Source organism: Leopardus geoffroyi, chromosome A2, assembly GCF_018350155.1.
Source record: "Leopardus geoffroyi isolate Oge1 chromosome A2, O.geoffroyi_Oge1_pat1.0, whole genome shotgun sequence".
Classification (NCBI taxonomy): Eukaryota; Metazoa; Chordata; class Mammalia; order Carnivora; family Felidae; genus Leopardus; species Leopardus geoffroyi.
Genome location: NC_059331.1, coordinates 158,964,862 through 159,253,219, shown reverse-complemented (window position 1 = coordinate 159,253,219; position 288,358 = coordinate 158,964,862).

Here is a 288,358-nt window from a genome sequence, read left to right as displayed (position 1 = left end):
CTTATCTCGAGATGTTCTCCCTTAAAATATCACTTAGTAAAACAACTAACAAGTCTGTGACTCTATTGAGAAAGTTGAACTAGAATTGGCACCTATTCACCATTTCTCATGGGACAGAAGCCCAGGAAGGCAGTGGTGGTGCAAATATTAATCAGGTCACACGTGAGTTTGAGGCACTACTGGAAAGTCTAGAAACAATTAAGGAGGTAAGATCTTCTCTTGTGGAAGAGAGATGATGTTCCTTAGGTTGTAATAAAAAACTGGTCCCTCTTCCTTATGGGAGGGCATGAGGTTTTGGCACAGAAAGATTTAAGAAGGGATTTGTTCGATGCAAAACCCTGTATCTGAAGGCAGGAGAGGCAGGGAAAGACCAGAAGAAACCTCCATGAGTCCCTCCTTTTTGCAAACTTCAAAACATCAGGTGCCTTCCTTGAGCATTTGTAAGAAAAGTCCGAGTTAGTCCAGAGACTTCAAGTTTCCATTAATGCCCCTGTGTTAGTTTCCCACGGCTGCTGTAACAAAGTACTACAGACGGGCTGGCTTAAAACAACAGAAATTTATGGAGCAGTTAAGCATCCAACTCTTGGTTTTGGCTCCAGTTGTGATCCCGTGGTTTGTGAGTTCGAGCCCCACATGAGGCTCTGCGCTGACAGCGCAGAGTCTGCTTGGGATTCTCTCTCTCCCGCTCTCTCTGCCCCTCCCCCACTCACCCTGTACATCTCTCTCAAAACGAAAAAATGAGTTTCAAAAAGTAACAGATTTATGCGCTCACAAAAAGTCTGAAATCAAGGCACCAACAAGAATGGTCTTCCCGGAGGCGCTGAGGGAAAATATGCCTCATGCCTCTTTCTTAGCCTGTGCAACCCTGGGTGTGCCTTGGCTGCAGCTGTATCGTTGCAAACCCTGCTTCCTTGTCCTTCTTCCCTGTGTGTCTGTGTCCAAATTTCTCTCTCCTTGTAAGAGACCAGTCATATTGCATTTAGGTAGGACTCACTCTGATGCAATACGACATCATCTTACCTTCATGACATCTGCTGGGAATTTATTTCCAAAGAACATCACATTCACAGGTTCTGGGTAGTCACGAGTTTTGAGGGAACACTACTCAATCCAGCACAAACCCACAGTAAGAAATCTATTTTACACGTATGGAAAAAACCAAAACAAAATCCTCCAAGAACAAAATGTAGCCTTGCTCTGTACGATGAACTCCAATATTTTCTATTTTCTTATTTCTAATTTTTAAAAAACTGGTCACAATACACAACATTGAGTCCGTGGCTCAAGAACACGCAACCACATCAGCTTGGAAACACTCTGTAGGGCCAGTAATTTCTGTCCCTTTCACATTTCAAGTCACTTGTGACATTACACTAAACCTTCAACAAAAAGGTTGGTGAGGCAAGGGAAGTATGGACAGGATATGTGTTGCACCAAATATCTTATTTTTTGCAGGATTCCAGAAGAGAAGGGCCCTGGGTTCAATGGGTTGCCTAGAACACAGAGTTATTGCCATCCACAGAGTCTCACAATCCTGTAGACAAGTTTCTACATGAACAGACACAATATATGGAAACTAGCTCATAGTCCAACCCCTGGGCTAGCAAAAGAGACACTTTGGAAAAAAAGAGAGAGGGGGGGGGGCGGTTAGAGGGAATAGTATATATATAGGTTTTATTCATTTCTACTAAAATGAAATCTATATGATTTTTCACTTAAGAAGCTATGATCAATAAACCTTAGAGAATACCTAGCTGTTTTCATGCTTTCTTCATCTGCAAAAAAGTTCTAATCAAAACACGTGAAACACCCTTGAAAGGTAACTCAACACTCTTCTTACAATTCCTTTGGCAAATGTGCTATTTGAGAAATCTGCGGGTACCAAATTGAATAAATCTGAGTTAAAGTCCTTGATAGAAAATAAAGAACAGAGGTGTCCTTTCCAAGTCACTTTTATGACTAGCCCCAAACCTTAACTACAAGCTAAGAGATCATACCAATGATTAACCCGGGAACAAAACTCTTCTACAATATTAATTGATCTAATAAAATATTCTTCCTTAGGCTACTTTTCACACGTTCATTTTAGTATCAAGGAGGCAACCAGTCATAGGAGTTATAATTCTTTTTTTTTTTTTTTTGTACCCATATTCTGGGATGAAGTAATGGCTAGTATGATGAGCTAGCCCTTTATAACACCGCTCCAGAGAAACTAGAAAAAATAAAGTTGTAACTTAAATCACAGAAGGTATCAAGGTGAGATTCTAATTCATGGTGTCATGCTCATGAATTTCAGAGGGCTATAGTCTGTCTGTCCATACCTTACCCTCTGAATTTGGTTCCTCATAAACTTTCCTAACCTTAACCATTTCCTTCTTATTTAAGGACATCTTTATAATTTGTTCAAATATAAAACAGTTGTCATTCTGAACCAAAAGCACTGGTCAAATTGAGTCTTAAATGTAACATATGTAAATGGTAATAAATACTTGAATTTTTAAAAATATATTTATGTAATTATGTTCCTTATAATGTCTTAAAGTTAGTCACTTTCCCTGCTAGAAGTCACTTTCATTGCCATATCAGACATCTAAATTCGCATCATATTTAACATAGGCTATGCAAGAAAATCTCTCTAAGGTTTAGACATCTCGATTGCCATCTGGAGAAAATGTAGTGACTTTATATTCTTTTTCATTACATGAAGTCCCTAATATTCTGGGGCAAAGCTCAAAGTTTTTACTCTCCAGTTCTAACACACTGGATTTGTTTTCCACCTTCCACCATCCCCTCCAGTGAATGGAAAGGACTTACAATGAGTTATCTTTTGCCAAGTCCATGGCAGTGTTATTTTTAAGTAACATTTTCTAATAAAGTTCCAGCTACAGAATGGTTTGCTAAGCTACTCTAAGCAAAGACCTGGACAGTGCTCTTAAAATAAAGAGGTATTCCCACCATCTGTCCTAAGTATCTTCATAACTGATCTCTCTATGGTAATGACTCAAGTTCAATTCTTTACTTACTGATTAGTATGGCCCACAAGAACAGTTGAAATAAATAAAAATTTTTAATTAGGGGAGAACTCTCTGAAAACTCAGGTTTGGTCTAACATACGGCATGTATCTGAATGAGGGTGAAAACTACTCAGTCATCTGCTCTGTGATTTTGTAGATCAAGCAAGACCTGTGATTAAGTTCCATCAACCATTTGGATCTTCTTTGTCATAGATCAGCATTGTCTCTTTTTTTCAAGAAGTTTAATTTATTATGACCACAGGAGAAATGGTCAAACTTATTTTGAAGATAATTTTTCAAATGGGAAAGAAAGTAAATTCTCATACATCCAACTACACTTTTTAAGTTCTATTTATGTCTCTGTTAGTTTCTACGTTGGTTCGTGAAATCACTCACAAAATCTCAAAAAGCCTACTCTATCCTCAAAATCACACAACTTTTTTCTTCCTCCACTATCATTATCTATGCATTTTTATTTTCTTTTCATTCCACTTTTAAGATACTCGTTCTGTTCTCTGTTGTCTTACCCAGTCACTGTACAATTTAAGAAAAACCTACCATTCCATCCTGAAACTCAAAACAGCGGAAATTTGAACTGCTGAGCATCCCCTGCTTCACAAAGACCTCATCCATTGTTGTGCCTCTGCTCCTCATTAGCTGTATTAAAAGCACTCAAAAATATGTTTCCAATGCAGACGTCAATTAATTGCCATTTTAGAAAAACACCAGCAGGATAGGAAACTGAGTTTCACCGTTTCAATTTGAACCTGTGGGGCCAGACTGAGTGTCCTCTGAAACTTTCCATTCTATTTTCCAAAAGGAGATACTGCCTGGACGAATCGACAGAACCAACATGTTCCCTGAATGCTGGGAACTGCTACCCAATGAGCTCAACATAGAATGGATTTCTGACTTTCTTGGCCACAAAAGTCTTAGAGAACTTTTCCTTAAGACCTACAGAGAGCATCAAATGTTCGCAATGTTCACCTCTCCAATCCAACTTGCTCTTAACTTATTTGTGTTTCAACTGTGCTTCTTTCCAGTCAATAATGGGGAAGTAGATTCACTGAGCCCACAATACATCCTATTTCTCCTCTAATCACACATATTGCTGCATTTCTGGGGCAAATTCTGCCTGTAGATGCTTTTTGTAGGTACTTGGGGAATAACCGACACTATAAAGCTGCAAGAAGGCTCATTGCAACTGGTCTATAATTTCTAGACCCTTCTAAAAGTTGTTTCTTATCTGCTTCTTTTAGGAAAATGTATGTGATGACTAGAAATCCATATAGGCAGAAAGGTAAGGCGCAAAAGGACAAGATTGTAAACTGTTCTCTTTGACACTTCGTCTATGAGTGACTATTCTCTTGAATCGGAAATGAACAAACTAATTTTGCCAAAGATACGCTACCCAGAATCCAATATTGGCAGTTAGACTGTTGGGACTTTAGTTGTTTTAAAACTTCTTTGAAGGGGACAGCTGGCTTTCAGTGACAGGAAACTAAGGGGTCAGTTGCATTCCTTCACACTCTCTAGAGAAGCCTGTCCCATTCACTCCCTCCCCCCAGTATGCTCATTGTGAAGGAGGCTGTTTCATGACCAGAAAGATGGGTTACTAATGCTGTTATTAACAGACCATCTGTAACTACAATATCATTGTACAAGCTATCTAAACTGCGCACAGACACTCACTACCCCCGTATCAATTATAAATTTTTCAACTTTGGTCACTACTTTCTATAGCCTGAGTGACTCCCAGATGATGACTTCAGAACCTTGGGTCGAGGTCTAACATATTTACTATTATAATAAAAAATAACTGCCATTTATTAAGCACATAAATATTCCAGGCATTGTGTTGGGCATTTTATGTTATCCCATTTAATACTCAAAATAGTTATATGAGAATGAAATGATTATCACCATTTTGCAGCTGAAGAATCTGCGGCATATAGAGGTTAACTCTCTTTCTCAAAGTACTAAAGCAGAGCAGGGATTGGAATGCAAAACTAATCCCAAATCTTATCTTATTAAACTTTATGTTTTAGTCTTTTTTTCTCTGCTATTTGGTTTCATGATGACTGATCCATATTGCCAAAACTTCTAATGCTATGTAAACTACCATAACCTCAACAAGATTTGAGAATAAACAAACACTGAGCTAGTATCTTTGGCCCAAATAAAAATAAACAGAAATGAGGGGCCTGTACCTAAGAAAGTAGAGTGGGGGGGGGGGGGTTGCCTTACAGGAGCAGAATTGGACCTGGCTAAATATAAAAATTTAACTTATAAAAGAAAGACAGTTTTACATTGCAAATTTGTGTATTCTTTCAAATTCCTTTTTATTTAGTAAAATTTCATGTCAAATTTGTAAAGGTAATTAACTTTCAACTCTAGACACAGTTGAAAAATATCTAGCATGAGTGTGGCTTTCCTGAAAAATATTTTTTTTAATTGAAATAAGGAGGTGAGAATTTATTTTCTTGAAACATTCTTCTAAGTTTGATAACATGTGAATTAAATAATTCTATCTTAATGCCACTTAATATTTCACAAACCTTGGAAAATTATTGAGATCAGTTTCACTAATTAGTTGCACTAATTTAATTTCAGAATGTTGACTCTGGTTTGGATCAGATACTGGGAATCCTTCTTTTTCTCATTGTTGAAATTGGTTACAGCTGCTAGGAATATGGTGCCTCAATTGCTCTAATCCAGGAACTAATTTTCAGGGACTAGGACACTACCCTAAGTGAATTAATAGAGCAGATGTCACAGTGTAATTTTTTAATAAATGAAAATTTCTAATATAAAATGAGAGCATGTTTATTGTATTAATATATTAATACAGTATTGATTTATTTAGAATAAGAACGTCCTATCAGTGGTTAGCTAACCCTGATCCCAATCAAGCTTTTAAAATCCCTGTATGTGCCACTGTCTTTCTCCTGATGTTAACTAAAAATAAGGCCATATCTAATCACGTATTACATCAATCTGGTTTTCATTTTTTATCACGGTCCTTGTTAGGTCTTTAGAACGTGATTAATCAATGTTTGTTTAATTAACAGATGCATATTTTGCGTATTCATATGTATAGGTATAAAGATACATGGTCATGAGAGAAATGTCTATATGAATGAGCTACAAATACCTATTTCCATAAGTAAACATATTTCATATCAACAGTATTAGTCATTGTCAAGTGTTGTTTGTAAACAACACCTCCTAGACAGTCACTCTCTCTTGAACCAGTGACCAGGAATATTTGATGGGATCTCTAGTTCAATGGGGAAAAGCAGAACTATTGCAAAATGGAAGATAATCCACCCTGAATGTTATGGTCCCAAGTAAAATCACTCTCATTACCATCTCTTGTAAGGCCTCGCTCCTTAATTACCTATGCATCTCAAAATAATCAAAGTATAGAGATGATATTCAATAAATATCCTTAATTTCCTCTTAAATAAATACATAGGTTTACTGTTGACAGGATCTCATTTGTCCCTCACACGATGTGGGTGGGCCACATGACTCCAGATAAATCCAAACCAAGTAAATGCACATATTCAGCTTTGCCCAGCTTCCAAAATGCTTCCAGATCTCTACTGTCAGAACATCCACGACTTGCTCCCCAGAGAGGATCTCAGACTGAGAGGCAGATAATTGTGCCTCTGAGGAAGCAGGCTTCCTGGCTGAGCGTTAGGAACCGAACACTGACTTCAGAGACAATCTAATAGGCTTGTGGACAGAGGGAAACGCAGCATCTGACTCAGAGAAATCAAAGCCCTCTGATAAAACGGGCCTTTTAGACAGACACACTCCCAGCTGTACCGCTTAAAATTCTAATATGTTTGTAGCATGCTTTAACATCATCCTCTACTCTGAGGACAACTTAACCTTGGCCCTTATGTGTTTGCCACCCCTTGTGCCTCTTCTAACTCTTTGCCTAGCTCTTGAGCCCATTACCCATATTCCTCTACCTTTTCGATCGGCGTAGTGCCTTTTTTCAAGTCAACTCCAGCCTGCTCCGTTCAGTGGATCTCTATCTCACATCAGGTTTTGACCTGCCAGTCATGATGGTCAGCTGCCTCTCCCTCTCCAGCTAAGCCTGCGTTCGGCAAACTAGCGCATTCTCTGCCCCGCTGTGTTGCAGAATTAAACCAAACGAGGTCAGCACGCCTTACCTGCGCTCTGCAATTTCTGGTGTAGTAGATATTTGGCCTATTGGAAAATGCTTTACTCAGGACCTGAGCCACATATGCCTGGCCCCAAACCCCAAGTTCTTTCCACCATGCCACATTATCTCCCGGGACAGGAGACATGCCAGAGATGGACCAAATGTAAACATGAATTAGAGCCCATCTGTAAAGACGTATTTCTAAAACCCATTGTACCTCTATAAATTTCTTAGACTACATTGAAAGTAGGTGATTTTTAAATTTCTATTGAATCATCTTTATTGGTAGTGTCAGTATATCGTGTATTCTGTTATTGGTATCATGCACATATGCATGGCACATCATTATTTTCAAAACACTTTTATAGGATACAAAGAAGGCACAATGCAAACCATAAAAAACACTTGATTGTCCCCATTTAGAAGCTGAGAATTCTGAGTCTTAAAGATGTTACATGAATTTATTAACGATCACAAGCTAAGGAGTGCCAGGACAAGGGACTCATATCAAGTAATTTTAATTCCTGATGCAGAACTCTTTCCTCCGCATATTATGGATTCTCTGGAAGCCCGTTGAGATTGGGTAGCTCATTAGCCCCTACTCAAAATGGCCTCACTAAGCTCTGATTTTGGAGGACTTGCACATTTTCCCATAATATTTCTGTTCCTCCCATGGGGAGGAAGTTGTCACTTACTTTCCTCTTTTTGTCACTGTGGCTTTTTATAGTAGCTCCCCATTATCCCTCCTTTTAAATTCCTGCTACCAACTTGCTTTTGGCTTGAAATCCAATCATTAAATGTTTAAAATAAAAAATCTGCTGGCTGTGAGAGTCCATCTAAAAGTAAATAGTATGAGCTTGCATTTTATAGGAGACTTTTGGTTGGTCTTTATAATTTTTTTTTCTGAGTATAAAATTAACCCATACTCATTATTTAAAAAATAACCCAATGTAGAAAGGTTTCACTACAAAGAATGAATACATCATCTTTAATCTTGGCAGGCAGAAAACAGCTCGATATTTTAGTGCATTTTCTACTGCTCCATGCTTTAATATTATTACTATTAGTGTGACTATCATTAATGATATTATTTTTAGAAAATAGAACAGCTTGTATCCCTGCTTTTTTCACTTAGCACTTAAGTTGGAATATTTTCCTATGTAAATAATTTTCAAACACATGAATCTTGATTTCCATATAAACTTTATGATGTGAATACGCCATAGTTTATTTAGCTCTTTTCCTTCATTCCACATAATGTTGCTATTTTCATCTTTGGCTATAATTCTATGTGAAATTCACTTTTGTCTAACCAAAAACTCAACCTTGGATTTCTAGTTATGAATTCAAGGTCCAATTTTATGGAAAATTTAGGTTACTAGTTCCATAGGGCCGAATGCTTTCTTCAGCAGTTCTACAAGTTCATCCTCCCACCAAAATTAAATGAACTTTAATTATTTTCAATTACTGACTCCAAATCATGCTTTTTCTTGCTCACTCCGGGTTTGTTGGTTAAGTTGCAAACATCTGAGGTCGAAACTAGAAGTCACTAAGAAAGTCAGGTGTTACTATAATCAAGAATGCAAGGTTTGGGGGGGGGGGGCGGCAAGACTGTGGAAAAGCATGGAAGCTTCTTTTGCAGCTCTCGTCCCTGAAATGCAGCCAGATCAACACTGAACTATCTTGCACACCTAGAAAACTGATTTGAGGATTAACATGACAATGCGCACAACCCGAACCACAGAACGCAGCAAGTTACGTGGCGCAGAGAGGTAAACTGAGGGAGAAGGAGAAGCTGCAAAGGGCAGAGAGCTGTTTTTTGTTTGCAGAGAGAGGACACACACCGGGCGGGGTGGGGGGGAGAAGCACCCCCACCAAAAGCAGCTGGAGAGAAAAGGGAACAGTGGAAACAGCCGCAGGGACTGAACAAAAAAGGAAGGAGCAAGGAGAGGGTTTAAACTCCATTAAGACTCTATAAAGAGCTCGAGCGCAGGGTCTAAAAGGCCGCAGCTCCATACCTGGCGGTGCTCTGGTGCGAAGGGCGAATCCCCAGGAGCAGAGTGAAGTCCGGGGGTCCTCGGCCCAACGGGAGAGGCCACTCCCCTGCCGGGAGGACACTTGGTACAGGCAGTGCGACACAGCCTCCCCACAGGCAGAGGTCACAATGAGTCCCGGAATGGCCACATTCACCAGTGTTGGAGCCAGGATGTTGAGGGTGAAGCCCGGTGCCAGATGGGTGTTGTGATTTGCCATAATCTCTGAACGCTGCCGCTACACGAGACAAAGGAGGGGTGGTTGACGAGGCAAAGGAGGGGTGGTTGACTGCAGGTCGGGGAGAGCACAGCATTCTGATACTAGAGACTGGGTCCTGGCTGACTCCATGCGCCCCTCTCCCGCGCATGCACATACACGCCTCTCCGTGCCACAACAATCTGCCCGGGGAAGGCTTGGCAGCGCCATCTACTGGAGCATGAAGCCATTACATCAAGCCCTGGCCAACTGCGCCAACCACGTACTTAAGGAACAACCACAAGTCTCTCCACCTGCTTAGTTTACAGACTATCAAGTTCCTCGGAGTTTGACTTCTAGGGGAAGCCGGAAGGAATTTCAGTCATATTTGATTCTGTTCACTGGCCCATCTATTCAATTTTTTTCTCTTTTCTTTTCTTATTCTTGAACACAGAAAAGAGAAAAAAAACTTTTTATTTTCCATTTTTATTAAAGATATTTCTATAATTTTTTTCTACTATATTTTTTTTACTTTTTTGTAGAATTTTTATATTCTATGTTACTTCCATCATTTCATTTTGTTCTATTTTATTGTATTCATTTTTTCAAATTTTCACATTTTCCTTTCTTTCCCTTTTTTTTTCTTTTCTTATCTTTCCCTTTTTTTCTCTAATCTATCAAATTTCTTTCAACACCCAGACCAAAACACACCTAGGACCTAGCATCTTTTATTTGCTTGTTGGGGGTTGCTTTTAATTTTTAATTTTTTTTTTTTTACTTAACTAATTCTTTTTCTTCTTTCAAAATGATGAAATGAAGGGATTCACCCCAAAAGAAAGAACAGGAAGAAATGACAGCCAGGGACTTAATCAACACAGATACAAGCAAGATGTCAGAACCAGAATTTAGAATCACGATAATAAGAATACCAGCTGGGGTTGAAAATAGATTAGAATCCCTTTCTGCAGAGATAAAAGAAGTAAAAGCTAGTCATGATGAAATCAAAAATGCTATAACTGAGCTGGAATCTGGAATAGGACACAGATGGATGGAGCAGAGAGCAAATCAGTAATAAAGAAGAAAAACTTATGGAGAATAATGAAGAAAAAAAAAAGAGGGAGACTAAGGCAAAATGGCACCATTTAAGAATTAGAGAACTCAGTGACTCGTTAAAAGGAACAAAATCAGAATCATAGGGGTCCCAGAAGATGAAGAGAAAGAAAAAGGGGTGGAAGGTTTATGTGACCAAATAATAGCAGAAAACCTTCCTAACCTGGGGAAAGACACATCAAAATGCAGGAAGCACAGAGGACTCCCATTAGATTTAACAAAACTGACCATTAACAAGGCATCTCATAGCCAAATTCACAAAATACTCAGGCAAGGAAAGAAGCATGAAACCAGCAAGGGAAAAAAAGTCCTTAACCTATAAGGGAAGACACATCAGGTTCACAGCAGACTTGTCCACAGAAACTTTGCAGGCCAGAAAGGAGTGTCAGGATATATTCCATGTGCTGAATCAGAAAAATATGCAGCCAAGAATTCTTTATCCAGCAAGGCTGTCATTCAAAATAGAAGGAAAGATTAAAAGTTTTCCAGGCAAACAAAAATTAAAGGAGTTCATGTCCACTAAACCAGCCCTGCAAAAAAATTTAAGGGGGACTCTCTAAGGGGAGTAAAGACAAAAAAAAAAAAAAGCAAAAACAAAAACAAACAAACAAAAAGCAACAAAGACTAGAAAGGACCAGAGAACACCACCAGAAACTCCAACTCTACAGGCAACATAATGGCAATAAATCCATATCTTTCAATATTCACTCTAACCATCAATAGACTAAATGCTCCAATCAAAAGGCATAGGATAACACAATGGATAAGAAAACAAGATCCATCTATATGCTGTTTACAAGAGACCCGTTTTAGACCTAAAGACACCTTCAGATTGAAAATAAGGGATGGAGAACCATTTATCATGCTAATGGTCAACAAAAGAAAGCCAGAGTAGCCATAGTTAAAACAGAAAACGTAGATTTTAAAATAAAGACCGTAACAAGAGATAAAGAAGGGCATTGTATCATAATTAAGGGGTTTATCCACCAAGAAGATCTAACAATTATAAATGTTTATGCTCCAAACGTGGCAGAACCCAGGTATATAAATCAATTAATCACAAACATAAAGAAACTCATTGATAATAATACCATAATAGTAGGGGACTTCAACACACCATAGAGCAATGGAAAGGTCAATTAAACAGAAAATCAACAAGGAAACAATGGTTTTGAATGACACACTGGACCAGATGGACGTAACAGTTACATATGGAACATTTCATCCTAAAGCAGTGTAATATATATTCTTCTCCAGTGCACATGGAACGTTCTCCAGAATACAGCACATACTAAGACACAAAACATCCCTCAACAAGTACAAAATGATTGAGATCATACCATGCAGATTTTCAGACTATAATGCTATGAAACTTGAAATCAACCACAAGAAAAAAAATTGGAAAGATATCAAACACTTGGACACTAAAGAACATCCTACTAAAGAATGAATGGGCTAACCAAGAAGTTAAAGAGGAAATTAAACAGTACATGGAAGCCAATGAAAAAGTTACTACCATAGCCCAAAACCTCTGAGATGCAGCAGAGGTGATAAGAGGGAAGTATAGCAATCCAGACCACCCTAAAGAAGGAAGAAAGGACTCAAATACACATCCTAACATTACACCTCAAAGAGCTGGAAAAAGAACAGCAAATAAAACCCCAAACCAGCAGAAGACGGGAAATAATAAAGATCAGAACAGAAATCAATGCTATCAAAACCAAAAAAAAAAAAAAAAAAAAAAAAAACCAGTGGAACAGATCGATCAAACCAGAAGCTGGTTTTTTGAAAGAATTAACAATATTAATAAACCCCTACCCAGTTTGATCAAAAAGAAAAAGACCCAAATAAATGAAATAAAGAATGAAAGAGAACAACAAACACAGCAGAAATAAAAACAATAATAAGAGAATATTATGAAATATTATATACCAATAAAATGGGCAATCTGGAAGAAATGGACAACTTCCTAGAAACATATAAACTACCAAAACTGAAACAAGAAGAAATAGAAAATTTGAATGGACCCATAACCAGAAAAGAAATTGAATTAGTAATTAAAAATCTCCCCAAAGCAAGAGTACAGGGCCAGATTGCTTTCCAGGGAAATTCTACCAAACATTTAAAGAAGAGTTAACACCTATTCTTTTGAAGCTGTTCCAAAAAATAGAAATGGAAGGAAAACTTCCAAACTCTTATCTATCAAGCTAGCATTACCTTGATTCCAAAACCAGACAAAGACCCCACTAAAAAGGAGAACTATCAACCAATTTCCCTGATGAACATGGATGCAAAAATCCTCAACAAGATACTAGCCAATGAGATCCAACAATACATTAAAAGAATTATTCACCATGACCAAGTGGAATTTACACCTGGGAAGCAGGGCTAGTTCAATATCCACAAAACAATCCATGTGATATATCACATCAATAAAAGTAAAGACAAGAACCACATGATCCTCTCAGTAGATGCAGAGAAAGCATTTGACAAAATACAGCATCCTTTCTTGATAAAAACCCTCAAGAAAGTAGGGATAGAAGGATCATACCTCGAGATCATAAAAGCCATATATGAAATACCCACTGCTAATATCATCCTCAATCAGGAAAAACTGAGAACTTTCCGCCTAAGGTCAGCAACAAGACAGGATGTCCACTCTCGCCACTGTTATTCGACATAGTATTGGAAGTCTAAGCCTCAGCAGACAACACAAAGGAACAAAAGCCATCCAAATTGGCCAGGAGGAAGTCAAACTTTCACTCTTCCCAGATGACGTGATACTCTATATGGAAAACCCTAAAGATTTCATGAAAAAACTGCTAGAACTGATCCATGAATTCAGCAAAGTCACAGACATAAAATCACAGAAATCGGTTGCATTCCTATACACCAATAATGAGGCAACAGAGAGAAAAATCAAGGAATCGATCACATATACAGTTGGACTTCCCCCCCCCCAAAAAAAAAAAACCTAGGAATAAATCTAACCAAAGAGGCAAAAAAATCTATACACAGAAAACTATAGAAAGCTTATTAAAGAAATCGAAGAAGACACACCAAAAAATGGAAAAATATTCCATGCTCACAGATAGGAAGAACAAATAATGTTAAAATGTCAATACTACCCAAAACAATCTACATGTTCAATGCAATCCCTATCAAAACAACACCAACATTCTTCACAGAGGTAGAACAAACAGTCCTAAAATTTGTTGGAATCAAAAAAGATCCCGAACACCCAAAGCAATCATGAAAAAGAAAACCAAAGCTGGAGGCATCACAATCCCAGACTTCAAGATATATTACAAAGCTGTAATCATCAAGACAATATGGTACTGGCACAAAAGCAGACGCTCAGATCAATGGAATAGAACAGAGAACCCAGAAATGGACCCACAAACATATGGCCAAATAATTTTTGACAAAGCAGGAACAAATATCCAATGGAATAAAGACAGTCTCTTCAGCAAGTGGTGCTAGAAAAACTGGACAGCGACTTGCAGAAAAATGAACCTGGACCACTTTCTTACACCAGACACAAAAATAAATTCAAAATGTGAAAGACCTGAACAAAAGCAGGAAGCCACAAAATCCTAGAGGAGAAGGCAGGCAAAAACCTCTTTGATCTTGCCCGCAGCAACTTCTTACTCAATACATCTCTGCAGGCAAGGGAAACAAAAGCAAAAATGAACTATTAGGACCTCATCAAGATAAAAAGCTTCTGCACACTGAAGGAAACAATCAGCAAAACTAAAAGGCAACCGACAGAATAGGAGAAGATATTTGCAAAAGACCTATCAGTTAATGTGTTAGAATCCGAAATCTATAAAGAACTTATCAAACTCAACACCCAAAAAATAAATAATCCAGTGAAGAAATGGGCAAAAGGCATGAATTTAGACACTTCTCCAAAGAAGACATCTAGATGGACTATCAACACTTTGGAAAAATGCTAAACATCACTCATCATCAGGGAAATGAAATCAAAACCACGATGAGATACCACCTCCCACCGTCAGAATGACTAACATTAACAACTCAGGCAACAACAGATGTTGGTGAGGATGAGGAGAAAGACAATCTCTTTTTCACTGCTGGTGGGAATTCAAACTGGTGCAGCCACTCTGGAAAAGAGTATGGAGGTTTCTTGAAAATTAAAAATAGAACTACCCTACGACCCAGCAGTTGCACTACTAGGTATTTATCCAAGGGATACAGGTATGCTGTTTCGAAGGGACATATGCAGCCCAATGTTTATAACAGCACTATGGACAATAGCCAAAGTATGGAAAGAGTCCAAATGTCCATCAACGGATGAATGAATAAAGAAGTGATATATATATATATATATATATATATATATATATATATATATACACACACAATAGAGTATTTCTTGGCAATCAAAAAGAATGAAATCTTGCCATTTGTAACTACATGGTTGGAACTAGAGGGTATTATGCTAAGTGAAATTATTCAGTCAGAGAAAGACAAATATATGGCTTCACTCATATGAGAAATTTAAGATACAAAATAGATGAACATAAGGAAAGGGAAGCAAAAATAATATAAAAACAGGGAGGGGTACAAAACATAAAAGACTCTTAAATACAGAGAACAAACAGAGAGTTGCTGGAGGGGTTGAGGGAGGAGAGATGGGCTAAATGGGTAAGGGGCATTACGGAATCTACTCATGAAATCATTGTTGCGCAATCTGCTAACTAACTTGGATGTAAATTAAAAAATAAATAAATGTTAAAGAATGCAAGGTTTTCATTCTGCAGTTAGAAGTTTTTATTATCATTAAAATCCAATTTTATTTTTAATAGAGATGATACTAGTGATTCACACAAATACACAAAAGGCCTTGTGCTTTTTGAGCTGCCTTTGTGGCATTTGGGGACTGGCACACGGAGCCATCTGTACTCTGTCTTACTCCTCTCTTCAGATCTGTACATAATTCCAAAACAGCTGTCTGATATTAAATTACAATCTGTAACTGTGCCATAGTGTAAAGTTAATTTGTCCATACTGTTAGTAAATCTGTTGGAGGAAAAAAAGACTATCACAAAGCATAACGATTTTCAGCTATAAAAAGGAAAACTCTTTTAAAAAGTTAAGAAACATGCAAAATATATATTAGGATCTGTGTCAGTCTATGTGGGCTGCTCCAACAAAATGTTCACAGGCTGGGTGGCTTATGAACAGCCAAAATTTATTTTTCACAGTCCCGGAGACTGGGAAGTCCAAGATCAAGGTGCCAGCATGGCCACATTCTCATGTAGGAGAACCTCTCCATTGTTGCAGGTGGGCAACCTCTCGCTGTGTCTTCGTGGGGTGAAAAGAACTAGGGAAGTCTCCCAGGCGTCTTTCACCAGGGTCCTAATCCCATCCACGAGGGTCTTGCCCTCCTGACCTAATCATATCCAAAAGGCCCATATCCTAACAATAGCACATGATAACAACAATAGAGTTAGAAAGACCCCGAGATTCTTATTTGTTAGATAGTATTAGTAAGGTAGGATCCCTTTATAGTTCATGTAGGATCTCCTTATAGTTCAGTTACAAACCTCAAGACCATTCACTTAAAGTAAACGTGTTTCCACAGTGGACATGCAACACTTCACCAGTTTTTATGATTGTTTGCTTTCTATGGACTCACATGACCATCTCTACTGTTTGAGCCTCTGACCCACTTATATCAAATGAACGTAATGAACCCTAAAATTGAGAAGACCGATGTTCTTGGACTATGGCCAATGGTTTGGCTGGATGATCAGGGACTTGGAAGGAATAGGAATGGAAAATATGTGACAAATAAATTTTGGGAAAAGGTATATGGTCAGATCTGCCAGAATGGGCAACACACATGAAGATGGCCTTTGGATACAAGTCAGCCTCTTCTTCGGCCACTCCTGTCACTGCCCAACGAATGAGTCATCCTATCCACTTGGTTATTAAAATCAGCCTCTACTGAAGGATGCTTTCAATGAGTGTTCATATCAGACACAAATATGGAGATTATGCATGGGCTCAGCATAATGGATTTGGACACACCAAGGTTAACCCAACTACAGCTACTGTTGGAGTGCCCTTGAGACCAACCTCCTTGTGGCAGGTTGATTATATTGGATTGTTTCCATCGTGGAAGGAGCAGCATTTTGTCCTTCTTGGAACAGACACGTGGGATACAGACTTGCCTTCCCTGCACACTATTCCTCTGCCAAAACTATCATCCATGAACTTGTAGAATGCCATATCCACCATCATAGTATTCCACACAGCATTGCTCTGAGGAATTCATTTTATAGCAAAAGAAGTGGGACAATAGGCCACGCTCACTGAGCTTAATATGTTCCCCACCATCCTGAAGCTGCCAGTTTGATAGAAAAGCTTCTTGAAGACTCAGTTACAGAGTCAGCTAGGCGTCAATACCTGGCAGGGCTGAGGCAGGGTTCTCCAGAAGGCTATATATGCTCTGAATCAGCATCTGATATATGATGCTATTTCTCAGATAGCCAGGATTCAGGAATCCAGAAATCAAGGGGGTGAAAATGAGAGTGGAACTATTTACTTTTACCCCTAGCACCCACAAGCAAAATTTTTGCTCCCTGTTCTCATAAATTTTATCATCTACTGGCCTAGATATTTTAGTTCCAGAGGGAGGAATGCTTTCACCAAGAAACACAACAATGATTCCATTGAGCTGGAAGTTAAGACTGCCACATGGCCACTTTGGGACTCTTGTGCTTCCGAATCAACAGGAAAAGGAAGGAATTACAGTGTTGGCCAGGGTAATTGATCCTGACTACTAAGGGGAAATTGGACTACTATTCTATAACAGAGGTATAGAAAACCATGTCTGGAATACAGGAGATCCCTTAGGGCATCTCTGAGTATTACCATGTCCTGTGATTGAAGTCAATGGAAAGCTACAACAACTCAATCCAGGTAGGACTCCTAATGGCCCAGAACCTTCAGGAATGAGGGTTTGAGTCACACCATCAATAAAGAGCCAAGATCAACTGAGGTTCTAGCTAAAGACAAAGGGAATACAGAATGGGTACCAGAAGGAGGTAGTTATAAACACCAGCTACGACCATGTAAGCAATTATGGAAATGAAGACTATAATTATCAAGAATGTTTTCCCCTTATTTTGTAATGATTATGTTTGTGTGTACATATACTACAAATGTGTACTATATATGTGTATATATGTATATATATATATACATTTGGTATATACGTATATATAATATATATATATATATATTAAGCAACTATAACATATATTAAACAAGTATTTTGTAATGATTATGTTTATATATATAGTATATTCTATATACTATATATATATATATATATATATATATACACTTAGCAACTATAACATATATTAAACAAATGTTTGTTTTCTTTCCTTTCTTATTCTCTTACCATATAACATAAATATATTGACTTTATAATAGTATTTAAGCATTGTTAATTTTACATCATATTATTTAAGTTGTGGGGTATCAGGAGAGGAATCCACATCCCTGAAGGACTTTATCTCCTCTTCTGAGGAAGAGATTAGTGCATTTGGGGTTGTAAGTGGGATAGTTGTATCATGTTGGGTGGAATTATGACCTTGTTACTGTCTTTATTTGGAGATTAAGTATGTCTTAAGGAGATGGGGGCCAAGGTGACAAGGGGTAGTGTCACCCCTGTGATGATAAATTTTATGCATCAACCTGATTGGGCTAAGGGACAACCAGAAGCCAATAAAACATTATTTCTGGGTGTGCCTAGAAGGGTGTCTCTGGAAGAGATTTCATTTGAACCCATAAACTGAGTAAAGATTGCTCTCACCAATACTGATAGACATCTCCAATCCTTTGGGGGCCTGAATAGAGTAAAAAAGTAGAGGCAGGTTGAATTGACTCTTCCTGCTAGGGCTGATTCATCCAGACTCTCCCACCCTCAGACTTCTGTGTTCCTGGTTCTCAGGCTTTTGGACACAGACTGAGACATACACTATCAGCCCCTGAATTCTCAGGCCTTCAGGCTCAGATTGGATTACATCCCTGCATTTCCTGGTTCTCTAGCTTGCAAACAGCAGAATCATGGGACTTCTCAGCCTCTGCAAGTGTGTAAGCCAGTTTCTCTAATAAATGTCATGTATTAGAGGTTCCTCTAATAAATGTCATGTATATTTCTATCTACCCATATATATCAGTCCTTTTCTTATCAACCCTTTTCTTTAGACCATACCCAATAATCAGATATTGTACTTGTATATATTAAACCCTAGTTTTATATTCAAATTGCTACTACAACAAACGTAAGTAATTAGGGAAAAGAATTGCCACTTCAAACTAGAGATAACTTATTTCTTCCTGGAGGATCCTTTTCCCTAGAATGAGACGGATACAGCTCCACGTGTAACAAGGCCTTTTTCTTGTGGTCTAGACTCATCCTTTCTTCTACCCCAACCACATTGCCAAATGAATCCAGGAAGAAATAATGAGAAAACTATCAAAACAAAACAACTGCTCATTTGTAAGATCCATAAATTATAAGTCATGTTTTCTTAAGCACATTCATATTTTACACTCTCGCATATATACAGTTCTTCCACTGTAAAGTGATTCATTATTTTCCTTTATCTTTCTCTTCCTTCTGATCTTGGATGCATTTTCTTGCCCCTTGTAACATACATATGCAATTCCCTAGCCCAGTAACATCCCTCTGGTTAAAGTGGGGAACCTTGGCATTTCTTACTTGTTTTTGCTGACTCATAAATAAATATAATGTTAGTAAGATATAAGCACATGAGGAAGCAAGGAAGTCCTAAACTTATGTCTTTTTCAAACTTGCCTTGAGTGAGGATAGACTGAGTCATTGGCTCTGTGTGTGTGTGTGTGTGTGTGTGTGTGTGTGTATTGGTCACATGCACTTGCTTTGCTAGAGATCAGAACCTCCACTCTGGAGGTTAACTGGGTCCCCAGTTAAGGCCACTAAGCACCCCACAATAACCAGACTCTAGCGTTCCAAGACAGCTTGCCAGCATGCTTATGACAATGATATAAACAACAAATAATATTATAAATAACATTGTCTCTGAGCAAATGCTACTCTCCTAACTTTTCCTGGCTCACTTGGATGGGTTGACTATTTGGGGAATTTTTGTTTATTTAAGCTAAAAAAAAAAAAAGAAAGAAAGAACAAAAGGCCATGATATTTTGACAGCCTTTGCTATTTTTCCCTTGACAAATGTGTGGCAGCTTTCAATTTGATCCGAGTACTTCTGTTTTTATTTTCAACCCCATCTCTAAAAATGATTACTGTATTTTGCCATTGGTCTTACACCGTCTAATTTCTATACAGCATATTGATTTCTAATTTTGTTGCTGGCAGTTCATCACTCACTTGTAAGACACATCATTCTTTCTGTGAATTGAAGTTTCATATTATCCATCTGGATCCTTTATTCTAAGCACTGTTATCTCCTTTCTCTATGCCTCGGGCCTTTTTCCCTCCCTAAAGATTTATCTTGTTTAAAAATGCATGTTTCCTCATTTTTTTTTCTATTTTTTTTTTTTTTTTTTTTTTTGGTAATGAGGTATTACACTTTATTACAAGGTACACAAGGGGATCGAATTTGAAGCTTAATTTTTGAGGAAGCAGGAACAAGTTACTCACTTAACCTTAATATTACGCTAGTAATATGAGGTGTGGCTTCAAAAGCCCTGAAGCCAGGAGGAAGCCAAAATCAGAGGCCTCGGTTCTTCAGGGCGGTTTCCTTTCCCCAGAACCACATATGGATTTATATCGGCATAGTGACACCTGTTTCTCTGATGAGAAGTGAGGGAAGAAGGGAAATAATATTGAACCTGAACCAGAGGAGCAGGAGTAGAATCACAGATACATCTACAGGACCCACCAGTGTTTGTAATGGTTAAGCATCCTTTGCAGTGCTTTCTGGGTTTATCTTTAGGCTAAAGCAGGATCTGATGGCAAGTTGGCTCTCAGGCCAAAAGAAGGCTTCCCTCAGGGCATGGTGGGGAGGAGGGGAGAGGAGAGAACAGAGAACAGGAAGTATTCCTTCCTTCTTAAGGAATACTTTCAAACTCCCAGTTGAGCAGGCTCAGCAGAATTTGCAGACCTCCTTACCTACACACACTCCCTGCCTTTAGAGCCATTCAGCACATCACTCCCACACTAATCTTCTAAAGTAAAGCTTTTATCATGCCACTCCCCTGCTCCGGGAACCTGTAGTGGATGAGAATAATACTATTAATGCCTCACATTAGCATAGAGTCTCTCCATTTACCAACTGCTCTCACATGTTATTTCATTTCCTCCTCACCGCAATCTCTGAGTACTTATTAGATCAAATCCAGACTCCTCATCCTTAGCACCGTCTTAACACTTGCTTGACTAGTTAGCTGTCTTTCTCCGACGTTTCCCAAAGAAAGCCTTCAGTCTCTCATTCCCTCCCAGACAGCATTGATTTCCACCTTCAGGAGCTGCCTCTGCCGGAAAATGTTCCAACTTCCTTTTGCCTCCTTATACAAGGCAAGAGGAAATGCCAGCTGGTCAGAGAATCACCGTGTCTGAGGACAGTTTGAGGATGATCTCATCTTTTCCAGCCTCACTTTACCCAGTTTGTACATGGACATATCATACAGTTCCTTCCCCCTCCTGGAGGCTTGACCCATTGTTCGTGAACCTACATTTGGCATATCAGCCTCCTGACCCTCATCTACATGCCATGCTATTTTGGGGCTCAGTGTGCTGGCGGATTCAAATTAGACCATGATTGTACCCACCACTTCCCATAGCTCTGAAGAGCTCGTGTCAGAACCCCATCAGTAGAAACTATGGCATATCCACTAACAGAAAATTCGATAGAAGTATTTTCCCACTTTACTTTCTATTAACTGCACTTTCTTTTGGAAAAAGCCTTAATATTATCAACATGATGTCCTCTATCCTCTTAAACCTGAAAGATTAACGGGGGTAAGGAGTAAGTAATGCAGACTTTCTTAACCTCTGTAGCCTTGAACATCCCTATAAAGACTCCTCATTTCTCCGTCTCTCTGACAGCTGAATGGGAGGTCAGGTGCAAGCCAGAGCTGAGACTTTTTTTCTCTATAAAATTTTAGCCACAATGTTAACTTCAGAGACCTTTATGAACTGATCTGTGATGGGACTGTACTTTTCTCTGATTTTTCAGATCAGGTGTTAAAACTTAATGAAATAGATGTCTAAGGGCCCAAAGTTAAAAAATATTCTTCATCTCGGCCTCCCTGTATGGAAAAGACCTCTCCTTTTTTCTATTTTTTTTTTTTTTGTCGTTCTCTTTACCACTCTCAATTTCTCCCTGTTTCTCTCTCCTTTCCTCCTCCCTCTTTCTTCATTTCTTCTTTTTCTCTCTTACTTTTTTAATCTTCACTCCTTCCTTTTCTTTCTTTCTTCCCTCTTCCTTTTCTTCTTTACATTAATTCATTAATTCCAGTAATCATCATTTGTTAGACAATCTGGCCATAATTTAATCAGATTTCAAGTCCGAACAAAAAAGTTCTGGAGAATAAGGTATGACATCTGTTTTTTTTTTTTTCTTTTTCTTTTTCTCTTTCAAGAAATTTATTTGCCTATTTGTTTATTTACTTACTTATCCTACTCTACACCCAAAGTAGAGCTTGAATTCATGACCCCAAGATCAAGAGTCAGATACTCTACTGACTGATCCAGCCAGGTAGCCCTAAGGTCTATTTTTTCACTCAGATTTCCCTGTTTACCAACAAACCCAAGCAGAAAGGCCATTGTTGTCAATGGCCACAATTGGCAACCCCCTACAAGGAGAAAGACTGCTTTCCAATCTATCTATGTCCTCTACCATCGGGGCCCCCTCTCTACTCCCAGCCACCATGCTAATGATGCAATCTCTGCTCATACTGATTTGTCCCCTTCAACTACACTAACAGAACTATTTTGTTGCCTGTTATTCAGTGTAGGATCTGTTCTTTCAACCCCTGCTGTTATCATGTAGAGAAAAAACGATCATCATTACAAAAACAAAAATCTGCCTAGTTTTAAACCATGGAAATTGATAATTCTACTCCTTCGTTCCTTTCTTCATCCTAATTTCTATGGTTCCCTCTATGCCCAAACAATAAGCATATCCACATCTGCTCTAATCCACCTTGTTAGATATAAACCCCTCAATTTCAGCTATGCCTATACTGACCTTGGTGTCTTACCTGGGGGTCTGACCTAGACCAGAACTCTGAGGCTTCCTGAACCCTCTGATCACCAAGCTCTCCCCAAGCTGAGGACATTGACTTACACATTTACGGTCAATATTTAGCTTTAGAAAATGAAGATACATCCAGGGGATTGTTTGGGCACTGATCCCCACTGTATAACTATAGCCCAATCACTTCTTAATAATCAGGGTCAATAACACCTGCCAAGTTGTGACTCCTTCCTTGTCTGATATTTCCTTGGCACTTTGAAGGGCCCAGGTGGCACTTGAAAATGAGTTGCCTCCTCCTTCTGGCTTCACTGGTTTATGACAAAAAATCATCAGCAATTCTAATTATTTTTCCCTTATAGCTAAGGCATCTTGCCTTATAGGTAAGCTCTCTTGCAGCTTTCAACAGTTTGGTCAAATGTCTCTTCATATTTTTGTCCATTTTCCAATTGTATTTTTTTGTTTATTTTACTGTTAATTTTTGAGAGGTCTTTATGTATTCTAGATTTTTTTTCTTTGTTTCTAGTTTTCGGGAGTTTGACTGTGATATGTCTTGGTGTGGATTTCCTTGAGTGTATTCTATCTGGGATTTTCTCAGCTCTTGAATCTTTAAGTGCATTCATGTCTTCTGATAAATTTGAGAGATTTTCAGCCATTATTTTGAACATTTTTCAGCCACATCTTTTTTCAGCCCTTCTTCTAGATGCTGATGAAATAAATGTGAGAAGTTTTTTGTATTCCCACAGATCCCAGAGGATCTCTTCCTTTCTTTTTTAAAGTGTATTTCTCTGCAGTTCAGATTGGGTAGTTTCTCCATACTATGTTTTCCTTCTGTCCCCTCCACTCTGCTTCTGAGCCATCCATTGAGTTTTTTTATGACAGCTATTTTATTTTTCAGTTAAAAAACTTCCATTTTTTTGTTTTTGTAGCTTCTGCTTTTTTTTTTTTTTTACTCTTCTTTATTTTTTGGCAATACTTCGTTGTTGTTGTTATTTTCAATTTGTTTAGAGCATGTTTGCAACTGCTGGCTACAGCATCTTGTGATGATTAAATTCTTTCTCAGTAAGTTTACTATCCTTGCCACCTCAGTGGTGATGTCTCTTAACTTCTTTTTCCAGTCAAGCTGAGATGTTCCTGGTTCTTGATATGCTGAGTGATTTTTAGACTGGCATGTGAACATTTCTGTGTTATGTTATGAGACCCTGGTCCTTCCTTAAACCTGTTTGTATCTGGCTTCTTCTGACACTGCTCCTAAAGAAGGAAGGGGCCACACCATCTTCTTACTGCCATTTGGGAGTAGAAATCCAAGTTTCCTACCTGACCTCCAAGGACATCACAGGGGCATGATGGGGGGTGGGAAGGAGGGCCTTACCATTAGGCTGGGGTAGTAGTGAGAGTCTTGAGTACCCAAGAGGCCTTCTCTGACACTAACCCAGAGGGCAAGAGAGGAGTGTTTCATCCTGTTGGATAAGCGTGGGCAGCCTCGGGAAGATTTCTGACCATGGATGAGGCAATTCCCTGACTCCTATTAGTGGAACACAGATTTCCAAATATTTATAAATTTAATATAGCTCGCTTCTTTCTGAAGATTATTGACTCACACAAATTTATACTCCTTAGCCAATTTTTAAACATTTCCACCTCCTAAGTAAGCTCTGTGATTTCTTCTTTTTTTAAAATGTTTATTTATTTTTGAGAGAGAGAGAGAGAGAGAGAGAGAGTAAGAGCACAATCAGGGGAGGGGCAGAGAGAGAGGGAGACATAGAATCTGAAGCAGGCTCCAGGCTCTGAGCTGTCAGCACAGAGCCCAACGTGGGGATCGAACCCACAAACTGTGAGATCATAAGCTGAAGTCAGACACTTAACTGACTGAGCCACCAAGGCGCCCCTCAATAAATCCATGAAAATAGGTAAAAACAAAGACCAGAAAATTTAAAAAGATGTATGTCATGAGGATAACTCTTCACTGGCATAAATGTCAGTATTTAGAAATAGCCTTAATGAGTCAGCATTTTTTCTCAAGAAAGACAATAATGGAAGCATGAGGGGATACATAACTACGACAATAGTATTTATGCAGTTGCCTAGTAATCATTAGATTATCTACTTTTATTTAAAATTATCGTTGTTTATCATTTGAGATCAAAACAATGCCCCGAATTTAGAGATACAAAAATGTACTTAATCCCATTTGTTAAAATATAATGAGCATGTGTTGCACACAGGACACACTCAAATTGCCACATCAAGTCGTTGAAAAAATAATCTAAGCACTAAAACGTACGCTTCAAAGTGTGAACTTACTAAACGCCAGTTAGAGGATCTGAATTCTAGTCTCCTTCTTCCTCTAAGAAGCTTGAGAACATTGCTTAAACTGTTTCTTGATCTGCAAAGAGAAGAGCTTGAATTAAGGGAGTTAATTCCTGATACAACTCTAACGTTTCATGTCAGAGTGAGGATAAAATAATTACATTTAAATATGTCAATGCAGCCTAGTTGCAACTATGTAACTATGTGGTATACAAAAGTAGATGTTGTTTTCAGAATAACAAAATGTTTTATATTATAGGAGTGAGGACTTATTTGCTTCATTCTCTTGTCAGTTCTGTTAATTAATATTATCAGGGAAAAAACAATAGGTGATAGATAGAGACATAGATAAAATTGGCTCACATAATTGTGGAGACTGGCAAGTCCGAAATCAGTAGGGTAGACAGGTAGCGGGTTGGATAGAAATTCAGCCAGGGTTTCCATGTTACATTCCTGAGGCAGAATTTCTTCCCCAGAAATCTCACTTGCCTCTCTTAAAGCCTTCAACTGATTAGATAAGGCCCACCTACATTATCCAGGGTAACCTCCTTTTTATTTAAAGTCAATTGATTGTAAATGTTAATCACTTCTACCTTCACAGAAATATCTGTACTAGTGTTTGACTAAAGAACTGGGCCCATAGCCTAGGGAAGTTGACACGTCAAATTAAGCATCACAGTGATGATGTGTACTAACTATAGTACCTGTTATCCAGCACCTAAAATGTCTCACAAATTATTCTTGATGCTTTGAATGAGTAGTCACATGTAATTCTTAATGTAATGTCATGAATTACCTTATTTTCATTTGAGACATGAGGAAATGGACTCTCAAAAAAATCTTGTCGAAGGTCATAAAGCCAATAAATGATCCAGGCAGGATGGAAATTTAGGTTTACATGGCTAAAAAAAAAAAAAAAGTGACAAAGTGAACACTGGAAAAAGAAGTCAGAATATTCGGATCTGGATACTTTCTTTCCCACTAGCTCACTTTTGAACTTGAGGCATGTAACTGTTATTTTCTGCATATCTATAATGGAGAACTTGAATTGGGCATTCTCGAAAGATATTCTGTGATTCTATTTCGATACTGCACACATCTTACCTGCTTTTCTTTTCAAATACCTTATTATCTTTTAAAGGATAGACATTCCATTGGAGTTTGGGTTGGGTCGTTCTCTTGAGCCCCATAATGAACATTCTGTGCTGGTTGATTATTCAATTACAACAGAGAAGAGAAACCATTATAAGAAATTATGAATCTACACATTGGAAGGAAATCCTGTGACTTTGTTTTGCCTATCAGCCTTTCCATCTGCACTTGTGTTAAAATGAAACAAAATACAATTTAATGAATAGGGAGCCACATGAACTGAAGGAAACAGTAAGGATGGCTGAGGCCAGATGGTGAATTTTGCAGAGTTTTACTCAACACATTTTTGTTTTTTGTTTTTTCTCCCTAGGTGTCTTGGCCCAGCGTCTACTTACCTCAGTAACACAAAACAAGTTTTTAACACCATTATGTCCTGCTGAGCCAATGCAGTTATGAAAGAGCAGGCTGGATTCTTTTTGTCTCATACATCAACTACAACACTGTCGGCTGAGTTCCATTTGCAGAATCTTTATTACTGCTGATGATGTCAGAGAAAAGGAACATAGCTTGATTAATAGATTGCAGGTGGAATTTACAACACTGGCAGGTGAAAATGATCTTTTGATTTATAAACTGAGAACATTCAATTTAAAAGTCACTGAGAGTGAATAAATATGCTCAAAACCCACCAGATCACTTTAGAAATCGATTCTCTATTTATAATTACAAGTTAAATGCCATTAAAAAGCTCCTTTCTTTGCTGTTTTGCATGTTATTTTTTGCTCCCTTAGAATCATTTGCCTTTCTGGGGGGAATTGTTACAGAGAATCCTTCCACAAAGACCTGCTTTGGCCTTTGTGAGTAACTTGTGTTTTTTTTTTTAATGTTTATTTATCTTTGTGAGAGAGACAGAGTGCAAGAGTGGGAGGGGCAGAGAGAGAGGGGGACATAGAATCTGAAGCAGGCTCCAGGCTCTGAGCTGTCAGCACAGATCCCGATGTGGGGCTCGAATTCACAGACCGCAAGATCAAGACCTGAGCCGAAGTCGGACGCTCAACCGACTGAGCCACCCAGGCGCCCTGTGACTTAGTCCTACTGCAAGACAATATAGTACTTGTGTATATGTATACTATACATCCACAGAGCCATACAGCCCACATGTAGAATGTGAAAATCTGAAAGATTATCAATTATAGTCGAAAATGTGATAAACGACAGAGATGTTTATAGTTATAGTACTCATTACCTCGGAACTTACATTTTTAGAGGTTAAATGAAACAGCTTCTGACTTTTACCATACTCTCTATTGCTTCTTTAATCAGAAAGAGTTGCATATTTTATTGCCTATGTCAATCATTATTCTAGGAGTTCTGAATGAAACTGGACTTTTTTTCCTGTTTACAGTAGGGACAGCTAGGGTTAAGTGGTGCCATGGTAAAAGGCCCACACCTGCTTCGGGTGAAGGTCACTCAACTGTTTGCATCTCTTATTTTCCCACTGCCTTTTAAATATCAGGTGCCGGGGCGCCTGGGTGGCGCAGTCGGTTAAGCGTCCGACTTCAGCCAGGTCACGATCTCGCGGTCCGTGAGTTCGAGCCCCGCGTCAGGCTCTGGGCTGATGGCTCAGAGCCTGGAGCCTGTTTCCGATTCTGTGTCTCCCTCTCTGCCCCTCCCCCGTTCATGCTCTGTCTCTCTCTGTCCCAAAAATAAATAAACGTTGAAAAAAAAAATTTAAAAAAAAAAAAAATAATAAAAATAAAAATAAATAAATAAATATCAGGTGCCACGCAAAGGCACCCGATACACCATGTTTAAACAGGAAACTGCACAGAGACTGAAAGTGTTATTTTTTAAAGACGGATTCCGAAGTATTTCAATATCAACATGTTATTAAAAGTGTAAGAAACACATTGACAGAAAAAGATTACAGAAAAGGTTTGTAGGCAGTCCATTCTCTTCTCACATGACCCTAATTCGATTTTCTTTGTTGACCCTACATAACAACCCTTCCCTTCTTTTGGAATTGGTGATGATTTCCATTCATCCTCATTCATTTGTTCAAAGACATTTTAAAATTAGTAATCAGGTGCTCAACTTTACCCATAATGGAGTGTACTTCTGTTTAGTGTCAAAAATATATAGCATATATTACAGTGGGTCAACTATCAGAAGATATAGAGAAGGCCCAGGACGAATACCAGCTTCTGTACATTAGAGACAACATAACCTCCAGGATTCTCTATATGATTATGTGATGTTACTATATAAATGTCCACATTAATTTTTCTAACGTAGCTGCTTGTGTCCTTAGACTGAACAAGCCTTTAGCGCCGTGAATCTATAGATACAACCCAATCACTGATAACAATGGCGAAAGCTTGAATTATCTTTTCAGTATGATTCTCCATGGTTACTTTATACTTAACATACAGTGCTTTTTAAAAAAGATCTACCCAAAAATAAATATGCAAAATTTATCTAAATTTCTCCAGTCAATTCATAGGTCAAAAGCTGGCTGGCAATATAGCTGCTATGTCTCTTAGTCAACAGACTTAGGTGTGAAGGAAATGGAAACTTATGTTCTATTATCTCAACTTAGTAACTTGATCCCAGTGGGTTGGTGATGACATTAAACTTATCCTCTGGGGCTAAGGTTTAGAGTGGCTTACATACTGTCAAGGAATTAAGGGACAAGAAGCCAGCTTGTCTTCAAGTTATTCACGTGCAAGTCAGAACAAACATAAGCCATTACCTAAGCACATGCTGTGCCTTTGGTGTTGTAGCTAAAAATGCCATCACCACACTCAAGTTTATCTATATTGTTCTCCCATGTTGTCTTCTAGGAATTTTATAGTTTTAGGTTTTATACTTAGGCCCATGATCCATTTTGAGGAGTTCATTGTTGTGAGTTCTGTGACTGGATTGCTTTGTTTGGTTTCCTTTGGTTTTTCTTGTGTAGGTCAGGTTGTTTCAGGACCATTTGTTAAAGAGACTGTCTTTTCTCCATTACATTCCCATGGCCCTTTGTCAAAGATCAGTTGGCTCTACCAAAGATATAATAAAAAGGATTTCTGCATTGACTGCAAGGAAGAAATCTGTGCCTAAAGAAAGAGATTTCTTTCAATGCTAAAACTTGACAATTTAATAGACTACTAAGATTGATATTAGTAAGCATTTCTTTACATTTTTAGTTTGTTTTCAAATGGCTTGTTAACAGGGGCCATCCAAGGAAAGTAAGCTAGTCTCTGCTGTCTCCAGAGAATACTAACCCAAGGAAACTTCAATTGCAAGTTTTCCTATTTCTTGCTCCTATACACCTTCCCAAGGTCTTCTGGTAAAATTCATTTTAGGAGATTAATGGCAATATATTTTCAAGACATCTATAGTGCAGAATTAGCCTCTATAATGGCACTTATGTACCTTGCTCATAAAATTCAACACTCCAAACTCTACTTCAGATCCTTCAGTGGCCTCTGTATTGTCCACTAAAATTATTTCCTAACGGATAAATTCTTTTTTGACACTAAACTTGTCAAAAGGCTTACAAAGCTTCTTCGGAGTAAAGAAAAGCTCCCAGAAAGACATTTCCTTGGTTTTAAATTGTTCTGCATGTTTTACAGTATAAAAGTAAATATATGAATCAGGGATACTGATCAAAAACAGAACAGCCTAAAAACCTAAGAGGATTGATATCTTGAAAGCTCACCTTAACCATGGTCATGTTATACAAAGTAGATCTGGAAACAGAAACACAAAGGAAAAAATACGCATGTGTCTCTTCAGCAGTTTACATGGTTTAAGTAATAAACAGTTGTTCTTATTTGTGTAATACCACTTTTTGTAAGTGGATGCTTTGTCTTTAGATGCATAGAATAATTTTCCAAGTAAAGGAAACAAAAATAAATAGCACATTCTTTGATGTACGGAGTGTACTTTGTCTATTTTTTTCATTCACTCAAAAAGTATCCGTTAAAGGTCCAAGAATGTAACTGAAAGGGTAGGGGCTGGGGTTGTATATAACAGTTGAATAAATTGAATTTGCCTTCTTCAGGCACTTTTTCCAATATTTGCTCAACTTAATACACTATTCCATCTATCACCGCTAGCTTGATCCTGAATGAGCAGCATTTTGGCATTGGCAGCCGTGCTCCGCTCGATTGGTTACATCTGCTCTACGTTCTTCTTCCCCTTCTAAAATTTACCAGCATTTGAATAAAGTTCCCAGCTTCAGTTTAAATTCTTGTTTGTTCACACTGAAATCATTCCTGATTTGTGTGAGTGCCGCTTTCTTTTATGATGGCACCTCCACATTTTTTCCCACGGGAAAAAAGTTATCTTGGACATCTTTCTGGGTGAATTTTCCAAAAAAAACAAACAAACAAAAACGTATTACTAATTTGCATTTGTAATATGACTTTTCAGAAACCCAAACTCTGTCATTGGGTTGATAGGCACTCCCTTCCCACTGGTCAATAAACCCTTTGGCCAGTGAAGCTTCAGTTGGAGGAGTCAGTGATAACCGTTGAAGACTAAACACAACATTAAAGTTGTGTGATCATCAATATTTCAGGACAAGGAAAAGAAAAAGCTGTTGCTGCAGTATTCAGCTCGGCACTCACTCCGCTAGGCCCAAGATAAGACTTAGCACAATGTCATAAGTAAGTAATGGTCAAAGAAAGTCCATACTGCAAGATCCAATTTGATGCATATGAAAGCAAATATGGAATACAATGGAAATGGTCAATCGCAAAGCACCCTCCTGAATGTCCTGAACACCTTCAGCATTGTTGAACAAGTTCTAATATCACAATATACCCAGAGTGACCGCCAATATTCAGAATTTAAATATTTCCCATGTTTTATATATCATTTAGCAGAGCCAGAGAATTGATTAACTGCCTATTCAAGATATAAATTTAAGGAGTTTTTTTTTTTAATTATAAGGAAAACCATCTCACTAGTAATTAAATTTTAAATCTAAACATATGATTCATTTGGGAGTCGCAAGTAATGGCAATTTACTAACAAAAATAAAAAGTATTGATTATTTCATAGATGGCACACACTACTTGAATCTATTTGGTGAGACTTTAAAAAAAGTGGAAATCATCTCTGCTTTCAAAGAATTTATAATCCAGTGCAAGAAAAAAATAAGCAGAGCTTAAAATGTTACTAGAAAACATTTGTAAAGCATTAGGCGATGGCGATTAATATAATTCAGTAATACGAAGCAAAAAGGAGCGAAGAAATGGTCAGAGTGGGTAGTGGAACATATGGTTATGGGTTGCAAAGCATTTTGGGATTAAGGACTGTACAAACTCTTCTCTATTCATGCAGAGCTTGCTGAGTACAAAAATCAAACTCTTTATCACCACGTTATGCCACTTGTGAGTCAGTTTAGTACAAACCACTAAACCTCTTGAACCAAAACTCAAGAGCAAGGTTTGGTAGAGTTCTTGGCCCTGAAGACAACTTTGCTGTCTTTGCAAATAGAAAAGAATGCCATGGGGGGCATTAAACCACAAAACACCCTTTCTCTCACCCGTGACCTTGACCTTTTTGCTGTCCTTTCATGACCTGTCTTGCTACGTCCCCTCTGGATTTTGTTTTACTCTGCCATCCAAATTGACTATCCAGCTTAAAGCAATTTATGTCTTCCTAATTTCTGTTTTACAGCTCCTGCTTCAAGACAATGGACCACTAACAGAAGTCAGAAGTCCTTTAGTGTGGCTTCAGGCCATGGAAACTCTTGGGAGAGTCTTTCTACAACTACAGCACTGTTACAGGGATTGAACTTTAACTTGGCTAAAGTTTCCTAGAGTACTCATGTGGGCTTCAGAAGGACTCAACAAAGAAGTCTCTGTGTGTGTGTGTGTTTTCTGGGCTGTAAGTGGATATAGTGTATATATAAAGTGGCTATAAAGAAGTTTCTGGAAATTATATAAAAAGGCTTACCCTCCATGGAATGATATAAGGAAACTTTGAGCTTCTTAGCTGAAAATTTACAGAAATAATAAATTTAAAACTGTACTGGCGGCACCTGGGTGGCTGAGTCAGCTAAGCATCCAGCTCTTGATTTCCACTTGGGTCATGATCTCATGGTTCGTGAGTTTGAGCCCCACATCAGGGTCTGTGCTGATGGCATGAAGCCTGCTTGGGATTCTCCCTGTCTCCCTCTCTCTATGACCCTGCCCTGCTCACACAGTCTTTCTCTGTCAAAATAAATAAATTTTCAAAAAATGTTCTGTGTTTGCTGGCAAAAAATAAAAATGAAATAAAAAGGTAAATCAATACTGGAACCTGTACTTCCTTATTACATGGTTGTTATTCCTATTATTTTCCTACAATGTAAGTAGTTAATCTATTCTCATCAAGTTGTATTAATATTCTCTCAAGGTTAACAATTAAAATTGCCCCCAAATTTAGGATATGAACAAATTCAACTTCTGACAGATAGCGTTATCCACATTTCCCATATTTTTATATGAAAGCTGTTGACCATATTTGATGATTGTTCCTGTCCCTTGCCTCAAAAAAGCTAAAAATATTTCAATAAAACAATGTTAGAGAAGAAAGTCTGGCCACCTTTGAACAAAAGTTCTCTAGTAATTTTCTCGTTGGGACTTCTTAAAAATCCTTATATTTTGGGTCTTAGTATTACCTTCTTGTAAACTAACAGTCATATCCTTATTTGACATATAGAAATATAAAAGTGGGGGGAAGCGGATGAAAGGACCCATGAGAGATTAAAGGGGATCATCTATTTTACGTATCATACTTTTCAGATGTTTACGTATAACTATTGGGTCAGTGTTTTCATTCTGAACCTTCTTCTTCTAGAACTACTTAGAAGGAGATTAAGGTTTTTCCATTGAAATATTCAGGTTCACCCTTTTTACTTCTTATAATTCTTTAATCAGAACTGTTTTGTCTAAGTTTACCATCTGAAAGATACCATCAGTATATATTCATCGTACAAAGAAAATTGTCTTTATGTTTTAGTGTTGTTGAATCGTGTTTAGTTACTCTGACTCCTTTTTAAAAACTGTAGCTATATTACTTCATTTTTCAAAAATTTTTATGATTATATGCTGTATATCATCTGAGAAAATCAAACAGTGCAAACAATACCATGTTCTTTATTTAAAGTGGAAATGAAATTTTCTCCGTATAAATCTTATGTAAGTGCTCATAGTACATTCTACTTCCTTTCATTTTTGGAGTAAAGATATAAACCATAGTATCTTTATCTGCAAACTACCTCATCTACAAAAACTATATTCCACTTTATAATATTTATATGAGAATTAAGTCATGTATGTCTTGAATAATCTGCAATATATTGAGCAGATTAAGTCTATTCATAGACTTTTAGTAATTTTAAATGAATTAAAGATGCAAATAGATGGTTTTAACATAAAGGACAGAAAACATGGTTGGCAAAAGAACTGCTGTCTATCACACCAGCGTCAATCCCAACTATAGATATATTATATTGTAACAGACATAGCTGAGTATTAAAATATTTAGAAATGTTACTCATTTTTGTCTATAGCAACATAATCTAGAGGGAATAAATCTCACTTAAAAATATTTAACTTTCAACAATACTTGCAGGGATAAAATTCCAAAAGTCTAGCTGCTTCGAAGAAAACATTCAATTAGACAAATCTCATTTAGTATCAAAATGGTGCATCGTATCATTGAGGTTCATTGTCAACATCAGAGTACTTTAACATACAGGATGTTACCTGATCTCAAAAGCTGAGTGATATAAGCAGAGCACAGACTATAATCTTTCTTTATTTCACTGAAGGGGGCTCAGAGTTGGGTGACTGGATTGCTTTCACAGGACTAGTAGAAGGAGAGGTTGGAAAGAGAACAACGCTACCAGTATCCATAGGTTTTCCTTGGAAGCTCCACTCAATGACATTCATTGATCCTCTAAGAAATAACTCTTCATACGAAAGGAAAATAATTATGAACACAGTATTCCCCTCCACATCTACATTATCTATATAATTATAATAAATAAAATACATGTGGTTTAAGGTATGGATCCAGAAGGTCTTCTTTTGTGAATAGGCAGGTTTGCTTATTGTCAGATATACCCAGTCCATAGATTAGTATTCATGTTTTTATTTCTCTTTGCATTAATCTGAATACTCAGCAAGATTTAATAGTTGCTTTCAGCATTCGGCATGCTTTTTTTTCCCCCTCTGTGAGTGCTATATTTCTTAAGATACATAAAGAGATGAAAGGCTTTGAGATAAAACACAAATGGTTGAACCATTTGCTGAAGTTATGCTACGGTTGCATTTTAATTCCTGTCCAAATCAATTACATTATCAGGCCCCTGGTACCTGCTGGTGATTGAAAGGACAGTACACTTACTACATTGATATGTATAAGTTTTCCTTCCTTTCTCTGCAACCCTCATAGCAATCATTAACAATGAAACCTGCAGCACAATGGGCTGTCAATGCTCTCTCCTCTATTAGAAGAAAAATATACCACCCATCTCCATAGAGAATAGGTAATGCAAGCTGAAAAATGTGGCGATGTGAAGAAAGGCATTCCTTCAAGTTACTTCGCCTAATTCCATTTGACACGTGGAAGAAAGTAATATTCATTTTATCTTCCTATTGTAGACACTGGATGAAAGCAATCAAGGCAGTATATTCTGGACTTATCAGGTAATAAGACAAAGCCATAGAAAGTTTTCCTTTGTGGCTGTGATTCAGTGTGACAGGTTTTACTGCTGTTGCTGGTGATCTTGGTGATGTTGGTGTTGATTTGAGAAGAGCCTCCCAAGGTTTGTAGGATTTTGCAGAGTAGAACCCATAATGCAATTGTAGAGGCCTATTCTCAACTCCAGGTGTTTCAACATTTTTAGAGATTAGTGATAATCTCTAAAATAAGAATAAGAGACTAACATTTAAGTCATTGGTACTTTTTTCTGTCTCTATTATCAGGGAAAAAAATTTTTTTAATTTATTTTTCAGATGCCAGTTGGGAGCGGCCATGAACAAATCAGATGAAATATAATGTGGCTGACTGCCATTCCCTGGAAATCACAATATAACTCACATTAGAGACATAACATTAATTCCTTGTGGTTGAAGAAAATGTGCCTTATGGAGAAACAAGCAGCCATATAAGGTAGTGCATTTATTTCCCCGAGGAATATTCAGAGATTAGATGACCACTCACCAAAAATCTCCTAATAAAGAAATGGGAATTTTTTGAGTAAAATAATAGATGAGCCAATTTACCCTAAAGTCTCTCCCTACCTTGTCATTCTACGTTTCTATGAAAAAAAAATAATGTGATGTAAAAGATTAAAACTGGTCAAGATTACCCCAAGGCACGAAGAATTACCGAGAAGCAATGTTTCATATAGAGAAGCAACTCATCTCAAGCACTTGTATATGCCATTTATATATGAATCAAATATCACATGATCTCACTCATACGTGGAATTTGAGAAACTTAACAGGTGTTCAGAGGGGAAGGGAAGAAAAATGGAGAGGGGGGCAAACCACAAGAGACTCTTAAATACAGAGAAAAGATTGGGGGTTGCTCGAGTGGAGGTGAGGGCAGAGTGGGCTAGACAGGTGATGGGCATTGAGGAGGGCATTAAGGGACGAGCACAGGGTGTTATACATAAGTGATGAATCACTAGATTCTACTCCTGGAGCCAAGACAACCCTGTATGTTAACTAACTTGAAAATAAAATAATTTAAGAAAAATTCACATAAACATATGAGTGAAGTATGACCATCCTCTCCCAGTAGTTAACGGAGAAGGCCGTTTGCACAAAGTCACATAGGGATGGGGAGCCAGGACTCCCAAGCCTTTACACCCAGCTGTTCTCCTTTCAGCGTTTAAAATACTCTATGTACCCTGCTGATTATCTCTGAAATATGTGATTCTAACCCCATTAAAGAATATTACCGTTGAATCTCTGGAGACAAATTCATCCAGAATTGTTCTTCTCAGGCGGCCTGCCAAAGACAAAAATGCCAATGCCCAGGTTAAACTTTGGGCTCAGTTTATTTTAATTTTTTTTTTAATGCTTATTTATTTTTCAGAGACAGGGACAGAGCATGAGCGGAAGAGGGGCAGAGAGAGAGGGAGACACAGAATCCGAAGCAGGCTCCAGGCTCTGAACCGTCAGCACAGAGCCCATTGTGAGGCTCGAACCCACGAACTGCGAGATCACGACCCGAGCCAAAGTCAGACGCTCAACCGACTGAGCCACCCAGGCGCCCCTGGCTCAGTTTATTTTAGTGAAGCCTCTTCACAGGGAGTGCTGGATGGTCATGCAAGAAAACACCAGAAGTGGGGCACCTGGGTGTCTCAGTCGGTTAAGCGTCGGGCTCTCGGTTTCAGCTCAAGTGATGATCTCATGATTTCGTGAGTTCGAGCCCTGCCTCAGGCTCTGGGCTGAGGGCAGGCTCTGGAGCCTGCTTGGGATCCTGTTTCTCTCCCTCTCTCTCTGCCCCTCAACCGTTCATGCTCTGTCACTCTCAAAACAAATAAATAAACAAACTTGAAAAAATGTAAAAAAAAGAAAAGAAGAAAACCCTGAGGCGGTGCCAGGAGACTCAAAGGCGGCCTTGGGCAAGCTCACATGACCATTTCTGGACTCTTCCTGGGAAAAGAATTCATGATATCAGAGAAAAAGCCTCTTGACCTCATCTCACAGAAATTATGTATAATTTGCCTGAATCTCCCAAAGAGCTCTACAGGAATCTAGCCGGACTCATACACTAGGCTGGTTTTTACGGAATCCCAGCCTGATGCAACCCTTCTTCCCTAGAGAATTCTCAGAAACTTATTATATTTTTTCCTTGGCCTAAGTATTCTGGCTTCAACCAGATTCATACTATTGTCCCTTTTCTTTCTCATTCTACAATATGTGAATCTATCCAAAACAACATGCTGCTTAGGCAGCGTGTTACCACATACTCACTATTAAGCTCAGGTAAATTCTGTCCATTAAAGTGTTTTCTCAGAAGTCTCCTTAAGTTCTACACCTTCCCAAACATTTTCTGTGCCCCGCAGTCTCACCCACTCGCTCGAAGAACCCCGGTCGCTCCTGTCCGCTGTCTCCTCATCCGCTCATGCTCCAGGCCTCCTCCAACTCTCCACGTCATGGAGATGATGCTTCCACAGGATTCCAGGAGCACCCGGACCACCAGCAACCCCTGCAGGTGCCTCGGCTTCCTCAGCAGCCGCCCACCAGGCCACCTGACAAACCCAAGGAACGCAAAGAAGTGCCTACCTATCGTGCACATTTTAGCCAACATCCGGATCTGGAAAGCGTCTGACATAAATCCCTCTCTCCTCTTTGGAAACTTTGCACGTGACGGAGTGATCAGTCCCGTTTCTTACAAGGCTGTGTGTCTGGGCCACACGCCACACTGTATTTGTGTAGAATTGTCTTTCCTCTCCTCCCTCACCCATAAAGCCCCGGGACGGCGCATCCTACGTATTCGAAAGCTTTGCCCCCATCTCTAATTTCCAAGAGGCCTTGTCCAAGCTGCTTCGTCTCCTTCTTGTTAGTTTGTGACACCGCTTAAAACAAAGAAAGGCAAACAAACAAAACAAGGTTACTCAGGAGAAATGGTTTTCTATTCTATGGCTAAAGCAATTTCCATGCAGGTTTCCAAGTGAAATTTGAGCGATGAACAAACAGATGACCACAGTGTACCATTTTCTTGCTGTCTTGATCAAAATTTAATATAATGGCCTATATTCCATATTTCATTAATCATCCTCAGGGTTTACATCCTGTTCGAGGGAGAAGGTGTAAAATTCTTAAAAGTTCGCCTCCATCTTCTTTCTCTCTATAGGTAGCCATTTCTACTTTAAAACAAAAAATGCTGCTGCCAGAAAATTTACTTTACTGGTGCTTTGAGGTCAACAATTTAATTTTATGGAAGCACTTTCCTTTCCCTTATTTCCATATCTTCATTATAGCTCACTTTCACATAAAGCTAAATGTACTCTTTCATCACCAAGGCAGTAAAAAGGTTAATTTAAAGCAAGAGGAAGGAAGAAAAAAAAAAAAGTCAGCACTTTACCAAGGCCCGATCTCGGATTCTCTGCAACTGCTTTATTCGTTTTGCCATTTTCATTTTGAAATATTCCAAACATCCCAAAATGGACAGATGAATAAAATGAACACTGGAGTACCCATCATTCTGCTCTGCCTAATCCTGACATCTGGCAAAACTGCTCCAGATTTCTTAAATCAGTAAAACATTATTGAGGGCGTTGGACCCTCCTGATATCATTTGTCTCCTCTGCCGTGAGGAATCCCATTTTCTATCTCATACACAGGTTTGTGCTGTTGCTACTGTGCATTTGTATGTAACTTAGAACACAGGAGAGGTCTACAAAATGGCTTTCATATGCAGTGACTCTATTTAATCTTCAGAAAATATTCCGGCATTATAGTTATTATTATTCGTATTTTGCAGATAAGGCCAAACGAAGGCGAACAGAGTTTAAGGAATTCCCGTGAACCCAGAGTGGCAAAAATAGAATCAAACGGATGTCTTTTGCAGATTCCATCACCGTGTCCTACTTATTGCCTGTTTTTATCTAAGTATAAGAAAGCTTCAGGAATATTCAGATGTTCCTGAAAAGTAGAACTCCTTTTAAAATGTAGGTAATATTACAGAACAGTTTAAACTTGTCTCGCAGAATTACTCTGTTTTTACAATCCATTTCTACAGGGTTAAAGTTGAAAATAGGAATACCCAATTGCTTTCCACAAAACCATTCCCTCAATAGGGGATTGAGAGAGAAAGAGAGTGGTGGGGGGGGGGGGAGGGAGAGAGAAAGAGGGAGAGAGATAAGGGAGGGAGGGAGAGAGAGAGAGAGGGAGGGAAGAAGGAAGGGACACAGAACTGTTTGGTTATGAACAGCAGAATGAGAGCATCAGTCAATTTCTCTCAGCATAGAGAGAAATGTATAATAAATTCAAGTGTCCCATATTAGAGATGGGCTATTTTATACTCTACTCATTTTGCCTAAGAGTATGGAGTCTCAGATGCACAACATGAAACAGTCACAGCTGTTATTTTCACTATTTCAGAAACTCCAACCCTAAAATAAATCCCACACTTAATTAGCAATTCAAATACTGCATAAAATATTTCTATGCTCCAATTTTTTCAGCTGATAAAAATTCAGGGTTTTTTTTAATAAAAAGGAAGACAACTAAGATATTATAAGTCCAAGGAGAATGCAGGAATAAAATTGATTTTAATTGTAATTTTTCCCCTAAAGGAAAAACATTTTCTTCCTGTAAAGTATGTTTAGGGATCACTAGAATTTTTGCGATTGCTTCACAACTGCCTGGCACCTTCACAAAAGAAAAAAAGTGGGTTTTTTTTTTGGGGGGGGGGTTGAAGACTGTCAGAAGTGTATGCTATAACCCAAGGGATACAGGAGTACTGATGCATAGGGGCACTTGTACCCCAATGTTTATAGCAGCACTCTCAACAATAGGCAAATTATGGAAAGCGCCTAAATGTCCATCAACTGATGAATGGATAAAGAAAGTGTGGTTTATATACACAATGGAGTACTACGTGGCAATGAGAAAGAATGAAATCTGACCTTTTGTAGCAATGTGGATGGAACTGGAGAGTGTGATGCTAAGTGAAATAAGCCATACAGAGAAAGACAGATACCGTATGTTTTCACTCTTATGTGGATCCTGAGAAACTTAACAGAAGACCATGGGGGAAGGGAAGGGAAAAAAAAAGCGTATGCTATAGACTGGTAACCCATGAAACGGACTGCTGCTTGTAATTGCATACATGACAGAATCCTCTCCAACACAGAGATAAAGCACATATACGTGTATGTGTGTATATATATTTAAGTCTTTCCATTAGCATTGGCTTAGTCATCCAAGGTGTCTCCAAGACATTTGCTTTTCTTCGTTTCTTATTCACATTATGCCCTGAACCCCAAAGAAGATGCAGTGTTATGCAGGTTTTTGGTCAGGAAGTTTTAGAACAATCACTCCTAAGCTTCTGTTAGTTCTCTAATCCTTCCAGCACACGTGTTGGAGGTGGCAAGCATTTGCTGAGTTGTCAGTTAGTGCTTGTAGTAGCCACGGGTCACTCAAGTTTAGCAGCCATTAAACACTAAAATAGGAAGGAGGTAATTTAAGCTCTTGGTTGGCTAAATTATCAGCCCTGGGGCACTCTTTACCCCTTTCATTCTTGTCATCATTCACAGGGAAATTCAGGGGACAGCCCCTGGTGTTGTTGTTGTTGTTGTTGTTGTTAATTTATTTTTTTTAATTCAAGTTAGTTCACATACAGTGTAGGATTGATTTCTGGAGTAGAACCCAGTGATTCAGCACTTACATATAACACCCAGTGCTCATGGCAGCAAGTGCACTCTTTAATGCCTATCACCCATTCGACCCATCTCCCGACCCAACACCCCGCCAGCAACCCTCAGTTTGTTCTCTGTATTTAAGAGTCTCTATGGTTTGCCTTTCTCCCTGTTTTTATCTTACTTTTCCTTCCCTTCCCCTATGTTCATCTGTTGTGTTTCTTAAATTCCACATGAGTGAAAGCATATGATATTTGTCTTTCTCTGCCTGACTTATTTCACTTAGCATAATATATTTTGGTTCCATCGACACTGTTGCAAATGGCAGGATTTCATTCTTTTTGATCACCGAGTAGTATTCAATTTCATATATATATATATATATATATATATATATATATATATATATATATACCACATCTTCTTTACTGGTCATCAGTCGATGACATTTGGATTCTTTCCATAACTTGGCTATTGTTGATAGTGCTGCTATAAACATTGGGGTGCATGTGCCCCTTCGAATCAGCATTTTTGTATCCTTTGGATAGATATCCAGTAGTGAAATTGAATGCAAAATGGTGCAGCCCTTCTGGAAAACCATATGGAGTTTCCTCAAGCCCTGGGGTTTCTTAACCCTCTTCTAATTATACTGCTCAGGTGTTCTGGTAGACTTGGGCTGTGATCCAGTCTTTGTTGAGTGTTACGAACGGTGGGTTTCGAGTGAAAATGGGATGGTTCAGACGGTGTATGTTGAATGAGACTATGTCTTTACTACCTGAGTTTTCCACTTTGTTGTAACTTCATTTATTTTCGAGGTAAAGATGGAACGCCTCAGAAGCAATGGTCCTGTACCCCCTGAGAGAACTGCAGCATTCATAGTAAGTGGCTGCACAAGACTGCCTCCTATTTCTTGAGAATTATGCATGCTGACAATTTGTCACAAAATAATTAAGAACTTCCAGAATCTCTAGAAATCACAACAATTTGGTAGAGTCGTAGAGACAACTATGCGGTCATTTATGTACTAGGCCAGGTGTTTACTCCTTGAGGTTTAACCGTAGTTTTCCTCTGGGACACCCAAAGTTAGTGACCATCTTTTGAAAATAACTTGGCCAGGTTCATGCCATTATGCTTTCTGTCCACTACGGACCCAAGGGACAATGAATATCATGGTGTAAATATGGGCAAAGGGAAAAAAAAACACAATGAAGGGCAGAAAGCAGACCCAAATCAAATATTAAATTAGCGGTAGCTTCCCAATAGGCAATTCTACATTAGTGGAATACACTGGAAACGGGGTGTTAGTGACCTAACACACCTTACACAACAGGAAAAGTGCAACTGACTAACACTCGGAAGAGTCATGAGCTACAGAGCGCACCAGCCAGATGGCTGTTACTTACAGCTGTCATTTGGAAGCAGCTGATATTCTGAGAGAAAAAGCATGGTGTAGTGCAGTTTTACTGGGGACAAGTGGAGTAAATTATATATATGTAATTTAAATGCCTCTCAGGTAATTTTTCAGAAAGTTTAAAGTAAAAATTCTCATATTTGAACAAGCCTAAAACTTTATACAATCATATATAAAATACGCTTATGTTTGTTATAACCACGCAAAGAGTTGTAATTGCTCTTTTCGTAAATGTATTCTGTTGTATTTTGAGGACTTTTATATTGGATATAATTCTAACCACTAACACCGCCTTCTAAAATTCATATTGAAGGGCTGCCTGGGTGGCTCGGTCGGTTTAGCATCTTACTTCAGCTCAGGTCAGGATCCAGGGGTTCAGGAGTTCGAGCCCCGTGTCAGGCTCTGTGCTGACAGCTCAGAGCCCGGAGCCGGCTTCAGTTTCTGTGTCTCCCTCTTTCTCTGCCCCTCCCCGCTCATGCTGTCTCTCTCTCTTTCAAAAATAAATAAATATTAAGCAAAAATAAAAATAAAATTCACATTGAAGACAATGCATTTTTGGCCAGAGATATCTTTCTGGCGATTGTAAAATATAAACCAAATTATGGATAACTATAGCCCGGTGAATGAAAGTACCTTCAATATGCAACTAAAGCCTAAGAAGAAAAACATCTCTGAGGTTTCTATACTATTAACAAAAAACCTGAAATGTTTGAAATCTGCCTCAAATTTAATTTTCTTCCGAGAGGAAGAGTGGGGGAGGGGTAGAGAAGGAGGAAGACAGAGAATGTGTGCTGACAGCCCAGAGCCTTTTGCGGGGCTCAACCCCACCAAACATGAGATCGTGACATGCGCCAAAATAAAGAGCCAGATGCCTAACTTCATCCAGGTCCCCCAATGTTAACAAGTCACCTAACCGTAGAAACCAGGAAATTGGTGCTGGCTCAATACTGTTACAAACACTGCAGATCTTATTCAGATTTCACCAGGTTTTACACGTAATCCTTAGTGTGAATGTGTGTGTACAATCCTACACTATTTTATCACATGTATGTGCTTATGTAACCATCACCGAAGTAAACATGCAGAACTGTGCCATCACACAAAGTAACTCCCCTCCCCTTGTCTTAGTAACCATTAAACTGCCCTTCATCTCTACCCTTTAGTTATTTCAAGGACCTTATATAAATGGATTCGTGCAGCATATAACCTTTTTTCTTTAAGGAAAATTATTGCTTTAATTTTGTTTCACTGATTTTATATTCAAATGTCCTAATGTGGGGGAACGTGGGTGACTGAGTTGGTTGAGCATCCTACTCTTGATTTTAGCTTAGGTCATGATCTCACAGTCATGAGATCAAGCCCTGCACTGGGCTCCACACTGGGCATGGGGCCTGCTTAAGATTCTTTCTCTCTCCCTCTCTCTCTCTCCCGCTCTCTCTCTCTTTCTCCTCTCTCTCTCTCTCTCTCTGAAACACACATACACATATGAAAATGTCCTAATGTACTCTAATTTCAATGGTAAAGATGCTATAGGAAGGAGTAAATTCCTACATATTCCTGCTAATACTCCAACAACCAGATGGGAGGCCAACATACTAGTAATAATTGCATAGGGTTTATATCTTCTGACAAATATATGGGAAGTCAAAAACATGGCACCTCACTCGGTACTAAATTTCCTCAATTTCATATGTAAACTTGAGAATTTGGTCTTGAGTAATTGGCCCATATATAACTTTTGTGATTGGCTATTTTTACTTAGCGTATTGCCCTTGAAATCCTTCCAAGTTGTACTGCGCATCTGAGGTTTGCTTCCTTCTATTCCTGAGTAGCGTTTCATTGGATGGATGTACCACAATATGTCTAACTGTTTACTCTTTGAACAACATTTGAATTGTTTCCAGTTTGAGGCTGTAGGTGCTATGAACATTCACGTGCAGGTTTTGTGTGAGTATATGCTTTCATATCTCTAGGATAAATGCCTAGAAGTGCAATGGTGGAAATAACTGGTAATTGTGGGGGATAAGCCTAAATTAACATTAGCTGTATAAATAGCATTAAGTATAATAATAACAAAAATAAAGAGTTATTAACGAGATTGAACTTAATGCTAGACAAAACCAACATGGAAAAGGATGGGACTTCCGTCTATGAATGAGTGAAGAGTTTGACAAATCTTCTCCCACAAAACAACTATAAAACTACACGAAAACTTCCCCAAACAACCATACCAGGGATCTGGAATCAACTAAAAGCAAACATCAAACTGAAAAGCATTCTTGAATACAGAAATGCTGAACTTCAGGTAAGAGCTGAGAGTGTCTACATTATGTATGCCTGGGGCTTCCACACCTCCTACATCATCTTGAACAGCACCGTTGTTCTACAGAGACATGGCTGGTTACGACCACCAGAGGCAAAGTGGCCAAAGGGGGCTGACTCAGTCTGGATTGGAAGGCGGAGACCCTACAGTCAGATGCACTATCAGTACAAGCAGCAAACCCAGTAGAAAATGAATAGAGACAAACTTCAGCAACCTTAGCCTAAGACTGTAGTCCTAGTTAGGTTACACAGTAGACTAGAGGAAGTGCCAGAAATTTCACAAGGAGACCCTGAAGCTGGTGGACCCACAGAGGCGTCATAATCTCTCCATTCATCTCAGGCACTTATCTTAGGTGTGTGTAGGGAAGATCTGAGAGAATGTAGTAAAACTACAAAACAGAGGCAATTTTTAAAAATTATCTGAACTTTGAGTGCACCTTCAAACCCACACACTAATCTATCCTATCAGCAGATGGAACCTTACCCTTCAAGATGTTTCAGCACAACAGCACAACCTATTATGAATCACTGGCTGGTCACAAAGACATCTAGGAAATCCAACTACATCATCATCATCATCATCTAAGCAGAGACATCAATGATTGTATAACACAGAAGAGAAAGAATCCATTGAAGTCCAGTCAAGTTTCTTTTAATATAAACAACAAAGGAAACACAACAACAACACTCAAGGGGAAAAAAGTCAGAACACAGAGTTACTAAATTATTGAAAATGTCCAGTTTTTGACAAAATAAGATAAGGAATGCAAAGAACCAGTAGGGTGACCCGTTTCCCAGTGAAAAAAGCAATCAGCAGAAGTTGTCACTGAATGGACCAAGATATTTGGTTTTTTAGACAAATATTTCAAAGCAGATCCAACAAAAATATTTATAGAAGTAAAGGTAACCAAGGCTTAAGGAATAAAGAAATATATGATAATAACACAACAAATAAGGCATATAAAAAAAGCAAAAGAAACATTGCAAACAAACAAATGGAAATTCTAGATGTAAAAATTGCAATCATTTTAATGAAAAATTCACCAGATGGACTCAATAACAGACATTAAATGACATGAGAAATAATCAGTGAATTTGAACATAGATGAATAGAAATCATTCAATCTAAGGAACAACAACAAAATTGTAAAAAACTACAGTCTCAGGGACCTGTGGGATAACAGCAAGTGTACAAACATATATGTAATGGGAGTCCCAGAGAAGAGAAGAGAAGAGAAGAGAAGAGAAGAGAAGAGAAGAGAAGAGAAGAGAAGGAAAGAACAACAACAACAAAAAAGTTGAAAATTAATGGTAGAAAACTTCTCAATCTTGATGAATATTTTCAAAATTCCATTCTTCTAATCTCCTATTTTGTTAGGTGTTTCAGTCACTTGGCTTTTAATGCCATTATCTATATGTTTGGATTTAGTTCTATCATTTAATTATTGCCTTCTGGGGCACCTGGGTCATTCAGTCAGTTAAAAGTCTGACTTTGGCTCACGTCATGATCTCGTGATTCGTGTGTTCGAGCCCCATGTCAGGCTTTGCTGATAGCTCAGAGCCTGGAGCCTGCTCAGATTCTTGCATTCTTTCTCTCTCTCTCAAAAATAAATAAACATTAAAACAATTTAAAAAAATAATTGCTTTCTGTTTATTCCATTATGATTATGAAATGCATACTTAATTTTACAGTCTATTTAGAACTGATATCTTACCACTTTAATTGTAATGAGGAAATACTATCACTTTCAAGGTCCCTTTATGCTATAATTGTCATATAAATTACATTTACGTATGCCAGAACCATTAAACTCATATTAAAGAATTTGAGAGAATAACTGTTATACGTACCCAATATTCAGTTTTTCTGTTGAGTAATCCTTCCTTGGTGATGTTCCAAGTTTCCTTCCAGTATTATTTCCTTCTGCCTGAAAAGCTCTCTTCTGTAGTTATTGTAAGTCAGTTTGGCTGGCTACATATTCTCTTAGTTTTCCTTCATCTGAGAATGTTTTATTTTATCTTCATTGCTGAAGGATACTTTCACTGGATCTAGCATTCTGGCTTCATAGTTTTTTTCTGCCCTAAAACTGTGGTGCCACCCTGTTCTGGTGTCCTTGGTTTCCAATGAGAACCACTAGAATGGTTCACTCATTAGAATCTTGGTCCCCTCATAAATAAGGTGACATCTTCCAGGGGTTTGCTTTCAAGGACTTTTTTGTTAGTCTTTAGTTTTCAGTGATTTGATTATTATGAATGAGCACAGATCATTTGGGTTTCCCATTGATGGTTTGCTCAGATTCTTGAATTAGAGTTCTATGCATGTTGCCAAATTTGAAAGATTTTCATTATTTCTTCATTTTGTCAACACTATAGTCCTTTTGAAATTCTAACAACATGAGCGTTAGACATTGTGTTATTATCCCACGGGTCTTTCCAGCTCTGTTCGTTTTTCAGTTTTTCAATTTCTATTAATATTTGATAATTTTTATTCATCTATTTTCAGGTTCACTCACTTTTTTTTTCTCTTTCATCTTTATTCTCCTCTTGAGTCCTCCCAGTGAGTTGCTTTTTTTAAATTTTGGTTATTATAGTCTGCAGTTTCTTTGGTTCTTCATTTGTTCTCATTCTTTGCTGAGCTTACCTATTTTAGCCTATGTTTAAGAAGTGTCATTCAAGCGTTTTTACAGTAGTTGCTTTAATGCCTGTATCAGATCATGTCAACATCTATGTCATCTTGAAAGTAGCATGTGCTAATTGTCTTTTCTTTGTGCATTGAGATTTTCATGGCTTGTTTCCCTATTGTATGCACAGTGTTTTCTTTATTTCATTTTGGGCATTTGCATATTATATCAAGGCTCTGTGTTGTACTGAAATTTTATAGAGAATCGTGGTATTTTTGTTTTGACAAACAACATCTGGTTAAGTTTGGTCCTTAAATTCCAACCTGCCTTCTGTATGCTGTGGTTTCAATATGTGTTCAATTTTCAAAGCCTTTTTAGATGTTTATTACCCAGGTGTTTATTAGCCATTGGTGAATCTGTGCCACAGATTACTACCCCTGTATAATATGTGAAAGCCTACAAATATGTCACATGAAGATATCAGAATCAATAAACCTAGTGTCTGCCCTCAAGAACATCTTAGCCTAATAACAAAGTCAGGCATGCAAACAATTACAACATATGCTTAAAGATACATACAAAGTTAACATGGAAAACAGAGGAACAAAAAGGAGAAATTGAGACCCATAGAGGTCAAGGTCAGTAGAATTGATTTTCTTTAAACATAGTGTAAATCTTTTTATTTTATGCTAAAATACATGTTTCCTTCTATTGCAATGGTTTTCATACTGTTATTAGACATGCACAGAAACAACTTCAAATGAATTGACTTAGATTATCACAGCATAATCACCATTAACCTTGGCTACCAGACATGACAGGGAATAATACAAATGCTATGCACAAGAAATATTACTAATAGCAATTTGATCAGCAGGTGCTCAGTAGTCACTAAAAGAATAAATATTTCCAGGAAAATCCTAAATTGCTTAAACATTTCTGACTGTATTATTTGCCCTACATATCTTGTAAGCTCTACTAATCACCTCATAGATGACCCAGAAAAATGCCACCTAGTATAAGTACATATTATTTGCTGTGTCATTTTGTTTGTTTGTTTGTTTGTTTATTTGCTGGGCTTTTGCTTTGTTTTGATTTTTCTTTTGCTATATGCATAGCATTTTTAAAGTACTCACATAACTAAGACTCAAACTGGGGACAACCTTCTAGAAATATTTCGCCTTACCTCTACATGGTAGAGATATCTAAGTCCCTTTGAGTCTATAATTGTGTTGCATATATATTCATGCTTTACTTAAGTTTGGCTTTCCTTCAGCACTGACCTACATTGTGTTTCTATGAACAAGAACAATTCTATAAATAAATAAATAAATAAATAACCAACCAACCTAGGGGGTGGAAGGGAAAGTAGTTGCCAAACTATAAATTATAGATAGGGTATTAAACGGATACATTTATGTTGGTAAATTTCTGATTCAGAGGAAAATCTAATGAAAATACATCATAGAAAAGAAGAGTACAACCTAGAAATGTACTCATTATTTATAACAGCAAAACACATTTTCAGGTTTGAGGAGGGAATTCGGTTTTCTCTATTTAATGTTATTTGTTCAGTAAGCTTTTAAATAACATGCAGTTTCCTTCACACATAACTCCAGAATCATATAGGGATTTGTTCCCCCACTCAAATGGTACTGCTAAGTTGAACTATTGATCTGTGGTGGATTTTTGTTTGTTTTGTTTTGTTGAAAGTTATATTTTTGTGAGAGAGAGAGAGAGGGAGCGCACATGTGCATATGAGCAGGGGAGGGGCAGAAGAGAAGGAGAGAGAGAATCCCAAGCAGCCTCTGCACTGTCAACACAGAGCTCCATGCAGGGTTCGATCTCATGAACCATGCAATCATGGACCTGAGTAGAGATAAGAGTAGGACGCGTAGCCAACTGAGCCACTCGGGTGCCTCTGTAGTGTTCAAATAACAGTGTCTGAGTTTACCAATAAACTTGCAATACAGCTGTTTAGGTTTAAAGCCTATGATGTGAGGTAAATGTGAGAATAGTACATGAGAGTGAGATAAAATGAGGCGAGATAAAGATAACATTTCTGCATGGTTTCTAAATGCGTAACCAGTTATGTCCCTGACATCTGTTCTCAGGAGTTTAACGTGTATTAGGACAACTTGCCTTTTTATTCCAGCATTTCTTTGAAGTTGCTAATTCTTATTTTATACTACGGGAGCTGAATTTAACGGTTTGGCTAATTTTCATGTGGCATTATTTTGTGATAGTAAGATTCTTTTTTCTCACTCACTGTCATCACACAGTGTGGATCTGTGGCCAGGGTAAATACACTGATTAATCTGATATTAATAGATTTGGTTTCTCTTTATGTAAAATATTTCAGAATTTCGTTGCAAAAGTGCTCTGTCCCCCAAAAGAAAAACTACATTAAAAGCAAAAATTAATGCAAGTGACTGAAAGTCATCAACAAAAAATAAATTACGAAAATCATAGCTCAAAAGTAAATATCTAGCACGGAGCATGCTATCACTTCTGGAGGTAACGCAATATTGTTCCAGCACACAAGGACACATGAAAAAACTCTTAGAAAAGAAGTGTATTGGCTCAAATTTCTACCAACAGATGACAAGAATAAGGTAACAAGATGTAAAAGCATTTCGTTAAAATCACATAATACAAAGTAACAATAAAAATTCTGTGTATATCTACCGAATTTCTCTTCAATCACATTCAATTTTCTTCCATTTTTTCCATCTAATTCATTCTGCCTTGCTTGAAAGTTGAAGCCCAATACCACCACATCTACCTTCAGACCTAGAGGATCTGTACCCCCTGTGATCCGCCATCTTGCCTAGAGAATAGATGAACGACCGTAGGTCTTTCCTTCACTTCCTACCTAATCAACTTTTTCCTTCTTTACGACTATTCTGATTAGCACAGAAATATGCTGTGCTTTTCTCTCATTAAAAAAGGAAAAGTTCCTGGAGCACCTGGGTGGCTCAGTTGGTTAAGCGTATCAAACTCTTGGTCTCAGCTCAGGTCATGATCTCGAGATTTGTGGGATCAAACCCCCCATGGGGCTCTGTGTTGTCAGCAGAGCCTGCTTGGGATTCTCTTGTCTCCCTCTCTCTCTGCCCCTCCCCCACTTGCATGCATGCGCACATGCACACACACACACACACTCTTTCTCTCTCTCAAAATAAATAAATAAACGTTAAAATTAAAAAGAAGGAAAAACTCCCTCTGACCCCACCTCCCCATCAGCTGCAGCTCCCTGTTGTTGCTCCTCAAAGAGCTATCCAAACTCACTTTCTCCTGGTCTTCTCTTTCCAGTGTTCTTTAGACCCACTCCATGTGAGCTATTCATCTCATACCTGCATGAAACTAATTTTGTCAAAGTCACCAATAACCTCCAGTTTCTTAAATCCAGTGGTCAGTTCTTATTCTGCATCTTACTTGACCCACCAGCAATACTTGTGACCCATCACACCCTCCTTGATTCCTTCCTTCTCCTTCTCTTTGGTTTTCAGAACACTACACCCTCTTGATGTTCTCTTATTCTGCTCTTCTCTTCTTCTCAAGTCTCCTTTTCTTATTCTTCCTTTCTACCTGCCCTCTTAAAATTCTACTGTTCTAGGACTCAGTCCTTTACCCTCTACTGCATCTACACTCATTATATTCGTGATTTTATACAGTCTCTTGGTCTTTATGGAATAACTCCTAAATTTATATCACCAGTCCGTACCTCTCTTTTGAACTCCAAACTCCTATTTCAATTCTTGATTCATTTCTACCTAGGGATCTAGTAAATATCTGTATGTGAATATCTAAAAAATTATACTTAAATACTTAATAACCTTTTCCATTTGGATATCTCACAAATATTTCAAATTTAACATAATCCTAACTAAACCTCTGATATCTCCCTAAACTGTTTACACCTGCATTCTTCATCTTAGTTGACAGTTCCATCTTTTTAATTGCTCAAGCCAAAAAAAAATTAGGTTTATTCTTGAGTTCTTTCTCTTACAACTATAGCCAATCCTTCAAAAAATTCTCTTGGCTATATCTTCAAAATACATCAACAATTTGCCCACTACTCACATTTTCTCTTCTAACACCCTAGTGCAAGCCATATTTTTTTGTTTGTTTTTGTTTTGTTTTGTTTTGTTTTGTTTTGTTTTGTTTTGTTTGTGAGGGGGGAAGGGGTGTTTTTTTCCAGTTAGGATCATTGCAGTAGCCTCCTGACTAGGTCCTTGCTTCCTTCCTTGCCCCATACAAGTACTCTCAATAAAGCAGTTAAAATGATTGTTTTAGAATGTGAGCCATATTCTTATGTCAAACCTAGCCGAAAGTCACAAAATTTTTCTTTCTTCCTTTCAGAGGAATATCTGAAATCTTTACAATAACTATGTATCCCTCTAACTGCCTTCTCTCCCAGGCTGCCTTCCCCTCTTCCCTCCTTTTTTCTCACCCTCCTCCTTATTTCCTCTAGCCCAGCTCCACTGCTCCTTTGCTATGTTTCCTAGAACATTCTAAATATTGTCTCACTGTAGGGCCTTTGCCCTAACTATTCTCTGCCCACAATTCTCTTTTCCTAGATACTCACATAGCAATCTCCCTTTTGTTATCTAAGTCTTGGCTCAAATGGTACATTCTTTTTCCATAAATTTATTTAAAATTGAAGCTCTCCTTTCCAGAATCAATATTTCTGACCTCTTTTATTTTGTTCTATCTTTGTAAGTAGTATTTGTTTTCCAACCATTCCATATAATTTACTTATTTTGTTGAGTACAGGGATTTGTATCTGCTTTGTTTATTCATGCATCTCATTCACTAGAACAGTGAACAAATAGTAGGTGTGGACATAAAGTAAGTACTCAATAAATATTTGTTAAACTAATGACATGTGAACAGTTTATTTTATTTTAATCTGTGTGTTCACTAGGATATTTCTCAGATTCTACTGGCTCTCCTGGACACTAGACCAGGGTAGCACTAACCACATGCCTATGATGGTAAGATAAAAATTTAAAGGAGTATCTATTCACCACAGAATCAATAATCCAAATTTGAATTTAAACACTTGGTAGCCTACACTGTAAAATTTCTCTCTAGTTTTTGATCTTATGAATCTCCATTTATTTCTTGTATACTTTCTGTGCATTTTGTAGGGCAGCATTAGAGTCCCTCACCAATATTCTAAACGAATGAGTGTATAATTACATTTGAACTCTATAACCCCAGGATTCAAACTGTCCTATGACAACCATAAAAAGGACCAAAGTTGGCGAACATAACTGCAAGGTTTCGTAGTAAGAAAAAACCATAATAAAATAAGAAGAACAAGTGTAAAGCTTATTTTGCCAGACTGAGAAGATGGTAAGAAGAAGACAAAGGTAGTATAAATAAATCAGACAGCAGGTCCTTGCTTCACCTGCCTTTCAGAGGCAGTAGAAATGTATAAGGAAACTAAAGAATAACCAGACTTGAGGCTTAGATAGTCAGGAGTAGCAGAGAGAGAAAAGCAGTAGGAAGGGCTCCAGAAAGCCCATAGAACATCCAATCCATGGTAGGCACAATTCTTAAATGGCTGCCAAAGTTATCCTGCCCTAATCTTTGAAAACTGTGAATATGAAACAACAACATGCCCTTGAATTTGTTATATGGCAAAAGGCATTTTGCAGATGTAATACAACTGACCTCTAGGAGCAGAGCCCCACCCCTGGCTCACAGCCAGCAAGGAAAGAGGACCTCAGTCCTACAACAATGAAGAACTAAACTGTGCCAACACCCTGAATGCACTTGGAAGAAGTTTCTTCCGGAGTCTCCAGGAAGAAAGGTAGCCTCATCTGCACCTAACTTAGATGATTTAGATGATGAGATTTTAAAATCTTGAACTGATAAGGTATAGATGAGATTCTAGATTTGAAAAAGATGCTGTAATAAAATGAAGCTTTTGGGTACCATGGAATGGGTAAATATATTTTGTTTGGGAAGGGATATGAATTTATGGGCACCAGAAGGCAGTAGTAGACTGTGGTAGGCAGAATTCGTAAGATGGCCCTCCCAAGATTCCACTCCCTCGGCTTTTCAAACACTAATCTAGGCACTGCTTTGAAGGGACTTTGTGGATTAAATTCCCAGGTTAAGTGTTTAAAATATGGAGATAATTCAGGTGAGCCTGAGAAGGCTAAAATCAAGCATTTTCCTTATTTTGGAAGAACAGAAGAAATCATCAGAAAGATTGGAAGTATGGAAAAACTTGGTATTTTGGGTTTGAAGATGGAGGGAGCCACACAATAAGGACCTTGGGCAGCCTCACAGAGCTGAGAGAGATGCCTTGGCCAACAGCCAATGAGGAAGGAGACCTCATCTTCCAGCTGCAAGGAACTCAACTCTATCATCAACCAGAATCCAGAGGACAATTCATCAAACCAAGGCCCCTGTCTATCCATCCAGACATAGATTCACCCATTCACTCAGACATGAAATGAGATATAGCAGAGAAAGGCATGAAAAAGAGAATGATTAATACAAAGGCTATCACATATTGCCAATTCTGGGAATTAAGTAGAAGTTAAAATTTAAGCAGACTAACCACTTAGACTAAAAAAGAAACTCATTAGCCCAGGAAATACAGAAATCTGAGTACGTAAGAGTTTCCTTTTCATACAGTAGAGCTAAGTTGCAATAATTGGAAAAAAGACCTAAACTTTCTTCACATTCGTAGAGTGGATTGAATTTTCTACTTGTTACATGAGCATGGTAAATATCAATTCATGTGTGTAATTTATAGAAATGAAAACAAAATTAAAACGACATGTGAAAATAATTAATTTGTCTAAAATAATTCTTAGACTAAGAGATATATAGACACCAGTAAATAAAAAGGTTTCAAATATTTTTGTGCATATTGGCTATTATGTGACTAGGTGCAAAGCCCAATAAAGCACACTGTAATGAAAAGTTCAAAACCTTGAAAACTGCTCTTGCCTTTATCTCCCCACCTCTAAATTGAGCAAAATATTATGTGCCTATGGAGGTATGTAATGTGATAATGGGATGGGGTTGTGTTTTATGAAGAGATTGTAAAACCCACAAAAAGTTGCCCACAGCCAAAAGGAAATTAGGCCAAGCATAAAAAGCACATAGCTAGTTGAAAATAAGAATTTTAATAAAATTGAAAATACAGCCTATCTCCCTCTTTTATACTTCTTCAGGCTACCAGTGTTCTCACATAGCCATGTTTCATTGTTACAACACTGATAAGTATAAAGAAAGCAGGTAAAAGTTTTTCGAGCTGGCAAAACAGTTTTGGATGTGGAGTCACCTGAAACCAAGTATAGAAGAATTCGTTCACTGATAGCATTAATTTGGCTGTCATATTAATGATATAATGGTATAACTAAAAGTGGGTAATATTTGACAAGAGTTAGAATTAAATAATAATTAGTTTTTAGATAGAGAACATAACTCTGAGAGTCTAACTTCATCTCTCAATTCACAGCCATGCAAACAGAGGAATAAAGAGTCACAGTAATAGTTGCCTTTAAGTCAAACAGAAAAACTGAAATTTGAGTCTATCCCTACGGATCCCATCTTTGTATACTACATACACTCTACCAAATAGAAATGATTTATAACAAAGTTCAAATGTCTAAAAAGGAAAAAAGTATACTAATTGAATAGTGACATTTACGTCCTTCAGTTATTGATATTACCAATATTACCATCAAAATCAGGTAGTAAAAAAATGCCAGTAGATCCAGGAGAGCTTCCTTTGTTCCTATCTTTAATAAAACAAGATGGAAAGGAACATAATTAGTCAAGGGAAATTCCAGCCGTATCTGACTCTATCCCAACTGATGACAAACAGCTTAGCCTTTCTCTAGTCTTGATTCATAATGAAATTCCTTTCTGCAGTGTGTACTTCTCTTTGGTGATTTCATGTTCTTAGAGTAGAACTGACAGCTGAGACCTTTCAAGGTATGCACACGACCGTGGAGAGGTGAGGGAGGTCCTCAAAGCCAATTGTTCTCCTAGAACAAAAGCTCCATTTTCATTACACCTACATACACACTTACATACTCAAATACTGACATACTCCTCATGAGGAAATACGTTTTTTTTTTTTTAACTTAAGTTGAATTTAGCTGGCTTTACAACAAAAAGAGTCCTAATTGGTAGGTTAATTTCTGTGTCTACAACTGCTCACTTCTTCCCAAGAGTTCCCTACGGGATAGAGGAAGAGAATGAATTCAGACACAAACACTACCCCATAAACTGACTTCATGCTACAGCCCCTCGGAATTGTGTTTTACCCACATCGAGGAATGCTGAATCCTAGGATAGGTTGGATGGTGGGAAACACAAATTAAATGCATGACACGGTTTCTTCTTTCATAAACATGGTAATCTGCATGGGCACAAGGGACAGAACTGGTAGAAGGTAGATTTCACCGTGTTTAGCACGAGGTTAAAATTGTAAAGACTGCAAAACAAAAGGAAAAATACACTCTGCTGGCAAAATCACAAAGAGAGGGAGGGCTAGTTCTAAAGCCTTTCATGGGGAATAAGGGGGAAATTAACATACGTTAGTAAAAACCATCCTTTCTCATGAACACTTGTGTCTCGTTTTGTGGGTTAACTAAAGTCAATGATTCACTTAAGACCACGAATCTACTGGAGAGTCCTATGTATTTGTGATGGAGAGATAATACAAAGCATTGGTTCTGAATAGCACAGTAATGTGCCCTCTTTAAATCTCCTCCATTAGAGGAAAGGGTCTAGGGGTCTGTATTTGACACAGCTTTCACCCTGAAGTGAATTTTGAAATAATTAAGGTAAGCTTCCATGGGTGGTGGCATTAATGTATACTTAAAATTTTCACCTGTCAAGAAACAGGATCAAGGACCTAGGATGAAAAGGAAATTTTCTTCAAAGTGGCTGAAGCTTCATAATCTACCTATCTAAAATTCAGACTCGTGCAAATTTAGAGTCTGTGGCTTGGGATTTAAACCCACAAGGATGGCATTGGGTAAGGGAAGATGGGTATAAATATAGGAGAGCAAGGATAACCTGAAATCACAGCATGAGCTAGAATCCTTGAGGATGGATTGAAATATGTGTCTGTTCTTGTTGCCTGTGATTTAGAGGGTAAGAGAGTCCTGTGGGGGAAGCCTGTGCCTTTCCTCATGGAGGTGAACACACCATTAGACCAGAGGTAGAGAAAGCTAAAAGAAGACCCAAAGGAAGAATGAATGCTTGCGGGATGCGGAGCTGTCTCATACCAGTGCCATGAGCTAGCAGGTCAGCTACGATAGGGATGAGTTACAAAGTGGCTGCTGCCTTAATTCTGTCCTCCAAACCGCACTCAAGAATCTCTCTTGTTGCCCATTCTAACCGGAAACATACACTGAATCTTTGAATAATGGTATTTTCGCCCAAACTGCTTTCCAGTGAAAGAATGTAGTCTCTAAGCTCCCAATAGAAAAGCTAGGTGACTCAGTCAGTTAAGTGACCAACTTTTGATCTCGGCTCAGGGCTCAATCTCGTGGTTCGTGAGTTCGAGCCCTGTATGGGGCCAGCCTGGGATATTCTCTCTCTCTCTCTCTCTCTCTCTCTCTCTCTCTCTCGTCCTCTCTCTGTGCCCAGCTTGCACTCTGTCTCCTTCAACATAGATAAATAAATATTTGGAAAAAGAAAAGAAAAGCTACATGATTATTAGAGTGCAATCTTGGTCTCATATGAGAAAGGAAATAGGACACATTTTCAACAACAGAAACAGAATATTTGTCTGTATTCTAATCACGGAGATGGCAAGAATAATTTTTCCTAACCCTATGGAAATATCACTAACATAAAATTAACTGCATATGTACAAAGTGTATTGTTTGGTCAGTCCTGAAATATACACACATGGTGAAACCATCACAAAAATCAAGATAATAAAAATATCTATCATTCCCCAAAATTTACACGTGTACCTTTGTACCCACCCTTCTTGCCTCTTGGGACTCCTGAGTCCCATCTCTAGGCAACCCCAAATCTGCTCTCTGTCTCTATGGATTAACTTGAATTTTCTAGAATTTTATGTAAATGAAGTCATAGAGTATAAAGTTTTTTTTTTTTTGGTCCAGCTTCTTTCCAGAAGAAATATTCTGAGATTCACCCATGTTGTTGGATATCACCAAAGTCCATTCTTTTTTATGACACAGTAGTATACCATGATAAGAATGTATTACAATGTATTTAATTATTCAGTTATCGGTGGACATTTGGGTCATTTTTAGTTTTTAGTACAAGTAAAGTTGTTGAACATTTGTATGCTTATCTTTGTGTGGAAACATGCTTCTATCTCTCTTAGGTAAATACCTAAGAGTGAAATAGCCAAGTCATGCCATAGGTGTTTATATAGATGTTTTCTAAGATGATTGTGCCTTTTTACAATTCCCACTAACGAGATATAAAAGGGGAAGGGGTTCCACATTCTTGCCAAAATTGTTTTGATCAGGCTTCTAATTTTAGCTATTCTATAAGCGTGTAACAACATCTCATTGGTTTTTTTAATTTGCATTTTCTTAATGACTAAGGATATTGAATGTCTTTTAATTTTTGAAGTATGTATCTTTTTTTTTTGGTGAAATTTCTGTTCACCTTTTTTGGTCATGTTCTACTTGTGTTGTTTGCTAACATATTACAGGCAGTATTTCATCTTCACATAATTGATAGAAGTCATCACCTGGGCGTATAATTTTCTTTGCTTAGTAAAATTCAAATTGTTTAATAGAAAAGGCACCATTCAGTTATCTATTTCTTTGTGAAGAAATTTAGGCAGGTTATGTCTTTCAAGGAATTTTTGCACTTCATCTTAGTTGTCATATACTGGCATAAAGTTGTCCTTAATATCCCCTTATCGTTTTAAACTCTGTAACCTCTGTAGTATTGTCTCTTCTCTCATTTCTGATATTGGTAATTTGTTTCATCTCTTCCCTTTGGTAGTCTAGAGATTCACCAATATTATTGATCTTTTCAAAGAATCAGAGGTTAGTCTCTTTAATTTTCTCTTGTTTTTATAATTTCTTATTTCTTCTCTTCCGCTTACTTTTTTTTTTTTAATTTCTTTTTTTCAACATTTATTCATTTTTGGGACAGAGAGAGACAGAGCATGAACGGGGGAGGGGCAGAGAGAGAGGGAGACACAGAATCAGAAACAGGCTCCAGGCTCTGAGCCATCAGCCCAGAGCCTGACGCGGGGCTCGAGCTCACGGACCCTGAGATCATGACCTGGCTGAAGTCGGGCGCTTAACCGACTGCGCCACCCAGGCGCCCCTGATTAACAATGTCTTTAATGAGAGAAGTGTAATATCTGATTATAATTGCGAATGTATCTATTTCTTCTGCTCTTCTATCAGTTTTTGCTTTGTGTGCTTTGAAACTCTGTTATTAAGTCCAATAAGCACTCAAGATGCTCACGTTCTTTTGATCAATTGATTCCTTTATCGCTAGATGGGGACGCTTTACTCCTGATAATTTTCTTTGATTTGAAATCTACTTTGTCTGATACTAATGTAGCCATATTTTGTTCAGTGTTAGTGTGGTATCTTCTCGTCCATCCTTGAATGCTTAACCTATTGGTGTTTTGCTATTTAAATTAGGGGGGTTTTAGGCAGTGTATTCTTGGATCTTGCTTTTTATCCAATCTGTATTGAGTATTACTGATGAGTTTATTTAATGTCAGTTGGTTTATTAGCCAAAATATTGTGTCTTTAGCAGTTGAATTAGCATTTATAGTACACATTTTAGTTTGTCACAGTTATATTGAAGTAATACTACACCACTTAATGCGGAAAAAAACCCTCTACTCTTCCTTTGTGCTATAATGGTTGTACATTTTTATACATGTTATAAATCCAACAATCCATTGTTATTATTTTTGTTTCAAACAGTTAATTATCTTTTAGAGATATTTCAGATTTCAAAAATGGCTTTTTATCTACTTATGTACCATTTCTGGTACTTCTCATTTTTGTATGTAGATCTCTATTGTCATCTAGTATCACCTTCTTTCTGGCTGAAGAATTTCCTTAATATTTCCTTTAGTATAGGTTTTTTAAAATGTTTATTTTTGAGAGACAGAGAGAGAGAGAGAGAGAGAGAGAGAGAGAGAGAGAACAAGCAGGGGAGGAGCAGAGAGAGAGGGAGACACAGAATCCGAAGCAGGCTCCAGGTTCCAAGCTGTCAGCACAGAGCCCGAGGTGGGGCTCGAACTCACGGACCGCGAGATCATGACCCGAACCTAAGTCAGACACTTAACAAACTGAGTCACCCAGGTGACTTCTTTTGTATAGGTTTAATGGTGCTGAATTCTTTCAGCTTTTGTAGGAGTGAAAAAAAAAACCCATGTTCCTATTTAATTTGTGAAAAATGCTTTTACTGGGTAAAGAATTCTAGGTGTAGAGATTTTGGGTTTTCTTTTCAGCAGTTCTACAGACATCACTGCTGCTTGTCATTATCTTTATTCTCCTATACATACTATATTTTTCTGCCTTTTTTTCCTGCTTTTATTTTTTTTTTCTAATGACTAATTTTCACCAGTTGGTTTTGATGTGCCTGAGTGTGGTTTTCTTCATATTTCTTGTGCTTCTGATATGTTGAACTTCTTAGCGAGTTTATAGTGTTGGCTAAATTTGGAAAATTATAACATTTGGTCATTGTATCTTTTCCCTCTCTTTCCTCTCTTACATGGGCTGCAGTCACAGGCACATAAATCTCCCTGAAATGTTCCCACAGTTGTTGCTGGATTTATTTTTTCAGTCTCCTTTCTGTGTTCCAGTTTGGATAGTTGCTAGCCCTGATGTCGATGTCCCCACTCTTTCTGTCTGTGTCTCACCTGCCCTTGTAGCCACTCAGAGTTTTTGTCATCTCTGACATTGTAGCTTTCGTCTCTAATTGTAGCCTAGTCTCACACGCACTGATCAGTACTCAGACAAAGATGAAAGAGAAACTGTAGATGCTCAAATTCTCCCCACCCCCTCCAACACACACACACACACATATTTCTGTGTGTGTGTGTGTGTGTGTTTCTCTCTGCCCCTCTGTGTCTATGTATGTCTGTCTGCCTCTGTCTCTGTATCTTTCTCTGTCTCTCTCTCTTTCTATTTCTCTCTCTCTCCCCATCTCTCTCTGTTTGTGTCTCTTCTGTCTCTGTCCCTGTCTCTCTGTCTCTCTTTGTCATCTAGTACTCTCAGTAAGTTGTAATTACTTTGGTCTTTCCTGTTTTCCTCAACTCAGTGAGTCCACCGGGCTGCAGTAAGCTGTGTCAATCAGAGACTTACCTCATTGTTTCCTCTCTCTGAGGGATCACTGTTCTGCCCTGTCTGATGTCTAATACCTAGAAATCATAGTTTTGTATGTTTTGTGTGCTTTTTTTTATTGTTTCAGATGGAAGATAAGTCTGCTCCCTATTCTTTATCTTCCCAAGAATGTATTAAGACCTTCATTTTCATACAGTCCAAGGAATATCAGATTTAGAATCAGAATGTCTAAATTCAAAATCTAATTGGCTTCTGACCAGCAGTGGCTTACGTTTTTACTAACGGTAGCTACTTTGGCCAGTGATTTAATATACCACTCTAAAACGCCTTTCCTCTTTTATAAAATAAGGATAGTTGCATATGTTTACTTCTTTACGAGGTATTTTGTGAGGGGAAAATGAGCACTAAATTATGTGAAGTTGTTTTTGCAATTTCACAGCTGAATTCTCTCTTCCAAACCTAGTGTTGTTTCTGTAATTGTCCACTCTGTTAAATATACAATTTAGGAATTGATTCTTGTCAATAAAGCATTCGAGAGGTTGGCGTGATTTTCCATATATCTTGTGTTTTTCCCTCTTTATATTTCTTGACTGGATATTAGCAACTCTATATTACTCTTGAAGGATTTATATAACTTTTCATCTAAAAATTGAGACAGTCTCTAGCTGCATTTGAAATCCAGTTATAAATAGAATGAACAACTGTTCATAAGGTTGGGCAGTTATATATTGTTATTACTAACCACATAAGGCGATTCTTAATTCTGCCTTATACAAAGAAGTCCTTGCCACCTCAAAAGCACTATAGGAATTTCCATAAACATTGTAGCTTGTGAGCCAATTTTATTCAATGTGTTGATAAGGAAATTTGGTTTTTTTAAAAAAAAAAAGGCCTGGGTCTTACATTTAGGATTAGAAATGACTTTGCAAAAAATCTGCTGGAAAATACATGCTGATTCCATTTTATTTTCAATACTTTATTTTCAATACGTCTTACCTCTAGTGATTATCTTCCCCAATATGTCTTTCCTGGTATTTTCATATCCTCTCCTGCTCTCCCTGTGAAAATAGCTCTTGGAAAAAGGTTATAAAAAACCCCTACCATGGAAATACCTGCTACACATAAGTATAGCATTTCTCTTTCTGGTTTCCTTTTGTTTGGGGTTAAAAAAAAAGTAACACAGCCTCTTTTTTTAGTTTAGTTCAAAGAAAACATGTTTAGGACAAATGATGTGCAACAGGGCATCTAATCCTGATTCTTCTATAACTCTCCGAATGAAGATTTGATGATAGAAATTCTACAGTTATCAAGGGATTCTGGTATAGAAATGATGAGACAATTCACTCAAATACGATTTTGAGAGGTGTGCAAAACACAGGACCGAGAGGAAACAATTTGGAGACTGATTCGGCTCAGGGTCCCAACGCTGCCCTTTATAGACATGGACACAAATTTCTCAGAAAGCAGTTTTCTCATTTGCAAAAACATAAACAGCTCAAAAGCCAGGGGTTAACTACAGCATTTAGCACAGAGAGTCCACACTGAAGAAGCTCAATCTTTCTTTGTGAATTGAAGTATCTCGTTCAGTATCTTGCAAAACTCTCCACAGCAAGAAGCAACTTTCCTCTTCTTGCAAACTTTCCCTAACTCTCAAACAAGAAAAATCAAGCCCCTTAAATAAAATGGATGTAAAGAGTTTTCATTTGAATCTCTTCAGTTTGAGATCGTGGAAAGACTGACTTGGGGAGACAGCATAACACAGAAAAATAATTTATTAAAGCTGGTTAATTATAGTCTAGATCAAAGTAATGAGTTTGGAAATATTATGTCACGTCTATTTCCACTAAAGTAATGACAAAGGCTTCTAGCTATTAAGACTTCGTGGGAGCTTATAAAATTCTTCCTCCCTACCTGCCCCCCACTGTAAGGAAAAGTTTATAAGTGGATCCATCTTGGGTTAGATCTAGCATGATCTCCTTAACAAATTTTTTAAGTTTCCAAGGAAATTTTTTTGGGAAGTAAATTTTCAAATGAAGTTGATATCTCAGGTTAAAACTACACATATTGGGGTGCCTGGGTGGCTCAGTCAGTTAAGCGTCTGACTTCAGCTCAGGTCATGATCTCACAGTTGGTGGGTTCGAGCCCCGCGTCAGACTCTGTGCTGACAGCTCAGGGCCTTGAGCCTGTTTCAGATTCTGTGTCTCCCTCTCTCTCTGTCCCTCCCCTGTTCACACTCTGTCTCTGTCTCAAGAATAAATAAACATTAAAAAAAAAAAAACTACACATATTATCCTGCCCTTAACTAGGAAACAAACTATAAAGCGATTTCTTTCTGATGACATTATAATTTACTTGTTATTGACGGAGAAAATTTACATGTATTTCTTCAAAAGAAAACATGATAGATTAGAAAACTTTTAAGTATTTTACTATATTTAACTCCTTCCATGCTCACACTTAAATCAATGGTTCTTGATAAACCGTTAATTAGTTGCTAAAGACAGATGTTATAAACTGCAAAGAGGTGCCAACAATATTCTAGAGTTTGGGCATGAGCCTGCCATTTTCACGGGTGTTTTATTTTACTTCTCCCTAAAAAAAAGTGTCTGTAAAACTATCAATCCCACATAAAATTTGAATGTTGGTATGTGTGGAGCTCCCAAGAGACTAAAGGATAATTACTCCAAGTGTTCTACAAACAATGGGAGAGACATTTTATTACTCCTTTATTCCAATTAAATATATTCAAAGCTATGTTGACATTTGTTGACTCTGCTTAGAGTACTTCGCGATTGGGGAAAAGAAACTCCAAAACTTGTTCAAGGAAAATACAGTCTTTGGGATTTACCTCAGCATAGGGACATATTTCTCACCCCAGTCCCTTAGATTGTGGTTATTAATCTTTGATGTGCATGTGAATCACCTTGGCATCTTTGGAAAGATATTTATGGTCCCCACATAGATCTGCCTCTCTTAGGAAGCTACCTGACTCCAGCATCTATACCTACCTATTCATACATAGAAAGTTCCTTCTTGTGTGCTTTATTAGGAAAGGTATTTCTTCCAGCAGGTTCTATCAAAGGACATGGTTCATTAATATCGAAGGTAAGGTAAAAATAATAGTACGCATTCACAAATCAATGACCGTACATGGAAAATGACTGATATTTTTGCCAACTGAAGGTCCAGACAATAGTGTTAGAACATAGTTGTCAACATCAGAGTTTTGTTGGGTAAGCCTTCCCATCTGGCGGTGGCTGTGGGATTTGAGGGCAAAGGGACTTCTCGGAGCCCACCAAGTCAGCTGTCATTAAGTATTTCCGTATTGTGTCATGACCAAAGTATATTCTCATTTAGTAATTCATTGGCTCAAAATATATTTACTATGCATATTATGCGACAGAAACTATTTTGAATACAGAGGAGGTAACACTAATTGGTATTTAATCGACTTCATACACCTGAATACTCAGCCTTACTCTTTTAAACGTGGAAAGCCAACAGTTAAAGGATCATTTTGCATCAATGTATTTTTTAATTCAACTAATTTTCCAGGCTTAATACAAGGCTCTTGGGATAGGGTGATGACTAAGATATTATTCTTTCCCTCAGAACAGTACAGAACTAAATGCAAGTGGAACATAAAGGAGGGAATGATTAATCATGGAGAGGGTCTAAAGGTCTACTGAGTGAGATAACATTTATCAGGGAAAGAGGGAGAAAAAGACACTTCCTAGGAGAATGAGAAAGACGCGGGATGGCCAGCAAATGTTCCAACAATAGGAAAACATTTGATATGGGAAAGGGATGTGGTATCAGTCAGAAAGCTGGTCATTAAAACCAGAAAGGTAAATTAGGAAACTGTTTTGGAAGGTTTAATCCACCCTGCAGAGTTTGGATATTATTTCTTACTGATTTGTAGGCAAAAAAAATTAGGTCTATGAGTGACGTGATCATATCCCATCTTTCAGAAAAATGACAGCTTCAAAAGTGCACTTGAGGAGGAGTGAGAGTATCAGAAAAACTCGGGAAGCAACTACAACAACGGAGCTGAAAAATGTTCAGTGGGAAGGTTAGGACAGTGCCAGCGAGGTGACTTGGGGGGTATATTTTATTTCACATTAAGGGGATTTTATGGGGCACCTAGGTGTCTCAGTCAGTCGAGCATCCGACTTCGGCTCAGGTCATGATCTAGTGCTTTGTGGGTTCGAGCCCCACGTGGAGCTCTGTGCTGACAGCTCAGAGCCTGGAGCCTGCTTCAGATTCTGTGTCTCCCTCTCTCTCTGCCCCTCCCCCACTCACTCACTCACACATACACACACACACACACACACACGCACACACACGCGCGCACACACACACACACACACACTTTCTCTCTCTCTCTCAAAAATAAATAAACATTAATTTTTTTTTTTTTAGAAAGGGGGGTTTTATGACTGGTTGAAGTTCTCAACAGATGGGAAAAGAAAGAAAAAGCCAAGGACTTGGACATTTCAACCTTGAAAAGTAAAATGGTCATATTATTAGTTAACCAGGGACACAGGAACTACTTAACAGGTGAAGAAACTGAATTTAGTTTCAGGCAGATCATGTGTTAGGAGCCCATAGAACTCAGTTGTGAATGTTGGATGAGCTGCTGAACGAATGAATATGGATGAACACAAGGCAGAAGGGAAGATGTAGGTTTGAACCCTGGTATAGGGCATACTTTTTGGAAAAAAAATTTTGTTTCGCGTGGCAAAGTTTTGTAAACTGGCATTGCGATTCTGGTCTACATTTTTTCTTGATCTTAAGAGGTTTTAAAACCCTAACATCTGGAAACTACCGGGAACAGACTTTTATAGACCATTCAGTTTATAAGAGAAATGAGGCCATAGGTCCAGAATGAGGAACTGCATTGCCCAAATTCTCAGATAAATTCTTGGCATCTCCAGAATTACAATCTAGCTCTTTGCTTCTCAGGTAAGAATTCTTTCAACTGTACCCTGCGCTCTAGCCAAGGGCCAAAATCCCTGTTTGACCAGAAAATCATCACATAGGAAAAGCATGGCCCAGGATACACAACATGTAAAAAACAAGAGAAAAAGAAGGAAAATATTAGAAGACTTTGCAGTGGCAAAAGTACATGCATATATGCATCCACATGGTCATAGATAATGCTAGAGATGATTTTCCTTATCATAAAATCTACTTCCTGGAAATATTGTGAATAATAAAAATAATAATAAGGTATCATTCTTTGGATCCAAAATAATAAATAAATGACTGGATAGTAATTTATCTGAGGGCTAAAGGTAAATAGTAATATATACTATTAAATCAAATTAAACTAAATTAAATTAAACTAAACTACATTATATTAAATTAAACTAAATTAAATTAAATTAAACAAAACTAAATTAAAATTACATAAAGCAAAATAAGCCAGGGTCCTTCCATGGACCAATGATATTAATAGACTAATAGTGAAGAGTAAGATGAACTTAATTCTTAAACATCTAAACACAAATACCTAAGTTTCATGTACATTTAAAATGTACTTACTCTTGGGGCGCCTGGGTGGCGCAGTCGGTTAAGCGTCCGACTTCAGCCAGGTCACGATCTCGCGGTCCGTGGGTTCGAGCCCCGCATCGGGCTCTGGGCTGATGGCTCAGAGCCTGGAGCCTGTTTCCGATTCTGTGTCTCCCTCTCTCTCTGCCCCTCCCCCGTTCATGCTCTGTCTCTCTCTGTCCCAAAAATAAATTTAAAAAAACGTTGAGAAAAAAAAAAATAAAAAAAAAAAAATAAAATGTACTTACTCTTGGGGCGCCTGGGTGGCTCAGTCGGTTAAGCATCCGACTTCAGCTCAGGTCACGATCTCACGGTCCGTGAGTTCGAGCCCCGCGTCCGGCTCTGGGCTGATGGCTCGGAGCCTGGAGCCTGCTTCGGATTCTGTGTCTCCCTCTCTCTCTCTGCCCCTCCCCCATTCATGCTCTGTCTCTCTCTGTCTCAAAAATAAATAAAACGTTAAAAAAAATTAAAAAATAAATAAAATGTACTCACTCTCGTTTTTCAGATATATTAAAATAAAAATTGGTGCTGTTTTAAAAGATACTGATTTCGGGGCCCCTGAGTGGCTCAGTCAGTTGAGTGTCCAAATGACTCAAGTCATGATCTCACGGTTCCTGAGTTCGAGCCCCATGTCGGGCTCTGTGCTGAGGGCTCGGAGCCTGGAGCCTGCTTCACATTATGTGTCTCCCTTTCTCTCTTCCCCTCCCCCACTCACCCTCTGTCTCTCTCTCTCTCTCTCTCAAAAATAAAATACAGCATTAAAAAAATTTTTTTAAGATACTGATTTCATTTCAATTGTTTCTTTATATCATACATTCTCCTAAGACTTTACTTATTTTTCGGAAGAAAAAGAAGTCTCTACTATAGAGAGAAAGTTTAAATGATATAATAAAAGATCATTATCATGAAGACAGATTGCATTTGTCTCAAACAGAATCATCTTGGTAAAATACACATGTCTGTACAAATGTGGTTACCTTTGTCTATTGTCTAATCCATTCGTCTTCAGAATAAGTTGTCACAATTCAGGGAGCACACGCGATGATCCTCTGTGATGTGAGAAGAACATAGTAATCTTTGTATTGAAATTTATTTGTATATTTTTATTTCAAAATATAATGCACGTATTAAAAAGTACACAAAACACCAATGATTCAATTACTTAATCACAATTATTACAGAGAAATTATCATCATCCAAATAAAAAAAATAGAACACTGGTCACCACCCTTTTCCCTTTTCACACTTACCAAGTCTTCATAGCCCCCATACAATTATTCACTGTCCTCACTTGGATAGTATTTATTTTCTTAATTTATTTACAATCTATCAGCTAAATGTGCATCCTTAAAAATAGCTTTTTATTTTAATTTTGCCTGATTATTTTGAACTACATATATAAAAGGATTCAAACCTCCTAAACCCTTTTTTCCTGTTTTTCATCACTCAACCTTTTACTTCTGAAATGGAATCATATTCTGGGTAACTATATTGCACTCATTTTAAATGCTCTGTAGAGCTTCAGATGAATGCCACAATTTAATTATCTATTCTGTTGTTACTAGATATTTAGATGGTTTATATTTAAGAGGCATTGCAAATAATGCTGCTGTGAACATTCTTTTCAAAATATTTATGTTAGGTGTAAACCTAGGAGTGAAATGGTGAATTCATTTAATTTCAGAATTACTTCGTATCTTCTACTGGTGTTTTAAAGATTTGGGGTTTTGTTTTTATTATTTTGTTTATTTTGCTTTTGTTCTGTTTAGGTTTTATATGTTTTTTATTAAATACACTCTAAGCAAACATACTACTTTTACTTCTTGTGGTTATTGTAAACAGGGTGATATCTTCTGTTACAGCTCTGACTCTTAATTATGGATTCAAAAGTACTCGGTTTTTGTGTGGTAATTTTATACCTTGCTATTTTACTGAATTTTTTCATTGTACAAGTTCTAATACAAAATCTTCAACTTTATTATTTGTTTCAAAACTGATCTATTCTAGATCCTTTACATTTCTGTATGAATTTTAGATTCAGCTCATCGATTTCTATAAAAGAACATGCTATTTGGGGCGCCTGGGTGGCGCAGTCGGTTAAGCGTCCGACTTCAGCCAGGTCACGATCTCGCGGTCCGAGTTCGAGCCCCGCGTCGGGCTCTGGGCTGATGGCTCAGAGCCTGGAGCCTGTTTCCGATTCTGTGTCTCCCTCTCTCTCTGCCCCTCCCCCGTTCATGCTGTGTCTCTCTCTGTCCCAAAAATAAATAAACGTTGAAAAAAAATTAAAAAAAAAAAAGAACATGCTATGATTTTTATTGTGACTTATTTAAAATTGGAATTATGTTACATCTGTACATCATTTTGGGGGGAAAGCGACATTTAAGCAACATTTAATTACCTACCCTGTGAACATGGGATACCTATGTGTTTAGATATTCTTTAATTTCTCTCATCAGGGTATTGTTTTTCAGTTTACCGATCTTGTGTCTGTTACATCAGATGTATCCTTAATTACTGAAGTTCTGTGAAGTCTTGTGATTTCAAACTATAACATCCACCAACACAAAAGCACTTCCTCATAATTCTATTATGGATTGAATTAGGTCCTTCAAAAGTTTATATGTGGTAAGTACTAACCCCACTGCCTCCGAATGTGACCTGATTTATAGATAAGGTCTTTACAGAGGTACTCGAGTTAAAGTGAAATAATTAGAGAAGGCTCTAATCTATTATGGCTGGCATGATAAAAATAGGATATTTGGAGATAGAGAGGCACTGGAGGAACGCCACATGACCATGAAGGCAAAAGTAGCCACAGAATACCAGCTTGCCAGCAAAAGGGAGAAGCCAGGATGGGGGCGGGGCGGGAGGGGCATGAGATAGTTTTCTTCACATCCCTCAGAAGGAAGGAAGCCTGCTTGACATCTTGATCTCAAACAGCACGGCTCTGAAATTGTGAGACAATGCATTTCTGTTATTTAAGCCACCCAACTCGCAGTACTTTGTTATGGCAGCCTGAGGAAACTGACACAAATGCTCTGCATTAAGATTCAGAATACACTGGCTTTTGTTGAAAGACTGCAAATAATGAATCTCCTTTTTCAGATCACAGATCCACACTATGCCCGTGTCTCATCTATTTGGAAAACAAATGGAAACTCCATTAATTCCCTCCGACTCCCAGATTATCACTCAGTAAAATTAACCTCCATGGGGCAAAGGAGGGAGTATACTAGGAATGAAGCCAGCCCCCAACACTCAGGGCTTAAAAGGAGTTAATTAGCACTGTCCTGTCCTGGATCCTGTCACCTGCCCTTCCTACGTGCAAGCCCCCTGCTCATTGAGGTAACCATGTTTGGAAGTTATGTTAACACATTCAAGGCTCTCATGTATTTTAGAGTAATTCACCAAGACTGGCCCTAAATTATGCTAAATACTACCCTAAAGGCCTGAAGGAGTTAACTAACATAACTCTCAAAGTGCCCTCCTTTAGGTACCCAATCTGCCCCAATCCAGTAACTACAGCCTGCTTAGGCAGCATCTTCTGGGAAAAGTCAGAGAAATGTACTCTCAGGAAAATAAGGGGCATTTTACCATTCTAGGTTCTGACCAACAGAAAAACACCAAAATTGTTTATGGGGCCACCACTGGGGATAATATTAAGCTTAAGTATGCTCTACTTATGTCTTAATTATTATTATTCTTACACAGTAAGAGAAAAGAGGGTTACAAAGACAATAGCCAATGCAAAACCAGCATTAACTTCAGGAAAGCTAAAAACACTGTATGCTGATTTTAACCTTTGTCCTCCTTAAACCCATGCTTCCATCACTAGATGCCTCATGGTCTCATGCTCCTGCTTCCATTTTTTAAACGTCTTCAAGAATTAATCGCTTTTGTGCTAGGGAATACAGAGTCCATAATGACTCCAATTTACTCTCAAAAGACATTTATAAGTGAATGAGAAAAACAGCATAACTGGGGAAGAAGCTAGGAAAAGGATGTGGTTTTAGGAGAAATTAAAAAAAAATTTTTTTAGTGTTTATTTATTCTTGAGAGCAGCGAGGAGGGACAGGGAGAGAGGGAGACACAGAATCGAAAGCAGGTTCCAGGCTCTAAGACGTCAGCACGGAGCCCGACGCGGGGCTCGAAACCCACAAACTGTGAGATTGTGACCCGAGCTGAAGTTGGACGCTTGACCAGCTGAGCCACCCAGGCACCATTGGAGAAATCAAGATCAGTCTGGTCCCACAGAGAGTTCTGGAGCCTGGGCTGCACATTGTTGTACCTCTCCAAGCAGGGAGCGTAAACCGTTACCTCCCCAGGGTGTGAGGCCTTGATCATCAGGCAAGGTCTCTCCCAATGCCCAAGGCCATCTTCCAGAGGGGTGCAGCAGAAAGCCAGCCGTAGCAAACATCTGCAACAGCTGAAGCTGGGTGGTCCACCCACTCCGAGAAACTGGCTGGGTCATCAGACCCCTGTAACACAACCATCCACGTACCTAACAGACTTGTTACAGATGCGTTAAGGTAAGTCGGAGGCCCCTCTCCCGACGCTTAACCTTACTGAGGAGACAGGATATATACATATGTAAAAGCTAAGCAATGAAAATAGGTTTCTATTTTAGCAAAACCTATTATACGGAATCTGACAACCTTTAATAGATGACAGCAAAATCTTTTATCTTGGAGTTTATCTCAAATGGGTTTATACATTATACATAAAGAGATGGAAATTTTTAACACTAGTTTGCTTCACAATAAAATGAAGAGCAATTCATATGGAAGCTACAGGGGAAAAAATAGCTTAAATGAGTTGGATAATTTTTGAAGTTTGGAAAGTATCTCATAAAGTCTTATACGTGAATATTAGATTTAATAAGAATTTTCTTAGTCAAATAAGCCAAAGACCGAATAATGTTGATGATGTTTTACTATTTGCATGGTTTTTCCCAGTGCTTATCTTCCTGACTTTTCTAAAACATCCCAATATCTCAAGCCCTGTTGTTAAATTTTCCTATACAAGAGTAAACATGAAAACAGTCCTTTCTTCCTTAGTGTACATAGAGATATACACCAGACATAGGCAGAAAGTTCTCTTACATGGAGGGATTTTGGGGAGAATAGTTACATATTAAGGTCAATCAAGTATCATTTGTCATCTAAATACATTTGAGTGACTTGGCCTATGTCTTAGAGAACTGCAAAATTCACAATGTTTGAAGAAAAACAAAAAAATATGGTTTTATGGTTAGAAGGATGTGTCTTACTTAATATTTACCATTGTGCTAATATTTGCCAGTAGGGATGATCCTGACGGCCACTCAAATTTGTAGTGTCACAAACAATATTGGTAATAAAGGCCTTCTGCCCTGAGTTCTCCTGTCCAAAAGAATTGCTCGTTATTTTACAGTGGGAGGATCCTGACAGTGAGCCTGCTTGATGAATAGTTGCAAACACCACACATTTCGATATTTAATAGTTAACTGAAGGAAAGAAAACAACAGTGACAAAGATTCTCATCTGTGCAATATGCGGTCAAGGATATTCATTGAAACTTAGTAGTTTCAAAAAGAATATTTTTTCTTCCTTGGGATACCAACATTGATTTCTATACACGCTGACAATTGACCTGCATCTGTATTCCCAACATGCCTCACTTGTGATAAGGAGGTGACTCCACATTAGTGGCTAAGAGGCCGCAGTCAACTCTCCTTGACTTCCAGATGCCGAGTCGGGCATACAGTACAAACTATGGTAACTTGAAAGCAAGTTAAGGATTTTACAGTTTACACTTATTGTCAAATAGGTCATTTTTTCTTGGCACTCATCATTTAAAAAAGGAAGTCTGGAAAACCAGGTTAAAAATTCAAGAATACCGAATTCAGTCATGAAGAGAACAGACAATTACCAGCATTAGGAGCACATGCTTCTGAATTATCCCTCTGTCATTACCAAAACCAATGTCCTTGGAACTGATGTAACCTTTTTTTTTTTAAATGTATTTTTTTTAACATTTATTTATTTTTGAGACAGAGAGAGAGCGTGAACAGGGGAGGGTCAGAGAAAGGGAGACACAGAATCTGAAAAAGGCTCCAGGCTCTGAGCCGTCAGCACAGAGCCTGACGCGGGGCTCGAACCCACAGACCGCGAGATCATGACCTGAGCCGAAGTCGGCCGCTTAACCGACTGAGCCACCCAGGTGCCCCTGAAGTAACCTTTTAAAGAAAAGTTGATATCGCTTCTCGGCCTTTTGGCTAAGATCAAGTGTAAAGAAAAGTTGGTAACCTTACTTAACCAGAATGAATCCAGCTAAGATATGTAACTATAAGGTAACATGGTCAAATTATGTATAAGATTTTACAAACTGTATAATGTTAATTATTTACTCCCTTAAAGTAGCTTCACTGGTAAACTCTGCATCCATTCCAATAACACCCGTAGTTCTTGGAAAAGGGGTGGGACAGTGACCATTTCCTTAGGACCTTCAGTATCTTCTCTTAATGTTGGTAAATTCTGACCTATAAGGGTGGCCTTCATTTTTAGAAACAGCAAAGAAGAGTGAGATAGAAGTTTAGTGAATAACACAAAAAAACAATCAGTAAATGCGCACAGAGGCACTCACTGAAATGAAATAAATACTATTTTTCTGACATATAGAATATATTAAATGTCCATAGGTATTATGATAATTATATGACTTGATACGTTTTTTAAAAAATTTATGTTTTTATTTGATTTTTGAGAGAGAGAGAGAGACAGACAGAGTATGAACTGGGGAGGGGCAGAGAGAGAGGGAAACACAGAAACTGAAGCTGGCCCCAGGTTCCGAGCTGTCGGTGCAGAACCTGGCTCGGGGCTCAAACTCATGGACTGTGAGATCATGACCTGAGGCGAAGTTGGACACTTAACCGACTGAGCCACCCAGGCGCCCCAAGACTTGATATGTTTTAGAGTTTCTTAATTCTGTAAGAATTTTGAAAAATTACTTCTTAGACTTCTTCCTACAGCTTGAGAATCCCTCTGACAATCCCAGATGTATCAGCTGCCATGAAAGGAGGTCAGGAAAATCTTTCCTCCCACAATAACATTATCGTATAAAAATCACTTTGTTGCCTCCAAAAGTGAGCTGTGAACTATGGCCTTGATGGTAGAGTTGCCTCTCCTATTACAGCTGGTCATTGGCCAGCCTCTCTCAATGTTGTCCTTAACAAATATGAATCATGGGTTCAGAGGTTGCATTAACTCTATTCTAAGAAAAACAAGTTAACCTTTGTGGTCAGAGGTAGCCTTGCTCAGTTAGGGGAAGGTATATTTCTAAGTAATGAAGATAAAATGTCAAGATATCAATTGACTTTGTAACTATTATGGATGAGTAACTCTTTTATTACACACGGCTGGAAACGATTTGTCTTCAGTAATATAGAAGGATTATGGTGTACCAGTAACTGATGTTTGGGGGAATTACTTAAGTAGTTATTTCCCTCGGAACTTCAATGCATGATGCTGGATAAAAATACGTCATCTGTGCAAATGGCAACCCTAGTTTAAAAGTAACCCTTGTAGAGCTAGAATGTTCTTAAATTTCATCATTGAGATAAAGCCTTATGTCCCAAGGGTAAATCTGCAAAATTCAAACAGGAGTTTAGGCCTTTGTGTATATGTTAATGACATACAATAGCAGAGCAGTATTTATTTGTGTGTTCCTATGTGTTTACGTGCGCATCTGTGTGTGGGTGTGTCTGTGTGTGAGAATACTCCAATATTTCACTATTATGAGGCCATCAGAAATTAGTGAGGCAAAAACATACATCATTGTAAATAAACTATTTCTTTTTTCTTACTTTATTTCCTTCTATGCATACTCCACTTTACTCAGTGATGGGTACTAACAGGTTGAATCTCAGTAGAAATTTCCTTTGTGGTTTTTTTTTTTTAAATGTTTGTTTTTGAGAGAGAGAGAGAGAGAGAGCAGGGGAGGGGCAGAGAGAGAGGGAGACACAGAATCCAAAGCAGGCTCCAGGCTCTGAGCTGTCAGCACAGAGCCTGACGTGGGGCTCGAACCCACAAACCGTGAGATCATGACCTGAGCCGAAGTCTGGCGCTTAACCGACTGAGCCACCTAGGCGCCCCTGTGGGCTTATTTTTTTAAAGCTAAGGAAACACAAAAGAAATGCTTTGTCACCATGTAATTTACTGGCATACACTAGTTATAAGTGAAAGTTAACTTTTTGACAGTCTGTCAATTATTTGATTTCTTTATGGTTGTCACACAATCTGAGTTTCTAAGAAAATTCATCCATTCTTTCAATCATCCAAATTCAGTTAATCGTAAAGTGCTAAAATATGACTCCTTACATATAAGTATCGTTTACAATAAAATCCCCTACAGTTATCCACCCCAAGAACACGATTTAAACTGGTCAGTGAGCCATAGTTTTAAGTGTCATGGCACGCCTCTTCAAAACAGGTCCATCTTCAAAAGGAAAGTAAGCCCTATTGTGTTATGTTTTCCATTTAGATTATAACCTCAAGAATATGACTTTGTCATTAGATCTATACCTCATTTTGTATGCATATCAATGAGGGTTGCAGAATCTAGGCAGAGAATGCAGATGGAAGGGATGATGTATAAGAAAAGATTGTTTTTCTCCACCTGTGACTCCAAGCTAGGGAAAGAATATGGTGAAAAAGATCAGGATTTGTAGTCACGAGTTTGGATACTAACTCCTTCCAACTTTTAGCAGTGTTGCTTCGGGCAAATTAGATAACCTCCCTGAGTCTGAATTCCCTAACTTTTAAAATAAGGATGATAATATAAACTTAATATTCTAGTAATATATGAAATAATGTAAACAAATTCCAAGATATTACAAATTACTATTGAAAGTATCCTGGGTTATTATACATTGTGCATATTGTCCTAATATCTATGCAAAGCTGCACTTTAAACATAGTAATAAGGACTCTGCTATCAGTTCCAATTCTTAACATTCTTTGTTGTTTATCCAAGGGCTGCCCTTATATTCAGCACTGGGGGTAAAGTATTTCTCTTCATTAACCCTGGGATCCCCACACCCTCGCCTATCTCAAAGAAATAAACTCATACATTCTTGTGAAAAATGGACCAAAAAAGGAAACACCGTGTTAGAAAATAAGGTGAAGAAATATTAACATATAGTCTTAGAGTCATGTGTGAAACAGAAAAAAAAAAGTATTTCCCACAAACAACCCTGGTTTTGAAAAGTAGGTATTTAAATAGGTAATTAATATTAATTGGTCAGGAGGTGCTGGGAAAAAAGAGAAAGATAAAAAGGCTTAACAGTGCACATGTAGCATATCCAAAATTACATTAATTTTGAGCTATTAGCTCCATGGGAAACCATTTAATTGAATTTTGATATTATATTACTTTTATTCTTATGGATATCAAAGTTTTCAGGACTTATGGGCTTTATCTCTTATTCACTATCACATCTGTAGGACAGAAAATAGTGCCTCGTAAAAGCAGAAATTACTAAATATGTGTTGAATGCATGCATAGTTAGATGGTTAGCCACCTAGATGGATACATACTCATCAGGTCATATTTTGGATGTATTTGCGGCCCCAACTTTGCTCTCATGATTTACCTCTGATCTTTGTTATATATGATAAAAAACAGTAAGTATTAGTATTATCATAAATTGATGCCATCATAAATGTAAGTAGGGAGTCTTAGGGTTTCTATGGAAACCTTCATTTTCGTGTTGCCATGGTGACTCTTGGTGGCACCTGTTATATATTGAAACAACTTTGCTTTTCTACCTAGGGCCTGAACTAAGCTTCAGGATGTAAAGATTATCCCAAGTTTCCTCTGATGTAGAGGAAAAAGAGGAAAGGGACATAAGAATATGAATATCTGTATGTTGTGATGAAGAATGACTTTTTTGTTGTGGTTAAATAAACAAGTATACAACATAGATGTTACAGTGTTAAATGTGTATGTAATCAATTCTATACCTCTGTTAAATTTTTATTAAATATAATGGAACATCTATGCACAGATTTCTTCTCTATTTAGAACAAATATTTATTGCTGAAATTGTGATTTCTGAATAAGTAGTCTTCAAATTTTTAATAATCAACTAATCAAATTTGTTTAGATTTATCATGCAGCTTGCAAAAGCAGCAATGAAAATTTTTTATCGTTAATCTGTTTTTCATTAACTATGCACAAAGAATATAAATATTTCATTTCATAGGAAATTAAACAAAATGCAAAATATATTTTGATCCTCAGGGAATTCAGCTCAATGGGTATTCAACTCAAAAGTAGTGAAACTCTTCCTGTGAGTGAGCATGTCACAGATATATTTAACAACTTTTGTATCAACTAGAAAAGAATTTTAAATATTATCTAGTATTTTAGTTCAAACAGATATTTTTGAAGTCCTAATTTGGGGAACTATTCTTGAATCACTGTCTCCACCTCAATCAAAGTAGTTTTACATTTATCTCTTGTGATATTGTGATTTATAAGAAGTATACATTTGGTTTTCATCCACAGTTCCTGGCTCATAGCTTTCAAAATCCTTGAGAAGAGCAATGGGAACTTCTGTTATAATATTTGGTCTCTAAAACCCGGTCCTAAAATCTTTGGGTGTCATGAATGTGAAATAGGTATCTTGTTATTTCTAACAAGCCCCTTTCTTCCACAACTGGGTTTATATCAATCGGGTAGGTGACTTTTGAAAAGCACCTCATGGTGGGGGCTGGTTGTCAGGGAAACCAACCTTTAACAGATGGTTGGTTGGAACTTTCAGTCCTACCTCCTGATTTCTGGGGAGGAGAGAGAGGCTGGAGGTTGAATCCATCACCAACGGCTAATGATTTAATCAACCCTGTCTATGCAATGAAGCCTCCATAAAACTACAAAAAGGACAAGGTTCAGAGAGCTTCCAGGTTAGGGAAGCAGATTTCTTCCATGAACCAAGCCCCAAACTCCAAAAGGACAAAAGCTCCTTTGTTTGGGACCTCACTCTATGCATCTGTTCATCTGGCTATTGATTGGTTTCTTTTAATATCCTTTGTAATAAATCAGTAATCTAGTGAATAAACTATTGTCTTGAGTTCTGTGAGCTGCTCTAGCAAATTAATCATACCCAAGGAAGGTGTTGTGGAAACCTCTGATTTATAGCCGATCAGTCAGAAGCACAGGTAACAGTCTGAACTTGGACTTGTCATTTAAGGTGGAGGGCAATCTTAAGGGACCAAGTCCTAACCTGTGGGATCTGAGGCTCTTTCCAAGTAGACAGCGGCAGAATTTAGTTGAATTGTAGGACACCAGCTTGTGTCGGAGAATTTCATGGAGGTATGGGGTATTCCACATGTATTCCACATGTTGAATTTGGGTGCAAAACCCTTATCTCTATTTTATACTGTGGTTCTGTGTGTTTCATTTAAGTCAAGATCTTTAGGATATTAAAAGTATGAAAACTGGAGTTTTAGGACAATAAGGCAGGAACCATGTATTTTGTGTTTATCCCCAGCACTTGACATGGTGCCTGGCATTGCACAGAAGCTCAGTAAGTATCTTTTGAATTAATGAAGGAATGGGTATCTCCTCTAACGCTTAAATGACCTCTGTAATATTCAGACCATGTAGTGGGCCAGCTTATTTCCATCCATCTCTTGTAACAGAAAACATACAAGATAAATTACTTCTATCTTGGGTTTTGGCTTGAACTTTCTGTCTATTGCACGACCAGCTCTCTTGGGTTTCTGGTTATCCTATCGATCCTGATTCTACTTCCTCATATCATGACTAGTCTAAGCTTTCCCAAATCACAGAATTTTCTCAAAAAGAGTCTTTGAAGGAAGGACTAATGTCCAGATAGTGTTTCTTGCTCTAGATAAGATATGTATTGCTAAATTTAGAATTTCTTCTCTCCATTGAGATCACCTCCCCTAAGTGTATAATGCAGATAGGACAGGATTCTCTCTCCCTCATCTGAGGTCCTATGAACCCATTCCTTTAACGCTTTAGTACTCACATCATTCTCTTGACTTATTTTAGGTTCAATGCTACACAAAATAGCAGTCATTTACAAATACTTTCGTTATGCTCTCCTTTAAAAGATAAAATATGATATATATAAAAGTATATAAAGTTTAAACGTATATGTCAGAGACAACTAAAATGGACACACACGTCAACAACCCAACTTCAGAAATAGAACTTTATCCCTTCCTTTATTTTTTTTTTTTGAGTTTATTTATTAATTTTGAGAGACAGCACACAAACAGGGGAGGGGCAGAGAGAATCCCAAGCAGGCACCTCACTGTCAGCACACAGTCAGACATGGGGTTCGATCCCACAAACCGTGAGATCATGACCTGAGCAGAAATCAAAAGTCAGATGCTTAACCGACTGAGCCACCCACGCACCCCAATATCCCTTCCATTAGCCTCCTGTGACCCCTCCCACACAACCGATTGTTCTTTCCACCCAGGTAACTAGCATAGTGATTTTTGTACAAATTATTCTTTTTTATCTCCACTGTTATTGCATCTATGCCAATGTGTATATACACATACCTATGTCATAGATAGCTAGATACATAAATAGGTGAATAATTTACTTTTTAACTTATATCAAATTTTTTAAAATATTCCCATATTTGATAAAATTTAGATTTTTTCGCATGTAGTAGACATTGTGGTGTGCTACTCAGCTTCCCCTTCAGGATGGAGGTGCCATTCCCACCGCGGCCAGGAATCTTGGCCGCTAGTATCTAGCTTGTCCTCACCAGGAATCGTCCTCAACTGATGGAATCAGTCATACCAAGTTACACCCCTTCCTGGAAGCAACCTGTATTCAATGACTGGCTGATCCATAGGACCAAATGCTTGGCCTTCTTGCCTTGGACAGAACAATTCTGAAGAGACATCTCGGCTACAGCTGTCCCCACAGTACCTGTCGCAATTACATGACAGGTCAACTTTTACCTCTGTCCCCTATGGCTTCGCTCACGCCTGATAGGTATTGATCTCACCGACACTCCCCAATAAGCAGACATGCACACAAGATCTGCTTTCTACGGAACATAATCTAGAACGTTGGTGCCAGTGGTAGACTTAGGAAGCAGACTCAAAGATTCCGGAGTAGGTCACTGTACAACTAGGTGAGAATGAAAACTCCATTCTTTGTCCTAAGTGGAGCACTGGTTGTCACTGATGTGTGATCACAGTGAGTTTGTTAAGCTTTTATCAGCAGTGAACCAGAATGAAATGCTAAAGGAAGGAAATTCACTGGTAGGTGCAATTACTCAGGTGTTCGACGTGTATAGGGAAAACAGAAATTATAAGGAGTAGGGCCTAGGATAGCTGTTGCTGGGGCCCATCAGTGTACTGAAAGAAGATAACATAAGGCTAAAGGTTAAGAATCACCAATCTAAAAAACAGTGTGAAAGCTAGAGGAGGTTCTCCACAGCATATGAAGAGCCTCTGATCTCCCATAGCTTGGGTGGGGGGGGGGCAGGTAGAGAAGCTGAGGATCAAGCAAAAGACTCTATTTGGTAGCAACACCCCATAGAAGGTTGAACTCAACACCAGCAGGATCGCTATATGAACATCAAGTCTCCGATGCGGAAGGGATGGGATACAAAGGCTTTCCAAGGGATATCTGGGTCAATGAAATCCAGTATCTAGAATCTCAGATTCTCCTGAACACTCAGGACCTTGTAAGTAGCTCCCTCCTTCCGGTCAGAAATAAGAATTTGATTCTTGCTTGAAGATATTGTAATCTTCTGCTTTGCAAGACAACATCAGCCCCTCAAGATCCACTTCTCTCTACCTTCTTGGGTACCAAACCAATCATGAGGGTCAAGTCATAACATAATCTGGCCAGGGAATGCCTGGGTCTGTGAAGGAAAAAAAACAGGGATTTATATCCCAAAGTAGTTGTAACACCTACTTCAGACAAACCAGCAGGAGCTGGGAGAGTGTATAGAGACTATTTAAAGGAAATAGTCTCCCATTAAAGGAAATGAGATATGGAGTTCACCTTCATTGAAATGGGTGTTCTCTCCCATGACACATGATTAAACATTCTGGCCAGGATCATGGAATACAGTGTTAATATTCGTCTAGGTTTGCACTGAAAAACTCGCAAAAAAAAAAAAGCTTAACAAACTCACTGTGATCACACATCAGTGACAACCAGTGCTCCACTTAGGACAAATAATGGAGTTTCATTCTCACTAATGATTCCAACTTAGGAAAGTAGAAATCCAGAACTTGCATGAAAAATGGTCGTGGAAGAGATCAAAAGGCCCAGAGAATTGGGAATTTTAAAGTCAGAAAACCCACCAGAGAATCTGGAGGATGTTCCATTCACCACAGTGATAAAAACTGTCCTGGTGATCAGGGTACTAGTATCATTAATTATCTGTTCTCTGTTAAGCCAGGGCTAAAGGTACAATATGCTTTTAAAGATCTTGGTTATATTATTATGGACCTCTTCAGTAATTATTACAAGCAAAGTGGATATAATTATTTACTGGGCGGCAATCTCAGAGTGTCAGCAGGGGTTATCTGAACCCTGACGAGTTATCAGATGGTCCACAGAACGCAGCAAGCCAGATGAGCAGCCAATAAGGACGATGCCCGATCTGCTTGATGTGGGGTACAAAAGTCCAGCCCCTTTGCCTCAGTTGGGACAATGCTGAAGAGCCGTCCCAGTCCAAGTTCCCCCACAGCATTGGCTGAGGCCTCTGTTATACCATCACAGTCCAATTTCTCTCTTTCCAAACCTGTATCTCTCATTGCTCACAGGTGCTGTTCCCACGAACACCTCCAGGCTCGTCTTCCTAAGCACGAATCTGTCACAGTCTGTTTCCTGAGGACTCCGCCCTACATTATTCAACAGTGTATTGTTTTAATTAATCTCTGCTGAAATCCATGCCCGCAGTTTGTTCGTTTTTTTACAGCATCCTTAGTATGGCCAGTTGATTTAACCCCACAGTTTGCGGACACCTAAGCGGGTGACGAGATTTTGCTGTCGTAAGTAGTATTGCTGTGAACGTTCTCATTCCTGGCTCTTGGGTTACCTCTATATGAGAGACGTTCTCTAAGGCAGTATTTCTCAGCCCTCCCTGTACATAGTAATAACACAGAGCCATTTTTAGAAATACTGATGTTTAGGCATCATCCCTGAGATTCTTGAGTCACACGGTCTGTGATGAAGTCGTGGAATTCAATGTATTTTTAAAGCTCTCCAGATGGCTTTCATGTCGTTGTCGAAGAATCATAACTATAGTGTTGTAAATAGTGTCATATGTGTGCACATGTTTCATTTTATACAAGAATCGCAAATTGTGCCCCAAAGTCTCCCGTTTACTTTTGCTGCAATAATATATTGGAGCTGCCATTGATTCCCATCTTTGTCTACACTTAGTGTTTTCACATTTTTAACATTTGGATGCTCTTGCAGAATTCAAATAGTATCTCTTTATAGGTCAACTTATAGTTGGAGGTCACTGCGAAACTCTGCATTTGTTCCCTTTTCATAATTCCAGTTTGCCTCTGCACATTTCTAATCATTTGGCTGGTAAGTTACGGATTTGTACTTCATATGTTTTAGATTCTTTACCTTTTGTTAATTAAATATATTGTTAATATCCTCCATGAGTGTGTGGATTTTATTTCTCTTTTTTTATGATGATTTTGGTTGTAATTAAGACTTTCAATCTGTTCTATTTTAGTTTGCACTGCTTAAGTATTTAAGAAATCTTTACTTAATCACAGGTTATAGCTTTCCATATTGTGTTCCAAAAATTTGATGGCTTTGTTTTCCACATTTAAGTTCTTTATCTATCTTGAATTGAATTCTGTATATGGTTGGACATAGAGAAACTTTTTATTTCCTTCTCTGTGACTCACCAATTATCCTAGCACATTTACTGAAAATGTTATCCTAGTTCTACTGATGTGTCTTATATCAGAATTTCAGGTATGTAGAGATGTGTATCCAGGCTCTGAATTCTGTCCTATAAATGACTTTATCTATCTGTGCACCAAATACCCTATTTAATTACTGTGGCTTTAAGGTATGTCTCGATATGTGATAAAGCAAGTCACTGACTGATTCTTTTATTTATGAATATTTTGGTATTTGCTCTCCCATCTGAAATACTAAGTGCCCTGAGAAGCTGCTAGAGCTTGCTTGAAATTGTGTTAACACTACAGAATAATTGAGATAGTTGGCATGTCTTTCTCTTGATCCAGAAATATAGTATATCATTTCGTTTATTGCCATACTCTTCAATGCTTTCCAATAAAGTTTTTTTTTTTTACCATACAGAGACATTTTACATTTTGTTTTCTATTAGGTTCTCCTTCTTTCTCTCTCTCTCATATAGAATGCCTAGTTATAGATTGAACATGAAATATACAAAACCAATACAGAGAATATTTTAAAACAGTATTGGTGTATATATATATATATATATATACACCTCTCATATATAATGCCTAGTTATAGATTGAACATGAAATATACAAAACCAATACAGAGAATATTTTAAAACAGTATTGGTAGACATAAAGATAGAACAAATGAGAATGCACATTGTATGTACGACTTTTAATTTATAAACACTGCATCATAAAATATACCTACGGCCCCCTCACTTGCATAATTACGCAGGCACACAGAGATGCACACACTAGCTTTATCCTCTTTCTCTGCCTTGTTTTGCTTCATGTACTCACCTTTGAATATACTTCATCATTTGCTTATTATACTTCCTTCATTATATCTCTACTATCATCAAGTATGAGCTCCATAAGCACAGTTGACCTCCATCAATTAGACATGGCTTGGTACATAATAAATACTCAATTAACTAGTATGGATGGACACAAAACAAGGTTGCATAAGTGGGAAAATGTACCAGTTTTTTTATAAGAATTCTCAACATTAGATAGATACATACATACATACATATATCCATACATATTGACCCTCTCTATCCCTATTCATTACTTTAGTTTTTTCTATAGCACTGGAAACTTTTAATACATTATATTATCACCCACTGTTTATCCCCTATCACCAAAATGTAAGTTCCTTCAGGACAGTGAAGTTCTTTTTTTCTTTTTTAACCACTGTGGATCCCCAGCACTGGAACAGCATCTAGTACATATGACACATCAAATAAACATTTGTTATGTATAAATGATTCTATACGTTTAAAATAAATTCAAATAAAAATTAGCTTTCTTTAGACCTATATAAGTGTGTTAAAATTCTCATAAAAATATAAGAATATTCAGTGCATTTTTGTAAACGATTCATGAAGAAGGTCTAAACCTATCAGGAATTTAAAGAGACAGAGTCTCGATATTTGAAGTAATATAGCACCAATTCACAAATAGACTGATCAATGGTATGGGAAAAAAAAGAAAACAAATTAAAATTAGTCTAAAAATATATATACATATGGAAATTTGGCATCTCAAAGTTGTAACAGAATGGTCCATTGTTCAATGGAAGGTTATCTTATCACCAAAACCACATCATAAAACCAGGATAAACCCTAAATATACCAAAATTTTATTTATTTTTAATGTTCATTTATTTTGGGGAGAGAGAGAGAGACAGAGAGGCAGAGCGTAAGCAGGGGAGGGCAGAATGGGAGGGAGACACAGAATCCGAAGCAGGCTCCAGGCTCTGAGCTGTCAGCACAGAGCCTGATGGGGAGCTCAAACTGCCGAAGCTCAAGATCATGACCCGAGCTGAAGTTGGACGCTTAATCGACTGAGCCACCCAGGTGCCCCCAAAATTTATATATATAACTTGAACAAATGAACTACAAGGACACATGTGAGTATTTGTTTATAATCTTGAAGTAGGGAAGGCTTTTCTTCCTTTGAGACAAAATCAGAAGTCATATGATCATGATTGATAAGATCAGTCTCATAAAAATTAAAAACTTCTATAAGAAAAAAAAATAGGCAAGGTGAAAACCTGAATGAATACATAAATACTAAATTTGGAAAAAATATTTGCAATTCATAACCCAAAAGTTGATCTCTTTAATACATTCAAAAGCCTTCAGAAATCAATCACTAAAGGCTGGTAACACAATAGAAATATGAGTAAAACACATGAAGAAACTTTTCTTCAGAAAGGAACTTCAAGTGATTCTCTATCAGATGACAAGTTGCTGAATTTAGCTCATAACATGAGAAATGCTCATTGAAACTACACAGATAAATGGTTTTTTTTCACCTATGAGTTTAGCAGAAATCCAAGAAATTGTTAACATCCTCTGGTGGTAAGGCTATGGAAAAATACATGATCAGTAACATGGCTACCAACCTCTAGGGGGGAGCAATTTCCCAGCATTTATCAAAATTACAAATAAATATACATTTTGACTCAACAACCCCATTTATGAGGGTTTTCCGGCAGTATACTTGCACAAGGACAAAAATATCTTGGGTCAGATGTCATTAATTGTGAGGAAATACCCCCAAAGACTGTCAGTAGGAAACTGGTTAAAAAGAAACATTTTGATACCCCACTATAAAAAAGAATAAAAGCATCCTATCTCATACAATGATACACGAAGATGTATATAATATGGTATATACAAAGAAAGCAAAGTCTAGAAGAGTGTAAAACATATGCAACATTTTATGAGGAAATAATAAAAATAAATATTTCTCTGCTTATATTTGAATAAGGAATCTGTGTGTGAATGGAAATAGAAATATTCAAATGAAGAAGAAAGCAGGAATCCTAGGAATATGGGACAGAACTTCAAGCCACCTACACTGCTTGGTAGACTGCTTTTCCTCTATGATTAGTACTTTTTTTTTTCAACGTTTATTTATTTTTGGGACAGAGAGAGACAGAGCATGAACGGGGGAGGGGCAGAGAGAGAGGGAGACACAGAATCGGAAACAGGCTCCAGGCTCTGAGCCATCAGCCCAGAGCCCGACGCGGGGCTCGAACTCCCAGACCGCAAGATCGTGACCTGGCTGAAGTCGGACGCTTAACCGACTGCGCCACCCAGGCGCCCCTGATTAGTACTTTTTAACTTTGTAATGTTTATTTATTTTTGAGAGAGACACACACAGAGTGCGAGCAGGGGAAGGGCAGAGACAGAGGGAGACACAGAATCCAAAGCAGAGCTGTAAGCACAGAGCCCGACGTGGGCCTCGAACTCATGAATCGGGAGATCATGACCTGAGCTGAAGTTGGATGCTTAACCAACTGAGCCACCCAGGCGCCCCATGCCTGTATTATTTTTATTGTTGTTGTTGTTGTTATTATAATTATTATTATTATCATTATTATTATCATTATTATTATAGCAATGCTTGTTTAGTAAGCATTAGGTCAACAATATGTACATTCACCTAGTCACTGTATTGGAAATGTTTAAATAACATTTCCCATATGTGCTGATTCAATCACTCTAATAAGAGATGCTTATCATCTTTACCTGATACAATATAAGTGAAGACAGCAAGCCTCCTTATGTGATGCTTTCACTAGCATTGAGACAATACTCCATTCCTCTACTAAACTTCTGCTAAACTTAGTTATCCTCACTCCTTTTCAAGACACAGGCACAGATCCAATAATTCTTTTTGGCTCTTAGCACAACTTCTTAAAAGGCGTCTCAGCGTTGATTTGACTTTATATTATGGAATTCAGGCAGTGGGTAAACTGTGACCTCAGCTTACAGCTTTACTAATTAAAGTTTGGTCTGCAGACACCATTGCTATCTGGAAGTTTGCTAGAAATGCAGAATTAAAGGCTCCAACCCAGGACAACAGAGTCAGAATATGCATTTTTAGTAAGAGCTCCCGATTGTGTCTGTGCCCTGTGAAGTTTGAGAAACACTGATTTACAGGACGATACAACACCCATCTTTCTTAAAGGTTGCTTCCCTGTATTAAATATATATAGTATTTACATGTGCTTCTTAAGTTCCCTGTAAATTTTTCTACATCCTATTCCATTTGTCACGTTCTTCTTTCTTAATTTTTCTTCTCCTTTCTGAATCTTTGTCTTCTGCCATGTTTCTAAGTTTTCCTGTTCCTCTGTTATCAAGATATCAAGAGATTTTAGTCCTTGGGATCTCAACAATTCTCGCATTGTTTTGACCTGTGCTAGAAAATTTAATCCTTTAAGAGCATCTATGCAATACATTTCTTCAATACCTGTATTGTTTTAACTTATTTCTGACTATTAGAGTTTCATTTATTTGAATTCTGCTGACGTGGCAGACTGGTGGGGAGGGGGTTGGAGAGAGATATTGCTAAAGATTTTCAGCATTACATGATAAATAACCGTAAGGAAACCAGATTTATGAGTCCATGAAATGAGGTTACTTAAAAAAGGGATCATTAGTCTTGAACACCTAATGACTATTTTCAACTTTTATTGGGGGGGGGCATGAATCCAATTGGAGAACTTAAGAAAACCCTTCCTAGTAAAATACTTTTAAGCACATGCATGTAAAACTTTGCAAATAGCTTCTGGGCGTTCATATACTCTGAAACCCACATACGGATCTTGGATCTCATATCCTAAGCTCAAGCTAAAATAAACAGAAATGTCTACACTTCCTTATCAGTGTTTCAGCCAACTAAAAAATACAGATGGTTCTGGGAAAGAAAGTGAAAGTTTTTTCGGTCCCTGCCGATGCACATTAATTGTGAAATATTGGTATAATCATAACAAACCAGATGAAATATAAATTTCCTTTAGTGAGCTGAAGATAATTAATTCCCTTTCAGATGATGAAATGGAGCAGCCCAATAACCATTTGTTTTATGATGTAAAGCTCCTTATAGGCAAAACCATAGGGTCAGAAATGCTCAGCCAATTGAGCAACTGGGTTGGCTGAACATCCTTGAGTGCTGTATAATTTAGGTCAAGCAGGTTAATTAGCATATTATTGTTTGGCCAAATGAACAGCATGAAGTTGCCAAACCTAAATTCCTTAAATAGTAACACATAAATCTTATACTATGGTACTTCTACAGATGGCGGCATGCTATCTGATGGATGGGAAGGGGTGAGCATGAGCACAACATTAGGATTCTAAACAGCAAAAGAACTCCACACTGAACAAATTTCACAGGGCAGCGGAAATTTATCATGTTCGTTTTGTCACTGTAACTCACATCTTGCCAGCTCAACCTCAGGAAGAAATAAAGGGACGTACACAGGAGGTAACAAAAGGTGGGGGAGTGAACAAAAACAATTTATGCAAAACTGCACAGTAAACTGCATACTAAGAAAGAAATGATGTAAAGTATTGTACTGTCGCTTTGCTTTTTATGAATAATGGAACTTCCAGGCCTCTTTCATTTGTTTCTTATTTTCCTAGCCTCTCCTATCATTACACAATGGTTTGGGAAGCATTTGGTCAGGTACTAATTCTCCATTTTATTGTTTTCTGCCTTCTGTCTGATGGGCATCATATTTATCCTTAAACACAAACGGAACATAATGCGTTATGACAGCGGTCCCTGAGAAAAGGTTTGATAAGTAGCGAGAAGGAACGGATTCTACTCTTTAACTCAAGATTTTATGGAAATCTAAGTTAAATCCTGTATCCCCTGTGCGTTGGAGGTCCGCAAGACCACCCTCAGGTTTGATGACTCACTAGAAGGAAGAATTTACAGGAAGCGGCCGAGCTGTTACATTCACGATTACAGTTTATCATAGCAAGAGTATACAGATTAAAATCAGCAAAGGAAGAGGTATATATATAGGGTGGGCCACAAGAAACCAGGCAGAAGCTTCCAGGCTTGTTTCCCCCCGATGGAGCCACACAGTCAGTATGAACTCTCCCAACTACATGTGACAACGGGTGCCAAGTCCTGCCAGTCAGGAAAGTTCACCAGAGCTCTGGATCCAAGGATTTCATTTGAGTTAGCCACCTAGGTATTCAGTGCCCGTGTAACTAACCTCAATTCTCAGACTCACACCTCCCCAAATGTAGCTGGCTCAAAGCCCAGCAGGCATCCATGTAAAGATAGGCATTTACCATCAATTACATTGTTAACCTAATCTATCCAGCAAGGCCTGAGGTCTCAAGTATGCAAAGACATTCTTATCAAGCAGGATTTCCCAATAGCTCAGAGGTTATCTCCCAGGAGCCAGTCAAAGGCCAGTCCCGAAGATCTATGGAACATGCAACGTTTGGGCAACTGAGACCTGGTGAGTTAGCCTTGTACTATACACCATGGAAAGAGAAAAGTAACCATGGCTAAGTGATCCGCTTAGAGTGATCACTCTAAGGTTTTACCTCACTAACTGCTATTTCCCTTAATTTTTCCCAAGTTTCTCAGTGCCATATCCCCTGACAAATCTTTATTTTTTACTTTCTGGAACTCTGATATCTATGCGTGCCCAAGTATTATCTTGTAACTTTTTTTTTTTCTCTGCAGGCATCCAGATTTATTCTTCTCATAGCAATGTTGGTCATTATTAAGTTAATTACCCAGCATCTGAATGTATGAATCTTGTGGGAGGCCCAATGCATGACCTCCTAAAGAAGCTAAAATGTCTAAAGCTTGTTCTCTTGCCCCTCTGGCTGTTGGGGTGTAGGCATGGGACCTCGGATCGGGCAAGAATACCATCCCACCTGGGACTGAATCTGGAGCAAGTATCAGAAAGAGAGAGATAAAAGTGTTCCTCCCCAAAGGTTCTTGCAGATTCCCTAGGCTTGCTTAATTCCTACCCATTTTGGATGCAGTTTCTTCAACTTTCTCTAAATTTCTACAAGCTATAAAATATCCTTTTCATAAATTAAGCTTATGTTAAAATTTCCCAGAGTCAAATTTTATTGCTTTCAACAAAGAACTCTGGCTGATGTAGGAGCGCTATAGAGGAATTAAAATAGAAATGAATAAACAATCACAGGGAAGATTTCTAAATTTGTAACACAAGTCTAGCAACAGATTTCATGGTTGGCACAGTTTCTCAGGGACCCAGATTCCCTACAGGGACAACCAATTTCTTTCCTCGTCCTGCCCGACCAAATTCTAACATGAAGCGACTTCTAGGGGCTCTGTTGTGACATCTACCAAGAACCTCGGTCTCCTCCATGCTGTATTTCCTGATCTCTCTAAACGTGACCTCCGTATCACCTCCCATCCTGAGTTTCACTGCACTTTTCGATTTTCTGGCCCTATCAGTTTTTCTCTGAATTTAGATCTAATAGTGATGAAGGCTCATTCACTCACTTGTATATTTATTTATGTTTCAAGTTTTTATTTAAATCCAGATCGTTAACATACAGTGTAATATTAGTTTCAGGAGGAGAATTTAGTCATTCATCACTTACATACAATACCCAGTACTCATCCCAGTAAGTGCCCTCCTTAATACCCACCATTTTCCCCACCATCCACCTCTGGTAATCATCAGTTTGTTCTCTAGAGTTAAGAGTCTGTTTTATGATTTGCTCCTCTCACTTACCGCCCCCCCCCCCATGCTCATCTGTTTTGGTTTCTTAAATTCCACATGTAAGTGAAATCATATGGTATTTGTCTTTCTTTGGCTGACTTTATTTTGCTTAGCATAATACACTCTAGCTCCGTCCACATCATTGCAAATGGCAAGATTTCATTCTTTTTGATGGCAGAGTAATATCCAGTGTGTGTGTGTGTGTGTGTGTGTGTGTGTGTGTGTGTGTGTATCACATCTTCTTTATCCATTCATCAGTTGATGAACATTTGGGCTCTTTCCATACTTTGGCTATTGTTGCTAATGTTACTATAAACATGGGGGTGCATGTGCCCCTTCAAATCAGTATTTTTTTATCCTTTGAGTAAATATCTAGTAGTGCAATTGCTGGGTCATAGGGTAGTTCTATCTTTAAGTTTCCTTTTTTTCTTTTTTTTTTTTCCTTGAGAGAGAGAGAGCACAAGCTGGGGAGAGAGGAAAAGAGAGAGAGAGAGAATCTTTAGCATGCTCCATGCTCCACACTCAGCATGGAGCCCAACACAGGGTTCAATCCTTGACCTTGGGATCATGACCTGAGTCGAAATCAAGAGTAGGATGCTCAACCAACTGAGCCACCCAGGTGCTACAAATGGGGAGGAACTATCTTTAACTTTTTGAGAAACCTCCATACTGTTTTCCAGAGTGGATGCATCAGTTTGCATTCCCACCAACAGTGCAACAGGGTTCCCCTTTCTCCACATCCTTGCCAACATCTGTTGTTTCCTGTGTTGTTAATTTTAGCCATTCTGATTGGCATGTGAGGTGATACCTTACTATAGTTTTGATTTGTATTTCCCTGATGATGAATGATGTTGAGCATCTCATCATGTGTTTGCTGGTCATCTGGTTGTGAAGATTCTCTTTAAAAGGCAGAGTCAAAGCTCTGCCTTTGAACCTAGTGTTATTTTACATTAATACTGAATTTCCTACACCCTCTTTGAAGGATTGCTATCACCAAGCCTTAAGAAATTTAATCACACCCTTGTTGAAGCTTAGGCTACATCTTCAGGGGACTCAGCTGTGTCTAATTTCACTCTAGGTCTTTTAATTTTGATGATAAACACAAAGTTTCTAGAAGCTTTTATGAAATGAAAACATACTGCTTTTTTTTTTTTTTTACATCTTTTAAATGATTACACTCAGTTAAAGTCCCTCCATTGAATTCTTGCTCTAGGTGAAGAAAAAATATATTTCTTGGTTTATGTGCAAAGCAGAAATTCTTAATAAACCTTAAATGCCCCTTCACTCTTAAACTCAGGAAGGGAGGTCCCTGCCCTGATCCTTGAAATTTGGGTGGCCTGATTTTGGCATAAACCCTCTGCTGGCTATATTCCTTCCACCCAACAGGATAAGGAGTTTATAAATCAAAATGATATGCCGACTCCAAGTTTTCCTGTCCCTTTCTTGACTATAATTTAGATTCCTTAGAACCAGAAACCGTTGGCTAAATATTCCAAACCTGCATGTAGGACATGTACAAACTTATACCCAAGGTCTATTCTCTTGAGAGAGGCCCATTTCACAGATGTAGGCATCCCTAGGTTCAAGGAGCCACAGTTGCAGAAGTGTGGGAAGAGCTAGGGCTTTATGTCCACACATGTATGTGCAAGATCTCTCAGTGTGGGACAGAGCAAGGGCAGAAGGAAAGTACACGCGGACGGGAGTGAAGACCAGAAACTGTGTCCACCATATTCTTGCACACCATTAGAATATAAGAATTTAAGATCCAAACCAGGCCTTCCAGATCATTATGGAAGATATTTATCAAGGAAAGAAAAGAAAGTGTGCTAACTTCATTTTAATTTTTTAAGTGTTTATGCCTATGGTGTATAGCCTCCATTTGTACCCATGTTCCAGGCAACTTTGCTGATCCTAATAAATGACTAATTTTCTCTGGGGTTAGTTGCTGAAATCTACACAATTACAACAGGAATAAATATACATTTTGCAGAAGTTATATAGACATATCCTCACTTAAAGAAAGATTTCATTCATTTTTAAGACTGTCACTCAGTTACATTGGAGAACAAAATGTACCAAACCTAATTATAATGTTCAGACATTGTAGAATTGTATCAGTTGCATGCAGAATCTACATTTTGTTTTTCTATTTCTACCAATTTCTCCCAGCTTTCATGTGTTTTATCCACATGCATGTGTATTTACACACCAGCAAAGAAGACAGACTGTCATGTTATGGATGTGAATGCTTATCTGAAGCAGGCAGGAAACCTAGGGTTCAAACCCAGAACTCATGTGGCTGAGGTTTAGAGGACACAGACTGAGTATTAAAGGAAAAACTTAGTTAATCAAAGATCTGGATATGGAAGGTGAACTAACACTAAAATAAAAGAGTCAAATCCAAAGGGAGAGAAAGAGGAAACTGTCCACAAAACAAAGAGGCTATCACAGAAGGTAGGTAATATGACACAGTTGGTTTTAGAAATGTAAACAAAAGACGGATCCTGGAGAAAGTCCCTAACTCTTTAGTACAGGTCGCTTGCCACTTGTGTCTGCTAGAGGGAGGGAGGTTTTAGAGAGGAAAGGTGACTTAGACATTGTGGATATGAATTTACACACTTTTAAATAAAAGTGAACACTTTCGAAGTGTAATTGTGAAAGAGTATCCCCAGCTTGTTAAGTGAGTGTGGGGCCTGGGGGTGATGGGAGGGTGATGATGTGTGCAAAGTCCCAGACTTTAAACAAAAGGAAAGACGAAGAAGAAGAAATAGAAAAAAGGAAGAGAGGCAAGGACGGAACATCCATGTTCAAAGGGCAAGTCCATGGAAAGGACATGAATCAATGAGGGACTTGAAAAATAAAGTTAAACTATGAAATAAGAAAGTAAAGAAGATAAACTAAGTAGGAAATTTTAGGACAAGTTAAAATAGAACAGAGATGAGAAGATTGGTGTAGTCCAAGAAAGCGCCCACATATCAGGTAGACTGAAGTAGAGAGAGTGTGGGTAAGATTTGGGGGAAAGGAAGAGAGAAAAGGACATAGAATGAAGGTAAAGGAAGTTAAAATGCTCTAGACATTATGGGGAACCCAAATTCATGCCACACATAATATTGAAATCTAGCTGATGAGCAAAATCCATTCAGTTACTCAGCCATTAGTTACTGAATGCCTCCCATGTGCCAACACCCTGTGCCCAATACAAGCTGTATAGCGTGAACAAATGAGATGTGATCCCTGATCTCATGGGGCTTGCTGTCCATGGGAGCCACAGATGATGAGAAAAACTGACACAGATTCATAAATTGCTTGACTGCCAAATATAATTTCTGGTGTTATAACAATATTTCAATGTTAAGACCAGAGCTTATGAAAGTTATCTTTAGAAGCTAATAACTTACTTAGTTGGGTTGCTGAGAGAAAGCCAGAATGGGCAACACACAGTGAGCAAAATGGAGAGTGGGAGGAGAGACTTTTACAGAGCTGGGCATCGTCTACTTGTTCATGTTAAGGATGTGGACTTTTATTCTAAGAAATAAATACTAATTTTCAATACAAGGTGAGACCATAGCAAGTTTTGAAGTCCGTAATAGTCTGAGAAAGAAATCAAGATGGGTTGGCAATTCAAAAAATAAAAACATGGGGCACCTGGGTGGCTCAGTCTGTTGAGCATCTGACTTTGGCTCAGGTCATGATCTTGTGGTTTTTGAGTTCAAGCTCTGCATTGGGCTCTGTGCTGACAGCTCAGAACCTGGAGCCTGCTTCGAATTCTGTGTGTGTGTGTGTGTGTGTGTGTGTGTGTGTCTTTTTCTCTCTCTCTGTCCCACCCCTGCTCATGTTCTGTCTCTCTGTCTCTCAAAAATAAAAAAATGAATAAGAAATAAAAAATATAAATAAGAAATATATAAAATATATAAATATATAAAAATATTATAAAATATAAAAAAATAAATAAGAAATAAGAAAAATAAATAAGAAGTAAAAACATGATGTGCTGAATTAAGTGAATTGAAAAACACACACTGAGGTTGTAAGATCCCAAGATATACACGCATCATCTTAAGGAATATGAATCCTCAGGATACTGGGCTGGAGACAACAGAGAATATTAATAAGTAAATAACATATGTACCCAATATAAGCTCAAGCTTTTCCATGGTCATTCTGAAGACAATAAATTTTGGATCAACAATGGCCCTTATAAAAATAGTGGAAAATATTTCCTTACGTGAAATATTAAGAAACACAACACATAGTGCATCCAAACATCACAGATTTTGCAGCGCTAGGCATCTATGTTGCTTGGTAATGCCATCTACACTCTCCAAGGAAAGTGAGACCTAGGCATAAAAGTCACATGACAGCCACTCACCACAGGAAACGTAGAGACATTAGCTGAGGAGTTCTGACGTTGACACCTACTAAAGTTTATCTACATGAAATAAATTCAAATTCATATTTTTACATGTCAAATGAAAACTAGAAAACACCATGTCATGTTTAGCTGCTTATATTTGTTTTGGGGTTTTTTTTTTTGCATTAGCTCTAACATGATCTTGAAACATGAAGCCCTCATGAAAGAAATGTTCCTTACAAATGATAAATAATGAAAAGAACTCTCTAAACTTCAGAGGAGAGCATTGTCCCATTGCTAGACTCTTTACTCAGAAGCACCTGAAGCATTCCACTTTATTTTCTTTAAGCTTTAGGGTTTTATTATGCAAATATGACTATATTAATCCATATTTACTCTCCACTTGCATTGTAGTTATCAAAAGGAATAGTAGGGGCACCTGGGTAGCTCAGTCGGTTAAGCACCCAACTTCAGCTCAGGTCATGATCTCACAGTTCATGAATTCGAGCCCCGCATTGGGCTGTCTGCTGTCAGCACAGAGCCCATTTAGGATCCTCTGTCTCCCTCTCTCTCTGTCCCTTCCCTGCTCACTTGCTCTCTCTCTCTCTCTCTCTCCAAAATAAATAGACATTAAAAAAAGTAAGAGTATATCATTGTGGCTTTGAGGTTTATGTCTAGACTCTGCTATTTGGCAAGTTAAAGGCCTGTGTTTCACGTTCCCAATCTATAGAGTGGCCTGTCTCATGGAATTGTGGGAATTAAGTCTTTCAGAACAGCATCCAGAATATAATATGGGGCCAGTGGATATTTTTTGTTTTATGAATATCTATTAAATGAGGGTAAACATGTTAAAGTAATTAGAAATATTGTCATGCAAAGTGTGACCCATTATTACTTTTATGAGGTAACAGTTTCATTTTCTCTTGAATTCAAAGGGCATCACTGTGAAATTCAGCCTTTCATGGCACTCCAATGTCTGTGGCAAATGTTAGTATTAAAAGAAGTGTATTTGATTGCTTGACAACTGGCAGATATGAATATATAGTCAAGAGTGGCCGCACCAAACATTTGTGTTTTCTACCCTAGAACTGTTCTCGAACATTCTTCATCCAGTTCTGGGCCTCTGAGGCTTACCTGCATGGGTTACATCAACAGGACAACCACACTCTCTTGCTTCCCATTGAGGTCAGTTAATAAGGAGCCTGAGAATGATCAGAGACAGAGCGGGAGCATCAGTTCTTTAGTTACTCCCATTCTCTGTTATCTCTAGTCTGGAATCATCAACTCACAAACCACAAACTCCACTGAGTCCTTTCCTGAGAGGTTGCCTCCTGCTGGCTGCCTCCAAGGAAACAAAGCCTGTGCTCTGTTCAAGGCAGCCTGCCTGATGCGACTCTATAGCCATGTTTCTTTGGTCCCAGGAGTGGAAGCAGCCTCTGCTACCTGCTCCAAGCCCAGCTTCCTCCACTCTTGTGGCTCCTTCACACCTCACCCACACCTGTCATAAGATCCACTGTAGATAAGCCTTCCTTGAATGATCCTAATGGAATCCTTTCCTGGTTGGATCTTGACTAATACAGGGAACTTAAATTATTCTTAGTTTTACTCTATCAGAACTTTATCTCAGACAATATATAGACGATGACACCACAGAGCCCAAGCATCCCTACGGGGACATGACTCTACCTGAGTCAATTCTGGAGGAGTGAGGTGTTTGACAATCCCTTTCAGAAAGCATGCTTGGTAGCAGTCCTGAGCAGAGGCTGAGACACTGAGGAAGAAGCCCAGGAAGGTGACCGCGTGAAGTGAGTGCTGTAGAGCTCAGAGGACTTCCTGAGATTCTAGAAGGGAGAATAAAGTCTTGAAAAGTAGAGCTGTCATTCTACATATAGGAGTATGTTAATGGTTGGATGTACATATTACTGGGAGCTCAACAATAGATGTTGAGGGCTTTATTATTGTTGTTTTAAGGTAGTTAGTGACAACTGGGCTCGTCCACTGGGTCCTGGCAGCATGTCGTGACTTGTGCTGTTGAAACACTTCCTCGGAGTGATCCAGGCCAGTGGATTTTCCGACTGAAACTACATCAGTGTTCTAACACGTAGGGAAAAGAATAATGGAAGAAAATGCAATGATTAAATTATTCATAATCGTCTCCAAATGAGTAAATCACATGTATATTATAAATTTAATTTGCGGGCCATCTCTCAAAGGACAGCCAGAAAGTATACCATTTAATCTTGAGACCGGCAAAATAAATACAATAAAGATCCTGTTATATCCCCTCAAACAACCCATTATGTTCTCTCCAACACTCCGAAGACATTGAACTAACTCTATTCGAATAAAGTGGGTACCGATGGAGAAGATGTGTGTATCTGGCACCTTAGATTTACTGAGCAACCTTTGGCAAAATGTCCCATATTTTAGGACTTTCAATAGTTTTAAACAATAATAGAGATTCTAGATTGTACTTATTTTTTTCTGTAAAAGAAAAGGGAGGAGGCAATTTTAGATGAGATAGGAAATGCAAGTGAGGTACAAGGTACACGAAGGTGAGAAAGAAGGACAGAGGACCCTGGTAATGGACTTGCTTATTAAGCATCAAAATTGCACAAGCCTACCTCTGTCCTCTGCCCCTGAACGTTTTGGCAAAGTGCATCTTTAACACATTTCAAGAATTTCAATAACAGAAAGAAAATCTGATTGTCCATTGAAAATTCTGATGTAGTCTAAGAAGATACTATTTTTACTCAATAATTCCTACTGAAACCCTTTTCTAATTTTACTTCTTCTGTCCTCTGTAAATGCTTTTATTTATGATCTCCTATTAATGACACGGTATGGTATTTTAACATCAATAACTATTAAATGTTAAGAAAATGTGGAGGTTTATTCAAAATGGCTTCCAAAGGGTTCCAAGTATTTTGCCATTAAAGTTTAAGTATTTGCATACTTAAAACTGAATTACTTTAGGCTACGTTGAGGAAAAGATTTTCAGTGGTGAAAAAAAAAATTGCCAAAGGGACATTAATGGAAGCAATACGCCTCTTCAAGGGATTAACAAGAAATAGAATCGCATTTATAAACAACAATGGTTCTGTTCTAATAAAATGATTCTGTTCACCCAGGTCTAGAAAGACAACACTCCCATTCAAAAGATCATTACTTTCCAAGACATTTAAAGCAAGAACATGACTATGGTACAATACGAATAATAAATTATAAAGTCAAGAATTAGTGTGTGGGTGTATTATTGTCATTTATATTCTATAACAGAGAACAGAACATTTAATAAATTAACTGTCAGCTCAGAATTCCTTACAGTTATTTGTTCTACAAGGTTTATTCTGTAGTTACCTTCTTTGGGGGATTGTTAGGTCGTGTGACATTTTAAAAATACATGATAAAAAGTATAAGTCTTTCAAAACTTTTACTTCTTATTAAGACACTGATACTTTAAGGCTATTTTGTATTCTTTCACATTATAAAGATGTAATTTACTATGTTCTACTTTATAGTGGATATGCAAGCTTTACATGAGGTATATGCATGGGGATAGTTTAACATGTTACAATGTTTCCTAATAAAAGCCTGTCACTTCTTTCTTACTTAAACCTCACTGGAAGAAGCCAAGAAAGTCCCATTTCATATGAAACACTTTTGAATAGTAAACATTGCTCTAATGAGGTTTCTGCACATTAAAAAAATTGATTCCAGTTCCAAAAGTATTTTACTCAAACTCAGGGAGTGATAGAGGTACCAAGAGACTGTGACTCATTATCCTATGGTGACTCTCTATTGCAGTCCTCAAAAACATTACATTCATCTGGTTTAATGATCTCTTACTAGTACTCACTAGGGATCTCTCTGGAATGTTCTACCTTTAACTTCTGCCTTTTCATAATATGTTAATTGTTCTACTCTTTTTGTTTTTGTATTCCTATTAAGATATTTGCACTTTATTAGCTGTATTTTATTCATCCCTTCATTGTTTCTGGGTCTTAATTTGTACCATATCGGAAGCTTATGACTGCTCATTGGGGGGTTATTTTTATTTAGGTACTTAAAACAATACTCTACACTTGATGAATTGATTTTATAGTAAAAGAAAATTTATTATGGAGCGCTTTGTGAATATCCCATCTTGAAATCCCTTTTCTTTCAAATTTTTTTTTTCAACGTTTATTTATTTTTGGGACAGAGAGAGACAGAGCATGAACGGGGGAGGGGCAGAGAGAGAGGGAGACACAGAATCGGAAACAGGCTCCAGGCTCTGAGCCATCAGCCCAGAGCCTGATGCGGGGCTCGAACTCACGGACCGCGAGATCGTGACCTGGCTGAAGTCGGACGCTTAACCGACTGCGCCACCCAGGCGCCCCTTGAAATCCCTTTTCTTAATGCATAAAGTGCCCACGCTGACATGACTCCTCTTAATAAGTTTGAAAAATGAATCACGAACAACATTTCAGAAATAACATCGCTAGTAACTTCCAAAACTAAAGAACGGAAAACACAGAATTCAAGGACAGCTGAAAAGACACAGGGCAAACAGGAATGCTCCACATTCAATGAGGTACTTTCTATGTTTGCCAGAATTGGAAGAAAAAGAGGTAAGCACAAAATTTTTCTTTTCTTATACCTGCTGAAAAAAAAAATACATAGGCTTTCTTCCATGTTTGCAGTGACAGATAATTTGATGTACCACGAAGTCAAGAAAATGATAAACAGCAATAATAAAGCAGCTGCTAAGGAAAAATACCCAGTCCAGTTTCCTCCTTGGGAAGAATGACCAAAGCTAATAGAGACAAAGGTTGGATTTGTCACTTTCTTGACATACAGCGCAATGCCACTTTCCTGTGGGTATTTTTGCATGCATTAAGAGCCACCAGGTGGGAAGTGTACCTGTACGGAAGTTTTGACTACGATTGCTTGAACAGGACACTTACTGCTAAAAACAAGAGACTGTCCTGAGAGAGCCAGACATCCAAATAAGGCTGCACAGGGGATGCTGGATCAGACAGGAGACAAATTTGGTTCAGTTTGATTTGATGTAGGGTTTCTCCAGAGTGTGCTCCTAAGGAATTTTTTTTTTTTTGTCAGAGAGCATTTATTCTCATAAAAGCTATTGTCAGGACAGCTGTTAATAGCATCAGCAACACCAATAAAATTGAGATGCTCTCCTCCTTATGGTTAAAAACCAAAAAATCTGCCTACCTGAGTTGGACTCATAAGTATACAACATAAATGTAGGAAGTTACTCTTGTGCAATAAGCAAAAATGATATGATACAAATCATTTCCAGAGGCTTTACTGCTAAGCACCTATTACGGCTAGATATAGAGCATTAAGAAGCAACGGACCATGTTGTGCTGGCCCGTTTATACTGTATATACACTGTGTACTCATTGTTGATATCAGGAGTAATTCACCAGAGTGCATCTAGCCAGAACAGTCACATAAAGGAATGGATTGTTTGAAGGGGTTATGGAGCTAGTCATAAGAGCCATAAATGCAGTCTTGAGACCAGAAATCACAGTAAAATAGAATGTTTTGCCATCCTTCCCTATCTGTTCCCGAAAACCATGAAGATTTCAAGTAGTTTAGAAAGCCTCCTCATTGGAGAGGCTATCCCACGAGATTCCCCCCATCGCGTTACTAACTCGCCAGGAATCAGCTCTGATTCCGGCAGAGGAGTCCAGAGGACTCAGCGAAGCCTGCATCGTTCTGGAGGATAAGTTCAATATCTTTTTTTTTTTTTAATTTTAACTTTTAACATGTTTACTGAAAGTATAATTAATATACGATTACACACACTCATATTGCACAGTTTTGTGAGTTTGACATATGCATCCGTGACAACGAACATATGCGCCACTCCAAAAAGTTTCCTTATGCTGCTTCGTAATCCTTTTACTACATCCCCCCCGCATCCTCTGGTCCTCCTGTCACCAAGCAAATAGTGATTTACCTTCTGTCACTAGAGACTAATCTGCCATTTCTAAAACTGTATATGAATTTCATTTATATGAACTAACCCATGCAGAATGCTCACTTCTTTATCTGGCTTCTTTTACTTGCCATAATTATTCTGCAGGTGTCAATAGTTGTGTGTGTCTCAACAGTTTATTCAACATCAATTTTGCTCAACATAATCATTCTCAGGGTATTAAGAGTTTACCCCCACTCATTGCTGACTTTGGACCTCAAAGCGTAAACAAGGCTGGTATTGCATTGGAGGCTTTGACCTGAATTAAAGACAATTTGTGCTTTTGATGTGTTCTGGCTCCTATCATGGTGATAAGAAAGATCAATGAAATCTTGTTTCTTGCTACCAGCTACATGTCCCGTCATCTGCTGGTTCAGGTTCAAGTGTGCCCTCCCCGTAACAAGAAGGAACATCTTGTAGCTGAGAATAAAGATTACAGAATCCCAACAGACTAAGTTCAAAGGCAGTGCAACATATTACTAAGCACGATCTTTGGTTGCGTGCTGTGCCCAAAACCCTCTCCAACTACTTAGCAGTTGCATGACCATAGGAAATATGCCCCATATTGTGTCTCTCCCTCCTCAGTATAAAATTGGGCTGTGCCTAATGGACAAGTTTTTGTGAAGACACAATGTGTTGATATATACAGGGCAGTTAGAACAGTGCCTGATACATAGGTCACACTGCAAATGTCATCTATTGTTGGAAGTGACAATTATGTTGTTAATGGCATTTTTCATAGACGACCCATACTCCTGATGCATATAATGTTAGAGATGCAGAAATGTTCTCAGCTTTTTTTTTTTTTTTGCTTTTTCCCATGAGGAAGAAGATCAAAGGTAATGAGATAAAGGAAAAGTCAGATAACAAACCCCCCTTTAGATATAGTATTTGTAGATTTATAGATATTCATAGATTTTGTTCTTTATATAGATTTATAGATATTGTTCTTCTCCTCTACTTATATTTAAATATGAACATTGGGCACCTGGATGGCTCCATTGGTTAAGCTTCTGACTCTTGATTTCAGCTCAGGTAATGAATGATTTCACAGTTCATGAGATCGAGCCTCATGTCTGGTTCTGTGCTGATGGCATGGAGCCTGCACGGGATTGTCTCTTTCCCACTCTCTCTTTGCCCCTTCCCCACTTGCTTTCTCTCTCTCAAAAATAAATAAACATTTTATATATATATTGACCTCCACAGCACCAGGGCATTTCCTATAGTTGACCCATTTTCCTTTCACAGTTTTAAATCTGCCTACCACAACAGCTCCCCATCTAGGATCAGGAATTCTAATTTGGGTATCAACTTGTTACCATATCCCTGGAAGGAAATGGAATTAAGGTAGCCAAAGAGAGCCCTTTCGATGAGGTGCTCTGTGCTTCCAACTTTGCATCATGAATCTAAAACAAAAACCAAAATAGGGGCGCCTGGGTGGCGCAGTCGGTTAAGTGTCCGACTTCAGCCAGGTCACGATCTCGCGGTCTGTGAGTTCGAGCCCCGCGTCAGGCTCTGGGCTGATGGCTCAGAGCCTGGAGCCTGTTTCCGATTCTGTGTCTCCCTCTCTCTCTGCCCCTCCCCCGTTCATGCTCTGTCTCTCTCTGTCCCAAAAATAAATAAACGTTGAAAAAAAAAATTAAAAAAAAAAAAAAACCAAAATATAAATCCAAGTTGTTGGCCATATTCAGAAAGTCCAATTTTCATTTGGAATGTATCAGTAAGAGTGCGTAATCACGCATAATGCTAAAATTAAAAAGCAAGATGCTAGATTTCCGTGCAATTTACCAAGTTTGGCTTGGCACCCCCAGGCAGTGGCTGGGATAGAACGCCCAAGTCTTGCTCCGGGAAAAGTTGCTAGAAAGAATGAGGAGAATGATCAGGACTCCATCCAAGATGGCACCAGTTCTATAGAACTAGAAATCTATAGGAAACCACGCAGCAGTCCATGGCTGGGAGAAACTGGTGATGGCTTGGTGACAGTCAGTGAGCACAGAGACTCCTGAATCAGCACATTTTCCTAGGGGAGCAAAGTTGATTGCTGGTCCATTGGCAATGTGAGTGGGGCACAACATCCTACCCGCAGATCTATTTCAGGTAAGCTCAGAAGTTTATCCTCTAAGATGACAGTTTTCACTACCCATTGATGGGCTGCACTGGCCTAGGGAGGGAATGACAGCAAAGTAGGAAATAAAAGTTTATGTGTGTATGTATGTGTATATATCTATATCTATATCTATATATATATCTATATTTTTTTAGAAAGAGAGAGAGAGAAAGTGTATGCATGAGCAGGGGAGAGGGAAAGAGGGAGAGAATCTTACGCAGTCTCTAAACTCAGCAACGCGGGCTTGATCCCACGACCCTGAGATCATGTCACAGGATCATGACCTGAGCTGAAATCAAGAGTCAGACACTCAACCCACTGAGCTACCCAGGCTCTCCAAAAGTTTGTGTGTCTTTAAGTAAAATGACCACGATAAAGAAAATAGTGAAATCTTATCACTTAGAAAGTTCTGAATAGTTGCCTTTAGAAAATGTATTCCTATTTCAATTAAAAAAATTATTCTCCAAAATGTAGCACAAGAAATGGGTTTTCTTCTTTGTGAAGAATATTTATTAATGGCTATAAAGTATTAATGGGACTTTTCTAAATGTGACACAATTGTTTTCTCTATTGTTAACCTTCCTTGTAAGCAAAATCCATCTGTCAACTCCTTCTTGAAAGGAGTTTTGTTTTTCTTCATTTTATAGTTAGGGAAACCCCAATCCACTGAAGTGATACATTATTTTAAATGGTAGGGTTTTACTAGCTCATTCTGCATACAGATGTCAACACTAAGAGAAAAAGAAATAATTTTAAAGACAAAGCATTTTCAAATTAAATGAGAAAGAAAGAAGAAAGAAAGAAAGAAAGAAAGAAAGAAAGAAAGAAAGAAAGAAAGAAAGAAAGAAAGAAAGAAAAGGAAGGCAGGCAAGCCGGCAGGCTGGAAGGAATGGAGGGAGGAAGGAAGGAAAGAAGGAAGGACACAAATTTTTTCAAGCAAGGAGCAGCAGTTTTTGTCCTGAAAATAATTCAAGAATGAACAATCATTTTTATCTTTGTGTTGAAAATGACATAGCTGTAAATGTATGAATCCTGCCGAGGAATCCTTCCTATGGAGCAGCATTGGGGGAAAGGGCTGTGTTTCAAAGGTGGATTCATTTCTATGGCTCATCATACACAGCCAGGATGTGGGTCCACTCCACAGCAATGGACCCAAATGCAAAATGCAGTTCTAAGCTACATAAGCGTTACAAGAAACTTTTCAAAAGCTCCTGCCTTCAAGAGACTTACTATGAATTAATATATAAACTTACTCGATTTTAAATTTTTCATTAAAAATAAAAGAATACTTTATGAAAATGAGCAATTGTATTCGTTTTACAGCAGTTATTTCAAAATATTTCATTATAACTAGCAGCAATGGGAGTTGAGTCTTAAGTAAATCAACTATAATATAGTTTATTGAATCGGGGTGAAATTTCCACGACCAAGAAAAGTTAATTCAAGGATAAATAAGGAGAGTTAGTTAAAATCTCTTCATTTCTTAGCAGAGAATGAAACGATTATTTCAGCCATCTGGCCTTCTGTATGTAAAGTTCATTAGCATGCAACCGTTTAGTTTGGCCAAGTACAGAAAGTTAGGAAAGTAGGCTCCCGTAGATCCTACTTTTTGTAAACCCTACAAATGGTTTCGTCCCGACACAGGCAGAATTAGTTGGCATCATTTGAACGAGCTATTATCACTGGCTGAAGCCCATTACTACAGTCCAATCTGTAATAACAGGGGAACATTATTTTAATGGCAACAAGTCTCCTAGAGGTAGCAGTCGAGTGTCAGATTATGTAAAGGGAATTTGCCTATTCACCTTAAGGCCTTATGTAATTCCTAAGACTATACTTCTAAAAAGAGTGGTGGACTTTAGAGGATGATTCTTAGTCTTCTCAAAGGCCTAAAAAGCTTTAGAGTACCCCATTCTTCTTGAATCAGAAAGTTTAAAACTTGCATTCTAGAATTGTCTTTGATAAGATGTCAAGACTACATTTGTCGCATATACCCTGTTGTAAATAGGAAGGCATTTTAGAATGCAAGATGTTAACCATAATTTAAAAGCGGTGGGTGGGGGATGGGGCTTACCGAGACAAAATACAAGAGCACACTCTATTTTGGATAAGTTCTTTGAGAGTCTAGAATATGCTCTCCTTTATTGGGAGGATTAAAACTATAGCTTTACAAAAAATATATATAGCTTTACACAAGAAGGAAAAAAAACCTTAAGTGCTATTTAGGGAAACTATATGGTGTGCTGTGCATTTATCCAGAATCAGTACGATTTTTCTTTCATGGCTGTGACATTGGTCATTAATCTTTGCAAGCGGCCAAGTGGAAACCTAAGGTGTCATCCATGCATAGCATTATATTCTCAGACTACCAGCAGCACATTTTAAAGTTCAGCTTACTGAGTCATTGAGCAACTGACTTTCTCTAAAAGATGCATACTTTGATCCACACCTTTCAAACCGGCAATGATCAGAGATCTTAATTACTTTTAGTAATGTCGTCCTTTTCCAAAGCAAGAAAGCATACAAATATGTTTTGATTGCAGTGGAAAATACCTTTAAGGGCGTTAGATTTGCACAGAAATGGGGCTTTAAGTGTAATCAGTGTTTTAGCAAATCAAAATCCAACTTCTTTCTCGCAGAGCAATTCCATTCCTTAATTTAGGTGTTCAGCTGGCTTTACTCAATAACCACTGGGCGGGTCTCAAAGAATTGCATTTATTTAATGATACCTGAATACTGCCAAACACATCCCACTTCAGGCTAGAGGCAAAGGTGATTGCGGGGAGAGCTGTCTCAGGCCTGGGTGGTGTAGAGATGCCCATTTTATTCTGAAAAATAAACTGAAGACGTTCAGGAGACCTGGATGTAAACCTGATTCAACCTCTTCCTGGCTGCGTGACCTTGGGCTACAAACATCCCTCTCACAACATTCACCCAGAAAATAATAATACGGCGTGCTCTGACTAACACACCCAATCCCTATAAAGTTCACATGAAATTATGCATATGAATGTGACATTCCAATTTTAAACACTATGCAATAGAAGACTGCTTAAAATACAGCTACAGTTTTGCATCTTCACCTTTCAGTGTCACCTGCCTGTAGTATTTCAAGATTAAGAGGGTCTGTTTCACACACATTCCTAAAGCCAGTTCACATGCCTACTCTTAAGGGTGGCTCTCTGTCCTGGGCTCCACATCATGGCTGGTCTTGCCCTGAAATTCTTCTACAAGGAGGCTCTCCTTCCAAAGCGGGTCTAGTGGAGTGTGTTGCAATTCTCCCCATTTCCCTGCCCTTAGTTTGCCTCATAACTAATGCCAGGCTGCTGTGTTGGCAGATCTGGAAAGGTTAGGCACCATGGAGGAGGGAGAAGTGCTCGATGTGGCAGAAGGAGTGAGATGAATTCAAAGCTAAGGGCCGTACTGGGCCATCTGAAGCGTTAGACTTCAGCCGAGGTCACGATCTCATGGTTCATGGGTTCAAGCCCTGTATTGGGCTCTGTGCTGACAGCAGAGAGCCCGCTTCGGATTCTCTGCCCCCTCCTCTCCCTCTCTCTGCCCCTCTCCCATTTGTTGACTCTCTCTCTCTCTCTCTCTCTCAAAATAAGTAAATGAACTTAAAAAAAATAAATAAAAGCTGAGCTAAGTACCTCCATTCTCCCCAGTTACCACATACCCACTCAGAATCTTCCTTCAGACTAGACATCCTGAGATTTGTTAAACCACCAGGACCCTCTCCTTCTCTCTTCCCTTCCTCCACCTTACAAATTTCCCATCACCTGTCACTGACTCCAAAGCAGGCTCTTAACCTCCCTTTGCAGAACCCCTCCCAAAATAAAGTAGTAAAGCAAAATAACATCACTCTGTTCCATTTCTCAGCCCTTATCAAGAAACCCACGTTTTGAATTATTTTTTAAGCACCTGTGGGGGCGCCTGTGTATTTGGTGGTGGTCTTTTTGCAGTTGTTAAAATTTGAGGTAGGATTCTCACATACAGAAAGAGTGATCAACTAATCGCACTTATAAATATTGACGCAAAAATGCTAAATAAAATATTTCTGAGCAAAAATCAGCCGTATATTAAAAAATGGAAGTGTGAATATTCAGAATTCATTTCCAGATTTCAAGGATGAGCTAATATTAAGAGAAGTAAAAATATTAATCTCCTTAGTAATAGAGCTAGTACAAAAATTATGTGACTGTCTTCACAGATACTGAAAAGATACTTGACACAAGTGAAAACCCATTCTACGTAGAAATCATTCAGTGATATAGGGAAAACAGAGAACTTTAAAATTACATACTTACATATAATTTTATATATAATTATGTGTTATATATGGATGTATATATAAAATAGTAGAGGCATTTACCTCTGCAATACAGAGGAAAAAAACAACCTCTACTCTGCACTACTTAACATTGTACTGTAGTAAATGAGCCCATGCAATTAGTAAAGACTAAGAAATTTCTAGTTTCAGAAGATGACTAAAGCCCAGTAAAGGTAAGAATATTTTAGCAAAATATTTTAGTAAAAATTAATATTAAAAATTAATAAATTATAAAGGATAACTATATAATAAAATAATAATTAATAAAATTAAAAATTAATATTTTAGTAAAAAAAAGCACAGTAAGGAAATTTTTAGGAGGACATGAAGGGAGAAAAGATTATTCACGTGGCAAGCAAAAACATAAAATATCTGTGAAGAAGTTTAACAAGAAATAGGTAAGTCATACATGAAGAGATTTTTAAGCAATATTGACACAAAAAAGGATCCTTGAACAAATAGAAACCATCTTTCTATTTTTCTTTGGCAGAAAGCCAATAACATATTCAAATTTACTGAGGTTTGTTTTAAGGCCTACCATTGAATCTATCCTGGTGAATAGTTCATGTACATGTGACACAAAGATCTATTTTCTCGTTGTTGTATGGAATGTTCTATGGATGTCTTTTAGATCTAGTTGGGTTCAATGTTCTTCTGGACTTCCACTACCTGTTGGACCTTCTGCCTAGTTGTTCTATAAACTTCCCCAGTTTTTGTTTATATAGGGAATGCCTGTATCTTGCTCTCATCCCCTTGTGAGGATTCATCTTTATTTTACTGCTTTCAAGATTTTCTCTTTGGTGTTTGCTTTCAGCATTTTTGCTGAGATGTATGTTTGTGGATTTCTTTGCATTTATGTCACTTTGAGTTTGTTGTTTCCTAGATGTGTAAATTAATGTTTGCCAATAAATTTGGGAAGCTTCAGCCATTATTTGTTTGAATATGATGGTGACTGTAAAATACGTTCTCCAAGCCTCAGTGAAATAAAATTTCAAAACAGTAAGAGACAGAAATTTGGGAAATTCACAAATTTATGGAAATTGAACCACACATTCATAAATAACCAATAGGTCAAAGAGGCCAACAAGAAGGAAATTAGAAAATACTTTGTAACAAATGAAAATAAAGACACAGCCTACCAAAACTTATGGATGCAGGTGAAGCAATGCTTAGAGGGATTTATACAGTTGTAAATGCCTATATTAAAAGGAGCAGGGGGAGATCAGAGGGAAGAGAAAGATCTCAAATCAATAACTTAACCTACCACCATAAGTAAGACATTAGAAAAAGAAGAGAAAATTTAACCTGAAGAAAATAGACAGAAGGAAATAATACAGATTAGAAGTGAAATTAATGAGATAGAGAACAGAAAACAATAGAGAAAACTGCTTTAAACCCAAAGCTGGTTCTTTGAAAATCAATAAAATTGACAAAATTTTAACTAGATTGACTAAAAAGGGAGAAGGCTCAAATTACTTGCACATCTTTTGGTTAGATTATTCTCCCTATTGTAGTAACATTTCCCCCCTTATTGCAATAGCAATATTTGCAACAATTGTTTTGAATAAAGTATTTCCTTACCTAAGTCATGATTTTTTTTAATGTTTTTATTTATTTTTGAGAGAGAGAGAGAGAGAGAGAGAGAGAGCTAGCTAACAGGGGAGGGGCAGAGAGACAGGGAGAGAATCCCAAGCAGGCTCCACACTGTCAGCACAGAGCCCGATGCAGGGCCTGAACCCACAAACCATGAGATCATGACCTGAGCCAAAATTAAGTTGGATGCTTAACCGACTGAACTACGCTGGCATCCCCGTCATGATTTTTTTTTTTACACCTTGCAACTATGTTTAAGAAAATATATCTGTTGTATCTTACAGGGTTTTTTTTTTGTTGTTGTTGCAAAATTGTTTATAATAGGAACACCTGGGTGGCTCAGTCTGTTGAGCTTCCAGCTTTTGGTTTTGGCTCAGGTCATGATCTCACAGTTCCTGAGTTCAAGCCTTGTGCTGCACCCTGCACTGGAAATGCAAAGAATTCATTCTCTCTCTCTCCCTCACTCTCTCTCTCTTCTTGTCTCAAATACATAAACTCAAAGTATTGTTTATAATAGAAAACTATTGGGAAAAAACAGCCATCAATAGGATGCAAGTTAATAAAATATTAGTATTTTAACACAATGAGGGGTGCCTGGGTGGCTCAGTCGGTTAAGTGGCCGACTTCGCTCAGGTCATGATCTCACGGTCCGTGAGTTCGAGCCCCGCGTCGGGCTCTGTGCTGACAGCTCAGAGCCTGGAGCGTGTTTCAGATTCTGTGTCTCCCTCTCTCTGACCCTCCCCCATTCATGCTGTGTCTCGCTCTGTCTCAAAAGTAAATAAACGTGAAAAAAAATTTTTAAAATAACACAATGAAACATTATGAAACTACAAAGAGGAATGAGAAATCTATATTCAGTTATAGAAATCTTTATTTCTTCATGTTTATTTATTTAGTTTTGACAGAGAGAAGTAGAGAGTGAGCAGGGGAGGGTCAGTGAAAGGGAGAGACGGGATACACACACACACACACACACACACACACACACACACACACACACACACCATATATTCTATATCCATTCATCTATCTATAGACACTTGGCTGCTTCCATAATTGGGCTATTGTAGATAATACTACTATAAACATAGAGGTCCATGTATCCCTTTGAATTAGTATTTTTGTATTCTTTGGGTACATACTTAGTAGTACACTTGCTGGATTGTAGGGTAGTTCTATTTTTTAACTTTTTGAGGAACCTCCATACTGCCTTCCACAATGGCCACACCAGTTTGTATTCCCACCAGCAGTGTAAGAGGGTTCCCCTTACTCTACATCCTTGCCAACACCTGTTGTTTTTTGGGTTGTTGATTTTAGCCATTCTGACAGATGTGAGGTGATAACTTATTGCGGTTTTGAGTTGTATTTCCCTGATGATCAGTGATGTTGAGCATCTTCTCATATGTCTGTTGGCCATCCTTAAGTCTTCTTTAGAAAAAGGTCTATTCGTGTCTTCTGCCCATTTTTAACTGGATTATTCATTGCTTGAGCATTGAGTTTTATACCTTCTTTATATATTTTGGATACTAATCCTTTATCAGATACGTCATTTGCAAATATCTTCTCCCATTCCATAGGTTGCCTTTTAGTTTTATTGTTTCCTTCACTGTGCAGAAATGTTTTATTTTGAAGAAGTCCCAATCATTTATTTTTGCTTTTGTTTCCCTTGCCTCAGGAGACTTATCTAGTTAAGTTGTTACAGCCAACGTCAAAGAGGTTAGTGCCTGTGTTCCCCTCTAGGATATCGATGGTTTCTTGTCTCACATTTAAGTCTTTCATCCATTTTGAATTTATATTTTTGTTTGGTGTAAGACAGTGGTCCAGTTTCATTCTTTTGCACGTTGCTGTCCAGTTTTCCCAACACCATTTGTTGAAGAGACTGTCTTCTTCCCATGGGATATTCCACAACTATACGGTCATTTAATCTTTGGCAAAGCAGGAAGAATATCCAGTGGGAAAAAGACAGTCACTTCTTCACTTCTTGAGGTAATAATGGAAGGTTACTACCAGATGGGCATGTTGCATTCCAATTTGTCTTTGAGAACATGCTCTTCAAACCATTCAGAAGTTGAATCTAGCATATGAACAGTCACACTTGGAGTCAGAGAGGCTTAGCAGTTTCGTAGAGAGAAGTGTTCCTATGGTTTTCCATTCCCATTTAGGCAATTTCTTTACTAACTTCCCATATTCATCTCTGGCACACTGCCATGGGTCTTTGTCTTCTAAGAGCATGATATTAGTCAAGGACGTGCCACTATTTGTTGGGGATTCTGGCAGGTGGAAAGAGGAAATAATCTGACTTCTAAAATATTAAGATTTTTAAAATATATTACCAATAGAAAGAACACACACACACACACACACACACACACACACAAACTCATGTAACAATGAACTCGTTACTGATAGAAATCATGTGTACATCTTTATGTCTCTAACATTGAGGATAATGCCTGACATATAGTGTTTATACAATGATTGATGAATGAATAAGTGGATGGATGATAAACTGTGTGTCATGTTTCATAACTCTGCAGAAATTTCATATTCTTTCTCTTACCAAAACCCCTAATGCCTTGATTCTTGTAAACTTCAGGCTATGTTATTAAAGTATGCATACTCAGAATTGTTATGTGTTCCAAGTGAATTGAACTTTGTTTCTAGATTTATGACTTAAAATTGAAATCTATTTTTGTCCTATATTAATATAACTTCTCTAGCTTTTTGAATGAATATTCACCCAGTATCTCTCTCTAGAATTTTTACTTTCAACTCTTCATTATTTTTTATAGAGTAGACTGAATTGTTAGCCACAGCTATTTATTTCCCTGTGATGATCTCGTAGAGATGGAGTATATAACCATGGGGATTCCAAAAGTTTCTGACTCAGTAGGTCTGAGGTGGGGGGCAGAGAAAATTTGCATTTCTAATAAGTTTCTGAGTAATGCTGATTCTGCTGTCTCGAGACCACAGTTTTAGAGGTATGTTTCAAGAAGCAAAAAATTATATTTCTATTTTGGACAAGTACTCAGGTGATACTGATGTTGCTGCTTCAGAAACCAAATTTTGATTAACACTTGTTTTCTGCTTTTGACCCTCTCATCTGGATTTTCTATCCTTTTTCTCTATGTGCTACATCTGAATATTTTTTTTATTTTTATCTTTCTTCCAGTTTCCAATTCTCTATTCTGCTGTATTTGAGCTCAGAGTACGACCATAAAGTTTTTAAGTTAGGTTCTCTTGATATTCATTTAAAGAAAGTATTTGTGCTTATTTTTCAAACCTACGATGTCACATTTACAAAATCTTAGCCACAGGTGATTTCATGTTTGGCATTCTGTACTTAAATAGAGTAAGCACAGTTATTTTAAGATTTTTGATTTGTACTCCTAGTTCATATTCATGACATTTTGTTTCTAAATGTAATTAGTTAATATTTTAAAATCTAAGAGCCACTGCATTTGAAATACTATTTGTGAGCATTCCTTGGTCCTAGGATGCATGAACCCTTTTTCAAAAAGACTTTACTTTTACTTCTGCCAGGTGCATTGTAACTACAAGTCTGGGATCCCCTCTGATGAAGTTTATGTGTTGAGATTCCTTGGCCACTCCAGGCTAGGTACACTCAGAAAGTCCATGCAAAGGCATGTCGTTGGTCCTAAGTTCTAATTTTCTCCTTTCCAGTCTATTCTCCTGCCCTCCTCAGAGCCATTTCAGACGTCTCTGAAGTCCCTGGGGATTTAGAATACAGTGTAGCTACAGTAAGATTAAATCTGGTATACCATTATCCAAAAGATGGAGATCTGGAGTTCCCAACCTCATTGGGACAGGGAATCCTATAGGGCTCTGGGCCTTGGTCAGGTTCTGGGCCTTAACTTCTGTCTCTCTTACTCTGTTAATGCTATCAAATCACAGCCTAAGGGAACTTTATCAGCACATACCCCCAATCAAACATAGACTTAGCATCTAGATCTCTGCTAACAGGCTTTTATTTAAATATTTGGTCTTAGAGTTCCCCCATTGTCTTCTGACTCTAGTTCATAAAATGAGTTTTTAAAAACGCATTTCCTTTGGCATATCTTATTGTCTGTTGTGGGAGAGTTGACCCAGGTATATTTCAATACCTGGGACTACCCTCGATCTTAAAATATGTATTTTGACAAGAATGTAGATAATGTTGATAGATACTAAGTTAAAATGTCTTTAGGAGAATAAGTAATACCTGTTTTCATTGTACTTTAAATACTCTGCTTTCACTTGAGTGATAATAACCCCACTGTGAAGCAATTTCAGCTAGCAGTTAGATGACTTTGAAATCAGCATTCTTCAACATATAGCATAGGGCTTACTGTTCTATTGTATAACTAATGTTTCATTGTAAGATTTGACTTTTCTTGGTCCTCACCAGAAACTAGCTATAAATGACAAAATTTTAACATCTAGATGGATTAATGGTAAATAAAAATTAAGAATAAGAGGCTTAATTCTCCCTGTTAAAAATAAGGGAAGAGACTCAGCTCCCCCTCCCCCTTTTTAGAGCACTTACTTGGGGGGGGGGGAAATTTGTGAATTCTTTCACTCTTCCTTTGAAATGTATGCAAATCATTTTTAAATCTAAGTAAGCCTCTTACCAGCTTCACAATCTCAGACTGCCTTTCTCATCAAGTTCATGGAAAGGGTCCTCTTTGAAATGCAATCACCAAGGAAGAGGTCTCCTTGTCCCATGGGAGCACAGGAGGCTAACTTCAACTTCAGACTGACTCTTTCCCAACTGCAAAATTATCCTAAAGGAATGAAAGCTTTATCCTCCCTATAGTCAATTAACTAACATAGAAGGTCACCTCAATTACCAAATAAAATTATAATGAATAACTTGTGCTGACAAGTCTTATTTAAGGACTAGTTTTGTTTCTCTCCAGAAAACGCATGCAATGGGTACACCTGCCTGGCTCCATCAAAGAGTAAGAACGCTTTCTAACTTTTTGATCTTTGTACTGGATTGATTACCTATAATAATGTGTGTCACATTTTTGTTTAATACTCATTCAATAATAAAAATTGTTTTCCTTCCCTTCTAACTTTGTGGAGAAATTTTCTGGCTTGGGAGGAGATTTTTGTTTGTAACTGCATTTCCCCAATCACTCCAAACTATAGCCAACTGAGCTACTGTTAACTGTATAATGAAATAAGTCCTGAGAAATCCTTCAATAAACTAGAACATAGGGGAGCACATTTGTATCAACAGCCAGCTAGAGTATGTTTAACTATAGATGGAACTAAACATTTGTAATGTAGCTAGAAATGTTATTAATCTTCATTCACAATAAACATATTTGTTTTGCAATGTTAAGAATAATAGTTATGACATAACTAATACATGCCTATATTTTATATTTTAAGAGTACTGTCATTTATGATTATGCTTTCATTTTACCAACTTATAACAGATGTCAGCCCATAAAGTCACCAAAATTTTGTATATTAAAAAGTGGAAAATGGTGTTATGATTATATACATTCTACAATTAATAGAATGAGGTAAAATATAGGGAAGATAATTGATTTGTATCATAATGCAAATCAATGACACAATTAAGAGTGATTTTCGTATCTATCTAAGCTCCTGAATCCCCACTTCCAAAATCTTAATTCAGGGGTGCCTGGGTGGCTCAGTCGGTTAAGCGTCCGACTTCAGCTCAGGTCATGATCTTGCGGTTTGTGAGTTCAAGCCCCACGTCGGGCTCTGTGCTGACAGCTCAGAGCCTGGAGCCTGCTCCAGATTCTGTGTTTCCTTCTCTCTCTGCCCCTCCCCTGCTCATGCTCTGTCTCTCTCTGTCTCAAAAATAAATAAAACATTAAAAAAATTAAAAAAAAACAACCTTAATTCAGATTCACATCATGCTTTTCTAAATTACTACAAGAACTGTCTAGCCTACAAATACAACAAGAATAAACACTAGTGTTTTCAACAACTATGTGGGGTCAACTTAACCTATTCCAATTTGATTATTTCATTAACACTGGACTTTTTTCCAACATTTTTAAGGGAGCCAACCCCTTACTACTCCTGTGCCCATATTATCAGTTGTTGTTCTGATTGCATGTGTATATGAATGTGTGTGTGCATCATCAAATCTTAATTGATTTAGCCCTGTTCTCTGGGAAATTTTTTGAATATAAAGGTTTGGGCCCTTCTAAACATTTGAAAAAAAATATCAACTTCTCACATTTAGCCTGGAAATTTTCTATTGCTCCCACTATACATCTCTTTATATCCTCCCAATACTCCAATCACACGAGGCTAGTGTTCATGTCATCATTCACAAGGGAAATAACTATTTTTTAAACTTTTTAAATGTTTATTCATTTTTGAGGGGGGGGGCAGAGAGAGAGAAGGGGACAGAGGATCTGAAGCAGGCTCCATGCTTATAGCAGAGAGCCCGAAGTGGGGCTCAAACTCACAAACATGAGATCACGACCTGAGCCAAAGTCCGAAGCTTAACCGACTGAGCCACCCAGGCACCCCGGGCAAAACTGTTTTTAATTGATACCTTTAATCAGTCACTTCACTTTCTATATTTGGAATGGCCAGCACTCTTTCCTCCTTCGTGTCTAAATACAAGCCATCTTTCATGACCCAGCTCAAGCTTCACCCCCTCCATCTTCCCTAAAGATTCTCATCAGGGTGAAGCTCTCTCTTTTATTATCTCTACTCTGCTGAACAGGACCATGCCTTTGAAAGCTTCTATTGAACAAAACCTCCAATATATTGCCGTGTGCTGCAATTTTCCTGTATGCAAATTACCTTTCCAAGACTGAAATGAGCCTTATTATTTATCAACTGTATGGTTAATAGAACATATAACTTTTCTAAAACACGTGATTGTGAGGATTTTCCAAATGTCTGCTCTCCTATCTTGCCCTTCCAAGCTTCTATTCGCTATACGTCATGACTTTTGATGCTATTCCATACAAGATTTTCAGTATTTCCAGTTTTCCTGTGTAAAAGCAGCTTTATAAAAATGTGGCGAAAGTTCCAAACATCTGATGATATGTCTGCATCCTACAATTCCAGCCCTATACCTTTCAATGATTTGTAATGAATACTAAGGAATACTAAACATGTCAGTAAGGGGAGTTCCAAATGTCTAAGATAAATAAACTCAAAGATGCATTTTTCAAATGGAAAATCTAATATCTGCGATTGTTGAGATGATTCAATAGAGGGGTTTCTAGAGACGTGAATAATATGAGATACAGTTTATAATTTGAATATATGATCATCATAATTAACAGGGCATTTTGAATAAGTAATGAAACCTCCAAAGTTTTCCTAAACTTTATAGACTGCTTGGTACAATCAGTATACACAAAGCATTATTTAGATCACTATACAACGTGCAATCAAAGAAAGAAAAACAAGAACACTGAAGAAACGTAACTGCCTCTGCCACTAACCATGTTGGAAAAGTCACAGTTTCCTTCATGTCCCCATCTAAAATTTGCGTGTTGAGCTAGAATTCCCATTCTGTAATTATGATCGAATCTTTTTACTTCATTGTATAGGACCTTCTCCTGATCTTTTATTTTCACAGGAATATGACTCAGCTTCTTACTCAAGTATAAAAGTTCATCTGGAGACATCAGCAAGATGGCAAGTGAGGAAGCTATAGGCCATCACTTCCCCCAAAGAGACATCATGTTAACAACAATATATGGGCCAGAATATCTCTGTGCGGACTCTAGAGAGAGGGGTGAGAAGCTACAATACACTGGCCATTGTAAAACCACGAAGGAATTTCCATGAAAGTGGTAAGAAAATCTGCAGTGTTTGACATACCCCTCATGCCCCTTCCCCTGTGTGGCAAAGTGTGGAGCGATCAGGAGGAAATCCTCCATTCTGAGGCTCCTCTCATATGATAGAAACCAAAGAGTGGATCCTAATTCCAACATTCAGGCTTGTGTGAGGGCTGCCCAAGGAAATGGCTTCTAACTCATATGACTCCCAGCATTAATGGGTCAGAGCCAGACCCAAACAGGGGTATGCAGCATGTTAGACCTGCAATTCCATGAGCAGATACAAGAGAGAACAATAGAACACAAAGTTTTGAGAGACCCTAGAACCCCCAATCTTCTGATTGGTGAAGGTCTTCCCCTGCATGAAGCCAGTATGCAGACTGGGGTAGGTGGTTGTTTTCTCAAATGCCCACATCAATCCCTACCACAAATATTACAAGGCATACAAAGAAACATAGGCCAATTAAAGGGGAAAAATGAAATTCCAGAAACCAATGCTAAAGAAATGCAGATCTGTGAGCTGTCTGACAGAGAATTTAAAATAACTGTCATAAAAATGCCCAAGTTAAAAAAAGAACACAGACACGAGACTAAGTGAAATCAAGGAAACAAACACGGAGCAAACTGAGAATATAAACAAAGAAATGGACTCTATAAAAATCAACCAAACAAATTCTGTTCATGTAAAAGACAATACCTGAACTGAAAAATTCATCAGAGGGGTTCAACATCAGACTTGATCAGGCAAAAGAAAGACTGCAAACTTGAAGATAAGTCATTTTAACTCACTGAGCCAGAAGTACAATCACAAAAAAGGATAAAGAAAAGTGAGGAGTGACTAAGGGATTTATGGGACAGCAAGCGGACCAGTATACATGTTATGAGTATCCCAGATGAAGAAGAGAGAAAGGAAAAGAGAATTTATTTGAAGAAACAATGCTAGAAAATTTCCCAAATCTGAGGAAAGAAATGAACCTACAGATTCAAGAAACTCAAAAATCTCAATCAGAATAAGTTCAAAGACCATCACACTGAGACACATTATAATCAAACTGTCTAGAGTCACAGACAAAGAGCAAATCTTGAAAGCAACAAAAGAAAAGCTACTCATTACATACAAGGACTCTCCTGTAAGATTATCAGGAGATTTTTTTAGCAGATTTTCCTGCCCTTAACTTTGTGGGCCAGAAAGGAATAGGATGATATATTCAAAATACTGAAAGAAAAAAACTTTCAGTCAAGAATACTATATCTGGCAAAACTGTCCTTCAAAAATGAAGGAAAAATGAAGACTTTTCTAGATAAGCAAAATCTGAGGGAGCTCATTACCAGTAGATCTGCTCTACAACATGTGCAAGAGGGAGTCCTTCAATTTGTGATGAAACATTGGTAGACAGCAAAACAAAAACCATACAAAAATGTAAGTTTCAGCGCACCTGGGTGGCTCAGTCAGGTAGGCACCTGACTTTTGATCTCAGCTCAGGACTTGATCTCCTGGTTGTGAGTCTAAGCCCCACGTTGGGCTCCAAGCTGATCATAAAGCCTACTTTTAAAAAATATATTTAATATAAATAGTTATATCATATATTTAATGAATAACTTAATACTTTATATATTTAATATATTTAACAATTTAATATTATATAAATATATATTTAACATAAATATATATGTTTCTTCAGTAAAAGAAAATACATGGGTGAAAATAGTAACCTATACTATTGTAATTTTGGTGCATAGAATTTAAATGACAAAAACAGTTAAACATAACATAAATCTTTGCTAGTGGGTATAAAATATAAAGATGTAATTTGTGAATCAATATCAAAGTGGGGGGAGCAGAGTTGTAATAAGTAGAGTTTTTGCATGTAATTGAAGTTGTTCTCAGTTTAGAATAGGCAATATTACTTTACAATGTTCTATGTAATTACAATGGTAATCACAAAGAAATATCTAGAGAATATTCACAAAAGGAAATGAAAAGGGAATCAAAGCACATCATGGCCAAAAATCAACAAAGCACAAAGGAAGACAGCAAGAAAGGGGCTTTGTTAAAAAAAAAAAGCTGCAAGACATATAGAAAGCAATTAATAAAATGACAAGGGTAAGTTTTCCTTTTCAGTAATTTTTTTCAATATACAAGAGTCCCCTTTATGCATGCAGGATATGTTCCAAAACCTCCAGTGGATGCCTGAAATACCAGATAGTATCAAACCCTATATATATACTATGTATTTTCCTATACATACGTTCCTCTGATAAAGTTTAATTTATGAATTAGGCACGGTAAGAGGTTAACAATAACTAATATTAAAATACAACAATCATAATAATATACTCTAATAAATGTGGTATCTTAAAATATATTATTTTACTGTACTCTCTCTTCTTGTGATGATGATATGAGATGATCAAATGTGTATGTGATGAGATAAAGTAAGGTGAATGAGGTAGGCACCGTGACATAGTGTTAAACTACTATTCACCTTCTGACAATATGTCATTAGGTAATCCTCGTTCCCAGATCATGACTGACCACAGGTAACTGAAACCTTGGGAAACAAAACTACAGATAAGGGACACCTACTGTATGTAGGTAAAACCTCTCAATGAAGGACATTAATTGCCTGCGTGGATAAAAAGAAACAAACAAAAAAAAAAAAAAACAGGATCCAACTATATGCTATCTATAAGAGACTCGTTTTAGATTGAAATACACATAGAGGCTGAAAATGAAGGTATAGAAAATATACTCCATGGAAATGGCAGAGCAGGAGTGGCTACACTAACATGAGACGAATAGACTTACCTAAAAAACCGCTATAAGAGACAAAGAAGGATACTATTTGTGACAAATGAGTCAATTCACCAGGAAGATATAATAATTACAAATGCTTAGGCACAAAACCTCAGAACTTCTGTAAAGCAAACTTTGAAGCATTGAAGGGAGAAGTAGACAGCAACAAATTGTAGTAGGAGACTTCAACATTCCACTGTCAGTGCTGGATAGAAAGCCAGACAGAATATCAATGAAGAAATATAGGACTTGAACAATGCGATAGACCAACTGAACTTAAGTCATTTACCCAACGCTTCACCCAACAACACCAGAGTATACATTCTTCTCAAGGGGATATAAAACATTCTCCAGGATAGACTACATGTTAAGTCACAAAACAAGTCCTAACAAATTCAAAAAGGTTGAAATCATACAAAGTATATTTTCTGATCACAATAAAATGAAACTAAAAATTAACAGCTCAGGAAAAAGTGGAAAATCCACACGTATGTGGAAATTAAACAATATACTATTAAGTAACAAATGGATCAAAACAGATATCACAAGGGAAATTAGAAAATACCTTAGGATAAGTGAAAGGGAAAACACAACATACCAAAACAGATGGAATACAGTGAAAGCAGTGCTAAAAGGAAACTCTATAGTTGTAAATATGTACATTAATAAAAAGAATTATCATATTATCAACCTGAGTTTATACCTCAATAAACTGGAAAAAGAAGAACAAACCTAACCCAAACTGGCAGGGGTAGGAAGTAATAGAAATCAAAGAAAAAACATTGGAAAAATTGTAAAATAGGAAAAAAATCAACAAAACTGTAATTAAGAATGCTTTTTTTAAAAGATCAACAAAATTGACAAATCATTAGCTATATTAACTAAGAAAAAAAAAGTAGATTCAAATAACTAACCAGAAACAAAAAAGAGGGGAAGTTACAACCACTGCTGCAGAAATAAAAAGGATTATAAAAAATACTTGGGGGTACCTGGGTGGCTCAGTTGGTTCAGTGTCGAACTCTTGATTTTGGTTCAGGTCATGATATCATGGTTGTAAGACTGAGCCCCATATCAGGTATGGAGCCTGCTTAAGATTTCTCTCTCCCTCTCTCTCTGCCCCTCCCTGACTTGCGCATGCTTTCTCTCTTTCCTCTCTCTCTCTGTCTCTGTCTCAAAAAAGAAAAAAAAATTACTATGAGCAATTGTATGCAAAAATTTGGAAAACCTAGAAATGCCAGACAAAGACACTACAAGAAAACAAAACTACACACCAATATCCATAATGAATATTGATGCAAAAATCCTCAGGGAAATATTAGCAAACTAAAATCAACAGCTCATTAGAGGGATTATACACTATAACCAAGTGGGGTTTGTTCTGGCATGCAAGGATGGTGCAACATGCAAAACTCAGCCAATGTAATATACCACATTAACAGAATGAAGGACAAAAACCTTAGGGTCTTCTCAAGTGACACAGAGAAGGCATTTTGATAAAATTCAACACCTTTTCATGGTTAGAAACTTTCAACATACTAGAAATAGAAGCAAACTAAGCATAATAAAAGCCATATGTGAGAAGCCCACAGCTCACATCACACTCAGTGGTGAAATACTGTGAACTCTGAGATCTGGAACAAGACAATGTTGCCTGCTCTTATTACTTCTATTCTATAAAGTACTAGAAGTCTTAGCCAGAATTATTAAGCAAGAAAGAGAAATAAAAGCCATTCTAATTGAAGAGGAAGTAGTAAAATGATCTCTATTCACAAATGATGCTATCTTTTAAAGAAAATTTTAAGAGTAAAAAAAAAAAACAGAAAAGAGAGAAAGAAAAGAAAAAAACAAACCATACACACTACTTAGAACTAATAAATTCAGTAAAGTTACAGGATACGAAACCAACATACAAAAGTCAGTTGCATTTTATACACTAACAATTAACAATCCAAAAAAAGAAATTAAAAAAAAATTTACAAGAGCATCAAAGGAATAAAATACTTACAAATAAATCTAACTGAGGAGGTAAAAGATACAGAACAGTAATGAAAGAAATTAAAAGAAGAAAAATAAAAATGGAAAGACATCTTGAGCTCTTGGATTAAAAAATTTAGTATTGTTAAGATACCCATGTTACCTAAAGCAATGTATAGATTGAATGCAATGTCTATCAAATTCCCAATGGCATGTTTTGCAAATATAGAAAATATAATTTTATTTTTTCATTTCAATTTTTATTTCAATTCTAGCTAGTTAAAATATACAATAAAATTAATTTCGGGTGTAGAATTTAGGGATTCATCACTTACATATAACACCCAGTGCTCATCACAAACGTCCTCCTTAATACCTATAACCCATTTAGCCATTTTAAAATTCATGTGGACTCTCAAGAGACCCCCAAATAGCCAAAACAATTTTGAATAAGAAGAATAAAGTTGGAGAATTCACACTTCCTCATTTCAAAACATACTACAAAGCTATAGTAATCCAAACAGTGTAGGACTATCATAAAGACAAAGACCAGTGCAATACCACAGAGAGCTTGGAAATAAACCTCCATGTAAATGGCCAAATAATCTTTGACAACAATGCCAGGATCACTCAATTGTGAAAGAATAGTCTCTTTGATAAGTAGTGTTAGGAAAATTGGATATATGCATGCAAAAAATAAATAAATAAAGTCAAACCTTTATCTTATATCTTATACACAAATTAATTAAAAATAGAATGAAGACTTTAAAGATTTTAAGCTGAAAATAAATAATTACAAAACTTCTACAAAAAATCGTAGAGAAAAAGTTCCATGACATTGGACTTCACAATGCTTTTGCAGACATGAGAGTAAAAAGCACAAGCAAAAAAAAAAAAAAAAAAAAAAAAAAAAAAGGCAAAATTAACCCAATAGGGCTCCATCAAACTTAATAACTTTTATGCCTGAAAGGACAAAACAAGAGAGAAAAGGCAACCAACAGAATGGGAAGAAACATCTGCAAATCATCTATCTAATAAAGAATTAATATTCAGAATATAGAAAGAACTCTTACACTTCAACAACAAAAATCAAATAATCTGATTTTTTTAATGGGCAAAGGACTTAAATAGACATTTCTCCAAAGATGACCTACAAAGAGCCAATAAGCATATAAAAAATGCTCCACATCACTAATCATCAGAGAAACGTAAATCAAAACTGCAAAGATATATCACTTCACACCTATTTGCATACCTAGTATCAAAAAATGTTGACAAAGTAACAAGTACTGACAACATTATAGAGAAATTGAAACCCTTGTGCACTATCGATGAGATTATAAAATGGTTCTACCAATATGAAAAACAGAGTGTAGGGTCTGAAAAAATTAAAAATAGAACTAATAGAGGTTATTATGGGTATTTAACCAAAAGAATTGAAAGCAAGTTCTCAAGGAAATATTCATCAATTTATGTTCATAGCAACACGATTCATAAAAGCCAAGAGACAGAAGCATACAAGTGGCCACTGACAGATGCATGGAGAAACACAAATGTGCTACCTACATACAATGGAATATTATTTAGCCTAAAAAGGAAAGAAATCTTGTCACATGTCAGCGTGGATGAGAGTTGAGGACACCATGCTAAGGGGAATGAGCCAGTGACAGAATGACAAGTAAACATAGAAAAATTCATAGAAGCAGAAAGTAGAATGGGGCTTACCAGGGCCTGGGAGGAGGAGGAAAGGAAGTGTTGCTGCTTAAGGGGCACAGAGTTTCAGATGTGCAAGACAAAAAATTCAAACCAATGTGCATATACATAACACTACTGAAATGTGTACTTAAAAATGATTCATAGGGTGGGACGCCTGGATGGCTCAGTCGGTTAAGCATCTGACTCTGGATTTCTGCTCATGGGTCATGAGTTCGAGCCCCACTTCTGGCTCTGTGGTGACAGCACAGATCTTGCTTGTGATTCTCTCTCTCCCTCTCTGTCTGCCCCTCCCCCGATCTCTCTCTCTTTCTCTCTCAAAATAAATAAATAAACTTTAAAAAAATGATTCATTCGTAGGGTAAATTTAATTCATGTGTTTCTTACCACAATTTGAAAGAATCCCTCTCTAAATTTCCTCTAACCTATTTTTCCAATTTTCTTTTACAACAGTCCCACCATACATTCAATCCTCTAAGGGTCACTACACAAAGGGGTCATTTGAAAACATTTAAACTCTTTCCCACGTACTCTTCTCTCAGCTTGGAGTACTCTGATCTGTTTTCTGAGTTTAAACCATTCCTCATTGGGAAAGAAAAGTCACTGTGGATTCCAATCAGAAGCAGGGTAAGGACTAGAGACGAAAAAGATCTGGCAAGAAGAAATGGGCTCAGATACTGCCAAAGTCAAAGCTGTCCTCTTTGTTGGTAAACCCAACTTTTTAAATTTGGCTTAATTGCCCTTTGTAGGATTTGGCCTGTGGTTACAGATCAGCACCATACTTCTGCTACCCTTTGGTCTTCTTTTGCAAATATGCTTTACTCCACCCATATTTCGTTTCTGTTTGCAAATAGTCCTATTTTCCCCCACGTCCAGGCTTCAGCAATGTTTTTAGATATGCCATGACGCTGTACCCAATACCTTCCCACCTGAGTCATTTCTACTCAGATATTAGTTTATATGTAGTTTCCTCTATAAAGTCACGCCTGACATAAAATGTTTTGGCTCTATGTTGTTTCCATTGAGTTCTAGGCTGTTCTGATAGTATCGAGAGATTCCTCAATTACAGCACTTAATATTGATTGGGATTGCCTATTTATTTGTTCTGATCAGCATTGCATCCACAGAGCCTTGGCACTCATAAAATTTGCTGAGTTGATAAACAGGTGACTAAATCAGCAGTCTTCCTTGTGATCTGGGGAGGGATAATGAGAAAATCCAGAACAGATGCCTATGGAGTAGAGCTCGACAAGGTGATGGGTTAATGACTGAACCGTAAGTAGAGCAATTGAGGAGTTCTGCTCCCATTTGCCGTGCTGATATTCATGGAAGAAAACCCTTCTCACTCTGACAAGAACAGGCTGGAAAACCTACAAAACCCTGATGATTTGGAGCCCATCCCATAGGTGACATCACCAAGTAAACAAAGGAACCAACATCAGAAGAATGACAGCCCTCCCCGCAAAAATGGGAACTATATTTGGTTTCGTAGAGCTGGCAAAGGAGGAGGAAGTCACCAGAGAATTGGATGGAAAGAAAGCAACTGAACTTTTAACACATTTTTTAAAGGCCAATTGTAACCTTGCCTGGCAGTTTAAAAGCCCCGAGAGTCCCCCACAGAGGAAAGTCTGCATGCTGCGCTGATTCTGGTGCTCCTGAACAAGGCTAGTGCAGGGCAACACGATCCGAGAGACCGACTTTGAGACAAGAGGGTGCCAGCCGGCCTGTGCCTCCAGGCAGACTAGGAAACCTAAGGAAAATACTCTCCCACTCTGGTTGCTGCCACTATGTGTGAGGCAGGCGGGTACTCATCCAAGAATGAACCAGAAGAGCTGAGAGATGTACTTAGAAAGCCCAGCGACAGAGGGAGCTTGCCCAGGGCTCTTAAAGAGAAAGCCTCCCACACGCCAGGCCCTGCAATGAGTATGAGACAACCACCGCCTACTGCTGGGAATCAGCAAAGGGCAGAGAGACCCCTCCCTCACTTGACAGGCACTCGACCGGCCTAAGTCTGGAAGTGAAACGTGGGACTTGAGAGACCCCTTCCAACACTGCACAACTTATAAGCACAAGACAGTGGGGAAAGATACCATGCAAACAGGGGCGCACGAAAGCCTGTGTGGCTATACTGAGAGCAGACAAAATAGCCTTTGAGAGGAACAATAACACCAGAGTTAAAGAAGGATATCTTACAAGAGTCAATCAGCCCGATAAAAAAAAAAAAAAAAAAAAAAAAAAAAAAAAAAAAAAAAAAAAAAAAAAAAACAACCTCCCAAATTACATTAGGCAAAAATTGATAGAAATTTCTAGGGAAAGATTGGTAGGGACATAGGAAAAAGTCATATTCATGGCTGCAGATTTTAACCCACTTATCTCAAAAATGGATAAAGCAATAGAAAACACCTCGGTAAGGTTACAGACGGCTTGAGCAATGCTAATCACCAGCTCGACCTCATGGACAGAAACGCGGAGAGCACTGTCCTTGGCCACCACAGAAGGCATATTTTTCTCAAACGTACCACATTTCCTGGAAGAGATTGTATGCTGGACCAAACATAGGTCTAAAGCAGTTTAACGTGATCAAAATCATACAGATTATGTTTTCTAATTAAAACAGCGCTAAGCTAGAGATCAATAAGAAGCCTAGAAAATCCCTACAAAATCTATTGGCCAAAGACAACAATTACAAAGGATATTGGAGGATACTTTGAGCTGAATAATCATGAAATTATAGCATATCAAAATGTATGAGAGGATCTAAAGATAAATGTACAACTTCATGTACTTATATTAGAAAAATAATTGAGAAGGCTAGAATTCTTTTTTAAATATCAATGACTGGTAAAACACTAACGATTAGAAAAACATCGACACTAGCTATCCATAGAGATGTAAATACATGTGCTCTGAAATCTCTTTTCAATTTTTAAATTTTGTTGAGAACTATTTTTTTATTTGCTTTTCATTCCACATCTGGCTATAACAGAGCGACACACGCCAGATTTGCTCTATTACTACACACAAATCAAAACCGGGCAAAATATATGACTTTCAGAAGCAACAGCACAGAGCTGTGATCTCTGTAGAAAGGGAAGCAAGAATACTGAGCCCTATACGTGGCCCAACTGTATGCCTAGAAGCGCATGCTGGACCTTGAAACAGGGCACTGAATGTGAAGTTCCTGAGGTGACTAGAAGCTGTAAGAAAGATCTAGAATCGGAATATTCAAAAGAGAGGAATGTAAAGGGATCACAGAAAAACATTTGAATAAATGACGGTCAATTTTTTCCAAATTTGATGAAAATTATGAATCCACAAATCTAAGAAACTCAGTTAACTGCAAGCATTGGAAACTTGGGGAAAATAACACCTGGACATTTCATAATCAAATTGTTTGCAACCAGTGACAAAGAGAAAACTTTAAAACAGCCCTCAAGGGGCGCCTGGGTGGCGCAGTCGGTTGAGCGTCCGACTTCAGCCAGGTCACGATCTCGCGGTCCGGGAGTTCGAGCCCCGCGTCGGGCTCTGGGCTGCTGGCTCAGAGCCTGGAGCCTGTTTCCGCTTCTGTGTCTCCCCCTCTCTCTGCCCCTCCCCCGTTCATGCTCTGTCTCTCTCTGTCCCAAAAATAAATAAATGTTAAAAAAAAATTTTAAAACAGCCCTCAAAATAAAAAAGACTCATCATGTACAAAAGAACAGAAAAATAAGGACGACAGTAAATTCTCTCAACAATGCAAGAAAAAATACAATGAAACAGGATCTTAAAAGTACTAAAAGAAAAATTTAAATCCTGTTAACTTAGAATCCCCTACCCAGCAAGATACATAAGAATGGATAATAATACGGATAAATATATAGGGTCTTCTCTTATTATTTAACTACCTTTAAAAGAAAACTGCCTACAGCAAAATAACAATAAGTTGCTGGATTTATAACCTATGTAGAATTAAAAAATGTGACAATACAGCAAAAAGGCCAAGAGGGAAGAAATCGATGTGCATTGTAAGGTTCCTAAAAGGTATGTGAAGTGTTATAATTACTATCATATCACTTGATGAGAGACTATGGTAAATGAAAGAATACGGACTCCAAAGAAACCATGAAAATAACAAAACAAAGAATTACATTTAATAAGCAAACAAGGTAAAATTTAGAACCACTATAAAATACGTATTTAATCCAGAAGAAGGCAGAAAAGGAAGACAAAAGAAACTAAGGAGAGAAATTAGGAAGAAAACAGTTAGGAAGGTGGTAGACGTAAACCTAACCTTATCGATAATCCTCATGAATATTAATAATCCAAACACTCCAATTAAAAGGCAGATTGTCAACCTGGGTTAAAAAAACAACAACGACGAGGGAGCCTGGGTGGCTCAGTCTGTTAAGTGGCCAACCTCAACTCAGGTCATGATCTCACAGTTCATGAGTTTGAGCCCCGTGTCGGGCTCTGTGCTGACAGCTCAGAGCTTGGAGCCTGCTTCGGATTCTGTGTGTGTGTGTGTGTGTGTGTGTGTGTGTGTGTGTGTGTGTCTCTGCCCCTCCCCCACTCACACTCTCTGTCTCTCTCTGAAAAATAAATAAACATTTAAAAAAAATAAAAAAAACAACTATGCCCAACTGTATGTCATCTAAGAGAAATCCATTTTAAAATCTTTTTTTTTTTTTCAACGTTTATTTATTTTTGGGACAGAGAGAGAGACAGAGCATGAACGGGGGAGGGGCAGAGAGAGGGGGAGACACAGAATCAGAAACAGGCTCCAGGCTCTGAGCCATCAGCCCAGAGCCCGACGCAGGGCTCGAACTCACGGACCGCGAGATCGTGACCTGGCTGAAGTCGGACGCTTAACCGACTGCGCCACCCAGGTGCCCCGAGAAATCCATTTTAAATAGAGGGCTCAAATAGGTTAATCGTGATACATGGAGGATTTCAACTCCAACTTAGATATGCAGTGAGCTAAAAAAGAAAAGCTCCCATTTTTACAACAAGCAAACAAGATGGGCATTCAGCAAATTAATGACTTTTCGTGGACCCACTAGAGAGCCCATAGGACAAAGGACAAATGGAACAAACAGCCATCCTGAAAAGACAGACACCTGCAGGGAAACATAGGAACCAAGCATTTGCTTACGTGTCAAGAAAGCTACTGATGGACATCGTGTAAAGTGGCAGAAACATTAACAATTCTGCAGAATTGCTGGGCTCAGGTAAAAATGTCAAACGCCTGGGGGTTGAAGTCATAGGGAGGTTCCCATCCTTTTCCAGGCTTCTCCTCCAGGCTCTCATTTCTCAAGAGACATCTCCGCTTGTGGTACGAGCAGGGGACAAGAAAAAGCAGCCACTGGAAAATCCATCCAGACTCTTCTCCATCAAGGAGCAAAAGGGATCAATTTACAGGGAAATGATATCACCTGAGGGCAGAGGTGACATTCCATCTCAGCTAGAAGAGAGCTCTGCCCAACCCTGATTGCCCCATCTTACCTAAGAAGAAATCAAAACGACTTAATCTCCGTGGGAGAGTGTCTCAAGGACTGGCCGAGAACATGCTTACTCTGGAAGATGGTTATTCTCTTGGGCAGAGGGGGGAACCTCTATCCCCCAGAGAAGGACAGAAGCACATGAAGGCCATGCCCCATGTGCACTCCAGAGATGGAGGTTTAATCAGAACAGCTGGCCACCATGCTAACAAGCCTCCAGTTCAAATGGGATTGATGCACAAAGGGAAAATCAAAAGTCAAAAGGGAAGGGGGGGCGCCTGGGTGGCTCAGTCGGTCAAGCATCCAACTTCAGCTCAGGTCATGATCTCACAGTTCGTGGGTTCGAGCCCCGCATCAGACTCTTGTGCTGACGGCTCAGAGCCTGGAGCCTGCTTCCGATTCTATGTCTCCCCCTCTCTCTCTCTGCCCCTAACCCACTCGCATTCTTTCTCCATCTCTCTCAAAACTAAATAAACATTCAAAGGCAAAAGACGAGAAAGCCACTAGGGGAATTGGCAGCTTCTGGTGCTTACAGCAACAACATATTTCAAACAACACACCTCCTGACTTGATCCTGACATAAATTCCCACACCTGGGAGCGTGGGATGGCTCAGTCAGTTGACTGAGCTTCAGACTCTTGATTTCAGCTCAGGTCATGGTCTCACTGTTGGGTCGGGCTCTGTGCTGATGGCGCTGAGCCCTCTTGGGATGCTCTGTCCTTCTCTCTCTGCCCCTCCAACCCCTCTCTCAAAATAAATAAACTTAAAAACAACCCATAAATTCCTACACTGAAGGCCTGTTTATCTCAGTATCTACTTCCCTATATGTGCCACACAAAAAAATCCACAGGCAGGCAAAAAAAGACACGAAAATACAGTCTGAAGACCTCAATCAGAACGAGACTCAGGTGACACAGAAGTTATAATTATGAGCCAGGGAATTTAAAATAACTATGATTAATATGTTAAAGGCTCTGATGGGAAAGGTAGACTCCCAGCAAGATAACATAGGTAATTTTACCAGAGATGGATCTGTAAGAAAGAATTAAGTGGAAATGCAAGAATGATAGCAAAATTACTCTATTCCACATCCTTATCTGTAGTCTTTTTTCTGCCTCTAACTCACCATCCACATCACTAACAAATTAATCCTTCCTAACTACCAATACATAGCTGTACTCTGGTTAAGAATCTTCAAAGAGAAACCATAGAATTAAAAAAAAAAAAGATTGGAGCCAGACAGATTTAAAACGAAATTCTGGCCTTATCACTTGTTAGCTATGAGATCTGAGAACAGCCCAAACACTTCTGTCCTCCGTTAGCTCATAAACACGTCAAGGACAATAGCGTTCTCTTCTAGCCCGGTTTGCCTCACTCTACCTGGTGTAACTTGAATGAACTTCATGTTCTTTTCTTACCAAAACTACACCATATTCAACCCATGGAAAGGTAGAATTCTCTTTGTGATAGTTTAAATAAGTTGTGTCTTTTTGAAATTTTCTTAATAGATCATACAACATTCCCATTCAATTCAGTCACGTTAAGCTGGAGGACACAATTTTGTGTCTCAAATTTCTCAAGCCCTTTTGAATGCCTAGGTGTAGGCATATGTAAAACAAACAAAAACTTTTCAGCATCACTTCCTGTTTTGTCTCCAAATGTTAATTTTTTTTTTGTTCCATGTCCATTTGATATCATTTTACCAATAGAGTTCCTATTTATTAAAAAAAAAAAAAGAAAAGAAAGAAAACATTCTACCACCCAATATGACCCAGCCCTTGGAGTAAAAATGAAAGCTCTATTTTCCCTGAATGTGGTAAGTAAAATGTGCATCTTCAAAAATGCATAAAAAAGAGAAGACTACAATTGTGTTTTGTGATAAATACTTGTAAATTTGATGTAAATTTAAAAAATCACAGTGAGAAACATAATTCAATAGAAAGTACACATTTCTATTTTTTATTTATACTAGCTGTAGCAGATGAAGGAGCAATGCGCAATAGTTAGGATGATATCCTCGTCGCCAAAAGAGAGAGGTAACCCATCTAACCTGAGACTGAAACACTGTGATCCAGATTCCTGTTCTAATAGGCTTTCAAACCATCCACGCCACAGTGTATAATCTTACACACAAGTGTTCTTAACAATGAAAGGAAAATGATCCTTGCATAGACATTGAGATATGAGAATATGGACCTCCTTTTGACAAACATTTTTGGACGTACTATTAATCCTCAGTCAAACCAGATCCATTTTTTTCCCTCCTACAACAGTCCTGACTTGAGGGGTAAGAGTGGGGAGAATATATTTTTGAATAGCCTACACTTTCTTTGGAGAGTCCAATAGAATAGCTAAGAAACTAAACCCGATGTAAGGATCACATTCAATCGTCAAACCTTTAACATAATTGATAAAAGAATGAGAGCAAGGATTGATGCTGATATTTTCTTGTGTTCTGGTCACTGGTCCAGTTAACTGTCAGCTGTTTTCAAATAGATTTACAACATGATATAACATGCACCTTCATCTTTCCTAGGGTAAAGAATGACTTTAAACTTGCTGAAGGCAGCCAAGACTGTCATATCCCAAACCTTGCTTCTCTGGGCTATACAGCATTATTTGACGTTCAGGTCAGAGCTTGAAGAACTACAGAGAACCCATACAAGAAGGAAAAGAGCAAATATAACTGATGTGAAGGAAAGCGTTTCTGTTTCATCGTCTTTGCACCCTTACTTATCAGCTCTACCATTGGATTTTACGTACCCCTTCCAGTTTTGATCCCATGGCCAGATTTTTCACTTACCCTCTCTAGAACCATCAATTACTTCTCATTTTATTCTGTTAACCCACCACCTGCTTCCACTGCTTCCATTTCTCACTGCTGAGGACAGCTAAAAAATAAGGTAAAACCATCAAAAACTCAACCACCGCCATCATACTGACAGACTCCCCCACAAATTAGCCCTGCCTGACAGCAATCAAATCATCTTTGCCATTCCCTGATTCTTTCATACACCCCTGTCCAATGTGGGGATTACTGTCCCAGTGATTTATTAAACATAATGCCCTCAGGAGTAAAGTAGTGAGGAAGGAGGGTAGGGTATGGGGACAAAATGTGAGGAAGAATCTGTTTCACCTGGAGATGATTCTGTTCCACTACAAAGCTCTGGAACATGAAACTGCACCCACAGAGATGGTCCCAACTTGAGTCAAGGCAGTTGGTGTTTTTGTCCTTCTGTGTCAGTGCTGGGGTCTGCACTGGAGGGACAGCCATACCTTAGAGAGGGTGCAGCTGTGAGCATTTAGCTGCCAGTATTCACAGTTGGCAAGGTTGGGTACACTATCAGTAAAAGGGATGTGGATGGGGCCCCAAAAGCAACCAACAGAATTTCCTTCACAATAGCTTTTATTCTTCGCACCAGATTTTTAAAAAACTTCTCCCATTCCTGGGGAGGGGACAAGGTGGTAGAACAGCATGGAAGATTTTTTGCATCTCTCCTCCCTGAAATGTAGCCAGATCAACACTAAACCATCTTGCACACCTAGAAAACTGATTTGAGGATTAACAAAACAATCTGCACAACCTTGAACCACAGAACTCAGCAGGTATGCAGCATGTGGAGATGAACTGGGGGAGAGAGAAGCCATAGAGATCAGAGAGCTGTTTTTGCTTGTGGAGAGAGAATGGAGAGAGGGGGAGAGTATGGGAAAAGCATCACCCCCAAAAGCAGCTGGAGAGAAAGTGGAAAATGTAAACATCTGCAGTGACTGAACAAAAAAGGGAGGAAGGAGAAAGGAGAGGGTTTAAATTCCATTAAGACTCTATAAACAGGCGGAGCACAGAGTCTGAAACTCCACAGCTTGATACCTGGCAGTGCTCTGGTGGGAAGGATGAATCCCCAGGAGCAGAGAGCAAGGCCCGAGGGGTCCTTGGGCCACACATGGAGAGGCAGTTCCTCTGCTGGTAAAGGCTGTGCAGCCTCCCCACAGGCAAAGGTCCTGGCAGACCCCGGAGAACACCCACATTCCCTGGTGTTGGAACAAGGACCAGGGTGAAGCCTGGTGCCACATGTGCATTGTGATCTTCCATAATCGCTGAAACACTGCTGCTACAAGATTGCACAAACTTTTTCTAGGGTGGGCTGGCACCCAGCCACAGTCTCTGGGCATCGGCAGCAGCATGGTCTCATGAACATTCCTGGGTGCAGCCGGCAGCCGGCCATTGCTCAGTGAGACCCTCCCCCAGAGGGTCTGAGCGTGTCAAAGCCACAGTCCCTCCGAAGTGAGGGGTTGGGAAACTCAGCCCCATAAAACTCAGCCTGGCAACCCGAAAGCTTGGTCACGAACAGTGTAGAAGCTGGGAATGGATGGAAGCCAGAGACAAGGATGGGTGCTTGATTGCTGGCTGAGGAGAGCAGAGTGCTGATACTAGAGACTTAGTAGCTGAGTGATGCCATTTTCACCCCACCCTCATATGTGCATACACGCCTACATGCCACAGCAATCCACCCCAGTAAACTAAGCAGCTCCATCTAGTGGAGAACAAAGCCATTTACACTAAACCCCACCCAAATGGGCCAACAGCGCTCTTGACAAACACAAGTCTCTTCACCCGCTTAGTTTTCGGAGTACAAAGTGCTTCATAGCTTGACTTCTACAGGAAACCAGATGTAATTTCAACAGTATTTCACTCTGTTCACTGGTTCTTTTATTCATTTTTTTCCTTTTTCTTTTCTTATTCTTGAATACAAAAGAGAAAATATTTATTTTTATTTTCTGTTTTCATTTAAAAATGTTTACTTTAATTTTTCCTACTATATTTATTACTTTTTTGTAAATTTTTAAAATTCTACTTTATTTTCATTTCATTTTATTCTATTTTATTGTATTCATTTTTTCAAATTTTCAACCGTTTCCCTTTTTTTCTTTTATTCACTTTTTTCTTTTCTTTCTTTTCCTTTCTTTCCCTTTTTTCTCCAAACTACCAAGTTTCTTCCAACAAACAGACCAAAACACTCCTAGGATCTAGCATCCTTTATTTGATTTCTTTGTGTTCTTTTTAATTGCTTAATATTATTTTTTTTCCTTTATTAATTCCTCTTCTTTCTTCAAAATGACAAAATGAAGGAATTCCCCCAAAAGAAAGAACAGGAAGAAATGCCAGCCAGGAGAATTAATCAACCCAGATACAAGCAAGATGTCTGAACCAGAAATTAGAATCGTGATAATAAGAATACTAGCTGGAGTTGAAAAGAGATTAGAATCCCTTTCTGTGGAGATAAAAGAAGTAAAATCTAGTCAGGTTGAAATAAAAAAATGCTATAACTGAGCTGCAATCTCGAATGAATGTCACGGTGGCAAGGACAGAGGAGGCAGAGTAGCAAATCAAGTATATACAGGACAAACTTATAGAGAATAATGAAGCAGAAAAAAAGGGAGACTAAGCCAAAAGAGCATGATACAAGAATTAGAGAACTCAGTGACTCATTAAAAAGGAGTAACATCAGAATCATAGGGTTCCCAGAAGATGAAGAGAGAAAAAGGGGGTAGAAGTATTATGTGAGCAATCATAGTGGAAAACTTTCCTAACCTGGGGAAAGACACAGACATCAAAATCCAGGAAGCACAGAGGACTCCCATAAGATTCAACAAAACCAACCATCAGCAAGGCATATCAGAGTCAAATTCACAAAATACTCAGGCAAGGAAAGAATCATGAAAGCAGCAAGGAAAAAAAGTCCTTAACCTACAAGGGAAGACAGATCAGATTTGCAGCAGACCTATCCACAGAAAATTGGCAGGCCAGAAAGGAGTGGCAGGATATATTCAATGTGCTGAATCAGAAAAATATGCAGCCAAGAATTCTTTATCCAGCAAGGCTGTCATTCAAAATGGAGCGATAAAAAGTTTTCCAGGCAAACAAAAATTAAAAGAGTTTATGACCACTAAACCAGCCCTGCAAGAAATTTTAAGGGGGACTCTCTGGGGGAGAAAAAATGGGGGGAAAAAAAAGACCAAAAGCAACAAAGACTTGAAAGGACCAGAGAACACTACCAGAAACTCCAACTCTATAGGCAACATAATGACAATAAATTCATATCTTTCAGTGCTCACTATAAACATCAAAGGTCTAAATGCTCCAATCAAAAGACACAGAGTAACAGAATGGATAAGAAAACAAGATCCATCTATATGCTGTTTACAAGAGACCCACTTTAGACCTAAGACACCTTCAGATTGAAAATAAGGGATGGAGAACCATCTATCATGCTAATAGTCACCAAAGAAAGCCAGAGTAGCCACACTTGTGTCAGACAATTGAGATTTTAAAATAAAGACTGTAACAAGAGATGAAGAAGGGCTATATCATAATTAAGGGGTCTATCCACCAAGAAGACCTAACAATTGAAAGCATTTATGCTCTAAACATGGAGGAACCCAAATACATAAATCAATTAATCACAAACATAAAGAAACTCATTGATGATAATACCATAGTAGAAGGGGACTTCAACACCCCACTTGCACAGCAACGGACAGGTCATCTAAACAGAAAATCAACAAGAAAACAATGGCTTTGGATGACACTGGACCAGATGGACTTAACAGATATATTCAGAACATTTCATCTTAAAGCAAAATACACATTCATCTCTAGTGCACTTGGAACATTCCCCAGAAGAGATCACATACTGGGACACAAATCATCCTTCACCAAGTACAAAAAGATCGAGATCATACCATGCATATTTTCAGACCACAATGCTATGAAACTCGAAATCAACCACAAGAAAAAAATTGGAAGGTAACAAATACCTGGGAGACAAAAGAACATCTTACAAAATAATGAATGGGCTAACCAAGAAATTAAAGAAGAAATTAAAACGTACACAGAAGCCAATGAAAATGATAACACTACAGCCCAAACCCTCTGGGATGCAACAAAGGTGGTCATTGGAGGGAAGTATATAGCAATCCAGGCTTTCCTAAAGAAGGAAGAAAGGTCTCAAACATACAACCTAACCTTCCACCTCAAAGTTCTGGAAAAAGAATAGCAAATAAAACCCCAAACCAGCAGAAGACAGGAAATAATAAAGATTAGAGCAGAAAGTAATGCTATCGAAACCAAACCAAAACAAAATAAAACAAAACAAAACAAAACAAAACAAAACAAAACAAAAAAAACAGTAGAACAGATCGATGAAGCCAGAAGCTGGTTCTTTGAAAGAATTAGCAAAACTGATAAATCACTAGCCAGTTTGATCAAAATGAAAAAGGAAAGGACCCAAATAAATAAAATCAAGAATGAAAGAGGAGACATCACAACCAACCCAGTAGAAATAAAAACAATAAGGAGAGAATATTATGAGCAATTATATGCCAATAAAATGGGCAATCTGGAAGAAATGGACAAATTCCTAGAAACATATACACTACCAAAACTGAAACAGGAAGAAATAGAAAATTTGAACAGACCCATAACTAGTAAAGAAATCGAATTAGTAATTAAAAATATCCCAAAGCAAGAGTCCAGGTCCGGATGGCTTTCCAAGGGAACTCTACCAAACATATATAGAAGAGTTAACACCTATTCTCTTGAAGCTGTTCCAAAACAGAAATGGAAGGAAAACTTCCAAATTCATTCTACGAAGCCGACATTACCTTGATTCCAAAACCATACAAAGACCCCACTAAAAAGGAGAACTATAGACCAATTTCCCCAATGAACATGGATGCAAAAGTCCTCAAAAGATACTAGCCGACCATATCCAACAATACATTATAAGAATTATTTACCACAACCAAGTGGGATTTATACCTAGGATTCAGGGCTGGTTCAAGATCCACAAAACAATCAATATGATACATCACATCAATAAAAGAAAGGATAAGAACCACATGGTCCTCTCAAAAGATGCAGAGAAAGCATTTGACAAAATACAGCATCCTTTCTTGATAAAAACACCCCAGAAAGTAGGGATAGAAGGATCATACTTCAAGATCATAAAAGCCATACATGAAAAACCCACTGCTAACATCATCCTCAATCGGGAAAAACTGAGAGCTTTCCCCCTAAGGTCAGGAACATTACAGGGATGTCCACTGTCACCACTCCTATTCAACACAGTATTGGAAGTCCTAGCCTCAGCAATCAGACAACACAAAGGAATAAAATGCATCCAAATCATCCAGGAGGAAGTCAAACTTCCACTCTTTGCAGATGACATGATAGTCTACATGGAAAAACCAAATGATTCCACCAAAAACCTGCTAGAACTGATCCATGAATTCAGCAAAGTGGCAGGATATAAAATCAATGCACAGAAATAGGCTGCATTTCTATACACCAATAATGAAGCAACAGAAAGAGAAATCAAGGAATAAATCCCACTTACAATTGCACCAAAAACCATAAAATACCTAGGAATAAACATAGCCAAAGAGGTGAAAAATCTATACACTGAAAACTATAGAAAGCTTATGAAAGAAATTGAAGACATAATAAGTGGAAAAAGATTCCATTCTCCTGGATAGGAAGAGCAATTATTAAAATGTCAATACTACCACGGGGCGCCTGGGTGGCTCAGTCAGTTAAGCATCCGACTTTGGCTCGGGTCGTGATCTCACAGTCCATGAGTTTGAGCCCCGCGTCAGGCTCTGTGCTGACAGCTCGGAGCCTGGAGGCTGCTTCTGATACTGTGTCTCCCTCTCTCTCTGCCCCTCCCCCGTCCATGCTCTGTCTCTCTCTGTCTCAAAAATAAAATAAAACATTAAACAAATTTTTAAATAATGAAATAAAATATCAATACTACCCAAAGTAATCTACATATTCAACGCAATCACTATAAAAGTAACACCAGCATTCTTCATAGAGCTAGAACAAACAATCCTAAAATTTGTATGGAACCAGAAAAGAACCTGAATATCCAAAGCAATCTTGAAAAAGAAATCCAGAGCTGGAGGCATCACACTCCCAGACTTCAAGACATATTACCAAGCTGTAATCATCATCACAGTATGGTGCTGGCACAAAAACAGACACTCAGATCAATGGAAGAGAATAAAGAACCCAGAAATAGACCCCCAAATGTATGGCCAACTATTCTATGACAAAGCAGCAACAAACATCCAGCAGAATAAAGACAGTCTCTTCAGCAAGTGGTGCTGGGAAAACTGGACAGCAATATGCAGAAGAATGAACCTGGACCACTTTCTTACACCAGACACAAAAATAAACTCAAAATGGATGAAAAACCTAAGGGTAAGACAGGAAACCATCAAAATCCTAGAGGAGAAAGCAGGCAAACACCTCTTTGACCGTGTCCACAGCAACTTCTTACTCAACACGTCTCTGCAGGCAAAGGAAACAAAAGCAAAAATGAACTATCAGGACCTCTTCAAAATAAAAACCTTCTGTACAGCAAAGGAAATAATTAGCAAAACTAAAAGTCAACCAAGATATTTACAAATAACATCAGATAAAGGGTTAGTATCCAAAATCTGTAAAGAACTTATCAAACTCAACACCCCCCCCAAAAGTAATAATAATCCAGTGAAGAAATGGGCAAAAGACATGAATAGACACTTCTCCAACGAAGACATCCAGATGGTGAACAGACACATGAAAAAATGCTCAACATCACTCATCATCAGGGAAATACAAATGAAACCACGATGAGATACCACCTCATACCTGTCAGAATGGTGAACATTAACAACTCAGGCAACAACAGATGCTGGTGAGGATGCAGAGAAGCAGAATCTCTTTGGCACTGCTGGTGGGAATGCAAACTGGTGCAGACACTCTGGAAAATAGTATGGAGGTTCCTCAAAAAATTAAAAATAGAACTACCCTATGACCCAGGAATTGCACTACCAAGTATTTCTCCAAGGGATAGAGGTGTGCTGTCTCAAAGGGGCACATGCATCTCAATGGTTATAGCAGCACTATCTACAATAGCCAAAGTATGGAAAGAGTCCAAATGTCCATCAATGGATGAATGGATAAAGAAATGGTATATATATACACAATGGAGTATTACTTGGCAATCAAAAAGAATGAAATCTTGCCATTCACAACTATGTGGATGGAACTAATTATGCTAAGCAAAATTAATCAGTCAGAGAAAGACAAATATATGACTTCGCTCATATGAGGACTTTAAAAGACAAAACAGATGAACATAATCGAAGGGAAGCAAAAATAATATAAAAACAGGGCGGGGAAAAACATAAGATACTCAGATATGGAGTACAAACAGAGGGCACTGGAAGGGTTGAGGGAGGGGGCATGGGCTAAATGGGTAAGGGGCATTAAGGAATCTACTCCTGAAATCATTGTTGCAGTATATGCTAACTAACTTGGATATAATTTAAACAACAAATAAATTTTTTAAAAAATACAGGGAGGAAAAATAAAAGTCAATATTTTAAAAAAATAAAATTACTGACAGAAGATAAGTCATCCCTTAACAATAAAAAAAATTGAACACTTAAAAAAATAAAATAAAGTAAAAATCTTCTCCATTCCCTCTAAGGTCTGGAAAATATAGAAAACTTGATGCCAATTTCTCTCAGCAATCTTGCCACCTCAATACTTCTCCGTAACTCCGTTATTTGTACCATCCCCAAACTTCCTTCACATATTTATCCTTTCTCATATTTTTCCCTTCTAGATCAGTATAAGAAATATTTTCCAAAATTTTTCCCTTTTGCTTTCCATTTCATCATTCTCTCTCTCCCTTCATCTTCGTTATCATCATTTCTATTCATGTTTCTTTTTTAAAAAAGGATGTTTCTCAGGGTGCCTGGGTGGCTCTGTCAGTTCAGCATCAGACTCTTGATTTTGGCTCATGTCATGATCTCGCAGTTCATGAGACTGGGTCCCACATCAGGCTCTGCGCTGAGAGCACAGAGCCTGCTTGAGATTCTCTCTTTCCCTCTCTCTCTGCCCCTCCCCTACTCATATTCTCTCCCATCTCTCTCAAAATAAATAAATAAAGTTTTTTTTAAAAAAGCTGTTCTATGACACTGTGCAATCTTTGGTCCACCCTTTTTTTCTCACTAACAAACTTCTTAAAGAGTAATTTTGTCTCCTGTCTCTATTTAATTACCATCTGTTCATTCCTTAGCCATTTTCTTTTTTGGCTCTAAAACTGCAATATAATCACATATATTTGGAAGCAGTAAAGACACATCTTTCTGCCGAAGGATTGTGCTGAAAGTATTCCACCAAAGATCAGCTATCCCATCACCAAATTCAATGGCATTTTCTTAGTTTAAATCTTCTGTATGGCATTCACCATCACTGATTAACTTCTTTTTGAATTTCTTTTATTTGACAGAATGATATGGAGAAAATTATATCTTCTTGGCTTGAAATTATCATGGAGAAAATATCATCATTTCGATTTGTATGTGATACTTTAACAAACCACAATCAACAAGGAAAGAAGTTTCTTCTAAACTGAGGACATTCTACTGATTGTAAGGTTGCTTGTTGGACAGAAAATTTAGGTGAGTGTGATATTCAAATTTGGGTCCACAGCAAGATTGTTCTGCACAGGAGTGAAGAGCAAAACCCACAGTGTGGACACTGGGTGGAGTAAGAAGAGAAAGAATCCTTAGTGAGAGAGCAAGAAACAGGGAATTGGAGATCTAAAAATATTTATGGGGATTTTTTTTTTTTTAGTAAAACTTTGTGTGCTCCAGGACATGATTCGTCCTGTTAATCTCATTAAGCCATTGGTCAAGAATATAAAAATTGCAGGATGCTTGGTATAACTCAATATCTTACAGAAACCAGAATTGACATTGACTGGTTGACGTAGGATGGAAGTAATCGACCAGCACATAAAAGTGGAAAGTGGACATCTAGGTTATTCCTGGCTTCCTTAGATCTACATTATACTCTGTTTGAAGTTACTCTTCATTTACATTTGTGGGGTGGTAACATTAGTGTTAGTGATGGTAGTTGACTGGTAATACATAACTTTCATTGAGTACTTACAGTTGGACAGGCACTATGACATAAGCATTTTGTATGGATTATTTTACTTAATGCTCAAAACTCATATGGAAGTTGGTTATACTATTGGCCCTATCTTTCAGATAAATAAATTGGGGCTCAGATTTATAACTGCTATAACTATATTTAGTTATGATTATAACTTAACTTCCCCAATCCTTACTAGCAAATTGTCGTATTTCTGTTTAGATTTTCACGTCCTCCCTTCTATAGCTTGTAAAACAGCGACCGCACCTTGGTATCCTTGGAGCAGAATCTGTGATGCTCCGCACCTTGGAGCAGAATTTGTGATGCTGAGAATAACAACTTAGCACATCTCTCTGAAGACTCAAAAGGTATCTTAACAGATTCAAAACACACAGGATGAAAAGCTTATGCTACATAGCTTCTCAGTTGGCTTTTCCAATTATTATTTAGGAACTGCTTACTGTCCTTAAAATAATTCCCCTGGGACACTTATTTAAGGAGAAAGTTCCTGGGAAAATGATAAGGCACAACTCCATGAGGCAGAAACTAGGTATCCTGAGTACCTCATTGATTCATATGTCCATTATCAGTGGTGATAGAACGTTTGGCCACTGATAAAATACATGAATAAACCAATCAGAACAGATGCTGGATACGTATAATTGCACACTACATATGATTATCAGCACTTCTAGGGCCTAGTGCTTATTTACTGGTGTCCAATGAATACTGGAATAAATGTGAAAGAAAGGAGACAGAAAGGAGCGAAGGAGAGGGAGAGAAATGAGACTTTCTTCACTATTCTAAAATATGTTTGGCTGATATATCAGTTTCCATACGGCAGTCCCAAAGGAAGAAAAGCAAAAAGCTTTTTCAAATTTCCTTGTCAGGGGGTTAATGTTGCCTATGGATCAATTGCAAACGTTAAAATTCGTGTCAAGAAAAGGGTTAATTTTTCTTACAAAGAGGACATCATTTTATCCACACCTTGGGCTTTGGTGTTAGGATAAGGTTGTCCTCACTTTGGTTAAAAAGGAAACATTTTGAGCCCTAGAAACGACGCCTTAGTAGTACAGGTTTGGAAAAATCAGCTTTGTTGTGTCCTAAGACCCTCACGTGTGCTTGAGTATTTGCTCACTCCTTGTAGCTAGTGGTGATATTTCAGACTTCAGTTACCTAGTGTCAGCACAACCTTTACCAACCCCATCCGTGGTGAGAAAGCAGCATGTTCCTGTGGCTTGAAAACTCCCTAGATCCTCTAGGGAAGCCACTGTGAGGGACAGATAGACTCCCACGGTGCCATTTTCACCCAGTCATTTTTATGGTTCTAACTGCATTTAAAAGTCACCGTGGCTGTCACTGGTCCATCTTGGCATTCCGGCTGGTCCTCCATACAGTCAATCTTGCTGCTTTAAACCATCAGTATCTGCAGCGTAAGTATGTCAAGCAGTAGGAATAGGGAGTTCAGCATTTCATTGGCTGTCTAAATCAATCATTTTTTGAGCATGAATAAGTCATGCTTAAATGGATGGCTTCAGCCCACATTAGGAAACACTTGTGTGAGGAGAAAGTTAAAAATTAGAATAAATTCAGGTGTGGGGATGCCACAATGCATTCCTTTTTAGCCAGTCTTCCCTTTTCTTCTACCAAAATGATAGATATACAATCACTTTAATACAAATCCTGCTTATGTCTCCCAAAACTGATTTAATAGAACAGCTTGTGATATTCCAGCAAAGAACTCATTAAGGAAATTCGAGATGCTGAAATCAGAATGGCGTTGCTGACTTTCAGAACACGAAATGATAGATGGAAATGTCTTGCTATGCATGTTTACCAGCAGGCAGGTGTATTTCATTCCCTTGATCCCTTAGAGAACAGTTGAAGGATTTTTCCAGCATTAACTTCTCTCTTTCCAATTCCATCATCAATCTGTAATTCATTTCAGGAAGTGTTTTTGTTGGGCATCTGTCTCAGGGAGTATTTCATCGGTTTCTTTTGAAGGTCACACCTTTGTATTTTTCTTATAGCAGAGACGAGATTTTGCCAAGAGCAATGGGTTATGTGCTCAGGGATCGACCTATATTTCTCCAGTTTCACATTTTCTGTGGCCTCTGCCATATTTGGTTGAATATAAATACAGGAACGCCTCACTGCCCCAAAAGAAACCTTAATGATCAAGGATATCGCTGAGCAATGGAAATAAACAGAAACACAAGACCTCCATGCCATAATGCAAGCTGTAAATTAACACATGGAATGTTTAGGGGAATTTCCAAAACTCTCATTCAATATTCTCATACTTCTATTTACACCCTGTGTTGATAAACCTAGTTGTATAATTTCCCATTTCATATAAGATTAGAATCATCAAACTAGTCAATCTGTGAAAGAAAGAAACCACAGGGAAAAACAAAAAAGCTGGAAACATTTACATCAGAAAAAGTATAATTACCTCGTGGAGAAAAACTAACGTTTATCATAACATTATATTCATATAATAGACTACTATATAGCAAACAAGCTGAATGATCTAGAGCAGGAGTCAGCAAACTTCTCCTATAACAGACCAGGTAGTGAATATTTTAGGCTCCCATAGAGCCATAGAGTTTCTGTCACAACTACTCAACTCTGCTGTTGCAGAAAGCTTACGGCATGAGGAAAAACAAGAGGTTCCAACTATTCCTGTAATAACTCTTCTTAAACTCTGGGTGGGCTTCAAATATGTTCATTATATTACTCTATAGATTTTTGTGTACCTAAGATATATCATAAATCATAAAACTAGGCACTTTAACTCAAGCAACATGACATGCTGGGGCAAGTTGATAGGGGCAAGAAATGAATTATATAAATTAGTATCTCTAAATTTATCAATAGTTTGCATGCAGTGAAAAAAATTCATGCACATAGCAATAATTATCAAGTTGATACAAAATAGAAAAATTAAATTTAGAACAGATTTCTGTTGAAGAATCTAAAGACATTTTAAACATATCTCAGGGAGAAAACAAAGTTAAGCTTTTGAGCTAGAGTATTGTAATGCTTATAGGGATTTCTGTTACCAGAGACAATCACTTACATGGAACATTTCATGTTTGATTTGCCAAATACAGTTAGAGTACATTGTATTTCTTTAGTATTTAACCTTATTTTAAAACTTTGTGAATATATTTGTATTCTCCAAATTTTCTTCTTAAAAAAATTTTTGAATGTTTATTTTTGAGAGAGAGACCCAGAGAGCATGAGCAGGGGAGGGGCAGAGAGAGGGAGGCACAGAATATGAAGCAGGGTCCAGGCTCTGAGTTGTCAGCAGAGTCCAAGGCGGAACTCGAACTCACAAACCGTGAGATCATGACCTGAGCCGACGTCGGACGCTCAACGCTCTATAAAAGCGACTATATTTTTAAAAAATAGCATGGAATAGGCTTACTTACTCAAAGTGGCTTCCTTAGCAGATTTTTTTTCTTAGGTTTTAAACAAAAGAACATGTGGTTTTCAAATCAGAAAATTGGTGACAATTATTCCAGTATAAGTGACCTCCACTGTACTGTAATACCATTATCAGGCCAAAAAAAAAAAAAAAAAAAAAAAAATCAGGAACCAAGCACTAATAAAGATGATACATGGGAAAGAAAATTCTTTCTTCTAAATGTGGAATTTTCAGGATTACTTCTTGGAGGTATAAAGTATCTTTCCATTTACTGGGATTTATATAGATACCCTACCTTCAGTGAGGTTGACCATAACTCCCTACCTCTTAATCCAGGGGTGCGCACAGTCACTTCCTGCCACAAATTACAGAATAGAAAAAGGAGGGGAAGAGTAACTTTATAATGGAAGAAAGCTGAAAGACACTGCTTCAGTCAGGTGATCAAGGTCAGCATCAACGGTAATAGGTCCTGTTGATCATATGAACCTTTCATATGATGTGAATAAAATGGCACTTTACTCTTGTGGTTTTCCCCATAACACATAATCCCAGTTCAACCATGAGAAAGACAGACAAAACTAAACTGATTGCCACTGTACAAAATACCTGACCAGTACTCCTCAAAATTGTCAAGGTCATCAAAAGCAAGGAAATTCTGAGAAATTGCCAGATCAAAGAGGATTCCAAAGAGACATGACTACTCAATGTAAATGACACTCTGGATGAAATTCCAGAACAGGTGAAGGATGTTAGGTAACAACCAAGGAAGTCTGAAGAAAGCATGGACTTAACATTGCGTTATCGATAATGGTTCCTTAATTATATGTATGCTACTAATGTAAAATGTTAATGTAGGTAAAACTGGGTGTGAGATGTATGGAACTCTCTATAATATATTTACATTTTTTTTTTCTGTAAATCTAAAACTGTTCCAAAGTAAAATTTTATTTTTTGAAAGAAGAAATTGTGGAAACTGTTGATTTTTTCCTTTGTTATTTAAATGGGACATATTTATTGGTTACACATAATTTAGCTATGTCGAAGCAAATCTCCCCATAGCATTTATCCCCATCTAATACAATGTAGATTTATCACTTGAAATAATTACCATGAGGGCAGAGTTTCTGCACGTTTTATTTAATGCTATACCACCTTCATTAGACCACTTAGCTTCTGTTGATCAGCAAACCACCCTAAAGCTCTGACCAATGGTCGTTTATGATTTCTCACATGTTTATGGGTCTGTGGGCAGTTCCCCTGGCAGATCTGTATTAGGTTTGCCTAATCTTTGCCAGTTTCATTCATGAGTTGTTGGCCAGCTGGCTGATAGGCTGGAGGCTCATTGGGAAGAATAACCTTAGCTGCAACGACTTGGCTCCTCTCTTCACGTGTCTCACATCCCTTTAGCAGGTTAGCCTCAGTTTGTCTTCATGGTGGCAGCAGGGTTCCATAAAAGGGAACAGAAATGTGCAAGCATTTTTAAAACCCTTTAACATTAACCTTGCAGTTGTTACACTGGCCCAATCGGGTCACATTGGCCAAGCCCAGAGTCAGTGTGCCAGGATACTATCAAAAGCCTTGGATACAGAGGTGTAAGGAAGGGAGACTGTTGATATAATCAACCTATCACAATCTTTTAGAAGAGTGCTAGGCCCATAATGAAGGCTTGATAAATATTTGTTGAAGAACAGAATGAAACTTAGCTTCTGTAACATAACAATGAAATGTATATTGATTGTATACTATGTGCAGAACACATAGCTATGTTTGTAGCTACACAAATTTCCTTTATGAAATACATATTCCTATAATATATATGCAAATATAAATCTAAATGGACGTAAAAGAGACATATAAAATTTAGCAACAATTGTTATTAACGTGTGTGTGATTGAGTTCAGCCTTTCTGTTTAATTTTATCAGTCAGTTTATCTACCTTTATGTGAATATCCACACTATATTAATTACTAGAGCTTTGTAATGGAGATTAATATTTTGTTGTATAAACCCTCCAACTTTCTGTATCTTCTTCAAGATCACCCTGCCTATCCTTGGCTCCTTTGCCTTTGCAGATGAATTTTAGAATTAACTTATCAATTCCCACAAATTGATTTTGATTGAGATTGTATTAAGCCTATGTATATTCTGGGGAGAACTGACGTCTTCACAGTGTAACAGTCTAGGACCATACACTATCGTTTCATTTATTTAATCCCTCTCTAATACACTTTTATAGTTTTTTGTGTTGAAGTTTTGCACAGCTTTCATGCAATTTTTTCCTAGGTATTTGATGTTTGTGGATGCTGTTTTTAACCAGATCTTTTAAAAATTATATTTACTGTTGTTGCTTGCTGCTATGCATTTTAAGTTTGGTTCTTTTATATTGAATTTACATCCAGCACACTTACTAAATTCACTTTTTACTTCTCATTGTGTGTTTATAAATTCTTTTGGATGTTTTAGATACACAACCAGGTCACCTGTGAGTAATGATACTTTTTTCTTTTGAAGTACTTGTGTGTGTGTGTGTGTGTGTGTGTGTGTGTGTGTGTGTATTTTTACCTAGATTCAATTTTGTCTTTTTTTCTCCAATGTCAACAATAATCTCCCAGTAATCTTTCATTCATTCTAATTATTCAATTCATATCCAACCATCAAGTCTTTTGTTACTCCTTGAAATGTCTCCTACACATGTTCCTCATCAGTTTCTCATCAGTTTTTGTGTGGACAAGTATAATAGTTTCTTAGTCATTCCTCCTATATCATCTCTCCCTTTTTCCCTCATAATTGACTCCTTCATTAAAGTATACTACTTTAATATCACATCAACTCCTGTTCATTAGATCCAATATTTCACTGATTCTTTCCTCATTTCATTAAAAGTCTAAATTTCTCAACCTAGTAAATTTAAATGTTAAGAAATATAACCTAATCCCAATTTTGCAGCCCATTCATCTCTGAATTGTGCATCAAGACAAACTGATTACTTAATTCAAGTCTTCATACCCTTGATTTTCCTACTATACTTTGGCTTTCTTCAGCTCCCTCTACTTAGTACCCATATTTCCTTCCCATTGACAAATATTTTCTACTTCTTTTGAATGCATATAGAACTTCTTGCTGTTCATTTCATCTAGAACTTAAGTAGGTGATGCTTTGTAATATTACTTGATGTTTCTCTTGAGTTCATATGGACATTTTCATATGTCTTGATTTCCCAAAGTCAACTGTAAGTTCCTATGATTCAGGATTCAGCAAATAAATTACTAATGCCTACTACATTTCAGGCATTATGGGGACAAGATGTCTGCATGTAATGGTCAAAAAAACTAACAGCAGACAAATAATAAATAAATATCTAAGATATATTTTCAAATTTTGATTAGTGCATAAAGAAAATAAACAATAAGAGGTAGTATGAAGTAGTAGAAGAGGTCAACTTTGCAGTCATCAGTAAAGGAATCTCTTAGGAGCTGATATTTGTGTCAAGAAATATAAGATGAGTAAGAGCCAACCATGACATGAGCTAAGGGAAGAACATTCCTCACAGAAGGGACAGCAAATACAAAGCCTCTGACAGAAGAAAGGGCCTTGTATGCTGAAGGATCATAAAGTCGAAGAGTTGTTTGGAGATAATGGGAGAGGGAGAGTGGTATGAGACAGAATTAGAGAAGTATATAGACCACTAAGGAGCTTAGAAGACATGGAAAATGTTTGGATTTTTCCTAAGAAAGTTTGGAAGTCAATGAATGGATATGAAACTAGTGAGGAACGTGTTTTCTTTTTACTCTTGCGGAAGATCATGCTGGTTGATGTGTAAAAAATTGGTAGACAAGGAGAAAGTAGAAACTGGAAGACAAGACTTGAGGTTAATTTTAGTTTTCTGGGTGAGAGATGATGCTAGCTGGACTCAGGTGGAGGTTGCCAATATGGAGACAAGTAAATGCATTTGAGAAATATTTTAAAGGTTTAAAGACTTGGACTTGATGATGAATTGGATACAGATGGATGGAGAAGCCATTTTTACTGAGATCACAGGAGGCTTGGAAAGAAACAAGTTTTTGATGGGGGTGGTTCCATTATTTCAAGACTATAGACTATTGACTGTTTTATACTGGCAGATAAATATGAATGAGGAATAAATAGATTTGAATTTTTGGCAAGAGAAGCTACTTAAGACCATGAGACAAGATATCATCTAAAAGGCAAAGTAGTTAAAGAAGAGAAGAAGGACGAGAACTTGCCCCTGAAACTTCCAAATTTTAAAGGTCTGATAGAAGAGGGGCCATGAAAGAACACCGAGAGAGAACAGCCAATAAGAAATGAGGAACCAGAGGCTGTGGTATCACAAAAAAAAAAACCAATAAATGAGTTTTTCCAGAAAGAAGGAATGGGAGACTGGGTTACATATTACTGAGAAGTTAGATAATTTTAGGGAAAAAAAGTACCCATGCACTTAGGCCACACGGAGAAATGTGATGACTTTTTCATGAGGATTTGAGTAGTTGGGATGAAAGTCATATTGGAAGAGTCAGACTGGAGGAGGGAGAGAGGGAGGAGTTGGAGGCAATGAAGATATGTCAGGATTTTTACGAGGCGTTTTCTATAAAACAGGGAAGAAGTATGTGGTATTAGCTGGAGGGTTCGTGGAGTCAAAGGACATTTGAGATTTTGTTTTTTCTTTGGGTTGGTTTTGTTTTATTCGTTTGAAGATGGATGTCTCCAGAACATGTGTATACGCTGATGGGGATGAAGTGGTTGAGCGAGAAGGACTCATGATGCATGAGAGAGAAGCCATAAGTTGAAAAGTGATGTTTTAAAATACTGCTGAACTGGTCTGACCCTGGCCCTTCAGGCTCATAAATAGAGCGCACTCCTTATTGTTCCTATTAGCAAAGACCTGGGTCAGCAGAGATAGATAAAACTTGGCATAGTCCCAATCCTCAGGCTGACTATGAATCTCAATCTTCTCTCTTTTCCTTCATCTACTAATTTATTTTACATCCATAGCTGTTAACAAGTCATGAAATATGTGTAATGTCATCCTTCCTACAGTTCCCTTATGGAATGAAACTACTATCTTTAAAAAGAAAATGGTCACATATATGTAATGAAAGGGATGAAGAAACAACTGTCAGTCCACAGATTTACACACCAATTTTTACATGTGTTTCAATTAGACACTGAATTTGCACCAAGATGGCTGTTTGCCGAAGTGTGGTTGGAGCACCACTGTGGTAAGCCAGCTGATTTGACAACAGGTGACACACTTATGGGTTGGGAGAGGGAGGGAGCCCCAGCTGTGCAAGCTAGGAGAAAAAGCAGCCAGAGGAACAATGGATAAGAAGGAAGAGAGGGGCACGTTGTATAGGACGAAAGTCCTACAGCTGCTAAAATTTTTCTGTGTGACTTATTCTGACTCAGTGTGTGTGCACGTGACATATCCCCAAACTCCTACCAAGTTTTTGCCCACAATCATGCTTTAGAGTTTTTAAAGCAGGGCTAGGCCAGAGAGGTTGGATGATCAGAGAGCAGAGGAATAGCCCTCATCTAAGCAAGGTCAGCTCCTGCCAGGTACTGTTGGAACCCAAGACTCAGCCCTTGAAGAAGGTAAGGCTGAGGCCCTTAGTCCATTCCAGCTCCTGCAGAGGTAGCTGAACTGAACTACGAAAAGACAGTCTCGGGAGTCTATTCGAAATGTATTCAGGTCAGGGTGCCTCGGTGGCTCAGTCGGTCAACTCTTGGTTTCGGCTCTGGTCGTGATCTCCTGGTTTGTGGGATGGAGCCCTGCATCGGGCTCTGAACTGAGAGCATGGTGCCTGCTTGGGATCTCTCTCTCCTTTCTCTCTGCCCCTGGCCTGCTCACGCGTTCTCTCTCTCTTACAAAAATAAATAAACTTAAAAAAAAGAGAGAGAGAGAGAGATTCTGGTCTTGGCTGGGACTCACAACTATATGAGCCTCCATGACATATCACCTCTCTGGGATTCAATCACATGGTATGAGTAAGAGTACTAACCCAGGAGTCTTTGGGTGCAGTGTCTGAGAGTCTGGCTGGAAAGAAAGAAAGAAAGAAAGAAAGAAAGAAAGAAAGAAAGAAAGAAAGAAAGAGAAAGAAAGAAAGAAAGAAAGAAAAAGAGAGAGAGAGAGAGAAAGAAAGAAAGAAAAAGAGAGAGAGAGAGAGAAAGAGAAAGAAAGAAAGAAAAAGAGAGAGAGAGAGAGAGAAAGAAAGAAAGAGAAAAAGAGAGAGAGAGAAAGAAAGAAAGAAAGAAAGAAAGAGAGGGAGGGAGATAACCCTCGTTGTAAATCCCCTCATTCCATTCATTCAGTCTTCCAATCAACCAATACAATTGCCTGAATTACCTAGTTATTAACTTACCAGAAAAAAAATGGTTGTGCATATCCTAGGCATTATGAATTGATGTTTACAAAATTGAGTTACTTAAATAAACGTGGTCTGAAGAGCAGATCCAGAATAGCCTCTCAGATGACTTCTTGACATCAAATCTTGTTGAAGAAAAAATATTTATACCATTATGATTGATAAAAAATTAATTTTTACTATTGGAGGGATTGTTAAATATCTTGTATGTTTTCCTGCTACATAATATATATGCTGATTGGTATTAAAATTTTTGGAAAAGTTGTGCATAATTAACTTCAAACCTCATTTTCATCTCAAAGTGACAATGCAGTGCATAATTATTAGTGACTAAACAAACCCTGTTTTGCAGCTCAGAAATTTTGTCAATAATTGACATGCATTACTGTTCTGATTTACCTATTTGTTTTTAATTTTTAAAGTCAATAGTCAGCTTTGCTTACACTTGTTTGTATTTGGTTGTACATGTATAACATGTTTTGGTACCTACACATTTTTATGGTTACCCTATATATGTCACAGGTAAATAGCTATTTTATTCATGGAAATATAGTTTATTATAAATAAACGTTATTTATTTATTTATTTATTTATAAACTTTATTATAAATAAAGTGCAAAAAGAATGTTTTTCAAATACTAACATGATAGGGGTGCCTGGGTGGCTCAGTTGGTTGAGCATCCGACTTCGGCTTGGGTCATGATCTCGTGGTTTGTGGGTTTGAGCCCTGCATCAGGCTCTGTGCTGACAGCTCGGAGCCTGGGGCCTGCTTCGGATTCTGTGTCTCCTCTCTCTGCCCCTCCCCAACTTGTGCTCTGTCTCTCTTTATCAAAGATAAATGTCAAAAAAATTTTTTCAATAAATAAATAAAATACTAACATGATAATGGAATGAGATGATGGCAGATATTTGAAGGAATTTATAAAAACAAAACAAAGCAACACAAACTGAAGTTTGAGAAATGCCATCTTAAGAGAAGAAAATGGAAACACCTCTCAATGGTTACAGAGAGTCAAATTTATTTCTCAAGATCATTCTGGACTTGTTACTACTTTGCCTTAAATAGGCTGAAATAAATTATAAAGCTACTTTAAGATAATGGTGTTTAATTATGATTCCCAGTGTATCGAGGTGACTTTTTTAATTTAATATTGCTGCACTATAACATGAGTATGTATAGCTATACCTATATTAAAAAATGGAAGTTTCAAAAAAACCATATTGCTGCTACCTAAATATTAAAGCCTCATCAAAAATGCTTATAGAAATCCTCCCCCAGAGCAATCAGCTACCCTGAGGCCTTGGGCTACAGGAACAGGCATTCCAATGAGTGTAACTGCACCATCTGGTTAGCCTGGAACACGATTGCCTTGCAGACTAGAGAGCAATATTTGAAAAGGCACCTGAATTTTGTTTTGGAAAGGTAACTTTTGCCTCGTTCTCTGAAAATTGCTAATTTTACTCAGAGGCTTGCCCGCTCAAAGGCTCAAAACTTGGAAGTGAGAAATTCTCTTAATTATTTTTACTATTGGCTCAGTGAAAAGTTCAAGGAGAGATGACTGTAACAGAGGCTGTACCACCTTAGCCAACATTATCAATAGTTGGGCGAAAATTATTTCTTCTCTTGGGTCTACTCACTATTTACAACAGGAGAAACCCAGAGAGGAAAAATACCTGATGCATATGCTTTAGAAGTTTAGAAATTTGAGAGCTGAAGAGGACCTCCCTCAAAGATCGTCTAACTCAACTATTCGTATGAAGGAAGAAATCAAGGTACCGGGGCCCCTGGATGGCTCTGTAGGTTGTGCAACCTACTCGTAATTTTAGCTCAGGTCATGACCTCAAGGTTCATGAGTTCCAGCCCTGCACCGACAGTACACAGCCCGCTTGGGATTCTCTCTCTCTCTCCCCCTCTCTCTGCCTCTCTCCAATGCATGAGAACTCTTTCTCTCTCTCTTTCAACATAAATAAATAATTTTTTTTTAAAAAAAGAAGAAGAAGAAGAAGAAATTGAGGTCCCTGAGTTTAAGTGGCTTGCACACACACACAGGTGCAACTGAATAATGACACAGAAAATGTCATGTGTTCTTTGCAAGGCAAAGTCTTTTCCCAATGATATGTGAGGATTCTCCATATCCTCACATATTTTGTTATTTATTTGAAGGTGTTTCTTTCAGGAAAGGTAGCATAGATCCTTTCATTCTAGCTTACGGTTCACCTACATTTTCTGTCGTCAAAAGTATCTCTCTAAGAAATAGTTTTCCCAGAGACTGCTTATCACGAGGAACAGGAGTAAGGGTGACACTTCAGAAAAGGCATCAGAGACTGAGAGACCCTCAGCTCAATTTAATAGCCCTCAGCTGGGTGACCTGAGGCTACCTTGTTTTGGTCTCTATTACAGCTGAGAGAATAACTCTCCCCTTTCTTACAGAGGCTCCTGTAGCTGGTTCGCATTCAGTAGAGCTTATTTTATTTCTTAAAAATAATGCATGCCCACAGAATTATTTTTTTGATCATAGAAGCAATAATTCACGGTTATTATAGAAAATCTGGAAACCTGGAAAAGAACGGGAACGATAATAAAAATCAATCTCAATCCCACTGTAGTGGGAAATCACTGATTTCATTTTCAGAATCCATTCCTACTTCTTAAAAACCTCTGGTCTTATTTTTGAATTCATGTGTTTCTGAGAAAGCAGATGTCTCTTCAAGCCCCAAAGGGGTGCCCGATCATTGTACATGACCACAGTGATATAATCAATAGAGTCAACTGTGTGAATGCTTTCTCTATTAAGGATGTCATCTCCTTACCATATGTATTGCTATCATCACCCAATCTGTTTTTGTTTTCCTTATTTTCTTTATGATATTTTAACAAAAATGATTCTTGAAGTTTTTCATGCATGCAAGTACACTCTTTTGTTCAGAATTTTTTATTGCTTTTAGGTTTAAAAGTTCATTCCTGCTACAGTCTGAAAGTTTCTGTTCTCCCAAATTCATACGTTGAAATCCTAACCTCCAAATATGATCGTATTAGGAGTTGGGGGCTTTTTGAAGTGATTTGTTCATGAGGGAAGAGCCCTCATGAACGGCATCAGCACCTTAATAAAAGGCCTCACAGAGCTCCCAAGTTCCTTCCACCATGAGGACACAGCAAGAAGGTACCAGTTATGAACCAGGAAGAGGACCCTCACCAGAATGTGTCCATGTTGACATGTTGTTCTCAGACTTCCAGTCTCCAGCACTGCGAGAGATTAATTTCTGTTGTTTCTTAGCTACCTAGTCTGTGATATTTTGTTATAGCAGTCCAAACAGACTAAGAAAAGAACCGTCCAGACATGAGCTGGAACCACCTATAGATGTATCTAGGTTTTATGGCATCATGTTTTACAGCGAGGAAACAAAAAATTAATACTAGTTAGAAAAGCAACCAGAAAAACTGTAAGAGGTACTTTCTGTCCACGTAGTCCTAAGGTTATTTTTTCATATGTGTTACTTTAGTTATCAATTTATTTAGCACTCACTCAAAATATACTTATTGAGTCCATACTCTATGTTAAACACCGTGGTAGATACGCTAACAGAATTTCTATTAGACGGAAATCCAAACTACAATAGAATGTCACCAATTTGTGCCTTGGAGAGTTAGGGAGGGAATTTCCTTATGCTTGAAGGCATTAGGAAGGACTCTGTGAAGAATCTGGAAAAGAGCAGAGGTGTTTGAAGGCAGAAATAGAAAAAGAAGCAGCATAAAGAAGAAGAAGTTCAGGGAACATGATTCACCTTTGCTGAGACTTAGGAAAGAAAAGACACAGGAAGAAAAGTAGTTAAAAATAAGACTGGACAAATGGAAAGAACACAACACAGAGGCCTTGAAAGTCAGACAAAGGGAACATACATTTTTTTGTAGCAGAATGAGTCCATTCAAAGGGTGTTTGCAGGAAATTGAAAAGAGATGTTTCAGGAACTGTATCCCCAAATTGTATTTAATTTAAAGAAAAGGCTGAATAATTACATATTTCTAAACCTTACAATAAAACAAAAAGGAAATCTGAGAGCTTTTGATAGTGTCAAAGGAACTTCCCATGATAACAGATAAATAACCACACCTACAGGTTTCTGAACTCAACAATAACAAAGTTCAGTCACCGCTTTAGAATAAAAATTGCTGCATTATACTTCCTTCCCACTTATTAGAGTATGAAAGGGTCAGAAATGCTATCCTTCGGGTCCTACCTACTGTGAGGTCCCCAGAGGCAGAAAAAAGAAAATTCTAATGAAGAATTAGTCAAATACAAGCAAGGCGACTAGAAGTGAGGGGTTTTCTCCTCCATCTTGGTCTCTAAAGATTTCTAAATATTCTATTTACCTTTTGATGTAACTACTACTCTTCTTTTGCATTTTAATTGCTTCTTAGGCTGATAGTTATCTTTGGAAGGGCTAACAGTCATATTTTCAGTCACTGTGAATGTCTAGTTTCTCTTCACACATTGTACTTTTTGCTCCTGTGAAACTAAATTCAAGCTGAAAGTGGAATTTTTTTCCCTGCTGCATTAATTCTCTCTACCACACACAGCATAGCTCGGATCATGTTGCACTTCATGGTTGCTCCTGGGGGCAAAGTGAACTTCATAGAGCCAATTTATGACCCCCTATAGCAATTTTATGAACCTGAAAGTATGGAGCCATCCCTATGTGATTTTCATGTACCTGAGAGAATCAGATTCAGATGTAATAGAATTAATTTTGTATTATATTCCATGAAATGTTGATGTTCCTGCTGCCATACTAGCTCACAATGCCCTGAAATAATTTACCTTAAATATACTAACTATTGAAAATAAGAGGTTTACATTCATCATGGTCAGTTTGAGCAAGATGCCCAGATAGAACTAGGGTCTTTATTTGAACTAAATCCTGATCTAGAGTCGTATTGTAAATGTGACCCCTAGATTTTTATGGCCAGGCTATAGTTTGAATGAAAAATTACCTCATTTAAACATGGTTTCAGGTAATGTTTTTCTTGACTTTTATACAATGAAGTGTTTTACTGCAGCTGCTGGTGGATAAGGTACAAATTTTCAAATCAATGTGCTCAGCACTTTTGAAGAAACTAATTCACTTTTCAGAGAACTAAAATCATATACATTTATACTCAAGCATTAAATTCCTAAAAATATTGACTCCATGATACTTACCTAAAAGCAGCACATTAGCACTTAGTAATTAGTATATTCATATTTTAGTTCTAATTTAATTATTTGTACATTCTGGTTATGCCCTTACCGCCACAGAAACAGTGTCGCTCAAAAATGGTAGGTGTTGAAATATTTCAACAACCTAAAAGGAAGAAGTCAAATTGAGTGTCAGTAGATTAGGGGGAAAAAACGTGTAGATAGGGTGTGATTAGGCCTTAGTTTAGAATTAAACTTATGCAAAATATGATAAAATTAACCATGCTATAAAATTATAATTATAACCGTATAAAACTAACCATATTGTAACTAAAGGAACATTTATGAAATATGTAGAAAGTCAGCAATTCTAGAGTGACCTTCAGAAGAACAAAATGCATACATATCTAAGCAACAAATATCTATGTAGATAATATTCAAGTGAGTGATTCAATTATCAGAGTGATAAAAATCTAAATTAGAAAATATAAATGCAAGAGATTAGAGAAAATGTCGTTGTCTGGATACTTACTGACCAGTTGAGTATAAAAGCCAGTAACTGAGGGGATATCTAGTCTGACTTCAGAAAATGAAAAGTAGACGAAGCTCAAAAAGTTACAAGCAAATCTTAAACTCCCACTAATTAAAGCAAAAATAGTAACAATGTCTAGTGGGTATTTTAACATATTTAGAAGTAAAATGCATGATAACAATAGCATAAAAGATGGGAAGGAAGAAATGGGGGTATGTTTGTGCAGATTTCTTGCCCTGCCACGGTGTGATACAATGTTATTTGAACGGAGACCCAGCAGTTAAAGATATATATTAAAATCCCTACAGAAACTGGGGCACCCGGGGGGCTCATCAGTTAAAGCGTCCATCTTTGGCTCAGGTCATGATATCACAGGTCACGAGTTCAAGCCCCACATCAGGCTCTGGGCTGACAGCTCAGACCGTGGAGCCTTCTTCAGATTCTGTGTCTCCCTCTCTCTCTGCCCCTTCCTAGCTCACACTCTGTTTCTCTCCTTCTCAAAAATAAATAAACATAAAAAAATTTTTTTAATTTAAAAAAATCTCTAAAGAAACCACTTTAATGAAAGAAAACAGTGACATATAGTTGATAAGACACAAAGTAGAAATAAAATGAAATCATAAGAATAAACTTAGTTCATACAAGGGAAGACGAGAAAAAAATGAAACAAAGAGCAGATGGGGCATATATAAACAATAAGCTCATAGATTTAAATCAAATTATATTGATGAATAAAATAAACTAACATTAAATATAAATAGTCTAAACACTGAATAAAAAATCAGAAAGTTTTAGACAGAATTAAGAAAGCTAAAACAACTATAAGTTGTCTCTAAAAAACAAGTTATGCCACTGTCTGTAAATTTGAAAGTTGTTAAGAGAGTAGATCTTAAGAGCTTTCCTTGAAAGGAAAAAGGCTTTTTTTTCTTTTTATTTTTTTTTTCTGTCTGTATGAGATGATGGATGTTAACTAAATTTGTTGTAGTAGTCACTTCATAGCACATGCAAATCAAATCATTTTGCTGTATACCTTACACTACACACTGCTGTATGTTAATTGTACCTCAGTATTATGGGAAACAAAGAAACAAAAAAAAAACCCAAATTTTATATACAAGGACACAAGGAGGATAAACAGTTTAAATGCTACAAAAGTGATATAAAATGAAGTAGATTTTAAAAAGAAATTTCTTAGGGATAAAGATGGATATTTTATAATGATAAAGAGATTGATTCAGCAGAAGGATATAAAAAACACAATTGTGGATGCATCCAAAAAAAAAACATAGGTTCAGAATAAAGGAGGAAACAAACTGGTGGAACTTAATGGAGATACAGACTAGTCAACAATTTTCCTTGGATAGATCAACACTCTCCCTTCAGACCTGCCAGAAAAAGTAGAGAAGTCATCAATAAGAATATAAAAGACTTGAGCAACTCCATCAACGAACTTGACCTAATTGATATTGATGGCTAACTCTTCCCCAAATACCAGCACATGGGCTTTTGAGCACACTTAAAATATTCATCAAAGTGGAGCATACACCGAGCCACGAAACAAGCCTCAATAAATGTAAGAGGATTGAAAACGTACAAAGTGTGTTCTCTATTCAAAATGAAATTAAACTAGAAATTAATGACAGAATGATCTAGGAAAAATCTACAGAGATAGAGACAATAAACAACATATTTCTAAATTAATACAGGATTAAGCAGAAATCCAAGGAAATAAGATAATATTCTGAAATGAAAGAAAATGAAGCCACAATACATTAAAATTTGGGGGGTATAACCAAAGCAATGTTTACAAGGGACATCATGGCAATAAATGCTTGTAATAAAAATGAGGAAGATCTCAAATCAGTGACCTAAGGAACATCCACCCTAACAAAGTAGGAAAAGAAAAGCATATTAAACCCAAAGCAAGCAGTATAAAGTTAATATCAAATATAAGGATAGAAATCCAAGAAATAGAAAACCAATAAAGAAAATGAGTGAAGCCAAAAGTTGGTTCTTTGGGGAAAAAATCATTAAAATTGAGAAACCTAGAGTAAGACATTTGAAAACAAAAAGAATTAATGTTCCTATTCTAACATCATAAATGAGAAGAGGGGCTTCACTTCAGAATGTATAGACATTAAAAATATAATAAATATCGTGAACAACTTCATGCCAATAAATTTGAAAACTTAGATGAATTGGACAAATTCCTTTAAAGACCTAAACAACCAAAGCTCACTTAAGATGAGATAGGTAACCCAAATATCATTTTAAATAAACTTAGGGTTAAAAATCCTTCCAGAAAGAAAATTCTAGGCTCACAAGGCTGCACTGTTGAATTCTACCAAACATTTATCAAAGAAATAATCCTAATCCTACACAAATTGATCCAGGAACTAGAATAGCAGGAAGCATTTCCCAATTCATTTTAAGAGGACAGCATTACCCTGATATCAAAGCCAGACAAAAAAAATTAACAAAAACTTCAGACTATACTATCTACCATAAAGAGAGTCACAAAAATCTTTTTTAAATTTTAGCAAATGAAATCGGGAAATGCATTTTTTAAAAGCAATACATCATGACAAATTAGAATTTATCTCCAGAGTGCAAAGTTGGCTTAACAATTTGAATATCAATCAGTGGAATTCACCAAATTGTGTTATTAAAACTAAAAACTATTTGACTGCCTTAATAGATGAAGAAAATACACTGGACAAAATTTCACGATCATCATGATAAAAACTCTCAGCAAGCTACAAATGAAAAGAATGTTTTCAAATTGAGACTGGGGTCTAGTGAAAGCCTACAGCTAACATCATAGGTAATAGTGAAAGAGTGAGTGTTTTCTAGTTGGAAACAGGAGAAAAACAAGCATACCTACTCACCACTTCTCTTTAACATAGCACTGGAAGTTCTCGTTACAGGGCTAAGTGGAGATATGAACAGAGCAATGTAAGTTTACTTAAAAGCCAACTGGTAGAGCCTAATGTCATTATACCGTGAGAGAGAAAGTGTAGCCAAAATAGCCGACTGATCCATTTCCAGCCTGCATTCAACTAAAGCCCTCAGGGTTTTTTATTTGATTCATTTTTGTTTAGTAAATGGTACTGCTAAATCATGCCTTCCGAACACAGCGTAAAAAAGATACTGATTGAAACATACCAATAATGATTGAACAGACAATACTGATAAACGAATCAATCAACTAACTACTACTAACTACTAATCAACTAGCAACCTGTAGGGAACTTTCTCAAGAATCTCCCTCTCCCCATTGTATTCCTCTTAGCTTGCCAGACTGTCTATCATCTGATAAATGACAACTAAACCTATTGTGGTAGTCATTTCACAAAAATGTAACTCCTATATCACTACACTTTAAACTTACACAGTGATGTCTGTCAATTATTTCTCAATAAAACTGAAAAGAAACATTTTAAATTAAATTTATAACGAAGAAAATGATCTGTACAAATTCGGCAGGTAAACTGTCTCTTGTGGATTGCCTCCGAAGTTCTCACTAATGTGGATTTTAGATGCTTTGCTAAAAAAAGAATTCCACTATATGTAATCTGTGTTCACAATCATCCTGAACAACTACATACATTGTAAAGCTAATCACATCAATGAGCTGTAATAGATTCAATTTTTCATTCCGTTAATTTTTCACCTCGACAGAAGGTCCTCCCTTGATCCTCAGAAACTGACTTTGGTTGTGTTCGTCGTGTGTCTTCTTGATGATATGCTCTGAAGTAACACTGAGAAATTCCAACTTTGGAAATAACCCCGGTTTAGTTTATGTATGAAAAGTGAGAATGTATCTCTTTCTCTGTATTCTCTTATATTCTTTCTCTAGACACAGAAATGTCAACACACATGTACATATATATGAGCACAGACGTATTTTACTGAAAATCACTCATTTCACCAACTAGTGTAACTCAATTCTATGTGTCTAAAATCCTAGTTATGAAAAAATTTATACCCTTATATGGTCAATAGGATTGTACTACATTGTATGGTGACAGATGGTAGCTATGCTCGCGATGAGCCAAGTATAAGGTATAGACTTGTTGAATCACTACATTGTACACCCGAAACTAATGTAACATTCTGTGTCAACTATATTATTATGTGATGAGCATCTTTGCTGAAAACCCCACACTATTTCTAAAATTATAGGTAAGAAGTGTATTTCTATCTTTATTACTCCCTTGCTTTTGTATGAGTAAACAATGTATACATGGACTGCGCTCATTGGAAATGTATACATGGACTGCGCTCATTGGAAATTAAACGAATATTCCAAGGTTTCACAGAAATTGCTGAGATCAATGGGGATGTGCCTTATTAGTAGGTAGCGTTAATTTCTGTTTTATGAAACAGTACTTTGCTAACTGTTGAAACTCTACGCAAGCACACTTGGATCTCTCGGGACTTTTTAATTGTAAGGCCATGGCTGCTCACTGTCTATCATTCTTAATAAAAGAAAGAAACCCTTAAAGCTTAGACACAAGAAACATGACTAAGTGCAGGGACCTAATTTGGGAATTGAGAAGGAAAAAACAGAAGGGGTAAGAGATCAGAATGGTGACCTCCAGTCTCAGACCTTGCTAAGGTCCCCGCACTGTAGGGCTTCCCACTTTGGGCTGGAAGAGGAGAGCAGAGGAAGTGGGGCTCTGGGAGCCCTTTGATCTGGCTCAGAGAAGCCAGAGCAGAGCACAGCACACGAAAGCTGGAGCAAGCCTCCCTCCTGCTCCTTCCTCTCCTGCACGCAGGGTGCACCGAGCTGATTTGCATGTTCACGGCTGTCTCCCTTCTGAAGATCACTCTTCTCATCCTGGTAGATGTTCATGGCAATGAGAAATACAACAGGCTATTTTGGGAGTGACTTTGCATAAAAAGTTGTCCTGGTCAGGACGACATGAAAGGAAAAAGGAAGAGAGTTAGCTTAGCTAATAGGGATGAGTGCAGTTAGCCCCTGATTGAAAGAGGAAAACCAGATGGGAGCCAAACAGAAGGAAGGAAGGCAAGGAAGGAGACACCTGTTTCCGCCTCACCTAGGTCAGCCTTCATAGGTCAACACAACAGGATTGTTCGCTAAACTCTTAATTACTGTAAGAAACTAAATTTATGTTTTATATATACACACGTGTGTGTGTGTGGATACACCCTGAGACCCGTGACCAATTAAATGTTTCCCATGCACTCACAAGTATCAGGCACCACGTGAAAGCCATGAAATGCCTTCTGAAAGACATTTCCAATTACACCTCAAAAGGATGTAAATTATCAGAATGATAAAAATAAAAAACAACGGAAACGGTGCTTGTCAGACTATCTCCATTTTCTCACATTTATCTCGAATACACACGCAGGGCTTTCACGGGGCGAGCTCTGGAAATCAATACTATAAGTGAAATATCATTGGCATCGTCTCCTCATTTCTGCTGCGGTGTGAGTGAAGAGCGGGGATGTCTCGATAAATAATGTTTAGCTTCAGTGTCTTTTCCCCTCGTTCCAAACAGATGAGCAATTTCTGAAAAGCAACTGTAGAAGATGCACTTTTACCTCTTCATCAAAAACGTATAAAAATGAAATATATTGTGATATTTATTACCATGTATATTACAAACCACCATGGCGATCCAGTACAAATGGCTTTTTTCTCTGTGGCACCGACCTTCAAAAGTGATGATGTGGAAAGCCCTAGACTTTATGGCAGCTTAACTAGAAATACATTACAGCAGCTGTATTAATATGTAGTTGTGGCTTTGCTATAAAGTTGGAATATGGAGAGAAACTCTAAACCTTGTGCTCTGCTATAAACTTTAAATATGCAGAAAAATATGTTCACGAAAGCAGCCAAGGAGGTTGAGACAATGTTTATATGAAATGATGCTGCCTCTTTGTAGCCTCAAAACTTCAAGACAGTTTTCGCATTACATGATTCAGTATCGGCAATTGAATGATGGGCTTCATCTTTAGCACAGCAAATCAGAAAAGCTTTCCAGAAGCCTGTAAGTGTACACATTCACACTTTCAGATCCCGTTGCATGATGACATGTGAATCTCTATAGATATTCTGTATACGTATCTATACATCGATAGTTATAGATATATTTAAATTCTGTATTAAATCGGTGAGTATATGTATATCTCAGTGACCAAATGCTGAGTAGTGGGAAATTGATGGGCAATGAAATATTACTTTGAAAGCCCCAAATGTACTTCTTTTTAACTTCAAACGATTTCAGTATGCATATGTATTACAATGCTACATTTTTAGTAGCTAACTTAATGCCTAGAGTAAAACCTTGGATTGCGAGTAACTTGTTCTGCGAGTATTCCACAAGATGAGCAAATATTTCTAATCAATTTTCACTTGATAAACGAGCAAACGAGCGCTACCTTGCAATACGAGTAGTACATGATGTGATGCTGAATGTCACAAGATCACAACTGAGCCAATGGTTCTCCTCCCTCTCTCCCTCTCTCTCTCTCTCTCTCTCTCTCTCTCTCTCTCTCTCTCTCTCAGGGATTATGGGTGATCCTCTCCCATGCTCAGATGCTCAGTCTCAGGCCACAGTGTTTGGCAGAAATCAGTGATTTTTCAGAATGTTTTAAGGTGCCCACAACTGGAACGAATGTATTTTTTGTTGCTTCAAAGCATGTATGGACAAGTCCTCTGCTTTTCCATACGAGACTAAGCTTAGGAATGCTTTACTTTGTCCTAGGTCAGGCTGCCTGTAGACACAGGCCCCTTCCTCTGCTGCCTTATTGCCAGTTACATTAAATACAGTCTATGACAAGAGTTTATTAATACCGTACTGTAGTCAACATCTGTTAGTGATAGTGAAAGTCGTCCTACACAATAACCTTCCTCTCTCTTGTCTCCCTCACACTAGCCACGAAGGTTTTCAAAGGTAAGTGCAGGTTAATTTCTTTATTTTTCTTCATATTTTATATTACAGTGTTGTAATCATTTTTATGAATATTTGGGGGTTGTGGAACAAATCATCGGAGCTTCCATTATTTCTTACGGGAAAATTTGCTTTGATATACAAGTGCTGTGGATTACAAGCATGTTTCCGGAATGAATTATGTTCCCAAACCACGGTTTTACTGAACTCAGTTTGGTGAATATTTTGGTTTTAAGGGCATGCAACTTTCCCTGACATATACAAGACGTCATGGTGCATACAAAGATAAGTTTTATAGGATCTCACATATGCAAACCTCTTCAAACAGGGACGTAACCTGTTCTTTTCTGTGATGGTGTGGCTGGGCATGAGATATGGCTGAGGTACGCACTCTCAAACAGAGCCAGACCCTTGAGGGCCTGTCTCGGTCAGCTGGGGCTGCTGTAACAAAATAGCGTAGGTCTGGAGACTTATCTAAAACAGCAGATGTTTCTTTCTCACAGCTTTTGAGTCTGGGTAGACCAAGATCACCATGACAGCAGATTGAATTCCTGGTACCAACTCTCTTCCTGACTTGTATATGGTGGCCTTCTTACTGTGTAGCCAAAAGACAGAGAGATCTCTATTTTCCTCTTCTTAAAAGGATACTATCCCATCACAGGGGCCCCACCCTCATGACTCATGAAAACCTGATAACCTCATGAAGGCCCCATCTCCAAATACCCTCACACTGCAGATTAGGGCTCCAACATAAGAACGTGGAGGGGACAAAATTTAGTCCACGGCAGGACCTAATGTCTTTATCCATTTTAGCAGATCTGTCACTTTTTGCAAACAATTTAAACAACAGGAAGGAAATGAGTTGTGTTCATTTGTATATTATTGTCATAACTAATTGCCGAGTGTTGGTTTTGTATATGGTCAGAATTTGGTATCCCAGAAAAAAAGATAAATGCCAATAACCTGCCCTTGAAAGAAGCATGGGCAGCCGAAATGGCAAAGAAGATCCACATTGTGGATTTGGTTAGGGCGAAAGCTTACAATGGTGGGAAATGAATTAACAATATAACATAAATTAGGACGGAGGCAGAAAGGACAAGTGAAAGGAATAACTTGCCCAAAGTTCACAGAGCTGGTATTTCTGGGGCTCAGAACAGAACCCCAGGCTATTGAACTGCCAAGGGAAATGGAGCGGAGATAATCCCTTGGGTCTACATATCCCCAGGAAGAAAAGATGGAGAGAGAGAGAGAGAGAGAGAGAGAGAGAGAGAGAAAATTTTAATGAAAGAGCTGTGTATGCCCGAACAAGTGAAGAGAAAACTCCATTTCTACATTAATCTAAAAATGGTTTTTGAGAAGAGAAGCTGAGATAATAATTCTTGCAAATTATTTTGTTCTGATTTTTTATTTGCCCTGTATGCTTTATAACTGATAATTTTATTTGTTCTTTGAAGTCATGTTTTTAAGAGAAGTCCAGGCTAATCATGTCTAATCTATGCCATGATGGCTAGAACTGGTGTATGTGCCAAAACTTATAATCTAATCTGCCCAATGTTGCAGCCCCTAGGCTCATGGGGCTATTTAAAAGGAAATTTAAATAATTAATATGAGATGGAAATTTAAAGTTCAGTTTCTTAGTCATACTAGCCACATTTTAAGAGCTCTGTAACTGTGCATGGCTAATGGCTACTATATCTGGCAGTGCAGATATAGAACACGGACTTTATTGGGTTAGGTTTTATGGGACAAGGGATGCTATAGAGTAGTCAGCAAACTATGGCCTATGGACCAAAGCCAGCCCACCATGTGTTTTTGTAAATAAAGTTTTATTGGAACACAGTCATATTAATTCCTTTAGGCACTGTCTATGGCTGCTTTTGTGCTATCACAGCAGCCTTGGGTAGTTGCAAAAGAAACCATATGCCTCAAAAAATCTAAAATATTTATTTTCTAGTTCTTTACAGAGAAAGTCTGCCAGCCCTTGTTCTAGAAGGTGATTACCATAGGGGGTTGTAGCTCAGGCTGTGCAGATCAACAGACTGGAATTTGAAGCCTGATTGTGCCAGAAATGATTTTCAATTTCTCTAGGCATTCTTTTCCATTGTTTGTAAAATTAAACTTGTAACAATATTGCTCTCACAGAGTTTTGGGAGTTGGAAATGAGTGAGGATCAAATCAGCAGAATGACTGATACACTGGAAGCCCTCAAAAGAAACGTTTGTGAAGTTTCTATCATTGTTATTTTCATTAATATTGTCATTCTTACAACGGGCAAAAGGTGTGCAAAGGGATCCTGTGTCTCAAATCTCAGATGTAGGATCACTGCTCAAGAGCAGACAAATTAACGAACGGTACGAAGGCCCAATGTTTCACTAGCACAGTGGTGACCCAGGTATGTAATTCACTTTAGATAATGCCTACAAACTTTAGAAATTATACATCTTTTAAAATTTTATATATATTTCCTACCTAGTATGTCACACATATAAACCCATTTCAAATATCCTATGCCTATGGACCAACAGGCCAAACTTTATCTGAAATTCCTTTGGCTCCTGGCCCAAAGGCTTGGTTCTGTTTGAAGCTGTGGATAAGCTAAATCTGTCTTTGATAATTGCTCTAATCCTGAATTATTTTATGCTTTGGGAGGACCACTCAGCTCTTTGGCTTGATCACAATGGCCACGTGCAGTTTCCATGCTATCTACCTTCCTCCTTATGGAAGGGTTCCTGCTACCTAACAATAGCCCATTCTTGTAGAAAATTAGGAGGTTGTATGGGCACTATTTACAGAAAATGACTTTGTCAGTAACAGAGTCATGCACATATGGTGGAAATCAGCCTTTGGCAAAGTTGTTAGGAAGCTCCCAATATGGTCCCACCTTCTCCTTCTATTACCTCTCTTGATTTTGGAGCGTCTCACACCCCAGCACCTCCCACTCCCAGATCACTTAGACCAAGGAACTCAATATTTGCATATGATTCACTGGTGCCTAGAACCCTCCTCCCAGAGGGGCATCTGGATGGCTCACTTGGCTAAACATCCAACTTCCGCCCAGGTCATGATCTTAGGTCATGAGTTTGAGCCCCGCATCGGGCTCTGTGCTGACAGCTCAGAGCCTGGAGCCTGCTTCAGACTCTGTGTCTTCCTGTTTTTTTTTGTTTTTTTGTTTTTTTTTTTTTTTGCCCCTCTCCTGCTCATGTTCTGTCTCTCTGACTCTCAAAAATAAATAAACATTTAAAAAAAAACCTCCCTCCAAGATATTAATGTCCCAGACAATTGCCCTGTGCATACAAGGACTAATGGGTATCAGATCAAATTAGAATCTACAAAAATCAGACCCTATGGAAAACCTACACAGTTGAACAGGCCGTTCTCAGTTTTCTTTATTTTTCCTTCCACTGTTTCCTCAGCACATCATGAGGGACTTTCAGCAGCAGTTATTACTGGCAACAATATTTACCACTGTTCGCATGGATTAACCCTCTTTCCTAAAATATTATGTACCGTAATTATTTCCAAATGAGTTTTGAAATAAAAAAGAAGAGGGATGGGGAATGTTGCACTGCATATGGACCAAACAAAGAAAGAAGGGCAAAAGAGAGATGGAAACAAATCTACGTTGAAATTGACTACATGCTTGAAATCATGCTGGGCACTCTACAAAAGTAACTTGGTGAAGGATTTTTTCAACACATTTCTGAAACAGGTATTAAAAGCTCCCTTTGGTCACTGGAAACACTGAGATTCGGAGAAATTAAATAATTCGCTCGTAAGTGATAGAGTTTGGATTCACATCGAGTCTGTCTGATTCCAATGTTTATTCCCTTCTACACTCTTATTATCTCTCATTACTTAAGGTAATCTGTAGTGGATGGCATTTTATATGGTAGAACGTTTTTATAAAGTGAAAAATTATCTGTAATTCACCTCTTGCATAAATCTGGATTACGGCACAATTTGATAAACACATAAATAGTCATAAATGCCAGCAATGGATTTGAATTACAGGAGACACATACAAATCTCTAAATAATTCTGCCCGTGACTTACATTTGCAGTGGCGGCCATGTTTGAACAGCAGCTGGGAGAGATTCTTGAGCCCAGGCTCACGGCAAATTGTACGGTACATCTTGGCGCTGCCTTTCTAGAATACATGCTTCCAAGGACCCTGCGCATTTATCTTAACCTGGAGCACTTGGAAGTAAACGGACCCCAGCACTCTCCACTAGATGAAATTTGGCCTTGATTATTTTTGATGACTTCAGAGATCAGATCTCTCACCGTTAATCATCTTGGCAGACGATTTCAGATTTCTGCCATTTGTGCACAGGAGAAAGCATTGAAGTGTTTTGGATTTATGTTTGCGGAGAGCCTTCGCTTCAAAATTCTTCTTTTTAGAGCTTAATGAAGCTGGAAATTGGTGACCTATAGAATATTTTACATTTAATGCTCTCTAGGAGTCACAACAATATTTGAACATCTTGTCAAATTTGAAAAGACTAATTTTTTGCCCCAATTTTGTCTTAGAGAAACCTGAAGTCACACGTGCCGGGTAAATATTGTCTCTGCTACCATGTGACAGCAGAGGCCACCATTAATTGAGTGTTTTCTCTGTCATGGAGGTTGCTGAGGATTTGATATACTGATCTCACTCATTTAAACAGCACAAGAACTCTGAGACACAATTCCATTCTTCCCACTTTACCCATCAGTTAATGGAGTTTCAGGAGGTTTAGGCCAATGTATCCAGGGTCCCCCTAACAATAGATGGCATACACAGAATTTGAACTGAGATTGTTTGAGGCCAAGCAAGATGTTCTGAACTACGGGTAACAAAAAGCAAAGGTACAAAAATAAATACTCATGTTTGAATCCAGAGCCGTATGCAACCCACAGGGCAACAGGTGCAATAGAAATCAATTGTCTCCCTGGAAACTTGTCCGGTTCTGCCACAGTGTCTCAATCACCCTTTGCAATCTCCCTAGAGGTTTTAGCTTAGCCTAACTCTGCAATCGCCTGGGAGCTTTTGAAAAACAACCTGATAACCGAGCCCCATCAACTAGATCACAATATCAGGGGCTGGGGTCCAAATATTAAAGAGGGGTTCTATCGTGAACATTTCAACAAGCAGATCAGTTAGCACCAAAAAGGTAGGGTGATTTTGCTCATTGCCGAGGTGACAGTTGTTTTAGTGGTATTGAGGGGAGGGAGATGCGGAAGAACTACTGGGCAGAGGAAATGCCAGATAAATTCTCCCAGGATTTTCAGGGATAAAAATTATTGGAATCTACACCAGGGCTTGCCTGTACCCCCACAGACCTGTCCTATGCCCCCAAAATCTCTGAGAAGACTTCTGTGTCTTAACAAACATAGTAGCCAGGCAGTTCAGTAACTGTATTGCAGTTAAAAAATATTTGATGAACGGATAAATACATGAAGTGATTTCAGTGGTCATTGGCTCAACATAGGTTCAATGGGGCTTTTCAAAAAACTGCTTGCATTTCATAAAGGCAAATTTTATTGCCAAAACTTTTCTTCCAAAGTATCACGACTCTTCTTCATGGGAGTTAATTCAATAAACAACAGAGCACAATAAATGGAACAAGTCTGGAGATTTATTTCATTGGGCCAAGGCAGCACCAATGCCACCCTTAGAAATCTCTGCTGTTTTACAAAGTAAATCAGATCCGGGTGAAGTGTAACAAGGATAGAGGAGAAAATCGCCTTGAGTTGGATGGAGTGAACTCGAAAAGCTGGAAGCCATTTCAAAATAGATCCTTAGTAAATACTAAAATATCTGCCACTGAGATTACAAAATAGTCGTAAACCCAAGAAAATGCTTTACCTCTTATAGGCAACTATGTGTGTCTTCTGAAACATTCAATTTACAAGGCTTGAGAAGGAATAACGCACCTTCAATAAGTCAAGGGTTCCCTGCATGAATGTACATTTTTCAAACTTGGTCTGAGAAGTGCAGGAGGCTCACATATATCAGATAAATTCCTGTTTTGTCACAAAAGTATCAAAACATTCCAGACATAGATAACCACATTGTAGTTAAGAAAAACCACAGGCACCTTATAATTGGAATAGCTAGAAGCTTATAGGAACATTATACAGAGATTACAAAATTCTGTATGTGAACCATATACATCCACTTTTCTACTCATTTCTGTAGCATTCCCAAGCCAGACTGAACAGATCGAAATGTTTTAGAAATTTAGGTTAAAAAAAAAAAAAAGAAAAAAAGAAAAGAATGTAAGCACCTTGTAGGCCTTCCAGTGGGAGCAAATGTATATTTGCTATTGATGGCTGATTTAAGGTACAGAAATTTTTTAAGGACTCGGGGCTCCAAGTTCTTTGGGTAAAGCATGAATGTCCCTGATGGGCAAATGAATTCACATACTAAGTATTCTTATAGACTTGCTCATGGAACCCCTAATTTGAGCCTAGGCATTAAATGTTTCTCTGAATTAGATTTGGAAACAAGTTATACACACAAACATGGGCAGTATTATAAAAGGCTTAGGCTCTTGTTTTTTCCCCAAATAAGACATTTATGCCTGGCTCCCACCCCCAGACGTCCTTATTTAATTGGTATGGGATGTGACCTGGCATTTGAATTTTTGAAAGCTCCCTAAGTGATTCTAATATGCAGCAAAGATTAGGAACTGCAGAGAACTGGAGGCCATGCCTGGGAAATGATACAGTCAGAATGCAGCATCTTGCAGGAAATCAGTGTGAGGAAATTCAGTCACCATACAAGGAGATCAGAAAGGAGATTCGGGGGAAATTCTGAGGAGCTCAAATCTCTGTTTCTAGTTACCCCTGGGATATCCCTGTTCTTCCCAAGGTTGCTTCCATAAGGAAAATATACCCCCTTCTTAACTAAGGTTGTGAGATTTGGGGTTCTCCCCCATGCAACGGAGGTGACTATCTAGCCTGGGGACTGAAACGGATACTTCAGGGTGTTCAAGCTTGAAAGGAGGGCCAGGACATAATTCAATGGCTCTGGGTAATAAAGGGAGATAGATTTCAAATTTGAGGGGCAATCACAGGGAGAAGGCAACAGGACAGAAAAAAAGGAGAAAGAGATTCTAGTAAGACTGTGAAAAGCTAGAATTTTCTTGGAGTGAGAGGACAATGACAATTCTCCCTGTTATCAAAACTGCCCAAAAATCTTTTGAGAGGAAGGATGGTTAATACATAACTTGTTAATGTCCCACAGATTATCAGTCTACAAAACTAAAAAATGGTGCACAGGGTTAAACGTGGAGAGGGAGTTGGGGGTAAGGGGTAGGGGTGTGGGTGTGTGTCAACGGGGGCGGTTTGAATTGCTACGCACTGTTGTCATCATATGGAGCGAAGAAAGTGAACACGGAGAAGAGGCAAGAACCAGAGCTGATCTTGCAAATCCACATACTTTCCAGAACCCTCAGAAATATTGAGGATGTCTTTGGATTTCTTTAGGTCACAGGATAAAGCCTCAAGTTTATTACCATGTAGATCACAGAGAGACAGAAAGATATCATCCCGCGTCTGATAACACTTACAAACACAAAGTAGGGGCACCTGGGTGGTTCAGTTGGTTAAGCGTCCAACTTCGGCCCTGGTCATGATCTCTCGCTTCGCATTCTCTGTCTCCCTTTCTCTCTCTCTCTGCCCCTCCGCCCACTCACGCTCTGTCTCTGGCTGTCTCAAAAATAAACAAAACATTAAAAAATTTTTTTAATTAAAAAAATAAAGTAACTGTGAGTAATCCCAAAAACCAAGTTGGAAAATGGGAGAGATGCCAGGATTTCCATGGATATAACTATCATCATGCCATCACTCTGTCTCCTACAGTGTGAGAAGGAGAACCCAAGCAGATTCTAGAAATCTCCCTGAGGGGAGGAGACAGAGTTTGATCTTTAAAGAAGCCAAAATAACCCGATCAATATGTATTTCCTTTCAAATCTTCAGCGAGGTGCTGATCAACACAAGCATATGAGGAATCTATTGAGGCAAAAAAGAAGCAAGAGAACAATCTCTGGGTAACAACAAGAGCCAAGAATGGGGAAAAGAAAATGCACGGCTGTAAAGCTTTTGTACTACATTTTGAGTAGTTATAATATTATGTGAAGGTAGACTGTGTTACGTTAAAGATGTATTCAGTGTATCTTAGAGAAACCACTAAAAATCATATAAATAGGTATAATTAATAAATTGATACAGCAGTTAAAATGGAATTCTAAAAATTACCCAGTTTAAAAGAAGGCCAGGCAAGGGAAGAAACGCAAGTGAAACAAAAAGAAAAGAATAAAATGGTAGATTTAAACTCGAATGTGCCAATGATGGCAAAAAAAGTTACAAGGTATAAACCAGTGATTCTCAATCAGGAATGATTTTGCCTCCCTGCCAACATTTCACAATGTTTGGAGATGCATCTAGTTGTCACATGGGGGGCAGGAATGGGACTTAGGTATTGGTATCTAGTTTGTACAGGCCAAGAACACTGCAAACATCCTATGATGCAGAGAAGAGCACCCTACACAAATCTGGCCTAAAATGTAGCTGTGCTCTCTATAGGAAATCTGTTTTAAATATAAAGACACAGGTGGTTGCCAGAGGCAGGGGCTGAAAGGTCGGTGAGATGGGTGAAGGTGGCCGAAAGGCACAAACTTTCAATTATAAGACAACTAAGTCCTAGGGATATAAAGGACATCATGGCGACTATAGTTAACAATACTATACTGTGCATTTGAAAGTTGTTAAGAGAGTAGATCTTAAAAGTTTTCATCACAAGAAAAAAAAAAACGTACGTGTGGCGATGAATTTTAACTAAACTTACTGTGGGAATCATTTTGCAATATATACGTATGCCAGATCACTCTGTTGTATACCTAAAACTAATACAATGTTATATGTCAATTATATCTCAATAAGAAAAACAAACCTTAAGCCCACATGCTTTCATTGGTAACATCTGCCAAACGTTAAAGAAAGGAACAATCCCAATTTTTACACAAGCTTTTCTAAAAACTTGAATTGGAGGAAATATGCTTCAAATCATTTAATGAGATTAACATTATGTTAGCAAAACCAAAGACATTAGAAGAAGGAAAAATTCCAGACCAATATCCCTCATGAACTTAGATGCAGTTATTGTACCAAACATTAACAAATAGAATCTGACAATATAAAAAAAGTAGTATGTCACAAATAAATGGTATTTTCCCCTAGGCATGTAAAGTTTCATTAATATTTGAAAAAATCAACCAATGTAATTTGCCATATTAACAAGATAAAAAATACTATATTATTTGAATGTAGAAAGATCTTTTGATAGAATTCGATGGTATGCTTAACTTTAAAAAATACAATAAACAGAATAGAATGGATCTTCTTCAATATGACAATGAGTATCTACAAAAGTGATAGAACAAACATAATATTTAGCAGTGAAATGTTGAATGCATTCTTTCTAAGGTCAGATGAAAAGGCAAGGAACTTCTCTTTACTGTTGTACTAAAGGTCCTAGCCAATGGAATAAATCAAAGATATAGAAATAAAAATAATACAGACTGCAAGATAAGAAAAAATTTTGACATTTTCACAGATGACATAATTGTCTTTGTAGAAATTTGATGGAATCAACAACAATGCTATTAAAAACCAATAGATGAATATAATGGGGTTGTAGGATACAAGGTTAATATATAAATGTCAATTCTTATATACTAGCTGTGAATAATTGGAATTTAAAATTTAACATACAACACCACTCATATTAGTCCTAAAAAATGAAGTACTTTAGGTATAAATCTAAGAAAATATGTGTACCATCTATATGACAAAAACGAGAAAACTCTGATGAAAGAAATTAAAGAGCTAAATAAATGGAGATATATTTTATGTTTGTGGATGGGATTTATTTACAACTTGACCTATAGATTCAATGCTATCCCAATCAAAATACCAGCTATTATTTTGGAGATATCAACAAACTGATTTTAAAGTGTTTATGGATATACAAAAGGCCCCATATAGCTGACACAATATCCCCATACAAAAAATGAACCTGGACACAGACCTTATACCTTTCCAAAAAATTTAACTCAAAATGGATCATGGATCTAAATGTAATGTGCAAAAAATGTAAATTCCTAGAAGGTAACATAGGAGAAAATCTAGGTGACCATGGGTTTGAGATTACATTTAAGATAAAACACTAGGGGCACCTGGGTGGCTAGGTTGGTTAAACAGCTGACTTCAGCTCAGGTCACGACCTCATAGTTTGTGGGTTTGAGCCCCACGTTGGGTTCTGTGCTGACAGCTTGGAGCTTAGAGCCTAGAGCCTGCTGCAGATTCTGTGTCTCCCTCTGTCTCTGCCCCTCCCCAGCTCATTCTCTCTCTCTCTCTCTCTCTCTCTCTCTCTCTCTCTCTCTCTTTCAAAAATAAATAAACATTTAAAAACATAAGATACAACACTAAAAGCATGATTCATGAAAAAAGAATAAATTGCACTTACTTAAAATTATAAACTATTTGGTGTAAGACACTGTGAAGAGAATGAAAAAATATACACTACAGACTGGGAGAAAATATTGGAAAAACCCATACCTAATAATTTGGTATTTTCAAAAGAGAAGTCTTCAAACTTAATACTAAGAAATCAAAAAAACCCAAATAAAAAATGGGTGAAGTATCTGAAGAAACACATCACTAAAGGCAACAAATATAAAGAGGCAACTTGGGTGGCTCAGTCAGTTGAGCATTCAACTCTTGATTTCGGCTCAGGTCGCGATCTCATGGTCAGGAGATCAAGGGGCCGGAGTCAGGCTTAGTGCTTGGAGTGGGGCCTGCTTAAGATTCTCTCACTCTCTCCCTCTGCCCCTTCCCCAATTGTGCATGCACTCTCTCTCTCTCAAAACAAAAACAAAACAAACAAAAAAACAGATGGCAAATAAGCATATGAAAAGATGTTCAACATCATATGTTAGAGAACTGCAAAGTAAAACAACAATGTGATATGACTATGCACCTATTAAAATGGTTTAATATCTAAAACAGTAACAATTACAAATGTGGGTGAGGATATAAAGCAACAGGAGCTCTCATTTACTGCTCATGAGATTGTGTAATGGTAGTCATTTTGGAAGGCCGAGTTACTGTTTCTTACAAAACTATGTGTAGCCTTACCATAAGAATTAACAAATGCATTCCTTAGTATTTACCCAAATGAGTTGAAAACTTATGTCCACCTAAAAGCTTATAGCAGCTTTATCCATAATTGCCAAAGCAAAAAAGATGTTTTTCAACAGATCAAGAGATAAAGTGTGGTACATCCATACAGTGGAATATTATTCGGCAAAAAAAAAAACCCAAAAAACAAAAAACGAGCTATCAAGTCACTCAAGACAGAGGCACCTTAAATGTATATTATTAAGTGAAAGAGGCCAATCTGAAAAGGCTATATATTGTGTCATTCCATCTCTATGACATTGTGGAAAAGGCAAAGCTACAGAGGCAGTAAAAGATCAGAGGTTGACCGAAGTTTGAGGGAGTGAGGGAGAACGCATAGAACATGCAGAAAAGGCACTGGGGACTTTTGGTGGCAGTGAAACTATTCTGTATGATAATGTAATGGTAATTACATGACACGCATTTTTCAAAATCCATAAAACTGTAGAACGCAAGAGTGAACCCTGAGATAAAATATGGAATTTAGTGAATAATAATGCACCAATATTGATTCATCCATTGTAACAAATATACCACATTAATGCAAGATTTTAAGAAGAAGAAGGAGGAGGAGGAGGAGGAGAAGAAGAAGAAGAAGAATGAAATCTGTGTGAAGGTATATGGGAACTGCCTGTACTTTATGTTCAATTTTTCTTTAAACCTAAAACTGCTCTAAAAATAAAAAGTCTTGGGGCGCCTTGGTGGCTCAGTCGGTTGAGTGTCCGACTTCGTCTCAGGTCATGATCTCACGGTCTGTGAGTTCGAGCCCTGCGTCAGGCTCTGTGCTGACAGCTCGGAGCCTGGAGCCTGCTTTGGATTCTGTGTCTCCCTCTCTCTCTGCCCCTCCCCCGCTCATGCTCTGTCTCTCTCTATCAAAAATAAGTAAACATTAAAAAAATTTTTTTTAATAATAAAAATAAAAAGTCTATTAACTAAGAAAAAAAGAAAGACAAAGACACTGCTGATTCAACCTCAGGCCAATAGAGTAATAGGAACTAGAGTTATCTTCCTACTTTATTTTTGCACCTAAACAACTACAAAAATATGTAAAATAGTTCCTGGAAAGGACATCAGGCAATGAAGGAAAGCGATCTATGAGAGGTGGAGACAGGCCTGAGATAAACTCTAGGACAGCAAATGCTTGTTATCTGAGAGAGCTCATGGCCATCTTGCAAGGAAAGGAATGCAGGTGAAGTAGTATTCCTGCCTGGAATTCATCAGCGAATGAGTGTGAGGAAACTACACAAAGTCTGGAAAGTACCAGCCAGCAAGTTGAAAGGGAACAATTCTGAGACTTTGCACAGACCAAGAAGAATTTCTCTTCACAATAACCTAAATGAAAACTCTTATCTTTGACAGGGCATCGAAGAGAGTACCCAGAAAAATTCTACTTCAGTAAGGTAGGAACAGTCTAAGGGGCACCTGGGTGGCTCGGTGGGTTAAATGGCCGACTCTTGATTTGGGCTCGGGTCATGATTTCACAGTTTGTGGGATGGAGACCCACCATGGGCTCTGTGCCTACAGCCGGCACCTGATTGGTATTCTCTCTCTCTCACTCTCTCTCGGTCCCTCTCCTGCTGTGTGCACACCGGCTCGCTCTCTCTCTCTCTCTTTCTCGAAATAAATAAATTAATTAAAAATTAAAAAAAAGAAACAGAGCCCAAGACGAACACTTCCCTGCTACCATCTAACAAAGCTTAAAACCAAGCCAGAAAGGAACAGCCTGTTTTTACATAACTTAACTAAATCTCAGACCACAGTGGAAGAATATTGAAAGGAATGAAAAAACTCCAGAGCCCAAGAATAGAAAAGCCTCAATGTCTTGCATTCGGTAAAAATTTATCAGCAATGCAAAAAAGCAGAAAAATACGAATGACAATGGGGAGAAAAATCAATCGATCAAAACAACCCTGGAGGAGATGATGCAATTAGTAGAACATTATAACTGTAATCTATATGTTCAAGAAGCTGAAGGGCATATTAAGCATTATAGGTGGAGACAGAAAAGGTATAAGAAAGACCAAAATCAAGATTAAAAACATGGCAATTGCAATAGACAGCAGATGAGCCATTGCAGAACAATTCCTCAGTGAACTTGAACACCTAGCAATAGAATTACTCAAAATGAAACAGAGAGGGGGGAAAAACCCCCACATTTTCAGTGATCATTGCTGAAAAATCAAGGTGCCTAGCATACATCTAATTCGAATCCCCAAAAGAGAGGAGAGAAGAGAAAAAAAATATTTGAGGAAATAATGCCCCCAATTTTTTGAAACATGATGCCTACTCTAAACCTACAAACAAGAAGTACAATGAACGTCAAAGAAGAAGAATGAGAAGTAGGAGGAGGGGGAGGAGGACGAGGGGACACCATGACCCAACATAATCAATTGCTGAAAATCAGTCGACAAAGAGAACACTTTACAAATATTTCAATAAAAAAGACACTGTGTGGAGAGGAACAAAAATAAGAATGAAAGAGGACTTCTTATAAGCCACATAAGAACAGAAGACAGTGAATGCCGAGAGGGAAAAGAAACCTTTCACCATATAATTCTATAGCCAAAAAAAATACCTTCCCAAAATGAAGGCAAAATAAAATTTGACTCAGACATAAAAATTCAGACAAAAAGAATAATTGGCAGTTGACCTTCACTGTAAGAAACAGGGAAGGAATTCCTTTACACAATGGAAAGAAAAATAACAACGGATACAAACACAAAGCTACACAACAGAAGAAAGGGTAGTGGAAAGAGTAACAACCTGTGTAAATATTTTAAACTATGTTTCATATTACTTAAAGATCTTTAAAAGGTAAGTGACTGCTTCAAGTGAAAATAGTAACAATGAAATGTCAGTTACACATTGAAAGTGTAAGACAAGACAAAAGACAAGAAGGGAAATAGACACACACTATGATAAACTTCACATGCTGTACGTCAAGTGGTATAATTGTCATTTGACAATTTAAAGCCATATACTATAAATTTTAAAACAGCTATTAACATAACACAACAAATGGTTGTAGCTAATGAGACACCAAAGAAAATGAAATGGAACCATAAGAAAAATAATTAATGCCAAAGGAGGCAGGAAAGGAGAACAAAGGGAATAACCAGATGGGACAAATGGGGAGCAAATAGCAAGATGTTACATTTAAAACCAACCATATTAATATTCATATTAAATGTAAATAATTCAAATATACTTTTAAAAAGCAGGTTATCATCAGACTGGAGTAAAAAGCAAAAATAAACTAGATGCTGCTTAAAGAATTACATATAAAATATAAAGACATAAATAGGGTAAAGGAAATAAAATGTAAAAGGACATATTATGCTATTAACAATAAAAAGAAAGCCTGAGTGATTGTATTAATATCAGATAAGTTTACTTAAGAAAAAAGAACATTAACAGAAATAAAGAGTATCATTTCATAATTATAAATGAATCAATACTTTAAGAGAACATAATAACTGCAAATATTTATGCATCTAATAATAGAATTGCAAAACCTGATAAAACTGGAAGGAGAAATGGAAGAATCTACAATTATAATTGGAGATTTAAATCTCAAAACATGATAAAACATTGGACAGAAAATTAATAAAAAATTAATAACACATTTGACAGAATAAAGAGTACTCAATATTATTGAATATTGATCAATTTGATCTAATTGCTATTTATAAAATAGTCAACAGCACCAGAATATGCAATCTTTTCTGTCGGAAAGTCTATGGAATACTTAACAAAATAGATGATTTTCTCGGCCACTAACAAGACTTATTGATTTTTTTAAGAACTTAAATTGTACCAATATGTTCTCTGACTCCAATGGAATTTAATTAAAATTTAATAACAGAAAGATATCTGAACAATTCCACATATTTGGAAAACGTTCCTCTAAACTTACAGATTTCAGAAGAAATCCAAAAAGAAATTAGGAAACACTTTGAACTGAATGAAAATGAAAAGGCAACATAACCAAATGTGAGGGGGGGGGGGCAGAACTAAAACAGTACCGAGAATACATTGATGGTCACCAGATGGGAGGTGGGTGGGGGTGGGGGGAATGAGTTAACAGGTGATGGGGACTAGGATGCACGCTTATTGTGGTGAGCACCCGGTGTATGGGAGTGTTGAATCACTATATTGTACACTTGAAACTAATATTACACTGTATGTTAACTAACTGGAATTTAATAAAACTTAAGGGGCACCTGGATGGCTTAGTTGGTTAAGCGTCTGGCTCTTGATTTCGGCTCAGGTCATGATCTCATGGTTAGTCATGGAACCCAGGCCTGTGTCAGGCTTTTACTAAACATGCGACCTGTTTGGGATTCTTTCCTCTCTCTCTGCTTTTCCCCAGTTGCACTCTCAATCTCTCTCTCTCTCTCAAAAAAAAAAAAAAAAATGAAAGGAAGGAAGGAAGGAAGGAAGGAAGGAAGGAAGGAAGGAGGAAAGAAAGAAAGAAACAACATGGAAAAGAAAAGGAATTTAAAACACAAAATGCCTATATTGGAAAAGAAAGAAGGTCTCAAATCAATTACCTTGATTTCCATTTGAAGAGGCTAGAAGACCAATTTATCTCAAAGAAAATCCAAGAAATAAAGATCAGAGCAGAAAACAATGAAATTGAAAACAGAAAAATGATGAAGGGAACTGATAAAACAAAAGCTTTTGTGTTGGGATAGTCAATAGAGTAGACAAACTTAGAGTAACCATGATCTGGACAAAGAAGCTAGAAGATGCAATTATTAATAACAAAAATGAGAAAGGTGCCACTACCACAGACTGTATTTATAGGAAAGGAAATTAAATGACAATTTTGAACAATTTTATGCTGGTAATTGACAACCTAAATGAAGTGAAAAATTTCTCAAAAGCTATTCACTACCAAATTCCCACTCAAGAAGAAAAATGTAACCTGAATAATGCATGGCTCTTTTACTTCATAGAAAAACATTCTATCAGTGTAACTGAACCACCTATAAATGGACCTAAACATATTCAATGACCTGATTTTTGACAAAAGGGAAATGGCAAATTCTGTCAAAAAACCATGGTCTTTTTAATCAGTGGGGCTGGAGTAATTGGATATCTACAGGCAAAAAAATGAACTTTGATCCATACTTTATGCTATCCGAAAAAAATTAATTCAGAATTGATCATACCTAACTGTAAAACCTAAAACCTTAAAACATCTAGTCAAAAACATATTGGAAAATCTTTGTGACCTTGGGCTAGGCAAAAAATTTTCTTAGATGCAACAGCAAAAGTATTATCCACAAAAGCTGATAAATAAGAATTCATCAACGACCTCTTAAGAATTTCTACTTTTTCTGGGGCGCCTGGGTGGCGCAGTAGGTTAAGCGTCCAACTTCAGCCAGGTCACGATCTCGCGGTCCGTGAGTTTGAGCCCCGCGTCGGGCTCTGGGCTGATGGCTCAGAGCCTGGAGCCTGTTTCTGATTCTGTGTCTCCCTCTCTCTCTGCCCCTCCCCCATTCATGCTCTGTCTCTCTCTGTCCCAAAAATAAATAAACGTTGAAAAAAAAAATTTAAAGAATTTCTACTTTTCAAGAGACATTGTTAATGGAATGAAAAAATAAACCGCAGACTTGGAGAAAATATAGTAAAACCTTGGACCGCGAGTAACTTGTTCTGTGAGTGTTCCACAAGAGAAGCAATTATTTCTAATAAATTATAACTTGATAAACAGGCCGTGTTTTGCAATACGAGTAGTACGTGATGCCAAACGTCACATGATCACGAATGAGCCAACAGTTCTTGAAATTCGCTTTGATAGACAAGTGTTTTGGATTGCAAGCATGTTTCTGGAATGACTTATGCCCCCAAGCCATGGGTTTACTGTGTTTGCAAATCACATATCTGACCAAACAGTTCCATTCCTAGATATTGTCCCAAGAGACATAGAGCATGCATCAAGGGGCGTCTGGGTGATGCAGTTGGTTAAGCTTCCTACTCTTGATTTCGGCTCAAGTCGTGGTCTCCAGTTGGTGGATCAAGTCCCACTTCAGGCTCTGTGCTGATGGCACAAAGCATGCTTGGGATTCTCTCTCTCTGCCCCTCCCCGCTCTAAAATGATTGTTTTAAAAAAGAGCATGCATCCATAGAAAGCTTACACCTGGATGTTCATAGCAGCTTTATTTATAATAGCCAAATACTTGAAACAACCTAAATGTCTACAGAAAGGTGACGGGATACACATATTCTGGTATATCCATACAATGGAACACCATTCAGCAATAAAAAGAAATGAACTGTTGGTGAACACTGTAATATCGATGAATCTCAAAATAATTACGCTGAGTAAAACAAGCCAGATCCAAAAAAAAAAAAAAAAAAAAAGTACGTACCAGATGAATTTATTTATATAAAATTTTAGAATGAGAAAACTAATCTATAGTGACAGAACACAGATCCGTTCTACTGGGGGATCAGGGGCAGGAAAAGATCATTTACAAATGGGCTTAAAGAATCTTTTTGAAAATGGTGGAGATGTTCACTCTTTGATTATAGTGATAGTTTCACAGGTGGATGTGTATGTTTGTGTGTGTGTGAAAATGTCAACAGGTATTCTTCAAACATTTGTGGTTTATCATAGGTCAATTATAAATCAACAAATTTTTTAAAGGTAACTTGATTTTCTCAGAGAAGTGAAAACTGATGAAATTAATGGAATATATGAAAAAAATTCTGAATAAAAGATCAAAAAAATTCCAGAATGGAAGATCTAAATAAGTAAATAGATAAAGGAATTAGGAAATAAAGGAATAAGGGGCACCTGGGCGCCTCAGTCCATTGAGCTTCTGACTCAATCTCAGCTCAGGTCACGATCTCATGGTCATGAGATCAAGCCCTGTATCAGGCTCTGAGCTAAGAGTGGAGCCTGCTTGGGATTCTTTCTCTGCCCCTTCCATGCTTGCTCTCTCTCTCTCAAAATAAACAAATAAACACTAAAAAAGAAATTAAGGCATAATTACAATACAAAGAATAGCTAATGCACATTATTCAGTTAATTGCAATAATTACGTTGGTCCATGTAGTGTAGTCTGTGGTAGCAGCAATGTTGACTGTTGACAGCTCATGGATGTATTGCCCTGTGTCAAAGGAAGCTGCCCACCCAAGGCTAGGCCTCCTTCCTGAGAGGTTTTTCCCGTCCAAAGACTGGTCCAGGCAGTAGTACAAAGACGCCCCCACCCTGCTTTGATGGAGACATCTGCAGACATTCCACCTCTTGACCTCCCTGTGGAAGCATCTGACTCTTCTGCTGCAACCACAGAGGAATCCACATTTCTCCCTAACCAATCCTTCAGTCTCCTGAAGGTGTTGATTCCCAGAAGTTTCTCCAATTAACCTCTTGCATGCAAATATCAGAGCGTCAGAATCTATTTCCCAAGGAAATGGATCTGAGATAGTTGATTATCTTATTTCGCCCACGAAACGATTCTCTAAGGTTTGTTATGCTAATATCTAGGTTATATGAGCAAAACAAGAATGCAGGTTAGAAATTTTAAGTAACTCAGGGCCCCTGGGTGGCTCAGTCGGTTAAGCATCTGATTTCAGCTCAAGTCATGATCTCACCGTCTGTGGGTTCAATCCCCATGTCGAGCTCTGTGCTGACAGTTCAGGGCCTGGAGCCTACTTCTGATTCTGTGTCTCCCTTTCTCTCTGCCCTCCCCTGCTCGTTCTCTCTCTCTGTCTCTCTCTCTCAAAATAAACAAACATAAAAAAAAATAAAGAAATGTCAAGTAACTTGTCCAAGATCACTAGGATACTGGTTGAAGTAGCTGATAAAACACAGGCCTTTTTGATGCCAAACAATACAGTCCCTTGTGTTTTTATCAGGACTGAATCAATAGAATCAAATTTAGTATCTTTTTTTTATAACATTTTCAGGTTGGCATATTATATAAATACTGAAAGCATAGTTTATCTTGATGCATCAAATTATCTCAAATAGCTTTATAAGAAGAAATAAGATATAAATGATGGTATAGATAGATGAATTAACAGCTAGTTGAATCACTGTACTCAATGAGTGTTGATTAATAGGGTTATGTCAAACTAGCCTGAATATTTTTTGGAGGCAACATATTGTTAAGGCCTACACAGTCCCGCCACATATTTAGCACTGAAAAATGCTCGTGGAATTTAATTGAAATCCTCGGGAGTCCCTGATGGATTGTCATCAAGCCCTATCCTTGACCTTGTCTAGTGTGATATTTATATCAGTGAATTGAATGGAGCCTGCAATTGTACCTATAAAATCTGCAGTAAATGCCCCATTAAAATAGCACTAATAAATTACATATTAAAGGAAAATTCAAAGATATCTAATCCAGCAGTATTTATTCAAAAAAAATATCTATTCAGCACCCCATATGTACTAGATACTCTACTATGCACTGAAGCCACCAAATTTATTAAAATATTTTAGATTGTCTAATACAAGGTAACATTTAATCAATTTTATAAGAAGTGCTACATTTACTTTCCAAAAGAGGAATTACATAATTTGGAGTAACTGGTCAGGGGATTGGGTTTGCATTGGCCGGAGTATACAATCATGGGAAACTTTACAGTATGATATTGTTATCAAGATTACCTGAGTCTGATTTATTCTGGGTTAATAGGAACATAGCGTAGAGATAAACGAAAGGCAGAATGCCCGGTTGCATTCTCACTTGGTCAGACCACATCTACAATACTAGATTCAATCTGAGTGCCACATTAAATGCATTTTAAAATGACGCATACACTGGCAATTACCCGGGTCAAAAAGAAAGTAGGAGGCTTGGTCTTTGATGCTCTGGAAAGGAAGTAAAAGAAAGTTAGAAGGAAGCACATTTTTGTTTTACCTGTGAAAGAACTTTATAATGACTACACCAATTTCAAGAAAAGAATGTTCTCTCAGGATATGGTGAGTTATCTCTTCCATGAAGCAGATTTTAAAAAGCAACTGCACAATGTTAGCTCAATATCTTCTAAACTTTATTTCTACTTCTAAAGAACAGAGAGACCCTTTCGCTTAAGGATCACCCATTTAAGGGAATTGAATGTCATTGTGATTTTTCAAGGATTTCATACATCCTGAAAAATAGTGCATATATTTTTGCCCCAATAATATATATCCCCCAAAAGAATATCCAGATAAACCAAATTCAAACTGAACAATTTTGGCAATAAATTCCAAGAGATGGATTTTACACCTTATTCTATTTATTTGAAAAAACCCAGATTATCAACAATGGGATAAAGATCATCCCCTACCATACATTAGTTACCCCTCTCCTGACTTCACTCTACCATATAATTTACAGTGTCATTTCAAATCTTAGGATAATATCTATACATCCTGAATTAAAGGAATATGGATATAATACAGCTACTATTTGGGTGTCAATTTAATGAACTGAAACAATGATAAATTTTTATATGCCTGTCATACCTGTGATTTTCACTTTTTTCTTTTGGGGGGAAAAGATAAATAATGCAAGACCAGGGGCACCTGGGGGCTCAGTCGGTTGAGCATCCAACTTCGGCTCAGGTCATGATCTCACAGCTCATGAGTTCGAGTCCCGTGTCGGGCTCTGGGCTGATAGCTCGGAGCCTGGAGCCTGGATCCCGGAGCCTGCTTCTGCTTCTGTGTCTCCCTCTTTCTCTGTCCCTAACCCACTCGCATTCTGTCTCTGTCTCTCTCAAAAATAAATAAACAGTAAAAAAAAAATTTTTTTTAATAATGTTAAGGCCAAAAAATACTACATAAAGTTTTGCATTCTCTCCAACCAGACAGTTAGCAACTGTTACAAACATTGTATGTATTTTTGAAACTAGATGAATATTTTGGGTTTATCTGTTCCCTAAAGAGACTTAACATTCTTTTTGCCAAGATCTAAAAAAGAAGCTCTTATTTTCTCCCTCTAAAAAAAAAAATGACGATGAAAAACACTCATGTACCATTCACTGGAAAAGACAGACAACTAACCAGTTATAGAACAATGAGCCTTGTTCTGAAATATTTACATCAAAATATTAAATTACTGGGGTGCCTGGGTGGCTCAGTCAGTTGATCGTCTGACTTCAGCTCAGGTCATGATCTCACTGTTCGTGACCTCAAGCCCCGCGGCGGTCTCTGTGCTGACAGCTCAGAGCCTGGAGCCTGCTTCAGATTCTATGTCCCCCTCTCTCTCTGCCCCTCCCCCGCTTGTGCACGTGGGCTCTCTCTCTCTCTCTCTCTCTCTCTCAAACAACATAAATAAACATTTAAAAAAATGTATAATAAAAAAATTAAATTACTTGGTGATTTTTATAAAGTTAACCTCTTTTTAAAAAAATAAAAGACCTCTCACATAGTACAGTGACTAGTAAAATCAAATAATACACATTTTTCTTATAATAGGTATCAGCTGTAGAATACATCTCTTCTCAATTTGTAAAGAAACTAGTAATTCATTACATGCAAGTATCAACTCGGAAGACATTGGTCTTTTAACAAAAATCAAACAATATGTTATGACTTTAGGACAAGGAGCTAATTAAAGAACAGGAGGTTGTGATTTTCACTTTGGGATATTGTGATAGAAAAGGCGGGTAGGAAGAAATAAAGCAGTCAGTTGTGGAATTTAATAGAACGGAAAGTTACTCAGAAAAAAAATATATTGGGAGGATAATTTACAGGATGAATTTTGATGGAACCGTATAATAACTTTTAGCTTTGAGCAAATTTAAATCATTATCAACATCCTGATAACAAATATAAATAAAATACCTATTATGTGCAAGCACATGGACAAAAAAGTGATTTACGAAATGCATCCTTTCCTTATTGAGCTTAAAGTTGAGCAATCAGAGATAAGAGATGGGCTTTACCATGAGTACTACAGTTAATTTATAACAGCTTCCTGAGGTGCTATATATAGTAAAGGAATCTGATATAATGCCAAAGCTTTACAGGAAGGGCCGCCATTTTTATTTAGTGAAGTGTGCCATTGGCATGGGAAAGAATAGTGACATCACATGGATAGGTAGTATGCATAATGGTTAATGCACAGGCTCTGGAGCCTGAGAGCCTAGATTGAGAAAAAACAACTATTCTAGTATATACTAATAATTAAACATATATTCTTGTCTATGCACACATAGAATGAGCGATAACGAAAACATTTTATTGTGTATGAGTATATAAATGGATGACACACAGATCACACACAAAAAACTATTCCTTGCCCAGATACTAAGGAAAGATTTCCTAGGGAAAAAGAGGAAACTGTAACTGGTCTGTAAGAAAGGCGAGAAATTAAATATGTGAAGTAGAAGTTAACCACGAGATGGACTAGACTGAGCAATAGCAATAGCCAGATTATTCCAGAACTAGGTTATTACAGAAACTGAAACATCCATGTGTTGTGTTTTTTTGTTTTTTTGTTTTTGTTTTTTTTTCCTGGTAGACTTCTTCAGATGAAGTAGAAGTTTCTTTAGAATGCCATGGAGAAAACAGAATGCCAAGACAAGGGTTATTGGTGTAATTTTATGCTTTAGGAAATAACTGGTAATTTTTAAACAAGGAAGTATTGTGTCTTAGAAAGAGTGACTCTTGGGGCGCCTGGGTGGCTCAGTCGGTTGAGCATCCAGCTGCGGCTCAGGTCATCATCTCACAGTTCGTGAGTTCGAGCCCCGCGTCGGGCTCTGTGCTGACAGCTCAGAGCCTGCAGCCTGCTTCTGATTCTGTGTCTCCCTCTCTCTCTGCCCCTCCCCTGCTCATGCTCTGTCTCTCTCTGTCTCAAAAATAAATAAACATTAAAAAAAATTTAGAAAGAGTGACTCTTAAAAGCATGTTGGAAGATTTCTGGAAGTTCAAGGAAAATCGTTTCAACAAATAGTAATTTCTTTGCCTGTCCTCCAAAACCCTATACAGATCAACAGACAGTGTGTTTTTAACAAAGCAGAAAGAATGTGAGTTTAAAAATGAAAAGACGGAAGACAGGAACAGCTTCCAGCTGGTACCACATCTCTAGACCTCATTCCAACACTAGTGACTTAATGGGTTCTACTGGTAAATGGGTCACAGCAGGACAACCAAACATAGTATGTATTGCCTCCATGAGGAGTGACTAGCTGTGGCTCTCAGCTGACGCTAATATCCAGGGACTGGAAACGTCAACACTGGTGCATGAGTCAGAGTGGGGAAGTGTGGAAATCAGAAGAAATCCGAAGTATTTGGAGTCTCGCCAATAGTCCATCTTACAAGGACTCCAGTGGACCAGAGAGACAATACTGAGTTTCCATTACTTTGGAAAAGCCCACTTCAGAACTGTCAAAATCTTCATAGGTTTGGGGGGTGGGGGGGGAGCTATTATCATAGAAAAGATCAAGGACAGTGCTTTTCCCAGGATAAACAAAAGTGAAATGCATTTCTGGAGGAATTTCAGAAATTAATGCTCAGCGCAAAGACCTGAACCTGCAGGGGTGTTAATTCCCATCGTATCCCAGAGGAACTCAACTCCACAGTTAACGTAGGGGCCTAATGGACCCTGGAGGATAACAACAGGTTATCATAAACTTACTCAGAAAATGACATCAGTCACAGCTCCCATTGCAAGTGTGGTTATCTTTACTGGTACAAATCACTGAAGTCCCTTGCAGCCGGTGTGCATTTATGCATCTATTGAGGTTGCGACTCTTTTCTTCTTAATGCTAATTAATAAAGACAATCAGAAGAAGATGGCCTTTCTCTGGCATGTACAGGAAGTAGTACATCCCCTCTGTCGCCCCCCGGGGTTGTTTATATGCTCTCCATCTCTGTCATAATGCAGCCTTGCAGAGACCTCCTTGTGTCCCAGAAAACATTGTGCTAGTATTGAACACAATTGCATTATGCTAATTATAGCTGGGAAAGTAGTATTCTGTTAGGAAGACTTCAGAAGACACATGTATATTGGCAGGTGATGACAAGTCCCATGAAAAGTCAGGCGTCTGCCATATCACTAATATTGCCAGGGCTCAGTGTTCTAAAACATGTCAAAATACCACCCACAAAGTGAGAGACGAGGATCAATAGCTTTTTGTGTGTGGCTAAGCAAGTCGCACATAAAATATTCACTTCAAAATTCTCTCCTCATTAAACTTTTGAATATCTTCTTTTATGGCAGAGGTCAACAAACTTTTCTTTAAAAGGCCAGATAGTAAATATTTTACATTTGTGTACCATATTCTGGCTTTTGCAACTACTCAACCCTTGCCATTATAGCATGAAGCAGCCATAGACAAGCAACGAATGGGTATGGTGGTGTTCCAATGAAACTTTATTGACAGGCAACATGTCGTATGTGGCCTGAGGGACATAGTTTGTTTATCTCTCTTTTATGATATACCAGGAAGTCCCAGCATCCCAAGCTTCTTGACTATGGAATCTGGGTTTAAATTAACAGCCCCGCCCACCGGGAGAAATTGAAGCCAACTGGATGGCAGGTTAGGTAACGTCAGCCTTCGAGAGCAACCTTTCTGATCTCACCTAAATGTTTTACTATTGGGGTACAATATCAAAAAACTTAGAGACCATATTTTAATAGCAAATACTCTGTAAGTATGAAGTATTAAGTCTTAAGATTTTTCATGTATAGTGTTCATAAAGAGTGGGAGCAGGGGGAATAGCTATCCAATAGCTTTTCCAAAGCTATTGGATGTAAGCCATCTCAAAATGTCAGTGCTGACACATGGCAAGATGAAAAATTTTTTATGAATTTTGTTCCTGGGATGACATGATGGAATCTGTTATTGCTTATTAAAAGCAATAATGATGCCTCTCAATTTCACAAACCTAAACATGCGATTTCTATGATCCCTCTTGCACTCATGATCTTCCAGATGAAATACTTCCTCTTATATAATATTAATGATGAAGCAATCAGCTCTCCATGTGCATTTAGTTGATTGTGTGTTCTTCATTATCTTGCATATCAGTGCTGTCCATCTTCAATAATAGGTATAGATCATACCTGAAGGTCACATCTTTTTATCTTGCACTGAATACAACAATGCCTAAAACAATGCTCAGGAAGATGATCAGCCCTGGCCTAGATGATTGTGATTTTCTGTGACAGGGACCCCTCAACGTGACAAAAGGAGAAAATAAGGTCATCATTCTACCTCTAGACAGACCTTACAATACTTCAATCACTCCCAAACAGGTAACAAATTCCTTTACCCATTTCTGCTGGGATATTGTGAGTTGCTTATTCTCTTTTACAGGCAATTGCTTTTCTTATGCACTCCTGTCATCATTACTGTCTGAGTAATGTTAATGCACCTTCACTCTTGTAATCTATTGCATTTTTGCTTTAATGATTTTTCCCCAAAACAAATATTGAGACTCAGGAATCTTTGACTCTTGTCCCGCCCTTCCATTTACTGTGTGTGTCACTTTAGGCAAATCACTTCTCCTTCCTGAGCCTTAGTTTTCCATCTACTGTAAATAGTCAATTACAACACTCTCTAAATTCATGAAATCCCTTCAGTGGTGTTAAACCACTTGTTCTTTCCTGCAAAGTTTAACACGCCTAGCTACAAAATGAGAAGGGTTTAAAGTTGAGATTAACTTAATCTTTACCTTATGTTTTTCTCACTTGACAGTATTTCCTTTAGACCCTATGTAGTATTCTGTTTTTTTTAATAATATAGGTGATGTATTTGACATGTTGACCACTTTGTCTTTGATTTCCATGATATACACTCTATCTTTTCAGGTGCCCTTTTCTAGTTCGTCATTTAGCCTTGCCCTCGATATTCATATTCCTCAGGGCTCTGTCCTAGATTTCTTGTTCCAGTCACTCCATACGATCCTCTCAATCAGTCATCCACACACAGGGTTTCAAGGGCCATCCACGCATCGATGACTGCTACTCGACATCTCCAGCTCGTATCCGTCCTAAGTGGCACCCCTTCCTGCTGCAAGGTATCTCCAATCAGATGTGATACTAGCACCTCCAATGCTATTTACCTAACGCTGAACTCATCAGAGTTCCTGCTTCTTCTGTGTGGCCTGTTCTTATTAAATGTCACATCATTCTCCCAATTGCTCAAACCACAAACCTGATGTCACCTTTTCATACTCCATTCTCAATTCTTACATCCAGCTAATATCTCTGGACACTGTGTCTGTGAGAAGGTATAAGCGGAACGGTTTCGCTTTTGGATCATATGACAGGTCATCATGGACACAGCCCCACACCAGAGAGGATATGAGGTTTTGGTCCATATGCAAACAAGTTCATGAATTCATTTTGTAAAAGTAGAATTTACACATTCAAACGCCGTAGTCTTCTCTAAATTTGAAACGTATTTCCATGCTGAATTAGTGAGATGATGGAAAGGAATTCTCATCCTGCTGACTGGCTGCATTTATTTTTGTTAATTTCATATGAACACACTCCAATCCAACCAGAAATACTTTTACTTTTATTCCAGTCAAAACAATAAATGATGCACATTTGATCTAACTCTGGTTGTTTGAAAGAAACTATCTGGAAAGAGATCCTGTGAATTGAGGTTTGTGCCCAACTAGAGAACTACAGAAAAATTCTACTTTCTGTTAGCTTATAACATTCAATTTCCTTCCTACATATAAGACCAAGGATTCATTACCCACATTGATCCATTCCATGTCAAGTGACTGCAAAATTTCAAAAACACAAATAGAAACAAAGTTCTGACTCATATAGTTTCTCTCTCCCTTGTTTGAAGTTTGAGTTTCCTTCTGCTATAAGAAGCTCATCAGAAAAATATTTACATAAGAACATGCATGAAGTATTTTCAAGCATACAAATGACAGCCACAATGAACAAGATTTAAAAGGTTTTTTATTTTAATTTTTACAAAGTTTTTATATGTCCAAGGCACTCATTTAAATACTTTATGAATACGGTTAACCCTGACCTAAACATAAGATAGGAAACTATCAAAATCCTAAAGGAGAAAACAGGCAACAACCTCTTTGACCTTGACCATAGCAACTTCTTACTAGACGTGTCTCTGGAGGCAAGAGAAACAAAAGCAAAAATGAACTATTGAGACCTCATCAAGATAAAAAGTTTCTGCACAGCAAAGAAAACAATCAACAAAACTAAAAGGCAGCCTATGGAGGTCCACCTGGGTGGCTCAGTTGGTTAAGCGTCCAACTTCAGCTCAGGTCACGATGTCACAGTTCGTGAGTTTGAGCCCCGCATCAGGCTCTGTGCTGATGGCTCAGAACCTAGAGCCTGCTTCAGATTCTGTGTCTCCCTCTCTCTCTGCCCCTCCCCTGCTCATGCTCTGTCTCTCTCTCTCAAAAATAAGTAAATATTAAAAAAATTAAAAGGAAGCTCATGGAATGGGAGAAGATATTTGCAAATGGCATATCAGATAAAGAGTTAGTATCCAAAATCTATGAAGAACAAATCAAACTCAACACCCCCAAACCAAATAATCCAGTGAAGAAATGGGCAGAAGACATGAACAGACACTTTTCCAAAGAAGAGATACAAATGGCAAACAGACACATGAAAAGATGCTCAACATCACTCATTATGAGGGAAATACAAATCAAAACCACAATGAGATACCACCTCACACCTGTCAGAATGGCTAAACACAACAGATGTCAGCAAGAATGCTGAGAAAGGGGAAACTTTTTTCTCTGCTGGTGGGAATTCAAACTGGTGCATCCACTGTAGAAAATAGTATGGAGGTTAGTCAAAAAGTTAAAAATAGAACTATCCTATGAGCTAGTAATTGCACCACTAGGTATTTATCCAAAGGATACAAAAATGCTGATTTGAAGGGGAACATGCAACCCAATGTTTAGAGCAGTGCTATCAACAATAGCCAAAGTATGGAAAGAGCCATCTGATGAATGGATAAAGATGTGGTATATATATATCCAATGGAATATTACTCGGTGATCAAAAAGAATGAAATCTTGCCACTTGGAACCACATGGATGGAACCAGAGTGTATTACGCTAAGTGAAATAAGTCAGAGAAAGACAAATATCATATGATTTCATTCATATGTGGAATTTAGGAAACACAAAGATGAACATAGGGGAAGGGACAGAAAAACAAGATAAACACAGAGAGGGAACCAAACCATAAGAGACTCTTAAATACAAAAAAGAACTGAGGGTTGCTGGAGGGAGAGGGGCAGGGGATGGGCTAAGTGCGCGAGGGGTATTAAGGAGGACACTTGTTGGGATGAGCACTGGGTGTTATGTGTAAGTGATGAATCACCAAATTCTACTCCTGAAACCATTATTACACTATATGTTAACTAGCTTGGATTTAAATTTTAAAAAATACAGTTGGCCCTTGAGCAAAGGAGTTAGGACCATTGACCCTCCCATACAGCAAAACATTGCATATAACTTTTGACTCCCCAAAACTTAACTACTAATAGCCTACTGTTGACCAGGAGCCTTGCCAATAACATAAACAATTAAAACATACTTTGTACTGTATGTATTACGTACTGAATTCTTACAATAAAGTATGCTAGAGAAAAGAATATGCTATTAAGAAAATCATAAGGGGGCGCCTGGGTGGCGCAATCGGTTAAGCGTCCGACTTCAGCCAGGTCACGATCTCGCGGTCCGTGAGTTCGAGCCCCGCGTCGGGCTCTGGGCTGATGGCTCAGAGCCTGGAGCCTGTTTCCGATTCTGTGTCTCCCTCTCTCTCTGCCCCTCCCCCGTTCATGCTCTGTCTCTCTCTGTCCCAAAAATAAATAAACGTTGAAAAAAAAAAAAAGAAAATCATAAGAAAGAAAAAACACATTCACAGTACTGTACTGTATTTTTTTTTAAAAATCCACATATAAGTGAACCCGGCAATTCAAACCTGTGTTGTTCCAAATGTACTAATTTATTTAATAATCAGAATAAGCCTGTAAAACAGATGGTTATAAAGTCTGTGAAATGAAACAGTACCCTGTTACAGATTAAGAAACTGATGCTCAGAGAGGTAACTTGCCTAAGATAGCATAACCAGTAAGAAGTACAGAGCTGGGATTCAAACCCAGGTTGTCCGGCGGGAGAATGCACTTGCTTAATCATAGTGTCACCGTCAGAATATTTCTTAAGCTGACTTCAGTCAAACACGACTGACCCATGCTATATTTCTTGGGGAATTTTCAGGATAGTCAACTTACTTTATCTGAATTTTTGGATGTATAGTGAAGCACTATAACAATCTTCACAAGCTGTATGCAAATTATTCCTGTACTCTCTCCTTCCTTCTATTAGGCACAGGAGAAATGGTTTCCCCGCTATCCAAGTATCTGTCAGAAATTAGTTCCTAGAAGATATACTTCTGTCTTAAATTTCACTTCAACAAGATCAAGGTGATATTCAAAGATGAGATTATTTAGAAGTGGCTCAGGACATAACAGCACTGGAAATGAAATGTAGTCAAAGTTTCTGAAAAGACTCACCAAGAACAGAAATTTGGTCCTAAAAAAAGAAATGCTTAGAAATGCGGAATACACGCATTAATAATTCACAAAGAAGTCTGTAGCAATACATAAAATGTTCCTAACCAGAACCTGGCCATGTGGCTTTAAATGAATTTGGGGAATATTTTTATAAAGATCAGGTGTGTTTGGTCTGTGAAAGACATCCACACAAGGGCATTTGTATCAAAGCAACACGCGTTCTAACATGTGTTCCTAATGCTGACATATATCCGAACTCAAATGAATCTTAGGGACGATGTTCCAGTTTTGGACATTATTTCTGATTCTTAAACAGGTATTTTCTATTTCTCTGTTTTTCTATTTCTATTTCCCTATTCCTCTACTGTGCAGGAACTAAGATCATTTTGTAAAATTTAACCAAGACCATCATTTAAGTGATTTGATTAATAATAGGCTGAGGGAAGCAGATTGGTGGGATATAATTACGCGTTCAGATATAAAATAGGCAAAACGAACTCTGAGATATTAACTAAAAATGCTACGATATCGTTCCTCTTCAGCTTATTAGGTTTACACAAACTGAAAAGGTAGAATCATGTGGGCTTTGTTCATTTTGCATTTCTTGTAGACAACATTTTTGCTAAATAAACAAAGTCAGCTCACCTGGGCACCTCATACATGTTTCTTCTCTATCAAATAAATTTTAGGTTCCAGTTAAGCTTCTTCATTTCCTTACTGAGCGTGTCTTGCAGAATGGCCTTGTGACTGACAGGTGAGGTCAAACCACCCTGCTATCTCTGCTGCCATCCCAGAGGCCACAAGCACCTCTTACACATCCACACTGTGATTCCTGTCACTGCCACCACATGGCTGGTGGCTCCTTGCATTACAGAAAAAAAAAAGGGGGAGACAATTCATTTTTCGCCACATATAATGGCTTCAGAACAATGGAACGAGTTTGTAATTAAGTCAGCATTGTCTTATAAGACATAATTCAAAGCTAATAAATTCCCTAAGATTTCACTCCACCCAGAAGTGAATTTCACTCCAATACCTCTGTAGAGAGAATTTTAAATTACAGGCTTACTCTTAGTTAGATATTCTTGACCGTCGGGACTTATTTAGATCATCATTAGACAAGCTGGTGCTCAGTAATTTCACTGGTTATCCATACGTCTTTTACGGAGCTGATCACTTAGAGTGTGATCTCCCTAGAAGAGTCCACAGGGGGTACACCTGCCTTGGGTGGAAGAGGAGGCAGTGCCTTAAAGTGCTCAGGTTAGAAAGGAATGGACGAGAAGGAGAGGGGTAGGTGCCAAGTGACCAAAGATGCAGGACACTAATGGTGGACGTTTCAAGTAACTTAACTTGAAAGGCAGAGGGTATGAAGACACAGGTGAGGGGATAGGGTCGTGGAAGAGGTGGGGTGAATGGCTGGAACAGCAGACCACCCCCCAAAAATAGTTGACCGAAGTACAGAGTTTGGAGTTTATCAGGAAGGCTATGAGAAACAGCTGAGGGTTATTAAGTAGTGAACTAACAGGACTGATTGGGATTTGGGAAGCACTCCTCAACAACAACGTATAGATTGAGTTGAAGGGAATTGAAAGACACTGCAATGACTCAGAGGAAAAAAGACAAAACAATGATGGCCTATATGATAAGCAGTGACAGTAGAGAAGGAAGGAGAAAGCATTCTAGGAGGTGTTGCAGATATGGGATAAATAAGCCATCAAACTGGTTATGAAATCAGATGGAAAATGGAAGAACAGTTATGTCTGCTGCCACTCTGGCCTGGTCATCTCTGCAGATCCTGCTGCCCTTCATTAGGAGAAAGGATACGAAAGGAAGAGTAAATTTAGTAGATAATGAGAGAAAAAATTGATGAGATCTAAATGCGCTGAGTTTAGTTACACCATCGGATCACCTGGAGAGGAGGGATAGCAAAGAACAGTGGCTAAAGAAAGCAAACTTTCCATTAAATGGGTCAACTGTAATAGTGCTTGTCTAATTAAAGCAAGTTAAATTCCCGTAGGGTGAGTGCAAGTGCTAAATGAGCTAATATGTAAAGGTTCATAAGGCCAGACCTTATATGCACGTGTTATCTGGTAATATTATTTACTTTCATTATTTTTATCCAACTGAAGGCACCCAAGCAGTTTTAGATGGGTTCTAAAACTCAGTAGAGAAGTGTGAGCCAGAGAAAGAATTTTGGGAATCATCATCACATTGGGCAGTGTTTCTCAACCATGACTGTGCATCAGAATCACCCAGGAGCATTAGAAAATGCCCTTGTCTAGTACTGTCCCTCTCAATATTACAGGGCATCACAAGTCCTTCCCCCTCTGGTGATTCAGATGTGCAGCCAACGGAGAGCCCAGGTAGGTGGACACGGAAGATGGCATCACGTGCTGGGTGAGCCCTCACTGAAAGAGTAGGCAGAGTGACAAGAGATCTTCACATTCAAGATTTCCAGACCAAATCCATCACCTTTCCAACATGACCCGCTCTTTCTCCAGACTCCGTAATGTTGCTTATCATAACGGGACTATGGACAAATGCAAACCACAATAGGATAGGGAAATGCAAAGATGCTAGAATCTACTGTCTTGTACTACCTGTTGTGAGATGTTGTGGGAAAGCCAGCAGCTACCCCCACTATCAGTCATGCTGAGGCAAAATTCAAGCAGGCTTTCAGAACTCTGGGGACTAGAGAAGATTCCAGGTGTGAATCTTTTGTTGAGGGTGAACTGCCCCCAGACATGTGGAAGCAGGCAAAAATTCTAGAAGCACCATCCAGCTGGTAACAGCAATGGTGGTAGAGCCTCCGTCGCCCAAATAGTGCATTTACATCCTGGGATCATCGGCAAACGGGGAGTGGGATGATGAACAGTTTTTCAGATACAAGAATGACAAATGTGAGGGCTCCCTCCTCGCATCTGAAGGGAGTTGTTTGTACCAACAGCCTGCTTTGACCTGCCCCTCCAGGTGGTCCACAGGAAACGACAGATCCAGATCCATGCTTTTTGAAGAGAAGTTCCCAGAAAACCAATAGCATGTGGAATCAGGCCTATTCTGACATGGAGCCACCAAAGCTGAGTAATGACAGCAGAGAAAGGAGACTTCCCCTTTATGTCCCGACCCCTTATACACATAGATGAAACCACAGGCTAACTGAGGCAGCACCTTCACAAAGACCACCATTCTTTAGGAGCTTTATCTAACTCTTCCTTCAGTTGTTATATGTAGAAGAAGCAAGGCTCAAGTAGGAAGAACTACGTTATAAACACGTCTAAATCTAAAACCAGTATTTTTTCCCTCAATTTTAGAGGGTATATTTGGAAACAATGAATACAATGGCCCAGTTTGGCTGATTGTAGAATAAAAGCATGAAACAAACTAGAAATAATGCTGGGGAAATGGCTTGGGAGATTCTTTTATGCCCTGAGTCGCAAAGTAACACAGAGTGGAGTAAGAGGGAACAAAGACGGGGGTGGAGGGGAGGCGTTCCATTTTATGTGGCACTATTTGATAAGGTGGCTTTTCTGATAAGGGGATACTGGAACCAGACCAGAAGAAGTAAGAGAGTGAGCTGTGTGGCCATGTGGGGAGAGATCAAGAAGAATAACAAGTGGAAAGTTCCCAAGAACAGAAAGAAGGCTGCCAAAGCTCTCTTGACCTCATTTTGGCTGCTAACTGCCTACCTGTTTTTCTTTCATGAATAGCTACATTATTTATACAAAATTAGCGTTTGGTTTCATGCTGGTTTTGATAGATACCATTTTTCACAACATGGGGTCTTTGGGAAAAAGAAGAAAAAACAACAAGATCCTCCTCATCCCTTTTGTCCTCGGGAAGATTAGAGCCAAAATAACTGTTTAACATATCTACCACCACCATTCCTGTCTCCTAAGCCCTACTATCATTTTTTAGTAGACCAATTTTCTCTTTTATTGTCTGTCGACTGAGGATATACGGGAGCAGCCCTTTATTGTTATATGAAGCATTCCCTGCAATTTGGGAAGGCTGAGTTTTCTTTCTTATACTTCTAATTATGAAAGGGAACCTGGACACAGCATAATCAAAGATATCAAACAGCTGTGATGAACACGTCTCTGAGACTTTTGATTCATTAAAAAGCACATTAATACTTTTGATACATTAAAAAGCTGAGTAACAGCTTCTGAGAATTTCTGTAACACAGAGATATTCTGACCAGCTTAGAGTTTCATAGGTGCAAAACTTCATCATCTCCGCATTTTGAATAGAAGCACAGAGTTACGTGACTTTCTGGATGTGTTAAAGGGCACAAAACACCTCAGAGAAAATTGTTTCTTAGAGCTTCTGTGAAGCTAGCAAGAGTTTCAAGTTTACGGGTGTCTTTTCAAATTGGGAATATTCTAAATGTGATTCTTTTTCCCCCCCATCATGTCACTGTAGGTCTTACTCCCTTTCCTCTCTTGATATTCTCTCTCTTCAATCTAACTTTGGTCCAACAGCAACTCTTCATAATTTACAACCCTCCTAAAAACAAAGGGCAAAGGAAATCTAGCAGTATGTAATGTCCAACAGAGCATTCTCCCTTGCCTCTGATGAAGTTAAGTTTCCTGGCAATATAACGATAGCATGATCAAAGAGAAAGGTATGGTCTTGAATTCAACCTTGACCTAATAATTGAACTTGAACCAAGGCCGGCTTCAAACCACGACAATGTTGGTAAGATAAGGCAGTATCATATGACACGATCCACAAGACAGCTAGAACTTCCCTGATCAAAACACAAACCTTTTCATAGATGCTCCAGTAGTAATCCATTCCTTTGGGTTACATGTTACTTTATCCCCACAGTTACTTGTGAGCACCATCTGTGAAAGGGTATCCGTGTGGAACGTGGATCCTCTTGACTCTAGGCAGCACTTGTCTCTTGGATACTTGAGTAATAGGACACAAGTTTCTTTATAGAAAATAGGACACATGTTCTTTATAGAAACTAGCAGGCAAGGATAACTAAGTGGAGGAAAATGCTGGTCAAACCACACTAAATCCATTTCTTCAATGTTTATCCTAGAGGCAGCCCTGTGAGAGAGCGAATGGTCAAGATTCTTGCCTTTCTACAGCCTCAGTGTAACCATTGAGGATGGGAGAAGGGAATTGGGCACCTAGTGAGCCAGCTTCTCGTTTAGAAATACAGACACAGGGCCAATATGCCCAGCCATTTTCATCAAATTAAATCTGAACGGAACACCCACTTGGATGGTTTCAGTCTATAGTAATTTTAAGTGCACGTTTTATGTCTTCTCTGACACAGAAGAGGACTGCAATAAAAAGGTGACAATTTGCCACTTGCAGGCAAGTGAAAAGCAGAAAATTACTCCAACCTGGCAGAACAGGTTTTTTGAAAATAATATTAGGATAGCTGCCTTAAAGAAAGCAACAATTTGAGGGTCTAAATCCCAAAGAATAAAAGGCTGTACAATGTAAAGGTTGTGAGATAATTGCCCATAACCATAAAAGCTTCTGTAGCATAAACATTTCTTTTGCTTTGTTTTCTTTGCTCACACCATGTGTCAGCAAAAGACAGATTATTATGGTCATTATTTTGTTGCCTTCTTCATTATCCAAATGCTTTATAGACATTGATTAGTTAACAGTACGATCCCTGCCAGAAAGGTCAGTATGATTAACCTGAAGGCAGAGCTGGAGTTCCCCAAGGTTAAGTGATTCATCCTTCCCTCCAAGGAGATCAGTGGAGGACAAGGTCTCAACTTTAGAGTTCCTCTGTCTGAAGCTGCTCCTATTCTGGCTGACATATGTAATAAAGAAAACACTTCTTCTTCTCTGGCATCACTTCTTTCTGGCCAGAAAGACTGGAGATTGTACACATTTAGTGGTACAGAATTAAATGTTGGGACACCTAGGTGGCTCAGTCAGTTTAGCGTCCAACTCTTGATTTTGGCTCAGGTCATGATCTCATGGTTCATAATATCAAGCCCCTGTTGGCCTCCAATACTGTGTGACAGTGTGGAGCCTTCTTGGGATTCTCTCTCTCTCTCTCTCTCTCTCTCTCTCTCTCTCTCTCTCTCTCTCTCTGCCTTTCCCCCATGCAGGCTCTCTCTTTCTCAAAATAAATAAATAAGCAATTTTTTAAAAAAGAGTATACTTGACAGAAAGAGAGAGAATGAAATGTTATCCTGGTGAGATTCTCTATTCAATTAGGGTAGATACATATGGGTAAACTTTCCAATCTGCAGCCGGTGGAGGAGTTTCACATTAGACTTCTTACATCTTCCTGAAACAATTTGTTTATTTTCTAAGATTTTACTGAGATCCCATCATGCTCCCAGAGGAACGTTCTAGACTCCAGGGATTTAAAGTGAATCTGAGACTCGAAGTCCTATTCTCATGAGGCTTACTTTCTTGGGGGGGGGGGGGGGGTGGTGCTGAGACTAACAATAAAAACATTAAAGAAACAAGAATAATAACAAATAATGTAAGAGCGGGGAGAAAATGAACATAGTCATGATGATGTGTAACTGTGCCTGGGTGATTTTTAGATGGGGTATGCAGAGAAGGGGTCTCTAGGAAGGCGGCCTTGAAAGTAAATGGCAAGAAGGAACTTGGGAAGAGGAAACCAAAGAGCATCCTGAGAAGGAACGAAAGCCAAAGAAAAAGTCTTATGTGGAAACGAGCTAGGTAAGACCTAGAACGTGAGTGCAATTCCTTGTGTCTGGGGGATGGTGAAGAGCTGGGCAAAGGGAGTAATTTAAGGTTAGAAAAATTGGAGGGCCAGAATGTGTTCGTCAGAGAAAGGATTTTGGAGTTTATTCTAAGGGCCTTAGGAAACCACCAGAGAGCTTTAAGTGTTGATGTGACAAAATCTTGTTCCTGTTTGTAAAACGTTACTTTGGCTGTAATTTTTCAGGGAAAAGAGCAGGTGGAGGGAAACCAGTTAGCAGGCTGCTGGATGGCTCAGATGAGACATGGTGGCAACCTGAAATAGGATGGCAACCGTGGAGATGGAGATAATTGGATGGACTTATTTAGGTTTTGATGGTAGAGTTGTCAGGATTTGCTAATAAATATGAGAAATCCAGGCAGTGTGGAATCAGAGACAACTCCTCTATCTGCAGGTAGAAAAATGAAAGAAAACCATTAGTGAGTGTTGAAATCTAAGGCTTGCCAAAATGCACTTCCACTTGGAAAACGCAAAGAAAAAGAAAGTATCAGGAGGACCTCACATAGCCTGGGAGGTCAGAAAAGGCCTCTTTAGGAAGTGACTTATAAACAAAGGTATGAGAGACTTAGCTGGAAAAATGCTGTGACCCTCACTGGGATACAAAGTTATAATTCATATATCATACGCAACCATTTACTGACTATAGCCATTATGTCTCGTTCTTCAAATTCTGGAGAGACAGCCTCTGGTCAATTGGTTGACTGGCCCTAGGGCAGGTGGCTAGTCCTGGTCCATTCAGTGGTGGCTTGGGGAAATGAGCGTGTGTCACGGGGCTTGCAGTTTCCAAGGACTGAGGGAGAGACCATTGCACTAAAAGAGAAGTTGGGTATGACAGGCAATTGACTTATGTGTCTAATATAATCTTCCATTCACTTTTGCATTCACCGAGCTTAGCGGAGTACCAGGCATAGGAAACACTCAGTGTCAAAGGATTAAATGAATAAAGCAATTAAAGAGACAGGAGGCAATTTAGGGCTTCTCTTAAGTAGTAAGGAAATCTATTTCCCGGATCCATCACAACCATCTTTCAAATGGACTACTTCCACTCCCACCATCTTTTGAAATCATGCCTCACTAACAGACATGATAACAATATTAGGATAGACATGGTTCAGTTATTATCGACAGCCAAAATTTCTCACATCTGAATCCAGTCCTTCTCAAGCTTTCCCGAGCATAAGAATCACCTTGGCCAAATTCCCTTTTGGGCTGTATATCCAAAAGAAGTGAAAGCAGGACCTTGAAGAGATATTTGTATACTTATATTCAAAGCAGTGTTAGTCACAACGGTCAAATATGGAAGAAACTCAAATTTCCATCCATTAATTCATGGATAAACAAAATGCGGTATGTACATACAGTAAGATATTAAAAAAAAAAAAGGAAGACCTTGACATAAATACAACATGGATGCACCCTGAGGGCATTATGCTGAGAGAAATAAGCCATTCACAAAATGACAAACACTGTATTAATACAGTGTTTAATAAGCCATTCACAAAATGACAAACACTTCTCTGAGGTATCTAGGCTACTCAGATTCATAGGGATAGAATATAGAATGGTGGTTGCTGGGGAGGGTAGATGCAGAAATTGTTTAATGGGTATAGAGTTTCATTTTCACAAATTGAGAACGTTCTGTAGATTGCACAATACCATACATATCTGTGACACTCAACATCACACTTGAAAATGATGAGATGGTAAAATTTATGTCTTGTGTATTTTACCACAATTAAAAAGTAAAAAACAATAAAAGAATATGAATTTCAACAATGATCCCAAGTGATTATTATGTGAGGACATTTATTTTTGAGAAATACCACCCTATAGTCCACCTTTTCCCACATCCAGTCTATTGCATATTAAAACAGTCTCACGGATTCTCTCTGCCCTCCTTACCATTGCCACTGACATAATTTAGGCTCCCTCACCCAACAGCCATGGGTCTGTTTCTTCTAGCTCGGAACTCTCCCTATCCTGGCCCATCCTTTTCTTTAAGCCATGTCATTTTCCCAATACAATGATTTCTGTCTAATTCAGATGGACTATGATTCTGATAGAATAGTAAAACAGAATGAAAGAAGGCCAAAAACCGGTGTGGAAAATGGTCCAATGACTACAAAAAGTTGCAAAGTTTATATGTTTATATTTGAATTATAGACGTGAATTCTATCTTTTCTATGGTTTAACCTCTTCAAACCTGAAGTCTTTTGCTTAATCTGACCTGAAAAAGAATCCTATTTCTTTTCTTCCTCTTATATACCAAACTATAAACACTGCCCCCACCCCCCCAACGTGGTCCTCGGTCATTTCAGCATAACGTTTTGCCACAAACATGTTCACCACATAACTAATTGCCCATAAGGCAAATTTGCCAGAAAAGATAAAAATAAGGAAGAATAAAAGAGAAGCACTAAAAAGGGTACAATGAAACATAATTTAATAAAATTACTTCTCCATTTCTTCCTTCATTAAGGGAGGTATCAGTTTTCCAAACACTAGGATTCATATTTGTGAGGGAGCTTTTGTAGGGTGCTGCAAAAGTCTTCTACACTGTTGTCTGTTCTTGGCATATTGTCATGTATCCACTGATGGCTGTTCCAAAGTTCCATGGGAAATGTGGAAGAAATGCTAGCACTGTACTACATTTGTAACTGAGTTTGTTCATTGTAACTGATATATTACCGCTTTCTGGTAGCGTCTAGTATGCAATCTGGCTTTACACTCTCTTATTTCGCCCTCACAGTGAGTTTCATCACCCTATTTTCCATCAAGTCGATCTACATGGTTGTTACCATGTGCTATTTTAAGATCACCACATCTACTCATCACCGTATGGACCATTATGAGGGCTTACTGAGGTTTACATAATATAAAAATGGGAAATTTGTCAATGAAGAAATGAAAGCAACTGTCAACCAGTTATTTTAGCTTTTATGGCAAAATTGCCTCACAGCCAACTAGTTATGCTGTGAAAATGTTTATGGCAAAAATGCTTCCAACAAAGACGTCTACATCAAAGATACTTACAGCAAAAATACCATATGTATACAGACATACCTCATGTCCTCACTCACCCAACTCCCCATGTTTTCCAGAGACTCTGTTTCACCTGGCCTGATACTCTCTGAAAGGAAATAAAAAATGAAATTACTCAGGAATCCTGGTTTCAAACCAGTCTTTTCCACAAACTGGCTGTGTAAATGCAAGCAATTTTCTTAGCTTCTCTAAGATCCATTGTTTCCATGTGTAAAGACAGAGATCTGACTCGGATTAGTGGCTTTCAAACATTTTGATGACCACCCCCTTTAAAAAAGAGGCTTTACCTGGCAAAGAAGTTGCACAAAATTTCCGCACTGCTAACACTTAACTCTTACTGCATATGATGGACACTGAGATTTTACCTCCCAATCTGTCCTATTATATCCTGTATTTTTTCCTTAAAAAAATTCTGGTTGCAACCCTAAATTGATTTCATAACACTCTACCCGATCATAACCCCAATTCGAAAAACACTGATGTTGATGATCTTTATGGTTTGCCCCCAGTCTAATGCTCTATGATCATATATAAATATGGGATTTCTTTTGCATATTTGGGTGTTTTCCCCATGTGTATATTATCAAATTTACGGATAAATTCGTGGAGGGGAAATAGTTTCCTAAGATTCTCTGACAACTCTAATAAAACAGCATAGATACCTATTGCAAATTCTTAAATTAATAATGCACACATTAAAAATAATTTATTTAACAAAAACATAAACCAATAGAAAAGAAATTGGATGCCTTGCCTCATTTTCTCGCTGAGCCACGTACAGCTTGTATCCTAATTCTTCTTACCACGATTAAGCAAGGAGCAGTACAAGGGAAGGGATATCCCTTCATATCGTGGTTAAATCAGTGGTTCTCAACCCTTACTTGACTTTAAAATCACCTGGAGAAGTAAAAAAATTTCCTGACCTCGCTCTAAAACTATTAATTCGGAATATAAAGGGTCGTACTGATTATCAGCATTTTCAATCTGTCCAGGGCAGGGCTGAGATCAATTAGACTAATTGATCCAACATAAAGTCACCATTCTCTGGGTATCCAGTTAAGTCCAGTGACAGAAACTGATCAGTGTGATGGCAAACACTGTTGATTCAACATTCCCTTTTAATCCCATGCCTCTATAGTCTTCGCTGTTGTGGACTCGATGTGTTGCCCCCTCAAGAAGATTCATATGTTGAAGTCCTAATCTCCAAGGTGATGGCATTTGGAGGCCTCTAGTGGGTAATGAGGTTTAGATGAGGTCATGAGGTAGGGGCCCCATGATGGGGTTAGAGGAAAAGACAGAGCTTGAGAAGGTGGCCACCTGCATGCAAGCCGAAAAGAGAGCTCTCACCAGACTCTAAAGATGCTGGCAGCCTGCTATCAGTCCTTCAGCCTCCAGAAATGTGAAGATTAAATTTCCATCGTTTAAGCTACCCAGGCTATGGCCTGAGCCAAGATGCTCCTCTAAACTCCATGTTAATCTTCTCCCTCATCATCTTCATAATCCAGAGCTGACAACCATTATCTGTTGCAGATTAAGTAAAGAACATCTTTAAAGTCCCAAATCTCCTTTGCTGGTGCTGCTGAGGTCCTCTAACAGTTCCTCTGTGCCAATGTCACGTGAGATGGGTCACTCCAGAAACGTGATCCTTTTCTGTCAGTCATACAACTCACTCTGTGGGGGGTAGACCCCCCTCTGTGGGGTCACCAGCTGGGAGATGAGTCATTTTGAAGAACTGATGGCTGTGCGTGAGGGGTAGGAGTAACAAGCATCCCCTCACATAGGTAAGTGTCCTGAAGGGTGAGCTGAGACAGCACAGGCACCTGGGACTACAAACAAACAGGCAGAAATGGCGACAGGCTAAAGGGTGGTACAAGTTGTGATTGGGCTTTTGATAAAACAAAGCCTAACTTCTGGGTAAATTACATATTAAAAAAAAAAACAAAACAGTGAAGAGAACAGGGAGATCAGAGAAAACTATACCAAAAAGTAGTTCAGTGAAAAAAAGGTAACAAACATTTATTTTGAAGGGTTAAGGTGCTTTTGGGTGTTGCTCTGTAGACTTGATTTTATAATAGCGATTAGCTTTTCTCAATAATCAAATTAATTGAATTTTGAGACCTAATAAGAGGGTTGTTTTAAATTCATGAATCTTCATTTCAGATGAATCCATTAGCTTTTGTATGCTTCCTGACTGCCACCTGGTGTCCGTTAATAGATTGCGAGGGAAAGGCAACATGGAAGGCAACTAACTTCCCATCGCGACATCAAAGCTGTAGACTCATCAGTTTAATTAGCAAATACCTTTGATGTAGTTCAATGAGCTGCAAATATAATAAAGGAGCATCTCCATTCGCTAATACGGCTTTCTCTGGCCTTCAGAGACTCGTAGAAGAGCTTCCTTTTGGGACTAGGACTTTTTGTAATAGTATTAAAGTATATTTTAATAAAGTATCAGGGCAAAGAGGTATCATTCTTATTTTATCGTCATTTTGATTACTTTACCTGGCAAAAAACAACAACAACAACAACTGGGGCAGGCAATCTGCTTCTGAAGAAGGTTAAGAGAGGTGTTCTGACGCTTAGGCACCACTCTTGCTTTCTGTCCTCCGCATTGTGCGGACAGGACTTCACTCGTGTTGAGTTGGCTCGAATCCGGAAAACAGTAAATTTGGTGTAGCTAGCTCCTTAGTGGAAGTGTCTAGACGATTACTGTAACTGCTTCTTGAATGGTAATAAAAATTCCACAAGGGTTTGTTATGGTGAAGCAAGAACTGGGCTTTTCTTCTCCATTCTGACAAGTCTCTACCAGCTTGGAAAGTACCAGTAGACACTCTAGAGAGGTGGATATAGTTGCTCTATACAGAAACAAGAGCCAAGGGAAGAGCTACACTGAATCATGCCTCATCTACTCTTGCTCTGTGTCGCTGCCCCTTATCCATTAATATCTGTGCCACTGGACAAATACATTGGATCTTACAGCACATGCACGTGCGTGTGTGTGTGTGTGTGTATCCATATTCTCTTCCTATCAATCTCACACCAAAGTGGTAGCTCCATCTACTGTCCCACATACATATTCCCATTTTTGTTGTTGTTGAATTTTTACTGAACTATATAATCCACAAATCTAGGAACCATTGAGACAGTCAATGAAAATAACAGAATGTGAAAGAAATTAGCTATTTCAGAGCCTTCGTCCCTTTGGTCTCTCACCAATATGAGCACAATCTGTTAATTACGAAGTGTAGAAACAGGCCAGAGAGGCTAGGCTGGAGAAAGGGGTGGCTGGTGGTGGGGGGAGGGCTGGTTCATGAGAAATGGGAAAGTATGCATTGCTGGAATTTGGGAAGGGAAGCTGAAATGGGAGCCCAAGGAAAGACTGATTCACAATTTTGCTTAGAGATGGGCCTGTACTTGGCCTTTTATTGCACGGTGATCTGTGAGCACAGGTTTATGGGCATGTCTTCAACAAGAGACAAATTTGGGAAAGAGAAACATTGGGTAGCAGAGGCCCAGGTAACTAAATGTGGCTCCTACTCTCTTCTTACCTCTTAGGTTTTATAGGTTTGTGACATCGATTGCTAGTTTTTTATGTTTCTCTTCTTCACACTTCTCTTTAATCCATAGGAGAGTTAAGGCTTATGAAAAAAATGAGAAAAATATTTCATCAGACGCTGAAAAATTTGCCTAGCCATTAAAATATATATTCAAGTCCTTCATTCTGTTCATTTAGACATTTAATATTTCTTAAAGCAGTGCCTGATTATTCAAGAGATGCTTATCCTTTTCAAATATTTGCAAGTGTCTATTGTTGGCAGAATTCTGACAGCTTCTAAAGCTTTAGCAAAGCTCACCAACTTGGTTTAATTCAGGAAAAGCCTCATTAACTTAACTAGATCAGAGAGCCTCTCTGCCAAAAATTAACCTATTTAGCACAGAAATAGTTCCTCTTTACCTGTAATTGTCATCTCTCCCAGATCACTGCAGTCAAACTGTCACTTTTTCTTTTCTCCACCCACAGAGACTGACACTCCTTCAGCTCCGAGAATGATCTGGCATTTTATAATACTGGGATCACTAAAAGGGCCATGTACATGTTTTCTCAATTATAATCTATGCTGTCCCAAACATAGCTTTTTACTCTAATGGGTTTTGTATCTATCTTTAAAAAGCCCATTTTTAGTGCCAATGCTAAAGTTCTTTAAGTGATATTTATTTCAGGTCTTTCATTTAAGATGAAGAGTTACTGCTATTTAAATAAAACGGAGGGAAGTTGCTGAAAGGGAATTTTTTTTTTTTTTTGCTATTGATTCATACAATAATTGGAAAGAGAAAAGTAGCATGCATGAAAAGCAGTATTTGTACTTTCTTAATCTGTCATCATTGAAGAGTGGGGAATTGTATAATATTTGATTCTTTATTAATACTTATAAAGGCAATATATCAAATTTGAATATTTTTGTTCACTTTCATCAAATTGGGTTCTCATTGCTTTCTTAGCAACACTGGCTTAAAAAGCTTAAGTTATATTTATAAAATGAGCAGTTACGTGTTTTATTGATGAGAAGAAATTAAGTTGAAATGTAGATATGTTACTAAGAATCAGAATGAGCTAGAAGGCAATTTACAGAAGATATAATGGAATTCTCATTCTGACTCCTCACTTTATTGTTTCACAGCTGAGGAAACTGAGTCCCAATGAATTGCTTAATTCTACAGAACTAATCTGTCAGGGAAGAGTTTACTTCATTTTTTTAAGGAAGCCAGTAATGTATATTGCCTTAGATTAGGTGCTACAAAAGCATAGTTTATTTTCAAACCCTATAAAAAAATGAGAAAACTCAGCATCTTCTGTTTAAGAAATACTATTTGCTAAGGTCTTGTGATTATAATATTCTTTACAGATAAAACAGATAATAAATGAAATCATTTACTTTACTCAGTTATTCATTAGCATTCATAATAAACACGAGATCAATATTTTTGACAATATTATTAACTGAGTTGGTCAGATTTTTGTGTTGCTGAATAGATTTTTAGTAAGTAATTGACCCTTGAGACGGGATCATATTCCCATCCAAACCTAACATAGGCAGAAATACACAGGAACCTCCACAATCAAAGAGAAAACCCTTCAACCTTGAGCCCCAGAGGCAAATCAAAGCCAGACCAAAGGGCTTACAGTGACCTACCTCTTTTTGAAAAGAGAAATAACCTAACTCCCAGCCCACACCTTGCAAAAGAAATGCTGTATCTGTGTCAGTCCCGAACAAACTGCTTCTTTCTGTAGCTTCAGGCTTTATTATCCCCAAGAATGGCTTTTGAGAGCTATCACAGCATTTATTATTTGGCCTTCTTTCTAAAAGTTTCAGATCCCCAACACTTAACTCCATCATCTAGTATGACTTGATGTGTGTTCGCCTGTAGATGAAACGGACTTTCCCAGCTTGAATTAATACAACAGGGTTGAGACGAATCCTGGGCTTTTGTTTTAAAAACTTCCCTTTAAAGGACGGAGATAAATTACAAGAAAAATCAGAGTAAAGTCATTCAAAACTACAGGGAATAAACTCCAGAAATGTACTGTATAGCCCTGGACCTGTACATCACTCTCTTGTACGCTTACAAATGGGCCAAGAGGGTAGATCTCTCATATTACATGTTCTTATCACAATAAAATAAAATTCAGTAAAAGGTGGGGAAGGAAACACCCTTTGAATTTGCTCCGACGAGTGAACAGTTTCCACCAAAAGAAACCCTTTAGAATCACAAGACCACGACCTGAGCCAAAGTCAGACGCTTAACTGATTGAGCCACCCAGGTGCCCCACCATTTTTCTTTTTTTCATGATTATTTATTTATTTTTGAGAGAGAGAGTGAGAGTGCAAGTTGGGGAGGGGAAGGGAGAAAGGGGGACATACAGAATCCGAAGCAGACTCGAGGCTCTGAGCTGTCAGCACAGAGCTGGACGCGGGGCTCGAACTCAGGAGCCATGAGATCATGACCTGAGCCGAAGTTGGACGCTCAAATGACTGAGCCACCCAGGTGCCCGATTTTATACCCTTTGCCTAAAGAGAGACACTCGCTTAAGTAATTGACCCAAACCAAAAGAAAAGTGTTTTCTTTTTCTCTGCAAAGTAAAGGAAAAAGTTTAATTCGATTATACTAGAAATTCAACTGAAATTAAAAAGATTTTAAAACTTACTTTCACGTATTTTGAGTTTTCAACTCTGCCTTTAAACTTTCAGCTGGTGTTTAATTCCTTTTCTAATGAGGGAGTAAACTTAAGAGGAAATTAGAGGTCATTCACATAACAATTTAAATACGATTTAAATTGACATTTTTATTTTTCCTTAGAAATTCTTAAATGTCTTAGTGCATTGAATCAATTCAAGGCTACTCATTTGTTCCACAAATATTGTCTGAATGCTCATGCATGGCAGTGTTCGAGGCTCTGAGATTACAGTGGTGACCAAATGGAGAGTATCTTTTCCTTCATAAACCATACAGTGGTATGAGAGAGTGAATATTAAGTTATTAATAATCAAATAACTAGGTGATCCATACTAAAAAATTCAAACTACGTGTCTGAGATTATGAAAAAAATCCCTAATTTAGATTTGGTGATAAGAAAGGGTCCCCTAAGCCAGTACCATTTATACCAAAACCAAAGGAATAGTCAGATGACCAAAAGAAAAAGGGAGAATGTTCCAGGCAGAATGAGCCTGAGGTGGAAAAGATTAGGTTTGTCCAGAAACTGAAAGTACAGATATAATAAAATAGTGATTTTGAGGGAGAAAGATGTAAAAATAAGGCTCAAGTGTGAAAAGCTTCTATCATATGGAAGGATTTTGGTTTTTATTCTAAATGCAACAGAGTCACTAAAGAGGTTTTACAGAGCAGGAACTCAATCCTGTCTTTAAGGGTTTTTTTTTTTTAATGTTTGTTTGTTTATTTATTTATGACAGAGAGAATGCATGTGTGGGGCAGGGGGAGAGAGAGAGGGAATCCCAAGAAGGCTTCATGCTGTCAGCACAAAGCCCGATGTGGGACTGGATCTCACGAACCAAGAGATCATGACCTGAGCTGAAATGAAGAGCCAGAAGCCTTAACTGACTGAGCCACCCAGAAGCCCCTGTCTATGTATTTTTAAACTACTTTGTTTTATCCAGGCCTGTATTAAGTCTTCCATGAGCTCTAGACACCTGTGCCTTTATGGACACCTTCCTCCATTTTATATCTTATTTATATATTTATTTTATATAAAATATATTATTTTTATGTGTGTATATATTTTATTGTATTTTTATAAAAAGTATACCTATAAAGTAGTGTATTTATATACAAAGTATAAATATACATATATATGTTTTGTTACTGTGTTGGTATAAAGATGAATATAACCCAGGCTGGGCTATATTTTGTTTATTTTATATAATCCTGGCTGTATTCACTTATTCCTATATATTTTATATGCAAATTCATACATATAATCGCACACACATTTCATTTTATTTATATCTATCTATCTCACTGGGTTTGCATAAAGGTGAATACATATAATCCAAGCTAGACTGTATTTTTTTCTGTCTGATATTAAAGCATTTTCCTGGGCCCCTAAAATTATCATGGACTCTCAGTTCTGTGCCTACTCTGCCCCATGCATGAGGCAGGTCTTATCAGGAGAGAACAGATTTTAGTCAAGATAAAATAGAAAACTATTTTATGACTACAAGAAAGAGAAGGTGGCCGACACAGACAAGAAAAATCAATAAAATATTATAAATTTAATTTTAAAATAGAACCTAAAACATTGACTCAGACGCTTTAATACATATATATCTAGAAACCCAAACCAACATTGGCTAAAAAGCAAAACACTCTCATTGTGGTCAGTTTAGACAGCGACCGAGAGCCAAGGAAAGAGATGAGCAGGGCAGAGTGACCAGCAGAGAGGTGCAAAGGAAGAAGTGGAAGCCACGGGGGTGGGGGGCAGAAGGATCGAGGTGGAGGAGGGAGAGAAATACAAGGCAGCAAGGAGAGAGGAAGGATAATCGAGTAGGAAATGTACACGAAAGCTCTTTGCAAGGTAAATGCGCTATACAAATGTAGGGGAGTGTAATAGGAACCCAAGGACACATTTCCTGGGGAGCCTGGGAGCCAGTGCATTAAAAATCTTTTAATGATCACCCATAGTCCTTCAGAAAAAATCCACAGAATGTGGGCCATTATCGAAATAGCACTTTGAAAAAGGAACATACATAAGGCTTGATAAACCAAACATTTCTGCACAGAGTTGTGTGAGCAGAAATCTGGCAGGTGTTTGTAACTGGAATCGCATGATATGCTTGCCACACGTGGGGGGTTTTGTTGTTTCCATCGTACTTTCCATAGAGCCTCTGCGATGTCGTTATGCGAAAAAACATTCCAAAATGGTCTATAAGATAAAGGCCAACGTATGCTTACAGCCACTTCCTTCCCCCCAGTAGAGTTCCAAAACCTCTGTGCTCTGTTGTCACATTACCTTTTTATGCTGTGCCCACGTGGGACAGGAGTGACAGCCTGTAAGTAGGGTGGCAGGAAGCCTGGCTGGCCGTGGGACAGCCCCTTCTCCCCTTGATGGCCCTACTCTCTTCTCTGCAAACTGTGCTTAGTCTCACATGTCAGCTTAGCCAGGCCAGAGTCCCCAGGTATTCAATCAAACACCCTTCTAGATGTGGTGAACACAGACAACTGGTTGACTTTAAGAAAAGGAGATTATTCCCCATCGTGTGGTTGGGTCCCAACTAATCAGCTGAAGGGTTATAAATGCAAAAAACTGAGCTTTCCCTGAGAAAGAAGAAATTCTGCTTCGGGACCATACCACCAGATCCTACCCGAGATGTCTCAGCCTGCCAGCCTGCCTTACAACATTCACACCAGCCATCCCCCAAGCAGTGTGAGCCAATGCCTTGAAATACATCTTTTAATATATATATTCCACTGATTCTGTTACCCTGGAGAACCCTGACTAATACAGATTTCGGTACTGGGAGTGATTTTTCAGGAACAGAATCTTAAGGATGAGTTTTCAGAATCGGTTCTGGGGATTCTGGAACTGGTTCTCTAAGCTAATTAGATTTAAGAGCACTGATGATTCCATTGCCAGTGTTCAGCAGGGTGCTGACGGTCTGTGGCATAACGTGGGAATTGAGATATGGAAAATCTCACCACTGGCTACCACTAATCAAAAATCTATAAAAGCTGAGGTTCTGGCTAACCATGTATTTATACCTTAGAACGTTTTTGTCAAACCAATGAATATAATAATGAAAGTGACTCAGTGCTCCTAACTGTACTGGAGGAAGTGGGGAAAGAAATGGATGAGTTCAGGGCTTCAAATTCCTAGCTCAATTGCAGCACCAATGGCCAAAAATGTTCTAGGTCTGCCCTGAAATTCTTACCTCCTGTAGCTGAGGGGCTGGGATTTGTGAAAGAAAAACAAAAACAAAAACAAACAAAGCCAGAGACTCATATTACAAGTGGCTAAATTATAACACAATTCAAATTCTCAAATTCCCAGGATGTAGCTGGACAATCTTTTGTTGGAAAGAATAAGCTTGTGACGAGTGGATCCAATCAACCATCTCAACGGAATCCAGGAATAAAAACAAGCTTATCCAGGAAAGATTTGGGGAGCGTCCACTTGCCTGATGGCTTACACCCTATTATTTGCACAGAAAAAAACTGACAAGGTTTTTGCGAATTTTTTGTCAGCATCAACACGGCCCGCCTGGATTAAAAAGGAGCAAGATTCAGAAGATACACGGGAAAGATGATCACGAGACAACAGAGTCCGCAATTGGGAATGGGAGCAGCATTAGGCTACAGATTGCCAAGGACCCAAGAAGCCAGGAAGACACAAGGAAGGATGCTCCCTGGAGTCGTCTGAGGGAGCACGCCCCTGCTGATACCTGGGTTTCAGACTGCTAGCCTCCAGAACTATGAGAGAATAAATTTCTGTTGTGTTAATCCACCCAGTTCGTGGTCATTTTTTAGGGCCACACAAGGAAACCCACATAGCCACCCAGTACGTCCTTCATACCAGCCTCCCCGTTGTGGGGGAAAATACTAATGACACCTAGAAATTGTGTATCTTCTGTGCCATTTTGGAATGTTTGGAAATCCAGAGGAGATGTGGGTTTCTAAAAAGAGTTTTAAACTTTACTCACATTTCCTCAACATTTCCAAGATCCATAATAAAACCTTGTGCATCACAAATTGATCTATATAGGGGCGCCTGGGTGGCGCAGTCGGTTAAGCATCCGACTTCAGCCAGGTCACGATCTCGCGGTCCGTGAGTTCAAGCCCCGCATCAGGCTCTGGGCTGATGGCTCAGAGCCTGGAGCCTGTTTCCGATTCTGTGTCTCCCTCTCTCTCTGCCCCTCCCCCGTTCATGCTCTGTCTCTCTCTGTCCCAAAAATAAATAAACGTTGAAAAAAAAATTAAAAAAAAATTGATCTATATAAAGATAGTTCAAAAGAAAGATAGGTGGGGCACCGGTGTGGCTCAGTAGGTTCATCATCCAACTCTTGGTTTCAGCTTAGGTCACGATCTCACAGGTTTGTGGGTCGAGCCCTGCATCGGGCTCCATGCTGTCAGCTTGGGATTCTCTCTCTCTCTCTCTCTGCCCCTCCCCCTCTCACATGTGTGCGTCCTCTCTCTCTCTCTCTCTCTCTCTCAAAAAGAAATGTTAAGAAAAACAAAAAAAGATAGGGGCACCTGGGTGGCTCAGTCAGTTGAGCGTCTGACTTAGGCTCAGGTCATGATCTCATGGTTCGTGAGTTCGCGTCTGGCATCAGGCTCTGTGCTGACAGCTCAGAACCTGGAGCCCGCTTTGGATTCTGTGTCTCCCTCTTTCTCTGTTCCTCCCCCACTCACACTCTGTCTCTCTGTCTCTATCAAAAATAAATAAACATTAAAAAACAAAAGATATCCAGTCTTCCTTCTCTTGACCCAGAGAGTATTACCATTACTAATTACCAAAGGACGAAACAGAGCAACTAGAAGACAGGTCAAGGAGAGGCGGTAAGGAAGGCCAGGGAGCAAATTTATTAGGAACACAGAGGCTAGAGGCCTGGGAGCAGTTGCCCACAGAAACTGTTGGATGTGAAAGAGATCTCAGATACTATGTAGTCTAGAGACATAGTATTTATCCCAAGACAAAATGTAGGGCAGATTTTCAGCATGCCTAGAACGCGAACATATGTAGATCAGGCCTCCGAGGCGTGGAAACCACGGGGACAGATGCACAACACTGATGTGCATGCCCCGTGAGCTGGGGGAGAGGCTCGTAGGGAGAAAAAAAAATGGCAGCATCCTGGTTCTCCATCGATGTGTTGTGGCACACCGCTGTGGCTTTTCTCTAGCCCAAACCGCATTTTGGTCTCACTGGGTCATAATCACGCTGCTTGAGAGATGTCTTTCAAATAGAAGGGTCCTGTGCCATGGATGTGAGTTATCTAAAACTGTAGGTTTCAAAGAACGGTCTTGTATTTACCAAAATATGACAAAGTATATGAGACCATGGTCGGGGGAAAAAGAAAACATTCTAAAAAAGAAAAGCAATAATACAGTGACAATGTGTTTAAATGGGCCCAAGAGAACAGAGAGAGAATTGTTAGTATTTTGTAATTGTGTTGGTGTTGTAATTAAACCTAATCTTTAAAACTGTTTTTGGAAGACTTCTGATCATTTGGCATATGCTGCTAAAAATGATATGATCTCAAAAAGGTTGAAAACTATTGCAATAAGATCTTTCATCACACTTTATAGATCCCTGGGTCGGTAAAGTACCACCAACCTCGGTTAGCTGGGTTGTCAAATCATGATAGATTTAAAACAGGCAATTAGAAGGGGGAGGGTTGAGGGGTAACCACACTGACAGCTGACAGCCCGGTCACAAGGAAGTAGGGGTCTAACTACTATTTCGCTACCCAGTAAAAAGCTAATTCGTCATAACAATGGCAACTCTCGGGTGTTTCTGTAGTTCCTCGAGCCTAAATTGTGTTCCCACTGAGATTCAGCCCGGTGTGGGCATATCAGAAGGGCTGGTGAGTTACACACAGATTACCTATTTTAAAGAACAATCTTAGAGCAACCCACGGAAAATACTTGGGGCACCCCACAGTATCTATTACTTGTATATCTGTTTGGCTAAATCGCCACGAATTTGTCCATTCCTAAGGAACAATGAGGCTGCAGTTAAGAGGACTGTTTCCACATACAGTTTTTTTCTGGGAGTTCCTGGGAGCAAAGTCATTCTGAAGTGACAGAAAATGTCCTCCTCCCTTCTAACCGCAGCTGCAGAGATGTGACCCTGCCACAGAGGAGCTTGCAGACATCCCAGGACACGGTGGCAGATTCAGCGCGTCCACCGGGGGGAAAAGGTGGGACGGCCCTCACTTTTTCATGGGTGGGAGAAGCGGTGGCCAGCTAGTAAGCATCAGTAGGCAACATTCACTCAGTGCATCTGGACGATTCGAGAGTTCTAGGTGACCGTGTCTGGGGGACAGATATATAGACATCTGTGGTGCCCGAAGCAGCAGCGATGGCAGAGGTGAGGAGTCTTGATCTGTCCACATCACTTAGGAGATCAGGAGCAGAAAAAGCCATCATGGAGTATTTGAAATAATTATCTGTTCTCCGTCAGAATGTAGGACACAGCCTTCAGGTACTTTTAGAAACCATCACGGAGGTGGGGAGAATCCCGCAGTAACAAGCGGCAGTTAGCATCAAAGAAAGTGTTTACCGCCCTTACTGTATTTTTATTTCCTGCCAGACTCCCATGTGGTCCCATGAGGTAGTTCTGGGGGAAAAGCTGACGACACTGGCAAAAAGTGTTAATTATTTGAAATACACTATTGAAGCTAGCAGGTGGCGCGTAATACATTTTAGCTGTGTTTTCATCAAAATTGTTCTTTTAAGGTTTACGCACTTAAGGATGTATGCTGAAGTTATCCATGAAATTCACTTAGGTGGAAGAGCTCACCCCTGATAGTCAGATAAATAAGGTATTGTTATAATAATAGCATTAAACCCCGAACAAATCTGATGAACAGTGGATTTAAGAGCAACTAGTGTTAAGAACAACCCTTGGTTTAATTAGGAGCCAAGGGACTTCCATACTTCCATTTTCAATCATTACCCATTAAAGTTGGGCCAGATTTCGTAAAGAATCAATTCGACCGTCCACCGCCTTTTAAAAGATCACGCTTCTTGCTTCTCGTCCCTACTCTAGTCTGGCTGTTAAAAATGGAAATTTATGGTTGCTTTCCTTGGTAGCGTAAATATTCAAGTTCTGAAGTCAGTCTGGTTGCCTTAGAAAGACTTCTCTTGCCGTTCACAGGGGAAGGCAAAAATTTAACTGCTTCACAGCTGGCTGTCTTCTGCTGTGGGCAGCCCCTGCCATTCTTTGGTGCTACAGTGGACTGTAAAATTAACAACTGAATGTTACCATACTCTACAGGGCATCATGCATCTGGCCCAAGGATGCATGTTGGGCAGCAATGACATGGGTAAGTAATTGCAAATAGAGATCAGATTCCCAAGTTAGATTGGCCTTTTTCTTTTTTGCAACAGCAGCTCTCATAGCCAATTTGCATACTCTACATTATCAACCCACATGCTAATAAAATGTGCCCTGAGCAAACTGTTGCTTTGAACAGCAAAATGCAGTCTGTGAGAAACAGGAGCAAGAAGTCATGGGGAGAATTTAAATGCACACCCATCATGTAATAAATGGTTTTGCATGTCTCCTCATTAAGATATTGGATTTCACGCGTTCGGGAATTTTTTAAAGAGAAAAGGCTATGCTCATATCTAGACTTCTATCTGGACTTGATTTGAGACTCTCTCACATCTGAGGCCACAAGAGAAGGTAGAAAATGTGCTGACTGTGACCTCGTTAGCCCGTAGGGCTCAGCCTTGGAGGAGATCACTGATGAGTCTTTCCTGAAAAACTACTTCATGAAGAAAGACATTATCCAAAATCCAGACAGGTAGTATATCATCTCTAAAAACTTATATGGCCCCCGTGAGCTATATTTGAGGATAAGATGCAGTGTGTGTGTGTGTGTGTGTGTGTGTAATGTTTAATAGAGTCCATACCCAAGGTAAACATTCAATCAAAGCATCTTTTGTTTATTTTATAGGGAACAGAAAGCGGGAGTAAACAAAAGTCCTAAGACGTTTCCACGTCTCAGACAAGAGGACTGGAATGCCATTTTTGTTCTTGATCAGCTTGTAAGAGGCTTTCTAGTGGCATCTATTTTCTCCTAAGAAATGGATTATATGTTCAATCCATAAAGATATGTTTAAAATGAGCTTAAAAAAAAAAGTCCACGTTTCCACCTCAGATCCAAATATTTCTGAAAAAACAGAGCTGAAGCAACACAGATGAGTCTTTTATTTTTTTTTAATTTTTTTTTCAACGTTTATTTATTTTTGGGACAGAGAGAGACAGAGCATGAACAGGGGAGGGGCAGAGAGAGAGGGAGACACAGAATCGGAAACAGGCTCCAGGCTCTGAGCCATCAGCCCAGAGCCTGACGCGGGGCTCGAACTCACGGACCGCGAGATCGTGACCTGGCTGAAGTCGGACGCTTAACCGACTGCACCACCCAGGCGCCCCGAGATGAGTCTTTTAAATAGTTCTCCCTCTGGGTCACCTGCCTGGGTGGCTCAGTCAGTTAAGCATCTGACTCTTGATTCTGGTTTAGGTCTTGATCTCACCATTCACGAGATGGAGCCCCACATCGGACTCCGCACTGGCAGTGGGAAGCCTGCTTGGAATTCTTTCTTTCTCCTCTCTCTCTGTCCCTCCCCCACTTGCATATGGGGTCTCTCTCTCTCTTTCTCTCTCTCTCTCTCTCTCTCAAAATAAATAAATAAGCCTTTTTTTAATTAAAAAAATAAATGGTTCTCTTTCCGGATTTCTAGAGCTAACAAATGGGACACGCTTTGCCAAGGACACTCCAACAACAGAAAGGAAGCTCTGAAATCCCCTTCATCGGTGATGAATACAGTGCTGGAACCTGCTTCACCTCTTTATCTGGGACCCTTCTATAAAGAAGAGGGTCCTATTAAGCCTAGTGAAGGGCTGATCATTTCTCAGAGGCTTCTCCAGAGATCCAAGGAAGTGAAAGGATAGAGGAAGAAGGCCCTCCTCTTTTCTTTTTGGCGGGATGATACCCACTCCTACATAAGATGGGAAAATAGCTTTAAATTTATTAATTCCAGGAGATGTTTTGCCAAACCGTAATTTCTAATATATGAAAAATATAACTCTCCTTCCAATATAGAATAAAGACATGCCATGCCGAGGATATATTTAACTCATTAATGAGAAAACCAGCAGGATGGTGAAGCTGGCTCAAAGCAGAATTTGGAAGACTGAGTGGTGATAGGTGAAAAAGAGAGAATGCTGGAATACATTTCCTAGGTTATGTGCAAAACCATTTCATGCCCCACTGTGCAATAACAAACACCCCAACTTTCAGAGTCATCTTTCTATGGAACAGAAACCATTTGCACCTGTACAGGATAATGTCTACACGTTAACAACATATAATTTTACACAGGCTTACATCTAACAAATAGTAAATGGTCAAAAGAGAGGTACATCCATTAAATTATTAAATAAGACCGCATTCTTATTTACAGCATTGGGAAAACAAGCGGTTATCCTTTTGCTTTGTTTGCAAATTCTAGATAACTTTTCTTAACATCATCTAAGTGATCTCAATAACTTGGATTTCCTCTCAAGAAGTGCTCTCTAGCTTTTCTTAAAAGGTGATTTTTAAGAAGTTGTAGTGATTTAAATGCCCTTCACCATCTCACAATCTGAGATATGCCTTCCATCTTTGAAAACCCAGCTCAAGAATCTCCATAACCCCCCATATTACAATGAATCTCTACCCCCTTTGCGCTCTCTATACCTTGTGATTACAATCTCACTTACCATAACTCATTTCTGTGTCTGTCTCCAGACAAGATTGTCAGTTCTCTGATACAAAGATTACAGCTTAATAATTTTAATATCCCAAAATCCTTCTAACACACTGAAGAATATGCTCCCTAAAATCATCATCATCGGTTGTGAACAAAGACCGGATTTACATATGATTTTATATAACACTTCTTTATTGGAGGCTATACTAACCTGTCCAGAAGATGATTAGTTAGTAGCATATTATCTAGCAGAATGCAATAATCAGCAAAGAGTTACTAAGAATTAACGCAACATAGCTCCTTCTAACACATGTTAAAATGCACAATCCATAGTCACCTCATTTCATTTACAATATTCATAATTACACATACAGTATCTTAATTGGTTTAGATTTATTCTCCATTTTGTACAAAGGACTGTTGTCAGCCACAACTGGATGTGGCAAATATGCACTCGTCCAGGATTTACAAGGCACTCAGGCCTTAATTAACAGACCTTATATCCAATGAGTAGTAAACTCATTTAAATTTCAATAAAATTAAATGTCCATGTTTATGCAGTCCTTTATCTAAATGCTGCCATTTGAATAGCAACATCTATTTCATTTTTCCCTTGGTTTCCCTTGATTAAACTTGTAGTAGATTGTACTGAGGCTGAATTATCCAGAAAAGAGTTCTAAAGTTCTTGGCATTTATTCAGTGTAGCAGGAGGGAAATACTAACGTTTTCGCGGTAACGATGTCTGAGTTTCTGCAATGCTGCAGATATTCCCAAAAGATGGAAAATAGGACCAGTTCAACTAAACTCTGGTTGAGCAAGATCACATCCAACTAAACATCTATGTGATATCTTTGTCAAATTATACGTACACATGGTATGACTTTTTTTAGATTTCAGATACTACATCTAAGCTATACCCAGTAAGTTGAGGGCTGGCTTTTCAGTAGAGCATTTAAATCCATATATGCCATTCATGTGAATAATTATAGACTATGGTCCACTGGCCAGCTAAATCATCATTTACTACTAAATATCCAACACATTTAGAAGAAACAAAGAAGAAAAAAATATGTTAGGACTTTATTGTTGAGAAAAATCCAGTGTGATTTACATGTATGTTTAGAAAATTATTTAGTATCCATAAGGGAATATTTGGGTGTTGGAAGGGGAAATGCTATTCCATTGAGCTGAGGAAATGTAATGCAAACAGCAGGTGACTTCAGTTCACGTCTAAATTCTGGCATTAACTAACCAACTACATGGAGAGGGACAACTCCCGTTGCTACTATGAGCTGTGTAAGCTTCTCTATAATTAAAGAGATATTTGTGCCAAATATTCCCTGTTGTCTTTTCCAGTTTTAATATTCAATCTCTATTTAGATAGGGCTAGGGAAGAATACCTTAGAAACATTCTTTGTAAAAATCCCTCCCTAAACTCCATCAAATCATTAACCTCTAAAGATTTTTCCTTCTAAGTATTTATCTCTAACCCATTCACTTCTTTCTAACCTATAGCTTTGCTGTTAGTTCAAGCTTCCAAGAATTTTCACCTGGATTTTAGTAATAACCTCAGTTGGACTTATCCATTCACCTATAATTTTCCTAGCTCCTTCACACACACACACACACACACACACACACACACACACACACCCTTAGCCAAATTATATTTTTTAATGAAAAGTAACTCTTCTTTTAAATGTAATTAACCAGGTCACTCATTCCTTGGCTTTCCTTTTTTTTTTTTTGGATAAACCAGAAATCCTTAATGTGGCTCTCCAGCCCTATCTCATACCCTTTCTAGAACTCCTCACTCCATAAATCCATGACTTTTCTTAAACCCTCAGTAACTTCAGCATGGAGTGCTATTTTCACCTCTCTTTACCAAACTAATCCCATGACCTTGCTTCCTCAGGCAATCTTTGCCCCGATTCACATACCAGGTTAGATTCCACAACAACCCATATTTTTCTTCCTTACTCTTTAGTACAATTATGATCATTAAATTCTTTAATATCTATATTGCAAAATGACTTGAGCCAGTCGGTGCCTCCAACAGCTGGCAGATCACTTGGTTAAATAGGAGTCACCTCCATTAACTACAAGAAGAGAGTTGCTACAGTGTCCTCTTAGATATGCTCGCTAGCAGATTTCAGGAGACAAGTCAACAAGTCTCCAATAAATTCTTCTACACTCAACATTTATTAGCTAAGAGGCACAAAGACCTCCCCTTAGGTCATACCTGTGAGTGACTCCCACTTTCTCACTTGGACTCCAATACGCGCTTTCCTGGATAGGTTCTCTCTGATCACATGTAATGATATCTTCTCTGTAGACTCCGCCAACCTTCCAGTCACTTCTGGTGTTAACGTTCTGTTAACCAGAGGAAGAAGAACCAGAGTTTCAAAGGCCTATGTGTTGGACTGTGGGCCTATTGGTATATTGTACTTCTGTCATTCCCAAGGTTACACTAGTTTGGTTTAAATTCACCTAGTTTCCAAAGCTCTCCCTCCATTCCAGGAGGTTGATCCTACCCTCGTGACAGGCGAAGCACTCAGCACAGGTGAGGTGCTCAAGACAGTGAGGCCCTTATGGCAGGTATGGCCTTTACAGTAAGACCAGGTAACAGTGCAAATAGCAGCTCTCTGCTTTCACAGTGAGTTCCCCCTGGAGGGTCTTGGTGTACTTTCGTCAGAATCAGCCTGAGGACAAAACATCTATCCATCCGTGGTGAGTCTCAAAAAAAAGAAAGAAAGAAAGCAAGAGAAGACTGGAGGACTAATTTCTCTTCCTTTAAAGAGCAAATTGGCTACTTTGTCCCAAAGGACAAGTTTTAAATACATAAGGCTACTGGGAAAGGCAGGAAGTTTTGCATTTCAAGTTAAAATAAAGAAAAAGGTAATATACTATCACTCCTTTAGAGCAATTAATTGTTCTTTACTGACATCTGCATAATTTAAAAGGAACCATCCAGGGAATTCTTTCCAGAACAAAGAAATTCTACTTGAGATGACTTCTGCCTCCTGGTAAAAGAAACAACAGCAGCAATAATAATAGCAAAAATGAATTTAAATTCTGTCTAACCCACTACACATGCCCGTAATCATTCCTAATAGTTTTTTAGGTGTCACTGGTACTAAAGGTATTAAGGATGTCCTCGTTGTTATAAAGAAATAAGAAAGATTATATAGGAGGGGAAATGTGAATATATTCTGTTAAGAAAGAAAATGCCAAGAATGACCCCAGATGATGAAACAGAAGATCTGAAGGCAAAGTTGCTTTTTTTTCCCCTGTATTTTATGTTGAGGGTTTCTTTAAAAGACTTTCATTTGCTTATTTATTCATTTCTTCAACAAATATTATTATGTGTTGACAATGTTGCAGGAACAGTGCTGCGCCCCAGTTCAAGGATCAAAGTGACAGTATTATGTCAAAGTGCTTTCTCATGTATCATGCAATTATAGACAAGGTATTATCCCCACTGCTAAAGAACAAAATTCAACTGGGTAAAATTTAAAGGCACTATTCACTTTATTCAGTGATTCATGACTTGGACAGCATTCAATCTAGAAGATAGAAAGGAGCCCCAAAGAGCCGTATAAGGTGAGAGATTCTTATAGACCAAAGTGAACAGAAGCAAATACGCTGGGTATTTGCTGATTGCTGATTGGTTAAAGCTGAGCTTTCTATGGAGCAAAGGGGAGGCTTGGACCTGGGTCAGCTAACTTGTGTTCAGCAGGCTCGGGCCTTCCTTTTCTGAGAGAGCCAACAGAGGAATGTACTTAAGTTCTGGTTTGCTGACATGGGGCTTAACATGAGTGACTCCATCATGGGCTTCATCTGGTGACTTTAACACTACTCGTAATAACCACAAAAGCGCTCTTTTGCTTTAAGGTCTAGGTTGTTAGGGAAACAGAAGGATAGGGCCGATTTGTTCTATAGCTGTATCACAAAGACCTCAGTCTTGAGAGTTGAAAAGTTCATGAGAGTGTACGCTGAGTAACAGAGTCAAACTCAAGGCAACGTCCCGCCATTAATGTCTGAGGTTCGCCGAACTATAGAGGGTACAGCTGTGTCTTAGCTGGAAGCGAAGCTGATAGAGCAGTTAGTGCCCCTCACAGGGAGCCAACATGTTCACAGTGACTTCAGGGCAAACCTTACAATAAAACCTTGCGCTGCTGTTTTTGATAGAATTTGATACATGTATTTGGATTTCACCTATGTGCATGATGCCACTAATTGGGAATCGGGGTTTGCTGCAAGAGATCATGGAATGTGAAGTATAAACTCCTCTTGGATATTTACCCGTGGTTGGTTTACAAATGCAAGGTCTGTGGCCCATTCTAAACCACCGGGCCTATACTGAGCTGAGAGGTTTTTTTAATAGTCATGATGGGAAGAGATGAAGAAAGCCAAAATTACCTGCGGATCCCCTCATCCCCTACATCTCATTTCAAATATCCTAATCACCTCCAGAAGACCCCACTTAATCAAATGACTACATGAAACAAACCTACATGAAACAGTTGGGGAAAAAAACATACTTACAGCAGGTTTGGAGCAAAGAAGAAAGGATACCAAAAAATCACACTTTTCTAGCTCTTCCGCTCTACAAATAAAGTAAAAATACATTTTACTTTACTTCTTCTACAAATCCTTACTGAGTATCCACTATCTGCCAGGTACTGATCTAGGCACTTAGAATGAATCGATGAACAAAAGGGACAAATACACTCATCACGATGGTACTTATATTCCAGCTGAGAAGGAAAGACAAAAAAAATAATAAATAGGTTATAGAGTTGTATTAAGATGAGTAATTAACGCTGGCTGTTGCAAAATAAACACCTTAGTATCTCCAATGCTTCAACCAAAAAGGTTCATTTTCCCTCATATCACAGACCGTTATGTGCTGGCTGCCCTCATCTACTTTGTTATTATCCCATCTGGATATGTGATATCTAAAGTCACTACACGAAAAGGCAAAAGAAGAGAAAAATAGAGGAGGCAACATGGCCTTACCTAAAAAATGGCATGTATTACTTCTGCCCTGGTGTGTCTGGCCAAAACAGGTCATACGTCTGGACGCTAACTGCAATGGAACCTGAGAAATCTAGAGTGGCACATAGACATTTGATGAACACTAAGAGTCTCTGTCCTAATGTGTTACAAGGTTAAAATGCAATGAAATAAATAAAGAATAGTGAATGGGGCATTAGGAGTACGTGAGCACTGAGTGGTGAGCAGGTTGATATTTTGAGGAGGGTGGTCAGGGAAGGCTTTGGTCAGCAGGTAATTTCAGAAATAATGATTTGAAAGAGAGGGAAATATTCATGTAGATAGTTGGGAGAAGAGAATTTTAGGCAGAGGGAATTGCCTAAGGAAGAGTAACAAGGCATGAGTGTATTTAGCTTGTTGAAGGAGTGTCTGAGGAGGTCACCATAGCCAGAGCAAATTTAGTGAGTGGACGCGAAAAGGGGGTCAGGTTATGGAGGGGCTTTGCCTGCTCGAAGAACTTTAATTTTTGCTCTGAAATGTGGAGCTTTGGCAGGACATTGAAGAAGGAGTAACATGATTTATATTTTCAATAATCGTTCTGTCTTGTGTAATGAGAATAGGCTATATTGTGAATGAAGGCTTAGGAACAGGGAGACCGTCACAATAACTTGAGATAAGATAATGATGGCTTTTACCAGGGTAGTAGCAATGAAGATGCTGAAGAGTGGCTGGAATCTCCGTATATGTTGGTGATTAAGCCAAAGGACTTTCCTAGCAGACAGAACGTTCTGTGTAAGAGTAAGAGAGAAGTCACAGTCTGATGCCAAGGTTTTGGCTTGAGCAACTAGCAAACTATAGTTGTCCTCACATGAGATGAATGGCAGACTCTGCATTTCCCCTAATGGAAACATTAAGTTTAGATATTAAAGTACAGTTATAGAAGTATTGAGTTAATTCCAGAGGTCTAGGCTTAAAATATAACCCAGGGAGTTGCTGTCATATGAATGACATTTAAGCAACGAGATTGGATGAGATTCCCAGAGGGGTGAGGATTAGAGGATTAGAGATTAGGCTCGATGCACTTCAGTATCAAGAGGTCAGAGAGAAAGGGAAGACACAGAAAAAGATCTGAGAAGGAGCTAGTGAGGTGGAAGGAACACTAGGAGAATATGGGATCCTGGAAGCCATGTGAAAAAAACTCACAGAAGAGGGGTGGATTGCGCCCAATGCTGTTGGTAAATCAAGTTAGTAGGGACTGATCATTGACAATTGAATTCAGTACTAAAAAAGTAACTGAAGACCTTGGAAAGGGATTTTTCAGCGAAAAGAAAGAGAATTCTAGTACAGATGTGGGGCCAAAGGCTAATTTAAGAGAGAATGGGGGAGAGAGGAATTAGACACACAATAACAAACTCCTCAGAGAATTTTTACCAAAAGCTGTACCAAGTGATGGAATGGGGCATCGGCAGGGGGGAACTGGGGTAAAGAGAATGGCTTTGAAAGAGAAGAAATTAACCTCACTTTTGCATGTTAATTTGAATGTTCCAGTAAATGGAAAAATGAATGAGGTAAAGAAATAGAGGAGAGAATGGCAAGTGTCATGCCCAGGAGTGGGCAAGAAGGATGGAATCTGATAGAAGTGGACAAATGAGCCTTCGAAAGGAACCCAAGTTAGGAAAGAAAAAAAAAAAGTATAATATGGCTCTCTAGGAACAATAAAAGAGAAAGAGAGAGTGTCAGAGTGAGAGAGACACACAGACACAGAGAGAGATGGATAGAGGGAGAACAGAGTACCGACAATATTTGTAACAGACAGCATGCCAGAGTAAGATAATAGGTTTAGGAGATGACTTTTTGTTAAAGAAAGTATTTTACAAATTCCACTAGCTGCCATTTAATAATGTATAAAGGCTGAACCAGGCAAAACAATCTGTAGAGTTCCTTTCATAATTGATTAGACCTGAAGCTTGAGTTAGAACTAAGGGTGGGGGGGTGGGTTGGGGGGCTCAGTTGGTTAAGCGTCCAATTCTTGGTTTAGGCTCAGGTAGTGATTTCACAGTTTCATGAGTTTGGGCTCCATGTCTGGCTCTGCACTGGCAACATAGAGCCTGCTTGGGAATCTCTTTCTCTCTCTTTCTCTTTCTCTCTCTCTCTCTCTCCCTCTACCCCACTCATGCTGTCTCTCTCTCTCTCTCTCTCAAAATAAATAAACTTAAAAAATATAAAAACAAACATAGAACTAAGAGGGCCATTACAAAATGGAAGCAAAAGATACTCACATTTAGATCTAGGAAAATGAGGGATAGGAAGGGAGGCAGAAGAGGGGAGACAGAAAGGGGAAGGCACACACACACACACACACACACACAAGTTGGCATTTTCTCTTTATTCCCTTCTCTCAGCTGGAGAGAGAGTAAAGGGTGGCTTCAGAAACATTCAGATAAGTTGGGGGAACTTCAAAGTCGGATGCTTTTGCTTTGATTTATTTGGTGTGCTCCAAACACACGTCTGTTGAGAGCTGTTCCTCCCTAACCTACTCTGCTGCCATGGTCCTGCTGACCACTAGTGGTTACGCAAAGGGAAACCAAGTTGTCCTTTGTTACTGTAAAATGAGAATAAATCAGACAGATGTGCCAATGTGAGGAAGACCTTGCCGGGGTGAGCTGCTGTAGATATCTGCTACACCACCTGGGGCTGGGCCAACGAGAAGACACAACCAGACCTCAGAGAAGATCCCCAATGATCTTCATTAAAGACAGAACACTGTGAAAGAATAGAAAAACACCATGACCGCTGAGGTGGTGCTGAGTCAGCAGAAAACAGCTAGTTCTGAAAAATCCAAGAAAAAAACAGCCCAACCTAAAGGCACGTGCAGAAAATGCAAGCAGATTTGTAGCCTCGAGGTCAAGCAAGTAGTGTCAATACCTCCACAGCCTTCCCTACACAACCCTTGCATAAAATGTCATCTTGGAGGGGTCCCTGGGTGGCTCAGTTGGTTAAGTGTCTGAACCCCGATTTCATGGTTTGTGAGTTCAAGCCCCGAGTTGGGCTCTGTGCTGACAGCACAGAACTTGCTTGGGATTCTCTCCCTCTCTCTCTGCCCTTCCCCCAAGCACAATCTCTCTCTCATTAAAACAAACAAACATTTAAAAAGTAAAATGCCATCTTGGAGGACTGAAGGATGGTGATAGGAATCTGAAAGCCTACATATTTTGACTTCTATTGCAAACCCTCTAAAGAGAGGATGGACGTTCAGCTGGCTACCACCTCTCTCTCGGTTGCCCCGGTTTTTGAGGACTGGCATCACTTTGTTGCCTCAGGGTTTGCCCTCTGACTAGCTGGTGTCTGTACTATACCAATTCTCAGAGAGCAAGCAGTCATGAAGATGACCAGACAAGATAGAGACAAAGTGAATGAGCTACATCTCCCCTATGTTGCCTCGTATCTAGATGGTGGTTTAATGAATGAAGTATATCACCTCACTGCCAGCACTGCTAGCCCAAGAAGAGTGTGGATGCCAAGATGGTGAGGGTTATAAGGAATTAGGAAAACTATTTATTCCTTTGTTCATTCAATATGTACTCATTGGGTGTCTTCTATGCATGGTTTAGAGGAATGCCTGTCCTTAAAAGTACCAAGATACTGTTCCAAAGCCTACAGCGTAAAATCCTGAATGAGGGTGTATCTACTTCTTAATGTGTAATATGTTTGCTGTCACCACCAAGTAGGGAATTTTGATTAAAAAATGAATTTTAAGTATTCTGCTGAGCCATATGGAATAAACAACAGAAAATTATTCAAGGTGACTAAAAGCAGGGCTTCCTTCCCAGTCATCTTCTGCCTCCATGTGATACTTTGATCTGGAGGAGACAGTTCTTAACTAAAGCACTCATTCAACTACTTTCCTTCTTTTAATTGATGATGTGAAGTTTATATGATTGCATATTGGGCAATGGTTTGGAGAAAACTCGAAAATGGCTTGCGTGTTTTTATGCAACTTGGGAAACTTCGCAAATAGAAATTTGTTAAATAACGAAAATATTTAGTATACGTTCAGTATGCATAATATTACAGTATTTTATATAATGACAATCAATGCAATTTAAAGTTAAGAAATGCAGTTTTTAGATCTGATTGGGAATCAGTTAATCGAATCTTAAAGTGAATGAATGTACCAACAGTGGAAGAATGAGCAATGCATCTCCACTGTGTTAAGTTCATGCTTATACAGAGCAGACAGAACTCACCTAATTTCTTTCAGTATACTTTTTATTGAAGAATATTCACATACACTAAACCACCGATCTTAAGAGTGCAGTTTGGTGAGTTCTCATGAACTTATGTACTCATGGAACCAACACATCGCTCAAGAAATGGAACATTATCATTACCTAAATATGTTTCCTTGGTCCTTTTCTGCTCAATCCCTCCTACCAGAGGAAAGCACTGTTTTCATTTCTATTTCCATAAATTCGTTTTGCCTGTCTTGGAACTTCATATAAATTAAACCATACATTTGAACTCCTTTGTTTCTGGTCCTGTTGCATAACACGGTATGTGTGTAGTTTCTTTACTATTCCATAGATCTGTAGTTCACTCCTTCTGATTGCTAAGTTTTCCAGAACACACACCATTTTACGTCCTCACCAGCAGCGTATGACTTTCAATGGTCCCACAGCCTCAACCATGGCTGGTGTTTCCACTCACTTGAATTTTAATCATTCTTGTGGGTGGTTTATATGCCATTTCACTGAACACTTTTTCGTGTATTTGCTGACCATTTGTATACCTTACTGTGTGAGGTGTCTGTTCAAGTCTCTGCCTATTTTTTTAAAGTTCATTTATTTATTTTGAGAGGGGGAGCAGAGACAGAGAGAGAGACAGAGACAGAGAGAGAGAATCTCAAGCAGGCTCTATGCTGTCAGCACATAGCCCGACACAGGGCTTAATCCCACAAACCCCAAGATCATAACCTGAACCAAAATCAAGTGTCTGATGCTCAAGGGACCATGCCACCCAAGCGCCTCTCTGCCTATTTTTAATTGCTTTGTCTGTCTGTTCACGATTCATGGTAGGGTTCATTTTTGTATTCTGGATACAAGTCTTTGTCAGCTATATGAACTCTGAATAGTTTTTCTTAGTCTGTGGCTCACGTCTTCATTTTGAAAATATTTTCTCCTCTTAGAGCTCATCTTATAGTTTTATTCATGTTGTCTTTTGATGCACAGATTGTTTTTAAATTTTTATTGTGTCTGCTTTTCTACAGCAGCAAATAGCAAGGTATGTTATCCAGTACAGGTAGAGAGGAAGAGAACAGGGGAGTTTTGTTTTGTTAAACAAAGCTTAACAAAACACTATATGCACATTACCTTCTTTGATATTCAAAACATTTCCATGAGGTGAGGTTACCCACATCTAGCTAGAAGGTTAGGCTAAGAGAGGTTAAAACAAGTTGTCTAAAGATAGAGCCAGTATTAAACCAAGGTCTATCCAAATTCAAAGTTTATGTACTTCCCACAGTAAAACACAGATTCTCACTGAGAAAGAGAAAAGATTTAATTTCACCCAGACTTTGATACATTTCTTCTTGCCATTACACTCCTTAGTTCACAAAATGTGGGACCATAAAAACTGAAAAAGTAATCAGCCACACCTCCTGAAATGTAGTGTGAATTTTTTTCCTAAAATTATTTCCCAGAAAAGGGGTCACCTTATACTTGACCCTCAACAAAATCTATTACATTACAGAATAAACTGCCATTTACATTATTTTGAGCTGTAAAAGTATTGTTTGGAGAAAACATATTAACCTGAACCAACCTTCTAGCTTTGAGTGCTTCTAATGGCCATCTGGTAGAACCTCTCTAAAAACAAAAACAAAAACAAAAACAAAAAAAAACCCAAATCAAACAAATGAACAAATAAGTAAATAAAAATACAGTGCACATTTAGTAATCATTTCTGTGGGGATGTCTCCAAATCTCATGTTCGATTTTATATTCGTTAGCGCGATGCCAGATTCTGTTACAAATCAATTCCCAAATCCCCAAATTTCCATGTCTTAATACAATGAAAGTTTAGTTCTTGTTGGATTAATAACAAATGGAGTCGTTTCCAGATGGCCAGAGACTTTTCACCAGCAGTGTTTCATGCCTATTTGATGCCTCCACGAACTTCTGGCGGGAAGGTCAGCAGAGTACGGCGCACAGAACACAGTCACACATTTTTGTTGATTGCACTATGTCTGATTTCATTCTACAAGAGCAGCTTTGCTACAGAGACCACATAGCCAGAAAAGCCTAAAATACTACCATCGGGTCCTTAATAAAAATGTTCGCCAACAGTCTACCCGTGGAGAAGAAGATTATTGTAAAGGCACTACCCTTTATGAGCCCCATCCCAAAAAAGACACATCTTGCTCCCGCTGATACTTCTCTGGCAAGAACTAGTCACATGGTACCACCTAGATGAGGCCTCCTACTTGGGAGGGGCTTCAAAAGTGTAACTTGGGCTAGGAAGCTACTTTCTGGTGATAATTCTAAACAGCACAAGATACAGCACAAATTTTTGGTGGATACCAACTGTTTCTGCTGCAATTGTCATTTTAGATAGCTTTTTAAAGATCTATTGAAACAGCAATAGAGATCACATATACGCACACTCAGGATGGATAAAAAACCAAATGTTCTGAAGCTGGGACTTGAGATAAAATTTCTAGCGACAGCACCATACACAGATATAAAAATTGCAATAGCTCACACTAGACAGCAAGATAAAGTGGTATGAAAAAAAAACTGTTACATCATTCAAAATGCTGTTTTAGTGACATCAAAGGTATAAAAAAGGTATAAAATGCATATGCATAGTTTGATTTAAAATATTTTACAAACATGGGGCACTTGGGTGGCTCAGTCAGTTGAGCGTCTGACTCTTGGTTTCTGCTCAGGTCATGATATCACAGTTTGTGATTTCAAGACCCTCTTCTCCCCATCCCCCAAGTGTTATCAGAACCTATTTTCATTCTTGATTTGGAAAATATGGTCACTATAACAATAGTTTTTAAAATACTTTCTATAATTTTCCCTAGTGATTACGTAATTACCCAGCAATAGTGGGCAGCCTTTCACTAGGCCATGGGACTAGGGTCTTCATCAGTGACTTCCTAAGACAAAGAGTAATTTTATCTCTCCTAGAGAAGTCTGGAAGTTGTACATTGTTTAAAAATTGCTTTCTCAAAAATGATCTATTTAACAATCATACACAACCCATCAGCGTGAATACCCACACAAGCTTGCCACCGAAGGGTCATGACTAGGAGGCTGTTCACCATATATCCTCCAAATACGAAGAGTTCTAACATAATGCACATGTCTTCCATTATTTCCATATTATATTGGTTGTATAAAGTGATCTAATGCCCAGCATAAAGCCACTGCACATAAAGCCTTGAAGAAGTATCTGTAGACTTGATTTGAGCTCCTCTGGAGAAGATAATGTATTGCTGAAAACAGCAGCTGGAAAATAATATTGCTTAAGAATTGCATAACTTCTTTTTATTATATAACTTCTTTCCAATTCTTTTATATTTATGTGTATGTGTGTGTTTACATATAAAAATATACAAAATATACACACACACAAATATATGAGGCTTCTTTGTATGTGTATATTACATATAAGAATTATATATATTTATACACACACAAATGTATATATAATGTTTCTTTTCTAACTTTATATCAAACTAACCTACATAATTTACCTTGAACAGATTTATTTCATATTCATATTCGCATTGTTTATTTTAATGTCCTAAAAGTCTTCTGAGATTTCTGGCAGTAATTCTGAAACACCCTTTACTTCAAAATAATTAAGTACATCTTTTGGGGCTCCAATATCAAAAATATGGATATGCAAATTTCAAGTTGGATACACATTTAAATAATTCCACCACCACATTTAGCCAACCTGTGGAATGATAAAAACAATATAAGGGTCGTGGAGGAGAGGCATATATGTATAAGTTGCTCGCTCATGTTGAGTTATGGCTTCCTAACAGAGGCTCGTCCACAGACCAGGACAAACAAAATCCTTGTTTTGAAAAAGAAACCCCTTTGTATGGTATGAGAGTGATCAAGGACACACCGTTACATAGAACGTTCTACTAAATAAATAAAATATTTAACACCACCATATATATGCCCTATCAGGGGGCCTGCAATGTCATGTAGTCTGACTGAGTCCTTTTAAGAAAACTTGACTTGCTGGATACAAATTAGAAAGATAGCAAAACTGAGCTATCTAATCATTTTACCTTAAAGATGAAGCATTTTCTCCTTTTATTCCTGGGCCAAAAAACTGGTTTAGAGCAGCTTTTATTCCCAACTATTAAATTATACTCTTCAAATTTGCCTTCTGGAACTTTTAGCTTTGTCTTAAAGGCCAAGTAACATGAAGGACCCGACAGCCCAAACGAAAGATTTAGCAAAGCTGGCCAAGAAGTGAGGCGATAGAAGGGCTTAAGCAGATGATAGGAAATCCACTGAGAGATGTGGAAAAGAAGCTTTTCCCATTGTCTCTGGCTTCAGTCAGCCCCACACTTGTCCCTCCCCAGCGGTCCACACATCTTCTGTGTCCAAAACGTAAGCATGGAAAAGTAGTAGGTCTTCAGCTAAAGGGATTTTACGAGATTTTTCTATTTTAATATTAGAATTTGAAAGAAAATAAAAACAGACCAAACCCTGTTTATTCTCTTCTTGTGACCGGCCTAAGGTCTCCCGTATGTTCTCTGGCCTCATTGTGAGCCAGCGCCCTATCCTAGCTTTCATCAGTCCTATGGAGTAGATTTCTAACTACTCTTTTTCAAGTATCTTCTTTGGTCAGTATCTTCTGCACTTCCAGCTACTATATTTCCCCAAAGCACCATTCCTGGCATGTCACAGCCAGGTCATGAACCAGCCACTTAATACATAAAATCAAATTTCTTTTCTTTCACACAGTCCACCTGCATGTGCTCACGCCACTTCCTTCCTGTAACAATTCTCCCGTCCAGTATGGCGGGTCCTATGATTTGTCCCAACAAGCCTGTTCTAGTATTTATGTCGCAATCTCCGCCCAGGATGCCCTTTTCCTCTTCTCTTTTCCCACCTAAATCCTGTACATTCTCCAAGGCTGGGTTTACTTCCTAGCCTTTCTACAAATTTCTCTCCTAATTTAATTGGTTTCCTAAATTGCTAATTCCCTAAGATGAAGACGAGAAAACCCCTGGCCTGGGATTCCTTGAGTTTCCATGTCTCTCTCTGTCTCTCTCTCTCAAGATCTCTTTCTTTCACACATGCGCGCGCGCGCACACACACACACACACACACACACACACACACACACACTCCGCTTGCTACAGAACACATGGATACTTACTTCTCTGTCATTCAGAGTCCAGTAGTCAGCACTAATAAAGGGCAACCCATATCCTAAACATCTACTTCGGCAACTAACACTCTTCAGACCCTAGAGACATTCTTCTCCACCTTGTTTTCCTACGGTACATTTAACTGTTGGTGAAAAACATAAGGGATATGGGGTTGGTATTGCCAATGGGTCATATGAACACTGCTGTGGAGCACAGGTGCAAGACGGGCTTTGGTAAAAGACAAGACACATCGACTTTCCCAACCTTTACTCTCAGTTTGAAGGCTCGCAGTGGGACCTTGCCAAACAAAATACTTCCCAGAACTGCCAAGTGTCCATTTTCTTGCTTCAGTTACTAATTGCTCTGATTTACAGTTGTGGAAGTATTCATAATTTAGCATGGCATTTGCAATAATTAACAAGTGTGACTAGAAGCTTTTTGCAGTTTTGCATACTAGAACTGAAAATATTCAATACGATTTAATTGAATTTTTTTTAAAAAATAGGGGCGCCTGGATGGTTCAGTCAATTAAGGGTCTGACTCTTGGTTTCAGCTCAGGTCATGATCTTATGGTTCTTGAGATCAAGCCCTGCATCAGGCTCTGCACTGGCAGCACAGAGCCTACTTGAGATTCTCTCTCTCTCTCTCTCTCTCTTTTTCTCTGCCCCTCCTCTTATGATGTTCTCTCTCAAAACAAACGTTTTAAGTAAGTAAATAAATAAAATTTTTAAAATGAATTAAAATTTTAGCTTTATTTAGATGTACATTTTTTATATTTATTAATTATAATTTGTAAAATTTACACTTATCCACTTATTGTAATAGGTAATTTTGAGTAACTTTCAATATTTTAGTAGAAAGTAAATTTTTAAAAATTGATTTATACTTTAATAAAAATAATTTCAAATTCAGTATACTCTAATACAATTATATTTATTTATTAGTGTTTCAAGTCATTATTGTAGTGAGAAAAAATATGCAAATATTAACCACGAAATTTAACAGTTTTTAGTGATTTTACTAAACTCACTGGTGATTAGTGATTTGACTATCAAAACAACACTGGGGCATACTCAATAATAAAAAATAAAATTAGACAATAAATTTCATATATTGAAAAAATAAATAAATAAATAAAATTAGTTATTGTTGGATATTTCGTCAACTTTTAGTCATATGAAATCCAAAGCTTTACACAAATGTCCTTATTTCTTCATTACAAAAAACATGTTGCCAATAAAGAAGGAAAAGTATGTCTTCATAGTTTATTAGCTTTTCCTATAATAATTGAACATTTAACGTATGGTAATTAGATATTCATTTGTAATTCCTGCCTCAAGAACTTGCAATTATTATACCTGGCCATAAAAATCTTAGTCCAGACTCAATTCTAAACTAATACCTTTTCTTTTTTTTTTATTTTGACAGAGAGAGAACACACACATGTGGGGAGAGAAGGGCAGGGGGGAAGGAGGTGAGAGAGAGACAGAATCTTAAGCAGACTCCATGCACAGTGCGGCAGACCAATGCGGGACTCCATCTCACAACCCTAGGATCATGACTTGAGTTCAAATCAAGAGTTGGACACTTAACCAACTGAGCCACCCAGGCGCCCTGAAACTACTACCTTTTCTATTATTGTTCCTCCTGGTGGCACGTATGTTGGCTCTCTTTCCCCATTAAATGGTGACTTAACAGGCATGTCTTCTGCCCTTCCATGTTTCTCATGGTTCTTATCACCATTGTGAGCAATACATTGTTCCTTAACTGACTGTTAATTAGTTAGAAAAGAGAGGAGACAAATATCATGATTTCATTCAGATGTGGAATTTAAGAAACAAAACAAACAAGGAAAAAAGAAACAAACAAAAAAAACAGGCTCTTAAATACAGAAAACAAACTGGCGGCTGGCAAAGGGGAGGTGGGGGGGGGGATGGATGTAATAAATGAAAGGGACTGAGAATCCACTTACCTTGATGAGAACTGAGAAATGGATAGTTGCTGACTCATTGTACTATATACCTGACACTAATATAACACTGTATGTTCATTATACTTGAATATTTTAAAATGTCCATGAACAGGCGAACAGGTTTTAAAAAAACACAATAAAATTTTAAATTTTTTTTTTAAATTTAAAAAGACAGGAGAGAAAATACTCATGAAATTTAAAATAGTGTTTCCAAGATGAGCCTTGGGTGCTGTTGGTGGTGATGGCAAGGTTGTATTTGGTCTTAAAGATGACAACTGCCTATGAGAGACATAAAAATGAGGACCAAGAGTAGACCTCTTTAGTGAGGCTTTACATACTTCCTGCCTGACAGGAAGCTGACGAGTAAGAGTCTTCCTGATGGAAAACCAGGGTTTTACAGCCTCACAGCAACGTTCAGTGGTGTTTAATTTGAAAATTAGGGGAATAAGAAGTGACTTCTTAGAAAGCAAACCTGCAGTCAATCTTTTTTGCTGCTCTCCTTTACAATGTCAAACCCTTTCATTTCCAGACCTTCGGTGAGTTTGCTCGGAATTGATTTTTTGGGTGAACAGAAATGAAACGCTGAGCCCCTCCTCCCCACCACCTAACCACACTAAAGAGAAAAGGCATGATATTATAGTTCAACTGACATGTAGTCACTGCCACTTTGCTATTAACTAATAGCTTTCTTTAAAAAAAATTTTAAGCAAATATTGAAATCATGATTTTACAAAGACATTTAGGTTGGGCCAGTTTGAGAGCTATTGTTCAACAGCTGCAAAGTAGTTCAGTTAAATAGATTTCTTGTGTGCAGAGAGCCTAACATTGCAAAATATGTGTTGTAGGATTTCTAAATAAAAACTGGAAAATTTCTTTAGTTTTAGGTGTTTCAGTATATGCTTGTAAGATCATGCTCAAGGTAGTTTTTACTTGGGAAATACAATTCACAATATTCCTAAATGATCAATCATGTAAATTTCTAGAGTTTATGCATTCTCATTACCCATTCTAAAATACATATTATGTTCATACAGACATAAGTAATGATTGGTAAAAGGAGTACTATGAAAATCATAATCTTTGCAAAAAATACATTCTCATACTTAACTATTAATAAGCTCTATTTCACATCTTATTTCTTATTTTCCAGCAATTTGAGCCAATGAATCCAAATAGAGCTTATTTAGATTTTAGCATATTTATGATATGTTCAAGTTAAATTATGGTGAAATATAATTTATAAAAGATTAAGCCTAAGGACTCAGATTGGATACCAATTACTAGAAACTCTGTGAACTACAGTAGAACAAGATTAAACACCGAGCTACTCCTCTTTTTCCACTTTTTCTTCCCTCTCCCTCCTTTTTCTTTTGAACACAAAAGCCATTTGAGGGGAGCAAGCAAGAGAGGCATTGTGCAGGAGTAGGGGAACAAAGGGAAAGTGAATCCTAGAGATGAGAGGGAATGTCACAGGCCAACCGGCATGAGGAAGCAGCCACAGGAGAGGCATCCTTGCATGGTGTATTGGAGTCCATCTAGGAGAAGAGAGGGACCACACACAGGGAAGCCAGTGCAGAATGTTTGAGCTCAGGTAAGGAGGGTTCCCATATTTGTGGGGCAACACCAGTAGGGGGGAACAGGGGGAGTTTGTAGTCAAGCCCTGGATGTCTGAGCACAGGTAGGGTGGAGATTGTGCCCACAAGGGGGGACAGCAGAGACAGCCTAGCACAGGATGTCAGAGCCCAAGTAAGCTGGAGAGGACAGTCATATGGAGGAAAAGGCAGTGGCAGCAGCAGAAGACTGGATATGGGGCAATGGGGAGATGGAGAGAGTTTAACCAAATAAGTGAATATATTCAATATAAAGGGAGACAGTTTTATCACCATCTGGGAGGGGAGAATACATATAGAAAGAGAGAAAAACAAATAAACCCTGTGGTGTTGGGTTAAAATTGAATTGTTTCTGTGAGTACATACTTTTCAATATAGAGAGAGAAACATACAGAAATGAATATAGTTGTAAATGTATATGTGCATGTATATATACATACATATATATATATTCATACACATATTCCTTAGCTCTATCCAGCAACAACCCAATAGCAATGGCACATCCCAATGTCCAGATCTCAGTTTCTGAATACCACTCTCCCACTCTGCACTAAAAGGAACCAGATCTCCTTGGAGAAATGGTTGATTCCAGAACTTATGTAAGGAAAGTATTAGATGAGCTTTGAACATCTTGCTGTGCCAGAAAGGAATGAAGTGCTCAAGGGAAAATGGATCCATGCCAGGAAGGTACAGAAGCTTCCTGAAGAGATTATCAATAGCCTAGGGAGTTGAACATCAAAATATATGATAATCATGAATTATTACCCAAACCTATAATAGGAAACTATGAATCTGTACTGAAATAAATAAATTGAAAGTTTGATGGGGAATGGGATATTTGCAAAGTCTCAAAGTAACTTACCACAAAATACTTATTCATTACAAAGGAAAGAGAGTATTTTATTGAGAAGCTTGGCAGACACTGCCTTGATCAACTGACCAAACTTATGATCAGTGATGGGACTGATCAAGATTGTATGCTACTTAATAGGAAAAGAACATAGTAGCACTTCTGTGATATCCTTGCCAAAGAAGCATTGACTAAACCTAATCACGAGGAAGTATCAGGAAAACCCAAAATCAGGTGACTTCTAAAAGCAATTCCCTCGTAATCGCCGAAAGTGTCAGACTGGGAAAATTAAGGAAAGACTGAGGAATGCTTTCAGATTGAAGGAGAACAAAGAAACAGATGAAACAGTTATGAATCCGTTTGTTACAGGGACATTATTGGGACAAAGCAAAAGTTAATGTGGTCTCAGGAGGCACATGCTTTACATCTTCACCCCATTGATGTTTATATTGTGGTTATGCAGGAGAACTTCCTGTAGAAAAAAAATACATATTAACGCTTTTTGGGAGTGATGGGTCATCCATTCTGCAACTTACTCTCAAATGGTGTAAGAAAGAATTATCATTGCTACTTTTCTGTTAGCCTGGCATTGTTCAAATACAATCTGAGCTGCACACACAAATTTATCCTCTTAAGAGGTAACACAAAATAATGAGAGAAGCTCTAAAATAATTTATCAGAATCCTATGCCCTCATCTGATTGTATTCCCCCTTTTTCACTTAGATAATGTGAACAGCGCCCATTTGATAAGCCTGTATGGTAAGTTATTACAAATATACAGAAAAGTCAGGAAACTTCACTCACACTAACCTTCTACAATGTCTAAATTTCCATAAATAGAAATCCTTTCCCTCGATTAAGAATCATCTTGCAAAAGGACTGTTGTATAAAATAATTTCCTGAAAACTAGATGAACAACTACAGATAAGAGAGGATACATAAAAAGTATGTATGCAAGATGAGATCATCTAATCCTTTTCTTTTCCAAAGGTATTTTTTTAAAGAGAGACAGCACAAGTGGGGAGGGGAGGGGAGGGGAGGAAAGGGGGGGGAGAGAGAGAGAGAGAGAGAGAATGAATCTTAAGCAGACTCCATGCTCAGTGCAGAGCCCTACACAGGGCTCGATCCCACAACCCTGGGATTATGACCTGAGCCAAAATCAAGAGCCAGATGCTCAACCAACTGAGCCACCCAGGTGCCCCCAAAAGTATTTTGAGAGTCAAGGGTGGAGGGAGGAAATGTCACATTCCAGGGGAGAAATTGACCCATGAATGGCTAAACCAGAGTTTGTAGACCAGAATAAAGCCATCAACACAGACAGAGATCCATTAAGTTAGTCAGAGAACCAAAAACGGGGGTGGGGGTGGGGAGTGGGGGGTGGAGGAAAGGGTGTCCAAAGGCAAGTACACAGATGAAGGAGACTTAAGGGACAGATTAACGTTCCACATGTAGGATGTTGTTGTGTGGTGATAGTCGAGTATTCTTTATCCCAATTTACTCCTACCTTCAGTTTGAAAGCAAAGAGTACCATCAGAGCAGACCTCAGTCTCTACCCACCTGGTCCCAGGTTTTGAAGAGAAACACATTTTATGGTAGTAAACAAGAGATTCTCACTGAAAGCTCCCTTTAAGGAAGGACTTTATGCCTCACCACAGAGAACGCAGTGAGTAGGTGAGTAGGCAATTAAAAAAAATAAAAAGAAGCAGCCAACAACAGTTGACAAGGATGTAGAGAAAAGAGATCCCTTGTACACTGTTGGTGTGAATAGCATTATGAAAAACAGTATGAAAGTTCCTCCAAAAATTAAAAACAGATGTACATTATGATCCAGTAATCCTCCTCTGGGTAAAAATTGCAATTAGTTTCTCAATGAAATATCTGCATTCCCATGATTACTGCAACAATGTTTACAATAGTCAAGATATGGAAACAACCTAAATGTCTGTCAATGGAGAACTGAATAAAAAATATATGGTATGTATATACAATGGAATACTACTCAGCCTCAGAAAGAAAAAGGAAATTCCATCATTTTTGACAACATGGATGAACCTGGAGGACATTATGTTCAGTAAAATAAGCCAGACACACAAAGACAAAGATTGCATGATCTCACACGTTGAATCTAAAATAATCAAACCACAGGAGACGCTTAATGATAGAGAACAAACTAAGGATTGACAGAGGGAGGTGGGTGGGAGATGGGCTAGAGATGGGTGATGGGCACTGAGGAGGGCATTTGTTGCGATGAGCACTGGGCATTGTATATACGTGATGAATCACTCACTTCTACTCCTAAAGCAATATTGCACTATATGTTAACTAACAAGAATTGAAATTAAGAAAAAAAGAACAAAAAACTCACAGAAGATGAATAAATTCTGGAGATATAAAGTACAGTAATGTGGTTACAGCTAACAATACTATATTGTACACTTGAGATTTGCTAAAAGGCAAATCTTAGTTCTCACCAAAAAAAAAAAAAAAAAAAAAAGAAAAAAGAAAAAAGAAAAGAAAAGAAAGAAAAAGGTAACTGTTGAGCAGGTTACTGTGCACCAATTACCAAGCCCAGGAGAGGATTCTAAACCTTTATGCCCATTATATCTTGTTATGAGAGTCACTAAAACTGCAACACAATCAAGAGTTGGATGGAACCAGGGCACCTGGGTGGCTAAGTCAGTTAAACACCTGACTTCAGCTCAGGTCATGATCTCACGGTTCATGAGTTCAATCCCCACAACCGGTCTACTTCAGACTCTGTGTCTCCCTCTCTCTCTGCTCCTCCCTCAGTCACCGTCTCTCTCAAAAATAAATAAACGTTAAAAAAACAAAACTTTAGCATGGAACCCTCATGAGGGGCCAAGAAAGTGGAATGGCATGGAAGTTTTATTGTGTCCAGAGTCCATGAAATACAGCCAGATCAACACTTAACCATCCTGCACGCCTAGAAAACTGATTTGAGGATTAACACAACAATCTGCACAAAATGAACCCCAGAACTCAGCAGGTACATGGCACAGAGAGGTGAACAGGGGGAGAGAGAAGCTGTGGAAGGCAGGGAGATGTTTTTGCTTCTGGAGAGAGGATGGAGACAGGGGGAGAGTATGGGAAAAGCACCCCACCAAAAGCAGCTGGAGAGAAAGGGGAAGAGTGGAAACAGCCACAGAGACTGAACAAAAAAGGGAGAAAGGACAAAGGAGAGGGTTTAAATTCCATTGAGACTCTATACACAGTGTGGAGCACAGAGTCTGAAACTCCACAGCCAGATAACTGGTGGTCCTCTGGTGGGAAGGGCAAATCCCCAGGAGCAGAGTGAAGTCTGGGTGGTCCTCAGGCCACATGAGAAGAGGCAGTTCCCCTGCTGGGAGGACATTTGGTAGAGGCTGTGAGGCCACCCCACAGACAAAGGTCCCAGCAGACCCTAGAGAACAATCACATTCACTGGTGCTGGAACAAGGACGTTAAGGGTGAAGCCTGGGGCCAGATGTGTGTTGCGGTTTTCCTTAATCACTTAAATGCTGCTGCTACATGATCACATGAACATTTTCTGGGGCAGGATGGCACCCAAATGCAGTCTCTGGGCATTGGCAGCATGTCACCTGAATATTCCTGGGGGCAGCCAGCACCAGGCCATTGCTCGGTGAGACCCTTCCCCAGAGGATCTAAGCGGATCAAAGCCACAGTCCCTCAGAAGTGAAGGGTCCGGAAACACAAATGCATCTGAGATAAAACTCAGGAGGGAAGTGCTGCCAGGCAACCTGACAGCTTGGTCAAGGACAGTGTAGAAGCAGGGAGTGGACAAAAGTGGAGACAAAAAATGGGTGCAAGATTACTGATGGGGGACAATACAGTTCCAATATTGGAGACTTGGTAGCTGGATGCCACCATTTTCACCCCTCCCGTGCATGCATATACACACCTACAAGTGCCACAACAATCCACCCCAGTAAGCTAAGCAGTACCATCTAGTAGAGAACAGAGCTGTTACACTAATTCCCACCCAACTGGGCCAAACTCGCTCTTTAAGAACACCACAAGTCTCAGCTCCTGCTCAGCTTATGGACTATCAAGTGCGTCACAGTTTGACTAGAAGGGGAAAATGATGTAATTTCAATCATATTTCAGTCTCTTAACTGATCCATCTATTCAATTTTTTTTCTTTTTTGTTTCTTTTTTTCTTGAATACAGAAAGAGAAAAATGTATTTTTAATTTTTCTTAAAAGTATTTTGCTTTACGTCTGACTTCGGCTTAGGTCATGATCTCACAGTTCGTGGGTTCAAGCCCCGCATTGGGCTCTGTGCTGACAGCTCAGAGCCCTGAGCCTGTTTCAGATTCTGTGTCTCCCTCTCTCTATGCCCCTCCCCAACTCATGTTCTGTCTCCCTCTGTCTCAAAAATAAGTAAACATTAAAAAAAAATATCTTGCTTTAATTTTTATACTATATTTTTCCTTCTTTGTAAAGTTTTCAAAATCTATTTTAATTCCATCATTTTACTTTATTTGCTTTCATTCTATCCATTTTTTCAAATTTTCAAACATTTTCCTGTTTTTTTTCTTTTTTCCCCTTTTTTCTCTAATATATCAAGCTTCTTTATACAAAGAGACCAAACACACCTAGGATCTAGCATCATTTATTTGATTTTGAGGGGTGCGTGTTGTTTTTAACTTTTTAATTTTTTTTACCTTATTAATTCCTTTTCTTCCTTCAAAATGATGAAATGAAGGAATTCACCCCAAAAAGCAGCAGGAAGAAATGACAGCCAGGGTTAAATCAACACAATACTAGCAAGATGTCTGAGCCAGAATTTAGAATCATGATAATAAGAATACTAGCTGGGGTTTAAAATAGATTAGATCCCTTTCTGTGGAGGTAAAGGAAGTAAAAGCTAGTCAGGATGAAATAAAAAATGCTATACCTGAGCTGCAATCTCGAATGGATGCCATGGTGGCAAGGATGGATGAGGCAGAGCAGTGAATCAGTGATTTAGAGGGCAAACTTATGGGGAATAATGAAACAGGAAAAAAGGGAGTGACTAAGGCAAAAGAGCACGATTTACGAATTAGGGAAATCAGTGACTCATTAAAAAGGAACAACATTAGAATCATAGGGGTCCCAGAAGATGAAGAGAGAATAAGGGGTAGAAGGGTTATGTGAGCATTCATAGCAGAAAACTTTCCTAACCTGGGAAAGGACACAGACATCAAAATCCAGGAAGCACAGAGGACTCCCATAAGATTCAACAAAAACCGACCATCAATAAGGCATATCATAGTCAAATTCACAAAATACTCAGGCAAGGAAAGAATCATGAAAGCAGCAAAGGGAAAAAAAAAGTCTTTAGCCTATAAGGGAAGAAAGATCAGGTTTGCAGTGGACCTATCCACACAAACTTGTCAGGACAGAAGGGAGTGGCAGGATATATTCAATGTGTTGAATCAGAAAAATATGCAGCCAAGAATTCTTTATCCAGCAAGGCTGTCATTCAAAATAGAAGGAGAGATAAAAAGTTTCCCAGACAAACAAAAATGAAAGGAGTTCATGACCACTAAACCAGCCTTGCAAGAAATTTTAAGGGGGACACTCTGAGGGGAGAAAAGAGGAAAGAGAAGAAAACAAGGAAGAAAAAAAGACCAAACACAACAAAGACTAGAAAGGACCAGAGAACACCACCAGAAACTCCAACTCTACAAGGAACACAATGGCAATAAATTCATATTTTTTAGTACTCACTCTAAACATCAATGGACTAAATACTCTAATCAAAACATATGGGGTAACAGAATGGATAAGAAAACAAGATCCATCTATATGCTGTCTAGGAAAGACCCACTTTAGATGTCTTTATGCTGTCTTTAGAGACCCGCAAACGTATGGCCAACTAATCTTTGACAAAGAAGGAAAGAGTATCCAATGGAATAAAGACAGTCTCTTCTTAAAGACACCTTCAGATTGAAAGTAAGGGAATGGAGAACCATCTATCATGCTAATGGTTGACAAAAGAAAGCCGGAGTAGCCATACTTATATCCGACAATCTAGATATCAAAATAAAGACTTTAACAAGAGATAAGGGAATTATATAATAATTAAGGGGTTTAGCCATCAAGAAGACCTAACAATTGTAAACATTTGGGCTCCAAACACAAAGAACCCAAATATATAAATCAATTAATCACAAACATAAACTCATTGATAATAATACCATAATAGTAGGGGACTTCAATACCCCACTTACAACAATGGACAGATCATCTAACAGCAAATCAACCAGAAAACAATGGCTTTGAATGACACATAGGACCAGATGGACTTAACACATATACTCAGAACATTTCATCCTAAAGCAGCAGAATATACATTCTTCTCCAGTGCACATGGAACGTTCTCCAGAATTGATCACATACTGGGACACAAATCAGCCCTCAACAAGTACAAAAAGATCAAGATAATACCGTGCATGTTTTCAGACCATAATGCTATGAAACTCAAAATCAACCACAAGAAAAAATTTGAAAGGATAGCACATACTTGGAAACTAAAGAACATCTTACTGGAGAATGAATGAGCTAACCAAGAGGTTAGAGAGGAAATTGAAAAGTACATGGAAGCCAATAAAAATGATAACACCACAGACCAAAACCTCTGGGACGGGGCAAAGGTGGTCAAAAGAGGGAAGTATATAGCAATCCAGGCCTTCCTAAAGAAGGAAGAAAGGACTCAAATACACAACCTAACCTTAAATCTTAAAGAGGTAGAAAAAGAAGAGCAAATAAAACCCCAAACCAGCAGAAGACAGGAAATAAGAAAGATTAGAGCAGAAATCAATGCTATCAAAACCAAAAAAAAAACAAAAAAACAAACAGATTAATGAAGCCTGAAGCTGGTTCTTTGAAAAAACTAACAAAATTGATAAACCCTTAGCCAGTTTGATCAAAAAGAAAAAGGATCCAAATACATAAAATCAGGAATGAAAAGAGGAGAGCTCACAACCAAAACAGCAGAAATAAAAACAATAAGAAGACAATATTATGAACAATTATATGCCAAAAAAATGGGCAATCTGGAAGAAATGGAAAAATTCCTAGAAATATCTAAACTACCAAAATTGAAACAGGAAGAAATAGAAAATCTGAACAGACCCATAACCAGTAAAGAAATAAAATTAGTAATCAAAAATCTCCCAAAAATCAAGAGTCCTGGGCCAGATGGCTTTCCAGGGGAATTCTATCAAACATTTCAAGAAGAGTTAATACCATTCTCTTGAAGCTGTTCCAAAAAGAAGAAATGGAAGGAAAACCCAAAATCTTTCCATGAAGCCAGCATTACCTTGATTCCAAAACCATACAAAGACCCCACTAAAAGGAAAACTATCAACAATTTCCCTGATGAACATGGATGCAAAAATCGTCAGCAAGATGTTAGCCAAACGGATCTGACAATACATTAAAAAAATTATTCATCACGACCAAGTGGGATTTATACCTGGGGTGCAGGACTGGTTCAGTATCCGCAAAACAAACAATGTGATTCATCACAGCAATAAAAGGAAGGACAAGAACCACATTATCCTCTCAATAGATGCAGAGAACGCATTTGACAAAGTACAGCATCCTTTCTTGATAAAAACTCTTAAGAATGTAAGGATAGAAGGATCATTCCTCGAGATTATAAAAGCCATATATGAAAGATCCAATGCTAATATCATCCTCAATGGGGAAAAACTGAGAGCTTTCCCCCTAAGGTCAGGAACAAGACAGGGATGTCCACTCTCACCACTGTTATTCAACATAGGTTTGGAAGTCTTAGCCTCAACAATCAGACAACACAAAGAAATAAAAGACATCCAAATCAGCCAGGAGGATGTCAAACTCTCACTGTTTGCAGATGACATGATAGTCTATATGGAAAACCCAAAAGATTCCATGAAAAACCTGCTAGAACTGATCCATGAATTCAGCAAAGTGGCAGGATATAAAATCAATGCACAGAAATCCGTTGCATTCCTATACACCAATAATGAAGAACAGAAAAAAAAATCAAAGAATCCATCCCACTTATCATTGCACCAAAACCCATCAAATACCTAGGAATAAACATAACCAAAGAGGTGAAAAATCTATACGTTGAAGGAAATTGAAGAAGACACAAAAAATGGAAAAATATTCCATGCTCCTGGATAGGAAGAACAAATATTGTTAAAATGTCGACACCACCCAAAGCAATCTACATATTCAATGCAATTCTTATTAAAATAACACCAGCATTCTTCATAGAGGTAGAACAAACAATCCTAAAATTTATATGGAACCACAAAAGACCCCGAATAGCCAAAGCAATCTTGAAAAAGCAAACCAAAGCAGGAGGCATCACCCTCCCAGACTTCAAGCTGTATTACAAAGCTGTAATCATCAAGACAGTATGGTCCTGGTACAAAAACAGACACTCAGATCAATGGAACAGAGAATCCAGAAATGGACCCACAAACGTATGGCCAATTAATCTTTGACAAAGCAGGAAAGAGTATCCAGTGGAATAAAGACAGGCTCTTCAGCAAGTGGTGCTGGGAAAACTGGACAACGACATGCAGAAGAACGAACCTGGACCACTTTCTTACACCAGACACAAAAATAAACCCAAAATGGATGAAAGACCTCAATGTAAGACAGAAAGCCGTCAAAATCCTCAAGGAGAAAGCAGGCAAAAACCTCTTTGATCTTGGCCACAGCAGCTTCTTACTCAACACGTCTCTGGAGCCAAGGAAAACAAAAGCAAAAATGAACTACTGGGACCTCATCAAAATAAAAAGTTTCTGCACAGAGAAGGAAACAATGAGCAAAACTAAAAGGCAACTGATGGAATGAGAGAAGATATTTGCAAACAACATATCAGTTAAAGGATTAGTGTCCAAATTCTATAAAGAACTTATCAAACTCAACACCCAAGAAACAAATAATCCAGTGAAGAAATGGGCAAAAGACATGAATAGACACTTCTCCAAAGAAGACATCCAGATGGCCAACCGACACATGAAAAAATGCTCAACATCACTCATCATCAAGGAAACACAAATCAAAACCACAACGAGATACAAGCTTACATCTGTCAGAATGGCTAACATTAACAACTCAGGCAACAACAGATCTTGGCAAGGATGCGGAGAAAGAGATTTCTTTTCCATTGTTGGTGGGAATGCAAGCTGGTGCAGCCACTCTGGAAAACAGTATGGAGGTTCCTCAAAAAATTAAAAATAGAACTACCCTACAACACAGCAATTGCACTACGACATATTTATCCAAAAGACACAGGTATGCTGTTTAGAAGGGGCACATGCACCCCAATGTTTATAGCAGCATTATCAACAATAGCCAAAGTATGAAAAGAGCCCAAATGTCCACTGATGAATGAATGGATAAAGAAGATGTGGTATATATAGACACAATAGAGTATTACTTGGCAATCAAAAAGAATGAGATCTTGCCATTTGTAACTACATGGATGGAACTAGAGGGTATTATGCTAAGCAAAGTTAGTCAAAGAAAGACAAATATCATAGGACTTCACTCATATGAGGACTTTCAGAGACAAAACAGATGAACATAAGGGAAGGGAAGCCAAAATAATATAAAAACAGGAGGGCAAAAACATAAGAGGCTGTTAAATAGGGAGAACAAATAGAGGGTTGCTGGAGGGGTTGTGGGAGGGGAGATGGGCTAAATGGGTAAGGGGCATTAAGGAATCTACTCCTGAAATCATTGTTGAACTCTATGCTAACTAACTTGGATGTAAATTAAAAAATAAATTAAAAAAAATTTTTTAAAGAGTTGGATGGAACAATGCTTCACCTCCATAGAAAAGAGACAGCAAGATCAGTTGCAACAGTGAGCATCGCTCCCTGGAAACTAGCAAGCCTTAGCCTAGAGGCCAATGTGCAACTTGCCAACTCACACCCTTCCTGTGGCCCAGTAGAAATTCCTGGTCCCCTCCCCATGGCGGATTGATGGAACAGTTCGGTTGGCCAGATGCCATAGGACATCTGCACAAGCACAGACAAGAGAGCACTGTTTGAGCCTCAAACAGGGAAAGATCCCCACACAAAGTGATAAGCCTGTTACAGACCCCCTATCTCTTGATAAGGAAGTGTCCTAAACACAAACCCCATTCTTACACAGCGAAATGAACCTGGAAAGACTGGCAGGCACCAGACTGCCTGACTATATGAGGTGATGGACACATTAATTAGCTTGATTGTAACGGTTATTTCACAATGGATATCACAATATCACATGTTATACCTTAAATATATATAATTTTTATTTGTTAAAAAAAAATCAACAATCTGAACTACCGAGCTCCTTCAGGGCACACCCTAGGGGCAGAGAGCCACCTCACTTCAAGGTGTTCTTTCCCCAGGACAACCCACTTCAGGAGGCTGAGCAAGGTAGAAATAGGTGGAGTGCTCACCCCAGACTCCCCACTGGACTTCCTGAGGCTGTGTGAAGCCTCCATCACAATTCAGCTTCCCACACACCCCACTCTGGTCTTTCCCCCTTCCTTTCATGACTGCTGATCCCTATAAAACATCTTCTTTTATCCCAAACCTCATCTTTTCTGCATCCAGAAAACCCAAACTGTGACTATTGGTATAGGAAATTATCTGAGAAAGCGCCATGGAGTTTGGGAGTGGAATCCTCACTGCCAAGCTTGCGATGAGGTAAACGGAGGCAGACAGTCTCCAGCACAGGGCGATGGTCCAACTGTGAACATGTTCACGGATGCTGAACTGGGACTGGGTAGTAATGGGAGAAAAATCCATCTGTAGGCGCAATGCATCAAGCATTGAAACATATGGAGCAAGCAGTGTTGGATGGCTATTGGTAACAGCCAAGGATGGGCTGGTGTGCTACAAAAAGACGACAAGCTGAGATGAACAAAAGCCAGTCAAAGCTCAGGTGTCAAAGCCAGAGGGTCATTTTGATGGTCTGTGCAGAGCCTGGGACTAGGGTAAGACCAAATGAGACATTCACTCCAGCTGAATAGTAATGGAGTGTCAAATGCCAAAAGCCTCAGTAATCAGGAGGGACTTTCTTCCAGGCCAACAAAAACTTCCTTAAGCTGATCCCTTTGGAGTTGAGGTTGGGAAGAGAAAGAAGGAAAAGAGACACCTGCTGAATATAGCTGCTTGTGGATATTTTCTTGTTTTGTGTCTACAAACTTTCAAAACATGTTAACATAAACAATGTGCTGTACGCATGGGTATATTAGTTTTCGTTTACACGAGTGGTTCTCGATGGGGAAATTTTGCTCCCAAGGGACATTTGGTGGTGACTAGAGATATTGTTGGTTGTCACAGTTGGGGGAGGATGCTCCTAGTATCTATTGTGTAGCCCAGAGATAGTTCTAAACGTGCTGTAGTACACAGGACGGCTCCCCATACACAAAAGAGAATTATTCAGTCCAAAAGTCAGTAGGTTGGGAAATTTTGGTCCACACCCCAGGACAGCTACCATTTGACTATAGAGTCAAGAGAAGTATATGCCACAGCACATTAATTATTACATAAAGAACCCTAATCAGGCATTCAGGTGCCAGAGGTAGCCTCTATAAACATCAGCCGTCACCATCTGAGTAGCACTGGTGGATCCCAAAACTAGCATTTGAAATCAGTGTTGTAAGGAAAGTGGGTTACATACACTGAGCAGGCACTTCTGTCCTTCCACGTGTAGGAACATGAAATTTGGTGATCGCAGAAGCCTGCTCGTATCAGGGAGCACTCTTGGTGCAAAGAGCCAGTTTAGCACACAGCTCTGCATATTCTATTCTTGATCCAACAACAAGCTCGGCTGGCTCTTGTCACATCTCCCCAGAGCTAATTAAGCTCCTCTGGTAACGCCAAGCCCCTGAATCAACCCACTGAAACCAAGAGTCCTTCTCCCCTCCTGCCAAACACCCTTGATCAATGGCAGTCTTTAGCTTGGCCCCCATCACGTGCGGTACCTGGAGTAGAAGCAGGTGAAGGCTACAGGCCCCCTTCGCCACAATATCACTATCAGGTGTATCTTACAATGAAGCCAAGTCTAAGAAAGGCACTGAAAGCTATGGAGACAAGCAACCTCGGCATATTTGGACCTTTAGAACAAGCAGGTTATTTTTGGTAGAAATCAGTAGCCATCCTGGGATAGTCTCTCTTTATGAACACTGAGAGCTCCAAAAAGCTGACTCCTGCAGGCCACCCTGTACTATTCCCCTCGTATTTCTCCCACGGTAGAGTGACCAAAGCTTCTGTCACTCATGGGAGATTTGAGACGGTGCACATCTATAATGAGGCCTTCTTAGAACTCTGCCATAGTGAATTTAGTGCCTTTGTTCTCAAAGTATGCTATTTCTGCTGCAATTCCTGCCCAGTCCAGGAGCAGTAAAAGATTCTAATTGCTACTTTGCAGCATTCAGCAATAACACTATTGGCGACTGCCCCAAAAAACCCATATTCAAACTACATGGAGCTTAACTGTAAAGTTTGAGTTCCTCCTAAGATGATTATTTTCTTGGGGTGCATGGGTGGCTCAGTAGGTTAAGTGTCTGACTCTTGGTTTTGGTTCAGGTCAAAGATCTCATGGTTCATGAGTTTGAGCCCCCATATTGTGCTGTGCTGGCAGCATGGCGCCTGCTTGGGATTCTCTCTCTCCCTCTCTCTCTCTCTCTCTCTCTCTCTCTCCTCCCCCTCCCCCTCTCTCTCTGCCCCTCCCCCATTCCCACTGTCTGTCTCTCTCAAAATAAGTAAACTTAAAAAATCCCAAAAACAGGGGCGCCTGGGTGGCGCAGTCGGTTAAGCGTCCGACTTCAGCCAGGTCATGATCTCGCGGTCCGTGAGTTCGAGCCCCGCGTCAGGCTCTGGGCTGATGGCTCAGAGCCTGGAGCCTGTTTCCAATTCTGTGTCTCCCTCTCTCTCTGCCCCTCCCCCGTTCATGCTCTGTCTCTCTCTGTCCCAAAAATAAATAAACGTTGAAAAAAAAAATCCCAAAAACATAACTACTTTCTTGATTTCACCAACCAAATACATAAATAAACAAATTCTTTACAGAAAATAGATACTTTTAGGCACCTGGGTGGCTCAGTCAGTTAAGCGTCCGACTTCAGCCCAGATCATGATCTCACAGCTCATGGGATCAAGCCCTGCGTCGGGCTCTGTGCTGACAGCTCAGAGCCTGGAGCCTGCTCCGGATTCTGTGTCTCCCTTTCTCTCTGCCTCTCTCTCTCTCTCTCTCTCTCTCTCTCTCTCTCTTTCTCAAAACTAAATAAATTTTAAAAAGAAAGAAAATAGGTACTTTTTTTATTCACACAAAGCCCCACAAGATTTTAGATGTAAACACAAGCCTTCTGAAACTGAACTTGTGTCAAACACTTCACACTCGATTTTTGTAATTTCTGTGTCAGTAGATACTTCATCAAATACCATACGCCAGGCCTAGCATCCCCTCAATGCCTACTACAGATAGAGTCACGGTTTGCTCTCAAGTGAGGGAAAAATAACTAGGACCCATTTGAAACCGTTAACTGCCATTCTCAACTAAGTGACACTCAGGTCTGCGTGCGCCTTTCTCAGAAAGCAAAATTGTATGGTTGGATATTTTGGCCACAAACATGCAAATTTACCTTCCAAAGACCGCATGCCAGGGCGAGAACATTTGATGCCTGCCGAGATTCTCCGCCGCTCTTTGTGGTTGCCGCTTCAGAATAGAAAGCCCTCTCAAACCCATCGCCGATAAAGGAACAGAGCAACGTTGGGCTATCACGATGTCGGTGGTTTCTGTATCCAGAGGGGTCATAACCCCACCTCCTTGAGGCAGACGCCTGGTGATGGGAAAATTCCTCTGTGCCCACCCCTGGCACATCCGGAGTCCAGTTCTGCGTAGATATTTGGAAAAGATAGTCCACTGAACAAGGAGACAGCCAAGTAGTTATGAACGTTGGGTATTTCCATTTTTACAAAGGGGAAGATGTCTTGGGGCGCCTGGGTGGCTCAGTCAGTTAAGCGTCTGACTTCGGCTCAGGTCATGATCTCACAGCTTCTGAGTTCAAGCGTTGCGTCGGGCTCTGTGCTCACAGCTCAGAGTCTAGAGCCTGCTGCAGATTCTGTCTCTCTCTTTCTCTCTCTCTGCCCCTCCCCTGCTCATGCTCTGTCTCTCTCACTCTCAAAAAAATAAACATTTAAAAAAATTAAAAAAAAAAAAGCGGAAGATGTTTTTTTTTAAGTCTCTTGACTTTCATGAATTCTCTCTTTTTTATTTAAAATAGCTAAAAATTAGGCTTGATGCAAAAGAAGAAAATACTTCTGGCTTTAAAAAGTGCCTAATGAGCTCCATACCCAGTCCGGCTACTGAGTAATGAAGCTTAGAGAACGGGCAAAACCACTCGCCTGTGCAAGAAATGAAATAATAAAATGATCCGTACAAGGTAGTATGTTTGTTTGGGGGCTGAAGGTCCTGACCTGACTGTGGGTACTGGTACTTCCTTACAAATATTATATCCATCATGGATCCAAAATACCCATTCCCTACACCCACAAGCCCCACACTGCCTTATCTCCTTCACCACAGCCCTGATTGATTTAAAAAAAAAAATCAGCATAAGCGGAAACGGAGCGCGGGATCACGTGGGCTGGCCGTCTGCAGTCAGGGTCCCAGAACGAGTCGGTGCCGTGCTGGAGCCTGAGCGTGCGGGTGACCAGGGTGCAGACCGCGTGCTTGCAGCCCCGGGTCTCAGAAGCATATACTCTCCCGCCCTGAGCAGGAGGAAGATGCCAACCAGTCGGTGGTGACCTTTGAAAGGGAGCCTGGCAAAAAGGTGAACCTCGTGGAGTTTCAGGGAAAGAAAAGCCTGCCGTTTGGAGCCCCTGAGGCCTTTCTCCTCTGCTGGAAGACCCTTCTGCCAGGTGAGTGGAGCAGGGCATGGCGGGGGGGGGGGCGCTCCAGCTGGTGGCCAGTCTGTTAACAGTGTCTTTGGGTGAAAAGTGGGATGAGTCCATAACGCAGAAGGCAAGTCTCGGCTCCTGGCTGATCCCACCGGGGCGTTTGGGAAGGCGACCGGTTTGTTACTAGACGATTCGTTGGTGCCCCTCTTTGGGAATGGATGGCGCTGAAGTTTCTGCGTGGCGGTGGAGGATGGCATAGTACAGCCCCTGAATATGGAGCCAGGTGTCACAGACCTCACTGGCAGCCCGCCTCCAGAATCATCCGGCAGCTCTGAGACCTCAGGCCCAGACTTCCTCCTTTCCTGTTTAACCTGCTCAATCCGGGGCAGAGGGCCCCAAACCAACTTCAGCTGGGGCCACCCAAGTAGAACCTTGGCCAGGTTTCTGCAATAAGCACTCTGGTTAAGAGAAAAAAAAAAATGGAATGAATTTTTTGGTCTCGGATTAAAGGGGATTCAGGGCCCTCACAATGGATCAGTGGGAAGCCAGACAAGCACAGGTCCCCCATGAGCGCGTTAGAATGATTGGGTTAGTCTGAACACTTAGACCTCTAGGAAACAAAGCTGAGCTACCAATCCCTGGCATTTCCATCCTGGGTAACCGCAGTGATGAACAGCAAATGGTCATCAAACAATTGCCGTCAGTAGAGTGTTAGGAGCAGCTGTTGGAATCGGCCAAGAAAAGCTGGCTCCATGAGAAAGCTGATCTGGGGAGAATCAACAGAGGGTGTGAGTAAAATGGGTCTGAGCTCTGGAGTTGCAGGAGACCTGAACCGGGTTGCACGTGTGGTTGGATGGAGTTATGGACCAGTGCAAGGAAGAGGCAGGGAAGACTTAGATAAAACTGTGAAGGAAATCCACTGAGTTTTGAGAAATGTCTACTGGGAGATCTGTACAAGGCTTTAAAAAAAAAAACCTGTAATTTGTCTTTACAGACATTCATTTTTCTATGTTGGCTGTTAGAAGCAGCTGCTTGCGTCTTATATGTGTTCTAGATAAATATGAACATTACTGAACTATTTCTAAATAAATCCTTCTGCGTTGCTGGATTGTCTTTCTTCCGTGTAATCATAATATTGGCCTCTTATAATAGATTTGGCTATAACATACAAGCGTGATTGAATTTGTTAATTTCCTCTGTTATCTGAATCTGAAACTAAAAGTTATGGTCCCCAAGTGTTTGGCAGTATCTTGGTAACAGTCGCATAAGAAACTATAGTTGAGGCGGGGAAGTAATTTTTCCACTAAATTATCTTTATTAAAACAGCACCTATTAGGGGGTGCCTGGGTGGCTCAGTCAGCTAAGCGTCCGACTCTTGATTTCGGCTCAGGTCGTGATCTCACATGTTCATGAGATCGAACCCCAAGTAGGGCTTTGTGCTAACAATGCATAGCCTGCTCAGGATTCTCTCTCCCTCTCTCCCTGCCCCTCCCCTGCTTGTGTTCTCTCTCTCTAAATAAATATATAAACAAATAAACAAACTTGAAAAAAAAAAAACAGCTGGGCAGGTATGAAGGGCCCATTCTCTAGGCTGCTGGGAGAGCTATCCAATGGTAACCCATAGCTGTCAGCTCCTGTGGGAACTGCCTCAGCTAAGATCAGCCTCCTTTTCAGGTATGCCTACCCTCAATGACTGATCAAGGAGTAGGCATGGAGTTTCCTTCAAAAGACCCAGCCCCCTAGTCCCAACCCTAGACAGTTCTAAAGGGTCACCCCAACTGCAAAACTTTTGGGAAATCAGTGGAGACCTTTGCTGGAATCGTACCCTCTGTCCCACCTTCTTTTCTCCCCCTCCTTTCCTTCCATATAGATCTCAAGATCTATATAATAATAACATATTATTAATAGTAAATAATTATTTATAAATAATTGCCATACCCTGTGTGGTAATCTCACTTAATAAATGCCATACCCTGGGGTGCCTGGGTGGCGCAGTCGGTTAAGCGTCCGACTTCAGCCAGGTCACGATCTCACAGTCCGTGAGTTCGAGCCCCGCGTCGGGCTCTGGGCTGATGGCTCAGAGCCTGGAGCCTGTTTCCGATTCTGTGTCTCCCTCTCTCTCTGCCCCTCCCCGGTTCATGCTCTGTCTCTCTCTGTCCCAAGAATAAATAAACGTTGAAAAAAATTAAAAAAATAAAAAAATAAAAAATAAAAAAATAAATGCCATACCCTACGTAGTAATCTTAGCTTCAGTCGACTTCCCAGGGAACCCAGCCTGTGACACTTTGTGCCAGGGATGGTCCATAGCGGCAAGCACTAAGGGGAGCTTTTGGAGCAATAGAAACTCACCTGATGTCCTTCTTATACATGGGCTCATAGTCCTGGGATGCCGAAGGTAAAATGACCGAACACAGTTCCTTCGTATCTTTTCTCTGTCTTTATGGTATTCGGAAACAAGAAAGGAAGTTTGATATTGATCATGCTATCATGGCCGAAGCAGAAGTGCAAAGTCATTTTTCTGTTATAAACTAAATATGAAATGATAGACTCAACTCAGGCATAAAGTTGGCCACTAACATCTACCTGGGGCTAGTATTTCTGATTGAATACTAGAGATTGAGTTCTTAAGTGAGACTTCAGACAAAATGCCACTATTGAGTAAAGCAGACATCATTCTGGATCAACCATATGCAAGTATTCTTTGCCTGGCTAACTGAGCTATGGGTATACACAGACGTGATTTCAGTTTTAAAATGATGATAACATCTCAGTAGGGACAAGTAACGCTCTGATAATCAGGTGTAATTAGAGTTAGATTTTTAGTCCTGCCCTTCTTCCTCAGTAGGCTCTTGTATTCTGCTCTGACTTGTTTCTCTTTTATTGGGTTCCACACTGCCTTTGTTCCATCTGTCAGGTCATTGCATCTACAATATACATTATCAAAACTCACAGACTCCCTGTATGTTTATTTAGAGTCCTGTCATTAAGATCCGTGTTCTAGCTATTCTAACCTCGAACCAAAACCAGGTGCTTATAATCCTATCCTAATTATTTTCCTCTTTGATCTTTGTTTCTTTTTTCTTTGCATTAATATAAGCATCTGTAGGACAAGGAGAATATTTCTTCTCTCTGAAAATTGGTGATGTCATGTATCTTCCCCATTGTGGAAGCTACAATATCTAAAATTATCTTCCAGAAAGCCCATGCACATTTGTGGTGCACCTGAAGAAAAGAAAAAGGAAAATAACATTTGGTAAAATGTGTTCCATATTAAGATAAAGTCTATCGGTTGAATTATCTTTTTAATGCATTCCCTTAAGAAACTCAAATAGATTATATGCGGACATACTAGCTGAATAATTTTAGTTTCCATCTCCCACTTGTGCAGTTGGAGACAATATGTAGAAAGATGCAGATGCTAATATACACTACTCTGAGACTGTCATGGCATCTACAAAACCATTTTTCCTGGAAAAGCTTGAGTGAGAATGGGTCACATCATAAGAATGAACTTCCTGATGTACTAGAAATACATCTCTGACAAGATTTTTAGGCTCTAGGGGCTGTCAGAGAAAATCTTTTGGGTTATTAGTTGTTCATATTCTGACAGTAAAAAAAAAAAAATGTTCTCTTGAGACTTAAGAAACTCAATGTGAGCCTGACATCACAGGACTGGATTTCTCCCTTCACAGAACCCTGTCTGTCCTCTATGAGAAGTCAATCCTTAAGATACCAGAGAGGAACGTAAAGAATTGTGATTGTATATACCTCTGTATTTTCCCCACAAGAAGAGGACTCCTTCTCCTTTTTAAATTTCTTGTGGCACTTCCAGAATTTTATAAATGATCACCTAACTGTAGCTTTATAATACAGATTTAGAGGAGTGCTGTGATTTCTAATTTATCCCTTATGTAAGAATGTTGTTTTAGTGTTTTTATTTAATTATAACCCACTTACGCAAATGTGGGATGCCACATGAGTATAAAATGAGGGAAAGCCACCAACATAATTCTGGCTGATCCATAGCAGTATGATAAAATGAAGTAGGCTGTACGCATTACCTTAGCTCCTCACCACTACCAGCATTAAGTGAAACATACTCACTTTGCACGTCTGAAAAGAAAGTCTGTGTTTTGACAGAGTTCAGTGAGCAGGGACACCTCGCCTTGGCATTTAATGGTGAAATGACAGTTCTTAGAGATGCAGGGGCAAATGCTATGAGAGCCACGCCAACAAGGTCAAAGCACTTGTAGAGGGAAGGAAAGGCAGGAATTCCAGGAGTTCTAGGTTCATAGCAGTGCAATATTGATTCGCTATCTGGGAAGAGGGAATGAGCCCCATGAGGGTCAGTCTGCTTTCTGAAATTCTCAGGATGCATGACCTGGGCAGCTGTGCAAAATTGTACCTACAGAGAAACTCCCTGCACAGCTAATGGTGTGTGTGTGTGTGTGTGTGTGTGTGTGTGTGTGGTGTGGTGTGGTGTGTATGTGTATGTGCATACGCATGCATGCGTGTGTGAGTGTGGTTGGAGGAAGTCTAGTCCTTGCTGTGCTCATACCCAGCTTGGGGCTATCTCTATCTGAAGAAGAGGATGACTTCAAATCCATACTGAGATACCACATGTAATAGCAGAAGCCTGCCCTATTCTCTGCTGTTCCCACTGTTCCCCTCCTCTTTCCTTCTCTTCCTTCTGTCTTTCCTGCTCCCCTCCCTCTTTCCCCCTGCCTGTTCCTTTTCTCAGTCCTGTTTCCTACCCTATCCTCCCTTTGAATGCTAAAAGGAACATCATGTGGATGTGCCAAGAAGTTGAGTATGACTTTATGACTGAATCAAAGAAAAAGAATAATAAAAATTCAGGCTTGTGGGGGAGGGACTGAGGAGAGAGAAATAGATAAGGTGTATTAAAATCCAGATCTGGGGATTTGGAATGGGTTAGGGTATTTTGAATAGAACTGGCACCATGATAAAAACAATATTGGAACAATATTTTTCTGGAAAAAGTATACAGAGTGACAGCCCATGAAGAGACTAGGGAGACTTGTTTCAGTTTCCTGTGAATGAGTGAATTATAAGAAAATATTTGTAAGGGAGGAAAGAACAGTTGGACTGCACTGGATCAAACCCAACTAGCCAAGACTACACTCAGGAAAATCAAGTGCGGGTCAACGGGACATGGTTATAACAAAAATCTAATAACTGGGTTCCATAACAGAACATGTTTTGTTGTATGCTGTTACTGGACTTTAAGTAACTTAGAACAACTCCCCACGTGAGCACGCTAAACAGGTCTGGAAACAAACAGAATATTGTGGAATACTGGATATCTATATTTCTAATGTAGAGAAATAGAAAGTTTCTAGTGAGTGTAATGTTTCTGTGAATTAGGATTAATTCCTTCCTAGTTACAAGAACACCAAATTAAGAGGTTAATAGGATAAAGGAGTAAGCAAGTAACTCAAAAGAGGCAACTCTCATCTTTCAATGACAACTTTTTTTCCTACAGAAATTCAAATGGCAAAAGTAAAGTGAAAATTTTAGGTCTTGAGAGTAGAGATCTATCCTCAAATGATTTAAAAGTTAGAATTCCGGGGCACCTGGGTGGCTCAGTCGGTTAAGCGGCCGACTTCGGCTCAGGTCATGATCTCACGGTCCGTGGGTTCGAGCCCCGCGTCGGGCTCTGTGCTGACAGCTCAGAGCCTGGAGCCTGTTTCAGATTCTGTGTCTCCCTCTCTCTGACCCTCCCCCATTCATGCTCTGTCTCTCTCTGTCTCAAAAATAAATAAATGTTAAAAAAATTTTTTAAAAAAAGTTAGAATTACAAGACTGAATTTTGGCAATCTATTTCCAACATTTTATGCATGTTCTTTAATTTTATTCTTTTTCCTTATAATTGAGCGCACAATTAACTGAGTGCTCAACTGGAACCAAAAATTCACCATTTTTTAAATAGCCAATTATGCCAATCTTTGTCTCCGTTTTATGAAGTGTATGAGACCTCAGCTTATCACTTTTTCTATTTATCACTTCCTTTTGGTAAATGAAAAAGGGTGAAGGCAATAAATTGGTCAAAGGATGAAGAAACACTACTGGGAAAATTGGCAACTCTGACAAAACAGAACTGTTGACTGTCGGGCAGTGCCGATGTAGCTCAGAATTCTAGTTTTTCAGATGATGCATGGAGCCTAAATTCAGAGCACTGCTGGAAGTGATTTATGGGTAGCAGTGCATAATGATGTGAAATAAGGGAAAAGTTTATGAAAGACGGGCCTACAAAATTGAAGACCCACCCGTGGTTTTTAAAACCACGCTTCCGATGAAGCATATATAGTGTCTCCATGAAAGGTGATGGAGTCAGCCTACAGAAGAACCTAGAATATAAAGAGATTAGAGATATATTCTTCTAAACATAGAAATTGTGGTTATTTTGATTTGCCGATGCCATATTTATCCCAGGTGAATACACACACACACACACACACACACACGTATGTGTGTGTGTGTGTGTGTGTGTGTGTGTGTGTGTATGGTTTATATAGATATAGCTAGAGATGGAGATAGAGATGGGAATGTAGTCTCTGAGAAGTCACAGCAATACTAGGGAAGATGTTCATCTGGAGTTCATGTTAACCATAAGCAAGAACCGGTTCGTAATGTAAAAGTGATAGGATCTTGTGGAAGACTGACTGTCATTCTGGAGAATCTTATAGGAAATGAGAGGCATACAGAGAATTGTCAGATATGTATAATAGGCTTTAAGAGTACAGAGTTCCTTGGTTCAATGGAACAAGTCTGGGGTACACTTCTTAGCCCTCTCCTACAGTCTTTCTGCTCCCTTTTCCGTAACAAAATAGTTCTGTTTTAAATCTTCAGTTACAACCTTAAACTCAAGTGTCCTTAATATACAACCAATGACAACCACAAACATTCATCTGAGATTCAGTCTTACATCTTCAACCGGTTTCTGTCGTAGTTTAATGTATTGACAAGTGCATGGATATTGGGATTTGGAACAAGATGCAAATCCCAGCTCTGCAATATGTTGACTGTGCAACCCTGGGCTAGTGAGTTAATTTCTCTCTAAATCTAAGTTTCTTTATCTGGATGTGGGGAAAATACATATACATAAAAAATGTTATATGAAGATTAGTGAAATCGTGTATCTATATATATATATATATATATATATATTTATATATATAGTTACTATATATATACAGTTCAACTATATATAGTTGAAATCATATATACAGAATATATATCCTAGTTATATATATATATATATATAAATATTTATAATATATATTTAAATGTATATTAATATATTTAAATAAATATATAATAAATACTGTAATTATTAATTATTATATTTAACAATAAATAGACCTAAATATATATATATATATATAAAACAACTAGGATAGTACCTAGTACATGGTATTCATTCATTCATTCATTCAATATGTGTCTACTGCTTACTGTATACCAAATGTTGTGCAGGCAGTAGTGGTACAAAGTTAGCAGGATAGACACAGTCCCTGCCTTAACAGAGCTGAGAGACTAAGAGGTGAGACAGATAGGAAAGAAGGAAATGGCAGTAGTGTGTTCATGTGATGGGGGGCTTATGGGATGATGGGGACACATAAAAGGGCGCAGGCTCTTAAGGGCCTTAACAAGGCTCCCAGAGGCAATGACGTCTAAGACTGCACTGGGAATCAGCCTAATGAAACAAGGAAGTACAGTAGGGCAGGAGGAAAGACAGAGCCGAGGAGACATGTGTAAAGGCAAAAGAGCTATATTCCATGCCTAAAGACTCAAAAAAGCTTCTAGAAGTCTGAGTGCCAGATACAAGGTGACAAGAGCTGAGGCTATAGCAGTAAGCAAGAGCCACGCAGGTATTTACGAAGCAATTTATGCTTCATCCTGAAAATAATGAAAAGCCACAAACATGTTTTGAGCAAAGGTGATGTAATGATACTTATATTTTTAAAAACATCAGTCCTGATGGAGTGGACTGAAAGTGAGCACTGTGGGTAGTAAGCAAACCAACTGAGTTTATGTTTGGCCTCATTCACCAGGTTGCCCTTCACTGATAAATAAAATGATGGTTCGGTTCCCATGGATGAATGCACCCATCCCATAGTTTGTTTGGTGATCTGGGAGAGTTCTCTAAAGGCTTTCTGCACCAACTGAAAAAGAATCACTCTGAGATCATGAGTTCCACAGAGCTGGTCCAGAGGATCATACTTGACCAGCCATTTCTGCATGGTGTAACTACACAAATTAATTCATTTCCCTTCCTATTTCCCAAGCTGTGTGTTACCTAATCACCAATAAAACCATGGACTGAGTGGGCTGTGGGTAAATCCTTCAGGTACATGGATGCTGTCGTAAAATGCCTGACTCTATTCTTTGACCATCGTCCTCTTTCCGGTGAATTGCTTAAGATTATCAAATTGCTTGAAATATTATGAAAACAACTTGAATTCAACTAGCTTAATTTTCTTCAGTTGCTGCTATCACCCTTCATAAAGCTGGTTTTTTGCCATTTTATCTCCAAGTCTGCAGCAGTAATCCAAGTAGCTAGAGGCAAAGTAGAGTGGAGAAAATTGATGATTACAAATATTATAGGCTGGAAAACAGGATTAGGTAGTAGATTGGATATTGGGAGGGAAAGTTGAGTGGATAGAAAAGAATATAACCTAAAGGAAGACCACTGTTCAAGGGCTTAATAAATACTATTTGTTCATTTACCTTAGGTCACATAGAATTGGATATCCAGACATCACAATCAATGGATGAGTTTGAGATTTCTCCTTGTTTCTAATCATTTCATACCATACCCCTCTAATTAATAGACTTCTATTCAAGGTACTTAAGAATCAGGCAGTTTAGGGGCACCTAGCTGGCTCAGTTGGTTAAGCATCCAACTCTTGTTTTCAGCACAGGTCATTATCTCACAGGTTTATGAGTTTGAGCCCTATGTGGAGCTCTGCACTGACAGCTTGGGGCCTGCTTAGGATTCTCTCTCCCTCTCCTCTCCTCTCTTCTCCTCTCCTCTCCTCTCCTCTCCTCTCCTCTCCCCTCCCCTCCCCTCCTCTCCCCTCCCCTCCCCTCTCCCTCTCCGTCTCCCTCTCCGTCTCCCTCTCCCTCTCTTTCTCCCTCTCTCTCTCTCTCTCAAAATAAATAAAAACACTTTTAAAAAAGTTCAGAAACAAGGCCCTCTCTGACCCTTACAACTTCTTTTTTCCTATGTATTTATTTCCCCAGCTCATGATTTACTCATGCTTGAATAAATAGTGTAATTTTATACTTGGTCTTCCTGGTTCAGCTAAGCTGGAAGCAACCCTGAAAAAAAATTACCTAATAAAGACTCTACCTCCCACTTTCATACAAATCTTACAGATGATTCTGTTGATACCCAGAAAAGTTAAGTGAACCACCTAACATTATACAGCTAGTAAGTTCTAAAATGAAAATCATAACCAAGGAAATCTCTCTGACAATGCAATACCTTTCCATCACAACCAACCTATATATTATTCTGATTTCAGATTTATCTTCTTCAAACACTAATTTCAACACCTCAGAAGCTGCCAGTGGTTCTGCTTTGTGTGAAAATACAATCCAAATTCCCTGTCATTGAAGGCTCTCAGTTATCCGGCCTTACCTAACCGGCCATTATTCCCCCCAAAGCCTCAGCACAGATCTCCACACCTCTCATTCCAGAATCATTATCTCCTGCACACAGCACACTCGTTAGAGGCTGTAACATTCACTTATCATGCCTACCATGATAAAATTGCCATTTTTTTATCCTTAGCCCCAATCTACCCTTTTCTTTCAAGTCAGTTGAAGCTCCTTTCATTTTCTCCACACAATATTCTTTTGCCTTCCCAACGATAACTGATCTCTAATTGAATTATTGCCTATACATTTAGACAGAATAGTATTGGACCTTGCTAAATACTTAATTGGAGTCAGCAATTTGTCTTTTCCAAATTATTTTCAAAATGCTTGAGGAGGATAGTAGTCACACCTGACATTTCCTTAGTGTCCCCTTCAGCCAACACAGCACTCATCATGTACTACTCACTCAGTGACTGTTTGTTAAATGAACAAAAAGAATTTTCACTGATGTCATTAAAGAGAAATATGTTTTCATCGCAACCCTCAATTTCCTGGCTTTTACTTGGGACACCAGCTCTCTGTCTACCACCATCTACTGGCAGCAATCTTTTTTTTTTTTTTTCTCAAAGCAAATCCCCGTGTCAACTAATACCATGTTTTTTACTATTCAAATCAAATTAGCATCTCAAACAGCCTTCTATACTCAAGAATCTCTGGATCCTAGAATTCATGCTTGGCCCTATCAAGAAGTTGTTCTCTGGCACAGAGAAACACTTTTGTAGAAAGTATTTACATAATTTAAATTAAATTTGGGGAACCGGCTTCTACCTTGCCTTGTTTGACTTAATCTTAGAATTTATAGACATTTACAATATACAAGTTCATCACTTGAGTTTGCCTAAAGTGCCTGTAGTGATTTCTGTTAAAAATGGAATATCAGGAGCTTATTTCACCGTGTACCAGAACTGTATTTCAATTTTAAAAGGACATTCAAATTACATAGTTTCACTTTGCTTGCTTTTTGCACAAATATAATCCACCACAATTCTGAGAACAATTTTAGTGAGCATTATAGACCATTAGGCCTAGAAGGAAGTGTTAATAATCATATGGTCCCAAACATGATTTTATGTATAAGGTAATTCCATATGAATCAATATGCCCCCAAAATTCACAGTTAGAGATTAATGGTACAGGGCAACATAAGTACAATGTCATATTATGATTTTTCTTATTGCTTTCTAATTGACTAATTGAGACTAAAGTTATTCTTTTGTTTGTGAGATACCTTCTTAGGTATCTTTTTAACCACCTTAGAACCCTGTCTCAGGGTATCCCAAGAGTCAAGGGTATCATCAGGAATCTTTACAGTATTGTTTGAGAATATAAGATCAAAAATAGTCAGAAAATACATAAAAGAACATTGCTGAAAGGCATAGAGAATCAGTAAGCACAAATTCCCTAGAAATTGAATAGCCCACCCCTATATCAAAGAAACTTCAAGAAAACAATCCTTTTCCATATTTTGTTTTCATTTTTTCCCTTACATATCTAATATCCTTGCTTTATCAGGTAGCTAAACTTATTTGCTACCAGCTGTATTTTCACCAATTTCTCCTCCATTTCTAGAGTTTCAAATGTTTTGTTTTCTTATTTATCTAATAGAAATCCTAATAACTGTCCACATAGCTCCAGGGTTGCGGTGAGATACTGGTAAACTAGTAACTCATCAATGTGAACTGTTCAGAAAAATAAAAAGCTCATTAGAGCTGTAAGCTATTATTATGATTCCTCTCTTAAACACTAGTCACCTTGTTGTAAACTAGAAAGACATTGTCTTTGTATGTTACAAGATTATAGGAATACAGGGAATTATGGAAGAAAGGGCAACATTAGATACATCTGGTCGACTGAAGCCAAAGGAGCAGAGGGATGAATTGGAGGAAATTAGGAAAAATGTTAGTATTCGAGTCAGGAAGTTAGCATGGCCCAGCAGGCTGCCTGGCTTGGCCATTACCAACCACAGGCCAACCCTTGTTCTCGTTTGCACTTCTCAGTCCCTTCGGAACTGACCCACCTCCCCTGACTACTCCAGAAGCTTTCTTTTTTGTTCTTCAGTGTTTTCAGAAGTGGGAACTTTTTCTCCATGTGACCTCTTCCCTTCAGCCTACATTTCTGGGTTTATCTCGGATAAATAGATCTCTCCATCCAGAGCCATTTGATTTCCCCTGGGGAAGAAGACAGCTCTTGTTTACCCACTGCAGTGAGGCAATTACCCACACACACACACACATACACACATATATATGTACGTATATATGCACATATACACACACATATATGCACGTGTGTATATGTGTGTATGTGTGTGTGTGTGTGTGTATATATGTGTGTATGTGTGTATAGATATGTGTGTATGTGTATATGTGTGTGTATATGTGTGTATATATATGTTCGTATGTGTGTATATATATGTATGTGTGTATATGTGTGTATGTGTGTATATGTGTGTGTATATATGTGTGTGTATTTATATACATGTGTATATATGTGTGTGTATATGTATGTGTGTGTGTATATATGTGTGCGTATATGTGTATGTATGTGTGTATGTGTATATATGTGTGTGTGTATATATATGTGTGTGTGGGCGTGTATGTGTATATGTATGTGTGTATGTATATGTATATATACACTATTTGTATATATATGTGTATATATGTACACACACATATATATGTGTATATATGTATACACACACACACACACACATATACAATATATGCCTCCGTGTTGTTATATGAAGGAGGTCGCTCATTGACATAGCAAGGGTAATACTCTCCATCAAAGTGCAAGTGTATGTGTGTTAGTACAGTGTAGTGTACAAATCACAAGGTACACAGATGAACTACAACCAGTCATCATCTGTTCTAAAACACTGGCCAGATTAAGTCCTGGATTAATGCTTACAGACAGAAAATAACCGACTTAATGACTCCCAACGTCTAAAGCCATCTCTTTAGTGTTCTGCCCTGCAGTAGCATTCTTGACAGAAGATACTTATTTATCCTATAGGAATCTGTTCTAAAGCTAGTACTCAATGATTTTCTGTGGCTATTCTAGTCCTTTCTAAGAAACAAGATAAATAAATGAGCAGATGTGAAGATGTGATGTGTAAATTTATAGGCTTTTTAAAGGTTTGAATGGACAAAATTGAAAGAGGTAGTAAATGGCACAAAGCTGAAGAAATGTTCAGTTCCGTCCTTAGGTCAAATTACTAGGCACAGACCAAAGAAAACAAAATGAATATTGGATTTAGATTTTTTTTAAGACAAACATATCCAGAAATTCCTAAATCTCGACAACCTAAGAATTGAGCTTAGTTTGAATGCAAAAATAAAAATTGAATATGATAACCAAATATTTGTAATGTCTCATTTCTTTCCTAGTTTTAATAATTGAACACAGAAGTCCTGGGGAATTTCTCCAAATGTGAATAACTTAAATATCATTGATCTGTTTTGTAAAAGAAAAACAAAAATCCACTGAAACTCCATGTTTTCTCTGTATTGAACATAAGATTTCTATATTCATGCGCCTCTTAATTTGAAGCCCTATGTCATTCACTGTGATTTCATAAATTTGGTGGTTTTTTTTATTTTGAGAGACAGTTTATTTAGAGAGAGAGAGAGAGAGCATATGAGCAGGGAAGGAGCAGAAAGAGAGGAAGAGGGAGAGAATCCCAAGCAGGCTCTGCCATTGTCAGTGCAGAACCCGATGTGGGGCTCAAACCCACAAACGGTGAGATTATGACCTGAGCTGAAGTCAAGAGCCAGACACTTAACCAACTGAACCACCCAGGCACTCCGTAAGTTTGTTTTCTAGGTAAAGCCTGAAAGTGCTGATTACTTCTTGCTAGCCATGTATATACAAGTTCAACTATCAAGAGATAGTAATGACCACTAAGAGGCTATTAGGCAAGTCAGATCAAGAGAAAGTATACCTACACACAGGGAACCAAGATCCCAAATATAATATAAGGTCCAGACAATATAAATCTGCTGTTAAAAAAGAAAGACCATTGGGGTGTCTGCGTGGCTTAGTTGGTTAAAGGTCCAATTCTTGATTTTGGCTCAGGTCATGTTCTCACAGTTTCGTGAGTTTGAGCCCCACATTGGCCTCTGTGCTGACCCTGCAGATCCTGATTGGGATTCTCCCTCTCTCTGTCTCTCTCCGCCTCTCCTCTACTCACACTCTCCCTCTTAAAATAAATAAATAGGGTCGCCTGGGTGGCGCAGTCGGTTAAGCGTCCGACTTCAGCCAGGTCACGATCTTGCGGTCCGTGAGTTCGAGCCCCGTGTCGGGCTCTGGGCTGATGGCTCGGAGCCTGGATCCTATTTCCGATTCTGTGTCTCCCTCTCTCTCTGCCCCTCCCCCGTTCATGCTCTGTCTCTCTCTGTCCCAAAAATAAATAAACGTTGAAAAAAAAAAAGTTAAAAAAAATAAATAAATATACTTTAAAACATCAAAATAAAAGAAGACCATTAAAATGATGGCAACAAGGGGCGCCTGGGTGCCTCAGTCGGTTAAGCGTCCGACTTCGGCTCAGGTCATGATCTCGCGGTCCGTGAGTTCGAGCCCCGCATCCGGCTCTGTGCTGACAGCTCAGAGCCTGGAGCCTATTTCAGATTCTGTGTCTCCCTCTCTCTCTGACCCTCCCCTGTTCGTGCTGTGTCTCCCTCTGTCTCAAAGATAAATAAACGTTAAAAAATTTTTTTAAATAAATAAAAATAAATAAAATGATGGCAACAAATGTTCCAATTCACTATGTTTGCCCAGTATAAATAGAAATGAAATAAACACAATATGATAGAAGATATATTATTATCTGTCTCCTTCCTGTAAACTCAGTTATTTTCTTTGAAGTACCTTAAATTCGGTTTCATCCCTTTTTGTCTTAAGGATATATACTTTGTCCCGTTAACCCAAAAAATGGTTATTATTCTGCAGCTGAAATAAATGTCATTTTGTAACTCTAGCAGTCTAATTAGATGAATTCTGCTCTACTCCCCAAAATCTGAATTCTCAGTATATTTTTGTGGCTTCTTCCTGAACTTTTCCATTCCAGTTGTGGAGCTGGAAATTTTTGCTTCCCTGAACATTTTCAAGAATCTGTACAACACTAACAATATGCTTTTAACATCCCTAATGTAATAAAACGTATTATCTTTTAAAATGTTAAGTTCCTAGCACACTACAGTGGTACTTTCTGCATAATTTATACATTCATTCATTCCACAAAGACTGGTGTTCAATAATACCTTAGTAATTTAGAACCAAAGAACTTGGAGATACCCCAAATGTATCTGAAAGCACACACAGATATCCAGACCCCAGTTAAGCTATTACTTAAGGACGGAGTCACAGACACAAATGCTTCAATGATACCCAAGTGAAACAGCACTACCTGGTTATATCTTGGTCATTGAGATGATTAGAAGCGTACCTTCAGCTCTGTTTCATCTACATAAAAATTACATGAGTTATAAAGAAACATACATGTAAAGAAATAAAATAGAGGACTTGAGGGCATAAGAATATGGGAACAGTATACTAGGAGTCTCATGAACTCAAGTTGAGAATTCCTGTTCCGGTTTGAGATCTTGATTTCCTCTCTATTAAAATTCTGCTTTCTACCTCACACATTCTGCCTCTGTTTGCCCTGGATAAATATCCCACCTGGTTTATTCCTCCCATCTCTAGCTTTCCATCCAGTCTAGGTATTAATTTATTTGGCAACCCCCATTAAATATGGGGTCTTCTCCGTATCTTTTGCCTCTACTTAAATTTTTCAACATATGGAACACATTTATAATAACTGTTTCAGTGCCCTTCTCTGCTAATTCTGACATTTGGGTAACTTTCAATAGATTCTTCTCCTTATTCATATTTCTCTGTTTGCTTAGCTAAGATGATTGGATGCCAGGCTAAATTTTCTGTTATGAGTTGCCAACTATTTTTTTTTTATTCCTGTAGGTATTCTTGAGCTTTGTTCTGGGCTAATTATATTAACTGAAAACAGTTTGATCCTTTCAAGTGTTGTTTTTAGGTTTGTTAGGTGGGATAAGAGTACTGTTCATAGTAAAGGGCCAAAATACCCTACTACTGAGGCAAGATACTTCTGAGTATCCAATACCTTGTGAATCGTGAAGTTTCCTATTTTGACTGGTGGCAATGGGTACGACTCTTGGTTCTGAGTATAAGGCACTGCTTCTAATCCTTTCTGGGGGTTCTTTCTCCTGCCTTGGGTACTCTCTCTGTATGAAGTATCGTACATACGTATTGTATGGTATATAGTACTCATCTAGAATACACAGGGGGGACCCTCTGCAAATCTGAGGGTTTTTCTCTCTCTCTTCTTTTTGTCACTCTGCCCTGCCAGCTGTAGCCACCTTGATCTCCCTGGGCTCTTAGATAGGTCTCCTCAACTCAGGAACCCTGTTGTCCTAGCCCTAGGACATGGACATTCCCTCTAGGAGCAAGCTGGGGCAGTAACAAGGCTCACCTCATTTGTTTCCTGTCTCTCAGAGATTGCTATTCTTTGTTGCCTGATGTCCATTGTTTCAAACACTATTGTTTAACATATTGTGTTTGGTGTTCTTGGTATTTTAGGAAGGAAGGTAAATCAAGTCTTTATTATTCCATCTTAACTGGAAGTGGAAGTCTGTTACCTTCTCACTAAAAATTGAATTGAGGGACACCTCAGTGATTAAGCGCCCAGCTTTGGCTCAGGTCATGAACTCACAGTTCATGGGTTTGAGCCCCGCATTGGGCCCTGTGCTGAAAGTTCAGAGCCTGCTCTGGATTCTGTGTGTGTGTGTGTGTGTGTGTGTGTGTGTGTGTGTGTGTGTCTCAAAAATAAATAAACATTAAAAAAATAAAGAATAAAAATAATAAAAATAAAAATTGTATTGAATTAAAATGTAGGAATCAAAGATAACAAAATAATTGTGTTCATAAATAGTAGTCAACACGGAATCAGTGTACAAGCTAAGATATTATAACAAAAGAGAATAAAAAGTAGTATTCCATGAGGTCATTTAGGACATTCAGGGACCAGGTTCCTCCCATTTTGTGTCTACTGTCTCCTTGGGTACTATCTCTAGCCAGCCAGCCAGCCAGCCATGTTTCCACCTAAAACTTTAGGGTTTCAATTATTAAAAAGGAAAATGGGAAAAATCGATGCCAGGGACAATAAAGAGTTTGGGCCACAAACACTAAGAAAGTTAAGTGTCTCATATTCTGCATATACTTTATTTTATTTTTTGTCAGAAATACCTGAAACGGTTTTAGAGCCTGGGAAAAAGAATAATTTTTTTAAAAACTCAGGATTATAATAAATGACTAATATCTTCAAAGATTTCCAATTAATCTATACTTATTCCTCACCTGAGTCTAACGCTAGGCTGCTTTGGGACTTATCTAAAGTTTTGTAAAATACTCATTTAAAATAGAGAGTAAATGCTTCACAGTGAATTATCTGTATCTTCATCTGTGGTTGAGATTCAAAAAAACGGGTGAATGTCTAGGAAGTCTCAACCTTCTCTTATCTCTCCATGTGCCACTGTTCATTAACCAATTCTTTAGGCGAGGTAACCGAACAAATGAGCGTCTCTCAGTTTCACCAGGTCCCGGGACAAATTAATCAAGGCAGCAGAATTCATACAAGGCTGATTTGGGGATACACTGTCCCCTCACCAATTTGATGAAGTATGTGAATATTTTGAATGCCAGGAAGACCTATGTGAGTAACTGTGTTAGCCTACATAAGAAAACAATGTGAAGACACCCCATGAGTGTATGGAAAGGACAGTCCTTTAGACAGATGGTGCCCAAGCCAGACAGAACCTTTGGTTTTCCTGTTACACGTTTGGAGAGAGCTCTGTTGCAGCACTGCTGGAAACAAAAGGTTTGGTACTCATGCTTCACTTTCACTCATGTCTTCTCATTATCCAACCAAAGAGCCCACTTGGTTCAATAACATCATCATCTAGATTCGGGAAACAGTTGGTCTTTTTCATTTTATAGAAAGCCTCCAAGGGCACCTAATCCCTTTTTTAATATCTTGGGAAAGCTGGTTAATTCACAGCAGCGGATTTCCACATTTTAACCTTCTGACAGCACAGGGAAAGGAGGTAACTCTCCTTAAAAAAAAAAAAAAAAAACAGGATTTAAAACAAAAAGATTCCATTACAGTTTTCTGTCCTCTCTCACATTTATGAAGCATATTGTAGTCAGACTGTAACCATGGCAAGATTCTTAATCCGCACTTTTTAAATCTCACAGTGATGCTGACTTCTAAACGGGGTTGCATGTTTTAAAAGTTCTGGGACCCAGGGCGGTGAACCAAGATGGCCACAAAGGAGGAGGAACCTAGGTTTGCCTCATCCCTCAAACATAGCTAGATAACTATCAGATCATTCTGAATACTCAAGAAATAGACCTGAGGACTGATAGAACAAACCAGACAACTAGAGGGAGAAAAGAGACTCCTTCTTGGAAGGTAGGATGTGTAGAGACATGGTTTGGGGAAGAATCAGATCACAGGTGCTAAGGGGGAGAGGGAGCCCTGGTTGCAGAGAAAGGCAAGAGAGAATGGAGTGCATAGGGATGAGCGCAAGGAGGGCACTTCCCCAAAGCCATTGGCTAGGAAGAGGAGAGGAGCTGAATTTCATGAGTTTTTGCAACCAGCGGGGCTCAAAGACGGGGCTTCAGACTTCAAAGGGGTGGCTGTGATAGAGACCTAAGGATGCTGCCCTAATCCTGGAACAGAGGCAGGCAAACAACCCCAGGGCAGACTGTGCCATCTGGCAATCACCTGAGGGGCACAGGGAGAGAATGTTCTAAATTTTGGAGTGTCTGTGAGAGGAAGCCTTGCCTCTTTAGGGACAAAAGAACGACTGGGGGCATTGGGGGCATTTCCCTCTCCCCCACCCCCAGCCCCTCAGCATAGGTGCAGAGATCCTTGATGAGGGCAGCTAACAGGGACACTCGTGTTTAGTCTGGTTGTTCCAAATCCCATGCCCCTGTGCTCTGGTGAGACTGCCCTTCTGGGTCAAGCCTGCACCAGTTCCAGCGCACTGCGACCCTTTCCCAGAGAATCAGTGCAGGTCCCTGAAATTTGGAAGTTGAAAAGTCAGCAGTCCTCGCTAGAGTAGACCCCAAGGTGTGCCGTGCTGTTCCAGGCAAGCAAGAGACCCAGAGACACACAGTGTGAAATCAGTGACCTGAAAAATGCCTGTAGAGACGTATGCTCCATCACGCATAATAGCAGTCGTATCGTAGGAGCCACAGAAGAAGAGAGAGAAAAGGGGGCAGAGGGTTTATTTGAGTAAATTATAGCTAAAAACTTCCTTAATTTGGGGAAGGAGACAGACTTCCAAATCCAGGAGGTACACATTAAAATCAACTAACGCAGGCTAACGCCAAGACATACTGTAGTTAAATTCGCAAAATATAAAGGAAAAAGCCCTAAAAGCAGCAAGACAAAAGAAGTCCGTAAGTTATAAGAGAATACCAATAAGGTTAGCAGCAGATCTCTCCACAGAGACTTGGCAAGCCAGAAGGGAATGGCATGATATATTCAGTGTGCTGAATGGCAAAAATTGTGGCCAAGAATATTCTATCCAGCAAGACTATTATTCAGAATACAAACAGAGATAGTTTCCCAGACAAACAAAAACTTCAAAAGTTCATGAATACTATACCAGTCCTACCAGAAATATTAAAGGGGACTCTCTGGGAAAGAAATACCAAAAGTAACAAACACTAGAAAGGAACAGAGAAAAAATCCAGAAACAGCAACAAAACAGGTAATAAAATGGCATTAAATACATATCTATCAATGATTACTCTGAATGTAAATAGGCTAAATGTTCCAATCAAAAGAAATGTTCCAATCAAAAGAAAATTCTTATCATAATAGTTAAAAAAAAAAAAGACCCATCTGTATGCTGCCTACAAGAGACTCATTTTAGACCTAAAGACACCCGCAGGCTGAAAGTGAGGGGACGGAAAAACATTTATCATGAAAATGGACATCAAAGTCAAGCCAGAGTAGCGATACTTACATCAAACTTGTTTTTAAAGACTATAACAAGAGATAATGAAGGGCACTATATCATGATAAAGGTGATTATCCAACAAAGAGAGCTAACAATTGTAAATATTTATGCCGCCAACTTGAGAGCACCCAAATATATAAAACAATAACAAAGAAATTCACTGATAATAATACAATAATAGTAGCTGACTTTAACACCCCACTTACATAAATGGACAGATCATCTAAGCAGAAAATTAACAAGGAAAGAATGGCTTTGAATGACACACTGTACCACATGGACTTCACAGAGGTATTCAGAACATTTCATCCTAAAGCAGCAGAATGCAGATTCTTCTCAAGTACACAGGGGAGATTCTCCAAAATAAACCACATAATGGATCACAAGTCAGGCCTCAACATGTATAAAAAGATTGAAATCATAGCATGCAAGTTTTCTGACCACAACACTATGAAACTTGAAGTCAACTACAAGAAAAAAATTTGGAAAGACCACAAATACATGAAGATTAAAGAACATCCTACTAAAGGATGAATGGGTCAATCAGGAAATTAAAGAAGACATTAAAAAAATACATGGAACAAATGAAAATGGAAACAGGACAGTTTAAAATCTCTGGGATGCAGCAAAAGTGGTCATAAGAGGACAGTATATAGCAATATACTATCTCAAGAAGCAAGAAAAATCTCAGATAAGCAACCTAACCTTTCACCTCACCTAAGGGAACTAGGAAAAGGACAACAAATGAAGCATAAAGCCAGCAGAAGAAGGGAAATAACAAAGATTAGAGTAAGATAAATGATACAGAAACAAGATAACAGAACAGATCAATGAAACCAGGAGATGGTTCTTTGAAAGAATTGTTAAGATTGATAAACCCCTAGCCAGACTTACCAAAAAGAAAAGGGAAAGGACACAAATAAGTAAAATCACAAATCAGAGAGGAAAAATAACAACCAACACTACATAAATAACTATAAGAGAATATTATTTTAAAAAACATTTAAAATTCTCAACAAAATACTAGCAAATCAAATCCAACAGTACATTAGAAGAATCATTCACCACGATCAAGTGGGATTTACTCCTGGGTTGCAAGGGTGGTTCAAAATTTGCAAATCAATCAGCGTGAAATACCACGTAAATAAAAGAGAGGGTTAGAGTCATAAGATCCTCCCAATATATGCAGAAAAAGCATTTGACAAAGTGCAATATCCATTATGATAAAAAACCAAAGTAGGGTTAGAGGGAACATAACCCAACATCATAAAGGCCACATACAAAAGACCCACAGCTAATATCATCCTCAATAGAAAGTTTTTCCTCTACAGTCAGGAGCAAGACAGGGATGTCCACTGTTATTTAACATAGTACCAAAGTCCTAGCCTCAGCAATCAGATAAGAAAAAGAAACAAAAGGCATCCAAGTCAGCAAGGAGATGTCAGACTTTCACTATTTGCAGACAACATGATACTCGAAATAGAAAACCCAAAAGACTCCACCAGAAAATTGCTAGAACTCACACTTGAATTCAGTAAAGTCACAGGACACAAAGTCAACGTATAGAAATCTGTTGCATTTCTATACGCCAATAATGAAGCAGCAGAAAGAAATCAAGGAATCGATCCCATTTACATTTGCACCAAGAACCTAGGAATGAACCTAACCAAAGAGGTAAAATATCTGTACTCTGAAAACTACAGAACACTGATGAAAGAAGTTGAAGAGGACACAAAGAAATGGAAAAACCTTCCATGCTCATGGATTGGAAGAACAAACGTTGTTAAAATGTCTATACTACCCAAAGCGATCTACACGTTTAATGTAATTCCTATCAAAATACCACATCAGGCTCTCTGCTGTCCGCATGGGGACTGTTTCAGCTCCTCTGTCTCCCTCTCTCTCTGCCCTTCCCCCACTTGTGCTCTCTCTCTCTCTCTCTCTCTCTCTCTCAAAAATAAATGTAAAAAAAAAGAAAGCAGATGAACATGGGGGGTGGGGGGTGGGGAACTCAACTACAGAGAGCAAACCAAGAGGGTTGCTTGAGGGCAAGCAGGTTGGTGGGATGAGTTAAACAGATGATGGGAATTAATGAGTGCACTTGTTATGAACACAGGTGGTTGTATAAAAGTGTTGAATCACTATTATACACCTGAAACTAATATTACCCTCACTGTATGTTAATTAACTGGACTTTAAATACAAACATAAAAAAAGACCTTTTCCCCCAGGATGTCCTTGAGGGAACATGAAAGCAGAAATCTTGAAAGAGAGTAATTGTCTCTTTGTAATGTAAGATGGATAGGTGACAGGGAGTGTCAGAGAGAAACTCTGGGGCTATTAGGAGTTTGGATTCTTATAGGGAAGAGTATAATCTAAGTGGGTGGTGGATATAAAACTAACAAACTAAATCACTGGAATAAAATTGTACACTGACTTGATATACTTTAGTTCTGAGGGAGGGACAGCAGGAGGCCATCTTGAAGTTCATGGCTGAGGAAATATTTTTGTTGTACTGTTTTCAGGTTTCCATGGCGGAGATCTTGAGTGATTAATAAAGAATACCCCGTACTTGGGGGCGCCTGGGTGGCTCAGTCAGTTAAGCTGCTGACTTTGGCTCAGGTCATGATCTCGCAGGTTGTGAATTCAAGCCCCACGTCTCGCTCTGTGCTGACAGCTCGGAGCCTGGAGCCTGCTTCAGATCCTGTGTCTCCCTCTCTCTCTACCCCTCCCCACTGGTAGACGGTCGGTCTCTCTCTCTCAAATATGAATAAACATTGGGGAAAAAAAAGAATCCACCACTTGGATTTAGGGGATTTTAACAACAGCACAGGCACATCCCCTTGCCACATGCTAAGTAAGTCCCTTTCCCACCAAATTAAGGCCATTATGATTAGCTAAATACTGTTAAGATATGCTGTTTTATGCCCTGGGAAGATGAGTATCCCCTGTCTGGTTATGAGAGAAAACTGTGCGTTCGGGTTCTATTTCAGATCGACTTTTTTTGCCTCTGTATTGTGAATCCCTGAGGGTCTCCACTCTTCTGATTTTGTATCATTTTAACAGAACCAGAAATACTAATTTCATTAGTGCAGCAAGATCTAAGCATAATGATCTAAGCCTGAGTTTTGAAGTCAGATATCCTGGCTCGGGTGCTCGCACACTGTGCGATTTTTGTGTATTATGTAACCTCTGTGATGCCCCCATCTCTGTATCTGTAAACTAGGGGTGATAGTGGTCTTTCAACAGTTAGATCAATATTAATCGAGCACAGGTCTGTGTCAGGCACTAGAAAAGTAACAGTCAACAAAATAAATATGCCTCCTACTCTTAGACCTAGTAATCAGGCCAATTGTAACATCAGGTTTTGTTTCCTCAACGGGATTTTGTAACTCTTCAGTGACACCGTGGGCAGAAAACTCTTAGCACAGTGCCTGGTCTAGAATTGTTCAAAAGCATGCTGTTTTAATGTTGTGTTTTGATCATTCTGTCCTTCACAGGGCTAAAAAAGTTAGCTACTTCTATAATGTGATTTTAGAAGTACCAAGGAGGCCCATATAGAAATCCTACCACTTGATGATGTTAGACCTTAACAAAGGGTCCAAATTCAAGATTACATATGGGTTATGGGCCAGCGTTTGTTCTGCGGAATAAGTGAGCTGCACACTGGAGAGAAGATGTATTTAGTTTAGGTTTTAGACGAAATTGAAATTAATACATCTTTACAAAGTGAAATACTGTGGGAGCTTGAAAGTATGTTTTAAAATATGAATAGAGTTATATGTTGTGATTTGGATTTGAAAATGTCAGAAGCATTTCAAGCTTATTCTAAATGTCTGCAGTTAGGAGACAGGAAATCTAACTGCTTCCAAATACTGGAAATTTTACTGAGGTTCCTGTATGTATTCCTAATAAAGAACTTAGCTTTAGAGTGAAGAGATGATTAAAAAACAACACATTCATTAAAGGCGATCCTATCTGTGTTTTTTAACCATAAATGCAAACTGTAAACAATCACTGCTTCCCTCCCTCCTGCTGTCAAGTTAGACTCTCCCCAATTATCTGAAATGCAGTTCACAAACTTGCAACATAAATACCAAGGCTTATGTTTAAGATGTTACATTTTAACTGAGGAATGCCCTTATCTCTTTACGCTGGCTGGGAAACATAACAAAAATCATCACCCTCCCAAAGGCAGAGCACGGGTAAGCTTAAGCTTGCTTGAGAAATTTACTTCAAATCTGGTTACCCAACCAATGCTTTTTTATCTAGTTTACTAGGTCAGGATTTCAGCTTTCTTATGAGCACTCAGAGGGATTTCTAAGATGGAAACTGAATATACAAGTATTCTCCCCCCCCCCCCAGGACATTGCCTGGCTTTCTTTTAATTAAGGCTGATTCTTTTTTAAAGAAAGAATCGTATTTCTGATTTTATATTTGCCTGCATCAAAGAAGGGACTCATAATGTTTGGCTTCCAGAGGGAGCATAAGCAGAGAAATAAACACAGGGAAGATTTTACATCCTAGCCCCTGGGAGAAATTTAGCAATGGCTGTGAATGAGGGGGTGAGTCACTGAAAGGCTGAAGCTGCCCAGGAAATCCATTCCATGGCAGCCAACCGTCTGGCTGTTGTTTGAGAAAAGCATGGTTGGTCATTACCTGTCAGTTGATCTTCCCAATGCAACTGGATTAAGAATACTTTTCCATAGTCAAACATTCCAGGTGGGAATAAGCAGCGTCTTAACAATTTGCTTTGCTTTACTCAGCTCGAAGGATGCCCATGGCAATAGCGTCAGACCACATGGCGATTCTCCGGGATGGCATTCCTCCTTCAGATGGATAATAGCATCAGAAATCTAGGAGAGAGGAGATGTAGATCAAGCTCTGAAAAGCACCCCCAAAACCTTAAAACATCAGTGGAGTGGGGGCAATACGCCGCCCTCCACTGATATCTTACAAAATCAGCTCAGAGACTTCTCTGGTAGATGTGCTGGCACGGTCCAAGAGTTGAGGGCAGATTCCCTCGGAGAGAAGTGGGGTGTCTCCGTCCTTAACACTGAGATAATCAATTGCTATATTTTGGAATCACTTGAAAGCAGGTTATGCTAGAAAGAGATGGAAAAGTCCATGAGGACACAGGTACTAAGAATCGTAGGATGGAAAGCCTGTGCCTGCTTCACAACAGGGGCTGCTCGGGTACAGGTGGGAACCAGAGAGAGACCGAATGCCTCCTGCGAAGACCCGGGCTGTGAGATTAAATCTCTACTCCTTTCATGACTTTTGATAAATTCCCTAATTCCCGTAAACTCCGCTTTGCTCATCTCTGCCTTGTAGACTTGAAACCTACTTCACAGAGGGCATTGAAGGAGGTGGTGCTTATAAAGCAGCCCGGAGATTGGTACCTAATTAGCCATCAATTCATGTTAATTGCCTTCATTGTTGTTGTCCTTGGGGGGGGGGGGGGAGGGGAGGGAGAAGCACTCACCTGAGATGCTTGGGTCCAAGTCTAGCAGAAGGGAGACTCTTCCTCAATACCCTTGAGACCTCCAGTGTTCTCTGCAGAGTCCTCAAAAGCCTAATACCTGTGCTCTAGCTCAGCCAGAGGGATGGCCAACCCCAGACTCTTAAATGCCCTGGTCCCCTTTGTGCCCGTATGAAAAGCCCATCAGGATTTATCACCCAGGAAAAAAAAAAAGTCTGTGGGAGATCATCCAAACACACAAAGTTTTCAACTCTCTCTTTTTCAATTCATAAATGTGTTTAATGCTTATTTGATGGCGTAGCTGAAAAACACTACAAATTGGCCCAGAAATTGAGAACTATGACTGCATCGTGTAATTTTCTTACATACTTAAATGTTTCTTTTCTCTTACTTGAAAAGAAAATGAATACAACAAGAATTACTGAAAATGGGCAAAACTTAAGCATCCAGCATTAAGAATTTTACAGTAATGGGGGCAGTAATCGTACGATTTATAGTCTAGTCATATTAAATATAATTTCTGAAATAAAGATAATTTTGTATCAATCTAAAAAGTGAAAATTTTGAATTTTCTAAGGACTGAGCGTTAAAAACGTGAGCTTTTAAGGTAAATTTAAAACTACAGATTTAGACTGTTTGACCTCATGCCTCCAAAATGGAAGAGTCAAAACAATGGATTCCAAGCATTTTGTTGTTCTAACATTTGTGGGGTTTTTTTTTTTTTTTCACAATTTCCCTATCAGTGTATTTAACGCAATTCTTTCTCTTAACCAGAAATTAACCTGTGGAAGCATTACCAAGAAATGTATCAAACAGTCTTTCCAGAAGACTGTATTATAAGGATCTGTCACTTTCAAACTTGTGAGTTTACAGAGCAGTTAAGAAAATGGAATGTGGAAAAGAAATCCAGAATGACTAGGACAGAATTTAAGATGGTGGAACAGCTTCAGCTTGTTCATGTATGAAGCAAACCCAGTCCGTGCACATTAAAATTGCAACAACAAATGGGTTTTTCCCTGCAAATGCAGAGTTGTCAGTAGCCATCTGTTAAAATCAAATTTTAATATGGTACAAATAATGGAACTAATTTTGAGTGTTTCATGCTATACTGTGGATAGCAGCAAAATATGATCAAGTTCCAAATGATCAACTTATTTGTAAAATAAACTTAAAGGGAAACCTTCCTCTAATTACAACAGAGAGTTGGCCAACACTTAGGGGAGTAAAATCATATCAAGTCCCTCAAGTGGTTACAAAACTGATACAGAGAGACATTGAATAAAGATGATAGTTCCAGAATTACCCTGATGCAATGAAGATTCCGTTCAATTGCAAAAAGTAGGATACAAGATTGGGGAAAACTATGTATAGGAGAAGGGAAGTGAGGTTATAAGCTGCTTGTTGATGAAGACCTGGCATTTCTGTCTTAATTTTCTCTCTCACACCTGCCATGCTGACATGCACGTGAACTTTTCGGTAAACATTTGCTGTAATAAACCACATTTGTGACTGCTAAAACCCAACCGCTGAGACATTTGAGAGCTTGTTTCGGAACAGTACTGAGGCTAAAGACAGATATTGTAGGTCAGGGTCAGGCAAGACGTCAGCTTCTGTATTATCTCTGGCGAAGAGAGATGATTAGATACTCACAGGCTTTTTACTCACTTATTCAGCCACGCAAAACAAATATTTACCAAACTCATCCAGCGTCCCAGAAAATATCGTCAGTCCTGGATACTTAGCGCATGTCAGGTTAGTCCTTGGTCTCCAGGACGTCGTTAAGGGTCAAAGTACTGCATTGTATATACACACCACACCATGTTTATCCATTCATCAGTTGATGGACATTTGGGCTCTTTCTATAATTTGGCTCAGAAGTCTCTACGCCTAAATCTAATGTCATTCCTTTGCTTCAAATCCTTCAAGGTTTGCCCGTGTTTCTTAGGGTAAAGTTCCAGCTTCTTGGCATTGCTCACAAAACCCTACAGCCTCTCTCTGCACGCCTCCATACTCCATGCTGTCACATTCTTTGGGAGAGCGCCATCGTTTACTTAGTTCCTCAAAAGCCTCTGCCCATACTGATCCCTTTGTCTGGAATGCCTTTCCCTAGATCATCCGCCAGGAAAATTGTACCAGTCCAATTGTTGTTTTAATTCTTGATTTCAGTGTCAGTTTCCTGTGGAAGAGCATATATAGGCACATACACACACATACACACAAACACACAAATGCACACCCCAAGCCCACTTTTCCCCAGTGCTCCTTCTCTATGCTCTTATAATCTCCTTAGTGTCTCCATCGTGAGCGTCTCCATAGTGCCTGTTGTTCAGGTTTGCAATCATTGATTGTTTTGCCTCAACTAAGCTGCAAGAGGCAATTTATCTTACCGAATGTTACATATATAGCACTTTCTACTTCATCTGGCCACTGATAGGTCCTCGATAAAAATACGTACATTAGGGGTGCCTGGGTGGCTCAGTCAGTTGAGCGTCCGGCTTTGGCTCAGGTCATGATCTCATGGTTTATGAGTTCGAGCCCCGCGTCCGGCTCTGTGCTGACAGCTCGGAGCCTGGAGCCTGTTTTGGATTCTGTGTCTCCCTCCCTCTCTGGTCCTCCCCTGCTCGTGCTCTGTCTCTGTCTCTCTCTCTCTCTCTCTGTCTCAAAAATAAATAAATATTTTTTTAAAATCCGTACGTGATAATCGGGGGGATAATCAAGTTCTGAAACGTCTTCATTTCCAGAACGCCCCCCTTGATAAAACAGCAAGGGGGGCGTTCTGGAAATGAAGACGTTTCAGAACTTGAAATAATTCTGGACCCTACATATTTCAATTAGACCTTTTTCTATCTTCATGCCTTTTACATCTTAGAGTTAAATATTTCCATAAGCCATATATTGATAAGCTGTGACATAATTTCACTCAAATTTAGGAAGAGACTAGAAATTTGCACGAAAGTCATAGAGTAAGAAAAGCAGAGCGATTTGATGCTCAGCGAATTCTAGATGCGGTTTCTTCTGTCCTCAGTGCAGAGGGAATGTTCTGAGTGACCTATCTAAGTCCATCGGTCACTCTGAAAAGGAAAGCACGAAGGTTTTCTAAGTTGATTCATTTCCCTCCTTGCAGAGGCCTGGATGGAAATAACAAGTTGGAAAGCCCAGAGACATCCTGTGGTGAAAGAAAAGAGTGGTTAAACCATGGAGATTGATTTGCTTTAGATGAACTATTCTTAATATTTCCTTTGTGTCGCATACATTCACAAGAATGTTGTTATTCATTGAACAGAGGTGATGGTTTCTGTGATTTTTTTTTCCGGCAGTAATAAATGTGGCCCACAGCTAAATTAAGACATCCTTCCACTACTTTGGGCATAGCATTTTTTCTGAACAGCTGGTTTCTGTTAATAGGCATATCCTTCCTGCCAGAGCAAGCAAATTTGTAATCCCCATCATGCTTGCTGTGTAACTGCCCCAGAGCACATAATCACAGAGTACGTTCCCGTTGCTTTACAGGGATTTTTTTCTTTCAAAGTTGTACTTTTGGGAGACACATCATCTATTTTGTACTCCATTTTCATGCCTTTCGTTAATTATAGCATCTGATATTTATGGCGAGGGGAGGAAAATAAACCTAAAGGTGTACAATTGCCTATTTACAATATGTGAGCTCACAAATCCTCAAAGTGTAAAAAGTTCTCTGAGATGCTACGGAAACACATTTCAAACTACAGGAGCATCTCTCACCACACAATTAGGAAATATTAAAAATAAGGTCTGGCTATGCTGTATTCAAGATTTGATAAGCTCTGAAATGCACTGACCAGGAGGGAAATGATCGCCTTACTGTGACCTCTGTTTCATTGCTGTTCTTCAGAAGTATTTGGTAATGCAGTAAGATTTGGGTTTTCGAGGTTTACTGGGTTTTATTTTTCAGTTTAAGTAATGATTCTGTTCCTGATTTAGTTGTGCAAAGGCAATAATTGGGCTTAATTCACCAAGTAAACGTGGTGATCTTAGATCATGCGTTGGTCCATAGTTTCCCTCTGAGTTAATTTTTCTGGGGACATGCATATGCTTAATTTGAAATATTTTAATTTAGGAGTGCCTGGGTGGCTCAGTCAGTTGAGCATCCAATTCTTGGTTTCAGCTCAGATTTCATAGTATCGAGCCCCATTTTGGGCTCCGTGCTGATGGCACGGGGCCTGCTTGGGATTCTGTCTCTCTCTCTCTGCCCCTCCTCTCTCTCTCTCTCTCACTCTCTCTCTCTCTCTGTCTCTGAAAATAAATAAACATTAAAAACATTTGAAATAGTTTAACTCAAAATGTATAGTTATTTGGAAAGAGAATGGGTAGATTGATTACCTGTCGACATATGAAAGGTAAACTCACTTAAACAGAAGTTGAAGATAAAAATTTAATCTATTAAAGTGCAAATAATATTTTTGAGCACATAACCATAAACAAAATATAGGATGTGATTTTTTAAGGTATATAGGAAGGATTTCTTTTCAAAATATCTTTAAAAGTCAGAAAGAAAACTGAGAAGAGTTTTATCAGCAAGAGTAGGTAAGATCAGGCAGGAATAAGTGGGGAAAAGTGCAGTGGTAAGATGAAGACAGGTGACTGCAAGCTGGATGCACTCTCCACTCACCCCTGGATGAACCGATCCCAGAGGGCGGTCTTTCTGGTGGGAATGTGAAAGGCATTGCTGGACATAAAGGGTATACTTCCTAAAAATGAAAGTTTCAATTGACAAGAACAGAAAATAGACCTAAATTCATATTAGCTACGATTCAGAAAATAGAAGCAAAAAAACAACAGAAGTAAGAGGGAAAATGATTAAATCAACAGTCATTTTGGGAAGCTTTTCAATGAAACGGAATTTCAGTAAGGGTATAAAAGATTTGAATAGCATGATTAACTCTGCAACTAAATTGTATATAGTGATCCATTTATAAGTTGCCGTCCTTTTCAAATACGCACAGAACATTAATCATAATCAAATTCTGGGATAGTAAACAGAATTTAAGTTGTGTAGATTATATTCTCTGATCACAGAGAAATAGGTTAGAAATCAACAAAAAGTAACCGTAGAATCTCCATAGATTTAGAAATTAACAAGCGCAATAGCAAATATATCCCAACAAATTTGAAAATTTATAGAAAATGAGAAAATTTCAAGAAAACACAATTTACAAACACTAGCACAAAAATGTAGAGAGAATCTGAACAGTCCAACCTCTATTCCCATAATTATACAACTTCCTCAAAGAAAACTAGACCAAAATTGTTTCATCAGTGAATTCCACTAACATTTAGGAAAAAGTAATTCAACTCTTACACAAACTCTCCCAAGACAAGAAAAGGAGGGAGCATTTCTCCATTTATTTTAAAATTTCAGCAGGATCTGAATATAAAAACTGACATACACAGAAATATTGAGCAAAACACTGGAAAATCAAACCCAGAAAATATAGGAATAATACATTATGACCAAGGTTGGATTTACTCCAAGAATAAAATGGTGTTAGATATTAGAAGACAATGTAATTTGCTATATTATGAAAATAAAGGAGAAAAAGTATGATCATCTCAACAGATGCAAACAAAGCATTTGATGAATTTCAATATCTGTTTTTGCCAAAAGCGAAAATAAAATCTTAGTAAACAACCAAAGAAGGAAATGTCCACACATAGAAACCAATTTCAGGTCAATTTTATATATAATTAAAGAAGTAAAATAATAAAACTTCTAGAATTAGAATCTAAATGATAAGATACTGCCATGCTACAGGAATAGGCCAAGTTCTTAAACCCAAAAGCACTAACTATAAAGAAAAATTTGATAAATCAGACTGTATTAATGAAAACGCATGCTCATGAAAAGTTATGAAATCCAAAGTATAAAAATAACCATAATAGAAGATATTTGCAAGACGTATAACCATAGAAGCTCCTATCCAAGTACATATAAATTAATCACTAAACAACAAATAAGGAAAACAACTTAATAAAAAATAGGCAAACTACTTAAATTAGAAATTCACAAGAGATATTTAACATCCAATAGACTTATTAAAATTGTTCAATTTCTTTAGTCATCAGGGAAATGCAAATTATAAGTGCAGTTTGATACCAATACATGCCCCCCAAAAATAACTTAAAAGTGTTTTAATTGAATTCCTAAGAGTTGGCAAACACTAAGTCAGAAGAAGTCTTTACTTCTGATCATAGGGTGAATTTGTGTAAACATTTAAGAAAGCTGTTTGCTGTTATCTACAAACACTGAAATATCTTATGATCCAATATTTTCACATTTCTTCTTAGGTAATTCCTAACATAAATACTCTTACATATGCACCCAAAGGCCACATGCAACCATGTTCATACCAACATTATTTATAATCAAAAACTTAAAAAAAATGCCCAATAGTAATATTGATAAATATATTGTGGTATATGCATACAACAGAAACAACAGCACTGGGGGGTGCCTGGGTGGCTCAGTCAGTTAAGCATCCTACTCTTGGATCAGGTCATGATCTCATGGTTGCTGAGATCAGTTCGTGAGATTGAGCCCCATGTGAAGCTCTGTGCTGATAGCATGGAGCCTGCTTGAAATTTTCTCTCTCTCTTTCCCTCCCTCTCATGTATATGTGCACTTTCTCACTCTGTCTTTCAAAATAAATAAAAAACAACAACAGTGAAAATTAATACAGCTAAATGAAACAAAATGAATAGTTCTTCTAAACTTAATATTGAACAAAAGAATTTAGGCACAATATAATTTATACAGTAGATTACATTTAAAATTATGCAAAAATAAATCTGTAGTGTTAGAAATCAGTATCCTAGTAATCTTTGGGTAGAGGGAAATGGTTGTAGTTATAAGGGGCATGAAGTGAGAGTTGGTAATGTTCCATTTATTAACCTGGATCACATCATATGGTTAGGTTCATTTTTTGATTCTTTGCTCAGTAGTACATTTATGACATGCACTTTTCTGCATGTATATAATGTGTATACTATATTTCATAAAATAATTCTAAATAATTTATTAAACATTGCCATTTCAGCAGTATGCTGAAATAGTTTTTTAGAAAAGAAGTCCTTCTAATACAAAACTGCTAAAAACGTTAGAAATGATATTACAGATCTCCTTATAAATACATTACAATAAATTTGAGACATCCACAAGAAACTATAAAAGAGAAGGAAAAAGGAAACCAAAATGGTAAGTGAGACAGTGACAGCCTTTGCTGTCGCTTGACCTTGGGATGTTTGATCATTTCCTTAATGAAAGGGCTTGATTGCCCCTACAGAAGTTAGGCATCTGACCTAATGTTCCCACAAAATGGGAGGATTCTCCCAAGGCTACACTGTCAGGGAAAGGATGAATTAGGAATGTGTGTGCATATGTGTGTATGTACAAACCATGTGTGTGTGTGCATGCATGTGTGTTCACGAGGAAGACAACAAGGAACTTTATCAAGCTGCACTTGTGCTCTAGATAGAAAAATAAATAGTCTCCTAAAGATATGACACGATACCTTCAAAAAGTTTGGAATTGAATTTATGAGTGCCGTATAGGGCTGGGCCCAAGAGGCTATAGTCGGTGAGACACATGCCAAAGATTCTGGGGCAGACAGCGGAACGGTTAATCTATAATCCCACAGTCTACCTGCTGTGGTTCAAAGTGTGTCCTACCTACCAGGTGAGGAAGGTCTTTGAAACTCGCCATATCTCCAATTCATACTAAGGGAGATCCATTTAGCAAGGGGCCAGGACTCACCTTATGTCACTGTTCTTTCCTGCCCTGATCCTCCTTGCCCCATCTTTTGGATGATCTTCACTGTCTCCTAGGATCCATGCTTGTTCCTAGTGAGCACGTGATAGTTTTTAACCTTACCTTCTTCATTTTCCATCTGTTTTCACAGAATTTATGGGATAATCTATTATGTGATTTGGGTGGTACTGATCTTAAGGTTTCCTAATTTGCATTTTCCAAGTTGAGTGTGATGATTTTGATAAGGTTTCCAATTTGAATCGGTAATTTTACAAACTAGAACATTTAATTATTTCCAGTACAGGGGGGGAACAAACCGCTTCTGGTTACCATGATCTCAGGTTTCAAGAGTTTCTGAAATCGCATGTTTAAAATCTTGGATTTCTTCTATATGATGGACTTTAGCTTAGCAAAGGAACAATTAAAATGGATTAAATTTGCTTTTAGTATATTTTGCATGATCTTGCTATTTTATTACTTTTTATAAAAGTAGGTTTTAAAACTTTCTTATTTGAAAATCACTTTGTTTAGTGGATTAAAGAGAAGCAAAACCAAAGTCTATTACTTTTACATTCTCTTTGTCAACACTGTTGGGTTTTTGTTAAATACTATATGTACGTGTGTTAAATAAATCTATACACATTGTGCTAATTACCATTTCTTCATTGGTCTTACTGCATTATAAAGAACTATAAAGTATATAATCAACTTTTCTTACTTTTGATATTCTCAAGTGTTGAATAATTTGCTTTTTTTAAACTTTAGACATGACTGGTAGATATTTCTGATACTTTTTATTCATTTTTGTTGTATACATACCCTCCCATCCTGTACTTTGATTTTTTTTGTTTTACACCCATGTTTGTCAACAAATCCCTTATGCAGTTCACCTCTCCAATTTTGATCTTCTTTGAAGAGCACTTTTGGAAAATGACCAGAACACTACAGCCCTACACCATGAATAATTCACGTTGTACAACTTCAGCCTGACCTTCTCTGGCTCTCAGAGATTCCTCCATTCAACTCTCATTGATTTTATGGCAAAAAACTGGGCCCACATACACTCTCTTCTTCACATCCAAGAATCAATGTCCCTACATTTATATAATTTCCAGGCTCAGAGAAAGAATAGAACTATCCTTATATTCGTAGCCTCATAGCAATAAAAGGAACTTTGGAGGTCATTGAGTCTAAGTCTTTTCATTTCACAGTTGATGAACCTGAAGCCAAGAAAGGTGTAGCCAGGAAACCCAAAGACCCAGGACTGTGTATTTCATTATCCTTTTAATTCATTCTTCTTATAATTAAAAAACACCTGTTGTTTACTTCTGTTGCTTCCTGTCTTTGCAAGATGCTGCTTGATCAAAAATCTCTTCTCTTGAGGAGCCAAGATGGCAGAACAGTATGGAAGTTTTTTTTTGCATCTCGCATCCGTGAAATGCAGCCAGATCAACACTAAACCATCCTGCACACCTAGAAAACTGATTTGAGAATTAACACAACAATCTGAACAACCTGAACTACAGAACTCAGCAGGTTCACTGTGCAGAGAGGTGAACTGGGGGAGAGAGAAGCCATGGAGGGCAGAGAGCTGTTTTGCTTATGGAGAGAGGACAGAGATGGGGGGCGAGTTCAGGAAAAGCACCCCCACCAAAAGCAGCTGGAGAGAAAGTGGAAAAGTGGAAACAGCCACAGGGACTAAACAAAAATGGGAGAAAGGAGAAATGAGAGGGTTTAAATTCCTTTAAGACTCTATAAACGGGGAGCACAGAGTCTGACACTCCACAGCTGGATACCTGGTGGTGCTTTGGTGAGAAGGGAGAATCCCCAGGAGCAGAGTGAAGTCCGGGGGTCATTGGGCCACACAGGAGAAGCAGTTCCCCTGCTGGAAGGACATTTGGTAGAAGCTGTGGGGCCACCCAGTCCCAGCAGACCCCAGAGAACAACCACATTCACTGGTGCTGGAACAAGGTCGTTAAGGGTGAAGCCTGGTGCCAGATGCATGTTGTGATTTGCCATAATCCCTGAAATGCTGCTGCCACACGATCACATGAACTTTTCCTGGGGCAGGCTGGCACCCAGCCACAGTCTCTGGGCATTGGAAGCAGCATGGTCCCATGAACGTTCCTGGGTGCAGCTGGCACTGGACCACCAGCTCGGTGGGACCCTCCCCCAGAAGATCTCAGCAGGTCACAGTCCCTCAGAAGTGAGGGGTTGGGAAACTCAGCCACATGTGAGATAAAACTCAGGAGGGAAGTGCCACCTGACAACCTGATGGCTTGGTCACAGACAGTGTAAAAGCAGGGAGTGGACGGAAGCCAGAGACAAAGGACGGGTGTGCGATTACTGGTCGGAGAGAACGCACAGTTCTAATACTAGAGACTGGGTAGCTGGGTGACACCATTTTCACCTCTTCTGTGCATGCGCATACACACCTACAAGCGCCACAACAATCCACCTCAGTAAGCTAAGCAGCGCCATCTAGTGGAGAACAGAGCTGTTACACTAAGTCCTGCCAACTAAGTCAACCTCACTGTACAGGAACATAAGTCACTTGGCCTGTTTAGTTTATGGACTATAAAGCTCTTCATAGTTTGACACCTAGGGGAAACCAATGTAATTGCAATCATATTTTGGTCTGTTCGTTGGTCCATCTATTCAATTTTCTTTTTTTTTTTTCTTCATTTTCATTTCTTTTTCTTGAATACAGAAAGAGAAAAAATGTATTTTTTTTCAACGTTTATTTATTTTTGGGACAGAGAGAGACAGAGCATGAACGGGGGAGGGGCAGAGAGAGAGGGAGACACAGAATCGGAAACAGGCTCCAGGCTCTGAGCCATCAGCCCAGAGCCCAACGCGGGGCTCGAACTCACGGACCGCGAGATCGTGACCTGGCTGAAGTCAGACGCTTAACCGACTGCGCCACCCAGGCGCCCCGAAAAAATGTATTTTTATTCTCAATTTTTATTAAAAATATTTTCCTTTAATTTCTTCTATATTTCTTACCTTTTTGTAAATTTTTCAAATTCTATTTTACTTCCATCATTTCATTTTATTCTATTTCATTGTATTCATTTTCTCGAATTTTCAAACATTTTTCTTTTTTCCCCCTTTTTTTCTCTAATCTATCAAGCTCATTTCAATAACCAGACCAAAACACACCTAGAACCTAGCATCATTTATTTGATTCGTGTGTGTGTGTTGTTTTTAATTATTTTTTAATTTTAATTTTTTTTACCTTATCAATTTTTTCTCCCTTCAAAATGATGAAACAAGGGAATTCACCCCAAAGGAAAGAGCAGGAAGAAATGACAGCCAGGGGCTTAACACAGATACAAGCAAGATGCCTGAACAAGAATTTAGAATCATGATAATAAGAATACTAGCTGGGGTAGGAAATAGATGAGAATCCCTCTCTGCAGAGATAAAAGAAGTAAAAGCTAGTCAGGATGAAATTAAAAATGCTATAACTGAGCTGCAATCTTGAATGGATTGCCATGGCAGCAAGAATGGATGAGGCAGAACAGCAATCAGCCATATAGAGGACAAACTTACAGAGAATAATGAAGCAGAAAAAAAAGAGGGAGACTAAGGCAAAAGAGCACGATTTAAGAATTAGAGAAATCAGTAACTCATTAAAAGGAACAATATCAGAATCATAGGGGTCCCAGAAGATGAAGAGAGAAAAAGGGGTAGAAGGGTTATGTGAGCAAATCATAGCAGAAAACTTTCCTAACCTGGGGAAAGACACAGACATCAAAATCCAGGAAGCACAGACGACCCCCATTAGATTTACCAAAAACCAACCATCAACAAGGCATCTTCTAGCCAAATTCACAAAATACTCAGGCAAGGAAAGAAGCATGAAAAGAGCAAGGGAAAAAAGTCCTTAATCTACAATGGAAGACTGATCAGGTTTGCAGTGGACCTATCCACACAAATGTGGCAAGCCAGAAAGGAGTGGCAGGATATATGCAATGTGTTGAATCAGAAAAATATGCAGCCAAGAATTCCTTGTCCAGCAAGGCAAAATAGGAGGAGAGATTAAAAGTTTCCCAGACAAACAAAAATGAAAGGAGTTTGTGACCACTAAACCAGCCCTGCAAGAAATTTTAAGGGGGACTCTCTGAAGGGAGAAAAGATGGGGGAAAACAAAGATCAACAGCAACAAAGACTAGAAAAGACCAGAGAACACCACCAGAAACTCCAACTCTACAAGCAACATAATGGCAATAAACTCATATCTTTCAGTACTCACTCTAAACATCAATGGATTAAATGCTCCAATCAAAAGACATAGGGTAACAGAATGGATAAGAAAACAAGAT